The sequence below is a fragment of the Protopterus annectens genome, chromosome 8.part0 (genome assembly GCF_019279795.1).
Source record: "Protopterus annectens isolate FY-2018-M chromosome 8.part0, PAN1.0, whole genome shotgun sequence".
Classification (NCBI taxonomy): Eukaryota; Metazoa; Chordata; order Ceratodontiformes; family Protopteridae; genus Protopterus; species Protopterus annectens.
The window spans coordinates 487,530,099-487,818,456 of NC_056741.1; the positions used below are offsets into that span (position 1 = coordinate 487,530,099).

Below are 288,358 nucleotides of genomic sequence, written 5' to 3' on the forward strand. Positions count from 1 at the left end.
CACATGTCTCTTGACTACTTAAAATTGCAAGTCATAGTTGTTCCCAGCAGAGCAACATGAAAGCACTACTGAGTCTTCAGTCTGAATTTCTTTACCACCATAAGCAACAAGCTTTGCACAGTTTGCCAAATCAAGCCTCTCAACAGCTTTTACTCTATTTATTTCCAGTTTGATTACCGGGGAAGCCCACTAGGTCAACATGGCCTGTTTTCAGTGGTGGCCCGGGGAGAAAAGCTCCGAGAATGCATTAAAAAGAACAATTTACATACAGGATTTAAAGAAATACAAGCTAGGTCTGAGAATGCATTTGCAGTTTACAAATATTATAACAAGAGGTACCTTTAGTACCAGAAACAATTCTGTAGATCTTTATATTTACAATATTTACAAGTTTTGTTGAGCAAAAATAGCTGTAGGAGTAGGAGAGGTAAGGAGAGGAATAAGCAGCAGGAGAGTGCAGGGAGATTTGATAGAGATTAAAGAGTATGTCTGAGGGAGGTATATAGGGATTATGTGCCAATAGTAGGAGACTCTTAAGGCTTGAATTGATCAATACTTAAGTAAGGAGGAGTTATGGGCTGAATGGGGGATACTCTTAAGGCTTAAGGTAATCAGAGCTTAAGTAGAGAGTAGACAGGGGCATTTTTGTTTAGTAGACAGGTGTATGAAAAGCTGGGATTTGAAATGTTCATAGTTTTGGGTGCTTCTTAGTGATTGAGGAAGGGAATTCCATTTTTTGCCTAGAGCATAGGAGAGGAGCAGTTGGCCAGCAGGATGTTTGGGTTTATGGATAGCTATTAAGTTCTGATGTTTAGATCTAAGGGTTCTGTTGGGTATATGGGGGGGATATTATTTAGAGCAGGGCATTTTGTAGGCTGAAATATCAGTGTATGAGCTGTAGAAAGTTGTAGGTAATCTAGGAGGTTTGGAAGTTCTAGCCAGTTCAGGGTTTGTAGGGTGAGGCAGTGGTGAGTGGAATTTTTGGATTTGGAGGCATATTTAGAGATTTCATTATAGCAGCTTTCTAGTTTGGAGCTAATGGAGGAGGACAGGTTGGTTAGGAGTGGAGCACCATGTAGTAGGGAAGGAAGGAGAAAAGTAGTGGCTAGAGCTTGTCTAGTGGATTTGGAGAGAAAGTGATAGTTTCTATACAGCATACCTAGCTTTTGGTGGGTCTTTTTAATGTTCTGTTGTACATGTAAATCGAACTTTAGGTGTTCATCAACTATTATACCTAGCAGTTTAGCAGATGGGATGACTTCTATAGGTGTATTGATTTGGCTAAGGATTTTGAAATCATTTTTATTGAAGGAATAGTTCTTAGTGGGAGGAAATAGTAGAATTTTGGATTTGCTAGCATTAAGAGAGAGGTGGTTTTGGTGCATCCAGTTTTCAGTTTTTGAGAAGGCAGTTTGGGTTTTAGAGAGCAATTCAGAGAGGTTAGAGGCAGAGCAGACTAGGGTTGAGTCATCTGCGTATTGAATGATTTTGGTGTCAGGAATAGCAGTATGAAAGTTATTTATGAAGATGTTGAATAGCATAGGTCCGAGGATGGATCCCTGTGGGACACCAGTGGGAGTGGGTAAGAAGGAAGAGATGGAGTTTTTCCATTTGACAGCTTGAGATCTGTCTGATAGATAATTGGGGAACCAGGACAGAGTTTTAAGGGAGATGTAAAGATTTGAGTGATGACAGAGCAGATGGTTATGGGAGATAGTGTCAAATGCTTTGGAGAGATCTAGAAGAACAGTAGAAACTAGCTGTCCTGAATCACGGGCTTGGTTGACAGTATCTAAGAAAGAAATTAGGGAGGTTATGGTGCTGTGGCCAGGGTGGAATCCCTGCTGAGTAGGTGTGAGGAGATTGATTTGGGTCAGGAATGGCATAAGTTGGAGGTGGATGCACTTTTCAGGGATTTTAGAAACGGGATAATAAGGCAATAGGGCAGAAATTTGAGATGCTGGTATTTTTTCCTCCCTTCTGGAGTGGGAGAATGAAGGCTGAGCACCAGAGTCTAGGGACATAGGATTCTTTTATTGATCTGTTTATAATGATACTGATTGGGAGAGCAATGCCATCTGTGGCATGTTTTAGGTAGGATGAGGGAATGTTGTCCGGAGCGTTAGAGCAGGGCTTAAGTTTGGATAGGAGTGTTTTTATGAGAGTTGTGGAGATGGATTTAAGCTCAAATAGAGGAGGAAGGTTATTTGGAAGGTTAGAAGGGGGAGAGAGAGAGGTAGATGGGTTGTTGTTGGGAAAAGATTTTGTGAGGGAGCCAAATCCTGTGAGTGCAGCAGAAAAAAAGTATCAGCAGAGTCTAGTTTACTAGCGACAGCAGAAAGAGATGTACTACAAGTGTCAGGCGAGGTAGAGTAGGTTAGCTTTTCAAGAGGGATTGTGCAGGTAGAAAGAAAATACTTAGCAAATGTTTCTCTTGACATAACATTGCACTTTTAACCAGTATCTACTTTGAGCTCTGTGTGTCTCCCATTAATCCAAACCATACAAAATTCATTCATTGCCCACAAATCTATTGTATTGACTGTTTCACCAAGCACAGACACACCATCAACATAAAAAGTAGGGTCACATCTTTCTAATAGATCAACTTGCTTCTTTGAATGCCCTTGTTTAATGAAAAAATTAACCTCTTTTGATTTACAGAACCTTTTGAAAAGATTCTACTTTTTACATTTGTGTCACTGCTGACCAAAAGTTAAGCACTTTTCTCTTTTAGATTCATGACTACCACCACACTTATGACAGTTGACTATGAGGCTAGGTGGGGGCACGTTCTTTGATTTAGCTGACTCACTCTTGTGCTTCATTGATCGTGCTCTGGATTTTGCTAACAAGGCTCTGGGTTTTACTGAAGCTGCCCTGGAATTTGCAAGAAAGTCTCATGGTGGGGCCATGCCCTTAGGCCTGTATCTTTTAACATCGTGTTGCATACTATCAATATTAGCACTGGACGGTACTTAAAGCATACATACATTTCTCATGTGTAAGCAGATTTGTGTGCTTTTCTCTAAGCTCGTATATCTGACAAATTTTTATTTATTTATTTATTTTTGACCTTATTCAAAATGACAGCCTCAAAGCAAAATCTTTCTCACTGCATCATCTTTAATACCACATACAAGCTGTCTTTTATCAACTCATCTCTTAAATCACCAAATCTGCACGATTTAGCCTTATTTCTGAAGGTGGTTATGTATACCACAAAAGTTTAACCAGGCTTTTGATCTTATGTGTAAAATAAGTGTCTTTCCACTGTAATATTCATTAGGGGTTACACATTTCTCTAAATTTACTCAGCCAGTACCACTATATGATGGTTTCCCTCTCCCCTGCATACACAGCAGGTGCATACACAAATGAACACTCTCTTTTAATGGCTACTGACCCAGCTAAATTAAGCAGAATAAATGCCTTTGTACATGCATCTTTGTCAGAAAAAAGCAGCCTGTATGAAAATGTCGTACTCTTGCTCAAACACTATCCAATTGTCTGCAATATTGTTATCAAACACAAGCGGACTTAGCCTGCGAAATCCTTATGCCATGCCAACAAATTATGTTTAAACACAATGCAAATATGGCCCTTGTAATTGTGTACAAGCATGCACACACCAGGTACTTGTGATAGCATTCAAATGCACAATAAACTCCTTGAAAGACTGTACTTTGTGAAATATTCTTTGAAATAGCTGTACTTTGTGAAATAACTGTACTGTAATACTCCTCACACTTGCCAACACTTGGGCCACTTTGGATACTTCAAATAGATAAAAGTAATGTGAAAAAGTAGCACATAGCAAAAAAATATGCTGTTTTCCCTTTTTATACATTTTATGCAATCTGGATATTGTTTCAAATATTTTCGTAATTATTTTGAATATTTTTATCAATGTGTTGCAGTTTCAGACATTTCAATTAATTAGAAATTAATTTTGACTGTTCTTTTGAACAGTAGGGATGATCCACTCCTGTATATTCCCCCAAAGTTAACTGTGTTCCTCATGGTTTTGACTCTGGATCCCATTCTGACACCATGTAGCTCATCTTGTATATCTGAATAAGACGATGAGGCTTGGATGCTCGTTTAAGTACTTTATTACATACAAACACATCAGGATTGATAGCAGGAACATTAAACTTAAACAACTAACTAACTGACTGACTACTACACACATGCATGCTCTCACTCTGAGTGCTCACTCAAAATGGCACTCTTGGTTGCACGTGCTCAGTACTTACATGAACAGGCCTGCTAACTGGACAACTCCTTAAAGGTATATCACATACTCTGATCTACATTAACAAGGGACTTGTGTTTGTATATGAGTAGATTAATATATAAACACCACTAATTAAAATTATTGATAACTATGGAAGTAATCCTGTAAACTTAGGGACACATCTACATAATAAAAAGGAAATGTTGACAAAAGGATGTGAGAGGGACACAGCTACAGTGTAACAAAGGGAGGAAAAGTGCATGTAAAATGATGATAAAGTGGAGATGTGAGATAACAGTAAGCAGGGACCTCTAACACATTAGGTGATACTGTACATACTGCAGGTAGTACGAAATCTGTTGTGTATCTAGAAAGTTATATGTTGTAGCAAACATTATGGTTTTGCCCCCACCACCAACCTAGAATTTAAAAAAGATGTACTCAGCTCTCAAGCCATTCCCTATGCATTTCAGAATGGACTTTTTTTTACTAGTTGTTGGCACTTGTAACCCTACAAAGACTATTTGAAAGTTACAATTGTCTTAGAAAAGCATGCGTTAATTATGAATGTAAATTATACAATAGTTTTGGAAAGTTATACAAACTTAAGCATTGTTTCCACTATAAATTTTCTGATTCATGCTCAGAAAAATATTTACTCACTGGTGTACATTTATTATGCCTGGATACCCCCCTCCCCAGCACACTGTAATTGTGATGTATACTGTAAGAGTAATCAAATGAAATAATGTATATACATGGTTAATATTAGAACATAAATATAGATGAAAGAATTATAACCCTTTCATTGCTTTATATGCATGAAGGAAACAATAATTAAGTTGTAACGGCAATGCACACACATGTAACAATGGGAAAATGATGGGAAGAATCAGAGACACCTGTTAAAAGCTTTTGTGGCAGCAACCTGCATGTTGCGAGTAGCAGGAAGTGTAACTGCTCATACATGCTGAGTGTATGTGTACTGCAATCCAGAAAGACATGACACATATACAGAACTGTCACTATAATCAGCATGTTATCAAAATACTGGTCTGCTATCCATATTTAGAATTGTCTAACTATGGCAGATGTGAGATATACAGACTTGCAAAATGAGAGGTATGACCATGTGACTTGTACAACTGTGCACATAAATCAAGGCAAAACTCAGGTGCACTCACTCAGTCCCTTAAACTTGGTTGGGTGTGTAGGAATATCATTTAATCATATGTATAGGTCTAGGATGTATGTATGATACAAATAATTCAAATAAATAGGTAGCCAATGCAAGACTTAGGCCAGAGAAACTTATATGCCAGCTGTATTGTCTGATGACATCAGCTACAGGGGTAGTATACCATCTTTCATCTTATAATTCATTGAGTATGTGTGCATGCTCATGTGGAAGTTTATTATTTATTTATTTGTTTGTTTGTTTGTTTATTTATTTTAGTTTGGAAGTAGAGCAATGACTACAACAACATCAATTGCAAGCCACAAAAAACAGAAGAATGCATCATAACACAGGTCCACTTATACTTTGCGATAATTTTGCAGCATGGCATATACCAAGAAATGATGAATAAGACATTATTGCCTTTAAAGCTCTGTTATGAGAAAAATAATAAAAGGTGTATATATATATATATATATATATATATATATATATATATATATATATATATATATATGTTTACATTAAATCATGTGATACAGTATTTTTTGGGAAATAAGTAATGCCAGTAAGCATTCTCTGACATGCTTACCAGGTGCATCTTTTCAGACTCTTGGCACATGCCTTAGGCCAGACCTCAGACAGAGTGGTGTATCAACCACTGACATCACAGAAAGGGCCATATCTGCCATATCATGAAGACCACACTTTCAAGGATTACATCATTTTTTCTTTTAGAATGGGTATGCCTCTCCTAACATGGAATATGATACCTACAAAAGTGGCCTTGTTACTGTGTCATCTCAATTCTTTGGCTAATCCATTACTGTCTGTTACAGTTGTCTAATAGACAGACCTTACCAGATGCAAACCACTGCTTATCATGCTCCACACTCTACCAAACTGTCTACCAATAGCATCTGCCAGAGGAGGTAGTAATAGACAGGTTTCACAAAGAACACAGTGTGAACTAAGAAAGGCTGTTGATGGCCATGTATCTAAGACACATTATTCTGCGGGATCAAAATAATTTAGTTATATTATTGCTTACACAAGTGTTTTGCAACTATGTCACTGTTTTGTCTGTTAATATTGTGTTGCACATACACATTCCCAAATTTGAGCCAATGCCTATCTGATTACACATTCTATAACAGCCAGTATTAACTGCATACACCACAGGAGAACTCTCATCACAAGCATCATAGAACACCTTTTTGACTGGCATGAAATCCTCAAAAGAGATAGAAACAACTTTGCGATGTTATATGTGTTACTGTTTCATATCACCACACTCACATTATGTTGTTCGTTGCTGGATTTAAACAGCTGAATAAGCAATTCCACCACCTACAGAATAGTGTACTAATAGTACATGCCACAGGAAAAGTCTCACCACAACTGTGAAACATAACATATTTGAAGGCATGACCTCATCAGTGTTTTGCAAAGCAGTTGTTTTGGTTAAAAGGGAATGAAAGAGCCCTATGCCACTGTAATTATTCAAATTAGAACTGTGATGAATGTTGTTCATCCCTAGCACAAGAGGCACATTCATTCATATGACTCAGTCATTGCTGGCTTTGAACAACTAACTAAGTACACAAGCTATAGGGTATTGTATTGACTGCACATGCCACAGGACAAATCTAACAGCAACTGTAAAACAAGGCATAGTTGAAGGCATGACATCATCATAGGGGTTCAATATATATTTGTGCCTTAAAATTGATTGGGAGAGTGGTATGACTGGTGTCTGAGTCAATATCTTGCATAATGCTAAGTATACAAAACCACATGAGTTGCATAATTCATTCATCCATATCACTGTGGAATCACACACATGCACAATACTTAGAGAATGCCAGATTCAAACTCATGCCTAATATATGAGTTAAACATGACATTTCCTGATACCATGGGGAAAAGGCTAACTACAAGTGAGAGATAATGCACTTTTCAACAAATGGCCTCATTAGTGTTTAACAAAACAGTAGTGTGGTCTAAAATTGGACAGAGAATAGTGTAAGAGCCCTCTTCAACTATACATCAGATCTGTGGGTGATGCCATTGTTACGTACATGTACATTCCCACACACTGATACAACTGAGTCTATGAACTATTGCTGAATTTGAACTGACTACCTACCTAAGACTACAGGCTAGAGTACATTGCATGGATTGTAAGCACCATATGAGAAGACTGAGCAGAGTTGTGAGACAGTGAAGGTTTGGAAGGATGTTATCACCATTGTTTGGCAAGGAACAGACTACAAAAGATTAGTCCATATAAAATCACTTCGGCTAGCAGATCTAGGAGAATCTCTTTCTTCTGTTGCCCTCCCTGTAGGAGGAATAAAGACATCTTGCTGAATTTTCAAGTAGTTTATTCAGTTAAGCAGGTAGATGGACCAGTGTTCTTGTTCTAAATGTGTGTGTAAAAGGGACTGAAAGTGGTGGGAGAGCCCTCTCTCACTGTAAAGCTACTCATCAGATCTGTGTGTAAAGACATTCCTACCTAGCAGTAGAGTACTAGACACACACACACACACACACACACACACACACACACACACACACACACACACACACACACACACACTCATAATATTCAGTCAGTCGGGGTTTTGAACCCCCTTCCAGTGTAGTTACACAATCTACAATACACAAGCGCCACAGGCGAAGCATGATTAAAAGAGTGAGATAATGCACTATTGAAAGGGTGACCTCCTCAATGTGTTGCAGGGAAGATGTTTGGGCTAAAAATGGAAGATATTGACGGAAGAGCCCTCTTTCAGTATGAATGTCTCTCCTGTGTGGAAGCGTACACATCAGACCTGTTGTTGAAGCCATTTCTACCTGACACTAAGCATTCCTGACTGTTCAGCTCAGGATGATTGTATGCAAATAATAACCATTTGGTGTGTCATTTTCAATAATTTCTCATGCTTGGGCAATGTGCAATGTAAACTCAAAACATACAGGTCAAACATATGAAAGTGCTGTACTTAATACCACTCGGCAAGTACATCTGCAAATGTTTCACACCATTGTCCATTATTTTCAAGTCTGTTGGAGTGGAAACATAATTGACAGTATGTAGTTTTTAGTAAGTATCACTGCAAACTCATCATATCCTGAATATAGCAGTCCATTACAACATAGTTAAGTAATACAAGCCATTGATATTACCTTTTATGCCCAAACTTCTTCCTGAAGTGCACAGTTAACAAGCTCATTTGGGTGATTGATGGCAAAGTATTAGTGCATGCATAATTATCTTCTGAGGTTTTGAACTTAGAATAGGAATTAACAGTGGTCTATAGTACACCATGCCAATCTTCATGCAAATAAGGAGGACAGGCACATATATATATAAACAGTTCTGATTCTGATCCATTTCAGAACAGATGTGTGGTATGGTAACATTTTTTTGGGTCATGATATGCATATTTACATGCTAAATGTAGTGAAGTACTCATTATATAGAAAATGCAGGTGCATGCTTAGATTCTCCTCATATCTGATGACTGTCCATGGATTTAAGGCATGTTGCTCCTTATGTAATCTATTTTGTTTGTATGACATCACTGACCACTACTGTTACTATGTGATAACATACATATAGATGTCATACTGTGTGTAGAACAGCAATACTTTTAAGATGTGCTTAGTGTAATATGATTGTTTCCCTAAACTCTTTTTTCTCCAAACATCTTACACTCATTGCTGGTAATGTATGAGCAGGTTTGTGATGACTGTGAAATACATAAAGGATGAATGAGGGTACTGATGGTGGATTAACATAAATACCCATAAATTAACAAGGTAAAATGTAATGACAGATGATAATGCCCATAATGTTGGACCTGATGTTGGATTCAAACACCTGCCAATCTGCATTCACAGTCAATATACATGATAATTACCTGATCACTCCACATAGCAAGGCAGATGTATTTATTTTATCTTAAAATTTGATAGCCAGGTAGGTGAGCTTGTCCTGAGACACTGGTTTAAGTCACAACCGGGATACAAAAAGTACAGAATAAAGAAGCATGCAGCAATTACTAGTATAAAAATGAAGTACATAGTTAAGAAGTAAGATAACAAGCTTAAAGCAGTACAGGTGTCCCTTATGTTTCTAAGAGGAAAAATACATTGTTAGGAAACAATTAATATAAACTGTAGTGTGGTGTCTTCTGAGGTTACTTCACATTAGTGTATATTTACAGTGTTTGCAGTATATGCAAGTAGTAGACAGAAAAATTATGTGGCCTTTGTACATTTGATTAAAACTTATATTGGCGACGTTAGTTAGGATTGGTTAAGTTTGGTCATAGTCAAATGTTTGTCTAATATCACGGAAGCACTTGCATACAGCTTTTTGGGAAAATAAGTCTTTTAGTGATTTTTTTAATGCATCCAGTGATTTGCTAACTTTAACCTCAGATGGCAGGTTGTTCCATAGTGGTAGTCCTAGTCTGGAGAAAGCAGACGTTTTACTAATAGAGAATTTATTGAGTGGTCTAGCCAGGGTAACATAAGGGTCTTGGCTGCTTCTCAAGGAGTAATTTTGTTCCCTAGGGGATAGTTTAATTCTCAGAGCTGGGCAATAGCCCATATACAATAATTTTAATACAAGAGTACCCAGAAGAAAAGTAGCTCTACTAGTGATAGGGAGGCAGTCAACCTTCTGTAGGATGGTACAGTGATGTGAATTTTGTTGTGCAAGTAATTAAAATTTACGTATCTTATTCAATGCAATTTGCAGTTTTAGAGTGTTTTTGGAGGAATGTAGCATAGTTAGGGGTAAGGCATATTCCGATTTAGGCCAAGGAACATTTTTTTGCCATAGATTTTCTAGCAGATGGGATGAGGAGGTGAGTTACGGGATAGCATAGTTTTAGATGGTATAAAACTTTGGTGGTTACTTTTTCTGTAAGAGTTTTAAATTGAGGAGTGGGTCCAATGTTAGTCCTAGATATTTTTGCTCTATTACATCAGAAACAATATTCCCTTTAGGGTCACAGAGACTAGGTTATAGTAAAGAGTTGAGCTTTTGTGGGTTAGCAAAGAGCATACATAACATTAGTTGTAGTGGGGTTAGTTAATGGGCTGTTTCATTGCAGTCAGATGCATAAGTCTGAGAATTTGTGTTGAATGTTTGTTTGTAGTGATTGGTGAGTTTTGTCAGTATCTATTTTATTTTATTTATTTTATTTAATGTCTGTTGACTTGGAACATCTGACTGGGCACAGGCCCTTTTTCAGTGGAGGCCTGGGGGAGGCCTAACCAGAACAAAGATTGCTACAAATAACAAATTATACAATACATATGCTCATACAGTAGTGGTACATACAAGGATAACAAAGTATAGAGATATTCAAGAATAGAGAGAACAGTTGACTATATAAGAGAAGGATGGTGGGAAGTATTTAAAGATAGGTATGGTTAACTAAGACATAAGTAAACTTAGAGTAGGATATAGGAGAGAAGGTCAGAAACAAAGATAAGAAGGATAAGACACATAGGAATAGACAGGGGATCTAGAGACAGAGTGTAGGAGGGGAATTAGAATTTAAAGAGAGACTCTTATCATGTTGAGCGAGTAAAGATCAACAGTGAGGTGTAGTGAAGGAAAGCCTATAAAGATGGCAGGAAGGAGAGGAAGGAATCAGTCAGGTATAAGACAGGAGCAGAGTCATCTGCATACATTATAATCTTTAGATTGTCAGATGTTAAAACACACACATTTGAAGACACTACAGAGATACTATGAGTCAAGGGAGTTTGTCTGCTGCATACTTCATAATAGCAGTTTTAGTTGAAACATTCTGTATCATGTACATTCAACTCTCCAGCCTATTCAATGAGTGATAATAACTATCTTCTCACTGTATCAATCTGTCTTTCCATAGCACAGTGAGGCTAAGCACAGTAACATAAGGGCAGAAAACTACTGCAATCAAAGGTAAAAACTGATTTATTTGTACCATAAGATGTGAACCAAAATTTACCTGGCATTACAATTACCGCTTGGTAACAAACATCACTTAAGCACAGAGAATAAACAATGATGAGACAGAAGGGGGAAAGGAGAGGTAGGGAGAGAGACAGAAAAACATTTTTGTTTATGTGCCACTTCTGGCCATCTTTGTGGTGTGTTACTCTTAGGTTTGTCATCATAATGATTGCATCATGCTCTGTACAATACAATTTTTCCAATAGGAAGCAAGCAGGGGTAAGAGAATAAAACCTCAAAACCACAAATAAAACTTTAGCAAGATAATGGTGCATTACTGACACATGGAACCACACTTACTGTAGATACATAATATTAATAGGAAAAAACAATACATAATTTTTGACATACATGACACCCTGCAAAATTATTCTGGACATTGTCTCAGCAGACCATAAACATCACACCTTTGAAGAGACAGTGAGAAAAGATAGGAGTAAGAGAGAATGTATGCATCAGCCTGCATCACAGAAATGACAATTGTAACATCTTATAAGGCCTACATTACATCTGGCAGCCTAACAGATATGTAAGAGTAACTATCTTAATAGTGCTATCACTATGTATTTCAATAGTGCAGCAGGGTTAAGCACGTTTGTGAGGTTAAATTAAAATCCTCAGTTTTTGCCATAATATGTGAAAAGCCATTGACCGTGCCTCAACATTAGTGCACAATGTCAAGCATCACGTAAGTGCTGAGGCAAAAACTGGTGTTTTTTATGGGACATCTCTGGGTATGTGTATTATGTGTCCATCTGTTTTTTACCAGATTAAAAATGTGAAAAAGGGGTTGATATGACAGTAGTTAAAATGGGGGGCAAGTAAAGTGTAGGACACTGGGAAGAATAAAACAATGTGCAGGATAGTGGTGGGAGAGCACCATAACCATCCATTTCTTCACAAGATAAATATATACTTGTAACAAGAATTTGATAAATTTAGAGAGTCACCTCTTCAGGGCTAAGTACAAATGAATAATGTTGTATGGCCAGTTGTACCAAATTAAATGTGTCAGACAGAAACATAACTGAAATGGAGTTATGTATTGGACAGGTGCCCCCTTTTTTGTACAAGAGGAATCCTGGGGAAGGATTTTAGGAATAAGAGGTTTAGGTAGGTAGAGTACATTAAGTAGCATGTTCATACATACAAGACAGACTGGAATGGTGATGGATACAAAAGGTTGGGATGACACTATGACTGAGGACAGATAAGGGACATCGCAGGTACATCTGAGTCCAACATGTGCACAGTGAGAATGTAGACCTCACCCTCAGAATTGTCATTATTTACTCCTGTCACAGATCCTGGGGTCAGTTCTGGATGGGGCATTGACTTTGCTATTTGATGCATGACTTTTTCTGCATTACCAATTTGGGCACCAAGGCCTCTCTCCATGTCTTATATCAGCTGCCATGTCCTGATGGGTAATGAAATCACCACCTCCACTAGTATTACTCCTAGTGGGTACCACTTCACTAGATTCTAGGGCTGAGCTACTTAATGCAGTTAATGCAGGAATTGTGGAGGCAATACTGACAGGTTGAGACCCAGATATGCTGGCTGCCTGTGCTGCCTGTATTGATGCTATTACAGCCACTTGTGGTGGTATGGTAGTCCGATCCCCATTGGTCAGTCTGGCTCCTGTGCTGATGGTCATTTGCATTGCAGGAGCAATGTTTCAACACAGCAAAAATAAATAAGTGAAAAAAAGATATAGGGTTGGCGAGAGAAAACATATATAACAAAATCAATTCCATGTCATTATAATGTTACAAATTATAACCTAATTGACAAACGCATATGGTAACTATTAGCACTTCCACATATGATGTGAAGTCCTAAATGCATCATAATGTACATCAGTCTATTATATACATTAGACAAACATTTAGGTGACAATGGCATATATTAGATATACACTCCAAATAAAGCCACTCATTTACAAAAAATGGAAAGTTTAGTGCTATTCAGTGATTGCAGAAAATAGATTTTATATAATATTCTGTATTAAAAAGTAACTGCTGTTTGGAATTGAACCTGCACATACAGCTAAGTTGATGTATACTTTGCCTAAAGCAATGATCAAGAGCTATTGGAGTAGACATGCATGATATATAGGTAAAATAAGCTTACTCATTTGTGTGTGTGTGTCTCAAACACATATGGACCGATGCCCTAAAAGTTGGTAACATTAACTAAATTACAGATGTATTATGATCTTGTTTATATTCATATCTGAGCCATAGTAATCCCATGCCTCTCTGCCAGTCATTCCTGATGTGTCTCCCAGCTTCTAGTTATGTCTTCAACAGCTATACAGAACAAAAAATAGAAAAATAAGAAGCATAATGAAAAAAGTGTTTTGACTGGCCAATCCATGGTATTGTATTTGCAAGTGATGGGTCACTATACTTACACAGATCATATATATTTGTTCTAAATTCAACCTCCCATTGGCTCAGGAGGTCCTGCATGTGCCTCTTCATGTCACTATAATGGTGATGACTGTTCACCAGTGTGTGGAATGCTAGTTGCACTGGAGACAACTGTGTCCAGGCCATTCCAAGCCTCAGCCTTATACTCAACCCAGGTATAGTCTTCCCGCAGAAGCAAATGACTGTAGCACTTTATGAGGGGTGCCACAGAGATGCTGGACTCCTCTTGATTTTACCTTTGGGCTTTAAATCAAGCACCATCCTAAACGTTGTCTGTCATATCTTTTGAAGTATATCTGCAAATACAGCAGTGAATAGGCACATAATTCAGATCTCATGTGTACTAGCCTTTGAACAACAGAAAACTTTGACAGCTGTGATTGCACAATAGATAACACAAAAATAACCTGGCAGAGAAATTGGGATTAATCACTCTTTTAAAGAGCATATTTTAGAACATATTAGAGATATTAGGAATGGGAAAGAAAGTAGTGCCTTAGCAAAGCATGTTACAGAATATGGTCCACAACATAAGTTTAGATTCTTTGTGTTAGAAGTGGTGACTGAAAACATCAAAGGTTGTGACATAAAGAATAAGATATTTTTTAATGAGTGACATTGCTTTTATATGGCTTGATTGACTGTAAGATTTTATTGGCTGTTACTAATTGGATAGGGCTGATTGGTTGTTCAGTATTATTTCTATTTGGTGTATTTTGTTAATGGAAGTCTGATGAAGCAATTTCATTGTGAAACCGTTTACTACTGTTTTACTACTTACAATTAAATATTTTTAGATCATTGCTGTGTGTCCTAGTGTTTTGCTTTGATTTCTGGATTTTATCTACTACTGTTTTGCTCTACACCAGATTTATCCAGGTACTTTGCTTGTTTTTCTATGTAGACTGCAACCATACTTACAGTCGTGTGACACACTGACATGATATAACATAATATTTATGATGTTGGTAATAGTCATTGTTGGTAGGAGATAAATTACACACATTGGAACATAAGGTGTTGGTTGGAAAAACATTTTATAGAGTTTGACTGACAGCACCTGAAAACTGAACCCATGACTATAAACAAGGCTAAACTGCTGATGTCTGTTTATTAACTGGTAATGCCACATAACTAAAATTTTGAGTTTGTAATTTGAGGTGTAAAAATGTCAACATGACTGGACTTGTAGTTATGACAATCGTCTATGTGTTTGACTTTCATTTGTTATATTACTGGAGTTAAATGTAGAAGCCAGTAGGTATTCCTGTAAATGAATGTCCTGTGCGTTGATTTGAATGACCTTAGTAAAACATGTTGGGTTAGATGCCATACATACTTTACATGGCATACTGTTCTGGACACCTAATAATGATATTTGTGCTGAGTCATACTTTTTCTCAGAAACAATTGTAAAGATTATACATATACAAGAGTGGTTTAAATTAACTATGAAAAATTTTATGCTTAATGTTCTTCACACAGATTATAGTTGGCTTATTTAGCTAACATTATACAAAGATGTGTTGCCAACTGGATTTTTCTAATTGTCAGTTGTACTTCATGTTAAATTTCCAATAAAAACTCTGTGACAACATTTATTCTGACCCCCCTTCAGTAAAATTGTCTTTGATTTGGATTGAAACCCTGCAGTATCCCTGTTGTTATTCCAAACTTACTGTATTAACACCTTGATCCACAGAGAAAGGTACATAATAGGTGTATTTTCGTCACTCAATACTGCCCAGAGTGCTGTCACAAGGGGACCAGTGCCAGTTTCTAATGTGCTGATAGCAGCCCAAATTAAAATTTTGAGTTTTTTCTTCAGGCATGAACTGTCACTCACTGATAGTGACCAATGGCAGTTAAAGCCATGTAATGTAATGCCAAGGGCTGCACAAAAGCACACACTAAAACAAATAAAAAAGCTATACCTACAACTGAGCCCTACACCTATTGCATTATCCTGACACAGTCAATCTTTTAAAAGTGCCTCCATGTAATTACACTTTTGAGGAAGGAGATTATATAAGCTCATTTCATACTTATACAAGTAACATATCCATCTTTCTAAAGGAAAGGTATAATGTCATGATTACTACATTGAACATAATTCAAATATTATGGATTATTTATCCATATTTCCACAGCCATTAGGTTACTGATTTTCTTTTCTCATGCTTTAGTAAATGTCATATTTATTAAATCATGCATATAAAATGTGTTAGGGCTAATAGCAATAGTTGAGGTTCCAAAAAAACCCATTATAATCATCATATAAAAATATGGCTGTAGGTAACCTGGACCGACAAGAAAACATTTCTGTAACTGTGAGTATTACGTTTAAAATATCAAAAGCTAGAATCAAATCCTGCATTATTGTTGCTGTTACTCCTATGTTACGGCATTATCATGTTGAAGTACAGAGACAGTAATGTAACAGGTGTTGTTTTGCTAATCAGCACTAGGTGTTGTTTAAATCATACATATGCAAGTGTACTTTAAGTTAGTTATGATCACAGTTATGCTTAACATTCACACAGAGTATAGTTAATTTATTTAGAATTCATTGTATAGAGTTGTTTTGCAAATTTTATGGCTCAACTCAGTAGTAGTGCTTCATGTTCAATTACTAACAAAAAGTCTGTGATAAATGTTATACTGATTCCCTCAGTAAAACTATCTGTAATCTGGATTTGAATTCTGTATTCTTTCTGTTGTTACTCACAACTTACTGTACTGATACCTTGAGCCACACAAAAATTTACATAACAGGTATATATTTTTTTCACTCAGTACTGTCCAGCGTGCAGACAGAAGTGCACCAGCACAAGTCTCATTCACACTACTGATGGTAGCACAAATTAAATTTTTGTTTTTTTTGCATCAGAAAGTAAACTGTTCTTCACTGCTAATGACTGCTGCCAGTCACAAATGTGCAATGCCAAGCTTTGTGCAAAGGATAAAAATGTGTACATTAAGGATCCCTAGTTTCACACAGTGATCACTCCCTCTAGATTTGAACCTTGAAACCATGGTATTAGCATGAAACATTAATGATTAACAGTCTGTACTACACACAGAGAGGCAATTCTGAGGCAGGGGAAAACGAAAAACATATACTCAGGTTATGATATTGTAAACCTTTACATTTTTAGAGCAATATAACCATATTCTAAAAGTTCTCCTTTATCATTTCACAGTAGATTTCTCGATGAATGTGTTATTTGTACCATGTAACTTAAGAAATCATGTCACAGTAAAAACAAATGTATGCAATACAAGAGTGTGTTCTTCCATTTCTTTTCTGAGTAGTAATTTCTTTTGATATATTTGTGAAATGGTTGTATTATGATTTGCATTTATTTTGACATTTATTATTTGACAGTTTAAGTTTTAAGCACCTCATATAACTTGCACACACTTGGTTTTCAGAGGTACAGTTACCTCCTTAGCATATATAGGTTCATAGGTTCATAGGTAGGTACTACTATTTATTTATTCATAAATAATAATATAAATGCCATGCCCCAAATAAGTTAATGTAATCTTAAACTTCTTTTATAAATCTGTTGTCCCTGATACATCCTCTGTAAGTGGCTGGAGTGTTAAACACATAATGATTCATGCACTACTGCTAATACGTCACACTCACAAACCATTAGCTAGCCTTACTTCCCAGTACTTGCATTTGTACTGCAAGTGCATATTCACTGCATTGGGTGGATCCTCACACCATGTTTACCTGCCCATCAGTTCAAGCAGATTGAGTGATTGATTAATGATAATGAGTTGATACCCAATTTACATATTGACTGTATCTATGGGGTTACTCTGTACTATATAAGCACCACCTGCAGCTTTGGAACTTGTAGTAGGAAGTCTGGTTGGATTCTCCGGGTTCAGATACTGCTGTTGACTGCTACAACTGCATTATTTTTTGTGAACTTTACTAAAAATCCTGTCAAGGTGTATGACAGTTCTTTACAAGTAACAGTTACACAATTATATTATTATTTTTTCAGAGATTAAGTGATATTAGTACTTTGCCCATTTGTATTGTACTAGAAGATAAAGCAGTTGTTATTGGAATTATTCTCCTAATGTTACATGCCTTTTTTTCTGTATTTCTCTGAATATGTGAACACATTTTATGAATTTGAATTAAAAATAGAAATGCAAAATTTACATTTTAGACAAACATCTGTGTTACACCTGTTGTACATGAGTGTCATAAAAAATATTAAATTAGAAGATTGTGTCTTTCACATATGTATTTGCTGATATAAATTTTGGGGAAAGAACTTGTATTACATAAAAAATGTTTGTTCTGCCCACATGTCTTTAGCAAATTGTTAACAGACGTCTAAATATAAAGGAAATGTTTTGTTAAAATTGTCATTTCATACACTTGGTTCATCATTAATTCTGCTATATATTCTAGAGTAATACATTTCGTCATCCTTATTCAGGTCTCTGGTGGTTGGGGGGGATTTACACTTATGTATTAGATGTGCCAGTTCATGTAGATCACATATAAACATTTCTTAACGATACCTGCATAAATGCATACTTGTTTTCTGGCCAGTATCTTTTCATCTTTTCTTTTTCTGATACACCCACACACACACACCCACACACACACACACACACACACATATATATATATATATATATATATATATATATATTTTTTTTTTTTTTTTTTTTTTACTTTTATACAGGGATATGGTTTCAAAATTTCTGGGCCATGTAAACCTTCATTCTAAGATGCTGAGAATGAGGTTACAGTTCAGGCCCTCTGTCAACACAGATCACGTCCCTTATGGAACATTATAGTTGACAAGCCCTTCCTTGACTGAATCTGGCAGCAGGTGGTTGATGATGTCAGTAGTGTCAGTGGCCATGGCCATGACTATGGCACCACCACATATCAATCCACTAACATAATCACAAAGGCCAAAAAAAAAAATCAGTGCTCAAGCATGAGAACAGAGTTGGCCCCAACACCAAACCACCACTCACTGAGATGGAGGAGTTCATGTCCTCCATAAGGGATCTAGGCCACTTGTTGGGGTTTACCAGAGTGTCATACTAGAATTGTGTGCAGAGGTAGAAGATGACCAAGTGCTGTCTACTGCTGATGATCTAGGTATGCCATTCATATCTGTATCTATATCTGTGTCTATATCTATATCAATATCTATATCTATATATATATATCTATATCGTTATCTATATCTATAGATAGGTAGACATATAGATAGAGATATGAGAAAGAGAGGGAGAGACAAAATAGAGAAAAAAATTATTAAATCTTATTTAGAGTTATAAGTTGGGTTGTCTTTCATATGCCATCTTCTATTTGATGCTTATCGCCCATCTGTTCATCTCCATTTTGACTGTCTAGTCACAGCTGGTTCATAAGTTCATAGGAAATTACTAGGCCAACAACTTGAGAGCTCTTACAAGCCTAGCCAGTTTTATCCAAATTTAACGAATTTTGTATCCCTAGGATAAAGATAATAAGGGTCAGTAAGCGGGGTTTTGACTATTTTTACAGAATGCCTTTGTCCATAAGGGACACGTGTACTACTCAAGGAGTGAATTTGTGATTTCCCATATAACGGTCCAGATTGCACTTCAAGGTGGTCAGGGGAGGTCTCTTCTTCACATGAATATGAAGCCTATTCTAGAGGAGGGACAATTTCTGGGACACATATCTGTCTCTCCGGTATGATCTGTTCATGTCAGAGATCAGGTTTAAATCTTTGGAAAAGGTGACCCTCATGTAGACAGTTTTGTGAATATGCAACATTTCTTTCAGGGCTGGGTCAGAGACTGCCTTGCAGGTCAGACACTGATCACCCTTTGGTAATCAGTAGGAAACTCCATACAGTGATAGGATTTTTAATCAGTCCACATACAACATGTTGGTTATACCTTGTATTTTTTGATGGGAAACCTCTGAGGATGCTCCAACTGTTGCAGTTGCCTGGTGAGATACATGCCAAAGGGTGCATTTTACTCAATTATTGGTCCAATGAGGGCTGCATACAGTGGTACTGTGACACCCTTAGATCTGGATGCCATGCCCTTGCTTGTAAGTTGAGCCACATAGAAGGACTTCTTCACTACCATGGACAAAAGGTTGTCAAAATTCAGATTACTACCTACCAGAGTACCCAGATCTCTCACTAGTGGGTCCACTCTTAAGGGGGTGTACTCAATCTTGTAATTTGATGATTTATTTGATTTCCCAAAGTGTATTATTATGCACTTCTTCACATTTAGTTTGAGGCCATGGCTCTGACACCAATCATTAGTGTGCATCAAACCTTTGTGTAGGATATTAACATAATTTGGGGAGTCAATGATTGCCCCCAGCTTGTAGTCATCAGCAAACTTGGTCAACCAAAGACTATCTACATTTGTCTTGACATCTGAGAAGTGTATTCCAAATAAGAGGAGGCCCAACACTGATCCCTGTGGTACTCCACTGGTGACCGGACTCTTGCTGTGTGTAGATTCTTCCTCTCTAACAACTTGTGTCCTATCCAAGAGCCATTGGGCTATCCATCTGGTGGCTTAAAGGTTTGTGCCCAATTTTGTGAGTTTATCTATAACACCCAAGTGGGTATTGTGCCAAATGCCTTGACCAAGTCAAGGTAGGTGGTATGCACTGTCTTACCCTCATCCATGGCCTTGGTGGTCTTCTCAAAGAAGTTCACCAGATTGAGCAAGCAGGACCTGCCTTTGATGAAGCTGAACTTGGTTGAGTCTTGAGTCTGGAGATTTCCTATGTCAGTTTTAAGTAGGTTCAAGATTATCTTTTCCATAGCCTTGCATATAAGGCTACTCAGATGTATGGATTGGTTCTTAGGTCAGTTTATGGTCCTACCTTGTGCAGAGGGATGACTATTGCTGTCTTCCACTCAGCAGGCATAAAGTCAGTCTGGAGACTTTGGTTAAATAGATATCTGATTGAGACTGCTAGGTCATGTTTGAAACTATTTAATAGGCACTCTGGGATTCTGTCAGGGTCCACTGATGCTGTGTTTCTTGCTTTACAGAGTGCAGTGATGACTTGTTCATGTGTGATAGCAAGCAAAGGAAAGGTAATTGACCAGCAGGTTTATTTCTTCTGGCAGAGTAAAAGAATTGCCAACTACAACCAACCCAGCACACTGTTGAGTGTTTCCCTTAAGATTTCAGACATAACTAAACAATGCTTTGTGTTTATCCTTTGCTTGGGAGGGTATTTTACTCTGATATTTAGCTTTAGAAGACTTGACTAGTTTCTTGATTTGCCTGTTGAAACTAATGAGGGATTTTTTTCTCTGTTGCGCTCCTTCCCATTTATTTCTAGACATGAGTTTTTTTCCTTCTGTTGTATAGTGTATTTATGCCAAAGGTTCACCAGGGTAGCTTGTTTTTATGGCTAGGCCTGGGTTTAGTTCAGCCACGTACTACCATTTCTATCAGTTGTTTAAGCTGTTGTATAGGCATTTGTGTATATTTCTGCATAGGCCTCTATGTTTTTGGGGTTAGGGGGAGCTTTAAAATTACCTATGCTCTCACTTAATAGGAAGTAATTTGCCATAGAAAATTTCTTTAGTGTTTTCGGGCTTGATAGAGGTACTACCATTATATGGCTTTCAAATTAGACTGATTTATGATCCAGTCTTGCCAATGAGAACATTACATGGTGGGTGAGGGGTGCAACACTCTTCCATGTTTGTGAGTACTATGTCAAAGATATTTGAGCTTCTAGTGGGAGTGCAGACCAGCTGTAATAGAACATTTGCATTGACAAAGTCCAGGAATCTCTGAGCCTGAATATTAGTGGTCATGTATGTTTCCCAGTTTATGGAAGTGTATTTAAAATTGCCCATGAGTAGTGTGTTGGTCTGAATGGTAAGTGATTCTAGTAACTTCAGATATTCAGAGTGAATTTCATGGTTCATGTTTGATGACCTGTAGCTAGCAATCATATGGTGGAGGAATTTGCTTATGGTCAGCTGGACATGGAGTAGCTGAAGAGAATCATCCTGCTTGACCAATCTAGAGGTGTGATTGTTTTTTATGTAAATGGAAACACCTCCTCTTTTCATTTTTTTTCCTTTTCAGTGGATGGTCTGAATGTGTGACAGACATTGTAGTCTTGCACTGCTGGGATTCTTTCTGCAGCCTTGTACCACATCTTTGTATCTACACAGACATCAGCATTCTCCAGGGCATGGAGAGCTTCCAGGAAGTGTAGTTTCTTGTGAAGATTGCTAGCACTGAGCAGTAGTACCTTCAGCTTGAAATTAGAAGAATTTGTTATGTTGGTAGGTCTGTTGGTTTGGCAATGCCTAAAAAGCCACAATGGGGGTGACTAACGCCTTGGCCAGTATTTGATAGCATAGTGGCAACAGGTGCAGACCATCTCTGTCAAAGCAGTGTGGTCTGTTGATCATGTTGTCCCAGGCTGACAAATACTGGTATCCATTAGAATGACATCAGCAGCTAAGGTAATTATTGAAGCCAAACATTTTCTGTTTGTATTGTGGTATCCTTCTTGGTGAGAGTATAATGCTGCTCAGTGCAAGGCTAATACCAGCCTGTGACACGTATTCAGAGAGGTCCATCATGTCTTTCTTCATATAGTCCAGGGAAGTATGTCTCAGGTTATTCACACCCACGTGGACTATGACTGAGTCATACTGGTACTTGTGGTTGAGTGACCTGAGTGTCTATGTGATCTGGTGAATCCTGGCCCCTGACAGGCAACTTACTGTAATCCTCCTTTTATCTAACATGGTGAGAGGAGCATCAGTGTGTCTCATGATGGAGTCTCCGATAACTAAGATGTTTGAATGTGTGGTGTTTTGCCTTAGCGGCTTGCTTGTGAAGACATTGAGATGTGTATTTTTATGTGTAGTGGTTGGTGTTGACTTGGTTTTGTTTGCATGTGGTTTCTGAGTGCAGCATACAGGAGGCCTCTGAGGTTTTGTTAAGTTACTTGTGAGTACCTCTACATACGTGTGTTGATGTGTCAAGATCTTATTTAGTGAGGAAAATGATGCGCATGTGCTGACAACCTGTTTGTCATTTGATTTGTCAGTTTGTGAGAATCGTGTATCAATTTTCATAATGTAACTACATCTCTCACATATAATGTTTGTTTGTTTCATGATTAAGTGGTTGTCAGTATACATGAGGCACCTGCTACATTGTCTCAGGATGCCTATGTCCACTAAGCTGGCCACAGAGATAGCAGGAAAGTACATATCCGTGGTTTCAGGTTTTTTACTGTGGGTTTAACCAGGGAGAAAAGTGGGTGGATTTAACTGGACTGAGATGATAGCACATGGATGAAGAATGGGTGCTTTACACAGTGTGAGCTTCAGCTATCTAACAAGGTGATACTGCTTTGTGAGCAACTCAGATGCTCCTAGACCAGCAGTGGGGACCTTTGAAGGTTGCAGCAATAGTTATTCTAAGGGAAATTTTAACTTGATAGTGTCTGTGTCTATACAGAGCATCACTAACCACTACTACTTAGAGAGCAGCCTAGACCAAACACTGGGCATATACAGAATCAGAAAAACAAGTTTTACAACAACAAGGCCTACAGACCAATCAGGTAATCACACAATAAGCTTTCAGCCAGCAGCCCCAAACTCAGATAGGTTTGTTACAGCACACTTCTGTAACAAGAGTGCAGTCAGAAAACCCTCTTAATGTAAAAGTTCTGGTTTTTGAGCTCAAGTGCAGGGAAACCACACAATCTAGATACTACAGTTCTGTAAAACTAGCACACATTGTAATTAAGTACTACAGCAGCAGTGGAAAAAATTCAGCTTTGAAACTCTACTAAAGTGCAAGAAATGTAACAATTAATATAGAATTCTTAGAAATACAGTAAATATAATCAGCAGAATGCAAAATGGCACTTATTTTCATTGTTTTACCAGTGAATGGCTTTAGATGCAGCAGATTCAATGTATATCTCAGGCAAAGCAGTCAAGCCAAGAGCAGCTCTTAGGAATTGAGCAAAGACCCACACAAACACTGAGTTTATATAAAATGAGAAAAATAAGTTTTACAATTGCAAGGCCTACAGACCAATCAGAAAAACACACAATAAGCTTTCAGCCAGCCGCCCTCAACTCAGATAGGTTTGCTTTGCAAGTGTTTGTCCTCTAGTTGATTTCTGTTGCTTGGAAATCTCCCCTTCCACTACTCAACTCAGCATCTAAAGTAAACCAAATCAAAGTGCCTGCAATGTATGTTTGTTTTGAACCATTTGATAGCCAATTCTTCATTTTAGGTTCATATGTTCATAGGTGTTTACTAGGCTAACTGTCCTGGAGCCTGTATAAGCTTAGCCCAAGAAGATTCCCTAGCATCATGCTGCCCAAAGTTAGTTCCCAGTGCCACTGTCAAACAAGGCCACTGAAGTGATCCCCGGGGTGAACTTCCTATTTCCCACCCACTCATCAAGATTTCTCTTAAAGAGGGCCAGTGAAGTGCTCTGCTTGACGTGAATGGGAAGTTCGTTCCAGAGTATGGGAAGTTTCTGGGTTATGAACCTGTCCCTCCAGCATGTTCTGTTTATTATGGTAATGAGGTTAAGTTATCTGGAGCGTGTGGCATGGAGGGATTGGGATTTCTTTTGGTGCAGCATATCTAGCAGCTCTGGGTCAGACATGGCTTTATAGGTCAAGCAGAGATTGCCTCTAAGTAGGCAGAAGAAAATTCATTTTTAATCAGTGTTAGGTTAGTAGCATACACACTTCTTGGACAGGTTTAGTGTTTAATTTTGGGTTCCCTTCCTCCTTTCAGCCTTTTAAACTAAACTTCCTTTTTCACTGTGTCTGCATATAATAAAAGTAAATCATTATCATCTTTTCTTGCACCAGTAAAAGTAGAAACAGCATAAGTAGAATAGTAAAAACTAAAATAAGGGGCAGAATTCTAGATAACTTTTATGGTACTGACCTAGGATATGTAATTCTAACTGAATCTTTTTTATGTTAGCAGCCTGGTCTGCCTGGTGGTTCAAACCACTCAATTCTCCCTTGCTTCACTTGGGCTCACTCCACTCCTCTACCCTAACCACAATTCCCACCCACCCCCACATACACTTCATTTTTACTCTGTCCACCTTGACTTTATCCCACCGCCTTCCAGTTAAACAACCAATCAACTTCCACATTGTGCTCTCAAACCACATCTCTACCAATTTAGCATCCTAAACCTCTCCCCAAATCAATCTTGCTCAAATCCTTCCTACTCTCAGCTGGATTATCATATCCACCCTAGCTTGGCTACCCTTAGCACACTAACTCTTTACTCTTGCTTACAAATCAATCCCGAATAGTCCCACTACCAACTCAAACTCTCCACACCATCTACCCTCTCATTATATCTCCCACACTCTTCTTACTCACAGCACCCTATATCATGCTCCACGTTTACCTAACTACCCAACCCCAGTAATTCTCCTTCTCACATTCGTAACTACATATCATAATAGTAAACTCTCTTACTTGAAACCATCACCTACATTTATGCAACCCTTTAATAATAATGACACTACCCAATCTTTCCCTCTCTATATGACTTCTCCCACACACATCTTCTCAAAATCAGAATACTATATTACACCTATTCCCCCTACCTGCTCCTCTCCCTAAATTGTATTAATACTCAACTGTCACTTAAACACCTATAGAAAAATTGCTATTGCCTCCATTTAGTCCCACCAGGTAACAACATCCCCATCCTCAAACACATACTTTCATAGATTTCAAACAATATACCTTATGAAACAGTCATCCTCAGTGATGTAAATACAGACTGGAAAGTACTAATGACCAACTATTCAAAACTCAGCATAAATCTTCATGGCTTCAATCAACTAATTACAACTTCCACTCGCATAAGTAAACATTAATACCAGCTCTATCCTAGACTGGATACTTACAAATTATCCAAGTCTCTACCAAAACCCTTCTACTCTACCTGATACCATAAATGACCATCTACTCACCCATATCCAAAGACACTCTCTCCAACCACACAGATCTCAGTTATATGAAGACTACCATAAACTCTCTGGTTTTAATGCTGAATCATTTAATAATAGATTCAGTGATGCAGTACTAAACTTCAATCATATTTTCCTTGAAATCCTCAACTCTCTAGCACCCCTAAGGAAAATTAGGATAAAATATAACTATGCCCCCTGGCTTTCAAAAGACACTCACTCCCTTATGCATAATAGAGATAGTGCTTGGAAAACCTAGCTAAAAAAACAAATCCCCAACACACCTCCAAAACTACAAAGAGCTCAAAAACCATACCAAAAACAAATCAATAATGACAAAAAATCTACAATAAGGCCCAAATCAACCATTACTCTAATAATAAAAAAAAATTCTGAAGCATCATCAACAAAATTCTTCACCCAGGGAGTCGTACAACCCCTAACCCCTACCCTAACAACGCACTCTGCAAGAAACTGACACCGTTCTCAGTTGTCACTTTACTGGCACTATCCACAAGCTATCACTCACAGACCATAACACCAATCTCCCTACCTCTCCTCTAACTCATACTAATAAAGCCCCTTTCTCACTGGAACTAGTCCCCACTGCCTACATTAAATCACCCCTGCATAAACTAAAACCATGCTCTCCCTCTACTGATAACTTGCTTCCCCTCTTTCTCAAGCTTGCCACAGATTCTATAGCCTATCCTGTGTCTATACTAATAAGTAGATAAATCCAAGAATCCACAGTCCCCGATATGTGGAAATCATTCTATACAATACCTCTACATAAAGCAGGAAATTCAAATGACCATTCCAATTTCAGACTTATAGCCATTCTTTCCCCAGTTTCAAAAATCCTCAAAAAATGCATACACACTCAGCTTCTCAAACTACTAATCCAAGAAAACCTTCTAACTACTACCCAACATGGTTTACGACCAAATCACAGCACTGCTACTACCCTTATATGTTTTACTCATACTGTAACGGAAGCTAGAGACAACAACCAAATAGTGTCCTGTCTCTTCGTAGACATCTCAAAAACCTTTGATACAGTATCTCACTCTAAGCAACTAACAAAACCATCTGAACTCAACCGCTCATCTTTCACTTTTCACTGGTTGCCCAGTTCATAGGTTCACAGGTTCATAGGTAGGTACTAGGCTATCGGCACAAGGGCCTACGTAAGCCTAGCCAACAAGATTCCCTGGCTTACTCCACCCAAGAAAGTTATTTTCCTGTGCCACTGTCGAGCAGAGACACAGAAGTGATCCCCGGGGTGTATTTCCTATTTCCCATCGACTCATCAAGATTTTTCTTGAAGAGTGTTAATGAAGAACTTTGCTTGACATAGATGGGTAGCCTATTCCAGAATATAGGAAGTCTCTGGGACAGGAATCTATCCCTCCACCATGTCCTGTTTATTGTGGTGACAAGGTTTAGGTCCCTAGAGCGTGTAGCTCGGAGGGATTGGGATTTGTTTAGGTGTAGCATGTCCAACAGCTCTGGGTTTGACACAGCTTTATATGTTAGGCAGAGATCACCTCGGAGTAGGCGATATGCTACGGAGTAAAGCTGGAGTTTTTTGAGGCGGTCAGTATAGGGCATTTGTTTGAGGCCAGTAATCCTCTTTGTGAGGTACTTCTGTGGCCTTTCCAGCTGCTGCAGATGTCTTGTGAGGTATATTGCAAAAGGGGCATTGTACTCTATAATGGGTCTAATGAGTGTCAAGTAGAGGAGAACAATGACCTATTTTTTCCTGGATGAGAACCCTTTATGATGAGGTGTGCCACGTAGAAGGACTTCCTGACTACTGTGGCAATGTGACTATCAAAGGAGAGACTACTGTCCACCTGGGTCCCAAGGTCTCTTATCACGCATTCGATGTTAAGTAGATTGCTGCCTATGTGGTAGTTTAGGGGTACAGAGTTTTTACCAAAGGGGATGACACTGCACTTTTTGGCATTGAGCTTGAGGCCATGGCTCTGACACCAGGCATCTGTCTCAGTGAGGCCCTTCTGTAGGATATCCACATCATTTGGGGACTTTACTATGGCTCCTAGTTTGCAGTCATCTGCGAACTTCATTAGCCAGAGGCCTTTTGTGTTAGCCTGTACTTCAGAGAAGTAGATACCAAACAGGAGAGGTCCCAGGATGGAACCCTGTGGTACTCCACTTGTCACTGCTTTGAGGTCAGATTTGGAGTCTGCAACATTTACAATGTGGGTTCTGTCAGTGAGCCAGTTGGCAACCCATCTTGTGACATAGGGATTTATACCTAGTTTAGTGAGTTTAGCTATAATTCCAGAATGGGGGATGGTGTTGAAAGCCCTGGCGAGGTCAAGTTAGGCTGTGTGAGCCACCTTACCCTCATCTACGGCTTTGGTGACTGCCTCAAAGAAGTCGATCAGTTTCAGGAGGCATGATCTGCCTTTCACAAACCCGAACTGGGTGGCATCCAGAGTTTGGAGGTTACCAGTGTCTTTGTTTATGAGTCCATGATGATACGTTCCATGGCCTTGCAGACCAGGCTCGTCAGGCTAATAGGTCGATAGTTCCCGGGATCAATGGTGGCTCCCCCTTTGTGGAGTGAGATAACTGTTGCTGTGCGCCATTTAGTGGGCACAAAGCCTGATGTGAGGCTATTATTGAACATGGTGTTTAAGTGGTTAGCCAGTTCGTTCTGAAGTTCGTGTAAGATGCAGCCTGGGATGTTGTCTGGTCCCATGGATGCTGTGTTTTTGGCTTTAGAGAGTACAGCTTTTACCTGCATAGTTGTGATTACAGGGACTAGTATTCTTCCTGTATAGCTATGGGCCCTTTAGGGGGTGAGAGCGGGGTAAAGTTAGCACTGAACCTATCTGCCAGGATGTTGGCAATATCAGTTGGTTCTGTAATTTTCGTGCCTTTGTGCTGTAACTCAGAGCAGATCTGGGTGTTGCCATTAAGATTCTTGACATAGCTATAGAATGCTTTGTGATTGTCCTTGGAATTAGTGGTGATTTTGTTTTCATAGCTAGCTTTGGAGGATCTTATAAGGGATCTCAGCTTCTTACTTAGGCTTACCAGGGAGCTCTTCCACTCATGAGATTTTACTCTCTTTTGCAACAGTTTCTTCCTTCTGTTGTACAGTTTGTTTATGGCATGGGACCACCAGATTGGCTTCCTTTTTTTTGGAGGATAGCATCTTGGTTATGTTTGGGATAGCACGATCCATGCACTCGTGTAAGTGTTTATAGAGTGCATTTGTGTAGGATTCAGCAGTTGTAACTATATTTTCCATCTGCATGGGTGTCACGAAGTTCGCCACTTCTGTCTTAAGAAGCATGAAGTTGGCTTTGGAGAAATTTTTTACTGTGGTTTCCTTAATGGGGAGTGGGGGCGGGATGTGGATATCAAGGGTGATTAGCTTATGGTTGGTTCAGACCAGCAAGGAGTTGACTTCAGGTGTGGAACACCGGTCACTCTTGTTGGTAATGACTAGGTCTAGGATATTGTTGCCCCTGGTGGGGGTGTGGATAAGTTGATCTAGGGCATTGGAGTTTATGATTTCCAGAAAGCGTTGAGTTAAGGAGTTGGTACATGAGTAGTTTTCCCAGTTAATGGTGGGGTAGTTGAAGTCGCTCATTATTAGGGTGTTTGGTTGAACCTTAATATTTTCCAGTACATCAAGAAAAGATGAGTGGGAATCCTGGGGCATGGTGGGCGATCTGTAGCAAGCTACAATTTGGACTGCAGTTTTGCCCAAAGTTAGTTGCACTTGGATAACCTCAGGTGCATTATGCTGAGCAACTAGCTTGGAGGTGTGGATATCCTTAATGAATATGTACACACCTCCTCATTTGGTGTTTCGGTCCAGGTTACATAGCCGAAAAGTGTGGTATGAGTTATAGCCTGGTAGTGCAGGGGTGCTCTCTGGAGCCTTGAACCAGGTCTCAGTCACTGCACAGATATTGATGTTCTCCATTTTAAGGAGTGCCTCGAGTGAGTGCATTTTGAGATTTAGACTTCTAGCATTGAGTAGCATTACTCTCAGTTTTTGCTTGCCTGTTCCTGTTATGGTGGTGAATTTGTTATTTGAACCCTGCCTAAAAAAGGCACTATAGGGTCAGCAAGAGACTTATCCAGTATCCGGAATCCCAGGGGCAACAGGTGCAGGCCATCTGTGGCAAAGCAGCGTGGTCTCTCGACCATGTCATCCCAAGCAGACAGATACTGGATACCCTTAGAATGACACCAGAAGCTTAGCCAATTGTTGAAGTCAATCATTTTGTCCTTGTACTGTGGTATCATTCTGGGTAATGGCAGAATGCTACTCAGGGCTAGGGTCATATCTGCCTGGGCTACAACATCGGAGAGCTCTTCCATGTCTCTTTTCATGTAGTCCAGGGAGGTACGTCTCAGGTCATTCACACCAACGTGGACAATAACAGAGTCATATTTGTACTTGTTGTGGAGTGACCTGAGTGCGTGTGTTATGTGGCAGATCCTAGCACCCGACAGGCAGCTGACAGTAACCTTCTCCTTGTTTAGCCTGGTGAGTGGGACATCAGTGTGCCTGACTATAGAGTCACCTATGACTAGTGTGTTGGGTACGTTGTTTTGCCTTATTGGCTGTGGTTGAGTAGCACACTGAGTCTGCGGACTATGTGTCATTTGGGTTGTGTTGGGGGATGGAGGTTACTTGCATTTCTGCTTTGGAGGTCTCTGTTAATTAGACAGATTATTATTGAGAGGCTCTGCGAATGTTTTTGTGTTACTATGTATGGATTTTGGTGACAATCCACAGTGGTGCAGCGGTAGCGATGTTGCCTCACAGCAAGAGGTTCTCCCATTCGATTCTCGGCTGGAGTGCTGGGAGTGCCTTCTGTGTGGAGTCTGCATGTCCTCCCTGCAGTTTGGTGGGCATTCGAAAGACATGCGTAAATGGGCCTGCCTTTGCTGAAGGTTGAACATTGAGCTGGCACCTCAGCGTTTGTGAAAATCTACTGCCAATCATTAGCGGACCGGAGTTCCACTGTGGTGACCCGTAACCGGGAAAAGCCGAAAGACAACAACAACATGTGTGGATTTTGATGGTGTAGCTTTAGTGAGACTATGCGATGAGTGTGGTGTGGTGCAAATGTTTACCTTCTCCTCATGACTGTCAAGTTCAGTCTTGGTTGGAGATAGCTTTACCTCCAGTTTGGCTAGATAAATGCATCTCTCACAGGTTGTAGTCTTGGGTGGAAGGAGGAGAGGGTTGGCTGTGTACATGAGGCAATTTTTGTATTGCCTCAAGATGCCCAGATTCATCAGATAAACAGGAGAGAACACTGGCAGCTGACCCTTGGACATGCCTGAATAAAAAAACTATTTTCCTCTAGATAAGTGAGGAAAGTGAGTACAAGAGCTGTTTTTCTCTAAGCCAGTGAGAAAAGTAAGTACAAAAACTGTTTTCCTCTAGGTAATAAGGAAGATTGAGTGCTATAGTAATTAGTAGCTTATTTAGTGCTTACAAGTTCCGAACAAGTGCTGAGCATGAATAAGCAAATTTAAGTGCAAAAACTAAGAATCTGTATCTGCACTAGACGAGTTGCAGGATAGAAACAAGTGCAAATGCAGGCTTTCAAATCAGAAAGTTGAGAGAGATGGAAGATTCCCCAAACAGCTAATAACTACAATTTCTGGGCCAAAACCGCTTCTTATATGGTAGACAGGTTACCTAGTGCTTACCACTCCCACTGATAAGCTAGAAGGCTTCCCTCCAACACAGAAAGGCTTGGGGGGCTCAGAAGCTTACTGTCCTGGATACAGCAAGTCTGTATCTGGAACACTAGTTACAGGAAAGGTAGGAAACAGGCTTACAGTTTTTTTTTTTTTTTTTTTTTACAGAAAAGTAGCAAAAACAGTAGTAAAAACAATTCACATGCAGTGCAAGCTAGCACACTTGAGTATGTAGCAATATTAGACCAAACACAGTTTAAAAAAATGAAATGAAATTAAAAAAGACTAAAAGCAAGTACAGAAAAAGTTTATTAGGTAGAATGTGGTAAAGAGATGGGACTGGAGAGTGTCCCAGATCAAATCTACAGTGGGGCGGGCAACTGAAAAAGCCACCAAATATAAACTACAAACCAAAAATAGGGAGGGGGGTTGGGACAAAACAGTTTTAGCAGAGACCTATACAACAATTAACAGAACAAACTTTAAAACCAAAAAATATACTCAGCTCTGTATATTTGCAGATCAGTCTCTCAGAACAGTGAGACAACAGTTTCAACAGAGATCTAAGCAACAATTAACAAACAATACACTCAAAAAAAATATACTCAGCTCTGTATATTTGCAGATAGTCTGTAAGGCAGTCTCTCAGAACACAGGTTACCAACAGGCTACAGCCCATGAGATGGCACATTTCCTACTCCCCCTTCCTACCTACCCAAACAAGAGTCCCTCAGAGCTCCATTCTGGGGCCCCTTCTATTTAATATCTTTACTAACAACCTCCACATATCCTGTAGCCACTTCTCTCTTATACAGTATGCTGATGACTCCACACATGTCCTTCTCTGACATCTCTCATCTTCACAGACTTACCCAAAACTCATTCCTTTCCATTGAAAGATGGCTTGCAGAAAAACAAACCATTTCAAAAAAGAGAAGAAAATATCCCTATCAGAGTCATGAATCTGCCCCTGTCAGGACCTTACATAGATCCTCCTCCATCCTTCTCTACCTTTTATTCTAATTCTTCATTTAATTACAACTCTAACTCTCATAACTTTATTTCACTCTAATATGAGTTATATCAAACTGTTTTACACCTGATGTTCATTTACTACTACAATCTACGTAAATATGTATGTCTCAATATTTCAATGATTATAACAACATAGGTATTTAAATCTATGTCTCAGTTTTCAATGTTTATTCTTCTGTCTGCTATATAAAAAGGGCATAGCAAAATTCATTTAAAATGGGTGGCGAAAGCCAAACACACTCTGGCTAGGCTTATAAATGCCCTAGGGCAGATAGCCTAGTATGAACCTATGAACCTATACCCACATCTCCAGGTTGGTGGCACAGCACGAAGAATCAGAAACTATCCATGTGCAACTAACAGTGGGTAAAACTGCCTTCCAGTTTATAGCCTGCTACAGACCACCCTCCCAAACCCAGGAACCCCACTCGGCCTTCCTGAGAACACTGGAAAATATGAAGGTCTCTCCAAACACCATTATATTGGGTGACTTCAACTACCCAAACATAGACTGGGAGCATTACTCTAGCTCCAACACCCTAGCCCAAAGGTTCCTAGGATTTATAAACTCAAATGCTATGGAACAACTTGTTACCACTCCCACAAGAGGGGAAAACATACTGGACCTGATCCAGACCAGAAGTGTATCCCTCACTGGTAAGATCAGACCATAAACTAATCTCACTGGATATTCACATCCCGACCCCACCCCCTGCCCAGAAAACCTCAGTGAAAAACTTCTCTAAAGCAAACTTCACACTCCTCAAAACCAAGGTGGAATCCTTCAAAGCCCCCGGGCCTGTGGAAAATACGGCCCAGACCGCAGAATCCTTTATAAACGCATTCTATGAACACCTTCAGGAATGCATGGATCATGCAATCCCAAATAAAACCAAGACCCAATCCTCCAAAGGCAGGTGTCCTGTCTGGTGGACCCCAGCCATAAACAAACTATACAATAGAAGGAGGAAGCTACTACATGATAGAGCAAAATCCCAAAAAGGGAAGCCATCTCTGATCAGTATTAGCAAAAAACTACAGGCACTCATAAAATCGTCTAAGGTCAGCTTCGAGAGAAAAATTGCACAGGATACTAAGGATAATCACAAGGCTTTCTTTAGTTATGTTAGGAACCTGGGTGGGAATTCCCAGATATGCTCAGAATTAGTCCAAAATGACAAAAATACACGAACCCACAGACATTGCCAACATCCAAGCTGACAGGTTCAGCAAACCCCCACCAAAAGGGCAAATATCTATCCCAGCAGAGTGCTGCCCCCCTGACATCTCAGATGCTCAGGTAAGAGCCGCCCTCTCCAAAGCAAAAAACACAGCATCAATGGGACCAGACTGTGTCCCGGGCTGCATCCTACATGAACTCCAAGAAAAGCTAAACCCAAACATAAAACTACTGTTCAGTCTCAGCTTTACTACAGGATATGTACCCAAAGAGTGGCGTACAGCAACAGTGGTCCCTCTCCACAAAGGTGGTGCCTCAACGGATCCTCGAAACTATCGCCCCATAAGCCTGACTAGCTTGGTATGCAAAGCTATGGAAAGGATCATCATGGACCTCATAAATAAAGATATTGGGGACCTACAGACACTGGATCCTACCCAGTTTGGCTTTGTTAAGGGCAGATCCTGCCTCTTAAACCTGGTCGATTCCTTTGAAACAGTCACCAAGGCCATTGACGAGGGGAAGGTGGTCCACACAGCCTACCTGGACCTCGCAAAAGCCTTCGATACAATACCCCACTCGGGCATTATAGATAAGCTCATCAGCTTAAATATAAACCCCTATGTCACTAGATGGGTTGCAAACTGGCTCAAGGACAGAACCCACATGGTTAGAATTGCTGGAGCCATGTCAGACTCCAAACCAGTTACAAGTGGCGTCCCACAAGGCTCAGTCCTGGGACCTCTCTTGTTCGGTATACATTTCTCGGAGGTATAGGCCAACACGGAAGGACTGTGGCTGACCAAGTTTGCAGATGACTGCAAACTAGGTGCCATAATTGACTCTCCCGCCGACACAAGCACCCTACAAAAGGGCCTCATAGAAACAGACAACTGGTGCCAGAGCCATGGCCTCAAGCTAAATGCCAAAAAGTGTATAGTCATCCCCTTTGGCAAAAACAAAGTGCCCACAAATTACCATATAGGTGGTAATCCATTAAGTACGGAAGAAGTAATCAGGGACCTGGGGACCCAAGTTGATAGCAATCTCTCATTTGAAAACCACGTGGCCAAACTGGTTAGAAAAACATTTTATATAGCCCGCCTAATCATGAAGGGATTCACATCTAGATCAGGGGAGGTCATTGTGCCTCTTTACTCATCCCTCATCAGGCCCATAATTGAGTACAATGCCCCTTTTGGGATGTACCTTACCAGACACCTGCAGCAACTGGAAAGACCCCAAATGTACCTCACCAAGAGGATCAAAGGGCTCAAACAGATGCCATATGCTGCCCGATTAAAGAAACTCCAGCTCTACTCAGTGGCATACCACCTGCTCTGTGCCTGACGTATAAAGCCATGTCCAACCCAGAATTAATGGACATGCTGCACCTCAGAAAATCCAAATCCCATCGAGCTACGCGCTCGAGAGACTTGAACCTCAGCAGTGAAATAAATAGGACATGCTGGAGGGACAGATTCATAACCCAGAGGCTCCCTTCACTCTGGAATAAAATCCCAGTCCAGGTTAGGCAGAGTCCCTCATTGACTCTCTTCAAGAGGAATCTTGATGAGTGGATGGGAGATCGTAGGTTTACCCCGGGTATCACTTCTGTGTCACTGTTAGACAGAGGCACAGTATACTAACCTCGAAAAAGGGCATAGCAAAATTCATTTAAAATGGGTGACGAAAGCCAAACACACTCTGGCTAGGCTTATAAATGCCCTAGGGCAGATAGCCTAGTATGAACCTATGAACCTATGTGGCTGTTTAGTTTTGCTTTATGTTAACTGCTGTGATTTTTTTATGTTAACCTCCTCTTTTTCCTCTGTTGTTTTACATTCATAATTGTTTGTATTGTAGTGGAGCTTTTCTCCTCGGGACTGCATTGAAAATGGGTTTTTAGCTTACTTGGACCAACCTGATTAACAAATTTCAAATAAATAAATTAATTAATTAAATACTTGTGCCACAAGAGTACAGTCAGAAACCCATCTTAATGTAAAAATACTGGTTTTAAAGCTCAAGTGCTAGGAAACCTCACAATCTGGATACTACTGTCCTTAAAACTAGCAGGAAACTAGCAGAAAACGGTTTACGTTCATGTGTGCATTTTGCACATGGATGAACAGCAGATATTTAAAAGGACGTTTGCAAAGTTTGCAAACGTCGAACGTAAAATGCTTCAAATGTGCAATGAGCAAATGCACAGTGACATTCGCTCATTGTAGATTTGGCATTTTGGGGCAGATTGCATTATAGTGGGGATCGGAAAATGGACCCTTTCCCCACTGTAGTGTGATCTCGGAGTTAGTATATTAAAATAGGAGGGTGTGGGGGGTGCAGGGGGGCTTTCCCCCCTGCATTACACTTCATTACATTTCTTATTCGACATTTGTGTTTGAAAATCAGTGAATCTGCTTTTCGATTTGCTGATTTTTGAACATTGGAAACTGTCACCATTTTGTTTTTCGTGGTTATGATTCACTCATATGAACAATCGCATGTGTGAGTTTTGCCTATGTAAAAGTAAATCGCAGAAAACTCCCTTTTGCTATCTTGTTACTAAGGTTCCAACTGCAAATAGTATGGGTATACTTTTTTTAGTTGTATTAATTTATATAATGCATCTTGAAATCTACTTTAATGCCATTTTTAAATGCACTTGAATTTATAACTGTTTTACTCAAGTTTATATCTGTTTTTCTTTAGTTTCTCTTTTTGAAGTGTTTTATTACTATAATCACAGGTGAGACTGCCACTGGCAATGTGGAGCTCCTACTACCTGATCTCAGAGTATTGATATTTTCTGATGAGGATAGTAGTGATGAAGACGCATGGCCTAGGGTGGCAGATGGTTAGTCTGACACTATAGTTGTGGCTAGCACAGCCCCTGGCCATAAGTTGGACGCAGTCAGTATGCCTACTCATACCCCTTAGTCATCTAAGATAGGAGAGTTTTAAGGTGACATAGTTGATCAGGATAGTGTGATCACTCCAGTTGCAGTGCTGGTGGAGTCTCCCTCTTGCAATCTTGAATGTGAAGTACTGCTCAGGGTTGTTGGTAGAGGTACTCAGTGGAGGCATGCTTTCCACCCTCTCTCTGATGTTGGTATGTTAGGAGGTGCCACACAACATATGTGTAGGGAGGCATAGACAATTTTCGCCAGTGCCTCAGAAGAGATAGTCTGAGTACTGAATGTTGTGCATTCCATTGTGCAAGACAGCCTGAACTGTGTGAGTGACTCCTAGGACAGGAGAAATGTCACACTGGATCATGCAATGTCTGCAATGAAATGTCTGTTTGGGGAGGGGCAGCATCCAGATGACCAGAGAGCCACTACATCATCAGGTGTTAGCAGATGTAGCCAAGCAAGATCCTGCACCCATAGTGGCACTTTTTTCCACTGTTTTGTCAGTGATTGAGGTGTCCACTTCCAGACATGATAGATCTCGTGGTCACGGGTGTAGTCATGATGACAGCTCATCCAGCAAACATTGTTCATGTACAACATAGTACTCTGACTTCTAGCCAGGGTCTTGAAGCTAGCTGTGCAACTTCTGGCACAGGCAGTTTAAGTAGATGGGGGCAGCAACAATGAGCTGAATCCTCTACCATGCATGGTTCATGCCGGTCCAGGATTTCAGGGAGTAGTGCTAGCACAAGTGCATTGATTTTGTTCTTACAGACCCACACACAATTCAACTCACCTTGGCCATACCACCTCATACACACACACACACACACACACACACACACACACACACACACACACACACACACACGTATATAAATCATTAATATTCAATGATTTACATCTGTTTCTACTGGTCATGACAATGCATATGTGCTGTTAAAGTGATTTCACACACACACTCGCACACACACACACACAAACACACACACACGCACGCACACATACACACACGCACACACACACATGTGCACACACGCGCACACACACACACACACACACACACACACACACACACACACACACACACACACTTCTTTGGTGTCAGGCTTGCCCTCCTGTTACTCCCCCATGCAAGTGATGTCTGTGCCCTGCCTTTGCACATGACTTGGGGTTGCTTATTTTTAATGAACAGAGTGAATAGCTAATGTTTGCTTAGTCAGATGCTTGCTAGACTGTGCTGCACTTTTTTTATTCTGCACAAGTTCAAATGATTGTTATGTAGTTTATGATCCTCAGTATATTTGTAGTAGTATTCTTAGTAATGCAGTCCTACTAGTTAGGAGCTACTGCTTGCTCAGCACCTTGTGCAAATGTTGCTAAGTTTGCCCTAGTTACTGTTGGGTGTCTCAATTGGCAACTTTTAAGCATGATGCAGAGCATTTGACAGGAGAAGCATATGTGTTTGTTAAATACATATTTCTTTAATTACTCATTTGGATGGTATATTCCATAATATTGTCTTATTTATTAATGTTATGTTTTCTGTTTCTTAGTGATGCATAAGTGGGCTTTCTCATGTACCTATGTGGAAGATTGTGAAATTTGATTTAACATTGTGGATGTTGTTTTGACATGGATTTGCTTTGGCTTGACATGCAGGCTGTAAAAATTGCAATGAAAAGCCATTTTTATACACATTTTAACAGGTTCCTCTTTATGTTGTGTGTATCACTCAGGAGTTACTGCTGATATTCTTGTACAATTGAGTCATGTTTTATCTTACAGACATACAATACTTGCACATAAGGGCAGTCATTTTTATCTCTTATTTACAGGTTTATCACTTGCCTTGGTTAATGTTGTTGCTACATTGTCTCTTCGGAGGTTGACTCTGTCTGATGCTTACAGAGCACAGCCGTTGCACTGATAAACAATGGCTGATAATTTTGCATGTATCACTGTTAATGTATGTGCTTTGCTTTTTAAATTTTCACTTAAGTAGTGAGTGTGTACACTGTCCTCTGACTCTTAGCCAGGGTCATTGCATATTGTGCACGCCTCCATCTGCCAGGATCATCCACAGCTGTTTGTTCTTCTTCAGACTCCTTATCTGTGTCTGCTCGCTCTGTCCATGTTGCTGGGAGCTGCAATCCTTGGCCTTGTTGTCTCTAATATACATAATATTTGTCAGAAAATAGTTGCAACATGGCACAAATTATCAGTATTTTGGCCGACGTGGCTGGGTCATACTGCAAGGTACCTCTAGATGTGTCAAAATGCTGGAACTGTGATTTGAGCAAGCCAAATACATGCGCCATAATATTTCTATTTTGAGGGTGTGCATTGTTCTCACATTGCTCAGTGGGGTTGTCTGGGGTTGTCATAGGTGCTATGAGCCAAGGTTCAGGTGCATAACCTGCATCTCCCATTATTTACCCTAGTGGATAGTCACCCCCTAGAAAACCTTATATGCAGGTCACAGGTGTGCCATATGTGTGAGTTGAAAAAACTGCCAGAGTTAACTGCACACACATTGTAGATTATCCCTTGGGTATTACAGACCACCTGACAATTCACAGAATAATATCCCTTTCTGTTGATGTATCTCCTTCCCTCTTCACCAGATGGGGCTTTTATTTCAATGTGTGTGCATTCTATGACCGTCAGAACCTCATGGGAAATGTGCTATGGCATATAAATGTTGCATGGTGGTAGCTCTCTCCTCCGGGATACATGGAAACCAGATATGCTCCCTTGCATGTTGAAACATTGCATTTAGAAATTGGTATTATATTCTTGAGGCTGAAGTCTGTGACACTTCTCATATATCCGCTGTTGGTCTCTGAAAAGAGTCTGTAATTAGTATACATAATGTTACACATACCTTGGTTTCCACTGGGATGGGTTCTCCATGATTTCCTAGTGGCCTCAGGTGAGTGTGTAAGTATCCCTGTCCATCCTGTAGTGCTATACTATTTCAGTGTTATGAAGTACATGATTGATTGACTGACTGATTGATTGATTCATTTATTTGACATCTGTTTATTTGACCAGATGGGTCAAAAAGAACCCATTTTTTGAAAAATTTTGACTATTTTCATGATATGTCAAATGTGGTCTGAACACTTTTGCCCTTTTAGGCCGTGGTCTGGTAGTAGCCACAGCAGCAACTTGTATTAAAGACTGTTGCACATACACATTAATGATAGTAGCAGCAACAGCAATCTCTAACATTTTATTCCTAAGTGTATTCATGGCTGTTTTTCAAAGAGTATTGAAATTGAAGCCAAAAGGTTGAGTAACATGTACTCACAGGTTTTCTAAGTTCCTGAATCTCTCTTCCATGTTGATTTACTTTAATAGCCTGTAATTCACTTGCTTATGCCTTCATTAGCAAATTCTGCCTCCTACCCTTGTTTTGCAGCCAGAAGCAATGTGCAGACCTGTTTAATGACTATAAATTAGAGAGGTCAACTCACATGAAGTCAGCACAAAGTGTAGGTGTTCATGAATCCTGGCCAATGAAAACTGACAATTAAAACTGTAAAACATAAATAAATAAATACAAAAATAACAGATCTTTCTCAGTATAATGCTTTACTACGACCATATTTGACTTGGCTTTGTTTCATATCAGCTGCACAGCAAAGCCTAGCAAACATAGGCCTTAAGTCCTAGCTCCCCAAAAATCAGCTCTGGCTTGCTCATCTCTAACCACATTAAAAATAGCATTATTGCACCATTTAGAATATATTTTTCTTTCCCATCATTAGACAGTAGTTAAATTTGTCGTCAGGACTCAACACCCCCACTGCCCATTTCTTTCTTTCCAGATAAATCTGTATTGTGTATATTCTTTGCTTTCAAAGTAACAGATAAACAATTAATAACCTCACATTTCATGACAAATTTTAATGTGAATGAAACTTACTGAAAGTGGTCTTTTCAGAAGTAGATCACTTACATACATACAAATATTGCTGGCACAGACAATAATGCCTTCCTATTTTACCAATATGTCAACACAGTTATTACCAATAATAAGTGTCCAGGTTGTTTTTAAAAATATCTAAACTTGGGCTTGCTTTAATGTCTATTCCATGCATCAGCTACTGTCTCAGAAAATCAATAAGTACACTTCTCATTCCCACATAATCTTCTACATAGGACGTCTGATGATTCACTGCTACTTTTTTATAACCCCAAGCATTCCTAGAGGTAGTTGTCTCTAAATGAAATATACAACTGCATAAGGTGTCCTTGTTAAATGTTTATAAGACACTGTACAAGTTCAGACATTTTAGTCTTTCATTATAACTTAAATTTTCACATCCGTGGGTGCCCTTGGTATATTTCTGGTGTATTCTTTCCAATTGACTCGTGCCTGTTTTCTTGTAAGTTTTCATTATTGTTATTTCATATTTAAGTTTGTGCCTAATGTAACTAGCAAATAATGATTTTATCATTTCTGATTTCCTAGACTTTCTGAATCTTTTTATACAAGCTGTAGTTCTATAACCATCATTAACCTATTTTTTCATATGATTATAAAAACTCAGAATCGGCTCTATCCATATACCCAGGTCCTTAAATGAATCTAAGGTTTAATTCAGTGTGTGCTGTATTAAATATTCACGTTTCAATATATGTCTCCCAAATTTCATATGCTTATTTTTGATGTATTTATCACTTTAAAAAATGGAGAAAAAAAACGTTTTGCAGTTTGAAACCAGATGGAAAACAATATACTTTTTTTGTGTTATCTGAGTATCATTGTACATGTGTGTGTGCGTATGTGCACGTGTGTGGAAGAGACAGAGCATAACTGGACCTATTTCCATGCGCTTTCTAAATGTCTTTTTTTAATTTTGAATATCTTTTTTTGCAAAATATTTACAAATATGCATGACATAAATAATATAACTACTGAAGCTTATAAGAAGGAATTATAAAATTTAAACCAGCATAATTTTAAAGTAAAGAATTACAACTATCTCTGCACAGACCCATAACTGTTTTTTTTTCTTAACACACAATAGAATGGGACACTAATGATGCATGACAGAGAACTGACTCTAGATGTTTACTGTAGAGAGTGTGAGTGTGTTTACTGTATTTAAGGAACAACAGCAACCAAAAGTCAATGTGATATTAACATTTGTCTCTAATATCATTCTCCATAGGACATCCACTTTTGCTTGACATGTAACAATGAATGTTTTCAGATCTGTGCTTGGCTTGCACTTTGCAAGCATCTTGCTACCACTCCTCCTAGCCAGCAGGTGGCAAACAAAGTATGTTACATCTCAAGCATGAGAAGAAATACTTAGTATGCCTAAGCAGTTCAATCCCTTTTTCACATGAAGCCTAGGCAACAGGGGGAAACAAGAAAGCGATACACTGAGGACAACAGAGGAAAGGAGTTAAGTATGTGATATGCTGACTGGCTGTGAGTTACATTTGAATAGTAGATCTTTGTTACAGGAACTGGACTTCTTCTGCAATGCAAGACAACAGGGATTTTGAGTGAAAAATGTGAAGTTTAGCAGTAATATACTTATTGTATGCACTTAGCTAGTATGCTAACTTTCTCCATGTTTGTGAGGATTTGAAATTCTGAATTTAAATAATAAAATAAGGGATGTGTCTTGTAATGCTGGCAAATGAAATACTGTGCACAGTAAAAGATCAGCCTTTAAATGGAAATAAAGGTTTCTATAGATGTGTGGCTTTCATTTGGAAAAAACACAATGAAAGCTTCATTATGTATCAGCTTTTTTGTTTAATCTATAATACTAGGATCTAAATTATATAACGAGGCCAGCAGTTTGTTATATTTTAACTGTAGCTAGAGATAGGGAAGGAGAGAGAAAGAGAAGGAAGGAAGCTAAGAAAGAAAGACATTTTTGAAACATGCGTCCTGTACACACGAGACAGATGAGTTGAGGGGAGGGGTTAGTCAGGCTGATAAGGCATGCTATTTATGTAGTCATTAGTACTTTGGTATGGTAGTGTCAGGCAGGATTTGTGACCAGGCTTGAACAATGATAAATTCACAAAAGAAGCTGGGAAGGTGCCATTTTATTGTGTAGGATAGAAGCTGTATTTATCTGTGTAGGTCTTCGGTCCTATTAGGCATGAGTGGAATATAGCAGAGAGACAGAACTCTGGTTATGTTTGAGAACAGCTTATTTTCTTTTTTTTTTTTTTTTTTATGAATGCAATATGTGTGTATTGAGAAGCTCAGGGTAACAAATAGTGGAAGGAAGGTATGCAAGATTTTAGGCCAGAAGTGTACTGTGAGGACAAAATGGTTATTGCAACTTAATACATCTGGATTTCTGTGAAATCTGATTTACTAAAACAGTAGTTTCACTTTACACAGTGGAATATTGTAGACATCTGCTAACCTTGCTTTTTGGACTTTACAGAAGATCTGACTTTAATGCAGAGGTAGAATTAAGCAGAAGAAAGACTAGTCATCAGCATTATTATACTGAGGGGCTATAATAGATTTTTGTATTACAGTTACATTATGCCATTGCTTATTTTTGTTTTTACTTCAGCATTGTATGTTGCTCTTCAGCTAACCTGCACTACCTTCTTTTGGTTTATTTTATTGTATTTTATTTTTAATTTGGTAACCAGGATAGAGCACTGATCCCAATGGACCCATTTCAGACTCAGTCTGGGGAAAACACAGCAGATACATGACATTACACACAGAGTGAATTTCAAAATGCAAAAAAAAAAATATATGTGTGTGTGTGCGTGCATGCGCACGTGTGTCTCTCGCTCTCATATATATATGGGTTCCATACACTAGATCGAATTTTCACTAATTCGAAATAGTGCATGGAATGCTCACTGCAGCGAAAGTGCACTTAATCGAAAATGCACTTATGCGAAGTTCAGTACAACAAACGGGTGTCATACTGAACTTCCGTGCAGTACTCACGAACCTTAGGGTTATCCCCTTACTATGACCCATGCCCTAGCCCTAAGGTCCGTGACGACTGCAGCACAGTGAAGGACGTAGCAATGTCCTCCACTATAGTGCGATAGTCACGAACCCTAGGGTTAGGGCATGGGTTAGGGTAAGGGGATAGCTTTACTAACTATCCCCTTAACCTAACCCGTGCCCTAACCCTAAGGTTCGTGACTATCGCACCACAGTGGAGGACATAGCTTGTTTTTTTTATGTCCTCCACTGTGCTGTGGTGTTTTTGGTGAAGTGCACTTACGCAAAAGTTAATTTTCGTTAAAGTGAACTTTCGCAGAAGTGAGGCTTCCTATTATAAGTTCGAAGTAGTGAACTTTCGTTCTTGTAATAGGAATCCATATATATATATATATATATATATATATATATATATATATATGTGTGTGTATATACACACACACACACACACACAAAGTGAATATCATGGCTGTCTTGAGGATATAAGTGAATATGGTTGGCTTGAGGATATAAAGGCAATAGATTAATGGCATTATATAGAAAGTAAATATATACGGAACTGGAGTGAAAGTAAGAATGCAAAAATAAAATAAAAGTAAATGGTCCCAGATATAAAATCTGCAAAATTTATTTCAGGCAAAATGCAAACGGATAAGTGCTTTCACTATGTTAGCTTCATCAGATCCATAATAAAATTCCCTAACAAACGGCATTATATATAAGGAAACATGAAAGCAATCAACCTATCAAATAAATACATTGAAATTGTGTCTCTATTTAAAGACATAGCGTATTACAAAGAACTACAAAGATATAACAAAATATAAGAACAGAACATAAAATGTAAAAACAAATATGTACATTGTATTCATATATGTGAAAAACGCACACATATAAAACTTCTATATATATAAAAAATTATATATAAGAAATTATAATATAAGTAATTTAACATGCCTACACTGCCTCAACTTGGGTTTAATTGATGCCCTTTCATTGAGACCTGATCCTCTATCATCTCTCAATAAAACTATCCAATCACTTTCTTTACCCTCAGTATACGTCCTAATGTCACCTCCCCTCTGAGTTGGGGTGATAACTTCCAATACTCTAAACAAGAATTCATGGTCATTACCATATAAGGCCACATGCTTGGCTAAGGCATTGTGTAACGTACCCTTCCTAATATGATACTTCTGCTCTCTCATCCTATCTCTAAGGGGGCGGTTGGTCTTGCCCACATAAAAACAGGAACAGAGTTGGCACACAGCTAAATACACTACATGAGTGGTCATACAATTCGCATCCACATTCGTGTTAAAAACTTTATGCGAATCTGGATGAAGAAATTGTGTATTACTATTTATGAAAGGGCAAAAATTGCAATGACCACAGGGCTTAATCTTCATAGGATGCTTGTCAGATTTTGGATAACATAGCATCCTCTTTAGGTTGATTTTATTCCTGAAAAGAAAGCGTGGAACTTCTCCCACTATCTGCTTTAGGTCATCATCCACTTGCAAGACACACCAGTACTTACTTATAATCTCCTTAATTTCAAATTGATCAGATGAAAAAAGAGTTGAAAACTTTACATAAGGCTCAATTCTTCTATCCACAGTAGTGCTACTAGAACCAGTTGGTCCAAAATATGGCATAGCTACTGTTGAACGTAGATTATAGACTTCTTCCAGATGCTGATTCACTTCATTCACATTATAGCCCCTGTATACTAACCTGTTTCTCAGGCTATCTAATTCATTAACGAACCCAATATCCATGGGATTTAACCTAGAGGCCCTAATCACCTGTCCTTTCATAATATTCTTAAATATAAAAGGTGGATGCATACTTGATCTCATAAGCAGTGCATTACAGTGACAGGCCTTGCGGTGAACCCCTGTATTGATAATGTCAGCAGATAACCTCTCTACATATAGATCCAGGAACTCAATTCTATGTTCATAAAAGTGCATGGTGAATTTAAGGCAGGTGGTTAAATTGTTCATGGTTGAATACATGGACTGTAATTGTGTTGGTGTCCCTTTCCATAAAACAAAGAGATCGTCAACGAAACGTCAATAAAACACTACATGTTCCTTAAATAATGTTTCACGAAACAACACATGCTCCTCCCAATATGCTAGGAACATGTTGGCGTAGCTATTCGCACAAGGTGTGCCCATAGCTATGCCATCACACTGCCTATAAATAGCATCTTTGAACATAAATAGATTGTTTTTTTCAAGAACCAATTCTAAAAAATGAACGATCAAATCAATCTTAACATCAGTGTAGCCACTATGTTCCCTTAAATATTCTAACACATAAGTGAGTCCTAGTCCATTTGGAATAACTGTAAAGAGGGACTGGACATCAAAGGTGACAAATAAGCAATCAACTATGGTTCCTTGTTGTTTAATACATTCATAGAATTCAACCAGAAACTGTTTGGAATCTTGTAATACGAAAGTATTACTGTTCAATACATGTCTAAGATGTTTCTCTATAAAGACAGACAGATGTTTAGTAATCCACCCACGACCCGAAACAATTGGTCTCATGGGTGGGTTACATGGGTCTTTATGTATCTTAGGTAGTCCATGTATAATAGGAATGACAGGTGTCTGAATGTAAAGATATTCATACAATTCCTTCCCTATTAAGTTACTTTTCAGAATATCCAACAAAGTATGCCCAACATACCTAATTATATCTTTTACAACATCTACTGTAATAACTTCATAGAACTTGTCACTTAACATGGTTTCCATAATGGCATTATAATGTGACATATCCATAACTACAACTCTACCTCCCTTATCAGCTGGTCTAATAATGATGGTAGAGTCCTCTTGTAATTTCTTAAGACTCAATCTCTCCTTATAAGTGAGGTTATCATGCTTCATGGATCTTTTCACCTTCTTATTGCTGTAATAACTATGGAGCTCATCCTCCATTAATTTTAAAAATGCCTCTACCAGGGGGTGATGGACTAGCACATATTCGCTTAAGTTCTTAAATGTAAATTCTCTAGTTTCTGTTGATTCATTATTGGATCCTTTATATAAATATTTTAACATCACATTCCTGCAAAACAATTTGAGGTCAGTGATAGTATCTGTCAACCTGCTCTGACTCTTTGGAATAAAATTTAGCCCTTTACTTAATAACTTAATGTCATCACAAGTTAATATAACACTAGATAGATTATGGACTAATGTTTGTTGATCCACATCTTCTTCAAAGTTTGATGAGATAGAGGTTCCCCTGATGGCTTCCTCTTTTGTCTGCCTTGACTCATGGAGCGTGAACTCCGCGGGCCCTTCTCCATGCGTACGGGTAAGGGAAAAGATAAATCAGAGTTTGTACTAATACAAGGTTCTGTAGGCCCTCTCTTTATCTTCGGTCTGACTACAACTTCAGTCTTATCTTCTGGTAGTATGGATTTGTTCTTAATAATCTGTACCTCTGGATATAAATTAGTATCAGACTGCATACTAGGATGTACAATATGTATAACATCAATGGAATCATTATAATTATCAGTAATAGCTTCACTGACGGATGGTTTATTATTATTCGAAGAACCGCTCATGCCACTCTCTGTAACATTATTCATACATACTTGAGGTTCATGAAGCTCTACAGAGACAACATTTTCATGTACACTCATTGCATCAATAATATTAGATTCCGGTATCCTATCATACATATAACTCTTAGTATTATTGTCCTTAATTGTAGCAGAATCCTATCCAAGTTTATTCAAACCATGTATTCTATTAGTACAGTCAGTTGATGGAACTGTAGTGTTGTTTCCGTGTCTAGGCCACATGAAAACATGGCCCAACTTAAAGTCATTTATGTCCCTGGTAGCCTTATGCCTCTTCTGTTGCAATATTTTACGCTCAAAAGCTAACACACAATCAAGCACATTTTCAAAGAGTGGTTGTACCACCTTGCATGGAAATTCTCCAAACAACGCCTGTTGCTTCACATTAATGTTCTCAGTTAGCCTCGCTTCCTCTAGACGAAAAAAGTCTATGAGAAGCTGTAAATATTTACAGCTTACCTCGATGTTAAGGCGTTGCCATTGTGCTAACAAATCAGGATATTCACGACCTTGACTCGACATGATGAATACTCGGAGCCCTCGGGGAATAATATTCCGGTCCAGACAAAACTTTTGTTATATCTTTGTAGTTCTTTGTAATACGCTATGTCTTTAAACAGAGACACAGTTTCAATGTATTTATTTGATAGGTTGATTGCTTTCATGTTTCTTTATATATAATGCCGTTTGTTAGGGAATTTTATTATGGATCTGATGAAGCTAACATAGTGAAAGCGCTTATCCGTTTGCATTTTGCCTGAAATAAATTTTGCGGATTTTATATCTGGGACTATTTACTTTTATTTTATTTTTGCATTCTTACTTTCACTCCAGTTCCGTATATATTTATTTTTATTTATTCTTGCCTTTTGGAGCAGGAGTGTTAACCGGTGAAGTGGCAGTTATCTGCTTTATTATATTTTCTTTTTATTCTGCTGCTAACAGGAGTAAGTTTTTGTTTCAGCCATGGCTAATATTGAATTAGATTATACTCCTAGAGGTGAAGACCGTAGGAATGAGGCACTCCAGACGAGGTTCCGACAGTATCTTAAAGGAACTATGAATGCTTCCTGGTACTTTGAGAATGTGGCAGTACCTAATGATGCCATGGAGGCGATGGTGGATTCGGAGAGACTTTATCAGTTGCTTGATGCAATAGAGAAGGATTTTATGAAACTGAAGCGTTTTCAAATGCAGCGACTGCATTTTCAGTTTTGTCTGGACCGGAATATTATTCCCCGAGGGCTCCGAGTATTCACCATGCCGAGTCAAGGTCGTGAATATCCTGATTTTTTAGCACAATGGCAACGCCTTAACATCGAGGTAAGCCATAATATTTACAGCTTCTCGTAGACTTTTTTCGTCCAGAGGAAGCGAGGCTAACTGAGAACATTAATGTGAAGCAACAGGCGTTGTTTGGAGAATTTCCATGTAAGGTGGTACAACCACTCTTTGAAAATGTGCTTGATTGTGTGTTAGCTTTTGAGCAGAAACTATTGCAACAGAAGAGGCATAAGGCTACCAGGGACATATAAATGACTTTAAGATGGGCCATGTTTTCATGTGGCCTAGACATGGAAGCAACACTACAGTTCCATCAACTGACTGTACTAATAGAATACATGGTTCAAATAACCTTGGACAGGATTTTGCTACAATTAAGGACAATAATACTAAGAGTTATATGTATGATAGGATACCGGAATCTAATATTATTGATGCAATGAGTGTACATGAAAATGTTGTCTCTGTAGAGCTTCATGAACCTCAAGTATGTATGAATAATGTTACAGAGAGTGACATGAGTGGTTCTTCGAATAATAATAAACCATCCGTCAGTGAAGCTATTACTGATAATTGTAATGATTCCATTGATGTTATACATATTGTACATCCTAGTATGCAGTCTGATACTAATTTATATCCAGAGGTACAGATTATTAAGAACAACTCCATACTACCAGAAGATAAGACTGAAGTTGTAGTCAGACCGAAGATAAAGAGAGGCCCTACAGAACCTTGTATTAGTACAAGCTCTGATTTATCTTTTCCCTTACCCGTACGCATGGAGAAGGGCCCGCGGAGTTCACGCTCCATGAGTCAAGGCAGACAAAAGAGGAAGCCATCAGGGGAACCTCTATCTCATCAAACTTTGAAGACGATGTGGATCAACAAACATTAGTCCATAATCTATCTAGTGTTATATTAACTTGTGATGACATTAAGTTATTAAGTAAAGGGCTAAATTTTATTCCAAAGAGTCAGAGCAGGTTGACAGATACTATCACTGACCTCAAATTGTTTTGCAGGAATGTGATGTTAAAATATTTATATAAAGGATCCAATAATGAATCAACAGAAACTAGAGAATTTACATTTAAGAACTTAAGTGAATATGTGCCAGTCCATCACCCCCTGGTAGAGGCATTTTTAAAATTAACGGAGGATGAGCTCCATAGTTATTACAGCAATAAGAAGGTGAAAAGATCCATGAAGCATGATAACCTCACTTATAAGGAGAGATTGAGTCTTAAGAAATTACAAGAGGACTCTACCATCATTATTAGACCAGCTGATAAGGGAGGTAGAGTTGTAGTTATGGATATGTCACATTATAATGCCATTATGGAACCCATATTAAGTGACAAGTTCTATGAAGTTATTACAGTAGATGTTGTAAAAGATATAATTAGGTATGTTGGGCATACTTAGTTGGATATTCTGAAAAGTAACTTAATAGGGAAGGAATTGTATGAATATCTTTACATTCAGACACCTGTCATTCCTATTATACATGGACTACCTAAGATACATAAAGACCCATGTAACCCACCCATGAGACCAATTGTTTCAGGTCGTGGGTGGATTACTGAACATCTGTCTGTCTTTATAGAGAAACATCTTAGGCATGTATTGAACAGTAATACTTTCGTATTACAAGATTCCAAACAGTTTCTGGTTGAATTCTATGAATGCATTAAACAACAAGGAACCATAGTTGATTGCTTATTTGTCACCTTTGATGTCCAGTCCCTCTTTACAGTTATTCCAAATGGACTAGGACTCACTTATGTGTTAGAATATTTAAGGGAACATAGTGGCTACACTGATGTTAAGATTGATTTGATCGTTCATTTTTTAGAATTGGTTCTTGAAAACAATCTATTTATGTTCAAAGAGGCTATTTATAGGCAGTGTGATGGCGTAGCTATGGGCACACCTCGTACGAATAGCTACGCCAACATGTTCCTAGCATATTGGGAGGAGCATGTGTTGTGTCGTGAAACATTATTTAGGGAACATGTAGTGTTTTATCGACGTTCCATTGACGATCTCTTTGTTTTATGGAAAGGGACACCAACGCAATTACAGTCCATGTATTCAACCATGAACAATTTAACCACCTGCCTTAAATAATCCATGCACTTTTCTGAACATAGAATTGAGTTCCTGGATCTATATGTAGAGAGGTTATCTGATGACATTATCAATACAGGGGTTCACCGCAAGGCCTGTCACTGTAATGCACTGCTTATGAGGTCAAGTATGCATCCACCTTTTATATTTAAGAATATTATGAAAGGACAGGCGATTAGGGCCTCTAGGTTAAATCCCATGGATATTGGGTTCGTTAATGAATTAGATAACCTGAGAAACAGGTTAGTATACAGGGGCTATAATGTGAGTGAAGTGAATCAGCATCTGGAAGAAGTCTATAATCTACGTTCAACAGTAGCTATGCCATATTTTGGACCAACTGGTTCTAGTAGCACTACTGTGGATAGAAGAATTGAGCCTTATGTAAAGTTTTCGACTCTTTTTTCATCTGATCAATTTGAAATTAAGGAGATTATAAGTAAGTACTGGTGTGTCTTGTAAGTGGATGATGACCTAAAGCAGATAGTGGGAGAAGTTCCACGCTTTCTTTTCAGGAATAAAAACAACCTAAAGAGGATGCTATGTTATCCAAAATCTGACAAGCATCCTATGAAGATTGGTTACACCAAGCCCTGTGGTCATTGCAATTTTTGCCCTTTCATAGATAGTAATACACAATTTCTTCATCCAGATTCGCATAAAGTTTTTAACACGAATGTGGATGCAAATTGTATGACCACTCATGTAGTGTATTTAGCTGTGTGCCAACTCTGTTCCTGTTTTTATGTGGGCAAGACCAACCACCCCCTTAGAGATAGGATGAGAGAGCACAAGTATCATATTAGGAAGGGTACGTTGCACAATGCCTTAGCCAAGCATGTGGCCTTATATGGTAATGACCATGAATTCTTGTTTAGAGTATTGGAAGTTATCACCCCAACTCAGAGGGGAGGTGACATTAGGACGTATACTGAGGGTAAAGAAAGTGATTGGATAGTTTTATTGAGAGCTGATAGAGGATCAGGTCTCAATGAAAGGGCATCAATTAAACCCAAGTTGAGGCAGCGTAGGCATGTTAAATGACTTATATTATAATTTCTTATATATAATTTTTTATATATATAGAAGTTTTTTATGTCTGCGTTTTTCACATATATGTATACAATGTACATATTTGTTTTTATATTCTGTTCTTATATTTTGTTATATCTTTGTTGTTCTTTGTAATACACTATGTCTTTAAATAGAGACACAGTTTCAATTTATTTATTTGATAGGTTGATTGCTTTCATGTTTCTTTATATATAATGCTGTTTGTTAGGGAATTTTATTATGGATCTGATGAAGCTAACATAGTGAAAGCGCTTATCCGTTTGCATTTTGCCAGAAATAAAATTTGCGGATTTTATATCTGGGACTGTTTACTTTTATTTTATTTTTGCATTCTTACTTTCACTCCAGTTCCGTATATATTTATTTTTATTTCATAGGTTCATAGGTTCATACTAGGCTATCTGCCCTAGGGCATTTATAAGCCTAGCCAGAATGTGTTTGGCTTTCGCCACCCATTTTAAATTTATTTTGCTATGCCCTTTTTCGAGGTTAGTATACTGTGCCTCTATCTAACAGTGACACAGAAGTGATACCCGGGGTAAACCTACGATCTCCCATCCACTCATCAAGATTCCTCTTGAAGGGAGTCAATGAGGGACTCTGCCTAACCTGGACTGGGATTTTATTCCAGAGAGAAGGGAGCCTCTGGGTTATGAATCTGTCCCTCCAGCATGTCCTATTTATTTCAGTGCTGAGGTTCAAGTCTCTCGAGCGTAGCTCGATGGGATTTGGATTTTCTGAGGTGCAGCATGTCCATTAATTCCGGGTTGGACATGGCTTTATACGTCAGGCACAGATCGCCTCTGAAGAGGCGGTATGCCACTGAGTAGAGCTGGAGTTTCTTTAACCGGGCAGCATATGGCATCTGTTTGAGCCCTTTGATCCTCTTGGTGAGGTACTTTTGGGGTCTTTCCAGTTGCTGCAGGTGTCTGGTAAGGTACATCCCAAAAGGGGCATTGTACTCAATTATGGGCCTGATGAGGGATGAGTAAAGAGGCACGATGACCTCCCCTGATCTAGATGTGAATCCCTTCATGATTAGGTGGGCTATATAAAATGTTTTTCTAACCACTTTGGCCACTAGGTTGTAAAATGAGAGATTGCTATCAACTTGGGTCCCCAGGTCCCTAATTACTTCTTCTGTACTTAATGGATTTCCACCTATGTGGTAATTTGTGGGCACTTTGTTTTTGCCAAATGGGATGACTATACACTTTTTGGCATTTAGCTTGAGGCCATGGCACTGGCACCAGTTGTCTGTTTCTATGAGGCCCTTTTGGAGGATGCTTGTGTCGGCTGGAGAGTCGATTATGGCACCCAGTTTGCAGTCATCTGCGAACTTGGTCAGCCACAGTCCTTCCGTGTTGGCCTGTACCTCCGAGAAATATATACTGAACAAGAGAGGTCCCAGGACTGAGCCTTGTGGGACACCACTTATAACTGGTTTGGAGTCTGACATGGCTCCAGCAATTCTAACCATGTGGGTTCTGTCCTTGAGCCAGTTTGCAATCCATCTAGTGACATAGGGGTTTATATTTAAGCTGGTGAGCTTATCTATAATGCCCGAGTGGGGTATTGTATCGAAGGCTTTTGCGAGGTCCAAGTAGGCTGTGTGGACCACCTTCCCCTCGTCAATGGCCTTGGTGACTGTTTCAAAGAAATCAACCAGGTTTAAGAGGCAGGATCTGCCCTTAACAACGCCAAACTGGGTAGGATCCAGTGTTTGTAGGTCCCCAATATCTTTATTTATTAGGTCCATGATGATCCTTTCCATAGCTTTGCAGACCAAGCTAGTCAGGCTTATGGGGCGATAGTTTCCAGGATCCGTTGAGGCACCACCTTTATGGAGAGGGACCACTGTTGCTGTACGCCACTCTTTGGGCACATATCCTGTAGTAAGGCTGAGATTGAACAGTAGTTTTATGTTTGGGTTTAGCTCTTCTTTGAGTTCATGTAGGACGCAGCCCGGGACACCATCTGGTCCCACTGATGCTGTGTTTTTTGCTTTGGAGAGGGCAGCTCTTACCTGAGCATCTGAGATGTCAGGGGGCCAGCACTCTGCTGGGATAGATATTTGTCCTTTTGTTGGGGAGTTTGCGCTGAACCTGTCAGCTAGGATGTTGGCAATGTCTGTGGGTGCGGTGTATTTTTGTCATTTTGGACTAATTCTGAGCATATCTGGGAATTACCACCCAGGTTCCTAACATAACTAAAGAAAGCCTTGTGATTATCCTTAGTGTCTTGTGCAATTTTTCTCTCGAAGCTGGCCTTAGACAATTTTATGTGTGCCCGTAGGTTTTTGCTAATACTGATCAGTGATGCCTTCCCTTTTGGGATTTTGCTTTATCATTTAGTAGCTTCCTCCTTCTATTGTATAGTTTGTTTATGGCTGGGGTCCACCAGACAGGACGTCTGCCTTTGGAGGATTGGGTCTTGGTTTTATTTGGGATTGCATGATCCATGCATTCCTGAAGGTGTTCATAGAATGTGTTTATAAAGGATTCTGCGGTCTGGGCTGTATTTTCCACAGGCCCGGGGCTTTGAAGGATTCCACCTCAGTTTTGAGGAGTGTAAAATTTGCTTTAGAGAAGTTTTTCACTGTGGTTTTCTGGGCAGGGGTGGGGTCGGGATGTGAATATCCAGTGAGATTAGTTTATGGTCTGATCTTACCAGTGAGGGATACACTTCTGGTCTGGAGCATAGAGTCCCCATGTTGGTGATGATCAGGTCCAGTATGTTTTCCCCTCTTGTGGGAGTGGTAACAAGTTGTTCCATAGCATTTGAGTTTATAAATTCTAGGAACCTTTGGGCTAGGGTGTTGGAGCTAGAGTAATGCTCCCAGTCTATGTTTGGGTAGTTGAAGTCGCCCAATATAATGGTGTTTGGAGAGACCTTCATATTTTCCAGTGTTCTCAGGAAGGCCGAGTGGGGTTCCTGGGTTTGGGAGGGTGGTCTGTAGCAGGCTATAAACTGGAAGGCAGTTTTACCCACTGTTAGTTGCACATGGATAGTCTCTGATGCTTCATGCTTTGCCACCAACCTGGAGGTGTGGGTATCTTTGATGAATATCGATACTCCCTCCTTTGTGGTTCGGTCCAAGTTTTGGGGCTGAAAAGCATGGTATGAGGTATAACCTGGTAGTGCTGGGGTGCTCTCGGGAGCCCTGAACCAGGTTTCTGTTACTGCACAGATATCGATGTTCTCCATGCTAAGGAGAGTTTCGAGTGCGTGCATCTTGAGGTTTAGACTTCTGGCGTTGAGTAGCATTACTCTTAGTTTCTTATCCCTTGTGATACCTATGGAGGTGGGTTTGTCTTTTGAGCCTTGCCTAAAAAGGCACTATGGGGGTAGCAAGAGCCTTTGCCAATATCCGAAAGCCCAGGGTGACAGGTGCAAGCCGTCCCTAGCGAAGCATCGTGGCTTGTCGAGCATATCATCCCAAGCTGACAGGCATTGGATCCCCTTTGAATGACACCAGTACTTAAGCCAATTGTTGAAATTGATCATCTTGTCTTCATATTGTGGCATCATTCTTGGTGAGGGTAAGATGCTACTCAAGGTCAGGGTCATACCGGCCTGGGCTACATGCTCAGAGAGCTCCTTTATGTCTCTTTTCATGTAGTCCAGGGAGGTACGTCTCAGGTCATTCACACCAGCATGGACAATGACTGAGTCATATTTGTACTTGCCTTGGTGTGACCTGAGTGCTTGTGTTATGTGGCGGATCCTAGCACCCGACAGGCTGCTCACCGTGACCCTCTCCTTGTTCAGCCTGGTGAGCGGGACGTCAGTGTGCCTGACGATAGAGTCACCTGTTACAAGTGTATCAGGTGTGTTGTTTACTCTTAAGGGCTGTGACTGTTTGGCACACTGGCTTTGTGAGATATGTGTTGCACGTGTTTTGTTTTGGGGTAGCGGCTGCTTGGGTGTCTGCTTTGGAAGTCTCTGCTGCTTCTGCAGATCTTTATTTAGAGCCTCCGAGTATGTTTTTGTGTGATTATGTGTTTGGTTTGCTGTCGTGGTAGGTCTATGTGAGACTGGAATTGTAGTGAGTATGGTTTCCTTCTCCTCCTGACTGGTTATGCCAGTACTGAGTTGAGAGAGCTTAGCCTCCAGTTTGGCTATATGGTTGCATCTCTCACATGTGTTGGAATTTGTTGGGAGGAGGAGAGGGTTGTCTGTGTACATGAGGCAGTTGTAACATTGCCTCAAGATTCCCAGATTCACCAGCTGGACCGGAGAGGAGATTGACAACTGACCTTTGGACATGCTAGAATAATATTGGGAATTCCTTAATAATTGAAAACCAGGGCCAGTGGGGAGTGAGGGTGTAGTGCTTTTAATTTTTAGTGCTGACTTATATAATTGCTTTAGTGAGCAAGTGCCAGGTAACTTAAGTGCAATGTGTTACAGGTAACTTAAATGCAAAACGACAAACAGTAACTTTCTTTCAAGTGAAACAAGGAAATAAGTACAGTAAGCAATGCAGATATCACTAGTGAGCCACAGAAGCTGAGAAGCCGCGTATTAGGTGGAATTAGTGTTCCAGGGAAATAACAAGCAAACAAACAACAAGCATATAAACAAAGCTGTATTCAGCAGGCCTGGATCTAGTCTATGCTACAGCAAACAAGGTGTACCAATTTCAGTAAGATACAGTTCAAATATTCAGGCACCATAAACCTTTAACCAGAAATTCCCAGCTCAGAAGGGCAGAGTCCAGCCTCTTCTCCCACAAGAGTGCAGACCACAAACCTTCTTAATGTAAAATAACTGGCCTGAAGCCCAAGTGCCTAAACCAGAACTAATACACTTTAAGAATAACAGACACTGGGCTCTCAATCAGCAGTTCCCAACTTAGAAGGATGAAAGCTACCTGTCCTGCCACCACAGTGCATGCCACAAACCTTCCTAATGTAAAACAACTGGTCTGAAGCCCAAGTGCTTAATCCAAAAGACTTAGAATGACAGCTAAACTTTAATCAAGTTACTACCAAGCAGTAATAAATACAATTGAATACTTTAGAGAATGCCTGGATTGGTGCTCAAGTTACACAAACAAAGCTAGATCCAGCAGGCCCGAATCCAGTCTATGCCACAGCAAACAAGGCGCACCAACTTCAGTAAGAAGCAGTTCAGATATGCATGCACTATAAGCCTTCAATCAGAAATTCCCAGCTCAGAAGGGCAGAGTCCAGCCTCTCTTCCCACAAGAGTGCAGACCACGAACCCTCTTAATGTAAAATAACTGGCCTGAAAGCCTAAGTGCTTAAACCAGAATTAATACACTTTTAGAATAACAGACACTGAGCCCTCAATCAGCAGTTCCCAACCTAGAAGGATGTAAGCTACCTGTTCTGCCACTACAGTGCAGACCACAAACCCTCTCAGTGCAAAACAACCGATCCGAAGCCCAAGTGTTTAAACCAGAAGGCTTAGAATGAGTTACACCAAGCAGTAATAAATACAATTGAGTACTTTTGAGATGATGCAAAAGTAAAAAAAAGTAGGTAGAAACACAAGTACAGTGAAAGCAGATAAAATTTTTTTTTTTTTTTTTTTTTTCTGAACAAGTGCTGAGATCAAAGAAACAGATTTGAGTGCTGAAACTAGAAAACTGGCTAGTTATAGGGAAAAAAACTAAGCTAGAAGGCTTCCCTCCAACACAGAAGGGCTTGGGGGCTCAAAAGCCTACAAATAGTCTATACCACTTAACAGGAAAGGCAGGAAACAAGCTTAATTTTTTTTTTTTTTTTTTTTTCTGTTTCCCAGATGCTCTCTTTGTACACAGTAGGAGTGCCTGAAATCAGAATATGATCTCACTGCACTCAGTTGAGTGAGCAAATGAGATGGGCCCAGAAGGAGTATCCAAACACAAATTTACAAGAGGGGCGGGCAGCTGCAAGGCCACTAAGATTAACACCAAAACAAAAACAAGGAGGGTGGGTGGGACAAACTGAAGAGCAGAGTGAAAAGTTCCAGTTCAGCTAAATATTCCTTCCACAGAGTTAAAATCAATTTAAATACTGTATTTTTTTGAAAAAAAAAGCAGATAAAGGTACTTAAATTCTCTTATTCTTGCCTTTTGGAGCAGGAGTGTTAACCGGTGAAGCGGCAGTTATCTGCTTTGTTATATACATAGTGACTGAAACAAAAACACAAAATATACATGCATTTTGTATAGAGTGGCATTAGTTACATTATATATAGAGTGGTTTATTGAGATTTCACCCACATTTGGCTGCTAGGCTTACCCTTCCATACCGCAATATCTACATGGTAACTACTAATGTCATTACGGCCCTATCTTTAACAGTACAAAGATCTTAAATGAAATCAGCATGTCTGGTACAAGCGGATCATACATTTATATGGGAGATATTGTGAATTTTGTGTGTGTGTGTGTGTGTGTGTGTGTGTGTGTGTGTGTGTGTGTGTGTGTGTGTGTGTGTGTGTGTGCGTGTGTGTGTGATATACACACTCGTAAAGCTGATATAAAACTAAAATAGCTTTTGATAAAATCCCTACATAAGTATTCGTCATAACACAGACTGCTACTATTAGAGACATGGGTACCTTCATTGACCATAAGCTCTCTTTTAATCATCTTGTGTCAGCTGTGGGCAGAAAATCATTCTGCCTTGCACAGCTTATCTGTAGTGGCATCTATTGCAGCTCAAAGTATGCCTTTGTCCCCATGTACACCTCCCTTATCAGATCCATCAGAGAGTACATTGCCTTTATGGAATGTGCCTGCTTATCCACCTTGTGCAACTTGAAAGGCTTCATAGATTCCAAATTAGAAAAATCAGGGGTTTAAGCCACCTAAAATAACTATACAGATTAAACTGTGCATCCTCTTTCTCTTTCAAGCTTCTGAGAAGCTCTCTTTGCCTGTTATTTTGTAGAATGAAGTAGTCCTTACTTTTCAACCTACATCACCTTTAGAGATCAAACAGCTCAACTAATACCCACTTCAGGGACATAAATCTTCATACTAAACTCAACAGTACTTGCTGGCAAGATAAGTTACTTAACCAATGCACCCCACACATCTGGAAGACTCCCTGTGTGTACATCAAACCAAGTACCTTGCTAATAACATTTAAAGCAGATTAACAACTGGATGGGTAATTTTAGATTCATGGCAGACATTAATGCTAATGATTGTCTAACCAGAAGGAAGTAGTCTATCCTTACTGCAAGGGTGATGCGTCTAATCTTTTCCATGACTCTCATTAGACCTAGGTTTAGTATACACATATGAACATGTAATGTGAATTTACAGTTATGGTTATATTTTATACAAGAGTGGACATGCTACACCTAAAGAAATCCCAATCCCTCCGAGCTACATGCTCTGGGGCCTAAACCTCATCATCACAATAAACAGGACATGCCGGAGGCATAGATTCCTGTCCCAGAGACTTTCCATACTCCGGAACAGGCTACTCATCTATGTCAAGCAAAGTTCTTCATTAGCACTCTTCAAGAAAAATCTTGATGAGTGGATGGGAAATAGGAAATACACCCCGGGGATCACTTCTGTGTCTCTGCTCGACAGTGGCACAGGAAAATAACTTTCTTGGGTGGCATAAACCAGGGAACCTTGTTGGCTAGGCTTACGCAGGCCCTTGTGCTGATAGCCTAGTACCTACCTATGAACCTATAAGATAGGACAGATAGCAGGATGTAAAAATAACTGAAATGGCCATGATATTGTTATTGTTTTTGCTTTACTGACTGTAGGGTGGGGCAGTAAGTGAGATGTTGGAGACACTGAAGGGTAATAAAATATTTCTGCTCAGAAAAACATGACATCTAAATCAGTCCGTGCCTATAACCTTTACTTATCTTTTCTTGACTGCAGCTCCATTTCTGGATGTACTTGAACAGTGTTGCCTTGAAGAATTGCACACTCACAGTTCCCAAGCTTTCATTAAGCAATGTCCCAGTTTCTCTGTATCTCCAGACTGGATAGTAATACTGAATCTCTTGCTGATGTTTAGATTACATTTTTTTCATATCAATACTGATACCTCTTTGGGGAACTGGAATAATTTAGGTCTTATTTCAGCTAGACATATTGGAGATTCTTAAGAACAGCAAATTGTGGTATGACTTTAAAGTTTTAAAATTGCAGTTTAGTAGCATAATTTCTCATCACCAGCTAGCAGTTTATAATGGAAGTGCAGAGTGACAATGCAACATTTACATTGCATAAAGCCATCCAGTAATATTGATAATTTTAGTCTATGTTCTGCAAAACAACTCATTTTTCGAGGTTGCTTACTTCTGTCCTTCAAGAGAGAGCATTCTTCTATAGCCTTTGAATTCTTCCTGTGCCTAAGAATATACAGCAAACTGATTTTTCATCTTTTAAAACTGGATTCTTTCATGACATAGGGTTCCTTACTTAGCAATGTACTACATCACGGTCCAGCCTGTGTCTGATTATTTATTTATATATATATATATATATATATATATATATATATATATATATATGTTTTTTTTTTTTGTCCATGTGACTTTTGCCCCTGTGTCTGATGGAGATCAACCCCCCGTGCATCTGAACACGGTATATTCTTTCCTTTATCAGGGTATTTTACCCAGTAACAAGCCAAAAGCTATCTGAAGAAAGATGACATTCAGGCAGCCATGAGGGTGCTTTATGCCACTGCTGACATCCTGGCAGAGTTTATTTTTTTGTGTGCAGTGGCCTAACCCCACCCCTGGGTGGGTGGTCATGGAATACATATTAACACAGAAACCCACAATGCTTTCTTCTTGCATGTGCATGTTTCTATACACCAACATTGAAGGCTGCCACTAGGAGGTAGCTTAATGATTTTAACACCATTGCTACTACACAACCAATGAGTTGTGGTAGTAAGCGGCAGGCTACCACCTCCCTCCCAGCATGGGCATGCCCATCCTCCCCTACCAGCTTAGGCATCTGGGCCACTAATCAAGTCACTTGGGTCAGAGTTAGGTCTTCGTCATTCTATGCCATGGGAGCTGACAGCCTTTGTATGACATTTGCCAGCTCTTCCCACTGCCACTGGACCTCATGTTTCTGTGTAACCAGCACAAACCTAGAATTTAATGACCTTGAAAGAACTGTTGATCCATCAGAGCTGCTTATTTCTTTTTGTTCTGGACTGTTACTGTGGACCATGCCTACTGAACATCCTTTTGCAGCAAGATTTTGATCCCAGAGAGAGAGAGAGAGATCAAATCCTGCTTTGACAGTTGTTCAAAGGATAAAGTCCTCCTTTATTTACTATAGAACCACAATAAAAAAAATCATGATACATCATTTTGGATAGAGAGCCTGTGAATATGAGTTGGGAGCAAGTAACCTGATGAGAGGAAGGATAGGCGAGTATTGTATTGTATTGCTTATGTCATTTAATAGTAACAGTACAATTAAATATATTTGTTTAATTTTTATGTTACTACATGAGATCTGTATACCACTTGAAAAAAAAACTTGCTTTCAAGGTCATCTTGGGAGTTGGAGGCATGGTTAAGTGTTTTACTCGAGGTCAGATCATATGTAGGTTGTGGCTCAAACATTTCCTCAAGGCAGATAATTCATAGACCAGTATAACAGTGCCTGCATTTTAAAGAAGGAGGGCTGTCCTATTACTGTTTGATGAATAGATATAAACATTTGGTAGCACTTTGCATTACAGCTAGGAGGCTGAATGGTAAAGGTAGTCCACAGTAAGACTTCCATATGAGCAGAATGGGAATATTACATCTATGGCCTGTACACTTTGCCTTTATGTTAATTTAGTCCTTAGAGTGATTGCTGTATGCATATAACATAGACAGGAATCTGGGATACTTTCAGGCTACCTCCATTTTTAATATGCAGAATCAGGCCTGCCCAGTACTCTTCTAGCTGTGTCACAGAATTCTGACTTAACGTTCTCTTTTTGGTCTGATACCAGTATCATGCGAGCTTGGTGGGTATTGAAAAGATTAATGCAACCTTTGTGCCAGACACTGCTGGGCTGAAGATGGCTTTAATTAATTATGATGGTTGTCTTTATTTTCCTTAGAAGGTGTGGCATACCAATGGCCTTTTCATTGCATTTTATTTCATCCTCTAAACTGAGTATAGCTGTGACCTTCTCCCAGCAGATCTGTTTGTGTCCCTAATAACTAATTTACATTCTGAGATTACTCCAAAGCTAATGATTTACTTGTTGAGCTTATTGATAATCAGTTTGCATAGCTCTTCAACACATATTGTTCCTGAATTCTTCTCTGAATTTTACTCTCTCTTTCATAAATATATTTAGGCATCTGCACCAGTCTGATGTAAGCTTAATGGAAAGTTTAAAAAATCTATATGGTGGAATTACCACATTAACAATAAACTGTTTAATAAAAAAAAAAAAAAAAAGAAAAAAACATCTCCTGTCCATCTCTAAATTGTCCACTTCACCCTTACAAAAAGGATTTAAAACTGGTGAGCGAGTCCCTCAAACTTGCCTTTAGAAAATGCAAAGTTAGTTGTGAACTCTGTTTTGTAACTAATTCAGAAGACAACCATAAAGCTTTCTTCAGCTATATTAGTAGGCTTAGAAGTAAGTGACAATTCTGTATTGAGATTACTTCTAATGGTACCCCCTTCTTCTGACCATGAAAAAATTACTGTTCTTGCAGACAGTTTTTCTTCCAGCTTCATTTCAGTCACTCTCCCTTCAGTCGCCCATTCCCCCTCATATTTCCAGTCATGAAATTACGTTTAGAAATCCCTTTTGGCATTTTCCAAAATTAAAAGTACAAGTTCCTTTAGTTGTCGCAGAATCCCTGGTGGATGTCTGTTGAGAATCTCTCCATCAGCTCAAGTGTCACTTCACTAGTTATATACTCACAGTGTGGAGGTCAGCTCTTGTGCTGCCCTTGCATACAGGTTGCCCGCCTATTGACCTTAGGAATTACAGGCCTATACACAGATCATGCCTCTTCCACTTGGCTAAGTGTTACCAAGGCTAGCACTCCACTGCTCCCTAGACCTTGCCAAGGCATTTGATTAGGATTATGACGGTCTCTCACAATTCAGCATTAACCCATACATAGTTCTCTGGCTAAGGAAATAGCTGTCTGATAGAACCCACACTTTTAAGTATATTGCGTTTGCTGTAGAGAAAAAAAAGTGTCACCAGTGGTGCCTAACAAGGTTGTTTTCTGAGACACTTCCTCTCTTGTATATACTTTTTTGGCATAAAAGCTGATATCAGTAAACCATGGCTAACCATGTTTGATGTTGATTGCAAACTTGGGTCACTTAAAAAAATCATATTCTGATGCTCAAATTCTTCAAATGTTTGGTATATTAATCATGCCGAGAAATGCAATATACTTTCTTTTGGTGCAACCATAATAAGGGACTTGGGCACTTATGTAAATAGTAAACTCTTTAGGTACCGTGTCTTTGTAATGGTTAGAAAATCCTTCTACCTTACACAACTTATCCTTTGTGGTATATTCTCAAAGTCCAGAGTAGCTATACTCACACTTTATTCCTCCCTTATTAGGTCCATCATTGAATATAATGCCACCTTTGGTATGTGCCTTGATAACCACCTACACCAACTAGAGAAACATGAAGATTTCCTCCCCCAAAAGATCTCGGGTCTAAGTACACTTACCTTCTATGATTTACTAAAAGCATTATTCCTCTACTCATTGTTTTGTAGACTCTTGAGTGGTGAGCTGTGCTTAAGCGGTCTGTGCTGTGAAGAACCCAGCAGATTTTAAACTCCTTCACTGTAATAGAACCACTGATAAAACAAACACCTGCTCTAGAGACTAAAACCTGAAGGATAGGAATTAATTCAGTGTAATCCCGGTTTCTAGAATAGGCTGTCCTTATGTGTCAAGCAGAGTACTTCCATAGCAACCCTTAAAACCATTCAGGAGGACTTGATGGTTGGTGAACTATTTTCATCTGGGATATATGTAGAAAATCTGCTTAATAGGGGACATCGATAATCTCCCACCAGTTCTGTAAGATGTGGCTAAGATTCCTAATGGTCTCCTTGGCTGTAAGCTTAGCAAGTGGATATGGACCTGTAAATCTGTTGAGGTGGTAGTCTCAGAGCTTTAGTATTAATGCTCATCCAAGTTTCCTAACATTCATCCATCAAGTCTACAACTGAATTTTTAGCCCCTGCTAGACAGCAGCCTTGTAGCACTGCCACCAAGCTTCCCTCTCAGTGATGAAAATCAATCTCCATATGCTGTACGTGTCGGTCTTTGGACAGATATTCAGTAAGCTAAGTGCTGCAAGAGGAAGTCATGCAGCAGGTTACCACTCCCTGTAATCTGGAAGATGGCATTAAAAGACAGAATAAGCTTTATGGTGCAGCTTGGCTTATAGGGAAGTTAGGTAAGACTGAGGAAAAGAACTGTAAACTAACAGCCATGTGACTGGCATTAGAAAACTAGATTTTGTGAAAGTGTGACATTTAGCAAGTGTGGTTGACCAGTGAAACAGATTATAAACCTTAGCAGGGTTTGGTAAGTTAGTTGGTTAGTTAGCAGGACTTGGTAAGTTTATTTATTGATTGATTGATTGGACATTTGATTACTGGGAAAGTCTGACTGGGTAGGAGGCCATTTTCACCAGAGGCCCAGGAAGAAAAGTTCCAAAGTATTACAAAACATTTTACGAACAATAATTTTTCAGTTTTCAAAAAAATAAAAACATCTACAGTTTAAATAATTATGTCAAATTAGACATAATATGAACATATTGATTTAGAACAGATACAAGTTATATGATGATTTAATATTTAGAGAAATGGTAGCCAGTTTGTAGAGAAATTAATAGTAAGTTGGTATAATACAAACAAGGAATTGGAATATGAAGTGGGAAAAGTAGGCTTATGCTATATTTAGAGAGAAAGCCAGGGGAGAGAAATTGATAGAAGTAAGAAAGTGAGTAAAGAAGGGAGAGCAAGGAGATTTAAGGTATGAACAGGTACTTGTTTATGACATTGGTTATATGTTTTAAGTAGTAGGGGAGTTGTGTCGCAGATTAAATATTAGCAGGATGGGTGTATTATGACACAGCTTATAAAAAAATAACTGCAGGTCTATAGTCAAAAAAGGATTGCTCTTCAACTACAGATCAGTGTATATGCTTTTTACACTAGTAGCTAAATCATTAGAGAACGCTATAAAAAACAGCTGCCAGCATTTGGTTCTGTGATGCCAGCATATTCATTTAGATAAAAGAGGCAAGAACTAGGTGGTGGATCCAAAGAATGTCACAGTGTAAGGTATAGAACTGTTTGTAAACACCTTAACCCATCTTGTATCTTCCATTGCATTTCATGTACATGGTAGCACGTGCTCCCAAATACTCAAATCTGCTGTGCTTCCCCTTTTAAACTGTGGCTGAGACCACTAAGCTGACAGTACTGCATTTATGGAGGACTCACCAGGGTAATGCACTCATACCCCTGTCCTGAAAAAAACATGCCAGCCATCAACTGCTTATCCCCCATCTCAGACCTTCGTATCTGTTTCTCTGATACCTAAGGTGCTAATAAAATCGAGATCACCGATGTCATATACAGGAAAAAATCTTTCTGTATATTAATATCTGTTAATTAACAAATCTTAAGTTTGTACAGCATATTCTTTGGGGTCAACATGGTTTGTGGTGAAAACATACAACTGAAATAGCAGTCTTCACAACTGTGAGATAATATGTCATAACATGGACATGGAAAGCATTCCAATACTATCCCTGTAGGTCTGCCCAAGAATTGGGGTAATCATATTAAGTAACAAGGTATACAGTTGTTTAGGGTGTTTAGGTGAACAGCACAGAGTTCTGTTCTTTGCTATTCCTTTGCTATTTACAGCAGGAATCGGCTACATTGAGTGTGGGAGTGTGTGAGTGTGTATACATATATATTTATACACATGTGATTCATGTTTGTTACTTATCCCTCCCAAGTATGATCAGAGTGGTTGGGAGGTTATATTACAGATTTCAGAGGGGTGTACAAATTATATAGAAGATTATAAAGCTAAGTAGGAATTGGTAGCAGATTCTTATGTTATTTCCTGGCTGTTTACCATATTCCTGCTAGGCAGACACCATTTTAATAGAGACCAGACAGTTCTCTAAGTTGAAGCTATTCAGAGTGAACTTCAAGAGTACTTTAGGAAGGAATCAAAGTGCTTTCAGACAGAATGAGTAGATTCAAATGCACAGTCCTTGCTAATGCAGAGAAACTGAAAAGCTTTTCCTCATGACTGCATACCTTTCATGTAGAAAAGGCAACTCCTGTAGGTTCATTGATCATTAGTAGGTGAAAAGTCTGTATGACCACTAATATGCCTAATCAGTGCAACTCATTAAACTTATGAATAAATTAATGGTAGTGATGAAAGAGTGTCATATTATGTACCTAACAGATGAAATTATGTCCATCTATTCAGTAGTCAAAATCAGGTGAGATGCCTAACAAGGTATGTTTCACATGGTGGGGAAATCTATTCCAAAGGTGCCTATCACATCATCAGATATTATTGCTATTACAGTGATAATTTAGATCTAGTATTGCTAGTTTTCTGAAGGTAAAGGAGTTCTATCTAGTAGGACTGAGTCTTTCACAGTACAGAGGGTTAAGCAAAGGTCACCATGCAGAACTCTAAATGAAGTGATAGGAAGTGATAGGATTTCTAATCTATCCAGATAGCTTAAGGAGGTCACTTCTGTGGTTTCAGTTAGGAATTGGGGTCTTCTGAGTCGCACATGGTGTCGGAAAGACGCCAAAAGGAGCAATGCATTCTCTGATATACTTAATCAGGGAAGATTAGAAATAAATAATATTTACTTGGTTCTAGAGGATATAGGTTAATAGATTCATAGGTTCATACTAATCTAACCACCACCAAGGTCTTTATACGCCTAGCTGTACAACCAAACCCAGTTTTGTCCCAGAGTTTCTTGGATGTCTATATGGTGGGGCATGTTAGTAAAGAGGTAGCTAAGGATTCTGTAGGAGGGGTATGTTAGTTGAGGATTAATTTACTTACTGTAAACTTCTGTTCAACAGAGACAATGGGGCCAGACCAGGGGTGAATATGCGATTTTGCACCCAATGGTCAAGGTTTCTTTGAATAGGGTCAGGGATGAACTCTGTGTCACATAGATGGGGAGCTTATTCCATAGTGCAGGGATCCTGTGACACACATATATCGGCCAATCTAGCAGGTTCTATTCATGTTGCAGACAAAGTTCAAGTCCTTGGATCTAGTGTTTTTGGTGCTGTTTATCTTGTGGATGTGCAAGAATTCCATCAGAGTTCAATCTGAGGATGCCTGATATGACAGGCATAAATCGCCTGTCATTGATCTGTAGAAGAATGAGTACAGAGATAGGACCTTAAGGCAATCTGTATAGGACAGGGTATTCATACCCTTGATTCACCTGCTGAGGAATGTTTGAGGGCATTCCAACTGTTGCAAGTACCTGGTTAGGTACATGCCAAAGGGGGCATTCTACTCAATGATGGGTCTGATAAGGGCTGAGCAGAGTGATTTTATTGCTTCCTTGGTCCTGGATGTCATACCCTTGCTTATGAGTTTGGTGACATAGAATGATTTTCTTACTATCTTGGCTATGTTTTGGTTGAATGCCTGATTATTGTCTACATATGTTTCCAGATCTCCAACTATTGGGTCAACCCTTAGGGGTGTTTTATTGATGAAGTAATTAGTGTGGGTGGGTGCTTTTCCAGAGGGCACTATAATGCATTTCTTTGAACTGAGCTTTAATCTCTGGCTTTTGCACCAGTCATTTGTTTTGTGTTAGTCCCTCTTGTAGGATGCTGGTGTTGCACGATAGCTCCCAGTTTGCAGTCATCTGCAGACTTGAAGAGCTAGAGGCCTTTGACATTAGCCCTGACTTCCAAGAAGTAGATGCAAAACAGGAGTGGGCCCAGCACAGAACCATGGGGTACTGCACTGGTGACTGGTTTGTTGGTGGAGGTGGTCTCACCAATCCTGACTTCTTGGGCACTATATGTGAGCCAGCTGGCAATCCAGCAAGTTATGTAGGGATTTAATCCTGGTTCTGAGAGTCTGTCAACAATACCCGGGTGTGGTATTGTATCAAGCACACTTGCCAGGTCAAGGTAGGTGGTGTGCACCATTTTCTCCTCATCAATAGTTATGGTGATCCTCTCGAGGAACTCTATCAGATTAAGTTGGTAAGACCTTCTCTTAACAAAGTGAGACTGGATGGGTCCAGTGTCTGTAGGTTGCCAGTGACCTTACTGATCATTTCCATGATAACTTTTTCCATGGTTTTGCATATTGAACTTGTCACACTGATGGGATTATAGTTCCTGGGGTCAGTTGATGGCCCACCCTTATGAAGAGGGATGTCCATTGTGGCCCCCCTATTCTTCTGGCATGTAATCTGTTTTGAGGCTTGTTGGGGCCCATTGGAACAGTGTTTTGGCCTTAGCAAGTGCCTCCAGGATTTGCTGTGTGTTGATAGCTGAGGGGGATATGCCAGAAGTGATTTCGCAAGGGATAATGGGTGGAGTGGGGATTGAAGGTAGAGCTAAATTTATCAACCAGTAGATTTGCTGTCACTGTGGTCAGTGAAGGTTGTGCCATTTATCAGCAGTTCTGAACACTGCTAAGTATTACCTTTTAAGGTTCTAAAATAGCTGAAGAAGGCCTTGTGATTGTCCTTGGCCTGGGTGGCTGTCCTGACCTCGTAATTTGCCTTATTGGATTTTATTAGACCTCTTACTTTCTCTACAGTTGAATCAGAGAGCTTTCATCTGTATGAGAGATGCCCTTTCTGATTTTGGCCTTGACTTTTGTCTTTTGTTATATAGCCTGTTAAGGTAGGTAGTCCACCAGTGTAGTTTGTTTTTGGTGTTAGACTTGGACTTACTATTGATAGGTATGGCAGCCACAATGCAGCCCATTTACACGTTTGTACAAAGTTTCTGTAAATAAGTAAGTATAGTTAGATGTGTTTTCTGGGTTTGCAGGAACCATGAATCATGACAAACTGTTGCTTGATAGGATATAGTTTGCTTTAGTATAGTTCCTGTTATGGGTTTAATTAGGTTTTTTGGGTTGATTTTTACTTTGAGGGAGACAGCTTTGTGGTCCAACTTCACAAATGAGAACGGGAGATGGGGGGGGGGTGCATTGCTGTGCCATATGGGTGGGTACTAGCAGAGACATAGCTGGCTTAATCAGCACATGATACCACAAGCTAGTGCCCTAACCCAGGTGGCTCTTCAAGTGAAAAGCAAAAATAAAAAACATTATTACAGTTGCACCCATTCCCCCACCGAGGTAGCTGTTCAACTGTAGAGCAAAAGAAAAAAAAAACACACACGATGAAGGACAGCCAATCACACCCTCCCAACATTTTGTGTCTGGGGTGATTGCCCTTTTTGCCACACCCTAACTATGCTTCTGAGTACTAGGTCCAATATGTTTTTTTTTCCTTAACAAAAAATATCTTAAATTATCTTGTATGACATAGGTAGTCATACATATATATAAATGAACACAAGCCATATTGACATAATTTTAGTTGCAAACATTATACATCACAAACCATATTGACATAATTTTAGCTGCAAACATTATACATCCCTTATAATCTATCCAGTCATTGTCAGTCAAACATTACATAGCTCATTCAAATCCTGTCTTCTTTTAAAACTCAATTATTTCTCTGACTACATTGTTCACACAGTTTCCCTTTTTTACTATGTAATTTGCTCCTTCCCTTTTCTAAAGATCGCACTTCCAGTTATTTTATCTGTTACTATATTCACTACTTTTAGTACAGTTGGTTTAGACTTTGATTTCCATTTTGTAGTAATTGCTATTTTGTCAGTCACCATATTTAGACTCAGCAAAGCCTTACTATGTCTAGGCAATTCCAATTCTTTATCATAGCTCAAAAAAATTCCTTAGTTGTACCAATTTGCTCACTCACTATCTCTGACAGAGTATTCTGTAGGGAATCATTAAAGTCTGCCAACTCATTACATTTCCAGAAAATATGTTCCCAATAACCTCCTACTTCCCCATCACACCTCCAACATCTGCTGTCTACCTGAGGAAAAGGTCTTTGGATACGTCCAATATGTTTGGTCCTTTGGCTGGAGAGTGCGCTATCTGGTCTTGAGTGTTTTCTTTGATAAAGTCCAGGATATGTGTTGCCTGTGAGTTTGAGGCAGTGTACATTTCCCAGTCTATAGAGGAGTTAAGTCACCCATGAATTGGGTATTTAGTTGTATAGTGAGAACCCATAGTAAGGCTAGGTTAGAGTTTTGAACTTTGTGGGTCATAGGTGGAGCTGTAGCTGGCCAGGACGTAGCAGGGAACCTTGTCTATGGAAACTTTGAGATGGATGAACTCCAGGGCAACATCCTGTTTGATCTACCTAGAGTTGCATTTGGTGCTAATGTCCACCTTAATTACACCTTAATTACATTACATTAATGACACCTCCACTTTTAGCCCCTATTTGTGCTGCTGTCTGTCTAAATGTGGGGACAGAACTGTGGCCTTCCACTACCAAAGTACTTTCTGTGGCTTTAAACCAAGTCTCTGTAACAGCACAGATGTCTACATTATCCAGATTGAAGAGAGCTTGTATGATGTGGAGTTTCTTGATTAGCCTCTTAGCATTGAGCATTAACACCTTTAGGCTGCTTTGATTGATTTATTTATTTATTATTTATTTTTTTTTTTTGCTTTGTTGGTAGTTTTGTCATTTTGACATTGCCTATAAAAGACTCTTAAGAGACGGACAAGCCCAGGGGGGACAGGTGCAGACTGTTCTTGGGAATGTGGTCTGTTATCCATGTTCTCACATGCTGATAGATATTGGATTCTCCCTGGAGTAACACCAGAAAATAAGCCAATTATTAAAATCAATCATTGTCTTTGGTAATTAGTTGAATGATGCAGAATACTTTCCTACAAAAGATTTATACTTGATGGATAGCTGGTTGTTAATGAATGTGCTGAGATTTTTAACAATAGTTCAAATTGTAAGGAGGGGGTAATATTTATGTGGAATAAATTTGAATAGTCTTTCTCTCCCAAATGAAATTATACTACACTACATCTTTGGCATTAAGCTTGTGTCCATGGTCTACACGTCAGATTTTGGCATGATTGTACCCAGGAGGTGCCGAGTGTCAACATGGGAGTTAAATGGCACTCACTTTGCAGTCATCAGCAGACTTGGTTAATTATAGACATTTTTCTTCTGCTTTCATATTGGAGAAGTAGATGCAAAAGAGGAGGGGGCCCATGACTAAGCCCTGTAGGACAACATTAGTGATGTTTCTTTTTGTAGAAAAGGCAGCGTTATTCATCGCTGTATAAGTTCTAATGGTATGCCATTTAACTAGCCAGTGTATAACATAGGGGGTATTGTTTAGACAGATGAGCTTGCCAGTAATACCAGCTTTGAGAATTATACGAAAGGCCTCTGCTAGGTCCAGATAAGCAGTGTAGAGAGACTGGCCCTTATTCATGGCTTCAGTAACTCTTTCATAAAGTCAACTAGATTGATAGACAGGATCAGCCTTTCACAAAATCAGACTGAGTAGGGCCAAGGGATTGTAGGTCACCTATTTAATGCGTTCATCCATGGTGAGGTCTGTGACCTTGCAGATGTCACTGGTGAGGCTAAAGGGTTTATGGCTTCCATGCTCTGTGGTGGTGCTGCCCTCATATAGGAGCATTAGTATAGCAGTTCTTAATAGTTGTTTGATATGCTTTCCCCACACTCCTAACCATCAGCTTTTACTTTAGTGGAATGCTTGCCAGTTGCAGTAGACCATCATCTGGGTAGCCATCAGGTCTTTGTGCTATCTGGCCCTAATCTCACCCCTTGTAAGTTGCATGCTGTGCCTTCTGCTGAAGAATGCATGTTCCTGCACACAACCCATAAAGACTTGGCAGGGACCAGCAGCATTTCCTAACTATTACTGCCTGTAGGACTTCTTTCACCTAGTATTTGTCCACAGTACATCTGTTTGTGCTGCCATCCCTTCACCCAGGATGGGTATGTCTGTGGTTAATCTTCAGTGCCATTTTCCCCTGTCTAGCTTCTCTAGCACACAAGGTGCTAATCAAACTTTGGTACATGTAGGTAATAATCGGGGCTTTTTCCCGGTATGTCTTGGAGCCAGGCATAAAGTGAAATTGACAAGAGTATTTTGCAATGACTACCTTGAGCCCTAGTTCACTTCTTTGGTTTCCTTCTAATCATATGGGCAACTAGTTCCTTAAGATAGCCAAGCAGATCGGGTCTGCTTATAAAAAAAATAGGTTTCTTAGCCTTGAAGTAATGTAGCAGTTGGTAAGACTTGTAGTAATGGTTGCAGATGGAGTATAGTCTCCATTTCTTCCCACTGTTTCTTAATAAATCTGCTGAAGAAAATGCACAGGCTCATCATCCTTATTGACATCTAAAAACACTGATGTACCCTTTGTTCCCATAAAAGAAAGGATTTACCAAACATTTGTTTGTTTACAAGTCCTTATTTCTTAATTACAATTTCCATGTATGAGAAGACTGTTAGAGATTCAAGGACATGCTATTTTTGCCAGATTCCCAGAAGCGTAAGTACTTTTAAATAAAAAATCATCATTAAATTTTCATGTATGACATAGGCAGCCTTACATTTATGTAAATGAACAGTAATTGTAATGATGCAATCTCAGTTGAAAACATTATACCTTACAAACCTTGCCAACACAACTATAGCTGCAAATATTATACATCACTTTTAATATATCCAGTCATTGGCGGTCAACCATTACATAGCTCATCCCACTTTTATTTTAGCTTCATTAATTTTGTATCTTGAAAAGATTTAAAACTGTTTCAGTATGTTACACAGCACTGTAGTGTCCCTTTCTGGTTTTGTCAGGTATAAAATAATGTTATCTGCAAACAGAGCCACCCTCTCTTGACTGCCATACCAATTATATTCTTGAATTTCTGAGTCTCTTATTTTCTTTGCCAATATGCAAATAACAAAGGGGAGAGAGGACACCCATGCCTGGTTTCTTTGCTGAAACAGAAATTATCAGAGAGGACCCCACCCACTTTAATATTCGCCTCCTATCCCTCATATATCCTCCTAATCAACCTTATAACTTTATCAGGGAATGCAAATGCTTCCATTGCTCTGCTCATAAAGTCCCAGCTTATTCTGTCAAATGCTTTCTCTGCATCGAGACCTGCTAACAACAGTGACATTTTCTTACATTCTGCTTGCCTCTGAATCATCTCTGTTTGTCTGCCCACCCTCCATAAAACCATATTGATCCATATCTATCAATTTTGGCATCAGTTTTGCCATTCTTTTAGCCATTATAGACATAAACACATATATATTTAATACTGAAATAGGCCTGTATGAAGCTAGATCTGATGGATCTTTACCCTGTTTAGGTCTAACAGCTACTCTCACTTTCTTCCAGCATGTTTATACTTCTTGTTATCTTCCTTGTTATAGGCTCCCTTAGCTTGGTGACAACCCTTTCTACTTTCTGTTGCTTGAGTCTTTGTGCTAAATGTTTTTGCACTCTACAGTTATTATAAAAAAAAAAAAAAAACAGCTGCTTAACAGCAGTCTTTTTAAACTCCTGCATATTATTGAGGTAATCCCTCATTTTCTATTTAGCATTCTGCAATTGCTCCTCTTCTTGTTTTGTGAGATCCCTCCTATTTTTCATTACTTTAACATTTGTCAGTCCCACAAAGTAATTCTTGTTACTTCTTAATCATTCTTTTATTTCTACAATTTTTTAATTCTGCTTTAATTTTATCCCAGTCCCTAGCCCCTTAGTACTACAAATCTGCCATTATTGTCTTTTATATTTTCTTCTATTACTATTGCAGCTCCTCTTAGAATTAGTATAAGTACTCCTGTCATCCTTTGCCCCAGGTATTCTGATGAATACCAATCATGAAAAACTTTATTTATAAAATTCACATGTTCACTTCTTTTCAAGTGTGTCACCTAGAGCATAGCTATTTGCATTCTACATTTTTTAATATAGTTCAATTCTGTTTCTTTTTTGTATTTATCTGTAATTATCTGTGAGACAATTAACGTTTAAAGACATTATAGAAAGAATCATATTCTTGAGGGATTATTCCCACCATTTATATATAACAGCTTTTTTTAAATGTCTGGTTCCAGCTTTTGCATTACATGCATTGTGCATTTGGCAGGTTAATATTGTGTACAATTGTTTCTTGTCAGCTCCATTTAAGCTTATGTCACATCTTGCAGAATTTTTTGTTTTATTGAAAACCTTCAAATAAAAATACCCCCAATACCCCCCTTAAACCTATTAATTATAACACACAAAACTATGTACATATTAAGAAGAACAAGCATTTTAACTGATAGCCACATCCATGGCTAGAAACAACCAAAAAGAAAGGTCAGTCATGCTAAGACCAATGATACAGCCTGTGCTTTTAGTAAGTGCTATCTAGCTTTGTCTCATCTTTATAGCTGTCCCAGCTAAGCAAACACTTGAAGGCTTTCGGTAAACATTTTCTCCAAGCCATTTCTGTTTATCAGATTGTCTTCTAGTAATGTGTAAACCAGACACAAACTGCTAAGGAAACCTTGTTTACCAGAAAAAAGCCTTATAATATTCAATATTCTTTTCCATTTATATGCTTTGTACTAAACTTGTTACTGAATAGATCCTAGGGTTAACCCAGTCATTTCCCTATGCAAGCATGAGAAAAGGTACACTAATTTTTCGTCATGCCCTTTTAACCAGACCTTTCCTTTCCCTCCCCCACATTGCAGTGCCTACATTTCTTAAAAGTGAACAAGGAAAAAAGAGCGAAGAAGGGAGAAAAAGAAAAAAAAAACACCTGTTTATATTACTATCTCCATCACAGAAAAAAAGAACTGAAAAAATGAACTTCTTAGCTTGCTAAGAAGGTCATGCAACATTTAAACAGTACCATTAAGAAAAAGAAATACATTTATTTTACTTACAGTTAAATTTATTCCCCCTGCTCCCCTCTCCAAAGTAGATCTCTGAAGATTATGACATAATATAGAGCATATGCTTTAGAGTCCCCTATGAGTTTAGCAAAGTCCACAAAAATCCAATATTCCCAAATTCTTTTGATCTGCCCTGTTTCACAAGTATAATTATTGCTTTGTAAATCCACATTTGTCTTTTCCAAGTTACTGATTTTATTCTCCAAACATTAATAACATGACACAGGATATATGCTTTAAAGTCCCCCGCAAGTTTAACAAACTCCAATGAAGTCCAGTATCTTCAGATTTTGTTGTTCTGTCATGTTTTATAAATATAATTATTACTTTATCATCCCACAGTTGTTCATTTCCAAGTTACCAGCTTTAATCCTGTTCATCTCCATCTCCTAAATCTTGTCTCTGTTTCTTTTCCAACATATTCCTGATTCTTCTAGTCGGTTCTTATGTTTTCTTCTTTCACTCAGGCAATTTAAACAGTGGACAAGATTTCACAGACTCAGAGTCCCTGTGTAGTCCTTATCACCAGGGGAACATAAAGCAGAACCTCCTCCTGATTATGAACTTACTGTTTCTGTAACTATCTAATCAGGAACACTAGCTGCACACCATCAAACTGGTCTCTGCCCCCCAGCTACTCTGTTGCTCCCCTTATCTTTCCTTACCCCTCTGCTGCCTTCCTACCATATTCAGCTCCTTTTCTGACCTTATTTCATTTCCTTTTTACTCTCAGCTTACCTTGTTTTTGCTTTTTATTCTTGTAATTGTTCTCAAACATTTCACTCTCCTACTGATTGTTTCTGACATCTGCTGCTATCCTGTCTTTCTGCCTGCTCCATTCACCCTCGCTACTCTTGGGCTCACTCTGCTCCTATCCCCAGTTCCCACTCACCCCCACATACACTGAACATATATTCTATCCTGACCAATCTTCTCCATCTACACCTCACCACCATGTCCTAACAGCCACTCATTTCACACCTCCCATTTACTAACCCCTCCTATTTTCATTTATTTATTTATTTTATTTTATTTTATTTTACATTTGATTACCGGGTAATGTCTGATTGGGCCAGAGGCCTGTTTTTAGAGGAGACCCAGGGAGAAAAGCTGCAGTTAATGATATCAAAAGACAATGAAAAATAACAGTAAAGAATTGAAAGTATATACACATGTAAAAAGTAAAAGTTCATATTTCAGAGTAAAAAATACAGAGACAAAAGAGTTTGCAGCAATAAATTCAGGTTAAACCAAGTACAGTACAATGAGTTAACATGGATAATAATTACATAGAAGGAATGTATCTACATGTTCATGTGGACAGTAATAGTTCTTTTTTCTCTCTTTTTGTCACTCTCACTCTCAGGTAAGTTAGTAGTAACATAAATTGTTTTATTCATTGTTGGTTAGAGAATGATTAATATTAGGAAGTTTGGGCAGGTAGATGGTGACAGGACTTAACCTGAGTTACTGCAGGAGCATTACCTATGATTAGTAAAGTATTATTTTAGGTGTTGCTTGAAATTAGGGCTGTTGGTGTTGTTTAAAATGCTTTGGGGTAACTGATTCCATGTTCTGGATATTTTGTTAGAGTAGAGGAAATCACTTTATGTATTGTGGAATTTAGCAGCCTTTTGAAGCAGTTTTTTGGATGATTGAAGAGCCCTTGGGTTTGTGTTTGCTTGAACTAGGTCTTTTATAGCTGGACAATTATCTGGTGTATGGACCATGCTGTGGGCAATTGTTAGTTGATTCAGGAGTAGTAGGTTGGGTAGCTCAATCCAGCTGAGTTGCATAAGTGCTGAGTAATGGTGAGATCTATGTGGTAGGTTTGCAGCAAATTTTGCTGTTTTGTTGTAGCGTGTCTCTAGGTTGTTTAGATCAGTCTTATATAGGTTGGCAAAGATTTGTGATGAGTAGAGTGGTTAGTAGAAAGGATCTGGCTGTGGCTACTCTGGAGTTGTTGGTTAGGTGTGGTTTGGCTCTGTAGAGAGAGCTGAGTTTGATAAGGACTTTTTGATTGTTAAAGCTACATGTTTCTGAAATTTTAGACAGTTGTGTATTGTGACTCCTAGAAGTTTAGTTTGCTCGATTAGTTTAATTTTAATGAAGTTGGAGGAGTAGATAGTGAGTGGGAGATAGTTGTGTTTGGCTTTATTGTTGGAAAAGAACATACATTTTTTTAGGGTTTAGTATGAGTTGATTTTCAGTGAGGTAGTTTTCTATGTCTTGGAGTGATTTTTTTTATTTTATCTTGTAGTTTTGGAAATGAGGGGGCATCGTTAGCATATTGGATGATAGAGACTAGTTGAGTTGCAGTGCTGAGGTTATTAGTGAATATGATCAAAAGGAGAGGCCCGAGGATGGAGAGCCTTGTGGAACTCCGACAGAAATGGGTAGGAGGAGGAAGAGGTTGTTTTCCCATTTGGTGGACTGCTGTCTGTAGGTAGCTACAGAGCCAAGATAAGGAAGGTAGACTAAGGTTACGTGTTGCTAGATTATTTAGAAGTTTGTGATGAGAAACTGTTTTGAAGGCTTTCAATATATCGAGGAAAGTAGAAGAAACAAGTAGGCCTTGATTTCTGAGGAGGTTAACAGTGTTTGTGAAATTTATTACTGTGATATTCATACTATGCTTAGGTCGAAAACCATGCTGAGAGTTGGATAGGAGATTATTGTTAAGGAGGAAGTCTAGGAGTTGTAGATTAATAGATTTCTTTAGAATTTTGGCAAGGGGAGAGAGAATAGTAATGGGTCAGTAGTTACAGAAATATGTAGAGTTATGCAGGGGGTGATATGTGATATTTTCCAGAGGGTAGGTATGTATTGTTGTTAGATGGAGCAATTGATTAGAATTGATACTGAATAACAGATGGAGGAAGCAGCAAGTTTTAGGAAATCATTTGGGAGCTGATTGGCTGCAGGAGATGAGGACTTTAATTTATCTTGAAGCTTTATGTACTTAGTGTGTATGGGCTTAATGGTGAATGAGTTGAGGTGGATTATGTAATGATGGGAGTTGTCAGGGGTGGGTTGGTATTATTGTTTATGAGGGATGTAGTAAATTAGATGAAATGACAATTAAACTGGGAGGCTAAGCTATCAGTGGTGGTAGTGGTTGATGGTTATGGGGTAGTGGACCAGGATTTATGAGGCATTTGATATTTTGACAAACTTTTTGTGGGTTTTTTTCATGATGTTGTTGGTATGTGAGGAAGTAAGATTTTTTGTGAAGGTTAATTTGTTTAGTAGCTTGATTTCTTAGTTTTTGATAGGTAATTTGATCAGCTTTGTTTTTGGTACATTGGTAAATTGAACAGGCTCTGTCTGTTTGCTTGAGTAGTAATTTTGTGTCACAGGTTAGCTAGGGGAGTTGTTTAGTTTTGGTGCAAAGTTTCCTAAGGTGAGCTAGATTGTTTAAAATTTTAAGGAAGGTATTGTTAAAATATTGAAAGAGATCTAACTGGAGGGTTTTAAGGGTTTCCAGTCACATTGCTGAAGGCGTGTGTTGAATAAGGGAGTTGAGAAGTTTTTTTTTTTTTTTTTTGTTACAGATGTACTTGTGTATTATATTGTTGGGGGTATGAATTCTTTTCCTGAGAAAAAAGGTTGGTAAATGATCACTCAATGAACCTTAGGGAGTCTGGAAGGCATCCTGCTAGGTGACCTAGGTTGGGTTTATTTATTAGAATCCATTGTAATATTGATTCTTTTGAAGTTTTTGTTGATACGAGTGGGAGAGTTACTGGTTTGGTTGAACTTGTAGAGGTTGATGAAATTGGAGGGGTTTTCAGGGGAACATGTTAGCCAGTCTATGTTGAAATCACCTACGATTATTGTTTCCTGGGTAAAACTAGAATATGCCCAGCAGAGAAGGTTCTCTGTGCTGGATAAGTTGTTGCCAGGGAGCAGGTAGATGGTGATTATGGTTATAGTTTTGTGGAGATTAATAACTGCACACCTACAAGGAGTTAGGGAGTCTAGTTGAGTTGGTCTCTTTAGACATGATAGCAGTGCCACTACCTCACATTTTAATCTGTTAAGTCTGATGATGAAACCTTTTGGTAAGATTTCTTCATCTTTTATATGGGGTTTTAAACAGGTCTCAGTTATGATGGTAATGGCAGGTGACTAAAGGGCAAGGGCAACATGTAATTCATGTAGTTAATTTACCATGACTGTTAGGTTGACATTGATAATTAATAGGCAGTAGCTGTTATATTCTGTGTATGGGGGGTGCCTTAGAAGTTGTTGAGGTCATGAGTGCTAGGGTTAGTGGGGGAGTAGGGAACCTGAGAGGATTTGGCCCTGGGTTTGGATGAATAACTCCACATAGTTTAATCTGTGATAGAGTGTGTAGAAGGACGTATGTGATTTTTGTATAACAGTTTGTGATACTTGATCGAGGGGAAGGGTTTTGGATTTGTGCAGATGTATTTGTAAGTAAATAAAAGCATATTACTATTCTAATACAGTTGTGGAGAAATGAGGATGTTTACATTTTCTAGGTTGAGATTTGAACTTTGAGGGTGTGTTGAGATAGATAATTAATAATGTGGAGAGTATGGCAGGATGTAGCAATGTGGGCTAGTAAGAGTGTGCAGGTTAGATGAAATAAACCAATTATAGAGTGCTTAGAACGTATTATTGTACAGCTAGAAGGATAAGTGAGGTGGTGATTAAGGGAGGAAGAAAAGAAGACTAAAGTATCAAGTGGTATATTGGGGAGGGGTGGATATGAAGAATCAAATAGTAGGGAGGGGTTGAGGGGTGCGAGGGCAAGTGGGTGTGAATAAAGATAATGAGAGTAAGGGATAGGATAATTGGACAGGAGGGAGTGGTTAGAGTAGGTATAAGTTTACAGGAAGTAGGGGTGGGTGGAAATGGGGGTAGGTTAGGGGAGCAGATTGAGCCTGAGCATAGCACGGGAAAATGGAGTGGGTTGAACCATGATGCAGAGTAAAAGCAGTGAGAACAATCAGTTTTCTGTGAGAAAAAGTAGGTCAGAAAGGATTTTTTTAGTGAATTTCACCCTGCTGTCAGCTTAGTCTTTATAAAACAAAGAATATTGTAGGGGGTTATGCGGCCTAGTAGCTGTGGGTTGGATCAGCTGCTAGGAAGTGTGCTTAATCTAACTAGAGATGCTGGCTGGAAGAAAAAGTAAGGGTAAAGGCTTGTTGTTTAGGAGGGATTTTGTTGGAGCCGAATTAGTGTGTGTGTGTGTGTGTGTGTGGGGGGGGGGGGGGTCCAGTAGTATACACGCTTAGTGGTGGCTTGCAAAAAAAAAGTATAAGTACAATGTTAGACCGACACTTCTGGTTTTATTAAGTTCTTTATTTGGATGTTAGTCCTTGCCTGACGCAAAGTACATCGGCTCTTGGGGCCATATCTGTCATGCTCTTTCTTCTGGAAGGAGGTTAGCTGGGAAGATATGTTTTGGGCTGTGAAAAAAACTGGAGAAAAAAAAAGTACTTAGCATTATATTGTAGTCGGAAATGGGGAAAAAGCTGAGGACAAATTAAAGCTTAAAAAAATAGATTTAGTTGTAAACCAATACAGACAGCGACAAAACGTGCAGTAAAATACTTGTATGTTTAGTTGCTACCTGTTACTGAATGCACACATTAAGCATTACTCCTGACCAAAAAACCATGCAGAGATTACAGCTAATGCTATCTTTACTGTCAGCTGGCTGGGATGCTCTTCAGTCAGCGCAGATTTTGAGACCATGATTACATAAAGTGGTGCAGTCAGGTGCAGTAATTAAAGCAGAAAATACCAGTAAATAATAAGCTCTAACAGCTGGGTGCAGTAATTTAAGCAGAAAATACCAGTAAATACACAAGCTCTAATAGTCAGGTGCAGTAATTTAAGCAGAAAAAACAGTAAATAATAAGCTGTAACAGTCGGGTGAAGTAGTTCAAACAGTAAAAATACACTACATGGAAAAAGGTATGCGCAGCAACTGTTGCATGTGGCCAGCACTGAATGATAAGAACCAGTACGACAGATGATGAGGGTACAACATATGGCAACACTAATACAGCATCACTAGTGTAGACTTCAAAGAGAAGCTAATGATTCACAGTGAAGGTCAGTAACAGCATACTCGAGTATAATACTTCAGATATTTACATACACTGCAAGCACACTACTGGAGGGCTAGGAACACTACTTCTATGATGAGTAATTGGGAATAACTTGGCACCAATGAGAGAGGGGTATTTGTAAGCTCTATTAGGGCTGCTGATTGGTTAAAAGCTATATTATGGTGAGTGACATCAATGAATAGGAAAATGGTGAGTGACATCAATGAATAGGAAAGGACAGATAGAAGGGAATGATTTGTAGATATATTAAACAAATGGCTGCTTGCGAACCACAATGTGGAGTAAAAGCAGCGAGAACAATAAGTTTTCTGTGAGAAAAAGCAGGTCAGAAAGGATTAATTCAGTCAATTTCTCCCTTCTATCAGCTTAGTCTTTGTAAAACAAAGAATATTGTAGGGAGTTGTGCAGACTAGTAGCTGTGGGTTGGACCAGCTGCTAGGAAATAAATCAACTTCTATCTACCTTCCTCACTGACGTGCATAACAAAACTTTAAATCTCCTTAAGCCTCCATACCTCTGCTCCATATTATAACCAAACTAATCCATCTCTTCACAATATTTGATCCCTACCTTCTCCTAGCAGTTAAGCCACTCCTCTCCCCTATTTTCTCTTCATTTATTCCCTGCTCACATACCTGTTTATCCACCCACGGAATGCTTCGCATCTATACTTTTACTATCCTTCTTCTTCTTCTACTCTCACTTCATCTCTAACACTTTCTCCCAGGAATATCACACCAACCGTAACTAACTCACCATATAGCATGCTGATGTCACACTCCTTTGATACTAACCCCTCTTTATTCAATAACACTCATTCTCAAACTCAAGCTTCTCCTTCACTCATCTCACCCCCTAAAAAGCAGACTCAAATACCTAACCCTATGCTTTCACGTTCCTACTCTAACACAAATCTCCAATAGACTAGTCCTATCAGGTGACATCCACCCAAACCCTGACCCCCTCAGAAAGTACATCTCCTGACGCTATCACTCCATCCACCATATCCCCCTCCAAACTCCTAACACCATGATCTGTAAACATATGCAGCATTCTTAATAAAGTTACTGAATTCTTCACTTGGATTGCTCAATACTCTCCTGACATAGTGACACTAACTGAAACATGGCTTAAACCCCACAACACTGATGATGAAATAACTCCTCCTGATTACAACATCTTCTGTGTCAACAGAATTCATAAAAAAGGTGAAGGAGTAGCTATAGTGTATACTAACAAACTTAACTTTTCCCCTCCCAAAATCTTTCTCCCCAACTTTCAGCCAGGAGAACTCTTAACAGTCAACTGCAAACTTAACATCCATTAAACAATTGCAATTGCTGCAATTTATATTCCACCCAGAAATAATATTCTCTTACTTGAATAAATACTCTGCTGGTTTACTCACTCCATAAATAATGAGACAATAATCCTAGGTGATGTTAACACTGACTGGTAAACCCTCACCCCAGACTCCCCAAACTCTTCCATAGATCTTCACGACTTCACCCAATGCATCACAATCCCAACTCATCAAAGTAAGCCTTCTAACTCTGGCAGTACCTTAGACTGGATCCTAGTTTCTAAACCAAACCTTTATCATAACCCCAAATCACTCCCTGATTCTTTGAGTGACCACTCTCCCATCTGCATCCAAAGATATACCCTACAACACTGCAAATTACACAAATACAAATACCATCGTTCTCTCTGTAACTTTATCCCAGAAATTTTAAACAATATACTCTCTTCATTGACTGGTCTTTCCTACACCACCTACTCCTTGATGAAGCAGTGCTCAAATTCAACATTATATTCCTTGAAGCTCTTAACTCCCTAGCTCCCCCTAGAAAAGTTAGAATAAAATCCAACTCTGCACCATGGCTATCCATGACCACTCACTCTCTAATGTTGGAAAGAGACAAGGCCTGGAAATACTGCTTAAAGATCAAAACCCAGACTCACCTCAAAAACTGCAAACATTTCCATAACCACAGTAAAAAGCAAGTAATTACTGACAAGAGAAACTTCTGCCAAAAACCCCTATCATGCCACCACAAAAATCCCAAACAATTTTGGACCACTGTTAATTAAATTATCCACACTGGAAACTTTAGTTTGCCTAACCCCTATCCTGACAATACTCACCCAGAAACTGCCAACATTCTTAACTCCCACTTTATTGACTCTATCTCTAACTTAACACACAGTAACAACACCGCTAACCACCCCCACCTCCCCTCCTTATCAACTCCAACAACTGCCTTCCCACTCAAACCTAGCCCACCACCTACATAAAATCTCTTCTCAGCAAACTAAAACCATCCTCTCCCTCAGTTGACAACCCACCCCTCCTTGTTCTAAAAATTGACACTAGCTCTTTAGCATACCCCTTCTCAGTTCTTATTAACTGATCTATCCAAGAATCTTCTGTCCCCTCTATCTAGAAACTATTTTATACTATTCCCATTCACAAGGGAGGGCACTCCATTGACCTAACTTCTTCCCAGTAGCCATTCTTTCCACCCTCTCAAAGCTGCTTGAAAAGTGTATTCACACGGAGTCTGATCCAACCACAGCACTATCATTGCTCTAACTTCCTTCACCCAAGCAGTCACACAAGCCAGAGAACAACAACAACCTCATCTCCTGTCTTTTCCTGGACCTCTCCAAAGCCTTTGCCACTGTATTCCACCCCCTGCTTCTTTCTAAACTAGCTGATCTCAATATCTCTTAACCTTACCCTGTCTTGGTTTTCTAGCTACCTCTCCAACAGGCAGCAATCTGTCAAATGTCTCTCTTCTTTCTCATCCTTTCTCCCCGTCAACATGGGTGCACCCCAAGGATCTATCCTTGGACCACTACTTTTCAACATTTTCACCAACAGTCTCCATACATCCTGCTTCTTCTCCACTCTCATACACTATGCTGATGTCTCCACTATCATCTCTACCTCTGACAATATCTAGGACCTCCACTCAATTACTCAAAACTCCTTTCACTCTGTAGAAAACTGGCTTACCAACAAGCAACTCAAACTTAATAAAAAAATCTTCTATTTCTGCCTAAATTTTTTTTCCATCATAAAACATCATTTACCATCTCTTTACTTAACAACACTGTCATAAATGTTTAAACTCACACTAAACTATTGGGTGCAATCATAGATGACCAACTTAAATTTGATCTGCATTTATTAAACTGTATAAAGAAGACGCGTAAAAAACTTTGACTGCTTTATAGAACTAAAAATACCTCACTAATGACTCAAGACTTTCTCTTGCCCATGCCTACCTTCTTCCCTCCCTCCTCTATGCCTCCCCAATCTTGACAAACCTACAGTCCTCCCTTAAGGCCAAGCTTGAATTAAATAGCTGCAAGGTTCGCTGCTAACCAACCTTACAACTCTCACCACTGCCTGTCTTTACAAACTCTTCACTGGCTTGCACTCCCCCATCTACTCCCTCAACTGTCACTGATTCACTCCATCCTTAAATCCTCCTCCTACTCAGCCATATCTTCCCTTATATCCCTTTACACCCCCTCCCACTCTCTGTGGAGTTCTGATCAGTTTCTCTTAGCTATCCACAAGCCTAAACAAATAATAGGACAACGCTTACTTATATAGCTATTCAGCTGAACATTAGAAAGCTTCCCCATACTGTTATCTTCAAAAAAGTATTAAACACTACAAAACTCTTGATCTGTTCATGCGAAAACCCATCTTAACATCTTTCAGCTGCTAACTGTTTTTGTCTGCTAACTACATCTTCTGTCTCTAGTTATCTTATCTACTCTACTTACCTCTCTATTTTCCTGGCTTCAGACTCCAACTTCTCTACACCTTGGTTTCTCTCTTCTTTGCCTATTTTGTAATCCTCAACTACTACCCTTGGCTTCTTCTTCCCAATCTACTGAGTCCCACCTCTTATCAAAACTACTTTGCTCTAATACTCACACTTCTAAGCTGTATTCTATGTATTTAAAATCTCCTGTAAATTCTGTTATCCTCTGTTTGCAACCATTTTTTGAACCAGGCCTCCACCAAAAATGGTCTCTCAATCAGTCCGACATACCTGGTTTACAAATGTCAAAATAAAATAAATAAATTAGTTCAGAGCTCACACTTTGTTGGACAAACTTTTGTATTTCTTACGTAGCATATACTTCATGAAAAAATGATTTTGTCCCTCAAGGAAAAAACACTTTGAAGATGGTTGGGTACAACATTTTGAATCTCGCACCTGATTTTCGACATTCCCTAAATAATGGAATATATTTACTCCTCTTTTGCCTGGTCTACACTGAGTAATCATTCTCCACACTCTACTGTCTTCCACTTTTAGCACCTTGTCCTTCTGCCACAGTTTTGTCAGAATCAACTCCTTCTGCCATTAAGACTGCATCTTTACTGTTAAAGGTCTAGGTCATTCCCTAGTAACCAAATTTGGAGCATACAGATGATGTGCTCTTTCAGTTAACAGTTCCTGTTGTGGAATACCAGTCCAGTTGCTTATTTGTGCTTTCATAAAATGAATATAGTCTGTTCCTTCCAACTTCTGTGGTACAGCGTGAAATCTCAGGTTTTCCCTACATGCTCTATCATGCAACTCTATTAGTTTTTGAAACATCTCTTCTTGTGCAGTCTCATATTTAGACAACCTTTTCTTCATTTCAGCCTCTGAGTTTTGCAGCTCTGTCATCTTATCTAAATATCTGTTTAAAGCTACTTCCATTTTTTCCAGCTTTTTATTGTTTGTGTTGATATAATCCATCAGTGTTTTGTTTATTTTAACCAGTTTTGTCTGCAGCTGCTTTATACTCTCCTCTATGTTACTGGGCGTCATGCCTGGAATCTGTACTGCTTCTTTGTGAACAACTGCAATATTCCTCTCAGTCTGTGTTTTTTTTCTCACCTTTTGTAGCTGATTTTCCTCCAGGTCCTTTATATTTCTTTTTTCTGGCATCCAGGCAGTGCACTTACTAGCCAGTTACTGAAATTTACCAAGAAGTGTAGGTCCACTGGCCTTCTTTGCCAAGTTTCAGTTTTCAGACTGGGAGAGCCAGAGTTAAGCTGTTATTCAATGTGCAGCCATCTTGGAAGTCCCAGAAGTATAAGTATTAAAATAAAGTATGAATATGTTATTTGGAAGGGTGGGTAGGTTATGGTTCAGACTGTAAATCACAGATGATTGGTTAGGTTTTTTGTTCAATATTCTGAGAAGTGTGAGATAAAAGCTTTTGATCAAAACGGAAGGAAACATGTTTTTTTAAAGTTCTGCTTAAATATTTTAAGCTGCACTTATAGTGACCTGTGTGGTGATACTTTATTGTGCTTTTCTGCTTTTTGTCAATTGATTTAGACAATAACATATGTTTGCATTTTAGTGGGTTCTTCAGAGACCTTGGTCTTGTAGCTTCATTTGCAGCTATTTAAAAATTGTGTATTGCTACAAGACTTTAGCATTGGTTATGGAAGTTTTTTGTAGTTTGAACCCAGTCTGGGGCTTCAATCTTCTAACTTCTTTCACAGTTGCGGCAGAACTGTGACTTACTGCCAGATTTGAGCCACATTTATTCATCACAGGATTTTTTTTATAAGCAGCATAAATTTCTCCATAGTATGGTGCCTTATTCTGTGGTGGGATTGCAGTAGTGGCAGTGTTGTGAATTCTACTCAAGGATTTGTGCTTTGAAACTTTTTTTATCTATTTATACCTGCTTAACGTTGCTTTCCAGTGCCCTTCTGTTTACTTTGCTACTGTTTTTCCTCTGTTCTTTGAGTGTGCCCTAACCCCCACTGAGTCATGAGCCTAAAGATTTCTGAAATTGTAACAATAGGACTAGTGCTTCAGCTTAAAATTTTCCCAACCCACTCACCCTTCTGCTGTTGTGGCATTAAAAGACTGTATCTCTGTCTTCTGCCCCTTATGGTAATCTCACTCACAATGTCCCTTCCTCCACTATTTCATTGCTATTGTCTCTTGTGTAACCCATTTAAGTACTTTCACACTCACTGTTTTCCATCTATCTATAATATTAAGTGCCCACCCAGCAAACCAGTATTGCTGTTGAGTCCAGTATTAGAATTTGAGTAAACTTATCTTAATACAAATTGTCTCCTGCTCATTTTCCAAGAGCTCCTATCCACCTGGCTCCCTCATCACACACTCCAAGGGAGTCCTGGTATTAATCCTGCTCCATCCTGGGCAGATAAGATTTATTTTATTGTTTTGCACTTCAGTAAACTGTATTAGAGTGCTACCACTTTATTTTTGCTTTATTTGTTGATTTTGCCTTTAAATCATTTTAAAGGTCCTAGTACCTGAAATTGCCTTGTCATGGTAGTTTGTTTAAGTTGTTTTCTTGTAGCATTACACTCGCAGTTGGGTTTTTTTTGGTGTTTTTACATCAAGAGCTGATCAGTACCCTCTACAGATGCAAACACTCAGAAAGTCAATTTTATCTATAAAACTACTCTTAGAACTGAAATGTGTAACTTAGCATACCTAAAACAAAGCCATTGCATGGAGACAAGCTTAATGTAGCTAGTTTGAACATTAAACAGTACTACTGTTAAACCTTAACACAATCTAACCTAGTTCATAGGTTCATAGGTTCATACTAGGCTATCTGCCCTAGGGCATTTATAAGCCTAGCCAGAGTGTGTTTGGCTTTCGCCACCCATTTTAAATGAATTTTGCTATGCCCTTTTTCAGGGTTAGTATACTGTGCCTCTGTCTAACAGTGACACAGAAGTGATACCTGGGGTAAACCTACTATCTCCCATCCACTCATCAAGATTCCTCTTGAAGAGAGTCTAGTACCACACCCCAGAGACTATCCAAGGAGGCCTCTGTATAACTCAGTCCACAACCTTCAGTAATCCACCCAAATACAGGTTCAGGCAACACAGATATGCAGTTTCCAGTTGTCTCATCAGGTTGGTAGATATGGGCATCCTGAGACAAAATAGCAGTTACCTCATGTTCACAGACAAACATTTATTCCTTAAAGAAACAAACACTGTATGCGAGAGATGCATATACACATGGCATATACACAATTTACTGGAGGCAGAAGTCTCACATACAAACAAGGTTGTCACAACACACACACTCCACCCACCACATATAGTGTTCACCACACACATAGATCAGCTTATCTTGATGGAAAGTAGTCTTCCCGAAACCTTAAAGACCTCCTAAGACTATAACAGCAATATCTATAATCAGCAATCTCTAAAGTTCTCACTAAAAGTAATACCAAACATCATACATACGCCTACACCCAGTGGAGCTCTAAGAGCAAAGCCCCTAAAGCAAGCAAATGCATTACCCAGGGCTCTTGTCATAGGGGAGTTCATTGTATGACACACACATGCCCCACTCATCTGACTGAACAAGCAGAAGATGGTTATCTGGAGCCAGGATCCACCAAGTTATGCACACACTCAGGTCACTACACCACAGGTACCTGTCCATGTGGCATTAATGACCTGAGGTGTGTATCCCTGAACTATATGTAGAGAGACATTATTGACCTCTCTGAATATGTATCTCAGGGAGGTAGGTGCCTTGCATTGAGCAGCATTCTGTCTTCACTAAGGATGATGCTTCAGTACAAACAAAAGATGATTGACTTCAATAATTATAAAACAAAAAATCCAGTAACAGCGCAAGCAATCAGTAAGTGCTTTCATCTCCATATACTGAGACTTCATCAGTCTGACTTTTTGTTTTATAGTAATTCAAGTTATTCTGTTTTGGTGTTTTTGCTATTATGACTTCAATAATTAGCTTAGTTTGAAAGACATAGTTACCAAACCACGTTGCTTTACAAAGGATTGCCTCCACTTGTCTCCCCTAGGCTACTGAATATTGGCTAAAACTATATACACCCCCTAGAGCCTTTTTTTAGGCAGTGCTAAATTAATAAACCTACCATCATAGGAAGTAAAGCCCAAAGAAACCTAAAGGTGTTACTTCTCAATGCTAGGAGCCTAAACAGGAAATTCCACGCATTTAGACCACCACACAGATGAGAACAAAAGGTGGAGAAGTCTCAGTCTATATTAGCAACAAGTATAACTCCAGCTTAGCCAATCAGGAAGATGCTCTGGAGTTTATCTGCATGCAAATCATCATAGACAAAGTCCCATACCATATTCTAGCAAGCTAAAGGTCATCCTCTGTGTGACTAGAATCTCATAGCTTGTACCCAGACCTACTGGAGACACTTAACCATTAAACCAAATACCTTATTCATGGGAGACTTTAATTACCCTCTGTAGACTGGGAAACATGCGCTACTTCATACTTGCAGGTGCAACAATTCCTGGACTTTATTAACACAAGTACCCTTGATCAGATAGTGTGCACACCCACCAGAGGTTCAAACATGTTGGATCTGGTATTGATCAGTATGGAAGAAAGCTGCCCCCCCCCCCCCATCACGTCCTCACTGGTGAGTTCGGACCACAATGCTGTTGCCAAATTGATTTTTATTTTGAAGGAAACTTCAATAAACCCTGTAACAGTTAGGAACTATTCCAAAGCAAACTACTATACATCCTAAAAAACAATAGTGTGTCAAAATTCAATGCCCCTCCCAACCCTGAGTTAAAAGCAAAGCAACCTATGTACAATTGTTCGCAGAGACTCTGTACAACCATGTAAATGGCTGTATAAAGGCCTGCTGTACCAACTAGAAATAAGCCCAAAAAAAACTCTAAAAACAAATTGCACTGGTGGAATCCTAACCCTAAACTTAACAAAGGGTATATAACAAAAGGAAAAACATCATGGATAAAGTCGGGAAGAGCAACTCCCATAATGATAGAAGTTCTCTAAACTAAACAAGAAACTAAGAAGATTAATTGTGGACATCAAGGCTAAATAATAGGTCAAGGTAACCTCACAGGCTAAAGACATGAGACTTTCTATAGCTATATCCAAAACCACAAAGCCAGCAAACAGCAGTGTGCCAAACTGGAAGTCAGTGGTGCCACCTTCACTGAGCAGAGCAACATAGCAGTTTTGCTGGCTGGCTAATTCAGCTTAAACTTCACCCCCAAATCCACCTTCCTCTCTCCACCTCCCCCATGAAATACCTACTTGCATAACCTCCCAATTAGTAACAGGGAGCAGGTCCTTGAAGCCCTTGCTATGACCAAAAAACACAGCTTCAGTGGGCCCCGACAGTATCCCGGGATGCCTCCTAAATAGTTTGAAACATGACCTAACAGGACCATTTGAGCCATTTTGTCCATGAAAGCCTTAAAACAGGCTTTGTATTATTAATCCCTACATCACTCGATGGGTTGCCAACTGGCTCACTGACATAACACACACTGTAAAAGTAGCCGACTCCAAATCCAGCTCCAAACAAGTGACAAGTGGAGTACCTCAGGGTTCAGTCCTGTGACCGCTCTTGTTTAGCATCTACTTCTCTGAAGTACAGGCCAACACTAAGGGACTCAGGCTAACAAAGTTTGCAGATGACTGCAAACTGGGAGCCATTATTGAATCCCCAAATGATGTAGATATTCTACAAAAGGGCCTTACAGAAACAGATGCTTGGTGCCAGAATCATGGGCTCAAGCTCAATGCCAAGAAATGTATAGTTATCCCCTTTGGGAAAAAACATGTACCCATGAATTACCACATAGGTGGCAGTACACTAAGCACCGAAAGTGTAATAAGTGACATAGGTAGACAGTGGTCTCACCTTCCATAACCACATTGCCACAACAGTCAGGAAATCCTTCTATGTGACACACCTTATCACTAAGGGCTTTTCATCCAGAAAAAAGGAAGTCATTGTCCCAAGGTACTCATCCCGCATTAGACCCGTTATAGAATACAACGCCCTGTTTGGTATGTACCTCTCAAGACATCTGCTTCAACTGGAAAGGCTGCAGAAATACCTCGCTAAAAGAATCACATGCCTAAAGCAGATGCCATATGCTGACAGTCTAAAAAAACTCCACCTATACTCTGTCGCATATCATCTACTCAGAGGCTATCTCTGCTTAACATATAAGGCCATGTCAAACCCAGAGCTGTTGGACATGTTACACTTAAAGAAATCCCAATCCCCTCGGAGACGCACGCTCCAGGGATCTAAACCTTGTCATCGCAATGAACAAAACATGCTGGAGGGATAGGTTCCTGACCCAGAGACTCACCGGACTCTGGAATAGACTGCCCATACATGTCAAGCAGAGCGCCTCTTTGGCCCTCTTCAAAAGGAACCTTAGTGATTGGATGGAAGATAGGAAATTCACCCCGGGGATCACGTCAGTTGCCCTGCTAGACAGAGGTCCAGGGAAGTAAATACTGTGAGAAGAAATAGCCAGGGAATTGTTATGGCTAGGCTTGTATAGGCCCTAGGGCTGATAGCCTACTAACAACCTATGAACCTACAATTAGAATGGAGGACTGCAATGGTTAGTGGGCCATCAACTGACCCTGGAATCTGCAGACTCATGAGTCTGACTAGTCTAATATGCAAAGCCACGTAATGAATAATCATGGAAACAATCAGGAAAGACATAGGCAACTTTCATACCCTAATCCTGGTGAATATTTTTAAGAAGGTCACCAAGGCAATGAATGAGGGGAAATAAAGTCCATACCACCAACATTGACTTGGCTGAGGCATTTGATACGATACTCCACTGAGGTATAGTTGGCAAACTCACTAAACTGGGGAGAGACCCCTACATAACTTGCTGGATTGTCAGCTGGCTTCTAGACAGGACTCTGGAAGTCAGGATTGGTAAGACCACCTCCACTAAGAGACCGGTCACTGTGAGGTACCACAGGTGTCCATGCTGGGACCGCTCCTATTTGGCACCTAGTTCTCAGGGGAAAAGGCTAATGTCAAGGGCCTTTGGCTGAACAAGTTCACAAAAAGCTACAAATTGGGAGCTATCATAGATTCTCCACACAACATAAACATTTCACAAGAGGGTCTAACAGACAGATGATTAGTGCTGATGCATTGTAGTGCCTTGTGGTAAAACTGCCATCCAGGCTAATGACTCCATCAATAAAATGCCTCTAAGAGTTCACCCAGTAGTCTGGTATCTGGGAACATATGTAGATAATAATCTGGCCTTTGACCAACATGTAGCCAAGGTAGTAAAAAAATCATTCTGTGTCACCCAGCTTATAAATAAGGCCATGGCATTCAGGTCCAAAGAAATCATAGTGCCACTTTATTTCAGCCCTTGTCAGATCCATTGTTAAGTATAATACCCGCTTCGGCATATACCTTACGAGAGATATGCAGCAGTTGGAGTACACACAAAGTTTTCTTACCAAGAGAATTCAAGATATAAACACATTGTCTTGTATGTATCACCTTAAAACCTTCTCTCTATACTCTATCTCCTACAGGTTACTGAGAGACAATCTGTGCCTTGAATACAAGGCATCCTTGGATCCAACACTGAAGGACCTTTTGCACATCCGCAAAAAGAACAGCATCAGAAACACTAGATCCAAATTTAAATTTTGCTTTTGACATAAATAAGACATGCTGGCAAGACAAATGTGTGTCTCAGAGGATTACCATTCTCTGGAACAGGCTCCCAATCCATGTGAAGTAGAGTCCATCCCTACCTTGTTTAAGTGTAACCTTAACCAATAGATGGGAATTTGGAAATTCACCCTGTGTCTGGCCCCCATGTCACTGATAGACAGAAGCAGACAGTAACTGTGCCCAATCTAGCATACACCCTCACATTACCTATAGAAATCTCCTAAATAACATACCCTTGCTAATAAATGCCTGTGGTGCATAGGGACAGAAACTGGGTGGTTGCACGGCTAACCTTATAAAGGCCCTGGTGGTCAATAGCCAAGTATATACCTATGAACTTATAAGGTGTGTTAGAAGTTATAAATCCTATTTAATGAGGTAGGTAAGTTAATGTTTCAGATTATAAACCATACTTGGTGCTGAGTTATGTAGACTATAAATTTTGATTATTCATTTTTATTTTGCTAAGTTTATGCATCCAGATGGGCAAAACATATTCTTACTAATGTACTTTAGAGGAGTTGGAGAGTTAAGTTGTACCTATAACTTTACTTGCATGCATATAAAGTGAGCTGTGTCTCAGGTTATAAATGTTCATCAGCAGAAGGGAACATTTAAGTTACAAGTATACATATGCATTGGAAAGAATATGGGGTATTGGAAGATGTAATCAGTGGTGGAAGAGAGCAAGTTGCCCGATTTAGCAGTATGAAGCAACATTTTCCTTGTTACATGGCACAAATAACAAATATATTTAGTTATTTTGCACATCTAGAATATAGTGAGATGACAAAAGGAGGCAAAACGGAAGAGTCATGTCCTAATTTAGGCATTGTGTCACTTCATATAAGGGTTCCCCTACAAATAGTTGAATGTCAACCACCAGAAGCCCTAACTGAGTTTATTTTATTTTTATACATTTGTTAAAAAGATAAGCCCACCAAACTGAAGTATCTCTTTTCAAGGGTGACCCAGGAGCACACTCTGGTTAACTGACTTGCTCCAAGTCATACAATAGGCCAGCGGAGGTGGAAGAAATCAAAATCCTATACCCTGGGCTACAGGAAGTAGCTTGTAAACAGCTGAGAGCATTAATCTTGTAAGCTTCCAGTTGCACTAAAGAGTACTTTCAGAACTATTAAACAAAACACTCTGCACCCTCACCTTACTTCTATATAAATAGTTACATAGATAGACATAGATAGATAGACTGACTTAGTTGCTCAACACAGTGGTAGGTATAAACACTATGCAAGGGTGAAAATGGTTCCTGTGTGGTGATTTTACCATTCTACTAAAGGTGAGAAATAGTTTTGTGGGACTGTAACATCCAGAGAAACAGGGAGATGAAGAGAATACCACATAAATTAGGAGTTGTGAAATGTATTTTTTCTACAGTTATATCTTCCCGTGTGCGTGTTGCAATACGCAAAGAATTTTTGTGAGATAAAATAAACTTTGAGCTTTATTTTGTGAAGAAACAGTGGGTGTGGTTTACATTATCTGATTCGCCTGTCAAAGACCAAAGTGTAACTTGAGACATATATAATCTAAATCAGGACAGTTAAGAAATAAAAATCAGTTAGACCAGTGGGGGATGTGTCCTTTTCTGTCTGGCACTTGAAGTACTCTGATTGTGTTATTAATCACCATCTAAACTTTAATAGGCAGGATCTATGAATCCCATTATACAATGTGGGAGATTACCACTTTATGTGGAGCAAAAATTGATTTATATAGGCACTCTCTAATGTGTAATCAGTTTCAGAAGTAAATTAAATTCCAGACATCTAGTATATGGTTCCTTCTGTGAGCAGTTGACATCTGTCTACCACGTTTGTGATGCTGTTCTATGGTATTTTCTTTCCTGCATTATTTAGGAACAGTAAAATTAACTGCAAAGAACTAAAACATTTTTAGAAACCAATAATTTTACTGATAGATATTTCGGAGTATTACATACATACAGTGCAGTCCTCTTGCATGGTGCACTTACAATTTAAGCCAATGACTGGGCCATTTCCCCTATTATAATTCCTCATGTCTAGAGCTGTGTATTTTAGTAGGTATAGTTCCGGTGTTTGCAGTGTAATCAATTACAATTCACTACAATCTTCAACTCACTGCATGTTATGCTTAGTCACATTTCTTATATTTATTCCTGTTTTGTTTTACAGACCACTTAAATTAGATCACTTCGCTCATTCCTTGCCTTTAAAGCAATACATGGATGAAGACCTCTCTGTCAACATTATCTCAACATTATCATCATCATAATATTTCAATGTTTTATATACAATATTCAACTATTCACGAGTCTTTCGTTCTGCACATTATTTATTACATATATGCTCCTATATTATATATATCTAGGCATGTATATACACCTATGCATATATATTGTGGTGTATCATAAAGAAGGTGTCTACAAACTGCTTCCAACTGAATATCCTCAATGTAATTTTGTTCAGACATTGTTCTTTTTATTAACATTCTTTGGAACCAGCAGTTAGCATTTTTTCTCTTGTATGTTCTCACACTCCCACTTTTCTGCCTTCCTTAACTCTTAGCTTTTTCAATGCAACCATGATTACCCAAATTAGGTCACCTGTACTTGAATTATTACCATTATCATCATATTTGACCCCTAAGAAATATATCTTCATTGTCATTATTGTTTTATCACTGTTTCCAATCATTTGCAACAGTTTCTCAAAGTCCCATTTAAACCTCTGCAGCTTTACACATTTCCAACAGATATGCTTCCACTTGCCTCTTAAACCAGCTGTACTCCTCCAACAACCTTCAGGCTTTTACCAGCAATGTTTTTGCACTCCCAGATGGGGTATAAAAACATTTATAGAGGCATTTCCTTGCAAATATTCAGAACTTACTTGACCTTGTAGCTTTCATGGGTATTATGTAAATCATCTTCTTTCTGAACTTACCTCTTCTGTCACTGTCACAGTCCACCCAGATCATAATCATTGTGCTATTTCGTGTTCCTCCTCCACTAGAACTCTCCCTGTTCTTGCAACTGTGCCCCGCTCTATCAACTGGTACTCTTGTGTGTGTCAACAACTGTATTAGGACTAGCCTCATCTCATATTCCAGCTTAAAGATATGCATGTCTCTTACTTAGATTTGCAATGCTTGATATGTAAGTTGAGCACCCAGGACAAGATTATATTCCTCCCTACTTACTCCCAATTTAGGAAATTATCTGCTCCCAAAACCTCAAACCTGTTCTGAAACTCCTCCTTTTCCCAGCTGGTGTCCTAAATCATATTACTTAGATCCTTTTTCTTGTTATCCAATCATCCATATTTTTCTTTTAACATATCTTTTCACTTTCAGTCACAAGTCTCCCCTGACTTCATTTAGGTACCTGCATAGCCATATAATACAGCAAAATGTCAGTAACTCCTAATCCTCTCTGCTGTTTCTGGAGTCACATCACCTCCTAGCTTACTCTTTGCCTTCTTCCCCCCAATACTAGATTTTTCACCAAATCTTTTATCCTCTCCAGATACATAGGATCTGGTTCAATCCAAAAAGACTGTCCTTAATACTTAATATGTGCCAGTGCACCTCTTGTATTCTTTGATCTAGATCTAAATCCAGGTAGGACCACTGCTTAACATTATGTTGCATCGTATTCAAAGTTTTCTTATAGGAACATTTCAGTGACTCGTCTTATGTAGGGATCAGTCAGATCCTTAAATATTTTAATGTATAACCCCAGCAACACACACGTATGAATAAGAATCTTGTAGCCCTTCTGAACTGGTTACATTTATTCATATTGCTCTGGTTTTGTCCAGATTTATTTTGTATCCAGCGAGACTTCCAAACTGACCTTGCATGGCAAATACTTTTCACAGATCCTTTCTAGTCCCTCCTGAATCCTCTGTGTTAATATTTTATCATCAGTATATAATGCTATTTTCAGTTTTAAGTCTCAACAGTGACACCCCTTCAATAACAATTGCCTAATCTCTGCTGTCAAGGGTTCAAGATGCAGTGCAAATGATAGTGGAGATGGGAGCACCCGTGTTTTCAAACGATTCAAAGATTCAAAAAGAATGGAAACTTTGTCATTTAGGAAACACAAGTGCTACCTAAACACAATTTTGAGTGTCAGCTCTTTTACCAGAGAAAAACAAACACAAAAAGACAAGACATGATAGGTATTAAAGAATAAACAATAGCTATAGTACAAAAGTAAATATCTATGTAGCTGACGTACATGCTTGTACACTATTTATATACACTGGACAACACTGACTACTAGATGATTAACACAGGAAAAGAAAAGTACACTGTATACACGGAGGTGAGATTGGGTGATATTGCACAAAAGGAAGCGATTGGAATTGCACTTGAGTGAGAAAATATAAATTTTAGTATGAAATAAATAAATAGAATTACTGTATGAAAAAAAAGGAAAGGAATGAGAGCATGATAATCTATTATAGTTTTGATACATCCAGATTTATGGCTGCATTAATGAGTCTTATTGCAACTGGATAAAAACTGTTCATGAATCTGGAGGCCCTTCAGCGGATACTGCATGATCTTCTACCAGATGTAAGTTTTGTGAACCAACCACACGCTGGATGAGAAGTGTCACTCAGTATTTTGCAGGACCTCTTTTTACATTTCATTTCAAAGAGCTCCTGTAAGGTAGGAGGACTAGTGCCCACAATCTTTTCTGCTCTTCTTATTATTCTTTGCAGCTTCTTCCTATTGGCCATTGTGCTGTTACTGAACCATACAGTGCAGTTGTTGATGGTAATGCTCTTGATGGCTCCTCTGTAAAAGGTATTTAGAGCATTCATAGAGAGCTTTGCTTTTATAATGTAGCTACTGGTGGGCATTTTTAATCATCTGGCCTGTGTTTGTACTACAAGAAAGATCCTCTGATATATGTACCCCAAGAACTTTGTAGTTTGGACTCTATCCACTTCTTCACCATTGATCTTAAGGGGCAGGTGCATGGCAGAGCTTTTTTCTGATGTCCGTAATGATTTCTTTTGTTTTATTGATGTTCAGGTCCAAATTGTTATTATTGCACCATTCAGTCATGGAGTTGACCTATACCCACTCTTGCCATCATCACTTATGAGTCCCATCACTGTGGTGTCATCTGTGAATTTGATGATATGGTTGTTGCTAGCTTTTGCAGAGTAGTCGTGTAAGGATTGTGAACAGCAGAGGGCTTAGCATACAACCCTGGGGTACTCTGGTGTTGATTGTAATACCCCCTGAAGTGCTGTTACCAGCACAGGTCCTTTGTAGTCTTCCAGTCAGGAAATCAAGGATCCAGTTGTGCAACCCTTTATTTATACCAAGGTTGATTAGCTTTTCTATAAGTTGCATTGGAATCATGGTATTGAATGCCAAGCTGAAAGCTATGAACAACAGCCTGGCATAGTTGTTCTTCTCTTCAAGGTACTCCAGTGTAAAGTGAAGTGCCACCAAAATGGCATTGGCAGTTGATCTGTTTGCCTGGTTGGCAAACTGCAGCGGGTCAAAGGATTGATGTAGTGCTGTCGTCAAATGCCTTTTAACCAGTCTTTTGAAGCATTTCATTACATTAGATGTAAGGGCCACCTGCCTGTAATCATTTAGGCAGGTGGGGTTGACTTTTTTGGTCAGAGGGATTATGTTGGTAACTTTGAAGCATGCTGGTATTTTTTCCTGGATAAGCGAGGTACTGAAGATGTCCATCAGGACTATGCTGAGTTGGTCTGCATAACCCTTCAATACTTTCCCCTGAATGTTATCAGGGCCAGGCGCCTTCCTGGGGCCCACTAAGTTGAATACTGCCTCCTTTTGGTCATTGAGAAACTTTACAGTCTCCAGGTTGTTTTTCTCTTCAAACCTGCCATAAAATGTGTTTAGACTGTCCAGAAATTCAGTGCTATCATCGCACTGAGCTGACTTGGTCTTGTAGTCAGTTAGCTGTTGAATACCATGTCACAGGCATCTTCAATCTTTTCGCATCCTTATATCCCTCTTGGCCTCCTTGATACCGTTTTTTAGATTAGTCCTTGCCATATTTTGACCCTTCTTATCCTTTACCCTGAAAGCAGTATTTCTTGCCCTCAGCAACTCGTACACCTTGCTGTTTAGCCATGGTTTGTGGTTGACTCTTACTTTAATATTTTTGATGTGCATTACATCCTTCACGCATTTGGATACATAAGCCGTAGTTGACTCAGTATATTCATCTATGCTCACCAGATTGTTCACTGTGGCTGCCTAACTGAAGATATCCTAGTTTGTGGTATCAAAGCAGTCCCTGAGACTTTCCTTTATGCCAGACCCAGATTTGTTTCACAGTGGGCTTATCTCTGATCAAGAGAGGTTTGTAAGCTTGTAATAGTTTTATGGAGATGTGATCAAGCCACCCAGGTTTGGTTGTTGTATGGCTCTGTATTCCCCTTTTATATTAGTGTAAGCCTTATCCAGAGTATTTGCTCCCCATTTGGGAAAATCCACAATTTGGTAGTAATTCGGTAGCACCTCCCCGAGATCTGCTCTGTTAAAGTCACCAGCTATCATAAATGCACAGTCAGATTTCTTGCATTGCAGCTTAGATATAGTATTATGCAGTATAGTCAGTGCTTCAGTGATGTTAGCAGCCTGTGGTATATATACAGCTGCTACATATACACCATTTAGTTTTCTGGGCACACAAAAAAGGTCTGCATTTCAGTATTAGCAATTTCACATTTACAGAGCAATAAAGAGCAATGTTCATTCACAGTGTCACAGTTTTTACACCGGCTATCATTCACAAAAATGTACACTCCACCTCCCTTAGCTTTTCCCAAGGTGACCATTTTGTTACAGGACCTAAACTGGGACACTTGAGGGCTGCCCCGGGAAGCCAGGTCTGCAGTCCCTTTATCCCAGCCCCCATGGGAGTGGAGATAGAGCTGCCATGTCAACTCACACCAGGGCCAGCAGGTTGGCCTCCTGGGGATGTCATTCTGTGAATGGCACCATCCAGGAGGCAAGAGGCCACATACCAGGAGGCTTAAAGTGATGCACATTCGTCGGCACCAGGCAGAGTGAGGGAAAGAGACTGAGGTGTGCTATAAAAGGAGCAGAGATGAGGGGAACCAGGGCCATCTCTCCTGCGAGTTTGAAAGCCCTAGGTGCAAGGCAAAGGGGAGAACCAGTGTCACAGAAGTCTGGATGAGGGACTGTCTGAGGCTTTGTGGCCCAGCAAACTTCCATGAGGCTGGGAAGATCCCCTGAGAGGCTCCAAGAGCATGCATGACACTGCATGATTTGGCAGCAGTCAGGAGATATGTAACCCTGGAAAAGAGCTCTCTCTCTCCTGGGTAGAAGTGAAATCCCGGAGGGGATCCGTTCCGATGGAGGTCTGGAAGGGAGAGAGAGTTGGAAAGTGACTGGGGACAGAACAGCCCCTGCCTAGGTGAGGGGGGTACAGACCATGCCCTCTCTGGGACAGAAGTCTGGAAGAGGGAGAGAGGCAGATATTGGCAGAGCTGGGCGAGCTCCTGCCTGGGTGAGGGGTGGGGTCAGGCAGAGTTCCCCACAATGGAAGTCCTTAAAGAAGCACTGGGGTTGGACAGCAGTTGGGCCTGGAGAGTTCCTGCCTGTGTGAGCAGGGACAGGCATAGCCCCCCAATGATGGAAATTCTTAAGAGAGTGATTGGCAGACAGTGTCAGGACCTGGAGAGCTCCTGCCTTGGTGAGTGGGATCAGGTAGAGCTCCCCATGGTGACAGTCCTTCAGGAAGTTCTAGGGTGGATGGCAGAGGGTCCTGGAGAGCTCCTGCCAGGGCAAAGGCATCTAACTTCAGCCCATAACCGATAGTATCCTTGAAAAATCTTTAAAGTCCCCAGAGCTGCTCTAGATGAGAAAGCAAAGGGACTCTGAAGCCTTCATGAGAGCGGATTTGCTGCTCAGTGGCCGAGGGAGTTCTGGAGGGGCAGATGGGATTGGAGGGAAGCTCCCCTGAGAGAGTCCAAGGGCATGAGCGATCTGGCACAATTTGGCAGCCTGCAGGAGACATGGAGGCGGCGGAGTCCACTGACATGTGGGGCCGCAGCCAGGGAAGGTCTCTTGGCCAGGTTGAAGAGGAGGCCTGTAGGGGTCGGCCCTGACAGAAGTCAGTAAGGGAGTGCCGGACAGATGGGTGTGGGGTCTAGAGAACTCCTGACTGGGTGAGTGGGGTCAGGCAGAGCCCCCCACAATGGAAATCCTTGAGGGAGCAATTGATGGATGATGGCAGGGCCTGGAAGGCTCCTGGCAGGATGAAGGCGTCTGACCTTACCCCATACCCAATGGCATCCCGGAAAAATTGCAAAGTCCCCAGAGCTGCTCAGGATGGGAAAGCAGGGGGACTGGACGTCCCGGGAAGATAGGTCAACATTCAGACTGAGCGGTCTAAACTGGAACATTTCTGTGTCCCAAAATGTTCAGGATTCCAAGACAGAGACTTCCGAACTGGGACTGTCCTGGAAAAACTGGGACAGTTGGTCACCTTGACTTTTCCACACACAACTAGGTTACCATCTGCTCTGAACAAAGGGAAACCATCAAGACTTACAGCACTGTCCCTAGTCTTGTTATTTAACCAAGTCTCTATGAAGATTAAAAGACAGAAATTTCTCACCTTGTTTGTGGTGTTGAGCTCAAGCCTGAGAGAGCCCATCTTGCTGTCTAATGAGCATACATTTGCTAATAGAATTGAGGAAAGTGCAGGCCTGTGAGGGTTTGCTTTAAATCTGGCAGCAGTTCCAGCTCTGCAGCCTCTTTTCCTAGTTCTGTTACATCTGTTCCTTTTGGGTCTCATCCTGATTGTTCCAGAACCTTTCATTTCCTGATTTAGCTACTTTAAAGATTGTTTGGTTAGGATGCTGAGTTCCAGCAGTTCTGTGACTGTTGTAGGCCCCAGATGCTCCGTAGTACTCAGGGAATCCAGTGTCATTTATTCCTTAATAATGTTAAGACATCTGAAAGTCCTCACGTTATTTATTCTCTGCCTGTGCTCCCTTGCATGTTGCTTGTAACATTACTATAAATTATTGATTCTGGGAACCCCATATATGTTAACACTTGAAACTGTTATGGGCACTCCATCCTATCAAATGCCTTCTCTGCATCTAAGGAGATTATTGTTGCTCTTTTTTTAACTATTGGTATTTTGTATAATCTTGGGTTTCATAAGAATGTTATCAAATGTCCTTCTACCTCCCACGAGTTAACTCTTTAACACCTATGTGGTATGGAATGCTACACCTCTAGCAGCCTACACACATCATGCATACCAGAGCATTTTCTGAAAAATAATCTTAAAAAGCATAAAACAAATAACTGTAATTGTTTTGTAAACAATAAAAGCTAAATAGAAATGCTATAAGTAAGAATTACTTTATAGTGATAATAGCACATTCATAGTCTTTTCATAAATACTGTAATGTATTATAGAGCGCACAGTCCCCAAATTATATTTGTTCTGAATTTCCACAGGTGAATTTACATAGCTTCGATTTTGTACATCCTAGACATGGATTGTTAGAACATTTTGTTAGCCAGACAAAACCTTTCACATGGCAACAAGAAATTCCTCTGTACATGCATGTTTATCGAGATATTTACAGAAATGTGAAAACATATCCTTGTGTAATTAGTAAAATAAATAATTCTGGATATCTCACAAGATGTGTATCTTACAGTGCAAATACTGAAGGAAGTTTTCTTCAGCAACATCTAAGGTTTTACCTAATGCAGCGCAACAGTTTGTAAGTCACTTGTTTTTTGGAGAACTAAGTACATATGGAAATATTGCTTATTTTCATAATTACTAACAAATAACTAGCAGTATTGCTAGTATAGTATGATAGAAACCAGAATTGGCAGTTAATTGTCCTGTCTCCCACATTGGTATTTCATATCATACATCTCAATAACTTGTTGGTCTCTCAGTTATGAAAATATGAACATTAATATGAAAATATGAGTAAGTGTGAAACTATGATTATTTTCTCCACTGCAGGACATCCTAAACCAACAATCTTGGTGTCATTTTGTTACTAACTCCTTGCCTTTTCTAATACTGCCTGTTATTAGCTGGTAAGTCACTGAGGCCAGACCCAAAAAATGTTCTAAATGCCATAACAAGGTAGGGGTGTAAACTGTAAGTGTATAAAAAAGGCGTTATAGGCTTGAATGTGTTAAATTCTCAACTATTGCCAGTAAATATAGTTCGTCTGCGAATGTACAATGTGAGGCTGATTTTAAGTTAATAAAATTGAGTAAAACCTCATTCAAATGTGCATATGAAATTAGTGCAAAAAATAGAGCAAAATCAGTAGTTTAGAAAATTTAGATAAAGTTGCCTTCTTTTAACTTAGTCCATACAGAAATCAATGTGGGCAAGTAACTCTCTGTGCTGACTTGTAGGATACTGAGCTTTACATTTTGGACATTCCATGAAGCTTTCATCAAGAAGGCAGGTATTCCTTTCTTCAAACTCATTATGAAGGTAGCGTGATGATGAATCTGAGCAGCGATAGTCATTCAAGTTTTTACAAGTCTCCAGATGTGTTCTCTGTTCTCTTTCCTTGTGTAATTCATTCAAGACTTTATTTAGCTGACGTTGAAAACTTTGATGGTCAAGCTTTTCATTTTCGAAGTCAGATGTGCAACTTTGCAGCTTGGAAGAGAGCTCTGAAGACTGTTTCTTTTCTTCATCAAGTCTGGTTTTGACAAATTCTAATTCAGTTTTAAGCTTCTGAACTTGCATACCAGCCTTGGGTGGGACGAATATTGAAACCACCATCAGCGTCTAACCCAGGATCTCCCCCTTCCAATCTGCTAGACAGCTATTATTGCCCTAATGAACACTTCCTCCCTCTTCTATAGGGATGTCTCTGCCCCCTAATACTGCTGTTCCCCTTCTTCTTGCACTAACATAGCTTGAGAAGACCGGCACCTTATAACCCTTCAGTTTCCCACGCTGTGCCTGGTTAAATGCATTTCCTGGAGGAGAACTATATTTGCTTCTTCCTCTTTCACTTATTTAATGCTCTTTCCCTCTTGATAGGATTTGTCAATCCATTTATATTACAGGTGATTACCTGCAGCTTTCTTGCATCCATTGCTGTACTCATCTTGTATGTCAAATAGCTGGAACCACTGAAACTTGAAATGGACACAGCAAAAAGACACTGGTATTTTCCAAGATTTTAATGATGCTTCCTGGTACTTCGGCTAGGTGCCTTCAAGGGAATGATTTTTCACACCATCCCAAGTCATCTATGATTCCTTCTGTAATCCATTCCTTCAGATTGTATGATGTAAGATTACAGTTCCTCACAATGTCCTTCATGATTCCTGCACAATCTTAACTTTTGGATGTTTGCATTCTTACACCTTCTCCTTGTACCAATGGTCGAAGGGATTTGCTGGATTTATCATAGTACAACTTCTGTGACTGATGTTTTCTCAAAAGTTGAGCCTTAACCACCATATTGTTCTTCACATTTGTTACTAACAATTGTTTACTTATTGGAAGAGTTGTTCATGTCTGTCTGAACATCAGTCTTTGAGCAGGAGAACCAAGCAAGTTGTCTCATGGAATGTTTCTGAGACTGAGTAAATTAAGGAAAACATAGGTACCATCTCTTTTGGATTTGCACTCTGAACTACATGTTCAGCTAAGCCACTGGCTTGTGGATACTCAGGACTACTGGTAATATGAACAAAGTCCCAAGACTCAGCAAATTTCTTGAACTGCTGACTAGTAAACTGGGCACCATTGTCAGACATGACTTTGTGTGGACTACCATGGACAGAAAAATGTCTCTCTAATTGTGTAGTGACTGTGCTGGGCATCAGGTTAGAAAGTAGGTCAATTTTGAACCAGTTTGAGTAAGGTCTACTAACCCCAAGTAATATTAACTGTTCCATTTGAAAATATCTACAGCAACCGTTGGCCATGGAAATTCAGGAATTTGGTGTAGCTGAAGCAGGTCTTTTTGTTGATGTGGTTTGGTGTTGTTGCAAATTGAACATGCTGGAGTTTACTTCTCTATATCTTTGAACATAGAAGGCCAAAATACAATGCCTCTTGCCCTTCTGTTGGTTGAATCAGTACCTGAGTAACCATGATGCAAAATTTTGATATATTCCTGTTGTAATGCATCAGGAATTATGACTTTTGGACCTTTCATGGTGATTCCATATTCCATCTTGAGTTCATCTCTGTAAGAAAAATACTGCTGAATGTCAAGTGGTAAACTGGCTTGTCATGTTGGCCGTCCTTGACTGATGATGTTTTTCAGCTTCTGGAGAATTGAATTGGGTCTGAAGTTGTCTGATTTCTTAATTCATCAAGCCATGATGAAGAAAAATGTTTGACTTCCATGACTTTGAAGTCTGCTGTTTTCTTTTCATGCTGCTCTTTCATTTGTCTGGGTGAGCATGACAAAGCATCAGCAAGGTACAAGTATTTACCTTTTTTGTAAACAATGTTGAAATTGTAAAAAAACTTGAAAAGACACAAAATCACTGGAAAACTAAGAAACTGCTCCAAACCAAGACCAAAAAAACACGGACACCAAAGGTTAGCGCTTTCATTCACTTTAATATGCTGTGAACTTCATCAGAAAAACATTCTAACCACCCTAAAACAGCATTTAAATACTTAATTAGCAGTCACATGACTGAATAATCATAATTAAAAAGAAAGCTCGCTTTTGTAAATGTAAAAAAATGCATACAAAAATCCATATAGTGGAAATAGTAGAAGTAGAAAACATAATTCAAAAGTTTTTTGTACATTCTAATAAATGTCATAAAATGAAGTTTTAAAAAAACTTTATAGATTAGTTTGCAAAAATCACTTTATGTTAATGGTGTCATTTAGACTTGGTGCAATATCTGCACCCAAGTAAATTTGCCATAGGGATTCTTTGCATTATAACCAGGTTTTAGAATCACCTGAAAAACGTTTTTTGACTGACAGTATCTATCACTGAAAAAACAAATTTTTTGAAGTCAGTACAAATACCAGCATGTTTTGCCAAAGCATTGGTTTGTTCTTTTTTCTTAATTGCTAAAAGATGTTCATAAATACGTCTTTTTAAACACCTAGTAGTCTTTCTTATGTAATAACTTGGGCAGGATAAACATTGTGCAACATATACTACCATTTCACTTTGACAAGTATAGTATCCTTTGGCCCAAAACATTCTTTTTATGTGACTAAATTCCACTGAAGACGTGTTACTGATGTACCTACACTGTCTACAAGAATTACAAGAATAACTACCTTTTTTCTGAATGAGTGCATTTTTTGTGTCAGTTTTGTTCTTGCAACCCTGTTCTAATAAACTCTTAATGTTTGTAACTTTTTTATAAGTAAACAGAGGTCGCAGTCCTATAATCTTGGCTAAATCTATATTACCTAGTCCAATTTTCCAATTGTCAGCTATAATTTTTCTAATTGTCCACATCTCATTAACTATATAGGAAGTGGAAATTAACATGTAAAGCTGTTGTTCAAATTCTTGGAGTGGTCAGTGATACCCTGTCCTTCATTCAATGCTTCAAATTGAAATTGTACTTTTGCAATTTTAACATCATGCATTGCAATCAAACTGGGGTTGTATGTATTGTTTTTTTTAAAATTGAAATTGTGATCATTCTCTATTTGGATAGGTCTGCCATAAATTGAACTTAAAATATGTGAACACTACTGTCAAAAGTTCTTTCTGTGTTTGTGCATAATGCATCTATGTCTGAGTTGAAGTTCTTTATGCATAAGCAGCATGCATGCCTTCTTGAAGGCATGCTGCACCAAGGCCGTACCTTGAAGCATCACAAGAAAGAGTTACAGGTTTGTGAACATCATAATATTTCAATGCAGGTGGCAATTTTCTTCTTCAGAATATCAAATGCTCTTTGGTGTTGTTTCAACCAGGACCAGTTTACATTTTTGTGTATCAACTCACGTAATGGTGCAGAAAGTTCACTCAAGTCTGGGATGAACTTTCCTAAATAGCTGACCATACCTAGAAAACGTAAAGATGTGACATTCTCTGGAAGTGGCATTTCAACAATTGCTGTTTGCTTAGACAGATCTGGTTTTAAGCCAGAACTGGTAAACAAATGTCCCACATAAGTAACTTCTTTCAGTTTGAATTTACATTTCTGAGGATTCAGTTTAAGATTTACTTCATGTGTACAGTCTAGAACTTTTCTGGGATTTCTATTGTGTTCATCTTCACCATTGCCTCCAACAGTAATGTCATCTGCTATAATATTACATGGATAACCAGAAAAAAAATTTGTTCCATGGCACGGTGAAATACTTTATCGGCAGAAATAATTCCAAATAGCATTCTTAAAAATCTGTATCTACCAAATGGTGTATTGAATGTGGTTAGCAGTGAAGATTATGATCCAGCAACATTTGCCAAAAGGAGCTTTTTGCATCTAAGATTGAAAAAAAAACAGTGGAATTTGGCACGAGAGTGGCTACCTCTTCTACTGTACTCAATGGATGATGATGACACCTAAGTGCTTTGTTTAAGTCTTGTGGATCAATACATATTCAAATATCATCTGAGCTTTTCTTTTGAGCTACGACCATGGAAGATACCCATTCAGTCGATTCTTTTACTGGAGTAGGAACACCTAAATGTACCATTTTGTTTAGTTCTGCTTTTATTTTACTCTGCATTGCTACAGGAATCTTCCATGCTAGTCTGACAGCTGGGCATACTTCATCGTTTAACTTCATGGAATATGTGATTGGAAGTTTACCAAGCTCGGCTTTGAAAATATCAGCATATTCACTACAAATATTCTGTGTAAAACTACTGCTGTTATTCAAACTTGTATGGTGGACTTCTTTATTATGTAAAATCAGTCCCATTCTCAGACTGTCTTTTGAGGCCTAACAGTGACTGTACATGTCTTTTGACTACATAAAAATGCAAGTCATAGCTGTTTCCAGCAGAATGAAATGAAAGAACTACTGCGCCATCCGTATGAATCTCTTCACCACCATAAGCAACTGGTTTTGCAAACTTTGCAGAATCAAGTTTCTCACCAGTTTTTATTTTAGCAAATATTTGTGCTGATATAACATTGCACTTAGATCTAGTATCTACTTTAAGCTCTACATATTTCCCATTAATTTTTACAGAACAAAATATTTATCTCTTTGCTGACAGCTGATAATCTACTGTATTAATTGTTTCATCAATCACAGAGATACCATCAACAAAGAAAGTTTGCTAACAGCTCTCTGAGTTTGCTACAGTCTCTATCTGATCTACTTGCTTCTTTGGATAATCTCCTTTAATATTAGCTTGTGACACTTTGGACTTGCAAAGCTTTTTGAAATGATTCCACATTTTACAGTTTGACATTTGTGACATTGCTGACCAAAAGCTGAACACCTTTTCCCATTTAGGTTCATGACTGCCTCCACAACTGCGACAGTTAACAATGAGGTTGGGTGGAGCACTGCCTCTCGATTTATATTTCTTATTCATCTTAACTTTCTGCTGCACACTATCAACATTCACCCTAGCAGATACTACAAACATGCTTTTCTCTTTTGTAAGCATATTTGTATGCTTTTCTGTAATTTCATGTATTTGACAAATATCAGTGGCTTTGCTCAATGTTAATTCACTATCTCAATGTAGGAATAATACTGTAGGAAAAAGTAATATGTCTCACTGCATCATTATTAACTCCACATACAAGACGGTCTTTTATCAGCTCATCTCGTAGTTCACCAAATCTACATGTTTTTGCTTTATTTTTTAAGTCGGTAATATATGCTGCAATAGTTTCACAAGGCTTTTGATTTCTTGTGTAATATTTGTGCCTTTCCATTGCAATATTCATTTGAGGGTTACATATTTCTCTGAATTTATGTTTTAAGCACTCCGGTTCTTCCCGCATTTCAAAAAATACACCAAATTCCAAGCAGATAGGAATATCAAACACGGAGATGATAGAAAAAGTTTTCCTTTAATGACATGTCCTAGTACCTCGGCAATTCGCCTTCAGTGGAACACCTCACCAAACAAAAACCATCTCTTTATATACAAATGACTCATTAATCAATCAATTCATTAATCAATTTGAAACAAATTTAAAAGTGTAGCGGTTCTATGTTAATTTCCATTGTCTTTAAAGTTTATGACAATGTTACTATAACAGACTAAATAAAACACAAATTGATAATTTAAATGAAATTCATACTAACATATCCCTGCAACTTCTGCCTAAATACATAAACAAAAATGTTGGTGATGCAAAATTTCATACTGGAATCCCAGTGTCTAAATTCATGCCCCTCGGATGTAAGGTATGATAATTAAAAATCATTTTATATTCTAATCTATTGAGTTCAGTTTTGAAATTGCCAACCTCAAAATGTGGTCTGGCCAATACACTAAAAATAAATCCATCACTATTACCATTGTGCACATTAACAAAGTGTGAGGCCACGGGGTTGTCCATATTACTCCTTCTCACATCCCCCAAATGCTCAAGGATGCAAATTTTTACTTTCCTCGTAGTTTGACCAACATACCAAAGTGGCTTAACACAATCACACCACAAAATATAAACAGCCCCTTGTGATGAGCAATCAAACTTCTCAAACGCATGATACTTTTTCCCATTAATTTTCTTTCCATGTAAATTTCTAACCTTATTGCATACGGAACATCGTCCACAACATTGCATGCCAACATCCGTGGCATCCATTGGATATTCCAACTTCCTAGTTAGTAATTCTTTCAAATTATTGTACCTACTGTAGGAAAAAGTAATATGTCTAGGAAACAGATGACCAAACAAAGAGGAGGAGTGCCTGGCCCATGGTAAGTCTAGATTCAGGGGTTAGGAATTTTTTGTTCCGACGCAGCAGACCTAGTTTCTGTTTTTTTTTTTTTTTTATACATTGGAGTATGTGTAGGTTGAACTTTAGTTCATCATCGATAATGACCCCTAGGAGTTTTGTGTGGGTGTCAGGTTGGATAGTTGTATTGTTAGAAGTTTTAATAAAAAGGGAGGTTTTGTGATGAGAAAGAGAAGGAAAAGTAGAAGTTTGGTCTTTTGGGGATTTAGGATCAATAGGTTGTAAGAGAGCCATTGTTCAGTGTATAGTAGGGCCTGTTGGGTCAGGGAGTGTAGTTCAGGAATGTTATTTGAGATGGATATATGTGTGGAGTCGTCGGCATACTGAATAAGGGAGGATTCTTTGCATGAGGTGTAAAGATCATTGGTGAAGATGTTAAACAAAAGGGGTCCCAAGATGGAGCCTTGGGGAACACCAGTGGAGATGGGAAGGAAAGGTGAGGAGGATGAGAGCCATTTGACGGATTGTTCCCTGCCAGATAGGTAACTATTAAACCAGATGAGTGCGGAGGGGGATAGGTGGAGATTTGTGAGTTTGGATAGTGGTAGAGGATGAGAGACAGTATCAAAGGCTTTGGAGAGATCTAAGTAGAGACAGGAAATTAGGTTATTATTGTCTAGGGCCTCTGCAATGATGCGAGTGAAGGAGAGGAGGGCAGTGGTGGTGCTGTGGTGAGGACGAAATCTATGTTGGGTAGGGGTAAGTAAGTGGTGTGTGAGGAGGTGATTGAGAAGCTATGAGTGAATACATTTTTCTAATATCTTGGAGAGGGGGGACAGAATTGCAATGGGTCGGTAGTTTGAGGGGTCACTGGAGTTTCCACCATTATGAAGAGGGATAGTGAAGAAAGATCTCCAAAGGGTGGGGACAGTTGATTCCAGAATAGATCGATTAGGATAGGCAATTGAGTCAGCAGCAAGTTTGAGAAATGTAGGAAATAGATTGTCAGTGGAAGGAGAGCAAGGTTTTAGTTTGAGTAGTAGAGATTTGATGTAAGTAATGGGAACTGGCTCAAAAGTAAATAAAGTTGTGTTAGTGGGACTTGGAGGGGTGGGTGTCAAAGTAAAGTTTGGCTTAGAGGTTACCAGATTTTGGATGGAAGAGATAAAGTGTTTATTCAGAGGGGTAGCTGTTTCCTGAGAGGAAGAGTTAGGGTATGGGGAGGGATTAGAGAGCTTTCCAGGATAGAGGATGTTGTTGAGACTTGACCAAAATTTTGAGGATTGGCTTTGTTGTTAAGCTGAGTAGAGCTATAGTATAACTTTTTGTCATTAGTTATGTTTTTTTGCAAGGTTCCTCAGTTGCCTGTATTTTTGAAGAAAAGGTGGTTGTTTAGTTTTAGTCTAGGTTTTCCAAGTACAATATCTTTGTTTCATAAGGGACATAGTCTCTTTGGAGAGCCAGGGAGCATGGTTTGATTTTACTCTGATCTTCCTAGAGTGAGCTAAGGAGTTTATGTATTCATGAAGATGCTACTGAAAGTGCATACAGCATTATGTAGGGGGAGGTGCTTTAGGATGGACCAATCTATGTTGTGGAGAATGGAGTTAAATTGGGATGAATTGAAAGTCGATAGTTTTTGACAGTCTTTGATAAGGTGGGGTTTAGGAATATGGGAGTAGTGTCTTAAGATGGTGGTAGGGAGATGATCACTGAGGGAGTCAGGTAAGGTGGTGGGATTGTGGTATTGATGGGGAGAATTGGTAAGGATCCAGTCTATGATGGAGCTGGAAGTGGAATTTTTATGGAATCGAGTGGGAGATGTTATAAGTTGGTGGAAGCCGTGTAGGTGGATACTGAGTTGGGGGGAGTCAGTTGTGAGTTTGGACCAATCAATGTTGACATCACCAAGGATAAGTGTCTCATATGGTATGTTGTGGGAGAACTAGGATAGGATGTTTTCAAAATGGGCAGATTGTTACCAGGAGGAAGGTAGATAGAGGCAATTGCAAGTTTTTTGTGGGGATTCATATGGCATTTGGGAGAAAGTTAGGAATTGGAGAAGGGTATGGTGAGAGGTTAAGGTTGTTTGAGTGGAGGATGGCCACCCCACCACCTTATTTTACAGGTCTATACGATCAGAAGATATTATAACCTGGTGGGAGTATTTCACTATTTGAGATTTGTGGCTTGAGACAGGTTTCAGATAGAGAGAGGATGTGAGGGGTATTGAGAGCTATCCATGAGTGCAGCTCAGTGACTTTATTTACTAGGCGCTGAATATTCAATGAGTAAATAGTTAAGTATTTGGATGGAGATGATTGTTGTGACTGAGATTGGTGACTGTTAGAGGAGTAAGATGGGGGCAGTTTAGAGGTAGTTTTGAGGAGAGAAGAGGGGCCAGGGTTGGGATGGATATCTTCAGAACAAAGTAGGTTTTTAGTGAGGAGAGAGTGTGTAATAGATGCTAGATGGAGTTTGTATAGTTTTGACATAGCTTTGTGGGAAGGTTTAAAAACCTGCAATATGGATAGTTTATATAGACTTGAGGTAGTAAAAAGATTAGGGGAGATAGTAAAATATGAAGTAGTTGGATATATGTTGTAAGAGTGAGAAGTTGGTGAACATAGGAGTGGGTCAGAGAGACTGGAGTGGAAAGAGGTGGAGATGGGGAGAATAAGGAGTAGTGTAGAAGATATTAGAAAATAATACATGTTGGAATAAAATATAGTCGGATAGCATAGGTAGGGACAGTGGTATAGAGGAAGTGGTGTTTACAAGATTGACAGATTCGTAAGGTGGTTGTGGCAATAGGCAGGAAGTGGAATTGTAGTGGCTAGTGGGACAGAAAGGGGCGGGATAGTTAGGTATAAAGGTAATTGTAATGGGGTGTGTGGGAATGGGGGTAGGGTAGAGGAGTGAAGTGAGCCTGAGTGTAGCAAGGGCAAACAGAGCGGGGCTAGCACCCTGGTCAAGATGAAGTCATAGAAACAATCAGAAAAAGATAGTGAATAAACTAGCTTGAGAGACAAGGCTATAAAGTTTCTAAAGGTATAGTCACCAGAAATAAAATAAAAAGAAATAAAATATGAGCAGAAGTAAGCTTACAAAAGGTCACTGGCCTCAAGCTACACAAGTAGATTTACTTGAAGCAAACCCAGTGCTGTATGGTTAAAATAAGCTACAATAGAGAGGGGCGTTGGAGGGGGAGAGAGAGGTATTACTAGCAGCTAAAAGCAGGGCAAAAAAACAATATGTAAGAGTCTGAAGACAGTAAAATAGGGCAGGTGCACTAGGAAAGGCAGTTATGAGTGAGGCTAGAAATTAATTCAGGGAAGGGTAAAGTACAGAACAGGAGAATATACACAGAAACAGTATGAGGATAGTGAGTAACCAAAGAGAAAGGATAGGAGCTGCTGGCGTCTGCTTTTGTGGTGACTAGCAAAAAAAACACTGTTATATCCTTAGCCCTAGTGTTGGTGAAATTGGCATTGTTTGATTTTTGAAGTGCAAGAGTTCTTGGACAACTGCATCCCTTATTGGTGTGTAAGTGAGGCACAGATTACTCCTAAGGAGTCTATATGATACTGAATATGGAAGTATAGCCTCCAGTCTCTGTTGGTAGCACAGGTCTTTTAAACCCTTAACATTTTTAGTTAAGAACATTTGGGGTCTTTCCAATTACCTGATATGCTTAGTAAGGTGCATTTCAATGGGGGCATTGTATGCAATCATGGGCCAAATTAGTGCAGAATACAAGGAGGTGAGAACTTCTTTGACCTGGGGAGATACCTTTTGCTATAAGCTGTGTAAGAAAAAAGTATTTCCTACATTACGGTTGAACATAAGTAAGCAATTCTCCCAAGTGCCCAGGTCTGTCTCTGCTTTCTGATTTTGTGCTAACGTATTATTGATACTGAAAGCTGAAGCTAGGGGTTGCTTACTGACTGCATTATTGTTGCACTTTTTAGCAGTAAGTTTGAGTCCATTTTTTGCACACCAGTTATTGAATAGTGTAAGCCCCTGTTGGAGTACCTGTATGTCAGAGGGAAACTTGATAACTCCCACCTTAAAATTATTTGCAGACTGTGTTGACCAATGATCATCATTTGATAGATGGAGATCTGAAATGTAGATGCCAAATAGCAAAGGTCCCAGCACAAATCCCTGGGGGACCTCACTTGTCCCCTTCATGTTCTTGGCAGATGTGTACCTTACTTTCACTGTACAAATTCTGTCTGTAAGACAGAATTTTTATGTGACATTATGTCAAATGCCTTGAAGAGGTCAAGATATGGGACAGTTTGCCTACAGCTACAGCTTGGCTCACCCTTTTGAAGAAATTTACAGATTCATTAGCCTGACTCTACCCTTACATTTTAAAATGCATTCTGTTTTCTTAATCTGAAAGCATCTTATTATACAAGTCTGAAACAATCACATTTTCCCAAAATTCGATCCACTTACTCTAATGCAGTTGTTTCAACTGACATTTAAACAAAAGTTACAGCCCTTCATCTATATACATTTTCACTGCTTTTAACTCCTTTGCATTTACCATTTGTTGTTTTCCCAGTTATTGTTTAGAGTTTTATTTATAGTCTTTGCATAGTAATAAGTGTCCACTGCGGTGGTGGTGCTGCGGTAGCGTTGTCGCCTCACAGTAAGACATTGTCCTGTTCGATTCTCAGCTAGAGCGTCTTCTGTGTGTAGACATGTGTGAATGGGTGTACCTTCATTGAAGGTTGTGTGTCAGGGCTGGCAACTCGGCACGTAAAAATGTACTGCCAATCATTAGCGGACTGGAGTTCCGCTGTGGCGACCCCTAACCGGGAAAAGCCAAAAGACACAACAACATAGTAATAAGTAGATTAACTTACAATTATTGTTTTACCTGAGCCAAGCATTTCCACTGCTTTTTGACTTATTTGCTGGTGACATCTCTTACTTTACCATTTATAGTCACAGAACTTTTTATAGTCTCTTCAGAATAAGTAAAACACATACAGTGTTTTCCTACCTAACTCAGCACGAAGCATAATTGCACCATTACTCCTTGCCCCTTATAGTGTCCAGTTGTCCTCTGAGCACTTTATATTTCTTGAATAAGGTGAAATGTTTCTTTGTTGGATCTTCATCTCCTCCTCTTGGAACCTGTAGCTCATCCATCATAGAGTCGTATTGCTTCTGTCTTCTGACCTCATTTGCAGCTGATACTGGCACATTTTCAAGCACAGTCATTGCTTCTTCCAGTGAAGAAAAATGTTTATTCCCTCCATTTAGGAACAATCTTTATCACAGCAGGAAAAAGCAGACTATATCAATATTCTTTTGAATGTCTCTGCACACATATTAAAGCCACTTTTTTCTGCCTGGTCACTGCTGAGTATTCTTGGTCTATGTATAGCCTCCTTTCACCACATCTGAGTTTATAGCCTGTATTCTTTTATCTAAATAAGACTTTCTCTTTTATTGCATAGATTTTTAAAATGCACCACTATTGGTTTAGGGCTACTATTTTGCACTTGTGCTGGTCTCCGCACTGTCCCATGTTCCCTTTCTAAATCTCTTATGATGACTGTGCCCATTCTCTCAAACATTTCCTTATATATGCTTTACAGTTTTTCCATTATTCCACTAACTCCCATATTCTTGCTCCTTGCTTGTCCTCATGATTCACCACCATTGTTTCCAACTATTCATGTTTTACCTCTGGGGCTGCTACTTCCATTTTCAAGACCTTGTTTTCTTGCACAAGATTTTGTAACATGTCTGACTGTTCATTTACCAATTCAGTCTTCTCATTTAAAGTCTTATCATTTTCTTTTACATAATCATTCGATTTTATATTCATTCGCCTATTTTCCAAGTACACATCTCACAGTATAACTTCACATTCTTCAGCTTTATCTTCCTCACTTGTTTCTGGGAGGGATGCCATGTTTCTTTCCTTTTGTGGGGATTATGGAAGGTTTTTATTGTCCTGCTTCTTTTTCTTCTCTTGCGTTGTCATCCAAAAAATGCTTTCTTTTGCAAATCCTTTACTGCAAGTCTTGCTGGCAGTGTTACTATATAAACCACAAAAATATAGGTTTTGGAGCCCTGGGAAGAAGAGCAACAGGGAGATTCAACTTGTATGATCCATGCCATATTGGAAGCTGGAACTAAAACAAATGTTATTCCACATCTTTTTGGGATAGTGAGAGAAATTAAATTGGTTAAAAGCACCTAGGGGATATGAGACCAATTACAAGTTTCTGCAAATCTTGATATCACATGCTTGACCTATAATACAGCAGAATATGTCAACAATTTGTCAGTTTAATAATGATTTCTACCTTGATTAATTGGTGGGCCCCTCACAAATGATGGATGCTTTGACCCTAGTCCTCATGTGTGAATGTTAAAAAAGTTTAAAGGCCTAAATGTATGCTGCCTAATATTTGTCCAAAATACTGTCCTAAACTAACTATAACCTTCCTTCTGTCTTTCTTTTGTACTACGTACAGGCTATATCTGAGTGTATAAGTATGTACTGACTTTTAACATGCACCTCTGTATATAACCATCACATACTCATTGAATTATATAATAATGGATTACATTTTTTGTCAAGTTTTAAAAGTCCATACGAGGCAAGACTTAAAAAACTGCAATTAACTGCTGTTTTGGTCGCTGTTTCTTGCTATTGTAATAGGTAATCTAGGACTTTCTTTGCAAGATTTTTTTTCAAGTTTCTTTGTTACAGTTTTGTATAATTTATTTAACATGCATATGTGTGTATATGCCTGCATACAGTTAACATTTTGTAATATGTATTGAAAACTACAATGTAATATCTATGCACAGTTTGTTGCCTGCAACAGTTATGCTTCGGGTCTTGGCTAAAAGTGATCCCAGAACCATCACAACTATCTAGGTAACAGATCGAAAATAAATAAATATAGACACTTATGTTGTAAGCTAATTAACAAACTACTTGACAGATAGAACTGAGGTAGTTAAAGTAGCAGGCGCCACTTCATAAAGCATAAAGTTGAGTAGTGGCATGCCTCAGGGCTCATGAGTTGGAACTCCATCTTTGTTATATCCATTTCTTAAATCTCCAAACTACTAACCCAGATATATGGCTAAACCATATAAATTAGTAGTGCATTAGAAATGGGCTTAAAGGAGTACCACACCCAAAATATGAAAAAAGTATCATATCTTGAAATATCCTGCATTACTAATCTCTCTGTTATCAATGTAAGTGGTTAATATTTTGTACCATAACACAACCATTGTGTGTGATTTTTTTTTTTGTTTTATAGCCAAAGCTTTCACCTACCTGATGTCTTTTTATAGGAACATACAGACAAACCTGTGAGGAGAGAATCTTTATTGTGTTTCTCTTACTCAACCAACTTACAACAGTGCTTTGATTGCCTACTTTTGAGTTGGTTGTTCTTTAGAAACTAATAACCCTACTTCAATGTCCAACAGTGAGAAATTTGACCTATATGATTAACAGGTGCTACTCAGGCTGATCTGACTTGTGTTTCACCCTCATATTTTTAGCAGTGTAGATATAATTGGTGTCTCTGATGTTACTCATCTGTCCCCCAATGTATTCACTTGCCTCAGCCAAGCAATGTGTATAATGCAAAAATAGTGTACCAAACTCCACAAGAAGATAACATGTGCATTTACAGAAAATGAAGTAACTGCAAAATTCAATACTGCCAGAGAATCTAAGACAGTAAGATGGAAACATTTTCATTCTTTGTTGTACTGTTAGGGTTTGATTAAAGGGAAGGACAACTAATTTGTAATAAGAAAAAAATAGACTAATGTGGGTGGAGTTTCCTTGTTCAGTTATATTTGAAAACTAAGCTGAAACTCTTGCTTTTGCAAGACTCAGAAATGTAGCTGTAGGAAACACAGTCTGAGGTGTGATGCTGATAATCTGTGACTGATAAGCCCCATTTAAATACACATGTTTTAGAGCCATTTTTAATGTCTCTGGATAGAGTCAATGACCTAAGCTAATTACTCTGCTCCTCCTAGCCTCCTAGCCTACCTGATGTAACAGATGAGGAGACAAATCTTTGAAAGAAAATGTGAGATTTCAAAAAAAAAAAAAAAACGGAAACACGTTCAGGCATAAGGTGAATGGTACAATTATTAAATGATTTTTTCTATGTTGAATTACAGGGAAGGAAAATAATTTTTGGAAAGAAAGAAAGAAAGACATGATTTTTGGGTATTATCCTTTAAATAAAATGGATTAAATGTAAATAAGTGTAATGCTGTAATTTTTAGTAAACAAGTTCCAGCAGCAACTTACAATATGGACAGCACCCCACCCCAGACTGATAACTGTGGTCAAAGGTCCTGGCATCTTCTTAAATAATTCCCTATAATTTGACCACCATGTGGCAACAATGGTCAGGAAATCCTTCTGTCTTTCTTCTATGTAACTCAAACTATAACTTTTTAGTTATTAAATCTTTATACTATTTGTTGATCACATCTTTTATGGAAAATAATGTCCTTTTTATTGGGTATCAAGCCAAATATGTAATTCAGCTACAATGTCCTTAGAAGTTCCTAACAAAAAGGTTCACTAGACTAAATACTTGTACACTTACACAGACACACACATGAGAGGGAGGAGAAATCCTGCTTCATTACCAGGTGCAGTCCAGCATATCAACTTCAGCCTTTACCAAGGGAGATGGAAATGGCCGATATGTTCTGTATGTTTCCAGGGGCAGCACTGGATCAGACTGCCACATTACCAGTAAGCAAGAGTATGCTTTGACACCTGCCTTGACAAACTCTTGGATACAAAACTTTCTTTAAAACTGTACATACTTTTAGTGGCTGCCCAACATTATGTAACCAACTTTTGAGATTACAGTTATAGTAGGAAAAATGTCACTTAGTACACTGCCCCACACAAAATAACCACCCTGCTTATCTAACACTGTGGATCAGTACTGCAGCAAAAGGCACACTTTTTATGTGAACCAAGAAGGCAGTGCTTTTTCAAAGATGCACATTACTTTATTCAGGAAAAATGAACACCAGAATGGGGGTCACTTTATTCATCTAATGAGTGCAGCCTCAAGCAGATTTATTTACATGTCCTGAGTGGGATAACTAAGACAAATTGCTAAGGGACAGCATTCTCCATGAAAAAAGTTCTTTTTGTGAGAAATGACTATCTGCTGAAGATATCACCCCCTTAATGTTCATGCCCTCCTCTCAACAAGCATGTGTTCAGCTTTATGCATAGCACTGACACTGACAACTGCATTCAGTTCACTCAAGCACATTTAGCAACTATATGCAATCAGCTTTTTTTTCTTTCGATTCATATGGCGAGCAATAATTCTGCCTGCAGTTTAAAGGTGAACAGTGGGATGAGTAGGTTAACAGAAATTCATACCTGAATTTTGGCACCCTTCAAGAAATTATAAACACCTGAGAAGCATCAAAATATTTTTCAAAGGCAACAATAGAAGAAGAGATTATGTACTAAATCTCAATAACGGTAATCATCATTAGGGAAAGAAGGCTTCCCGGTCTGGTAAGTGTTTGTCTACAGTGTCTTTCCTCAGTGGTAAATTTTGGACAGTAATGTGAAGTCTAGTAAAGCACCTTATCCTTCCTTATGGTATATCAAAAACATCACTTCAGTCTGCTTCATGTTTACAGGTGCATAGAAAGTTAATAAGACTAACAGCCCTTACAAGCCTAGCCATATTTATTCGGAGTATCTCCAATTGTCAGTGGTAGGGTGAGTGAAGTTTGCAGAGGTAAGGATCTATGGTAGTTAATAGCAATTTCCTCTGTCAAGGAGGGATATAGGCACCACCCCAGGAGTGAATTTGCAGTCACCCATCCATTGATCTAGGTTGAGTTTGAAGAGGGTCAGGGAGGGGCTGTTTCATGTGAATTGGAAGCTTGTTCTAGCTTCCAGAGAACATTTCCTAAGGATAGGTGTGAACAGTTCTACAGTGACAACCTAGGAGAAAGGCAGGTGCAATACATTATGGTTAGTAAAAAAATTTGTCGTCTTCTCTTATAGCTGAGAATAACAATCTCAGTGAAAACTCTCCAAGCTGATTTTTAATTAAACTAATCATTCACCACCATTTCATAATGCTTATAGCTATCTTATATATTCTCCCCCTAATCCCTATCTCTTCCAAAAAAACACGACATCATTCTCTCCAAGTCTTCAAAAAGCAGTATTCCAGTAACATGGGGGCTAAATTTTAATCTCCCTACCACTTTTGAAACCTAAGTCAGTAAATTTTTCACAATGACTATCCTTTTACAGCTTTCTTTCCTCCCCATCCATAAAATAATACCAATAAGAAGGCACTTAGAAAGCTTTCATTACAAACATCCTTTGTATTTTTTCCTTAAATATTTTCATTGGTAGCATTTTATATTTCAAGAAAACACAACAAACAAAAATGTACATGAAGAATGTTATCTTCTCTCTAACCAGAAAAAAATGCTAACAAGAAGACACTTCTAAAGCTCTTCATGGCAAACGCCACATACATGTTTTGCTCAAATTCATTTTATTAGTGTCATTCTAAATTGTAAGGAAGCGCAAAAAACAAGTAAAATATACTTGAAGAAAAATAACTGAGATACACACACAAGCACCAAAACTCTATACAATGTTTACATAAATAGCCATGTAAAGTTTATTAACTTTAAAAATTAAACCTCTATCAGAAGAATCCATTTATTTGACCAGTTTCCTAACAGGCCATAATTTCTTATAAAAGCACTTGCACAACACCTTTTGTTATTAAACTATTAAGACTATTTCCTGAATCTAAAGAAAGTTTACTACAGTCAGAACTTAACTTGTACTGGCTGCCCATATATGAACCTACCGCCCCAGTACAACACTTCATATCCTCAGTTCAATACTGCACCCTGCAATTGAAAATGTCTTTCTCATTATTAAACTTGGAGATAAAGGGAAAGCATGTCCTTGGCTTATCAAAGGTATAAACATCAAGCTATGAAGTATGGATTATGCATAGCACAAGTGGAAAGCCTGTGTTATGGAAACTGGGATGCAGAATCCTGAATATTCCTTTCTTAAAAAAATAGCTATATGCAGAAACCAATGATTTTTTTTTTCTGGAAACTTATCAAAGACCTAGCAAATTTGATAGCCTTCACAAACAGCAAAATCCCCTTCTAGGAATACTGGCACTAAACTTCTAGAAGAAACCACCAAAATATTTCCCCAGTTAATACTCCTCCTTCTAGTTCCCACAGATCATCATCCTCCCCTCTCAGCGTATCATCAACCCCTCATCCATCCCCCCAAACTCTAACTCCATAAAAACTGTATGACATGCCCCCCTTTCACGCTATCAGATACAGGTGTGTACCATAACTAATGAAAAAAGCTTGATAACCAATCCAAACCTATCCCAAAACTGTCCATCCTTCATTCCACTCTTTAGTTGTGTCTAATATCACATAACCTCTTAGACTTCAGCCTCTCACTCTCCACAGGCATTGCCTCTCTTCAATTCAAATAAGGTCTGATAACTCTCTTTCCAGAGGTCCCCATCCCTACTTCCCTGGAGGATATCAGGTCTATTTCCATTTTTTGTCATTTAATCAATTTATTGTGGAAAATGCTTTAATTAGAGAGCTCCTATCTCTATGGGAGTTGCTCTTCCGGATTTTAGCCATTATCTTTTTCCTTTTGTTATATACCCTATTATGGTTAGGATTCTACCAGTGTGTTTTTTTTCTACTTCTAGTAGGTACAGCAGGTTTAATCCTCTGGTGGATGTGCACACTGTATGGTCAAGGGTATTTGTGTTAATAAAGTCCAGCTGTCATTGTGTCTGATACTATGACGCATTGTATATTTCCCAGTCCATAGAGGGGCCGTTAAAGTCTCCCATGAATAGGGTATTTGGTTTAAGGATGAGTGTTTCAAGTAGGTCTAGGTATGAGCTGTGGGATTCTAGAAATGCAGACAGTAACCTTTTGCTAGCTAGAATATGGTATGGGACATTGTCTGTGCTGCTTTGCACATGGATAAATTCCAAGACATCATGCTGTTTAACCAACCTAGACTTATGCTTGTTGCTAATACAGACTGAGACTTCTCCAGCTTTTGTCCCAGTCTGTGCAGCTGATGGTCTAAACGTGTTGAAAACACTGAATCCTTGCATTGTGGAGTACTTTCTGTGGATTTAAGCCACGTCTCTATAAACATCTGTGATGTTACATTCTCCAGAGTGTTTAGGCTCCTTGCGCTGAGCAGTTAACACCTTTAGCTTTCTTTGGGTTTTATTTGCTATGTTGGTAGGTTTATGAATTTGGCATTGCTTAAATAAACTCAAAGGGGGTGAATAAAGTTTTAACCAATATTTGAAAGCCTAGGGGAGGCAGGTGCAGACCATCCTTATTGAAGTCGGTCATCTTTTGTTCATAATGTGGCATTGTCCTTGTTGATGGTAGAATGCTGCTCAATACAAGGCATATACCTGCCTGAGACACACATTCAGAGAGATCAACAATGTCTGTCTTCGTAGAGTCCAGAGGAGTATGCCTCAGGTCATTAATGCTCACGTGGTCTGTGATAGAATCATACTGGTACCTGTGGTATAGTGACTTGAGTGGATGTGTAACTTGGCAGGTCCTGGCTCCAGATAAGCAACTAACCATTCACTTCTCCTTGTTCAGTCAGGTGAGTGGGGCACCTGTGTGTAGTACAATGGAGTCTCCTATGACAAGGGTTACAGGCAGTGTACTTGGTTGTCTTATGGGCTTTGATTTTGATGCTCCACTTGGTGTAGACATGTATGTGGTGCTTGGTGTTGATTTTGGTGAATGCTTCAGAGGTTTCTGAGGATAGGTGTTGCTATTTATAGGCTTAGGAGGTTTTTGAGATTTGGAAAGGTTGTTTTTAGTGTCTCGTCATAAGTCAGTCTGTGTGTGTGTGCTGGATGTAGTGTGTGTATTCTTGACAACCTTGTTTGCATGCAAGATTTTTGCTTTGAGTGAAATCATGTATGTGAATCTCTCGCATACTGTGTTTGTTTCTTTAAGGATTAAATGGTTATCTGTGAACATGAGACAATTGCTATATTGTCTCAGAATGCCCATATCTATCAAGCTGGCTACAGAGATATTTGGAAATTGCATAGCCATATCGTCTGGACCTGTATTTGGGTGGGCTACTATAGGTTGTGGACTGGGTTATACAGATGTCTCCTTGGGTGGTCTCTGGGGTTTAGCACTAGACTAGGTTAGATTGTGTTAAGACTTGATAGTGTGCTGTTTCATGTATAAACCTGCTGCTGTATTTCTAAGCTTTTCTCTCTGCAGTGGCAACACTAAGTCATAGGCTTCAGTTCTAAGGGTATGTTTATTGATAAAATTTGCTTTCTGGGTGTTTATATCTGTACAGGTCACTGCTAACCTGTGGACCTGGAATACCTTAACAATTATGGCATCTTGATAGAGAATCAGTATGGACTCAAACCTCACCACAACATACTTGCATTCATAAACTACCTCACAGATAAATCTACATATCCTCAGAGATGAACCATCATACAGATGCCTTCATTACAGACTTGAAATGTGCCTTTGAAAGTCAGTCACAACATTGTTACAGGAAAACTACAAAACATGGGCCTTAGCTCTCCTAAATTTCACTGGTATCATAACCTAAGGATCTTCTGCATAACCCCTCATTTACAGACATCTTTAATTCTGGCATTCCAAATGGTTCCATTTAGAGTCCTGTCTGCTTCTTATTTATTTTTTTTTAATTAATGAAATTATCACTTCCATTCATTTCTCAATCTTTGCCACCTGTGATCACCGAGCTTTCCAGGCTGATGCAAGGGAATACAAGATGGGCACTCTCTCACTGTCACTGACGCTGCATAGTCTTCACCGGTCCTGGACTAGGGTTGTGTTGAGCCCAGGGCTGGGTAAGGTGGGTCAGGCAGACTCTTCGAACAAAGAGAGGAGCTGGGACGTCTACTGGTTAGCTGCAGAGAAGGGTTAAAAATGCGCTGGTCTTTGCTTTATAGACAAAGGCTAACAAATTATACCCCCAACTTACTTTCTGTGTGAAATGCAACACTTTACATAGCCATTTTATAATTAAGCCACTCCCTGTTTGTCCTTAGCATATTATTTACCAGTTTATAGTAATTTTTTTCATTTGTACACATTGTTCTTTTGCATCTTATTATTTATTTACACTTTTACTGCCATAGTGCTTCAGTCATAGCTGAAAAGGGTCCAAGCACCAGTGGACTTACAGTGGTTATTACATCAATAAGTAAAAAGATAAAAATAAAATAAAAGTGAGTGAGTCCTACAAGTTCAGCTAACCTTGCCATCAGGCCTGAAAGCCATCTGAGAACATAGTCTCCTTATGATTGTATATGTTATGCATGTGCTTTCGTTTCAGCTTGAAATGTATTCCTTAAGAGTGTTGTCTTTCAAGATTTGTTGTAAGTAACTTCTAAGTCTATGTTCTCATGCCTATGAGTTTTCTTAATCATTCGCAGTTCCAGCCTGTGCATGCTATCTACTTCATCTCTAAAAGTCTTATATGCCAGGCTTAATTTATCTCTTGTAAATCAGGGGTCTAATCATCACCATGTACCCAGCAAAAGCAGTTATTAAATCTCCTCTGGCAAAGGACAATGATGAAATAGCTTTGTAGCCCAAGAAATATGAATGACATTGCAAAACATATTATAGATGTGTGTGTGTGTGTGTGTGTGTGTGTGTGTGTGTGTGTGTGTGTGTGTGTGTGTGTGTGTGTGTGTACATACCTGTGGCTATGTCTTCTGCCATTTCATCAGCATATAAGGGTTAGAAGATGGTAGATGTGATCACTTTGTTCAAGAAACAGCAATTGCAGAACTGTGGGTGTAAAATTAACAGAGTATGTGGAAGAAGGCAAACATGCCTTCTGTAGATTATCTAGCAGGCAGTTGACATATGGGGCTTGATTCATTAACGCCTACACTAACTGTACACTTAGTGTACACAATTCTGAGTGAATGGAGAACACAAGAATAATTCCCACCTTTTTCCTCTTCATTTTATTTTCCTACTGATTTTTTTTGCAGCCTTAAATATCAAGGGTGATTCATAAAAGTTACTACAATATACTAATCATTCTGAGTGAATAGACAGCACAAAAAATGTGGTAGGGATGTTCTTCTATACAGATTGTGTACACTTTGGGCATTCATGAATCCATCCAGTGGTCTTTCTTAGATGACATTTCCAGAAAAAATCAAATTGTATTCTTTAGCTGGTGATTAGGGCAGTTTGTAAGGCAATGGAGATTTGTATAGCATACTCCATATTTAGTAAGATCTGTTTAATTTTGTTCTGAGCAGTTGACTAGTGAGATAACCTACAGACTCATGGATTTTGGACAGAATGACCAGTTGATACTGAATGAAGACTTATCGGAAGAAAGGAAGACTGTAGTTGCAGTAGCGGAGTTGTTTTGTTGTGCTCATTTGTGACTCAGATGCAGTTATTAAAATTAGGGAATTGCTCATAATTAATAATTCAAGGACTCAGAAAAAGTTGATGTGCAGCTAAACAGTGAAGCCTAAGTGTCAGTGAACAGAGTTCTTAAGGTAGTTTTTTTATCATTTAGCTTATAAAGATATGTTGTTTGTTAGGACCTCTCCCCACCTTGAAGAATGTGCTGATTTTAAAGTTCTATGAACAAAACCTTGTCAAATCTTTAATCAAAAATGGATGAGGAAGATATCTGCTCTCTCAACGTTGGTCATCATAATTTTTGTAAGCTTCAGAACTTTTTGGACTGCACTATCATCTTCAGGGGAGAAAGTGCATGGACAATGTTGTCTTGTAAAGCTCATACATGTAGTCTAGATATATCTTAGTAGACCTTCATAGATTATGATGAGTCCAATATGATGTTCTAACTACCTCGACCACAGATCTCTCCACGTTGAGGAGGCACAATTTGCTCCTATAAGACTAATTAAATGCTTCGTATTAATAATCTGTAATTTCTTAAGGTATTGCTGCTTACCTCTTTGATACTGATAATTTTATAATTCTGATTTGAATTAGGTTCACAGTGTTCCAGAATCTCTGCCTAAATGTAATATGTGCAAAAGTGTGGCCAGGCCGCTGGGAGTGAGTATGGGTGTATGGAGGTAAATAAAGGATTTCCATCAGCATCTGCTAAATGCATGATACAGCTGAGCTGTTAGCAAATTTTAGTGTTTGGGATGACATTTTTTACCAGCTTATGACCTGGAGAAGCCTAGCCTGTCATTTCTACCTCTTCTGTTTTAATATACACTCACATCCCTAGTTATTCGCCAACAGTACAGATTACACCAACCTTTGTTTTAACCAGCTCGCTGTAATTCAGTGTTAAAATCTCAGCAACATATTCTCTGAGCATAGTGCGTTTTGTGCAGTTTGTGAGCTGTGAAAAAGACATTTAGATGGAATATCATCTATGCTTGACTAAAACATGCAGAAAATCTTGTAGATTTCATACAAAAGTCAGTCAAGTCTATTAGTCTTGTTTGCCCCCTGTGATGTCTATTATCCCATTCCTATCCTCTAGCCATTCTAGGCTCCTTTATAGCTTTCATAGGAGTTTCAAGGCTATTTTAGTCTAAAGACCATGGATGCCTTGCCAGTACCCACCATTAGGCTTTACCTCCTTTCGCAAGGTTAGTTATTCCCAAGGTAAATTTGAGTGCGCCCATCGAGTTTGCTTAGCCTACAGAGGAAGTTTATAAACTGTAAAGCAGTTAAGGCAAGAAATATCACTAAACACTATAGCAAAGGGAAGAGATCAAAATTACTTAGAAGGGTAGACATGATAAAAGCTACTAATAACATCAAAACAGACTGGGAATTATCACATATTATTGCCAAAAAATAACTAAGAATGTCAGCACAAGCCAAAGAGCTTAGAAGGTATACAGATAAATGAAGTACAGAATAAATAATTCATTGATGACCCCAAAAAAGTTTTATAGAGAATTGGAACCAAAACAGTTAAGTATTAATCAAATAAAACAAAGCAAAACAGAACAGGCTCTCTTGAAGCAACTAAAAACAAAAAATCCAATATGCCTGAGATGTACCACATAGGAAAGTTAGCAGTCAACAAACAAAACAAAAGGATTAAAAACACCACCAAAAAAGAGATATCTGCACAGTTAGGAGAAGTATTTAGAAAGACCCTGTTGAGCATAACAAAAAAATGCTGAATGGATCGAAAAATTAAAAGAAACACTATGACGCTGTAATGTAGTCGATAAAAAAAGAGGATGAAGTAACGGCCACAGAAACTAGAAAATTAAGAACAGCTTCTAAATGGAAAACCCCGGTCCCAGATATAGTACCTAATTTCTGGCTAAAGGCATTATAACCTTTTAAACAAAGATTTAGTCCTGTGTAAGAATTAGTTATACAAGTATCCCAAACAGACACCAACCTGGTTAACAACAGGAAAAATGATGCCCCCGCAAGACTAAACCTGCAAGCCATCTTTAGAACTGTAGACCAACAACTTGCCTTTCCACAATATACAAATTATATACTGGAATTGATGCAGACAGAATTTATAATCATTAAGAAATAAATTCAATTATTGCAATAAAACAAAAAGGGTAGTAAAATAGTCATATGGAAAGAAGGATCATCCGTTGCTAAACAAAGCCTTAATAAAGAGTTAAGGGAAATAATCTAAGCATGGTATGGATAGATTGCAAAAAAAAAAATTGCATTTGACCGTATCCCACATTCATGGATAAAGGAATGCTTAGATATACACGATACACCCTACATTGATAGATTACATTACAGTGACCATGAAACAGTAGCAAATCACTTTGCACTTGAGCCATGACAAAGAGCAAATTATTATCCCAGGGATAAAAGAAAGGTTAATGGGGGATATTGCCAGGTAATTCTTTGTCACTACTGCTGTTTTGTCTTTCGCTTAATGTGCTAAGATTACTGCATCGGAGATTGTGCAAATAGTACCATATAGCCTTGGCTGAGAAGCATCGGAAACATGAACAGTTCAAAAAATAGATGCAGGAACACCAAATGTGGTAGTTCATGAAAAAAAAAAAGACAAAAATAGCATTGATCATTGAAGCTGTTAAACCTAGTGATTGCACTGTTTTAGTACAGAGAGAGACAAAGTTGTAAAATGCCAGGATTTGCTATTTGAAACAAGAGTAATATGGAAGAAAGTTACCCCAATGTTTCCAATAGTAGTAGTAAGAGCCAAAATTATAATGAAAAATAATTCACAACCCTACTTAAATATGCTACCATTACATGTAACCCTGTATGAATTGCAGAAGGTGGCAATACTGGACATATTGGGGTTGCTGAGAAGAGCATTCTTAGCTAACATCAAAGAATAAAACAATACTAATTTCATGAAATGTAATTGTACCCTGACTTTGGAATGGGGTCCATTTGTGTCATGGTGTTAGAAGCCCATAACAAGGCTGCCTTCGGTTTAGGCCTGATGTCAGGACATCGGGTACAAAAGAAGGCAGCTGACACCATTTCCTCAGTCTTTCTTGCCACAGAGCTCAAAACAGAAGCATTTTCCATGAGTGCCGGTCGGCCGAGTACCTTCTTTTTGTATTCCAACTACTTAGTTGAAGACATCCTCAGATAAGTACCCCATTGGGGACCCTCTTTTCTTGCTTTAACGAATGTCAGAGAAAGTTAATAACTGTCTTGCCTGTGGAAAACAGATTCCGCACCACGATTTTCACTCCTATTGTATTACTTGTTTGGGTCTTGAGCACGTCATCCCTAATTGTGTTCTCTGTGCTTCTTTCAACCCGCGTACCATATGCTGTAGAGCTAGGATCTTGTTCAAGTATTTCGGAGTTTGGCCTAAGTTCATCTGTATGGCGTCTTCTGGTCTTTCGACTTCAGATGTTCCTAAGAAGTGCAAGGATAAGGACTGCGACAGGCTTAGGGCCAACGTAGCCGACAACGTTCCTGTTAAGTTGGTTGTCGGCCTGGCGGTAATCAATGAGGTGCTTTCTTTGCCCCTGCAGTCAGCGGATGTTCAGCAACAGGCATCTGTGGAGACCTTTTCTGAGTCCTCCATACTGCAGGCTTCAACTTTGTCTTCTGACCCTCTGCCAGGCGCCGCCTCTGAAGGATCCGGAGCCTCTACACAGGCGCCGGCTTCTGAGGCCTCTTTTCTCCGCATGGAGACCAGATCCAGACCGACGACCTTGACTCAGACTTCTGCGGTGGCTAGGCCTCCCGAGTACCTCTGGCTTTCTAGCAGGCCTTCCAGCCAAAAATCTACTCCTAAGCAGGCGTCGGCCTCCCCTCAAATGCCTCAGGCTCAGATGGTTAAAATGGCTAGTGATCTCTTGACCCTTATCAGGGGCTCTCAGCCACCTCCTTCTAAAAGGATTAGGGAATTGTCCCCAGAAGCTTTCTGTGCCTCAGACTCTGAGGTTTCCAGCAACTCTGCTGATGAAGATGGAAACTCTCCACTTTTTTCTGGTTTTGAGGATTCTGATGCAGAAGACTCCATTCCTTCTGCCTCCCCTCCAGAATATTTTTCTTTTGGGATACTCTGAATACTTTTAGGGAGCATTTCAAATGGGAAAATCAGGACTATCCCCAGTCTAAGAAATGGATTAGGGAATTCTTGGATATGCCACAGCATAAGCCTTTGGTTATCCCTCCGGTTTTGAAAGTTGATGATGTTTTCATGGAGAATTCTTTGACTCCTAATTCTGTTCCTCCTGCTCCCAGAAAGCCTAACAGGTATTGCAAAGTTCCTGATTCTCATCAGTTCCTTTTCAAGAATCCTACTGCTGTTCCAGAGATTATTTCTCAGGGCCCTAAGGGTGTTAAAGCCATGGTTGCTAAAAATCCTGTTCCTTCTGACAGGGAATCTAGAACCTTGGATAGATGGGGTAAAAAGGTTTATACTTCTTCCACCCTGGCTATTAGGTCTGTTAATTGTCTTTTTTGTATGCTTAAGTATCAGCAGCGTACTTTGGAGGCTATTAAGGCTAAAATTGCTGGTGTTCCTTCCCTGATGGAGAGTAAGGATATGCAAGATTTATTGAATTCTGCCACTCTTGTCACTAAACATTCTCTACATTGTGGTTTCAACACTTTGGAGTCTTCTTGCAGGGCAGCGGCCACTGGTTCTGTCATTAGAAGACATGCTTGGCTCAGGGAACAGCCCCTTTCTGAACCTGTCAAGTCTAAATTACTGGATGTGCTTTTGCACAAGGACAATCTTTTTGGTAGCAAAGCAGAAGAGATGTTGAAAAAGTTGGAGGATAAGGCCAAATCTATGCAAACTGTTAAGGACATTCTGCAAGTTCAGCCTCCTCATTTTAGTAGACATTACCCTTCTAAGAACTGGACTTTTCCTGACCCTAGTAAACAGAGTCGTACTAGGTCTAGGAGTTACAGGTCTTCTAGGGGACAGACTTCCATCCCTCAAAAGGCTAAGCACTGGCAGTCTTCCTCTCCAAAATTAGGGAGTTCTAAACAAACTTCCCAAGGCAAGCATTCCCAATGATTCCGGCATATCCCTGCCTGCCTCTGTGGGCCCAGGGTTTCCTTTGGGGGGGAAGGTAAGCCATGTTTTCAAATGTCTGGTTCACCATCACAGATGACAAATGGGTGCTCAAAATAGTATCCCAAGGCTACAAGTTCTCCTTTCACATCTTCCCTGTCTACCAAGGATACCCAGATACCCCCCCCAAATCAAAGGGCAGACATAGAAAAACAAGTTTCTTCTTTACTAAACCTGGGAGCAATAGAGCCAGTTCCTGCACTACAGATAGGCCAGGGTTTCTACTCAAGGTTTTTCCTGGTTCCCAAAAAATGGGGCACCTGGCACCCTATTCTAGATTTGTCCATTCTAAACACTTTTCTGGTTATTCCCAAATTCAAAATGCTCACTCTTCAGCAGTTGCCAATGCTGGCCAAGGATTCCTGGCTGGTGACTTTGGATCTCAAAGAAGCTTATCTGCACATCTCAAAAGGGAAAGCTGCAGGCAGTTCCTTTGCTTCAGGGCAGGGAACAGGCACTTCCATTTCACTGCACTGCCCTTTGGCTTATGTACTGCTCCCAGAGGTTTTACCAAATGCCTGGCTCCAGTCATTGCTTTTTGCAGGCAAAGAAACATTCAAATTTACCCTTACTTGGACAACTGCCTTATTCAGGCAAACTCTCCAGAGCAACTTCTAAAGGATTTGGACTTTGTAAAGAACCTTCTCACCTCTTTGGGCTACTCCGTCAATGAAAAGAAGTCAAAATTGGTACTCACCAGGGAGATTGTATTCCTGGGAGTGATCCTGAACACAGCCACCCAGATGGTATTCCTACCTCAAGAGAAACAAATGGATCTTTTGAATTACTTCAAAAATTTGGCAAGCATGACCCAGCTCTTTGCAAGGCAATTCCTGCAAGCCCTGGGATTCATGGCTTCATGCATTGTGATAATTCCATATGCCAGACTGCATATGAGGAAAATACAATGGTACCTCAAAAACCTTTGGTGTCAGCACACTCAGGATTTAGACTTGATACTTCCTCTGATTCCCTGCCTGCAGACGGAGTTCCTTTGGTGGGTGACGGCCTGTGCACAGAACAAAGGCCTGCCTTTCTGTCCACCTCCTGTCAGCCAGACTCTCACCACAGATGCCTCGGACTATGCTTTGGGAGCACATCTAGAGGGTAGTTGCATTCAGGGGACTTGGAACTCTCAACAGTTTCATTTGCCATAAATCTGATGGACTTGATGGCAGTCCAGCAGGCCTTGCTGGCTTTCAAACATCTTCTCTCGTCTGGTACTCTTCTGGTCAGGACAGACAACACCACAATCATGTGGTACATCAACAAGCAGGGAGGGACGCACTCTTTCCCCTGTGCAGACAAAACATGATACTATGGTCCGGGTCTATATTAGATCACAGAGCGCTTAAAAAAGTGAACGGTGATTAATCGACCCTATCTAAGTGAAAGCTTACAATTTCACACTGTCAGAACAGTGATTTTTTTTCCTAGGGGAAAAAAACGCTGTTTCAGCAATAACAACAAAAAAAAACATACTTTAAACATTACATTAAGTAGGGGGCTGTGCCCCCCACACCCCCCTACTTAAATATACCAACTCCGAGACCGCACTACAGTGCCCAGAACTGCAAAGTAACGAAGCGGCCAAGCAAATTCTTTCCCAGGGCAAGAATTTGCTTAAAAGCCGCTTTGATATTTTGCAGTTTCAGGCTTTTAAGTTTGACCAAGATGCATTCAAAAGAATGCGTCATCGATCTTCTAATAGGGAACCTATCGTCCATAGCAGCTTCTATGGTTATTCATCTGATAGCTCAGTTTCTTCCAGGAAGGCTCAACACCCTGGGAGACTGGTTGAGCAGGCAGGTCCTGGACCCTCACGAGTGGCAACTAAACAAGACCATCTTCTATCGCATCATTCAGCATTGGGACACTCCCCAGGTGGATCTCTTTTCTTCTCCAACCAACCACCTTCTTCCAACCTTTTGCACCAGGGATCATCACAACAAAGTTTGGAAAGTGGATGTTCTGTTCTTCCCCTGGACACGGCTCTCAATCTATGCAGTCCCTCCTCTGCCTCTTCTTCCCAGAGTGCTGTTAAAGATAAGGGATGAAAAACCAAGGGCCATCATCATAGCTCCGGTCTGGCCCAGACAACATTGGTATCCACTACTTTGCAGTCTCTCCCAGTCTCGGCCTTGGCATCTTCCCCTGATACCAGATCTCTTGGTTCAGGAGGGGGGAAAAATTCTGCATCCACATCTTCAGACTCTGCATTTCGCAGCTTGGCTCATAATTTAAACCTTTCCCAACAAGTGATTGAGGTCCTTTGTCAGGCCAGGAGGCCTAGCATTAGGAAATCTTACGCAGATAAGTAGAAAAGATTCTCCATTTGGATGCAGACTAGAGGGGAAGACCCTTCTCAACCTACTCTTCCTCTTATTCTTGACTATCTGGCAGGCTTGCTTAATGGTGGACATTCCTTTTCTTCCATCAAACTCCATGCTTTAGCTATTTCTGTTCATTGTTCCTTTGAGCAACCCATTTTCTCTCATCCCTTGATGAAGCAGCTCCTCAGGGGAGCTAGCAATTTAAAGTCTCCCAGAAGGGCACCTACTCTTGCTTGGGATCTCAGTTTTGTACTTGAGAAACTTACTCTGCCTCCTTTTGAACCAGCTGTCTCAGCAAACCTGAAGTTTCTCTCTTGGAAAACTGCCTTTCTTTTGGCTATTACTTCAGCTAGAAGAGTTTCTGAGCTGCAGGCCTTAATGGCAGTAGAGCCTTTTATCATCTTCCATGTGGATCGGGTTTCTTTTCGAGCTAATCCCTCTTTTATGCCTAAGGTGGTTTCTAGCCTGACTCTCAACCAGTCTATCCACCTGCCTACCTTCTTTCCTAATCCTCAGAATAAAGGGGAAAGTTTACTGCATTCCCTGGATGTGCATAGACAGCTTAGATTGTACCTGGGCAGGACTAAATCTTTTCGAACGTCTGATCAGTTGTTGGTCAGTTTTGCTCCAGGAGCTCAGGGCAAAGCTATTTCAGAACGACCATTTCTAAGTGGATTGTTCATTGTATTCACTTTTGTTACTTACAGCATGACAAGGTTCCTCCTCAGAGTATTAGGACCCATCCTACTAGGGCAGCCTCTACATCAATAGCTTTTTTTAAGAGGTTTACCTACTAGGGACATACTGGAAGCAGCTACATGGACTTCTGTCTACACTTTCACTAAACATTATAATTTACCCTTGTTTTCTAAGTCCAGGGCTGGTTTTGCCACTGCAGTGTTGCAGGGCATCCTTATCAACCCTTAAACAGTGGGTGCTCCTCTTCCCTTTTGTTTTTTTCCTGGGCTTTGGGAATCAACACATTTGTAAGGACTGCAACAGTGAAACACGATGAACATACTACAGTTGTGTACACTTACCATAAATTTAGACATCAGGCCTAAACCGAAGGCAGCCGACGTCCTATGCCAAAGACTTTGGTATTCTGGCCAACTCTGGGCTACCGGGAGCTGGATAATCCATTTGTAAGGACTGCAACAGTGAATACACTCAAACATCTACATTTATGGTAAGTGTACACAACTGTACTTTCTGTTTACTTACTGATGAAGGTTCAGGTCTCTGATTGTGTTGTTAGCTGTGCTGTTTGTCTTCTTAACACCTGTCAATTCAGCAAAATCACATCAAATCACATACGCTGTGGAGGAAAGAAGAATGTAGGTAATCAGTTTGTAAGATTTCACAAGGGATGATTTTCAGCTTTCATACCATCTCCTCCCTCCACCTTATGAAAATTGGATGCCTATAGCATGTTTAATTCTGTCTTGTATGGCCAGCCTATGCTACTGCGGATTTATTCATAAACCCATTAGCTGTTAAGATATGAGGATTTCATGTTATTTTAGCTGTATTTAAAATGATGACCCCGTCAGATTCTGTTTGCATTATTGAAGAGTGTTGCAGCTTAGTATACCTTAAATTAATAAATCTATGAGATGCTAGCAGGCTTCATCTTGTCTAGTGTTTGATTCCCTTCATCTGTATTTGTCTACTATATGATTCTGAGCAAGTAATGAAAATACAGTGCTTTGAGGTTGCCTCTGAAGAGAGGCACTTAATGCCTCTTTGATTTACCCATTTAACATGCCTCTTTGATTTACCCATTTAAAGTAATGTCAGAGTTTTTCTCTTTGTAGTCTTCATAATTTCTTCCCATTATGGCATGTATTATTTAATGAACCTGCTTCACTTTTTATGTAATTTAAATTCAGAAGGGAACAGAGCTCTGGAAGTAAGGAAGAATCGTCAAGTGTTGAAGTGTACCTATATTAGGGGCTGGGGAATAAGAAGTACTTCACAAGAACAGAAAAAAAAAATATATTATATTAAAGCTAGCAAGTCTGGTAGATGCTGGACAGGTTAAACATTTGGAAAAGGCCCAGCAAAGGGATTTGTTATACATAAGAGACAATGGAGGTAGATGGGGGTCAAATGATAAACTTGTAAAAATGTTTTATAAGAATTGAGTTCTTTGAAGATTAAGTGAACAGTTAAAAAAGAAAAAAAAATGGACAGTGCATTATGGGTTGAGTCATGCATATCTGTGGCTTACTGGAATCCAGGCAAGTCTAGAGAGCAAACTGAATATCCAAAGGAATGGACTGACATATGGAAAGACTGCAGAGACTGGGGTGAGGAGGAAGAGATCCAAGGAGGTCATGCTACATGTTAGTATGCTTTCACTACTGTGAAGCAGAGTGGATATTAAAAGATAGCAGAAACAAGAAGAAAAATAAATGTGGATGAACATAAACTATTGTTATAACTAGGCTGTTCAAGAGGGCTGTTTGGTAGAAAGACTAAATCGGTGCTCTTTGGTATCGGAGCTGTGGATAGAGGGAGGTTAATATGGCTGTAATACTCTGCCCTGGTAGCTGTTGTGTGGGGGAAAAAAGGCATGTGCTAATAGGAGTAAGCAGTTAAACATTTGTTCAGTTGCATAACTAAGCCAATGAGAACAGTAATGAAGTAAAGACTAGATTAAATGGAGACAGTAATGGAATGGCAATGGTAAAGGCCCAAACTAAATGGAGACAGTAATGGAATGGCAATGGTAAAGGCCCAGACTATCACATCAAATAGTATCCCCTAGGAAACACCCCATTGAATTAGAAAAGGAAGTGGCTACAACTGTAATTGCAGAGGAGGTGGTATGGAATAGTGATGCTTGGGGAATTAAGCCAAAGTATCTGAAGCTTGGAGAGGAAGAGTTAAGAAAGTTCAGTTACAGATTTGCTGTTCTGAACTGTTTGGAAGTTTCTAAAAGGCCAGTGCTTGCTTGGGCTAAAGGGAAGTCTCTGTGTTCACCAGTGGGAGTGGTTAACACTGAATAGCCTGCCTGTCCCTGGAGGAGTGGTTACTACCTAGAAGCTGTAGTTTTATTGGCCATTTTGGGTCAATTCTAAACTCCTTGATCTGTCTCTCTTAAAACCCGGCTGCCTCTTGGTTTTGGCATTTTTTCAGGCTTGCTAGTTGTTGCTGAAGCACCTACCAAGGGGAGAAAACGCTGAGAGAAGAAAAGGAGCCACTTTTGTGATTTTAAGTATTTTCTTCTGATTTTTTGTGCTTTGCCGCCTACTTTTTGGCATTTTCCGGCTTACTAAAGTTTGTATCTGTAACAGTAATAGTACTTGGAACACATCTAGAGCCTGTTTACTGCATTTCCTGTGTTGCACTTAATTTAAAATCGTTTTTTTCTCTAAAAACTGCATTTTACCTGATTTTGGCCTAGCACTCAAGTGTGGGGTCATTTATTGCACTGTTGTGATAATTTTGTTGCTTGTGTATCTCTGCTACCTTTAAACTACAACAAAAAGAAAACAAAAAACAAAAAAATCTTGTTTTTTTCCCACTTTCTGAAAGTTAAGAAAGTTCAGTTACAGATTTGCTGTTCTGAACTGTTTGGAAGTTTCTAGAAGGCCAGTGCTTGCTTGGGCTAAAGGGAAGTCTCTTTGTTCACCATTGGGAGTGGTTAACACTGAACAGCCTGCTTGTCCCTGGAGGAGTGGTTACTACCTAGAAGCTGTAGTTTTATTGGCCATTTTGGGTCAGTTCTAAACTCCTTGTCTGTCTCTCTTAAAACCCAGCTGCCTCGTGGTTTTGGCGTCTTTTCAGGCTTGCTAGTTGTTGCTGAAGCACCTACCAAGGGGAAAAACGCTGAGAGAAGAAAAGGAGCCACTTTTGTGATTTTAAGTATTTTCTTCTGATTTTTTGTTAAGTTTTACTGCTTTGCCGCCTACTTTTTGGCATTTTCCAGCTTGCTAAAGTTTATATCTGTAACAGTAACAGTACTTGGAACACATCTAGAGCCTGTTTACTGCATTTCCTGTGTTGCACTTAATTTAAAATCGTTTTTTTCTCTAAAAACTGCATTTTACCTGATTTTGGCTTAGCACTCGTGTGGGGTCATTTATTGCACTGTTGTGATTATTTTGCTGCTTGTGTATCTCTGCTACCTTTAAACTACAACAAAAAGAAAAAAAAACAAAGAAATCTTGCTTTTTTCCCACTTTCTGAAAGTTAAGAAAGTTCAGTTACATATTTGTTGTTCTGAACTGTTTGGAAGTTTCTAGAAGGCCAGTGCTTGCTTGGGCTAAAGGGAAGTCTCTGTGTTCACCAGTGGGAGTGGTTAACACTGAACAGCCTGCCTGTCCCTGGAGGAGGGGTTTCTACCTAGAAGCTGTAGTTTTATTGGCCATTTTGGGTCAATTCTAAACTCCTTGATCTATCTCTCTTAAAACCTGGCTGTTTCGTGGTTTTGGAGTCTTTTCAGGCTTGCTAGTTGTTGCTGAAGCACCTACCAAGGGGAGAAAATGCTGAGAGAAGAAAAGGAGCCACTTTTGTGATTTTAAGTATTTTCTGTTAAGTTTTATTGCTTTGCCGCCTACTTTTTTGCATTTTCCAGCTTGCTAAAGTTTATATCTGTAACAGTACTTGGAACACATCTAGAGCCTGTTTACTGCATTTCCTGTGTTGCACTTAATTTAAAATCGTTTTTTTTCACTAAAAACTGCATTTTACCTGATTTTGGCCTAGCACTCAAGTGTGGGGTCATTTATTGCACTGTTGTGATTATTTTGCTGCTTGTGTATCTCTGCTACCTTTAAACTAAACAAAAAGGAAAAAAAAAATCTTGCTTTTTTCCCACTTTCTGAAAGTTAAGAAAGTTCAGTTACAGATTTGCTGTTCTGAACTGTTTGGAAGTTTCTAGAAGGCCAGTGCTTGCTTGGGCTAAAGGGAAGTCTCTGTGTTCACCAGTGGGAGTGGTTAACACTGAACAGCCTGCCTGTCCCTGGAGGAGTGGTTACTACCTAGAAGCTGTAGTTTTATTGGCTATTTTGGGTCAATTCTAAACTCCTTGATCTCTCTCTCTTAAAACCCTACAACTCTCTTTTTGCGCGGTTTTGCGCACTGAGCAGCGTCGGCAGCGCTGCCTAAACAGGTTTAAACTATTCCAGGCTCCACAAAGTCTGCTCTTCACTTTTATCCTTAGAACTGTTCAAACTCTCAAAGTAATCACTCTATTCTCTTTCTAAAGCCCTGCACGTGCTCAGCTCTTATAAGGAAACACTAACTAACTAAAGCACTACACCCTCCTTGACTTCTCATAAGTATTAGGCTCCCGATTGGTCCTTCCTGATCAAGTGAAAAATCAGTTCCCTTCCCTAATCTCATCAGTAAAAAAACAGTTCCCTATACTAATCTGGTATGTCCAAGGGTCATTTTCAAGGTTACTCTCTAGTCCAGCTGGTGAATCTGGGAATTTTGAGGCAATGTTACAATTACCTTATGTACACAGACAACCCTGTCCTCCTTCCAACAAACTCTAGTACATGTGAGAGATGCAGTTACACAGCCAAACTGGAGGCAGAGCTCTCTCAACCCAAGACTGGCACAGTCAGTCAGGAGGAAAAGGTAACCACCCACACCACAAATCCAGTCTCATACAGACCTATTGCATCTGCATACCCAACACATAAACACACAAAAACATACTCAGAGGCTCTAAATAAAAATCTGCCTAAACAGCAAAGACCTCCTAAGCAGATATCCAAGCAACAGCCACCCCTCAACAATACCCACGAATCACATATCTCACAAAATCAGTGTGCCTCACAGTCACAGCCCTTAAGGCCAAACAACACACCAAATACACTTGTTATAGGGGACTCTATTGTCCGGCACACTGACGTCCCACTCACCAGACTGAACAAGGAGAAGGTCACTGTAAGCTGCCTGTCGGGTGCCAGGATCCTCCACATAACGCAAGCACTCAGGTCACTCCAAAGCAAGTACAAGTATGACTCCGTCATTGTCCATGCTGGTGTGAATGACCTGAGACATACCTCCCTGGACTACATAAAAAGAGACATAGAGGAGCTCTCTGACCATGTAGCCCAGGCTGGTATGACCCTGACCTTGAGTAGCATCTTGCCCTCACCAAGAATGATGCCACAGTATAAAGACAAAATGATCAGTTTCAACAATTGGCTAAAGTATTGGTGTCATTCAAAGGGGATCCAGTGTCTGTCAGCCTGGGATGACACGCTTGACAAGCCACGTTGCTTCGCTAGAGACGGCTTGCACCTGTCAGCCTTAGGCTTTCGTATACTGGCCAGGGCTCTTGCCACCCCCATAGTGCCTTTTTTAGGCAAGGCTCAAAGGACAAACCCACCTCCATAGACAATCCAAGGATAAAAAAACTAAAGGTAATGCTACTCAATGCCAGAAGTCTAAACCTCAAGATGCATGCACTCGAGGCTCTCCTCAGTATGGAGAAAATCGATGTCTGTGCAGTAACAGAAACCTGATTCAAGGTTCCTGAGAGCACCCCAGCACTACCAGGTTAGAACTCATACAATGCGTTTCAGCCCCAAAACTCAGACCGAAGCACAAAAGGAGGGGGAGTATCGATATTCATCAAAGATACCTACACCTCCAGGTTAGTGGCACTGCACGAAGCATCGGAAACCATTCATGTGCAACTAACAGCGGGCAAAACTGCCTTTCAGTTTGTAGCCTGCAACAGAACACCCTCCCTGTTACAGGAACCCCACTTGGCATTCCTGAGAACACTGGAGAATATGAAGGTCTCTCCAAACACTATGTTATTGGGTGACTTCAACTACCCAAACATTGAACGGGAAAACTACTCAAGCCCAAACACCCTCGCCCAATGGTTCCTTGAATTTATAAACTCTAACGCAATGGAACAACTGGTCACCACTCCCACAAGAGGGAACAACATATTGGACCTGGTCATCACCAACATGGGGACTCTATGTTCCACACTAGAGGTAAACCCCTGATTGGTAAGATCAGACCATAAACAAATTTCCCTGGACATCCATATCCCGTCCCCACCCCCAGCTAAGGAAATCACTGTAAAGAATTTCTCAAAAGCCAACTTTGCACTTCTCAAGACTGAGGTGGAGTCCTTCAAAGCCCCTGGGCCAGAGGATAATACAGCCCAATCCGTAGAATCCTTTACAAATGCATTCTATGAGCACCTGCAGGAATGCATGGATCATGCTATCCCAAATAAAACCAAGACTCACTCCTCCAAAAACAGGAGACTGGACTGGTGGACCCCGGCCATAAATAAACTATACAACAGAAGGAGGAAGCTACTACACGACAGAGCAAAATCCCAAAAAGGGAAGGCATCTCTGATCAGTATTAGCAAGAAATTTCGATCCCTCATAAAATCATCAAAGGCCAGTTTCGAAAGAAAAATTGCCCGAGACACTAAAGATAATCACAAGGCCTTCTTTAGCTATGTCAGGAACATGGGCGGAAACTCCCAGATATGCTCTGAATTGTTGCATAACTGTACAAAATATACCGAACCTACAGACAAAATATACTGAACCTACACAATACCCCAGTGGGGTTCCTGTAATAGGAAGGGTGTTCTGCCAGCATCCTGGCAGACAGATTCAGCGCAAATTTCTCCCCCCCTTCCCCATCCAAAGGAGCAAATGCCTATCCCAACTGAATGTAACCTCCCTGACATCACAGATGCACAGGTGAAAGCTGCCCTCTCCAAAGCAAAAAACACAGCATCTGTGGGACTAGATGGTGTCCCAGGCTGTGTCTTACATGAGCTCCAAGAAGAACTGAACCCTCACATTAAGTCACTGTTCAAACTTAGCCTTACTACAGGATATATACCCAAAGAATGGCGTACAGCTACAGTGGTCCCACTCCACAAAGGTGGTGCCACAACGGACCCCAGAAACTATCGCCCCATAAGCCTGACTAGTCTGGTCTGTAAAGCTATGGAGGGTATTATCATGGAACTCATAAACAAAGACATTGGGAGCCTCCAGACACTGGACCCTACCCAATTCGGATTTAAGGGCAGATATTGCCTCTTAAACCTAGTTGATTTCTTTGAAACAGTTACCAAAGCCATAGATGAGGGCAAGGTAGTCCACACAGCCTACCTGGACCTCGCAAAAGCCTTCGACACAATACCCCACTCGGGCATCATAAATAAGCTTACCAGCTTAAATATCAACCCCTATATCACAAGATGGGTTGCAAACTGGCTCAGAGATAGAACCCACATGGTCAGAATCGCAGGTGCCATGTCCGAATCCAAACCAGTTACAAGTGGCGTCCCACAGGGCTCAGTTCTGGGACCTCTCTTGTTCGGTATATAATTCTCTGAGGTTCAGGCTAACATGGGGGGATTATGGCTGACAAAGTTCACAGATGACTGCAAACTGGGGGCCATAATTGAATCTCCAGCTGACACAAGCATCCTCCAAAAGGGTCTCACAGAGACGGATGCTTGGTGCCAGAGCCACGGCCTCAAGCTAAATGCTAAAAAGTGCATAGTCATCCCCTTTGGGAAAAACAAGGTGCCCACAAATTACCACATAGGTGGTAATCCATTAATCTGGAAGAAGTAATTAGAGATTTGGGGACCAACGTAAATAGTAATCTCTCCTTTGATAATCACATTGCCAAAGTGGTTAGAAAGACCTTCTATATAGCCCACCATGTCACGAAAGGGTTCGCATCTAGATCAAGAGAAGTGATTGTGCCCCTCTACTCGTCACTCATCAGGCGCATAATTGAATACAATGCCCCTTTTGGGATGTACCTTACCCGACACCTGCAGCAACTGGAGAGACCCCAAAAGTACCTCACCAAGAGGATCATGAGCTACAAACGACCTATGCAGCTCGACTAAAGAAACTCCAGCTCTACTCAGTTGCTTACCGCCTACTCAGAGGCGATCTATGCCTGACCTACAAAGCCATGTCAAACCCAGAATTAATGGACATGCTCCACCTCAAAAAATCCAAGTCCCTTAGAGCTACATGCTCCAGGGACCTAAACCTCAGCACAAAAATAAATAGGACATGCTGGAGGGACAGATTCATTTCCCAGAGGCTCCCCTCACTCTGGAATAGAATCCCAATTCATGTTAGACATAGCCCCTCGCTGACCCTCTTCAAGCGAAATCTGGACGCGTGGATGGGAAATCGCAAATTCACCCCTGGGATCTCTTCTGTGTCCCTGCTAGACAGAGGCACAGTAAACTAATCTTAAAGGGTACCTTCTGTGACCTACTTTGCAGAGGCACAGTAGGCTAATCTAATAGGGAGGCGGAAGCCAAATACACTCTTGCTAGGCTTATAAATGCCCTAGGGCAGATAGCCTAGTATCTACCTATGAACCTAAGATTAGGGAAGTAGTGCATGGGAAGCTAGAGGGGTAGCCAGGCAGGGACTGAACTTTAATGGGTCAGGAGAAAGGAGCATCCAGAGATGCCAGGTGAAAGGAGGCAAAAGCAGAAATCATAAGCAAAATGGCATACATGCAAAGAGTTGAGCAGCTGATGATTCTGTGGAAACTGAGGAGTAAGCAAAGATCTCTTGAATGAGGAATGCATGAAAAGTCTGGATAGACTGAGTAGAACATCAAGGAGTGCTGGACAGCACAAAAGAAAGGCTGGGATGCAAAGCGAAGAGAGCAGCAACTTTTGATCAAGGTTAAAGTACAGGGGGGGGGTGAGTACTATGAAATAAAGGTTAGAAACAAATAGGGCAAGGGTCACTAATGAGAGAAGAATGACAAGATCTGGTACACAAGGTACGGTAAAGAAGAGTGGTGAGAATAAGCAGGTATAACAGAATGTTTAGAGATATCTGCGTTTAATGTACAAATGAGGTCGCAGACGGCTGAAGTGCTAGTGAGGGAAGAGGACTGTGGAACATTTGTAGACTGCAAAGAAATATATTTATAAACTTAAGTTAGAGAAAGACATAAGTAAAGGAATGCTTTACTGGGAGAATAATAAAATGATCATGGTAGGTGAGGTGAAGGAGTGAAATCAAAAGGAAAAAGCAGAAAAGAACCAGACAGAATTAGTGAAGGCATCTGGAAGAGAATGAAAACACTGGACGAACTGAGAAGAAAGTGGGATAAAGTGAGTCTTAAATAGGTAGAAAGTATAAACTGGGGATTGTTGGCATGGATGATATTTGAGTTTGACAGTGTTGATGGTTTTAGAATTTGGGGATTAGTTAGCACACTGAATCATCTGCACTCAAAAGGGGAAGGGAAGAGCAGGGGATAATGAACAAAGAAATGAGAATGATTGTATTGGAAGACTGAAAAAAGGGTGATAACCACAGACAATGAAGGCCGTGGTAAACAACCAAATGACTGGAAAGGCAAAAGCTAACAGAAAATTGTCACTTTTCTTCTATCACAAGAAGGGAAAGCTATGTATGGATAATGAAAGACAGACGTGGGGTTGCCTGAAGTTATTAAACTCTGATGAAGAAGGAAGAAAATAATGTAAAAGTGTTGCAAAATATGAAGTTAGCGAACTTTTCACAAATCTGAGTTTCTTGTATATATGTGTATGTGAATGGTGATGGGTAAGATTTGAAAAAAAACGAACATCTGCAGTATCATTTAAATATTTTCCCTCTCTAAATAGGGCAGTAAAGGTGAAAAATCATGCATGATAACAGTTGAGTACAAATGGGGAAGAAATTAAACTTATTAAAAGGCAGCTTGAAGGGAAAATGGCATTAAGGCCAAAGTACACTAGTGCACTGAAATTGATGTAAAACATATTGAGTAATTTAACAGCAGTGAAATTTAAAATGGTGAAAATAGAGAATTGACTATGAGACTTGGATAAGAGAACATGAAATTATATGGAAGAGGAGAGCAGTGTCTGAGATTAAGGATTTGTTGCAGTAAGAGAATGACCTCACAATTAAAAAAAACTGGAGCATGCACTTGTGAAAAGGCTATAGCAAATGTGAAAGCATGATATGCTTTCTAACTATGAAGAGGTAAGGAAGAAGCTTATGGAGTAGAAATGTGAAAAAGTGAAGAAATGTGAACTGAATGTCTGTCTGAGTGCAGTTGGTGGGGCAGCTAAAATGAATACTGATGGAGGAACAGCGAGCAAGACAGTATAGATATTAAAAGTAAAATATGAATGAGAATGTTATGGCACGGAGTTCAAGAGAAAGGTATAGAAGAGACAGAAAAAAAATGAGAGTCTGGACTTATTCTGCCATGGTGTTAATAAGTAGGAGAAAGGTGATTAGACTCAGAGGGCAGGGAAAATATGAGAGAAGGAGAGAAAGATAGGTAGTGGTGTGAAAGAAAGAGCAACTATATTAGAATGGAAAGGGTGGGCAAAGAAAGGGAGTAAAAGAAGAAAGAAAGAAATGATGGTTGAAGTATAGAGCGGTATGGAAGATGGAACATTTTAGAGTGCAGGGAAAAATGGGGAAAGTGTAGGATAGACAGTTCAAAATGGACAAGAAGAAAGGATGCAATAGGCGAGGATCTACTTAATGAGGATAAAGAAGATAGGTGGAGGAGCATGAGAAAGCTTGAACTTAATGTAGGTTGTGGTTGTGCGCCCAAATTACCCTCACTGAGAGATGCTGAGCATATACACTTGTGTCCAAACATGAGAGGCTCCTTAGAAAATGATCAAACTAGTTCAGATATGGGGTAACAAAGGAAGAGGGGAGATTATAGATGGGAGGGAATCACTTTGGTTGTGCAAATTTGGGGGGTGTTGAACCTATTTAAAAGAACGATGCTCATTTGAAGTTGAGAAAAAATATAAGCATAATTTGTTGAGCAAGTAAGCAAAAATAAAAGATAAGTGAGGAAAATAACATAAAAAGGAAGGTGTATTTATTAGACTAGTGTACCATATTAGTTACAAGGTGAATTGCAATTTTGTTCAGAAATTAGGTGAGAGTAGCAGACAGGGAATTGCTAAGGAATGTAGGAAGCAAGTTACTTGGGATGAGAACGCAAAAAGAAAGATGTCCTAAAAGGCATCAGAAAGTTTTTTATTAATTCTCTGGTGCATGAAAGAGCATGCCAGAGCAGCCAGAGGTGGAGTAATAGGCGGTGGCTTTTAATGTTATGTTGGTCTTGGAGAAGGATAAACTATTTGGGAATGGAGAGTTTTAACAAAATAAAGGAAGAACAGGAGCATGCAATGTCAGAGAGCTGGTAGGTGGAAGATAGTGCTACCTATCAGAAGTGTGAGACCCAATAATGAAAATTCCAACACTTTAAAAAATAAATTGCATTTTTGACAGAGTAACAGTTAAATTTTGAAACTGATTGTCACATTATTCAACCATTTTTGTGGAGAACTAGGCTACACAACTCAAAGATTGCTGAACCTCAGAGTAGGGGAGAAATACTCTGAGATACCATAGTCTCAGACTTAGTACAGTTCCCCCATTTGCATTTCAAGTTTTACAGTTTTCGATCACAGCTAAAGTCCAACTTTTAAGGCCTAACTCTGTGCAGATGCCTGGTGGATAGAGGTGTGGCTCTCAGTACAGGAAATTTGCAAGTACAAGGGGCATTGTAAGGCAGACCAGCAGTGATAGTGAGCATGGTATGGGATGGTTAGAAGAGTAAAGTAAAGAATGTGCAAAGATGTTTGGAATGGTAGAGCCTTGCTACTGAGTGATAACCACTGATAAATGGAAGATTTAGAGGCTGCATGGTTGAATGGAGTGAGGCTAGCTGGAAGAAGACATATGGAAGAAGTTGTAGAGAAAAGGTACAGGCAAGAAGAATGTGATGGTATTGCTATTCAATGCTAGAAGTCTAAACCTCAAAATGCACTCTCTCGAGGCACTCCTTAAAATGGAGAACATCGACATCTCTGCAGTGACAGAGACCTGGTTCAAGGCTCCAGAGAGTACCCCTGCATTAGCAGGCTATAATTCATACCACACCTTTCGGCCACCTAACCTGGACCGAAACACTAAAGGCAGAGGCGTGTCCATATTCATTAAGGATATCCACACCTACAGGCTAGTTGCTCAGCATAATGCATCCGAAATTATCCAAGTGCAACTAACTCTGGGCAAGACCGCAATCCAAATTGTAACTTGCTACAGATCCCCCACCATGCCCCAGGATTCCCACTCTTCATTTCTTAATACACTGGAAAATATTAGCGTACAACCTAACACCCTAATAATGGGCAATTTCAACTACCCTACCATTAACTGGGAAAACTACTCATGTACCAACTCTTGTGCTCAACGTTTTCTGGAATTCATAAATTCCAATGCCATGGATCAACTTATCCACACCCCCACCAGGGGCATCAATATCCTAGACCTAGTTATTACCAACATGAGCAACCGGTGCTCCACACCAGAGGTCATTTCCTCGTTGGTCAGGTCCGACCACAAGCTAATCACCCTAGACATCCACATCCCTCCCCCACACCCCATTAGGGAAACCACAGTAAAAAAATTCTCCAAAGCCAACTTCACGCTTCTTAAGACAAAAGTGGCAAACTTCACAACACCCATGCTGACGGACAATAGAGGTATGACTGCTGAATCCTACACAAATGCACTTTATAAGCACTTACATGAGTGCATGGATCGTGCAATCCCTAACAGAACCAAGATGCTATCCTCCAAAAAAAGGAAGCCAATCTGGTGGTCCCCTGCCATAAACAAACTCTACAACAGAAGAAAGAAACTGTTGCAAAAAAGAGTAAAATCCCATGATTGGAGAAACTCCCTGGTCAGCCTCAGTAAGAAGCTGAGATCCCTCATAAAATCCTCCAAAGCTAGTTATGAAAACAAAATCGCCACTGACTCTAAAGACAGCCAGAAAGCATTCTATAGCTATGTCAAGAATCACAATGGCAACACTCAGATCTGATCTGAGTTACCTCACAATGGCACTAAATATACAGAACCAACTGATATTGCCAACATCCTGGCAGATAGGTTCAGTGCTAACTTTACCCCTCTGTCATCCTCTAAAGGTCCCATCTCTATACCAGAAGAATGCAAAGTTCCTGTAATCATGGCTGCACAGGTAAAAAACACACTATCCAAAGCCAAGAACACAGCATCCATGGGACCTGACGACATCCCAGGCTGTGTTCTACATGAACTACAGAACGAACTGGCACCCCACCTAAGTACCATGTTCAGTCATAGCCTCACCTCAGGCTATGTGCTCACTGAATGGTGCACAGCAACAGTTATCCCACTCCACAAAGGGGGAGCCACCACAGACCCTGGAAACTACCGCCCCATTAGCCTAACGAGCCTGGTCTGCAAGGCTATGGAGCATATCATCATGGAACTTGTAAACAATGACATTGGTAATCTCCAAACTCAGGACCCCACCCAGTTCGGGTTTGTAAAAGGCAGATCATGTCTCCTAAACCTGATAGACTTCTTTGAAGCAGTCACCAAAGCCGTAGATGAGGGTAAGGTGGTTCACACAGCCTATCTAGATCTCGCCAAGGCTTTCGACACCATCCCCCACTCTGGAATTATAGATAAACTCACTAAACTAGGTATAAATCCCTATGTCACAAGATGGGTTGCCAACTGGCTCACTGACAGAACCCACACTGTGAAAGTAGCAGACTCCATATCCAACTTCAGACCAGTGACAAGTGGAGTACCACAGGGTTCAGTCCTGGGTCCTCTCCTGTTTGGTATCTACTTCTCTGAAGTACAGGCCAACACAGAAGGTCTTTGGCTAATGAAGTTCACAGATGACTGCAAAATAGGAGCCATAATCAAAACTCCAAAAGATGTGGACATCCTACAAAAGGGCCTCACTGAGACAGATGCCTGGTGTCAAAGCCATGGCCTCAAGCTCAATGCCAAAAAGTGCATTGTCATCCCTTTTGGTAAAAACTCTGTACCCATGAACTACCACATAGGTGGTAGTCTACTTAACACCGAAAGTGAGATGAGAGCTTGGGATACAGGTGGACAGTAGTCTCTCCTTTGATAATCACATCGCCACAGTAGTCAGGAAATCCTTCTATGTGGCACACCTCATCACAAAAGGTTTCTCATCCAGGAAAAAAGAGGTCATTGTTCCCCTCTACTCGTCACTCATTAGACCCATTATAGAGTACAATGCCCCTTTTGGTATGTACCTCACAAGACCTCTACAACAACTGGAAAGGCCACAGAAATACCTCACAAAGAGGATTACCGGCCTCAAAGAGATGCCCTATGCAGACCATCTCAAAAAACTGCAGCTTTACTCCGTTTCATATCCCCTACTCAGAGGCGATCTCTGCCTAACACACAAAGCTATGTCAAACCCAGAGCTTTTAGACATGCTCCACTTAAATAAATCCCAATCCCTACGAGCTACATGGTCTAGGGACCTAAACCTCATCACCACAATAAACAGAACATGCTGGAGGGATAGATTCCTGTCCCAGAGACTTCCCATACTCTGGGACAAACTACCTATCTATATCAAACAAAGCTCCTCATTAGCACTCGTCAAGAAAAATCTTGATGATTGGATGGGAGATAGGAAATTCACTCCGGGGATCACTTCTGTGGCTCTGCTCGACAGTGGCACAGGAAAATATTTTTCTTGGGTGGCGAAAGCCAGGGTACATTTGGCAAGGCTTATATAGGCCCTAGGGCCAATAGCCTAGTACCTACCTATGAAAGGAGGAGAGGAAAGGAAGAGGAACTGAAACAAAGTTAAGGAAAGCCCAGTGAACGGCCAAAGAAAGAGGATTATAAAAGGCATTAATGGTAGAAGGAAGAGAAGAGGAACACAATGCACATTAGAAAGGATCAAAGTGATTCAGAGAGAAATAGGAATGAGGAACAGAATTTTGTGGAGACAGAAAAGTAAGGTGGGAAAGGACTCCATCATGTAAACTTTAGAAGAAAAACAATAAATAATGTTATAATAGAATTAATGGAAGATAGGATAGTAGATGAGGAGGCAATATGGGTGAATTGGCTGCATAACGTAAGGCTAGATGAACCCAGTGATGACCATGGAAAGGAGAGAAGAAGTATGTGGATTTGAAATGAGAGGGAGGAAAGCGAGAGAGATGTTAAATATTGAGAAAGATGTGGATAAGGTTTAGTGGGGCAATTAAAATTTGAAGGGAGGGAAGGCAGTAGGTCCAAATGGGTTTCCCCATGGAATTCCATAGTGGAAGAACTGAAGAGAAGCACAGAAGATATAACACTTGAGTGAGGAGGAGGGAGTGATGCCAAGATCAAGGTAGGCTACTGTGAGGGGAGAATAGATGGAGCTTGTGGGTGTATGCATCCTCAACTCATGAAGAACAGATTAAAAATAATGACTGGAGGAGTGACTACTTTTGCTTGCTTGGGTAGGATAGGAACGGATTTTTGTGCTATTGGTGGCTGTTGGCAGAGGTCATGAATACGGTGGTGAGGAATTACTATGAGGGTGGGAGAGAGTGTGTGGTATTATTTAGTATAAATAAAGTTTTTTTGTTTATGTAGAAATGTTAAAGAGTGTGGTAAGTGGAGTTGGGAGGCTGCTAACATGATGTCTGCAGATACTTCATTATGAGTCAAGAATGAGAATTCTAGTCAGTGTAACGTTAACTGGGGATGTTGGAAGTAGAGAGCAGTAAAAGACAAGGGTGCCAGTAGTCTCATTGCCAGGTTTTGATGGTGATAATGAAATTAGTGGAGATGGTAAGAAAAAGGAAAGAAAGAAATGGATGGCTGGACAGTTACTAGCAATCAGCGGCCAGCTAAGTGTTCTGGATTGGAGTTATAGGGGTACAATGAAGAAAGTCAAAAGGAATTGAAACATCCTGAGGAAGATGGTAGAAATTGTTTGAGATAATGAAAGGCATGGATCTTAACTGGTAGAGTAACTGTATGTATTAATTACAGAACCAGAGTTATTGTGCCTTGTCAGTCATATATTGCAAAGTATAATGTTACAGTGACACAGGAGATTCAGTTACTAAGTAAACAGGAAAGAAATGGGTAATCTTGAGGAAAAAGGTGTATTGGTGAGATAATGGAAAGGTTAGGTCATTAAAAGGGAAAGTAATATGGTCAAACCCTGGCACGGTATGATGCTCCAGTGACAGATAAGATTTGATCTTTAAGGGAGCAGTTTGGTTGGGGGGGATAGAATTTGTGAGAGGAGGATAGGACATAGACTGCAGGTGACAGCATGGGAAATAGCAGTGGTGTTAGTCTACAGTAGACCAGTAATTAGAAGGTAAGGTGGAAATAATGGAGGGAGTGTGATAATAGGAAGAGGTTAGGTTCAAGGGGGAGGGGATGATTGGAAAAGGTGAAAGCAGATACTAGGAAAAGTGTGCTGAAATTAGGGAGTTTGAAGTGAGAGGATAAGAGAAAAATGGAAGGAATGCTGCAACTGGTGGGAGAATGATTATAGAGTTTACAGTGCAGATTCAGTCCATGGACCATAGCCACCAGGATAATACCATTTTCATAGGACGTTTGCTGCCTCCAGGAGGACAATCCAAGTCAAGATTAGGATGAATTTATATGCACCTATCAAATTATCAAGGTTTGCATTAATGGAAGTGAGGGTATTACTCAGTTCTATATATGACAGAATGGTATTCCAGAGACTGGGATGCATTGAGTAAACAATCTCACTTATAAGTTCACAGGTGTTTACTAAGCTAACGACCACAAGGACTTTTTTAAGTCTAGCCATTCATCCCAAATCTCTGACAAGTTCTTATGCCCTTGATAAGTGTAAGCAGCAGCCTGGAAAGTTAACCATTTACAGGCTGCCTGTGTCCATTAGAGACATAGGTGCCAAATCGGGGATGAATTTCCTGTTCCCCATCCAGTTGTCCAAATCACACTTGAATTGGGATAGGGAGAACATCTGTTTCACAAGGATGAAGAACCTGTTTAGAGAAGGGATAGTTTCTTTTCTAGGATACATACCTCTCTCTCCAGCAGGTCCTCTTTGTATTACAAGCAAGGTGTAAGTCTTTATAATGGGTAATTCTGGTTCTTTTCATTTTGTGGATATGCAAGTGGTCCATCAGGGTGGAGTCTGACAATGCCTTGTATGCCAGACATAGATCTCCACTCAACAGCCTGTAGGAGATAGAATACAGGGATATGGCTCTGAGGCAGACTGCATGACACGTTACATATGCCCTGTGAGGAACCTCTGTGAATGTTCCAGTTCTTGCATGTGCCTGCTTAGGTACCTGCCAAAGGGGCATTGTACTCAATGATAGGTCTGATGAATGCTGAATACAATGGAACAATGACCTCCTTGGACCTTGATGCCACACCTTTGTTTTTGTATTGCACTATGTAGAATGATTTGTTCACTACTGTAGACATGTAGAATTAGTGCAAGCTATGTAGAAGGACCCAATGACTAGAGTACAAACGGTGTTCAGTCTTACAGTCCAGTGGGAATGGGTGTGCATAAAGGTTCAGCTGTGCGCCTACTGCTGTTCACATGGGTGATGGACTACATTAGCTAAAAGGTTGGAGGGAACAGGTCAAAAAGTTGCTGTATGCAGACAATGTGGCATTACAGGCAAACTCTGAGCAAGAACTCCAGGAAAGGATATGGGAATGGAATGCAAAACTGAAGGCACACGGGATGAAACTGAGTACAGTTAAGACAGCTGTAATGGCAGCAAATGGAGATAATCAGAAAAAGATGAAAACTGAGATAGAAGGGAAAACAGTGGAAGAGGTTAATAGCTTCAAGTATCTGGGAGAAGGGAAGTCTAAATGAGGAGGTTAAAGCTAGAATCACAGGGGCTGCAGCCAAATGGCACAGAGAGTCAGGGCTAGTGTATGACAGAAGAATGCCAAAGAAGCTGAAACGTAATTTGTAGAAAACAGTGGTGTGACCAGTACTACTATATGGTACAGAAACATGGGCAGTAAAAGCAGATCAGTTGAGGAAGCTAGAGATGATGGAGATGAAGTGCTTGAGAGGGGTGATATGATGCAGACTGTGGGACAGCCAAAGAAATAAGGATATAAGAACAGAAGCCAAAGTAGCTTCAGTTGCAGAAAAGGTAAAAAAGAACACATTACGGTGGTTTGAGCACATGTGCAGGAAAGCAGAAGACAATCTGATGAAGAAGATTTGGGACAGACAGGAAAAAGCAAGAGGAAATTAGGGTGTCCAGCAAAGTGGTGGATGGCTTGTGTGAGAGAAGACCTATGAGAGATGATTGTTGAAGAATATAGGAGAGTGGCATTGAAAAGGGAAAATGGCAACAAGTGGCACAACACCCCGACCCCATGTTGAAAATGGGAAAAAGGGGGTTGATGATGATGATGATGATGATCAAAAACTAGATTGCTGTCTGTTTGTGTCCCCAAGTCCCTGACTGCTGGGTCAGGTCTTAGGGGTGTATTGTCAATAGGATAGTTACCAGGGTTTATGACTTCCTGAAAGATGCTATTATACATTTCTTGGCATCCACTTTTAGTCCATGGCTCTGACTCAAATTATTTGTCTGTGTCAGCACTTACTGGAGAACATAAGTGTCAGGAGGGGTTCTATGATTGCTCCTAATTTGCAGTCCTCTGCAGATTTATTCAGCCAGAAGCCCTTGACATTGGCCTTGACTTCAGAGAAATAAATGCCAAAAAGTAGTGGTCCCAGGATCGATCCCTGAGGGACTCCACTTGTGACAAAGTTCGACTGGGCAGAAGCCCATTTTCAGTGGAGGCCTGGGGAGAAAAGCTCCACAAAAATATAAGCAAAATACAATAATTAGATAGTACAGTACTATACATGTACAGTAAGATGGAGAATACACCTACCTTACCTAACCTCATGAGGTTGTCAACAATGCCTGAGTGGGGTATTGAGTCAGATGCCTTGCCCAGGTCAATGTAGGTTGTGTGAACCATTTTGCCTTCATCCATTGCTTTGTTGACCTTCTCAAAGAAGTTCACCCCACTGACTAGGCATGACCTGTCCTTGACAAAACCAAATTGGGTTAGGTCCAGTGTCTGGAGGTTTCCTGTGTCATTATTGATCATGTCTATAATGATTCTTTCCATGGCTTTGCTTGTGTAGTTTTGAGGGTTTGTTGATGGCCCACCTTCAGAGGGATGATTGTTGCGGTTCTCCATTCATTAGCCACTAAGCCTGTTTGGAGGCTACTGTTAAACAGAGATTCTAGAGGGCCTGCTAGGTCATATTTTATGCTATTTAAAAAGGATCCTGGCCTATTGTCTGGGCCCATCAATGTCGTGCTCTTGGCCTTAGAGCATTCAGGACCTCCGCCCTAGTGATAGTAGGGGGAGTTATAGTTGATGGTATTTCCTGAGGGGAGGTTGAGAGGGAGGGAGGGGTAAAGTTAGAGCTGAATTTAACTATCAGTAGGTTTGCTATATCTTCTGGCTCAGTGTAGGTGGCTCCATTTACAGTGAGCTCGGTACACAATTGTGTATTGCCTTTGAGGTTTAGGACACAGCTAAAGAATGTCTTGTAGTTGTCCTTGGCCTGGGATGCCACATTTACCTCCAGTTTGGCTGTGGTTAACTTTATTATCCCTCTGAGTTAGTTTAGTTTGATGAGAATGCTTTTATCCTGCTGGGTACTGCACCTCTTTTTGCCATGATTTTCTTCCTTCTGTTATACAGCTTATTGATGTGATTCCACCACAGTGCCTTTTTTTGAGTTATTCCTGGTGGGTACAGCTGCCTCTTTGCAGTTATTGACATGCTTGTACATGGTTTCAATGAACAGTTCCATGTTGGCATCAGTATTTTCAAAGATTTATGGGGGACTGAAATTTTACCAGCTTATCACTTAATAGTAATAAGTTAGCCTTAGAGTATTTTATGAACATTCCAGGGTTAGGCGGGGTTCTGTTTTGCGGTCTAACCTTACCAGTCAGGACATTAGACTATGGATTGTGCAGTACTGTCCCATATTAGTGAGGACCGAATCTACTCTTTGCTTCCCTGGCCAGTGTGTTGGCAGTCTGGTTCAGGGAGTTTGTGTTTACAAAATCGAGGAATCTCTATCTGCCTACATGATCGGTGTCATATGATTCCTAATTAATAGTTGTGTAATTAAAGTCGCTCATGAATATGGTATTAGATTGAATGGTGAGTGTTTCCAATAAGTTTAAATACATGTTATGAGTATCCTGGGTCGTACAGCGAGACCTATAGCTTGCGAGGAATTGGTATGGGGTTTTGCTTATGGTGATTTGAACATGGAGATGCTCAAGTGCATTGTCCTGTCTGACCAGATTTAAGGTATATTTACTTTTTATGCAAATGATGATACCGCCACTTGTAGTCTTTGTCTGTGTAGCATTTGGTCTGAATTTATTTATTGATGGAGATTAAAATCTTTAGTTTGAGTGTTGGTGTAGACATTTGTTTTGTGAAGGCGTAGGAGGTTATTGAATCCAAACCTGTAGATGTAAATAACCATTTCAGAGTCCATTGTAAACAAAGTATATAGACGTATTTTAAACTTTGCCACGGTACTGCAGGTCTTTCTAACTGTGTGATGTGTTTATATACATACATACTTACATGCAGACATACATATGTATATACATATTTATATGCATACTGAAAGAGACATTATATTCCATAATTGATCTAATCAAGGCAGAACATAGAGGAACAATCACTTCTTTTGGTTTAGGCAATGTATCGTTACTTATTAAGTGAGCTTGATAGAGAGATTTCCTTGCTACTACTGTTAAGTTTTTTAACCTTTTCACACCTAGCCTGAGTAGAATTTCATACATCCTGACAGCGTTCGCCTGAGCTAAAATTCAAAGAAATCACTTTTCAACCTAGCTGTAAACAAATGTTTATATTTCAAAAATGATAAAAAATACCAAAAAGTTTAAAATATGAAAGTTATTCAGCACTCACTGTTCTTCACAACAGTGATATTAGTATGTCGGCCAGACATCACAATGATTTTATATTTAACAAGTGTTTAGATAATATATACATTTACGAATAAGAAGTTATGTTCCTACCATAACGTTCCATGTTAGTTGTCTTCTCTCGCCTTCTTTCTTGCTTGATGGGTTCGGAGCCGATCCCTCGGCTCCGACTCGGCACTTGCTTTAGCTCGAGAACTCCTTTTACCAGCTCGAGGCAGCCCCATATCCCATGATGCAAGGCAGGAAGTACCCAGATCTCGTTTGTTGACAAAAGGGCAATAACACCAAGCATAAAAATACTTCCCAAAGGATGAAGAAACTTACAGATGGAAAAAGGACCAGGTTTGAATGGTCTTTAGCATAATAGTTTCTTATACAAGGTCTGTCCAGGCCAGGGGGAAGGAGGGAGGGTCGAAGAAAGAAGGCGAGAAGACAACTAACATGGAACGTTATGGTAGGAACATAACTTCTTAATGTTAAGTTGTCAATCTCGCCTTCATTCTTGCTTGATGGGACCGCGTCCCTAGCACCTCTATCCTGGGTGGCTCAATGGAACAAACTCTTGAGGACTGTAGAGCCAAAACTGGCTCTGTCCCTGGAGGCCAAGTCCAATTTGTAATGGGAAACAAAAGTGTGAGGAGTGGCCCAAGTGGCGGCTGCACAAATAGTGTCCAAAGGCAGTCTAGCTTGAAAAGCTGTAGAAGTAGCTAAACTCCTAGTTGAATGTGCTTTAGGTTTTGAGCACAGCTGTTTTCCCGATCGTATAAATTTCAGTGATGACCGAAGAAAGCCATCTGGACAAAGTCACTTTAGAAACAGGAAGGCCTTTTTTATTATCCGCATAGGAAACAAAAAGTTGATCAGATTTCCTAAATTTTTTGTTCTGTCCAAATAATATCTAAGCTGACGGTGGACGTCAAGATAATGTAGCTTTTGTTCAGCTCTATCTGAATAGTTGGGAAAAATACAGGAGATCAGTGGATTGATTCAGATTGTTTTTGAAGCGACCTTAGGTAAAAATGATGGATTAGTTCTCAAAGATACTCTGTCTTTGTGAAAAATCAAATAGGGGTCGAACCGAAAGAGCATGAAGTTCAGACACCCTCCTGGCAGATGTAATAGCCACTAGGAATAAAGTTTTCCAAGAAAGATATTTCAGGGAACAAGAAACAGCTGGCTCGAAGGGGAAGAATCAAGGATGTCAGCACTAAATTTAGATCCCACTGAGGAGGAGGATTCCTGATTGGAGGCTTTAGTAGGAAAATTCCTTTCAAGAAGGCCCTGCAGAGCCTATGGGACATAATATTATGATCTGCTATCCCAACATGAAAATTAGAAATAGCAGCCAACTGAACTCTGACTGTGGAAGAAGAGGAGCCTGCATGAAAAATCTCTGCTAAGAAGTCCAGAACTGCCTGAACAGGGGCAGTAAAAGGATCAATATTTTGGGCCTTAGCCCAATAAGAGAAACGTTTCCATTTGCTCGTGTAAATCCTCCTGGTAGAGGATTTTAGTGAAGCTACTATGATATCTCTAACTGGGTTAGAGATCAAAGGAAGCCTGGCTAGGGAAGGAAGTGGAGCAACCATGCTGTGAGGTTGAGAGAAGGGATTGACCGGTGCAGCTGACCGGATTGGTGAATCAGTAGATCTGGCACTGGGTCCAGATGCCACGGCTGCACCAAAAGGTGATGATGGAGGAACGGGAACCAAACTTGTCGAGGCCAGTAAGGGGCAATGAGAATCAATTTGGCTCTCAAAACGGTAGCTTTCTGGATCACCTGAGGGATCAGAGGAAAAGGGGGGAAGGCATAAAGAAGTCCCTGGGGCCAATCCTGGGTCAGAGCGTCTCTGGGGGGATGGCCTGATAGAGGGAAGAGGCTGAAGAAGTCTGGACATTTGCTGTTTTGGGGAGTAGCAAAAAGATCGCAACATGGACGACCCCATTCCAGAAAAATCTCTTCCGCTATGGATTGCTTGAGAGACCACTCGTGAGGCATGAGAATAGCTCTGCTCAATCTGTCCGCTATAATGTTGGTTTTCCCAGGGATATGCGTTGCTACCAGAAACCGATGAGAGGAGATCGCCCATTGCCATAGTCTGAGCGCTTCTCGACACAAGGGGTAGGACTTGGTTCCGCCCTGTTTGTTGATATACCAAACTACAGACATGTTGTCTGTGTGGACTGCAATTGTCCCTACGGGAAGAAAGTCGTTGAGGGCTTGCAACGTTAAAAGCACTGCTCTCATCTCCAGGACATTTATGTGCAGATGGTACTCGAACAGTTGCCACGTCCCATGAACCATCCTGCCCTGATAATGACCCCCCCACCCGATCAGGGAGGCATCCGTGGTGACAGTGGCTATCGGGGACGGAGGTACAAAGCATCTGCCTTGGTGAACCTGAGACGATGTGATCCACCAAGCAAGATGTTCTTTGCATGTTTGTGTCACCAGAATCTGGTGACGCATTGGGAGCTGCTGGTATGACCACTGTGTGAACAGCATCCACTGAAGGAGGCGCATGTAGAATCGAGCCAGGGTAAGAAGAGTGATGGCCGCAGCCATGAGACCTAATACCTTTAGAACCATTCTGGCCTGTACTTTCTTGCTGGCCAGAATGATCCTGACATGAGTCTGAATGTCTGAAACTCTTTGTTCTGTAAGGGTAGCTGACATCCGAACAGTGTTTAAGTTTGCGCCTATGAAGGTAATAGACTGGCAGGGCGATAAGGATGACTTTTCGAAGTTGACTGAGATGCCCAAATGAGAACAAAGGTCTATTGTGTAATCCCTGGCTTGTATAAGCTGATGCCTGGTGGTGGCTGACAGGAGCCAGTCGTCGAGATACGGAAACACCTGGAATCCTTGACGTCTCAGGTGAGCTGTGACCACTGCCATGCATTTGGTGAACACTCTGGGGGCTGTAGTGAGACCAAAGGGCAGGGCTCTGAACTGGAAATGACTGGACCCCAGCCGAAGCGGAGAAATCTCCTGGGCGTCTGTGAATTTTGATGTGATAGTACGCATCCTGAAGATCTATTGAGCACATCCAGTTGTCCTTCTGTAAGAAGGGCAGAATTGACTGAAGAGTGACCATTCGGAATCTTGTCTTCCTGACAGACTTGTTGAGTCTGCTGAGATCCAATATTGGTCTCCAGTCTCCCGTCTTTTTGGGGACCAAAAAGAACCTTGAGTAGATTCCAGGCTCTGAATGGTCTACTGTAACTGGCTGAATGGCTCTTTTTTGCAGTAGTTTTGCGATTTCTAACTCTGCAATGTCCCTTAGACCGGGTGGTACATCTGGAAGGGAACTTGAGGGAAAGGGACTTTCCTCGAAAGGAATTATGTAACCCTTGGATATGATCGACTGTACCCATCTGTCTTGAGTGAGGGAATGCCAGGCTTCTGGGTACAGTGATAATCTTCCCCCGACTGCCTCCAAGGAGGGACAGCCGGGCAACACCTCAGGGATGCTGAAAAGGCTTCTCAGGAAGAGACTCCCTGTTGCCCTGGTTCTTGGACCCCTCTGCCTCTAGAGCGGCGTCTGTTGTTGTTACCCCTCTGCCTCTAGGGGTAAACTGACCACGTGAATCCGGCGTGACTCCTTGGGATTTACGGAACCACATCTTCCCACCCTTCTGTCCTTTGGGATAAGGCCTAGAAGGGGTGGAAAACGGACTCCAACAGCAGAAAGAGTCTTGCCGTCCTGCTCACACCTGGTCAAGGTCTCCTTCACCTGAGGGCCAAACAAAGCTGACCCATCAAAGGGAGAATTTGTGAAGGACGCCTTAAAGGGATCCGCAAAATCACATAGCCGCATCCAGGCTTGGCGTCTAAGAGCCACACCTGTGCCTGCGGCTCTACTCGCTCCATCCGCAGCATAAGATATTAGCCGCATGGAGGAGTTAGCAATGGAATTGAGGGTTCCTAGCTGCGAAGCAATCTTTTCTTGGGCCCCTGCAGCTGTAGGATCCTGAACTACTTCTCCCAGCTCCTTGAGGATATCTCTCTGGAGTCTGGTGAAGTGACAAAGATAATTCAGCGAACGCATAGCAAAGGTCGCTGAGGAAAACATCCGCTTGCCGTACCTATCCATGGTCCTAGAGTCCTTATTAGGAGGATGGACGGGCACGGAAGGATCTGCAAGTTCCTTTTTGGTGGCCGCAGCCACCACCATGGCATCAGCAGGGACACCTTTGGTAAGGAATTGTTTGTCACTAGGGGCAGTGATAAATTTAGAAGGCCTCCTAGGGACTGGCTCTACAGAGTCAGGAGCTGTCCACGCCTTTCGTGCAATAACCTGCATAAGGGGTCGAAAGGCGGAGACACCCAGGAGGTGGAGGGCCGAGATCCAAACGCCTCTAGGTATACTGACTCATCCTCAGAGGGATTGTTGGTGGGCCAGTTTCCCCTCTGTTTCAGAAGTTCTAGGATGTCTGAGAAGGAGACATCCTCAGAGGGGGATCTAGGGGATCCCTCTGACTCATCAAAGTCAGTATCCGAAATGACAGACTCAGGGGAGTCTACATGCTTCCTCTTACAAGTCCTCTTCCTAGGAGGATCTCCCGAAACATCAGGAGAGTCCTCGGAAGAGGGGGAAATTCCCAATGGGGAAACCTGAGGCGGAGGATCTCTGGGTCCTGTAGCAAGAGAAGTGGCAGAGATGTCAACAGGTACAATAGAGGGAGGAGCTACGGGAAGAGACTGCTGACTGATACCAGTGGCCAGTACACTCTTCATCACCTCGAATGCTCCCCTCCCAGGCAGGTCCGAGAGAACCCGCTCCAAAGAGCTAGGAACTCCAGGGGCCACCGAAAAGGAAGTCTCCGAGGCAGATGTCAGAGCCGAGCTGACCAAGGCCGAGGCTCCAAGGGGAAGAGCGGGCTCGGACAAGGGTCCGATGCCACTCACCCCCTCGGAGGAGACCATGGAAGCCCGACCACCGAATCCCTCTAAGGAAGAGGAGATAAGAGTAGGGGCTGAAGGGACAGAAGGAGGTATCGGTCCTCCAGCCGTAGCAGTAACCCTGCCCGAAGACTCCAACTCCAAACTCTGGGGTAGAGTCGAAGGAGGAACAGTAACGGGGTGTGGACCAACAGTCGTCTGCTGAGACGGACTGTGTAGCATTTGGGCTAGTACCTGTGACTTGAGCAATCTACTGACCACTCTCTCTAGGTCATGATCTGACAACCTGGATGACCTTGAAGATCGGCTCCGATGGCTCCGCTCCGATAGAAGAGGCGAAGCCGGAGCCGAAAGTATCGGCTCCAAGGAAGGAGACCTCGACCTCTTCCTGGAATGGGCCATCGGAGCCGATACTACTGATCCTGTCGGCACCGATTTCTCGGAGCCGGCAGAACGTCTCGGTGTATCGGCTCCAGCCGGAGCCGATACAGCTACCAAGGTAACGGTGTCGGAGCCGATCGGAGCCGACACCGATGCCTGAGCCACATGGGTGTCGGAGCCGATCGGAGCCGACACCGATGCCCGTGCCATGTGGGTGTCGGAGCCGATCGGAGCCGACACCACAGTGGTCAAAGCAGATTCGGCACCGATAGCCATCGGCGCCGAAAGCTTTGTGGATCCAGAATCGGCTCCAGCCGGAGCCGATCTCGACTCTATACGAGTCGGAGCCGAGGCCGCAGGCTTAGAAACAGAAGCCTGGGCCTTGGCAGTTTTTGTTGATTTTTGTGGGGCCGACTTAGCCGGAGAGCCCTCCGGCTTAAGAAGACCCCTGAGAATCAACTTATTGCGTCTCTCCTGCAGGACTCTCTGGCTGAAGGAGTGACAAATAACACAGGAGTCCTGCAGGTGAAGAGGGCCCAAACAGTACAGGCAAGAAGTGTGACCGTCTGTCAGAGACATCTTCTGACAGCACGAGTCACACTTCTTAAAACCTGAAACCCTCTCCTTAGACATGGTGCCTAAACACAACAGACACACACACCAGTCAAATTAAATTAAATTAATACCAAGAGGTATTTAGTAAAAAACACCAACACACACACCCTAACAGGGGGGGGATGGGATAGGGAAATTTGACTGACTAAAAATTAAAAGAGACGGGTTTCTGTCAGAAAAGGTTAAATTAAAGATTAAACTATCAAAAAATTAGTTTAAACTCAAAAAAGGGGCTTAATATCACAAAAATGAACAACTTACCAGGAGCTGGTAAAGAGAAGACCTCCCAAGCGAAGCGGCAAACGAGATCTGGGTACTTCCTGCCTTGCATCATGGGATATGGGGCTGCCTCGAGCTGGTAAAAGGAGTTCTCGAGCTAAAGCAAGTGCCGAGTCGGAGCCGAGGGATCGGCTCCGAACCCATCAAGCAAGAATGAAGGCGAGATTGACAACTTAACATTTATAATTATGCAAACAAGTATTAATACCTCTGTAACCATAGTAGATAGACCTCTAGTATCAGTATGACTTTTTTCAGGTAGATGTGATCTTCATTTGCTGTAAACTAGATTTCTAGATGGCATTCTATTTTAATGGACATGTAAATGTAAATTTCTACCAGTGCTGGTTAGATGCTAACTGTCAGTGAAAAGTGTTTTAGGCATTGTGTATACTTTCAGTTGATACCAGAGAGTCCCATATAAGCACTCTTTGGCTGAAGTTATTAATGTAATTATGAACACATGCCATATAGTCCTAATATTTCCAGGAAACAACTCCTAGTGCTTGTGTTACTAAGATCCCCACTCATCTGATGAGACATTCATGACCTTTCTAGTGAAATATTGAATCACAATCCAAGTCCAATATGCCAGACATATGGACAGAGATATGGTAATTATGCTAATGTACATATCTTATTGCTGAACAAGTCTGAATATCTGCTCAGTGGTAGTACGCAGACAGCTGCTATCCATGTCAAGTTTATGGTTGACATTGTTAATATAATTATTAACATATGCCATATGGTCATTATATTTCGAGGGAAGAGTTCATAATTTTTGTGTTGCCAAGTGCTCCACTCATCTGATGAACCACTTATGTCCTTTCTGGTGACTGGGCATGTGAAGTAATGAATCACAGTCAGTCCAAGTGACTGGACATGTGAAGTAATGAATCACAATCAGTCCAAGTGCAATATTCCAGAGATATGTACAGAAATATGATAATTATGCTAACATGCAGAGTTTATTACTGAAGAAGTTTCAAAATCTGTCAAATGTAATTACGCAGGCAGCTAGTATCAGTGCCAACATTTGCAGGCTTGCAGCATTATCTCAGCTTTCATTTGATATCATGAAGTACCATGTAATCACCTTCAGGTTCAGGTTATCAATGTAATTTTTGACATACTCCATACATTCATAATAGTTCCAACCAAAAAACTCATATTTGTTTGTGTTATCAAATACCCCATTCATCTGAGGAGTCTTAACACAGACACTGTTCCCCAAAAAGCAAGACCTGATCCTGGACACAGAGGCCTCCCCTCAGAAGGCAAGACCTGAGCATGGACAGAGGTGCCTTTCCCCAGACAGCAAGACCTGAACCTGGACAAAGATGCCATGCCCTAGACAGTAGGACCTGAACCTGAACAGAGACCCCCCCCCCAGACAGTAGGACCTGAACCTGAACACAGACAGCTCCCCTGACAGCAGCACCTGAAGCTGGACATAGATGCCTCCCCCCAGACAACAGGATCCGAGCCTGGACACAAACGCCTCCTCCCTGGAAGTAGCACCTGAAGCTGAACATACAGTAAATGCCTCCCCCCAACAGCAGCACCTGAGGCATAATATAGATGCCTCCCCCAGACAGCATAACCTAAGCCTGGACAAAGGCGTTTCTCCCTGTTCAATAATACCAAGTTCAATGTTACTGACTGACTATAAGCCTTTATTTGTAGACTCTGACATGCAGCAGGAGTAGGCTAGAAGCATAGATGAACAGCCTTTGGTCAACACAGCTGCACAAAGCAACATTACAATTGCTGGGCAGTAGTCACAATATATGGATATGTGTCCATAAAACTCAGTTACTGAAAAAGATAATGCAACAAAACATTCAGCATACACGTGCACTCTAGTAAAACTATAGCTAATCTAGCTGTAATGTGCAAATATACTGAAAGTAAGCCTAATGGAGTGACTTGTTCGTTGCCTTTGCAAACTCTGACATACAGTAAATGTATGGTAGAAGCATAGATAAAAGGCCTGTGCTCAACACATCTACACACGCAAACACAGACACACACACACACGCACACACACACGCACACACACACACACCTTATAATTAGTAGCCACCATACCACTGGCCAGAGTAGCGATGCCTTATCACTTGCTGTCAGGATGAGGACTACTGAAAATGGATAAGATTAGTGATGTCTGCTGACAACTGTAGCATTGGTACAGATGACCTTACAACTTTAATATTTACATCATGTACATCCCCCCTCTCTCTTCCTTAATATGCCTTTCTCAAATCATAAAAATATATTTTGATGTATAGTCGTACTTCTTTTGCTGCTGTCTTTAATATTCTGATTTTTGTCTTTTCTTCAAAATAATATTCTAATTTTTATCTTTATTTCTCTATGTTCTACTGTCAAATTCAAATAAACACTGGTTACACTCTTTAGTCTAAAGAGTTACACTTACAGTCCAGTTAGCAACAAATAGTACATTTCAAAAATCATTACCTAATAAAATCTTCTTGGAAAGGTGACATGGTTCTTTTATTTGAAGAATCAGAAGACTCTGTGCTATCTTATGGCCCATTCATGTAATGCATTTTTTATGGTAGTGAAACCTGAAACACTTGATTCTTTAAAAGGTAACTATAGTAAAACCTGAAACACTCTCCTAGATTTAAAAAAAAAAATCTATGTAGGCGTAGTGTAGAGCCTACACAGAAGTTACAGTGTCCGTGTACATGGTTCCCCCTTGGTAGCACGCCATGCATATTAATGATGATGCGTTGCTGAGGGAGAGCCATGGAACACTGTTATTGAATTAGTGTAGGGAGTATGTGACTGTGTCCGCAGATACTGTCGAAGTACATTATATCAATGTATTTAATTTAATTTTAATTTTTTTCAAGTTTGGGCGGCGTAGTGTGCAGCAATTGACATGTGCCAGACATCTAAATATAGAAACTGGCTGCATTTAATTTGTAATGCAAAGGTCACGTTTAAGCATAGCTTAATGGGTCTGCATGCTGCATCGTGGTATGTATCAGTGCTAAAAGTTAGCTCATAGGTATATGTAAAAGTATAGCACCATTCCACATATCCCCGTAGCCAAGTGGTTAGAGTTACGGCCTTATGTGCCGTAAGTGCAGGGTTTGAATACATGGAAGGTAATTTAAGCATTTATTTTCCAAAGTGAAATTATTGTGATTATTTTTCAACCCTGATCTGCTGCGCTCAGCTAAGCTATGCTAAGACCTGCTAAGCACTGCTTAAACAATCTCTATGCACTGCTTGGCAGTTCTTAGCATTGTTTGACTGTGCTTAGCTGGTTTGTGCACTGCTAAGCATTGCCACTTTAAGCACTGCTCAGCTCAGGTGCGCTGGTTAGTAAGGTGCCAAGTGATGTATCACATTTTTAAAAATTGCCCAATAGCATGTAAGGGCAGGAAAACAGGCTATATCAAGTGCAACAGGTGGGAATACAGCATAATCCATTGGAGTGCTATCACTGAGAGAGACACTATGGCAGGTGTTGGAGAGGGTTCACGCTTTCGGGCACAGTGTTGGGGCATTCAGGAGACCAGGGTATTGGTTGGACTCCCTGTAAAAAAACATGAGGGCCGGCTGATGCAGGGAGTTTACCAGGGCTTAGTGTGCAAGGCGAAGGCCTGGGATGACAGGCTGACAGAGGACCTCACCAGTGCAGCTTGTATCCCCCGCACAAGTGAGCAGTGTTGTCACCACCATGGTGACCTCAAAAGAAAGAAGGGGGCTCTCTTGGACACATGGGTCCAAGAATTCTGAGCTGGAAATGTCCCACGTGTATGTAAGTGCCACTACCTGTGTTTCACCAATATCTAATCTTGAATGTCTGCTAAGCTGGTATGCATAATGACGTCCTCCTCTCCCAACAGCTGCAGAGGAGAGAGCTCACAATGTTGAGGCGCATGCCGGATGCTTGGCCAGGTTGCGCTGTGACTGTGTTGAGTACAGTTGTATTTAGCAATCTATAGTCAGATAAGCAAACAAGAGTAAAGCATTACCTGCCATTAGATATATGCAGTAAAGATTGTATTGCAATGAATGTGGACGTAGACCTGTACTTCAGTAAGTGACTACTGGCAACTGTAGTGCAATAAGTAGGGAAGAGTAAAGTATTAACTTTACTAAAGTAAATGAAAAAAAATTTTCTATTAGAATTAACTGTGAAATTACAGCTGTATTGCAACACCTGCATTACAGCAACTGCTGTACAATATAAACATGAAACTATACCAGTAAATGCATGAAGGTACCTCCTAATAAAGCTGTGTTGTGCAGTATATGTGGAATTGGGGCAGTTCTGCATGAAATCGATTATGACAACTGTTCTGCAATAAAAACACAAAACAATACCGGTGTCTGTCTCAAGGTATATTTTATTTATTTGTTTTTATTTAACATTTGTTGACCGGGAAAGTCTGACTAGGTTCCACAGAGACTGTTTTCAGTGGAGGTCCGGGGAGAGATGCTCCAGACACATGTCTTTAGAATGTGGGAGGAAACCGGAGTACCCGGAGGAAACCAACGTAAATGCAGGGAGAACATGCAAATTCTGCACAGGAGGCACCCTAGCCAAGAATCAAACCAGAGAACCTCTTGCTGTGAAGAGACCACGTTAACCGCTGCACCACTGCGCTGCCCAGTGGATATATATATATATATATATGTATATATATATATATATGTATACATATATACATACATATATATATATATATATATATATATATATATATATATATATAGTATATCTAATAAAGAGTGTTGTGCAATAATTGTGGATTCAGAGCTGTTTTACAAGAAATGAATTGTGACACATGTTCCACAGTAACACATGAAACAATAACATTAACACCCAAGGTATACTGTGTATATCAGGATTATTTTGTTTTAACCATTGCATTTCAGCTGTATGCATTTGGGCTGTGGGGTATGGTGCTGCAGGCAAATATAACAGTGCAATAGCTGTAGACTCCAAATCTATTGTCTGCAAATGTATATGGGTGAGCTAGCCAACCCAATAATCTGATATGGTTTGTAGACTTCAGATATTTCAACCCACTAACAATATATTATGTACACCTGCATTCTGTGTAGTAATGTATAGGTTACCTAGTATCCTCTGTCATGCTTGAATTTCATGCTTGTGTGTTCAACTGTCACTGCAGTCTACTATAAAACTGTACTACTAATACCAGGTCATATATTAGTTCCAGGTGAGCTCTAGGGAAATATTAGTCAGTAAGCAAGCAGCAGTGGCTTAGTAGCTCAGTTTGTGAAATGCTCTGTCTGAAGTACATTTTGCCGCACACAGACCAGGGTTCGAGTCCAGTGCATTGCAGCAGTATATATTATAGTAGTAGTCACAAAATTATTACAGATTTTCTCTCCACAGGAACTACAGGAAAATGGGTGAGTTAGGCCATAGTCTGGATAAATAATTGTGTATGTGTTTTTACATATCACAGACTGTTAAAATCATTAACCGGTATGTGAATATACAGCATAAAATAAAAAAAATAAATATAATATTAATAAAGTAAAAGAAAACCTGTAATCACTGGTATGGCTGTATGCCTGGAGTGTCTGTTACGGGTTGCCGCAGTCAATTAATACATTTGATGCAGATGTCCTCTGCAGTCACTGCTATTGGGTTCTATCCCCATTCCTGTCAAGCAAGGCATGATAGTGATATAGTTTTTGTATTCTACACATACATATCTCGCAGGTGTCGTGCTGTCATTGAATGTAATTAGTAGTGCGCAATCCCTCTATCACACATTTACCATCAACATGAGTATCTAACCAGGAATGTATCACTACATCAGCCAATAGTACACCTTGTTAGTTGTATAGGTCCACCTAATGTGCAAGTGTTCTGTGTAGTTTACTACCTGCAGTTGTTAGGGCTTGGCCCATACTGCCCCATGCGGATAGCTTGAAAGGTATGTACGTGCTACAGCAGCTATCGTCCACTTGTAAACATAAAGAAAGGACAGACCTGTAGAGCACATAGCAGTACTGTTCTCCACGAACTAGACTACAATGGTATTAATGGACTGTGTATTTCTCTGTCTCCCCACCCCGTATATTCATTTATTTATTATTGTTATACATTGGTTATGGTTTGTTATTAACAGCTGTTGGTACATTAAACTTTATTTTGGGGCATGTGTTTTACTATTGTTATGTATTGTTAAATACCTAGGTTGTTGGCCTTATGCTATAACTGTTACTGGCATGCTGTTAATATACTGACTGTTATGTTAGTTTGTTGTGTTTCACATAATATGCATTAAAATATGATTGGCTTATTTCCAATGTTCTGGCATGCTGTTATTACTAGCAATGTTTTTTTTCATAACTAAGCTAAATGTATTGCTTCACCTCCATAACCATAGCACGTCAGGGTAGGTCATTTCCTGCTAGTCCACTGCCCTACCTCAGCCGGCTGTGAAACTGGGTACCAGCTCGACTGGGACCCAGGCCGGTAGTGCCCCCTCCACTGGCTCTGCACCACCTTCGGGTGGAACTGCCTCAGGGGACGGGGCCCAACCCCCCCAAGGGAGAAGTGGGGGAGGGGTGCCAGTCACCCAAGATCAACTACCAACCATGGTGTGCAGGATAGTTCATAGGAGCTATGAACAATGCCTGCGCCGGATTGAGGGCAGACTTGACAACCTGGTGAGGCCTGCTGGCCCTGTCCCGCAAAAAAAAAAAAGTATCACCCCATGTGTATCTCTCCATTTTGCACACATATCCACTGGACACATCTAATTTGGTCCAATTGGCTTGACAACACATTTATGTTGTCCTCACCCCTTTCTCTGGTGTTGGGAGTCCAAATTCATCCACAAAATCTGTCAACACTGCACGGCTTTTGCTGTACTAAAATGGAAATCTATGGTTCTTCCCTACACCTGTTCTGCATATCCCTACCTGCCTTTCAATATGTTTTTCCCCATACATGCCCCCGTTTCACCACTGTCCTGTCATCCCCTTTTTCTTTTATTTTTAAATTTTTAGTGGGGGTTTGTGCAGAGCTAAGCGGTGCAGCATGCAAAACCACTCAAACCTGCTTAAAAGTGCTTTAATGATCTTATGTGTTTATCACAGTGTGAGGCACATGTACAAAATAATCACCACTGAAAAGTCTCGAACCTGGGCCACTGTCAACTACAGCATAGTGCATTAGCCCACTAGGCCACTCAGCTCTTAATTAAAACAGGTTTTTCCAGCAAAATATACTGATTGCCACTGACAGACTGCAAGTGCATCTACTGGGATAAATGGGAGTGCCTCTGGGACTCTGATGCAAAAAGTACACCAGTACACAGCCAAATAAATAATAGTGGATGTATGTGAGCCCTTTGATAGCAGGTAAATGTAAAATTTTATCAGCAACATCTGTAAACACACCTGCTAAGGCAGGAATGACAAAGTACATGTGTACAACTGGGACCGTGCTGCAGAACAACTACTGCTAAAAGCCATGCACATAATGATGGATGCACACGTGTGTCACAGACTGTATGTATGCACATATATCTTGCAAATACACCTGCTGCAGCACTGACTCAGTAGCTCAGTCTGTTAACTGCTTTGCATGCAGTACATTTTGCCACCCACAGTCCTGAGTTCAAATCCAGTGTGTTGCACTTCATTAACATTGTTGTGAACACAGCATGTAATGACTGACTTATGCAATTTTAACCCACACAGGTTGCTGCTACTGAATAAACTGCTACCCATGTTTGCAAGTCAAAAGCCTGTAGGTAGGAATACACTGCACATATTCGTATAGCCTAACTATATGTTGCCTGCAACTCTGTGATTGACACTGTTACATAACAGATGTACCTTAAGCACATGCCTCGAGTGGACTGTAAAGTGTACCTTTACCGTGTCTCTGCTGTAACAACAGCACTGCCACTGCTGCCTCAGTTTCATGTATAGCTTGCTGTCCTACAAAGTGTTCACACTCCCCCCCTGTGTGTCCTAGACTGCACCAGCAGTTGTAGCCTGGAACATGCACCTCTGTATGTTAAGCTAACTCTTATAGACCTACCATACCTCAAAACCCCCTAGAACAAGGGATCCAGACAAAACCATACATAAAGGGTGGGGGTTCAAAGGTCCAGTGACAGGGACATGTTTCACAGTTTGCCCCTACAAAGATAGTGAGCTGACAGAATAACAGCTACCACATCAGCAAGCATATTCTGATGGGTATGATGTCTGGTGTGCATGTGTGTGTGTCTCTCTCTCCCTCTCCTTACTGACCACAGCCCACAATGTTTACCACTGAACTGCCAGATAATCACAATGTCATGAGACAATGGTCAAACATATCATGCAAAGCTGTGGACATACCTCATAAATCTCAACAGTGGACAGTATTTGTACCTACCCTCTGTGATGCTGTAGTCTCCACACCTTACTAATGTCCATCTCAAATATTAAGAAAGGGGCTAAGGCCTACATGAAGCCCTTAAATATTGCACTGTGGTGCCTTGTTATTGGCTGATGAAAGTGCAACCCAGCTGTTTTGGATGCAATTAACAAGTCTGAACCACAGATTGGTGCACAGGCAAACACCTGTTAATGAGCATTACATAAAAAAGGCAATCAACTGCTTATGGGGGAAAAGGTCTGTTTATTGCTTTACTCAGACGTACAATGGTTTTGCAAGCTGTTTGCAGAGGTTCTTGTCAAAATAGGATTACTTCACTCTACCAGGTATGTAATACATGTCCCCATTTAATGTGGTGCAGATGGGGAGATGGAGGTATGGGGAATAGGGATTACAGCAGTAGGCCTGTAGTACATCTACTGTATTGACATGCCAGTGATACTCTGCTGTCCAACAGCTACAGGCAGGCCTCTCAACTGTCCCTGCTTTGAATTAAATCTCAGTTCTGCCCCCGTTACTCCCTCCTTCAATGTTTGGCTGTTGTAGGAAAGCTAGTGGATTATGAGTTAGACATATTGACAGTAAGTAAGGGTGTACACAGTTATAGTATTAAATTACGTACTGTAATTTATCTCCCCTCAGTCTGTCAGTGTCACACAAAAATAGTTCTGACATTGTAAAGGTATCCCTGACTGTCCCTGATGTACTCTGGCTAGATCAGTGTTTTGTTGACATTCGTACCGCATTGCATGAGAGCTATGGCTAACATACCTGTCAACCCCTTACAGCATGAATTCAGATCATCGTCCTAATTAGGCCCAAACTCGGCGACAGACTATACATATTGGCCATACAAAATAAGAGTGTGAATAGACTAACAGATATTACTGTAGAATGCGTTTTCTGAGGGTCTGGCATGTGACAGCCAGATTCTTTATATATTCTGACAACCATCAATGATTGGCCAACCATTTGTCAGGCATCCACATATGTGTGCCAAAAGGACCACATGTATGAGGCACACGTTCAGATCAGACAACATCTGCCTAGTGGAGAGGTATGATGCCTACAGGGAAGATGTACTACAGCAGGGTTGCATTTCTGTCTGTCATTGTGGCACTCTGGTGTTGCTGGACTGGCCCATATAGTTGTAATAGCACACAGCTGTTTGTCTGACAGATGCTGTATGACATAGTAGTGGGACTTTGCCCATAGGGGACACACCACAGTAGACTGCAGTGATGGTTGTAGAGACATACAACAGACTATGTCACAGCACACAGGGACATAACCAGTATTGCTGCTATCTTGGTGATAGCCACACATGTAGTGTGTTGATAGATTGTGGGGTATGATGTGTGAGGGATCGGTGGATAGTGCAGCCCATTTTGGTTGTGCAGGGTCTGTACATTGTGGACATCCATGTATCTGGTCCTGTAATGTGTTCCCCTGTCGTCTTGCAGGTACGATGTATTGACAGAGACATCCTCCATTTTCATCTGCAGAAAATGACACTATAGTGGATGCCCTCAGACTCAAACATCACATCCTGCTGTCAAGGGGTTGCCACAATCAAGAACAGGCAGCATTGTGGGCCAACCTTGTGAGGGCTGTTAATAATATTGGCCAGCAGGACAGGACCTATGAGTAGGTTTGACACCGGGCAACAGACATGGTCAGTGCTGCACATCAAAGGGCAGCTGCTATTGCCAGGGATCGTGCTGCCACCGGTGCAGGGCCTGCAACACAAGAACCACTCTCAGCCACAAAGGAATTCCTGTCAAACCTAGGATCAACCCACAGCTTCCAGCCAACCATCACACCATGCATCCTGGAGGTGGCTGCCACATCATACACATCAGAGGAGTGTCCAGGTAAGCCGACTCTGTTCACCAGTATAATACATTTGCAGTCATTGTGGCAGGCTCTACAGACCAGTACATGGGTGTCAGGTCTATCTGCATTGGAGGTTGGGGGGTTGGCTTTTCACTACAGTTGTGCACACATACTCAAAATGGCAGCAATATAGCCAGTATCATATTAGCTATTGTACATATGGACATACACACATATTACCTTGTAACTCTGCAACATTTGGTGTTGCTGACAATACCTCTCCCTCACCTTTTCATAGGTACATCAGGTGTGGCCAGAGTTCATGGTCCTGTACCTGGTAAGTGTCATACTGTTATTTTGCCTAATCATGTATACCCTATGAATGTTAAGGGCTGCCATTTTACCTTTTGCACAAGTGTTCTGCATAGCTAGAGTAAAATAATTGTATGTTCCATTTCGGATCAGTTAGCTACAGTGCATAACCTAGGGAAAGACAGGTGTGTATTTGTACAAATATTAACATGTTTGCTCGTATAGTTATAAGCAGCTACACACCTGCTGTATGTGAGGCAATTAATCCAAGATGCCCATTCATACACAGTAGGAAGAAGGTACATACCTGAGGCAGTGGTACTACAACTGACATATCATTGTCAAGATAGGTGTACTGGGTTTAATATGTATTTCAGTCACATACTCTGTCATATTGCATACCTCACAGGTGTATTGAACTGGCAACATTACCTGGATGAAGCTAACTTGCATGTTATACAGGTCCTGGGTTTTCTGTGTGTTGTGGGCATGTGTGTTGTGCATAGGATCAGAGATCAGAAGATGTGGGACATGTAATGTAGTTGTGGATCCTCATCTGTATGAGTCTGTGTGGATTACCATACATAATAGTGCAGGTAGCAATGTACTGCTTTTGTCATGCTTCTCAAAGGTGAACAGGGGGGGTTGGAGTCTTTCCCCCTCACAACCTGATGTCAGTGTCTCATCAGACTGTGATGGTGATGGTGGCCATAGTGAGGCACAGGTGGGGTTGTCGGTGGCTGAATGTGTCCCAGAGGTTGATATCTCTCTTCTGCCCCCATTGTTCCCACACTCAGTCAGTATGCCCACACATACCCAGTCATCAGAGGCCACAGATATTAGACAGTCAGAGGGTGGTGACACAGTACAGGACAGTGTGAGAACTATGATGTCAGTGAGTGTAGACACTGGCCAAAGCCAGAGGGCAGATGAGGTCCCACACAAGCAGATTGACAGGGGTGCTCGAAGGAAGACTGCTGCCCATCCACTTCCTGTTGCAGGTGTCACATCGTGGGTCACTCACCACATGTTTTGGGCTGTCATGGGAGCACAGGCATGAGGTTAATGCAACCCCAGATGGATGCTTAGGTCTATGGCTACAGCACAGTCTGACATCCATGACTGCCTCCACCACATTGCTGCTGTCATGAAACATTTCACTGATGTAGTGGACAGAAAGTGGGCTCAGACGGTGTCTGTATTTGAGTGCACGTTTTCTGTGCTGGAACGTGTGGTTGGGCTTGGGTGCTGGACACATGGATGTAGGCCAGCAACATCATCTGCTGGTAGTCCACATGGCCATGCACACGCATGTCCCCATAGTGGCAGCACCTCTAGCCCTACAGAGGGAGGTGTGCTTTCCACATCATGATGTGGAAGGCCATGGGCATGTGGCCATGGATGGTCCCCTGGGGGACACAAGCCTGGCAGATAGCAGTCACCATCAGGTACTAGCACCACATCTGACCTTGGGCATGGTGTTGCCTGTGTAGGGCATGAAGAAGCCAGTTCCTATTATCGTGACCTGAAATGGTGAACTGTCCACTCTACCATGTATGGTCCACAGCTGTCCACCATACACATTTGTAGGGCTAGCACAGAGCTTGATTGTGTACATGCACACACTCCAACACCACTGTCACATTCAGGTCACCTACAGACAAACACAGCACCACTCCATGACCCATGTCACCAGCACCCCTTCCTGACTCACACACATGCTATCAAATGTTTGGCACAGCCTAGGCCTCCAGCACCACCACACCCCACCCTGTGCATGTGATGATACCTGTGCCACATCCCTGCCATCCATGCCATCGATGCAGGGACCTGCATATGTGTGTGATGCACAGGGTGACCATATAACTGTACATGTGCTTGTATAGTGCAGTAGTGTTATGCCATGGCAGTTGTTGACAATGCCAGATACTGTGTGCTGGAATGTGTCAGGAGTACACATCAAATGTTGTGTATCTTTGTTGCCTGGTAATACACTGGTGTTAGTATTACAGAATGAAATGTGTGTCATGGAGCTCTGTATGTTTTTGTCCAAGGAGTCTGAGTGGTGGAACCATGGACACATGGCGGAAATACAGCAGCATAGGATGGCAAGGCAGCATAGCAGAGATATGACATCAACAAGGTATACCAGTATCTATATATGGTTTCCTAGGTGCATATGTGTAGAACATTGTGTCAGAGACAATGGGGACAGTCAGCATCAACATGCTTTCATACCCTGTGGCACACACTACTACCATTGATACATGTTACCTGGGTAGTCTGCACGTACAACTGTAGATGGTGCCGGACATCAGTTATGCTTATGTAGAGGAGGGCAATTTAGGGCCAGCATCTAGTCACAGGGCCATAAAATGCATAACCAGTGCACAGGGGTAGGCCACATGGGCATGTCTTTAGTGCTATCAGGGGACATATTTACACACACACACACACACACACACACACACACACACACACACACACAGACACACACATGCTGAGGGTAGAACCCCTACATATCTAGTCTTGCACACTATAGCTCGCAATACTTATTATATGTGCCATGCTATTTATTTGTTGCAACACTCTCAACCAGTGCACTTAAGGTGGATGACATCAGCAGCCCCTGTAACAGTGGGTGTAAAATGCATAACCATTGCACAGAGATAGCCCATAGGGACTTGTCTGAAGTGCTGCAAGGGGATATATTCACACACACACACACACACACACACACACACACACACACACACACACACACACACACACACACACACACATATATATATCGGATGCTGTGAGAGTAGAACCCCTACCTATCTAGTATTACACATTATAGCTGCAGTACTTATCACATGCACCACACAGTTTATCTTATCCACTAACCATTGCAGTCCTCCATTCTCATTGTAGGTTCATAGGTTGGTACTAGGCTGTCGGCCCTAGGGCCTATACAAGCCTAGCCATAACAATTCCCTGGATATTTCTTGCCACAATATTTACTTCCCTGGACCCCTGTCTAGCAGGGTGACTGACATGATCTCTGGGGTGAATCTACTATCTCCCATCCAATCATCAAGGTTCCCTTTGAAGAGGGTCAAGGAGGCGCTCTGCTTGACATGTATGGGCAGTCTTTTCCAGAGTATAGGGAGTCTCTGGGTCAGGAACCTATCCCTCCAGCATGTTTTGTTCATTGTGATAACAAGGTTTAGATCCCTGGAGCGTGTGGCTCTGAGGGATTGGGATTTCTTTAAGTAGAGCATGTCCAACAGCTCAGGGTTTGACATGGCCTTGTATTTTAAGCAGAGATCACCTCTGAGTAAATGATATGCCACAGAGTATAGCTGGAGTTTTTTTAGATGGTCAACATATGGCATCTGCTTTAGGCCTGTGATTCTTTTAGTGAGGTATTTCTGCGGCCTTTCCAGTTGTTGGAGATGTCTTGTGAGGTACATACCAAACGGAGCATTATACTATATAATGGGTCTAATGAGGGATGAGTACAGTGGGACAATGACCTCCTTTTTTCTGGATGAAAAGCCCTTAGTGATGAAGTGTGCCACACAGAAGGATTTCCTGACTGTTGTGGTGATATGGTTATCGAAAGTGAGACCACTGTCCACCTGTGTCCCTAAGTCTCTCATCACACTTTCAATGTTTAGTGTACTGCCACCTATGTGGTAATTCATGGGTACATGTTTTTTTTCCAGTGGGGATAACTATACAATTTTTGGCATTAAGCTTGAGCCCATGACTCTGGCACCAGGCATCTGTTTCTGTAAGGCCCTTTTGTAGAATATCCACATCATTTGGGGATTCAGCAATGGTTCCCAGTTTGCAGTCATCTGCAAACTTTGTTAGCCAAAGTCCCTTAGTGTTGGCCTGTACTTCAGAGAAGTAGATGCCAAACAAGAGTGGTCCCAGGACTGAACTCTGAGGTACTCCACTTGCCACTTCTCTGGAGCTGGATTTGGAGTATGCTACATTTACAGTCTGGGTTCTGTCAGTAAGCCAGTTGACAACCCATCGAGTGACATAGGGATTTATGCCTAACTTAGTAAGTTTATCTATGATTCCAGAGTGGGGGATTGTGTTGAAGGCCTTGGTGAGGTCCAGATAGGCTGTGTGGACCACCTTACCCACGTCCACAGCTCTGGAGACTGATTCAAAGAAGTCAGTTAGGTTCAGGAGACAAGATTTGACCCTTCACGGACCCAAACTGGGTGGGGTCCAGTGTTTGAAGGTTGCCAATGTCTTTGTTTATAAGTTCCATGATAATGCGTTCCATGCCCTTGCAGATCAGGCTCATCAGACTGATGGGACTGTAGTTCCCGGGATCCAAGTTGGATCCCCCCTTGTGGAGTGAGGTAACTGTAGCTGTGCGCCTCTCAGTGGGCACGAAGCCTGAGTTGAGGCTATGATGACACTTAGGTGAGGTGCCAGTTTATTTTGTAGTTCATGTAGTACACAGCCCGGGATGTCATCTGGTTCCATGGATGCTGTATTTTTAGTTTTGGAGAGTGCAGTTTCTACTTGTGTGGCCGTGATTACCAGAATTTGGCAATCTTTTGGTATTGAGATGGGCCCTTTAGGGGGTGAGAGGGGGGTGAATTTGGCACTAAATCGATCTGCCAGGATATTGGCAATATCCTTGGGATCAGTATATTTAATGCCATTCTGTTGTAGCTCAAAGCAGATCTGAGCATTGCCATTTAGATTCTTGACATAACTATAGAATGCCTTGTGGTTGTCTTTGGCAATTTTATTTTCGTAACTAGCTTTTGAGGATTTTATGAGGTGACTCAGCTTCTTACTGAGGCTGGTGAGGGAGTTTTTTTTGCATCCTGGGATTTTCCACTTTTCTGCAACAGTTTCTTCCTTCTGATTTCCACAGCCCAGCACCTCCCTGATATTTTGTTTAAGGCATTCCCCATCTGTTTGCTGAACGTAATATGTCACCCATACCTATTAACTGTACAGATTGTAATGAAATATGTAGAGTTTTGCATCATATGTTCGGTACGTTTTACATAGCATTGTGATTTTCTGGCACGTTAGGGGCAAAACATTATAGATTGATGTTAGAATATTATGAGAGACATTTGAGTTACTGACTGCATGCACATCAGGGGATTCATGCTAATGCAAGACTTGTTATTCTGTCAACTTTCCACATTTGTCTGGCCAACAGTTAATCCTTCTCCCTATATTTGGACCTTTGTCCCACTATTGTTGATGGCATTGTCCAGATTCCCTGCTCTAAGAGGTTGAGAGGTATGATGTGATTGGGGTACATGATGTAACACCACAGACAGGGTGACCGTCTTCATAACTCTCACTGTACATGATTTTGCAGAATGTCCAGCATTCTGCCCTATATGTCTGCTCTGTTGCTCATACAGTTGTCTTTATCCGGTAATATACTATGAAATGCAGTCCACTGATTTGTTGCAAGTACTGACACAGTTATGTGATTGCCTTTACATTCTGTGGCTAATCTGATCTGTTTCAAGCTGCTGTTATACTAGCCACCTTCTAGGTTACTCAGAGCATGGATAATGTCTGTAGGTTTGGACCTTTGTCCCCCCATTTTTTCTGGCTGTGTACAGCTTCCTTGCAGTAACAGATTACAGTGTTCTAACAGTCTGTGGGAATCCTACATATAAAACTCACATATAAAAGTTCTAGGTGCAGATGGTTTTGAACCATCAACACTGTTAACCCTGCTAATGTCCTTAGCTCACTGAGCCACACCAGCCTCCAGAAGGTGAGGTTTAATTCCACACACTATCAACAGCATACAGACATACACTATGACCCCTGCTTTGGCCGATGGATTTTGCAGACAATACATGTGGCCAGGTTCTTTGTGACAGCCCTGGAATTGTGTGGTCTGCTAATATATCCTTGCAAACATACTGTAGTGGACTCTGGCATTGACAGTTGTGCATCTGTCCTATGACACCAGTGTTTGGCAATTGCCTTGCATAATGCAGTGGAGTTTCCAGCCATGTAGCCTATTGCATATTATGGAGCACCCAGTATTGGACAGGGTAACTGTTGTCCCAAGTAGGTGTTAGTTCTCTGCAAGTAGCCTACTCTATTCCCTTGCATACATGCAGTAGATCCATATGTATTCTACCATTGTCTGGTATCTCGTACATTTGTTGTATAGGATAGTGACTTACCTTGCGAATACAGTGGTTGAGAGACCTGTGTTTCAGGGCTGACTCTGTCTGATGCACGCAGTACACAGCCAATACATGGTTAGGTACAGGTTGTGTGGTCTGGTGGCTGATTGACTATAAAAGATGTAAGAGTATGAATGTCCTGTAATACTTTGAGCTGCAGGATAAGAAATAGCACAAATAAGCTTGCAGTGTTCTTGTATAAGAAATGCAGAAAATAAGCTTTTTTGTAATGCAGAGCTGATGGGGGGCAGTGGTAAGATCAACCAGATAATGTTTTCAATTGGTGGGGCTATCCATTGAATGAGCATTTTTTAAAATCCATATAACATTTTTTCTATGAGAACATACCCTTTTTTAGCATCACTCTGCATATAACAAAGCAGGATATCTACCAACCCTGCTTTTGTGTGTGTATAGGGAGCTTATGGATGTGCTTTGAAAGTTGTAGGCTTGTAATGATACATAAATCATATCTGGAAATTGTGCCTGCCTGCCTACCCCACCTTCAAAAAGGTAGTTATTTTCTGTGTATCCCTGTTTGATGCTAAATTGGGTTGAAAATTAAGGAACAGCTAGCCACAGTCATAATATTTCAAGTTGATGTAGTCATGTATAAACAGTACGCCTTCTCAATGCTTATCTCAAGACAGACACTTTCTGTGTACCCGTCTGCAGTCAGACTTGGACCAGAGTGAATAAAAAAATAAAACAGATAGGACTTATTTGTTTTCAGACATATATAAACAGAATTATTCTTTACCCCCTCCCCCCAAAAGATAGCCATCTCTATAGACATCTATTTTTTGAATGTGATAAAATGAAGAAAAAAAAACTACAGTAATGTTTCCAACTTGCTGCTTTAAAAAGTGCACTGCTGTTGACAAACTTAGTGGTCCTGTGTTCATCCCTGTGAGGTTTGAGAGGAAAGTTAAAGAAATAATGTGCACACTGTCCACAGCCAAGTACAAGATAGTGACCTTTGAGGTGTGTGAGGAAGGTTAAAGAAATAATGGCATCATCCCCAGCTCCTCACACAAGCTACTGTGACCTTCTGTATACACCTCTGAGCAGGGCTAGTTTAAGACTAGGTGGAGTTCAGGACAGAGGCCACCATTAAGCCTGTATCAAAATACACTTATACAGTGTTGGTGTGTGGGGGACACCAGTTATCACCCCCCCCGAAGCTCTGGGTTTTCTGTGATGCATTTTATCCTTTTTTTTTTTTTTTTTTAGAGATGCCTGTTTAGGTTCGTAGATTTGTAGTACTAGGCTAACTGTACTTGTGGACCACTTTAAGCCTAGCCAGTTACCCCATGTGAGAATCAAACCCTGCACTTTGTGTCTGTAAGCTAAACACCTTAACAATTATGCCAACCTCCAGCTTTTTCTTTTCATTTCAAGACATTGGATTTGGCTGTTTTTAAGCAAATCATCTCCTCCTAGATTTCTAGAGTCATTTCTTTTTGTTATTCTTTTCATGGCAAATGCCTGTCTACTTTATTTATTTATTTAACATTTCTTGACCGTGTTAGTCTGACTGAGCAAAAGCACTTTTTCAGTGGAGGCCCAGGGAGAAAAGCTCCACAATTAGTACAAATAGTATAACAAATCCAAAGTGTACACACAAATAGTATAAACAAATGCTAAGCGGAAACATTTGTATATCATAAGTTATATACAGGCATATACCGTGCCACTTTGAGTGGTACATTAGCAAATACAAGAGTCTGACTGTAAAACAAATCCAGGGTGGAATCCTTTGTACTTCAGTAGTTATATATAAGCACATACACTTCTGTTACAGCTCACTCCATTAGGGCTGTTGCCTCTTCTGATGCTTTCTTCAAGGGGCTGGACACCAATTCATCACTGCTACTTAGTCTTCAGTGCATACCTTTACTAAGCATTATAAATTGGATATGGTTTCTAGGAGTAGAGCAAGTTTGCTTGAGTCATTCTACTTGGATTTGTTGAGTACTCTTCCCAGCCTTCTCCCTCCCTGTTCTTTTCCTACGGTGAAAAATACTGCAACAGTGATATAGAAGGGCATAGTACAGTTGTGTAAAATATTGACAACAAATGTCCTTCTCTTCACTGTTGCAGTATTCACTCCGTCCCTCCACCCCCTTTTTTCCTTTTACTTTTGTTCCCCTCCTGGCTGAGCATCGCCTTTTTCCATTTGCATTTTCTCCTTCTGGATGTGTGTGGTCTTCCCCCCATGAAGACTTTAAATTGAGCAAGTGACAAAAGGGTCAGTTACTTTCATCCAGACAACCCCCACCAAGCAATTATAGACATGTCTGTGTACAATTCAGATGTCTGTTTGTGATAAAAGAAGATACCCATGTAATCCATTTCACCTTTGTTCCAAACAAGCAGTTGTCGCACATTAAAATATCCCAAGTTGCTTCACAGAAATCACACTAATCCTGTAAAGTCAGAATAATAACCAAACAACAAAAAGCAGCTAGTTGTTTTCCTCCGCATTCAGTCCCAGCAGTTATACCTATTGTTGTGCATGCATGGTCCATTTACTTAGTGCATCTTATTTTTCACAAATGTACACTAGTCCTTTAAAGCCAGATAGTGACCATTACTTTCATACAGCCAATGCTTGCCAATCCACAGCAGTTCTAGCCATAACTTCTGATGGCTGTGTAATATATTTCACCCTTGCTTCACATTGGCAAGCTGCTACACATTTTAAGTATTCCAGGTTGCTCCACACAACCCTCAAAGGCAGAAATATTGCAGAAAATATCTGGTTAATCACTGCCAGCATCACTGTAAATAATAATCATAATAGTACATACCTCACTGCTTCTGCTTCACACCATTCCTCTCAACTGTCCAGAATTCTGAAGAATTTTGCAGTAAAGCCAAAGATTAGAGATTCATATTTCTTATATTTCAAAAAATGCATCATGTTGATGCAAGACCTCAGTCTTCCTCAGCACCATGGCTTTGCACCAACATTTAAGTGCTGCAGGGTCTCTGTTCAATGAACAAACAAACCTCAAGTCTAATGTGACGTTGCTTGCCTTGAATAGTCAAGTCAAGTGGAGGACCCCCCCCCCCAGAGCACCCGTCATGCCTCAGATATGTATAGGTCTGACAGGATGCAGGATTTATTTATACTTTAGAGCAAAGAACAATGTGTTTTGCTGCTCTAAAATATAAATAAATGTGAAAAAAGCGCCCCTATAAGCATGGTACCAAAGGCAGCCACGTAGATGGCCTTATGTATGAGGTTGGCGCGTTATCATTTACATCCTCCTGAACTACCACTAACTCAGTTAAATGTGCCTCAGTTTAACATTTCATTCTAAGGACAGCACACTCAGGAGTGCAGTACCCCCCTAATGCTGCTGCACAGTATTAGCACCTGGAGTGGGAATAGAACTGGTGAACATCCTACTTGTTGAACTAATGAAACTGTCAAAAGATAAGTAGTTGTTATTAAATGTGCCAAGATCTCTGATGACCCTATTAGTCTGGAGTTGAGTGATAGCTATATTGCAAGCTTTTGCTATTAGTCAACAAAGACAATGCTACACTTTTTGCCTTTAATTTAAGCCTGTTTCCAGTACACCATTGTGTTTGTATGGCTTAGCCCTTGCTGTCAGAGGTATCAGATGGTGAGCAAACAACAGCATCCACTTGCAATTGTCAGAAAATATAGTTAGCTGGGTCTACTTCAAAACAACGAAATACCATAACAGCGAATTCCACATGATCAAGACGAGTTTATCGAAACTGCATAATTATGAGAATTTAAAATATTGAATTCCATTTAACTAAAAAGTTTCTCCTAATGTGTATGATTATCAAGTTTATTGTTTTCCTTCATTTCTGCACGGGGGCAAGCCCCCCCCCACACCCCCCGCAAATTAAATGTACCAACTCTGAGATTGCACTACCTTGAGGAAAACGGCAAACTACGAATGTAGGTTGTATAGATGTGGCCAGTACTTCCTGGTATGCACGCCAGTACATCAGTCATGTCTGTAAAGTAGTACGCTGTACTTTGGGTAAGACATTTCCTTCTTTTTTACACTGTTGCTAATTACCAACAGTAAGTTACTTGTTTTCAATTAAATGGAATTTGATGTTTTAAACTTTCATTGTTATGCAGTTTTGATAAACTCGTCTCGATCATGTGGAATTCGCTGTCATGGTATTTCATTGTTTTGAAGTAGACCCAGTTAGCCATATGGATTAGTGGTTTTAGAGATTCTAGTAGATGCTAAACAGAAGGAATCCCAGTACTGATCTCTGAGGAATGTCACTAGTCACCTTTTTTGCTTTTTGTGGTGACACCTGGTACTTCGACTACACTGGTTCTATGTATGAGCTAGTTTGCTACCCATCTTAGAACATAAGCATCTAAATTAGGCATTCAAGCTTATTTATTATTCTAACATGGGATATAGCATTAAAAAGGATTTGGCCAGTTACACTACATGAAATGACTGGATGAGCTGTACAGTTTCAGTGACTTTTTTGAAGTTTACTAACTTAAGTTGACATGATTTCTTTGGCAAAACTATACTGTAGCGGGTCGAGAGAAAGAAGATAAATATCAGAACTTATAAAACTATGTACAATATGTTCCATGGCTTTGCAAGTTAGGCTTTTTATGTTTTTTGAGTCCATATTTATTTTTATTTTAACATTTGTTTCCCGGGAAAGTCTGACTGGGACAGAGTCCATTTTCAGCGTAGGCCAGGGGAGAAATGCTTCAGACACATGTCTTTGGAATGTGGAAGGATACCAGAGCACCCGGAGGAAACCCACACAAACACAGGGAGGACATGCAGACTCCACACAGAAGGCACCCCAGCCAAGAATTGAACCAGAGAACCTCTTGCTGTGAGGCAACAATGCTAACCTTTGCACCATTGCACCACCCTGGGATCTGAGGTGGGACCTCTTTTATAGAGTAGCATAAATGTAGCTGTTTTCCATATCTCAGGAACACATTCTGTGGTTATGCTTAAGATGGGGAGCATTAGGAGGAGATCAGTGAAAGCATGTTTGGCACTGTTGATTAAGCAACTAGGTATATTGTCGGGGACCATAGACTTTGTATCTTTAGCTTTAGAGAGTGCTCTTAGGACATATTCTATAATAATCTTAGGGGAGGAAGGGTCTCCAGAATATGTAAATCTTTGGTGACTGTTTCTGTTATGATTTGATTCAGAACAATATGATATATTATTTCTTAATCATCTGATGTAGTTGAAGGGTTTATGATTACCATTGGCTTTGGATGATACTCTTAATTTGTGTTCCTGTTTGATCTTTATGGTAACTGTAAGATTCTTACTAGTCTTTTTGAATAGTATTTTAATGTGGGTAAATTTTGATTTAGGTTAAAGCCTGGTGTTTGGAAATCTTGCAGTTGTATTTTTTTAGCTCATAATATGGTTTTAATAGATTTATCTTTTTAAAGTCCTTGAGTTCAGAGGTGTCCATTGTGGTGAGGTTAAATGCTGTAAGGGAGAAGATTGCTAATTTATGACTGGATTTGATCATAGATGAAGATACTGTAGAAGTGGTGCAAGTAGGTTCTATGTTTCTGAAAATTAGCTTACGAAGATTTTGACTCCCAGTGGGCAGGTTAGCTATTTGTACAAGGGAGTTAGCATTTACGAAGTATAACAGTCTTTGGACATACTAAACCTTTATGGTATAGATGCTGCAGTTAATTGAAGGAAAGTTGAACTGCCTGCAGAAAAGTCTTTTTATATATGGGTAGCTTAGTAACCACATTTAGAAAACTCTTAAGGTCCTTCAGGGGCATTAAAGGTGATCAGTAGCAGGCCATGAACAGATAATTCATCTTGCTTAGGGTAATTTACAGTGTGTTAAGTTCTCCTTGTGGGTTGTGGAGAATCTAACTAGAGAAAATAGGATCTCTGACAAATATTGATACCCCCTCAGTGTCCAGCAGGTCTAAATGCGTGATAGATGATGAAACCCAGTCAAGCAGACATGGATCTGTTCAAGCTGCAGGTGAGCCTCAAGATACAGCAGTTTATTAAAACTTCTGCACTGAGCAGAGCAGCTTTGATGTGGTCCATACTGGAATTTACTCTAAGCCTTTTTGTTACGCTGGAATATGCAGAAGGTGGACTTTGCCTAAAAGAAGTCACTATGGGGGTGGCAAGTACTTTGATAAGTATGTGGAATTGATGAGAGAAAAGGTGCAGGCCATCTTTACCAAATCAAGTTGGGTTGTTAATAAGCTGGTGAATGTGGATAAAGTCTTTGAAGTATTACACAGAGAAAGGAACATACTCTCAAGAAAAGAGGAAAGATGTCTCCAGCTGAAGATTCTACTGGGGCAGTTGAATGAGGGAATACCAGATGTAAATTGGACTGGACTAGTGAAAGGGAGAGGAGAATATGAGAAGATCTTGTATGAAAAGAGAATGGTGGTAGAAAACCTGAAGCAGGAGTGGTAGTGGAAGAAAATACCTTGAAAACAGTTGGCAAGTTCTGGAAACATGGGAATGAGGAGGCAGTGATACTGCATCTATATTTGAATATGAGTGGGCAGAATGCTTATGGGCTCTGGTGCTAGAGGAAAGGAGGAGGATGTGGAAAATGGAAATATAAAGAACACCTGGGGTTACACATCTCAGCATGAAGAGAGATGACACACATGCTGGCAGGAAAGCTTTAAGGGGATAATAGCAACAAACTGGACAAGGTAAAAGGAAATGACAACAACAGCGGTAGAGGTAAAAACTGAAAATTTAGATATGATTAGGAGGATGAATACAAAAGGTAAGGTAGGAAGAATGGGAAAGGGAAGTTGAAGAGGTCCTATGACAAACTGATGCAATATTATGTAATGGGAGTGCAGTTAAAGGGGAAAAGAGATCAAAGGACAGAGCTCAAAAGGTAAAGGAGCAATTAGGGTTCATTAAGCCAAGGAAGAGAAGCGTTATGAGATAGTAGGATGCAGACCAAATAGGACGTAAAATAACCATTTCAGGCACCAGCAAACCCTGCAGTCACTGGAGCGTCCCTGGTTCTGGAAGGCTCCCTAACCACAGTGGATTCTTGTTTTGATATTTTGTTACATGTTTGTCAAACCAACAAAAAGGTTAAACACCAATCTCATACACCTTATCAGTTAGGTGGGTAATAATATCTCTGATGGGTTGAAGCATTATCACTTCTGCCTCTTTAAGGTTCAAAGATATTTCTGATTGCAGTGACAGCCTGAATGCTGTGAGCATTTTGTTTAAGTACCAGGTTTTATGATTTTGTTAAATGTTTTACTGCTAAAATGGCCCCTTTGACTTAAATAAATCCTGTTTGTGGGCATTATTGTACTAAAACAAATGTACTAATCTTAACTTGTCAGTAGTGTGGCCCCATTTGGAAGAGGCAAAAGAAAAAACTGACAAAATCAAGATTATTTGCTCCACCTTTTTGTCCTGTCTACTGCATCTACTTGCCATGTCCTTTTTATGACATAAATGGGCACCTCTGTTTGTCTCTGCATAAAGAACAAAGCCTCTTTCCTACATTTTCTTCCTTAAATGCAATCGCATCACACGGAAGTTATGCTTAAACAATATATATTGAGGTGGTGACTTTAGAAACTCTGGTATTTAAGTTTGTAAATTAATTTTCTCATTAACTTTCAGTCTTCCATTCAAAACTGGAAAAAATGGTCATATGGCAACCATTTCTGTTAATTATGACTTGGGACACAAGTTATTTAATGGTGTTGGTGATCCCTTAACTCCATTAATTCTGAGCCCTCTTGATTATGTTAATCTTCCTTAGGCTATCTTATTTTGCTTCTGCGGATCATAGCTTTCAACTTTCTATCTCCAAAATGAGGAACACTAGCTCTCATAATGTGGAGCAAATGGCCAAAATGTGGAACATATACTAATGGCTTACTAACAGCTTCAACTAGGAAGGCCATAAGATGGTTAAAATATGCTGGCTTTACTTATGAAGATGATCTTTTAATGAATTAATACGGTTCATTTCTATTTACCATGCATTTCACTTAAAAAAATCCTAACACTGAAAGTGTGACTGTCTTTCAATATGGAACTTCGAGGAACATGAATGTTTTAAGACCCAAAATGAGGTACATTCCTCGTAATGAGGTACACTTGAGGGGTATGCTGTGGATCCTCCAACAATTTTCCCCAGGTCCCCCTCGGGCTATGTTATTCTGGTTGGATTTCCCAGTTTCAGTTCATTGTATTAAGGGTCTGACTTTCTTAATCCTGTTAGATTCTCCAGTTTTATTAATCCTGTTGAAATCCCCTCCACATTAATACTGTTGGGGTGCACGCTGATTTTGTTAATTCTTTCATTTCTCAGAGGTGTGGCCTGTTTTCTTTACGTCTACTATACATATGTTGATTCTGTTAATTCTACTGTGGCCTCACAGCCTTAATTATGCAGGGGTTTCCAAAACTTTAAAGCTGACTCTAGTATCCATTCACATATTAGACTTAATCAGTGTGAAACAGTGCTTGAATAGTTTGCTTTCTCAGAAACAACCACAGAATATTTGGTCAGATATTATTTGTAGCTAACATATTATTGTCTTATTTTATCTGTGTGAATAAGAAAAAAGTGTTTTTGGCAGAACAATAGCTAGGGTGAGGCAAAAGGGGGCAGATACCCCAGGCACAATGTGTCAGGGGAATGCAATCAATAGATGCCAGGCAGGTGGCAGTACAGTACTGGCATTCAGTTTCTGAATGTTGGTACTGCATTTGCTATTAGGGCTGTATCAATGTAAAACTTGGACCAAACAGCACGTATACAGTATTCACAAAGGTGATTGTAAAAGTGCACTTGCAAGACACTCCTTGACCTGTGAGGGATTTACAAAATTGCTGCGGTAGCATTGTCGCCTCACAGTAAGACGCTGTCCGGTTTGATTCTCAGCTAGAGCGTCTTCTGCGTGGAGACATGCGTGAATGGGCGTACCAGGTTGTGCGTCAGGCCTGGCAAAGCCGGTACATAAAAATCAACTGCCAATCATTAGCGGATCGGAGTTCCGCTGTGGCGACCCCTAACCGGGAAAAGCCGAAAGACACAAACAAACCTTTTTTGTATTAGAATAAGTGCAGAGATCTATTTATCGTGGAAACTGGGAAAACAGGCTTCCACACAGAGAAATGTGTTGGCAACTGAAACTTGATGCTTCAGACTTTCCAGGACTTATTGACAGTGTTTCTGTTGTTAGTGAATTAAAAAGGGGAGCTTCTGTTGTTTAAGCTTTAGGTACACTTCTTTAAGGTATTAATTGAAGTTTGTCTTTTATTGGTCGATGCTGGGGGTGGGGTGGATAAGGTTCACTCTGAATTTAACTTGCTTCTTAGTTTGGTTCTCCACAGTTCTGAAGAAGTCTGAATAAGACAAAAGCGCTTAATTGTGGAGTTAATGGTTTACATTAGAGAGTACTTTGGTTCTGGATGTCTAACCGGTGATTTTTTGTTTTTTATTAGGGCTGCATCACTTCAGCTCTCTGTGTGAGAATGTTGGTACTACTCTGCACTGAAGGCTGAAGCACAAGTGTGATACAGAATGTAACAATATACTTGTTTCATTTGTGGTAAGCAGTTTACTTAACTTTTTTTTCCTCTTCAACTTGGAGAAGAGACTTTTCTTTTTTTCATTTTGCTCCTAAACTTTGAGTTGAGGGAGACACCAGATTAGGGAGCTGGGATGGATGCTAGTTTGATTAGTCTTCTAATATGTATATGCTAATATTTCTATCACTGTACTATAAATAAAACATATGTATCATGTTCAGTATGGCATGTATGGTAGTTTTGCTTGCCTACATTTAGTGGGGGGTTCATATGGGGAAGAATGTTATGTGGCAGCTAATGGGAACTTATGGGGAAGAATATTATGTGCCAGCTAATTAAACCATCCTTACCATGTAAATGAATTACATCAAGAATCGCTGTTGGCTGTGCTGAGTTGATCAGGCAGAATTAGAAGATCAAAGGTATAACATGTAACAGCATGAATAACATTTAAAGACCAGGGAGTGGTCATCTGGACTTGTTACCAGGTATGGGTATGAATGATGATGGACTATCTCTGCTTTTTGTGGAGTTTGCTACCTTGGTTTGGCACAAAAGTTACTAACAAGAAGATAACCACATATTAGTCCACATGTGTGTTTCTGACAATGAAATATAACTGAGTATGAGTCACCTAAAGCAAAGGAACTTGTATGTGTTGAGAAAGTAGAAGAAAAGGGTTAAATTAGTTAGGAGGGAATGCAAAACCATTGAAGGAGAAGGTAGTGGTGATGGGATAGTTGCATAAACTGGAGAGGGTAGTTGTGGATGTGGTGCTGGGGTGAGGATCCCTACTGAGGAGGCCTCTTGAACTGAAACTTGCTGGAGCCCACAAAATGTTAACATCCCTGGGAGGTAGAGAGAGAAGGAGGAAGGGGGATGGATAGAAAGGGAAAGAAATAAAGGATGAAAGAGGTGAGAGATAAAAAGGCAAACGGAGAAGAGTGAAATGATAGGATGCAGGAGCAGGTGGAAGAGGTCAGCAAATAGATGGGGAATATGGAAAAGGAAATGAATAAGTAGCAGGAGGTTAAAGATTAGGAATAAAGATGAAAGGAAAAGGAAAAGTGGAGATGTACAGGACTGTGCTCCTAAGAGGAGAGAAGGCAGTGTGCTACAGGATGATAATGTAATGGACAAGTGCTAGACTTTGTACCCTGGACAGGAAAATGTAATGTGTGTTTGTCATTTCATATGACAACGCTATTATGGAAATACTGCAGTAAAAGGAATTCAAACAAATGAAAGTTCTATAAACATAATTTCCCTCCAATAATCTGTTCTTAATGAAGATCAGATTTGTACAATTTTCTCTCTACAAATAACCATTTAATGATTGAATCCACTTTATGAACTGCCTTTGAACAATATCCAGCCTAGTCACATTAACAAGTTAAAAAATGGGCACATGTCAATAAAAAACGCGCATTAAAGACTGTTAATGTCTTTGGTCTGATGCTTTCTAAAGGTTTTGTTTCTAAAAGCTTGAAGTATTCAGTCAGTTTAATTATTACATCATTTAGGATGCGCTTTTTAAAAATTTGTTGTGATTTATAGCTATCAGTCAGATTAGTAATTATATGGCCAGTCTTGCAGTCATTAGTGAACTTTCTCAGCTAGACAGTTAAAAAAAAAAAGAAAAGTTAAACCAAGTATAGCAATGAGCACTTTGTTCATTATCATCTATACAAACATTTACATGTGCTTCAAGCATATGGGTTTTGTAGCTAACTGTATACAGATGCAAGTCATATTCAGTTATGCTTTTGAATATTTCAGAAAATAAATTGGAATCAAATACTTAGAAAGGTCCAGATATATTGGTATTACACTTGGCCTACCTACTGTCTAACGTAACCATTTAAAATATTTGGAGTTAGATTGCCGAGTCCCAAAATGTGAAGACCAAATAATTGAAAATCTAGACTTGCATATGCTAAGTCTGAGAATGCCATCTCTCAGAATGTTCCCTTTTCTCTGACATATGGTGATCTTGGAGTTGGCATATATATATATATATATATATATATATATATATATATATATATATATATATATGTATGTATGTATGCATATACATACATATATATTGAGGGGCTTGCCCTTCACACATTGTGGAGTATAATTGACTTTCCCCTTTGCAAAGAACAAGTTAAGTGGAGAACAACAAGGTTCAATATTCACTCTTTTACTGTATTTATGGTCTTTTTAGACTTTCCAGACTCACCATTCTAAGTCTTGACATTTCAGTAGAGAGACGCTGTCTTAAGCTGTTCTAATAGGGCTGCAAGATTTGGCTCTCTCTGATGACAAAAAGAAACAGACTCTGTACAAGTGGAAGCTGTGGTGGAAAGCTATTGTGTTGACTACTGAGATTAAAAGTGAATTAATCAAGCCATTTAGAAATATTCCATTTCAGACTTAACAGATAATGGGCAGGATTCAGTAAACCCTACATGGATTAATGAAACTGTGTTCATGTCATGGTGTGACATGCACCAGTTTGTATTCAGAAAGCGGCTCTACATGACAGTAAATATGGCATGTTAAATTACTGCATAAGCATCTGAACTGTATGCTAATCAACCAGTCTAAGATGGCAGAGCTATTCAATAAGCTATAACGCAAACATGTACACTTAGTGTAGCCTTTTGCCTTGTACTCCAAAACATATTGGAATACAACCACAGAAACTACACTGAAAAGAAAGAATGTTAGGGTTTGGTCCTGCTGCTGTTCCTTTTCTACATGTGTATGCACAGCAGGCTGAATTCTATCCTGCTATTGCTGTTGATAGACCTTGGGCAAGGAGGAGAAGTGTATTTAGACCCTGTTTAAATTTTCATGCTCTGCATGAGATGAAAATAGAATACTACCAGTTGGATAGAGACACACTGCAGAAACTAGACAACATCTGTAGTCCTCACCTGAGAGCAAGGGCAAACCGAGGGAAACCAATACCCGTAGAGACCAAGATATGTGTAAAACCTAGAATATTAGCTATAGGAACATTTCAGTGACCCACAGAGGATATTCTGGGGGTGTCACATGCATCATCTTTGAGGATCCTACATAATTTCCCGAATTCTGTGTTACAGCATGCCATTGACTATAGATATTTCCTCCCCCACCCCTGTAGGCAGATTTAGAACATTGCAGGAGTTCTACCCCATAGTGTACTTCCCTGATATCTTGGATGCCATAGACTTCATGCATACTGAGATCAAATCATCACCTGGGGAAAAGGGAAAGGTCTTTATAAACAGAAAGGGCTTCTAATCTATTAACTGCCAGGTCATGTGCACCCTGAATGTGTGTGTTGGCAACCCTGGCAATTACCATGACTCCCATGTCTGGTACACCTCACAGCTCTACCAGAGGATTTCCAGGGGGTGATGTCCCACAAGGCCATTTACTGAGTGATATAGGGTATGCACTCAAACCGTGGCTGATGACACCCATCAGAAGTGCACACATCCACAGAGGAATGCTACAATGTGTGTTTGGGTTACTGAGATCTCAGTTTCAGTGCTTAGATACATGGCGGGGGGGGGGGTCTGCAGTATGATTCCAGTACTTGTACCAAAATTATCACAGTTTTGTGCTATCCTACACTGTATCATGCTATGAAAACAGCTGCAGGAGGAACACTGGGAGCTAGGAGCAAATGTTCATCACCACTGGCAGGGTCACCACATCTTCATACAGGTGAGAAGTCAGAGGGGGATCCCTCAGTTGCTGTGGGTATAACTAGACTTAGGTGTGTACAATATCCTCTTGCACTGGACAAGAGGCAGCAGATAGCACTCATGCTCACCATCTAAGGGGTACATGTTTCATCCTATGCCCATACATAGAGTAATACTGACACCAAGCAATGCTCACAACCTTTACTTACTCATGTAATGACTGTGTACTTCTAGCATCAGACAGAATCAGCCCTGAATGGCATTTGTAACTTCAGAACTATCAAGGTACGTGTTGAAGCTGTAATAGAAAAAATAAATGTGGAAGAACATAAATGAATGGCAGATACAAATAGAATGTATGTGAGTTGTCCAGCAGTTACATCAATATGTGACATGACTGAGTTCTCGAATATATATGTATGCAGTTTATCAATTAACATGCCTCATGCATCTAAAATACGCAGTATAGAAAAAGTGGTCTAAAGTCTGCTTATCCCTACATTTTGACAAGTAGAGCAATAAGCATGACTGCCATATCAATAATTTCAAGGTGGAATCACACCCCTAAAATGCTGCAATAATTCAGAAAAAAATCCATTATTACGTCACCAGTGCATATCCTTAGCACTCAGCTATCCACCCTGTACATTAGACATATACATATGTAACTCTGAATCCAAAAGACAGAAACAAGGTAATGGCACTGTTATCATTTGTACAGGGTGGGGGGACAGACGTCTAAGGCTGACACCAAAGTATTGAGGGTGTGTAAGTAAGAAACACAAGCAGACAGGAATGTAGATAATATTAAAGGGCCACTGTGACAGGGTGACCTGCAAACCTCATTAAATGCCTTATGTAGCTGGTTTGTGTCTGGGTCTGTTTGGGCACTTTATGCGAAGTGTGTGTGTGTGTGTGTGTGTGTGTGTCTGCATGAAGACAGCCGAGCTGTGTGCTAGCAGTACATCCTGCCATGTCAAACAGGTGTGAGCCATGCTTGGTAGAGGTATCAGTTCAGCACTGACACCCCCAACCTTAAAAACTGTCTCTGCCAGGAGTTGCATTGGCACATCCACTGCCATGGTCAGATGTGGTGATGCAACCTGAATGTGAGCAATTTCTGCTGGATGAGCTCTCCTCATGACTATGCCTAGGTCCACAAACGTATGACTTACCATGTCTGGATGTGGACAAATCAACCACTGATGGAGTAGTTGAAGTATTGCCACTAAGGGAGCAGGATTGGGCATGGCCACATCTGCTGACACCTGATGATATTGTGGCCCTATGGCCACATGGATGCTGTCCCCCTCCCAGCATATATTCCATCACAGACACTGCCTATTCAAGTATGGAATTCATCCAATACATTGAATCAGCCACATAGTGGAGGCTGCCATGCTTATCAGATTGTGCGACATCTAGAACCCTTGCCATGTCATCGGAGGCCCTAGTAGAATGTGCCTGTGCCTCCATGATGGCCATATACATATGTCTACTGGTATGAAATGACACACCAGCATCAGGTGGAGGGAGGATAACAGACCTCCTCCAAGCACCCTTGTGATGCCCCTGCACTAGCTCAGTAATCAAGGAGCCTCAATCCTCACCACCAGTATTGGGGGGATGACGAGTACAAACACACACACACACACACACACACACACACACACACACACACACACACACACACACACACTAAATTGCAATTTTCCTTAAATGCATACAGAAATCACAGTCAGTCTGGGGCTGGTTTTCCCTATTTTTCCAGCTCCCCAATAAGACTCCCCACTGGCACAGCTATGGGATTAAGATGTCAGCCAAGTGGTCAAGCCAAAACCTCCAGCACCCTCTCTATCCAATCAGTGCTTCATGTCCCTGCCCAAGTAGCTCACACACACACACACACACACACACACACACACACACACACACACACACACACACACACACACACACTTACTTTGGATTTGATTTATTTACAAACACACAGACACTCCTGGGGAAGGTTGGTACAGGTTTACTACCTATGCTCCCTTTTGCCCAGAATATAGGGTAGTTATCACTCCCACCAACCACTACTTATCAGCTACTCTAAGGCCCTTACAAAAGGTGACCAATCCTACTGTGTAATGTTACTATTATCCAAATGGTAAGTGTGACCAAGGTTAATGCTATTTAGGAGTGGTCTGTACAATGTCAACAAATACATATACAGGTACTCTAAGAGCTTAAATATGCCTCACAAATATCATCCACAAAGATAGGTTTAAATATATTTAATAATAAAACAAGACAATACTCAAACAATATAGTAACTGCAGAGTTCAGAATCACAGAAAGTATTTTAAAACAACATTGCAGAACATTCTCAAATTAATACAGAAAACATATAAACTGATCTTTTATGTTCCTATCTATATCTAAGAGATATCACTGCACCCTAGATACTTAATATTAGCAAGGCAAATGTAGATGATGATGGATGGATGTTTCTAGGCCCAAGACAAGATACAAAATGCACAGTATTTTTCTGAGACAGTTCTTAAATTACTATCAAACACTATGGTTGGGTCAACCTGGATGATATTACTCTTTGTCACCTGCCTTCAGTTCCCAGGCCAACAGAAACAACATCTCTGTGTCAAAAATACATATCGATTCTCCAAATTTCCTAGACAGCACTATTATAATATAGCATAAGACCCTCGATCGTCTGCAGGACTTAAGTTCAATTTACTCTTCAAAGCATGTCCAGAGGTCAGCTTCAGGTGTACTCTCCAGTTCATCTGGTGGAATTGGGCATCCTGAGGCAGTGTCACAACTGCCTCATGTATACAGACAACTCTCTCCTCTTACCTCTAGACACAAACACTTGTGAAAGATGCAAATACACAGCCAGACTGGAGGCTAAGCGCTCTCAACCCATGACTGTAACAGACAGTCAAGAGGATAAGGGGCACACTTGCATCACACCACCTGTCACACATGAATCTACAAAACAAGCACTGGCAAACCATACGCATAAATACACAAAAACATATTCGGAGGTACTAGGTACCAATCTGAAAAAGAAACAGTGCCCTCCAAAGCAGACAAGCAAGCAACCTGCACCCCCAAACACAAGCCAGAAAACACATAATTCACCTCAGCAGTGTGCCTCACAACAGCCCTTAAGGCAAAACACCATACCTAACATGCTAGTAATAGGAGACTCTATAGTAAGGCACACGGATGTTCCACTCACCAGGCTGAACAAGGAGAAGGTTACTGTCAGCTGACTGTCGGGTGCTCGGATCCGCCACATAACACAGGCACTTAGGTCACTCCAGAACAAGTACAAGTATGACGCTGTCATTGTACATGTTGGTGTGAATTATCTAAGATGTACGTCCCTGGACTACATGAAAAGAGACATTGAGGAGCTCTCTGATCATGTAGCCCAAGCTGGTATGACCCTGACCTTGAGTAGCATACTATCTTCACCTAGAATGATACCACAATACAAAGACAAAATGATCAATTTCAACAATTGGCTAAGCTTCTGGTGTCATTCTAAGGGGATCCAGTGTCTGTCTGCCTGGGATGACATGATAGACAAGCCTCGCTGTTTTGCCAGAAATGGGTTGCACCTGTCACCCCTATGTTTTCGAATACTGGCCAAGGCTCTTGCCATCCCCATAGTGCCTTTTTTAGGCAAGGCTCAAAGGACAAACCAACCACCATAACCAGCACAGGTAACCACAAACTAAGGGTAATGCTACTCAACGCCAGTAGTCTCAACCTCAAAATGCACACACTCGAGGCTCTCCTCAGCATGGAGAAAATCGATGTTTGTGCAGTGACAGAAACCTGGTTCAAGGCTCAAGAGAGCACCCCAGCACTGCCAGGTTACAATTCATATCATACCTTACGGCCTCAGTTACCGGATCGCAATACAAAGGGCAGAGGTGTATCCATATTCATCAAGGATACCCATATCTCCAGGTTAGTTGCGCAGCATGATGCCCCAGAGATCATCCATGCGCAACTATCAGCAGGCAAAACCACATTTCAAGTCATAGCCGGTTATAGATCGCTTACCATGTCCCAAGATGCTCACTCTCCATTCCTTGAGACATTGGAAAATATAAAGGTCCTACCCAACACCATAATCTTGGGTGATTTCAACTACCCTGGTATAGACTGGGCGAAATACCAATGTTCCAACTCCTATGCTCAGCGATTCATAGAATTTATAAATTCAAATGCCCTTGAACAACTAGTATGTTCCCCCACTAGAGGGGACAACATATTGGATTTAATCATCACAAATATGGGCGCCCATTGTACCACACTGTTTATCACCCCCTCCTTGGTCAGATCCGACCACAAGCTGATAACCCTGGACATCCTCACTCCTCCACCTCCCCCAATCAAAGAAACCATAGTCAAAAACCTTTCCAAAGCAAACTTCAAACTACTTGCATCCGAAGTGGAAAGCTTCACTATTCCCTTGCAGAAGGATAATGATATCCAGGATGTGGAATCACACACCAAGGCACTCTATATGCATCTTCAGGATTGCATGGACCATGCTATCCCAAATAAAACCAAGACTCCGTCGTCAAGCAAGAAGAAACCAGTCTGGTGGACCCCGGCCATAAGCAAACTTTACAATAAAAGGAGGAGACTTATACAAAAAAAAGGCCAAATCTCAAGTAGAAAAATCATCCCTGATCAGCATTAGTAAGAAATTGAGGGCCGTCAACTAAAGCTAATTTTGAAAAGAAAGTTGCCAAGGATGCCAAAGATAACCATAAGGCCTTCTATGGCTACATCAGAAACCTAAATGGCAACGCTCGGGTCTGTTCTGAGCTAGTACAAAATGAAACAAAATACACTGACCCTTCTGACATTACCAACATCTTGGCTGACAGGTTCAGTGCAAATTTCTCCCCCACCCCTCACCACCTATAGGCCCTATTACCATTCTAGGGGATTGTGTAAGTCCAATTATTACTGATACGTTGGTGAACAAGGCTCTATCTAAAGCTAAAAACACTGCCTCCATGGGACCAGATGGTGTCCCAGGCTGTGTCATACGCGAGCTCCAAAAGGAATTAACCCGCATCTTAATACCCTGTTCAGTCTCTCCGCAGCATATGTGCCCATAGAATGAAGCACGACAATGGTGGTCCCGCTACACAAGGGTGGAGCCATCTGACCCTGGGAACTACCGACCGATAAGCCTAACCAGTCTGATCTGTAAGACTATGGAGCAAATCATTATGGAACTCATAAATGGTGAGATTGGGAACCTCCAGTCGCTGGACCCCACACAGTTTGGCTTCGTCAAGGGCAGATCATGCCTCCTGAACCTGGTGGATTTCTTTGAGACAGTTACTCAGGCTATAGATAAGGGAAAGGAGGTACACACGGCTTACCTTGACCTTGCTAAAGTATTTGACATCATTCCCGATTCAGGTATTATTGATAAGCTCACCAACCTGGGCATAAACCCTTATGTCACAAGATGGATCGCAAACTGGCTCTTAGACAGATCCCATAAAGTAAGAGTAGCAGGATCTATGTCTGAATCCAGACCAGTAACGAGTAGTGTGCCTCAGGGCTCTGTCCTGGGCCTCCTCCTGTTTGGCATATACTTCTCAGAAGTACAGGCAAGCACGGAAGGGCTGTGGCTGACTAAGTTTGCGGACGACTGCAAACTGGGTGCTATAATAGAGTCTCCGGCCGACATGGAGATCCTCCAGAAGGGCCTAAATGAGACTGATGCATGGTGTCAAAGCCATGGTCTCAAGCTAAATGCAAAAAAATGCATAGTAATCCCCTTTGGAAAAAACAGAGTACCCACAAACTACAACATAGGATGTAATCCCCTGAAATCTGAAGAAGAAGTAAGGGATCTAGGGACCCAAGTAGATAGTCAGCTTTCCTTTGATAACCATGTTGCCAAAATGGTTAGAAAATCCTTCTATGTGACCAATCTGATCAGGAAAGGGTTCGCATCAAGATCTAACGATGTAATGGTGCCCCTCTACTCTTCCCTCATCAGACCCATTATTGAGTACAATGCACCAATTGGAATGTACCTGGCTAGACATCTCCAGCAGCTGGAGAGACCACAAAGGTACCTAACCAAGAGGATTACTGGCCTCAAACAGTTGCCCTTTGAAGCACGATTGAAAAAGCTAAGACTGTTCTCTGTTGCATACTGCTTTCTCAGAGGCGATCTCTGTCTAACGTACAGAGCCATGTCCAACCTAGAATTGTTGAACATGCTCCATCTTAGCAAAACCAAATCTACTTGAGCTACACGCTCTAGGGATATAAACCTCAACACAACAATGAATAGAACATGCAGGAGGGATTGATTCCCTTCACAGAGACTTCCCTTACTATGGAACAGGGTCTCGATCTACATAAGACAGAGCCCCTCACTATCACTCTTCAAGAGGAACCTTGATGAGTGGATGGGTAACAGAAAGTTCACACCGGGGATCACACCAACAGCACTACTAGATAGGGGCCAAGGGTACTAGCTGCTAGTACAAGGGTCTAGGGAACTACTGAAGGGGTGGTGAATACTGCACAACGTGGCTGGGCTAATATATGCCTTCAGGCAGATAGCCCAGTACCAACCTATCTCTCAGATGTTTGCCCAGAACTGGAACTCATAAAACAATTAAACATTTTTACATTTTAAACCTAGTAATTATTTTTGTTTCAAGACAATAGAAAAACCTCTAGCTCTAGATATTTTGTCTTTTTCACTGAAACTGAGAGATAACACAATCATAAAACAATTTCCATGTATTTTCTTGAAATTTTGCAAGTTAACTCTGTATTTTCCAGCTTCTACTATTAAAACATACATTTGCACAGGTATATAGTTTGTATACATTTTTGTTCTTTTCCAGTAGGGTACACTGAGGTTACTTTCTTGAAGGTCAGTACATAACATCCAGTTCTGTATAAATCATAGCAATATTCAAAAGGACATAGAATTATGTACACAATTCAAGCTAGCCGGGATGGCAGCATCACAACCCCCCCCCCCCCACCAAAAAAAAAAAAAACTCAAGCTAGTTTTTCAAGTGTTCCTTGAGAAACATTGGTTGAGAGGGTTGAACCTTTTTGGGAATACCTTACACCATTTCCTGTTTTGAGAGCCCATCTGCATTGGCATTGTTATCCCCACTGTGGTGCTGCACTGTCATATCATCTGCTTGCAACCCTAGGCTCCACCTTAGTAACTTGGCATTTTCTTGGCTGTGTCGATGTAGCCATGTTAAGGGATTGTGGTCTGTAACTACAGTGACTTTCCTTCCAGACAGATAAGGCTGAAGTTTTTGCAGTGTCCACACTATGGCTACGTCAAAAACCTAAATGGCAACGCTCAGGTCTGTTCTGAGCTAGTACAAAATGGAACAAAATACACTGACCCTTCTGACATTGCCAACATCTTGGCTGACAGGTTCAGTGCAACCCCCCCCCCTCCACCACCTACAGGGCCTATTGACATTCTAGGGGACTGTGTAAGTCCAATTATTACTGATACGTTGGTTAACAAGGCTCTATCTAAAGCTAAAAACACTGCCTCTGTGGGGCCAGGTGGTGTCCCAGGCTGTGTCATACGCGAGCTCCAAAAGGAATTAACCCCGCATCTTAATACCCTGTTCAGTCTCAGCCTCTCCGCAGGATATGTGCCCATAGAATGGTGCACGGCAATGGTGGTCCCACTACACAAGGGTGGGGCCACAACTGACCTTGGGAACTACCGACCAATAAGCCTGACCAGTCTGATCTGTAAAGCTATGGAGTGAATCATTATGGAACTCATAAATGGAGAGATTGGGAACCTCCAGTCGCTGGACCCCACACAGTTCGGCTTCGTCAAGGGCAGATCATGCCTCCTGAACCTGGTGGATTTCTTTGAGACAGTTACTCAGGCTATAGATAAGGGAAAGGAGGTACACACGGCTTACCTTGACCTTGCTAAAGTATTTGACACCATTCCCCATTCAGGTATTATTGATAAGCTCACCAGCCTGGAGATAAACCCTTATGTCACAAGACGGATCACAAGCTGGCTCTCAGACAGATCCCATAAAGTAAGAGTAGCAGGATCTATGTCCGAATCCAGACCGGTAACAAGTGGTGTGCCTCAGGGCTCTGTCCTGGGGCCCCTCCTATTTGGCATATACTTCTCAGAAGTACAGGCAAGCACGGAAGGGCTGTGGCTGACTAAGTTTGCGGATGACTGCAAACTGGGTGCTATAATAGAGTCTGCGGCTGACATGGAGATCCTCCAGAAGGGCCTAAATGAGACTGATGCATGGTGTCAAAGCCATGGTCTCAAACTAAATGCAAAAAAATGTGTAGTAATCCCCTTTGGAAAAAACAGAGTACCCACAAGCTACAACATAGGAGGTAATCCCCTGAAATCTGAAGAAGAAATAAGGGATCTAGGGGACCCAAGTAGATATTCAGCTTTCCTTTGATAACCATGTTGCCAAAGTGGTTAGAAAATCCTTCTATGTGACCCATCTGATCACAAAAGGGTTTGCATCAAGATCTAAGGATGTAGTGGTGCCCCACTACTCTTCCCTCATCAGACCCATTATTGAGTACAATGCACCAATTGGAATGTACCTGGCTAGACATCTCCAGCAGCTGGAGAGACCTCAAACGTACCTAACCAAGAGGATTACTTATCCTCAAACAGTTGCCCTATGCAGCACGATTGAAAAAGCTAAGACTGTTCTCTGTTGCATACCGCTTTCTCAGAGGCGATCTTTGTCTAACGTACAGAGCCATGTCCAACCCAGAATTGTTGAACATGCTCCATCTTAGCAAAACCAAATCTACTCGAGCTACATGCTCTAGGGATATAAACTTCAACACAACAATGAATAGAACATGCTGGAGGGATAGATTCCCTTCGCAGAGACTTCCCTTACTATGGAACAGGGTCCCGACCTACATAAGACAGAGCCCCTCACTATCACTCTTCAAGAGGAACCTTGATGAGTGGATGGGTAACAGAAAGTTCACACCGGGGATCACACCAACAGCACTACAAGATAGGGGCCAAGGGTACTAGCTGCTAGTACAAGAGTCTAGGGAACTACTAAAGGGGTGGTGAATAGTGCACAACATGGCTGGGCTAATATATGCCTTCGGGCAGATAGCCCAGTACCAACCTATGAACCTATCTCTCAGATGTTTGCCCAGAACTGGAACTCATAAAACAAACATTTTTACATTTTAAACCTAGTAATTATTTTTGTTTCAAGACAATAGAAAAACCTCTAGCTCTAGACATTGTGTCTTTTTCACTGAAACTGAGAGATAACACAATCATAAAACAATTTCCACGTATTTTCTTGAAATTTTGCAAGTTAACTCTGTATGTTCCAACTTCTACTATTAAAACATACATTTGCACAGGTATATAGTTTGTATACATTTTTGTTCTTTTCCATTAGGGTACACTGAGGTTACTTTCTTGAAGGTCAGTACATAACATGCAGTTCTGTATAAATCATAGCAATATTCAAAAGGACATATAATTATGTACACAATTCAAGCTAACTGGGATGGCAGCATCACAATCCCCCCCCCCCCAAAAAAAGTTAGTTTTTCATGCGTTCCTTGAAAAACATTGGTTGAGAGGGTTGAACCTTTTTGGGAATACCTTACACCATTTCCTGTCTTGAGAGCCCATCTGCATTGGCATTGCTATCCCCACTGTGGTGCTGCACTGTCATATCATCTGCTTGCAACCCTAGGCTCCACCTTAGTAACTTGGCATTTTGCTGGCTGTTTCGATGTAGCCATGTTAAGGGATTGTGGTCTGTAACTACAGTGAATTTCCTTCCAGACAGATAAGGCTGAAGTTTTTGCAGTGTCCACACTATGGCTAGGCATTACATTTTTACAGCTGCATAGCATTCCTCCCGGGTTGAAGCCTATGACTGAGATATACCACTGGTGCTTTTCCCCCCTCTGAGGAAACCTGCCTAAGTACGGCCCCAACCCCATGATTTGAAGCATTCACCTGCACAACAAAGTCTTTGCTGTAATCTGGACTGGCTAACACAGGGGGTCTTCCCAAAGCTTTTTTTAAGCTTTTCGAATGCCAGCTCACATGCTGGAGTCCACACTACCTTATCTGGCTTATTTTACCTTGTCAGGTCTGTAAGGGGAGCAGCTATGGTACTATAACTGGGGACAAACTTTCTGTAGTACCTTGCTGTCCCTAAGAATTCCCTCACCTGCTTTTTGGTAACAGGGGCAGGCCATACTTGAATGGCTTTCACTTTGGTGGGTTCTGGCCTGATCTTACCACTCCACACTCTATGTCCCAGGTAGGAGACCTCTGCCATACCCACCTGATATTTGCTTGGCTTAATGGTCAGCCTTGCCCTCTGTAGTCTGGTCAGCACCTCCCTGACATGCTGAAGGTGCTCTTGTCAGGAATGTCTGTAGATGGCAATATCATCTAGGTAAGCAAGGGCAAAATCTCCTGCTCCTGCTAGGATATGATCTACCAACCTCTTGAAAGTCACTGGGGCATTTGTTATCCCAAAAGCCATCTTTGTCAACTCATACAAGCCAAAAGGAGTCACAAAGGTTGACCTCTCTTCAGCATTGGGAGCCAAGGGCACCTGCCAGTAACCCTTAGTAAGATCAATAGTGGTAAGATACTTGGGTCCACCCAGCTGCTCTACGGCTTTATCTGCCCTAGACATGGGGTAAGCATCTGACTCTGTGCGACTATTTAATTTTCTGTAGTCCACACAGAACCTGGTGCTGCCATCCTTTTTTGGTACCAGTGCCACTGGGGAGGCCAAGGGGCTGCTGGACTCCTGAATTACCCCTAGTTCTAGCATTTCCTGCATCTCTTCTTTCAGAGTCAGTTTGACTCTCTCATGCACCCTATAAAGGGCCTGCTTAATAGGCTTTTTGGGTCCTGTATACACATGGTGCTGCAGCAGGAGGGTGCACCCTGGTTTCCCAGTGAACATGTCCCCAAACTCCTGTAATACTGCTTGGATATCTTGAACCTGTGTAGGGGATAGCTGCTGGGACACTGCTACCCCTTCCACTGAGGTGTCAGTTTGAGCCTCACTCAGGAGATCAGTCACCAGATCCCCCTCAGGCTCCTCCTGCCATCCACTGCAAATACTCAGCACAAGGGCCTCCCTATCATGGTAAGGTTTCATCATGTTAACATGGTACAACTTGTGCCCCTGCCTCCTGCCTAGCAGTTCTACCATGTAGTTAGCATCACTGACCTTCCTTACTACCTTGTAGAGTCCCTCCCAGGCTGCCTGCAGCTTATTGTGTCTGACAGGAATGAGAACCGTCACCTGCTGCCCTACAGCATACCCTCTAGTTCGATCATTCCTGTCATACCAGACCTTTTTTGCTGTTGGACTTTTGCGAGGTTCTCCTGAGCCAAGCCCATGAGTTCCATAAGCTTTGTCCTGAGGTTTAGGACATATGCCGCAACAGACTCCTTGTAGGATTCATACTCATCATCCCACTCATCTTAAATCAAATCTAGAGGTCCCCTCACCCTATTCCCATACAACAGCTCAAAGGGTGAAAAACCTGTGGATTCCTGGGGAACCTCTCTGTAAGCAAACAGCAGATGGGGCAAATATTTGTTCCAGTCCCTCTCAAACTGGTCTGCAAATGCCCGTAGCATAGATTTGAGTGTAGAGTTTAACCTCTCAGCAAGACAATTAATCTGGGTATGGCAGAGGGTGGTCTTTAGGTGCTTCACCCCGCAGTGCTTCCACAGACAAGCCAGCAGGTCTGACATGAAACTGACAACTTTGTCAGTCAGTATTTTTTTTGGGAAAACTACCCTGCTGAAAATGTCTAAAAAAGCATTTGCCACCTTTTCTGCCTCAATGGAGGACAGCACCATGCCTCAGGGTATTTAGTAGCATAATAAACTACCACTAGGATATACTTTTCCCTGTGTAACTTGGGGTACTCAGAGGCCCCACAATATCCATAGCTACCCTCTGCAATGGCTCCTTAATCACAGGCAAAGGCATCAAAGGAGCTTTTACCTTGTCCCTCTGCCTTCCCTACCTTTTGGTACTGCTCTCAGGTCCTGCAGTACCCTGTTACATCTCTGGAAATTCCAGGCAAATAGAAGCTCCACATAATATGCTCTTTGTACGTTTTATGCCCATATGACCTGCAAAGGTAATATCATTGCCTGTGTCTAAAAATGCCAGATGGTAGTCTCTGGTCACTAACAATTGCTGTAAATTCTCACCCTCTAGCCCTCCTTCAGGGGTCCACTGTCTATACAGTAACCCTTTGTTCTTGTATACAGATTCCTCCTTCCCTTGAGAACCAGGTGCCTCACTAGCTACCTTACCTTCCTCAGGCCTTGTAATGTAGGGTCTGAGAACTGAGCCTGTCTCAACTTTCTGTTTATGACCTTTCCCAGCTCCCCTTCCATAGGAATTCTGGTATCCTCTGACAGCAGTGACACATTGTCAGTCTGGATACTACTAATCACCTCTGCCCCTGCAGTCACAATGTTCAAGGGAACATCAGTACCCACAAGCAGCTGTGGCTCACCTACAGTCTCACTGCTACAGGGTAGCTCCTTCCCTGAAGTAAACACCTCAGCAGTCCTGGCTCTAAGTGTGCAGTCTGTCTGGGTCTCCCCCAGGCAACCAGACCCATATGCTTGTCTCCAAGCCTGACTGCGTGTAGCTGCATGCACACATGGTAATGCATTATCAAAATCATTCTCTATCAGGACATCTGCAAGGATATCCTCAAACACACCTACATGCTTGCTTCCTTTTCCACCCTCCCAGTCAAGGTGAACCCTAGCCAAAGGTATTTGGAATGGAGTCCCTCCTAAAGCTCTGACTGGAGTAGACTGCCCAAGCAAGTAATGCTCCTCTGTAACCGTTGCAGGCTTCACAATGGTTAGGTTAAAGGCTGCGTTTCTCTTAGCTGTGGCCTCTTTCCCATTTACTAATATATGATATAACCTCTTGTGGTTGTTTGTTACCCTTGTTGTTTTGAGACAACTTACTGTTGGCATTTTGTCATTCCTACTTACTCCCTCTCCCACCGTTTGTTCCCCTCCTTGCCTCCATGGACATCTGTATGCTACATGGCCCCACTGGTTTCATTTAAAAATTGAACCCTTGGTCCTGTATGTGTACCTGGACAAATGGCTTTCCCTGCTACTGGCAGACTTTGTTGGGGCAGTCTGTGCTGCCCACCATGGGTTCCCTTTGACCCATGAGTAGCACTGGGTGTCCCTTTCCTGTGCAGTGATGCCCTGCTTGCTAGGTATAGGTCGCCCTTCTTCCCCAACTCGTCTGCAGTATTGTATTGTCTATCAGCTAACCAGATTCTCATGTCCTCAGGCAGAGTCCTAAGGACCTGTTTCCTCACCAAAAGGTCTGCCAGCCCTTCAAAAGTGAAGACCTGACATCCACTCACCCACCTATGAAAATAAGTGCGTAGTTCAGCAGTATATTCACACATACTTTCATCTGCCTTGGGTCTATGCTCACAAAACCTTTTTCATTAAGCTTCAGGTGTTAACTTAAAGCATTTTAACAAACACATTTTGAATGTGTTATAATTTAAACAGTCTGTATCAGACAGTTTAGAAATTGCAGTTACAGCTTTACCATGGAGCAAGGGGGTCAGGAACTATACCCAGAGCCCTTGGTCAACATTATACTGTTTACATACCCTCTCAAATATGTGAATGAAACTATCAAAGGTATCTCCCTCTGTAAATTGTTGAAAAAAATGTACTGATCTTTGTTGCTTCTAAGGTTCAGTTACTCCCTTCTCCTTTACCTCCATGACTCTGGTAAAGAGTCAGCATCTCCTTTTCATGTTGCCTCTGCTTCTCATTTTCCTCAGCCTGCAGAAGTTGCAGTTTCTCATTTTCCTCAGTCTCTGTGATGCTTCTCTTTCCAAACAGTTGGCCTCCAACTCAAGTCTCTTTAACTCCAGATGGATTTTTAAATCCTCTGTGGAAAGGTTTAGCTGTCTATTTTCTGAGAGTTGTACATCTCCATGGTCAGTCTGATTGTCCTCCTGAGTGCTATTTTGTTATGCAGCTGTGACTAAAGTTGCAATCATGTCTACTTTAGTCAGGTTGGCATGCACCAGTTATTTAGCCTGGCACATCTCAGCCAACTGGCTAGTTGTCCACTTGCCATACTCCTCTGCTGACATGCTTGCCTGCTATCCCTGACTAACTAAGCTAACCAAAAAAATAAAACAATTGTGATATGAACTCTGAATGTTGACTGTGTGGCTGATTGAGAGTACAAACACATTCAATGACCACTGTACACTGGCTACAGGAATTCAGTATCCACACCACTACAAGCCAATTAATATGTGACGTGGCTATCTCACCACTATCACCCAATTAATATGTGATGTGGGTATACCATTACTGTCACCAATTAATATGTGACACCCCTGCACTAGCCCAGTCATCAAAGAGCTGCAATCCTCACCACTAGTACCAGTGAGGGACTTTGGAGGATGACAGGTACACACACAGTAAATTGCAATTTTCCTTAAGAGCACACACAGATCACAGTCAGTCTGGCACTGTTTTTTGCCTCTTTCTCCAGATTCCCAATAAGACTCCCCACTGGCACAGCTATAGGATTAAGATCTCAGCTGAGTGGTCAAACCAAAACCTCCAACACCCTATCTGTCCAACCAATGCTTCATGTCCCTGCCCACGTAGCTGACACACACACACACACACACACACACACACACACACACACACACACACACACACACACACACACACACACACACACACACACTTTGAGATTTGATTTATTTACCAACACACAGGCACTCCTGGGAAGGGCTGGCACAGGTTTACTAGCTATCCCCCCTTTTACCCAGACTGTAAGATGGTAGTCACTGCCACCAACCACTATTTATCAGCTACACTAAGGCCATTACAAAGGGTGACCGATCCTCCTGTGTAATGTTACTATTATCCAAATGGTTAGTGTGACCAAGACTAAGGCTATTTAGGAGTGGCCTGTACAGTGTCACCAAATACATATGTAGGTACGTTAAGAGCTTAAATATGTCCCACAAATATCATCCACAAAGATAGTTTTAAATATATTTAATAATAAAAACAAGACAATACTCAATATAGAAACTGCAGAGTTTAGAATCACAGAAAATATTTTAAAACGACATTGCAGTACAGTCTCAAATAAATACAGAAAACATCTAAACTAATCTTTAGTATGTTCCTCTCTATATCTAAGAGCTATCACTGTACCCTAGTTACTTACTACTAGCAAGGTAAATGCAAACGATGATGAATGGATGTTTCTAGGTCCAAAACAAGATACAAAATGCACAGTCCTTTTCTGAGACAGTTCTTAAATTAGTATTAAACATTACTGCTGGGTCAACTTGGATGACATTACTCTTTGTCACCTGCCTTCAGTTCCTATGCCATCAAAAATTAACATCTCTGTGTCAAAAATACATATCTCTCAGATGTTTGCCCATAACTGGAAGTTGTAAGATAAACACTTTAAAACCTAGTATTTATTTTTGTTTCAAGATAATAGAAAAACCTCTAGCTGTAGGCATTGTGTCTGTTTCACTGAAACTGAGTGATAATCGTAAAACAATTTTCTTAAAGTTTTGCAAGTTAACTGTATGAGATAACAATCATAAAACAATTTCCACTTATTTTCTTAAAGTTTTGCAAGTTAACTCCATATGGTCCAGCTTTTTCTATTAAAACATACATTTGCACAGGTATATAGTTTATATACATTTTTGTTCTTTGCCAGTAGGGTACACTGTGGTTACATTCTTGAAGCTCAGTACATAACATACTGTTCTGTATAAATCATAGCAATATTCACAAATGACATAGAATTATCTACAAAATTCCAGCTAGCTGGGCTGGCAGCATCGCAACCCTTACCAGTCCTCCTGTGTGGTACCTCACCTTCACTTTGTACAGAGTCAGCTGGCACTGAAACCATAGTAACCACACTACCCTGATCAACTGTGTCACCCTCAACCTGTCCACTGTTTGAGGGCTCAGTGGAATGTGTAAGCGTAGGCATATTGAATGCGTCTGAAGGAAATCTAGGGGATGTGAGTCACAACCTCAGAGTCAGACTGAACCTCTGCAACTGCAACTGTGCCTCTGTTTGACCATCATCAGAGCCTAGCACTATGCAAACATTAGGTGGTAGGTGTCCTCCACTTCCACTGTCAGGATTGCCTGTGATAAATAACCAACAGAGGAATGAAATTACTGTTCCCTGAAATATCAACCCAAAATATCTGAACAAAAAGTAACATTGGTCACACAATTGCAGATGGTTCAGCGATACAGACACTCATTACACCTTCCTTACACATACATATATATATCTGAATAATATTTAGTAATAAAAGAAACATTTGCTTACCATGTGGAGATGTCTGAACACGTTGCAGGGAGGATGACCCTTGAAGAAATGAAGCAATGAAAGGATGACTATTAAGCATCACAATGGGAATAACACAGAAGACAGTGAATAAGCAGTTGGCTATATGCCCTGTAAGAAGTAGTGCTAACTGAAACTTGTCTGCACCATCCACAAAACAACACAGACAGAAAGATATAAAATAACCAAGGCCAGTGAAAGGGACCCAAACTTTAATATAAAATGTACAAAACCCAATACAAGTTCCACCGCCTCAGCTAACAAGGCCTTTCAAGAGTCAAAAAGCATAACACCAGCAAATAAATACATCACTACATTAAAAAATCCACAAATAAAAATAATTCAATTAAACAATTAAATAAGAAAAACAAGTAAAGTAAAGGAATTCAGTTCAAGAACCCTATACTTCATAAAAACACTCTCCAGTTGCATTCTAAACTTTGGCCATTAGGGGTCAGAGGACCATATTTCAAAATAAATAATCTCTCTTTAAAAAGTAGCTTCTGTTTTAAATCACTGTCCATAAAAAAAATATTTTTCTAATATGGTACCTTGAAGGAGTTTTTCTTTCCCATTATGGCACAAAGAAAATTGCATGGCAACTGAATTTTCCACCCTTTGATTTCTTATATCCCTCAAATGTTCTAAAAATCTGCTTCTAAATACTCTTTTTGTTTCTCCCATGTAAAAAAGATGACATAAGCACTTCAGAGCATATGCTAACCCTTCTGTACCATAACTATACAACTCCTTAGGCGTATGAATCACATCATTAATTCTGTCAAAAAACTGAACCACATGTGTACAACCAGAACAATGCTTACAGGGAATGGTACCAACTTCTCTCACACCCATGTTCCTATATAGAACCAGTGTGGTATCAGCATATTCTTCACATTTTGGCCCCTCTTATAAGAAAAACATAATTTATCAGGAAGCAACCCAACTAAACTCTTGCCTTTAAATAAAAAATCCCAATAATATTTCACAATATTAGAAAAAAATATCAGCAAATATAGTATACTCTAACAAAATACATAGTTTTATTTTCATTATTTCCAGGTCCACCTCTTATGTTACTATACCATTTATTATTTCTAGACACATGTCTGTCATCCTTGGTTAGCTGATCAGTGGATGCTTTATAATATGCCTCTTGAATACAAGAGCTATCATAGCCCTGTTATTTAAATTGATCACAAGTCTTTTTAATTACCTTTTTTTCATTACAAAGTCTCCCTGGAGGTGGCAACAGGTTCTTGTGCACCTTAGGTAAACAGTAAAAGTTCATCAGGGTACATCCATTAAAAGAAATTTTTTTTTTAACATCCACTTTAGATGGATAACTCAGTCAATAACCCCTGTGTATTAGCTCAGTAAAACTAGCCTTTGCTTGATTATATTCAGACACATTTACAACCTTATATATGTCAGTATCATTCAGATGTTCATAACACATTTTTTCATACTGTAAGTAATGCATCACCACACTCGTATTCCCCGTGTTTGATGGCTTAATTACAGACTCATGCTGTTGGCTTAAGCTTTGTCTGAGCCATCCCCACATTGTCTTACCCTCTTCTTTAACTATGAGTTATCAATAGGTACAGATATAAAACATGTATCACAAGGAGTAGCAGCCAAATTATATTTTAGTCTACAAGACAGTATAATGTTGCCATATGTAAGCCTACCTGGAATTTGGGCTTGAGACATATTTGCCTCCCAGCCACATCAGCACCAACATCAGTCACATTGTGTAAAGGCTACCCTGAGCTGTTGGGATCTCTGACAGTGGACAATGATTCCTTGTTTGTTATCAGTGGTGACTTGGTAATAGGACCAGCCCCCATAACCAGCTGTACTCAGGCAACTGCATCATCCCTCCTCCATGCCGATGAAATCAAGTCAGTGGTCTGATGGTACACCTGATCAAAACTGCAGCCACAACCACCAATGGCGTTAACATCAGTGACTACCTGGTTCCAAATGTCCTTTCTGGCAGTCATATCTCCCAGGCCTCTCTGAAGTAGGAAGCCTCAGAGCCTGGATGATGACTTCATTCTCAGCCTCACTAAAAGTTTTTTTTTTTGTGGATTTCCTAGCTTGGATGCCATAATTTTATGTGATATAAAACAGAGAAGGACAAAACCCATTAATAGCACATAAGAAGTGTATGTTTTCCAAAAATAATCAGGTTGTAAAAATATAAAAAAATAGCCTCTTGAGCATTTCAAGCTAATCTAAAACACCAAGCAGCAGCAGTAGGAGTAAGAAATACTTATAAATTAAATAGCAAACAATAGTAACAAAAAATCTTGTTGCAATCAAAATGTCTTCACATTTTCAAGTTCTTCATACCAATTTATTATTTAGCAACAAGAAGATTTGTTATTTTGGTATGAAGAACTTGAAAAAGTGAAGAAATTTTGGTTGCAACAAGATTTTTTTGTTTTTTTTACTACGTCTGACATCCCCACTCTGGTCCAGTAATCAAGGAACCTGAATCCTCACCACTGACACTGGAGAGGAATGTTCACTTGAATACAAATTGATACACTCAATATATCCAGATGCAGACCTCTCTGCATCAAGCACAATTTCCCTTAAGAGCATACAATGAACACAGTCAGCCTGGGGTCTTGATTTCTTTATATCTGTCTCCCTCCAGGACCCAATAAGGCTTCCCAGTAGCACAGCTGTAGGGTTAAGTCCTCAACTGAGTGTCCAAGCCAAGTCTTCTAGCACCGTCTGTGTGAAACCAGCACTTCATTTCCCTGCTGCAAGTAGCTGGCACACACACACACACACACACACACACACACACACACACACACACACACACACACACACACACACACACACACACCTACCTGAGAAAGGCTGGCACAGATTTACCTACTGTGCCCCCTTCTGCCCAAGCTATAAGGTAGTTATCACTGCCACCAGACACTACAAAGCCAGCTACCTAAGGCTGTTGCAAGGGTACCCAATTATACTGAGTGAAATTAATACCAATGGTAATGTTGACCAAATAGCTGGGCTTTAGGAGTGGCCATAGTGTCACCAATATATACAAGTACTCTCAAAGGTTAAAATATACTCTAAAAGACAAGCCACAATGAAACGTTTAAGTATGCTTAATAATAAATAATAAAAGAACATGAAACACTAGAGTTTCAGTCACAGAAAATATTAAAAATACAGCTGGAAAGATTTGCAAAGTTACAGAAAAACAATACTTAACTATTCTCACTATATTTTCTTGACTGATCTAGAGAATTACTGTTCCTACCTAACAGAGCAAGGCAAGATGAAGTAGGTGATGGATCCTCCAGGTTCCAAGAAACGGACTGCTCTGAGACTTCTTTCTTGTCAAAGTGTGCTGCAGCTGAATTGTGGTTAACCTCTTCTCTTCCAGTATTCTCTGTTAAAACATATACATTTAATTCAGTTGCAGTAATACATGTATATTTCTTTTCTGTGCAGCAGGGCACACTGTTGATACATTTTTAACACAAGCAACTTTACAAATCCATTTTTAAAACAAGCATCTGTACAAATCAAGTAACAAAAAAAACGTAGTAGGCTATCCACTTAAATAAAAGAAGTATTTATTAGCGCTTTCGTTTGACAAAATGTTCAAACTTGAAGTTTGAACATTTTGTCAAACGAAAGCGCTAATAAATACTTCTTTTATTTAAGTGGATAGCCTACTACATTTTTTGTTACTTAGTTTGTTTTTTCTTCGTTTTTACATCACATCTGTACAAATCACTTTGATATTCAAGTAAGATATAATTCTTTACTAAATTCCTGCTAGCTGTGCTGGCATATGTTACACATCCACTGACCTACTTCTCCTGGCATAGCTGTCAGTACCTCACATCGTCCCACTGCTGTTTGGCATTTAATGTACAAATATTTTTTACTACTACTGTTTGATGTTGTAGCTTAGCTCAAATATCTCAAATGGCTATTATTTCATTTTTTATAGTTGTTTTTACTTGAATAGTTGGACCCTGTCCACTTTCTGATGGTTTAAGCTAACTTAACTTCAGGGTGATCACAATGCTTCATTTCTAAAAAAAAATACTCCGGTTGTGTATCCATTGTTAACATAAATCACTTGAAACACACTTCTCATTTAGGACAATAGAATGGTAGGTCCACCCCCCACTCCCAACACAAACAGAAAGGTTTTTACAAACCCAGGAATAGCACATAAGTAAGGTTTTATGTTTTCCAAAGAATAATCAGAGGCTGTGTACCCATTGTCAACATAAAGTACTTGAAACACACTTCTCATTTAGGACAACTGAATGGTAGGTTGCACCCCCCACCCTCCAACACAAATGTAAAGGTCTGGACAAACCCCCATTGTGCCAACATTCCTATACTCAAGACTGCAGTTATATCATTGATGAGGACAGTTATCATTGCTAAATAGTCAGGAATGCCAGTCACTTTTCACTGTGCCCATCACTGCTGTGGAAGTTGCCCTGGGGCATCTAAGAAACCTAACACCACTGTCAACCACAAGTATAACCCTTTGCATTGGATGAAAAACATAATTACAGTTCTGTCCAATCCCAGGGGAAATTGCAAAATTAAATGGTAAGAACATACTTGTGCTATAAACATAACCTATCTCACAAATGTAAAGCCCTTCAAAATCTGCCTTTGCCAACCAACAATAAAGTATAAAAACTGTATACAGATCAACCTTCATTTTTTACTGACTATATAAATACATTTCTAAAAGGTTACAATCTAAATGTCCTTGAATAATAGAAACATACCTTAGAAAAATAAGTGCTTCTCTGCAGAGAAATTTCCTTCAAAGAAATATAAATCTTCTGTTTTGTCTGAAAACAAGTCTCCACACCTTTGAGTTCGATGGCTACATAGTTTTCATAGCATAGATTCAGCCCTCTGAGAGCTCTGAAGATACAGATGAGGTATGAACCTGTTAGAATTGATAAATACCAAACTTTTGACTTCCTGTAGCAGATGTAAACATAGTGTAGCCCCTACACCATTGTTGGGTGGTAATTGCGTGCAACTGTGAATAATTACTATGATTGAAGGAAAACACAACAGCAGTGCACACACACCTACAAAGCACAAACAGGCTTAGCAGCATTGCGAGAAGGTCAGCAACATGAATGGTAATGACTGCAGAAATTCCACCTGTTAATTTGACTGCCTCTGTGGCAAAAGGTGTGAATGCATTTAGAGGACATAGGTAAAGAGGGTTGGAGTCTCACAGTAGTTATTTTTACTGTGCAAGAGTTATAATGAGTATTTACACAAGTAATGTATGATCACTGTTGCCTTTTATATTTGTGTGTTGACTACATATGCACAAACAGGGTTCACTATTTAAGGAAAAAGTTTAAAAATTTAGTTTTCTTCACCTTCCTTTGCGCAAACAGGCTCAGTGGCAATGTGTGGCTTTCAGCACTCTGCACAGTACTTAGTGTGCAAAATACACCTGCTGCCTAGCTTTCTCTGTAGCACCAGGTATAAGCGCAGTGAGTTCATAGTCAGAAGACAGGTGAGCCAGGGTTCAAGTCCAGCACACTCCACTTTTTAGTAAGGGTGTTCCACTGTAATTATTTCATAAACCTTTGATTAAAAAAGTAATACAGCATACCAATTGCTATGTGTAGCAGGCTAATTGACAGAAAAGTATCATTACTGCTTGCATGCACATACTTTTGCAGGTATCGTGTTTTATTTGTGTAACTGGTTTAGTATGACAGTGATGATTATGTAATAAAAATGCAGTTGATTATCTCTGATGGACAAAATAGCTTACTGAAAATCTACAACCCTTCCATAACCGAAGGGTAGTTGTAAAACAGAATGCATTGTGAGGTATGTATCATAACTCCAAACTCTATTACTAAAGTCATGCAAGTCTGTCCATTTCCAGTATATTGTCAGACATTAGTCCTGAATCACACCTGAGAATGCATAAGCCAGGAACTTTTAATACCGTGTACATGCAGGCTTAATTGAAGCATAACACCAGTCACTCTTTAAGCTGTATGTCTGTAATGACCGTGGTTGAAAAAAAATTCTGTGGCAATGAGGAATAATCACCTATGTGGAAATGTATGCATTCTTTTGTACATAGGTTTGACTCCCGCATTATACAAATTACTTTTACAGTGTGTAAGTTCCCTAGAATACCTGCCAAGTTATCCCATTGATCTGTTGAAAGTCATGACTTAAAAGCCAAGTCATTTAGTATTTTGTTGTTGACCATTGGACAAAGTGTGACAAGGCACAGCTTCACACATGCCAAAAATCAATGCCAAGTTTCACATCATCTTTGTTTGTCAGTATTTCTCTTTGCTTACTATCGTGCAAATGTGGTTGGCATGGTTGTGCATGTTTACGCACTGGTCGTAAAACACAGTATCACAATTTGGTGAGAAACCATTGCCACTGATGTTGGAGGAGCTTTGCAGTCATGGCAGGCAATGGAAAGGATGGTGCTGAATTCAGGGCACAGAGGTGGGGTGTGGGGGAGTTAAAAATCTTTGTTGTACTCTTTGTGAACTGCTAAAGCCAGAGGCTGCTGCAGGGAGACTATACCGGGTCTCAGTACAAGGCTGAGACTTGGGACTGCCTAGCCAAGGCAGTCTCTAGTGTAACTAGCATACCACACAATGGGGAGCAGTGTAGGCACCACTACAGTGACCTTAAGAGATGCATGCAGGTACAACTTGACCAGTGCTGAATGAGTATCAGACTGCTAACACCCCTAAGTTATGTAAATGTACAGGTCAAGCAACTTTAAATGATTTGCAGTAGTGTAGATAGCCAAGACTGGTATGCATAATGCTTTCATGTCTCTTTTTCTCTCATTCTTTATTTTATAGCTGCAGAGGAAATCACAGCGAACAAGGAGGTACACGCTGAGAGACTGGCATGCTGAGAGAGTCAAGTGGTATGTCTGCTCACAACTGACCCTGATTGTAGTAAGTACTGTATTTCCATATATCAGTATTAACTTCAACATGCATATCTTAACTGTAACACCAAGCATGCCTGCTTTCTTTTGTAGCTCTTGGTAATTGTATCAGGCAAGTATAATAATGTATTCAGATTGCATGGGTTCAGTTCCCACAAGTAACCTATAGGTTCACATTTGACAAATATGAATTTTAAAATTGAAATGCAGCAATATTGGCTTTAATGCCATGTTGTTAAGTTAATCTGTGGTATCTTTAAAAGCATATATGGAATATATGCATATTTCAAGGATTACTTGTAACAATTCAGTCATTTTTTATTGTGAAAGCTCTATAGCTAGTGTAATAATAAAAAGATACTTATTGTAATAAAGCATCAATGTGGCATATCATGGTACTAGTCATCTCTTTTCTTTTTTGTCTCACCTCACTCCTTATTTCTCTTTTTTGGGGGGTGGGGTTACCTGGAATCACACTTTTCTGATGTCTTAACCTCCTGCTAACAAACCAAATGCATTTTAACACAGGGAAGTGGGCTAACTGCTGCAACTCAGCCTGCCAACCCTACACTGGCTGCTTCACCAATACCCAGCACCTCTGGGATGCAACCTGGCAGTACTGCCTTTACAACCCCTGCCCTACCTGGTCCGTCCTCATTAGGTGGCATTGCCCCAGCTGGTGCATTGGTACCTTCAGGGAGTACAGGTGGAGGCAGCGATTATGTCACCCACCAGGAGCTGCCAGGGATGGTGCACAATCTAGTACAGTCTAGCCTCGGTGCCCACATCAGCTGACTAGAGAAGTTGCTCATTAAAATAGAAACGAGACTCCTGTGTCAAGCAGTTTCACAGACAACTGAGGAAGGGGACAATAATGATGGTTCTAAAAGTGAGGACTAGATTGTCACTTTTCCCAAGCTTGATGGGCATGCACCTCCAATGTCCCCTACCTATCCCCAATCATACTGCCCCCCCCCAATCTTTTTTTCCATCATCATCCCTGTGTCTGTCTTGTATATCCTTTTTGTCTGCACCTTCTTTCTCACCTACCCTACCTACCTGACCCTCACATTTCTAGGTCTCTTCCCCAACATTACTCTCTTTTTGAAGTCCAAAAAATATGAGTACCTATCCAAAAAAATAAAATGTCCAATGCATTACTCTCCACTTTGCATATGTGTCTTAGCGACACATTGATTTGGTCCAATTGGCTATACAACATAATTGCAGTGCTGTCACCCGTCCATGTTGTGGTGACAGTCCAAATTCATCGCATTTTGTCTACATGTGCACATTACTGTGTTGAAGAAGTGAATATCTGTGGTTCTTTCCTAATTTCCTCCTGTAAATTCCTATATTGCTTCCCATTTGATCTTCCCTCTGCTTGCCACCCCATTTCATCACTTTTCTATCGACCCCATTTTATAGGTTCATGGATGTTTACTAGGCTAATGACCACAAGGGCCTTTTTAAGCTGCCTAGCCATGCATCCCAAATCTCTGACAAGTTCTGGTACCCTTGATAACTTTAAGCAGGGGCTTGGGAGATGAAATAAGTATAAGCAAGAACCTGGGAGATGTATCATTTACAGGTTGCCTGTGTCCATTAGAGACATACAGTGGATATAAAAAGTTTACATACCCCTGTTAAAATGCCAGGTTTTGTGATATAAAAAAATGAGACCAAAACAAATCATTTCAAAATGTTTCCCACCTTTAATGTGACCTATAACCTGTACAATTTAATTGAAAAACAAACAAATCTGTTAGGGGAAAAAATATAAAAAATAAAAAAACGTACAATAAGCTGGTTGCATAAGTGTGCACACCTTTAAACTAATGCTTTCTTGAAGCACCTTTTCATTTAATTACAACATTCAGTCTTCTTGGGTAGGAGTCTATCAGCATGGCACATCTTGACTTGGCAATATTTGCCTACTGTTCCTTGCAAAAACACTCCAAATCTGTCAGATTGCGAGAGCATCTCTTGTACACAGCCCTCTTCAGGTCACCTCACAGATTTTCTATTGGATTTAGGTCTGGGCTGTGGCTGAGCTATTCCTCTTCATCTTCAGCTTTTTAGCAGACGCCTGAAGGTTTTGGGCCAAAAGTGACTGGTATTTGGAACTGTTCATACTTCCCTCCACCTTGACTAAAGCCCCAGTTCCAGATGAAGAAACACAACCCCAAAACATCATACTGCTACCACCATGCTTCACCGTGAGAATAGTGTTCTTTTAATGTGAAGTGTTGCTTTTGCGCCAAACGTACCTTTTGGAATTGTGGGCAAAAAGTTCAACCTTGATTTAATCAGACCATAACAGATTTTTCCCACATGCTTTTGGAAGACTTGATGTATTGTTTTGCAAATTTTAGCTCTGCCTGGATGTTTTAATGTGTAAGAAAAGGCTTACGTCTTGCAACCCTACCCCATAGTCCAGACATATGGAGAATACGGGAGATTGTTGTTACATGTAGTACACAACCAATACTTGCTGGAAATTCCTGCAGCTCCTTCAGTGTTGCTGTAGGTCTCTTGGCAGCCTCCCTGATCAGTTTTTGTCTTGTCTTCTCATCAATTTTGGAGGGACGTCCAGTTCTTTGTAACGTCACTGTTGTCCCATATTTTCTCCACTTTTTGATTACCGTCTTCACTGTGTTCCATGGTATATCCAATGCTGTGGAAATTTTTTTGTACCCTTCTCCTGACTGATACCTTTCAACAATGAGATCCCTTTGATTTTTTGTAAGCTGTCTGCAAACCATGGCTTTTGCTGTAGCAGGCAACTGAGTAAATGTTAGGAAAATCCTACTTGAACAGCTGAACTTTATTTGAGGTTAATCAGAGTCACTTTAATTGATGGCAGGTGTGTACCAAAGAAGAACGAATGCTGTAATTAAATCAAAAGGTGCTTCAAAAAGTATTAGTTTAAGGGTATGCACACTTATATAACCAGCTTATTGTATGTTTTTTTTTATTTTTTATATTTTCCTCCTAACAGATTTATTTGTTTTTTCAATTGAATTGTACAGATTATAGGTCACATTAAAGGTGGGAAAAGTTTTGAAATGATTTATTGTGGTCTCATTTTTTATATATCACAAAAACCTGACATTTTAACAGGGGTGTGTAAACTTTTATATCCACTGTTTATGCCAAGCCAGGGATGAATTTCCTGTTCCCCATCCAGTTGTCCAAGTTACACTTGACTTGGGTTAGGGAGGAACTCTGCTTCACGTGGATGGGGAGCCTGTCCCAAAGACAGAGTAGTCTCTGAGATACATATCTATCTCTCCAGCAGGTCCTGTTTATATCAAAGGCAAGATTTAAGTTTATGGAATGGGTAATTCTGGTGCTGTTTGTTTTGTTGATATGCAGGAGTCCATCAGAGTGTGGTCTGACAATGCCCTGTACTTCAGGCATAGATCTCCCCTCAACAGCCTGTATGAGACAGAATACAGGGATAGGGCCTTCACATATTTAATCTGGTCAAAAAATAAAGTCACACACAACACAAATGGCCCATAAAAAAGCCTTCACTTTTTGTCCTCTGCATCTGCATGGAGTTTTGTAATGTGCATCACTGCTGAGTGGTGGTGAATTGCTGTTGCTGTCCTGTGGCAGAACCTGGTAAGGTTTTGCCATTGGCCACAGTAGTCCAGTTATTGTGAAACATGCTGCAGGATACAGAGTTAAAAGAGTGTAAAGGTACTGCTTTGAAACAGTTACTCTGATGGTTCTTTAGACAGCTGGATGCAACAAAGTGCAAGTTCCTGTGTGGAGTGTTGGCATAAATCATTTGACTGAAGAGTTTTTTTTTTTTTTTTTGGCACATATCATCAAGGATTCAATTCCAGATGCATCTCACATCATTTCTTAGATGTTATTTGTCTGTGATATTTATAATCACCCCCATCTTAACATTTGCTACAGTTATGAGTTCTCCTGGAGATATATTGAATACTGACCAAAAAAGAATGTTTGAAGAGACATCGAACCCCACAGTATAAGCTATATCTAACCTTGATCTGCTTGTCATAAGCCTGTTGTCCCTCTCCTTACCCTTCTTCACCCCTTTATCAGTCACTTCATGATACAGGTTAATATTGAAAACACACCAAAAACATGTCCATGAATATTCCATTACACCAAACATTATTATGTGCATGTCCATCTCTCCTTGTATTCACCCCTTCAGTCCCACACCTCTTTACATGTATTTATTAGGCTGATGTATGTAAAGGTCATCTCATGGTTTCTGCATTTTGTTACAACTCTGCTGATGGATAATACCAATGTACACAGATGGGAGTTTTTGGTCACTAGATCGCAATAACTGACTGGGAACATAGGTGTGTAGAATGTTTTTTAATGCTGGACAGACAGATGGATGCTGGATAATTTTATAGGTGGTAAGAAGTTGTGTATGTGTTAGTTAATGAGGCAGTTCTAAGCAATTTAGGCTTTTTAGTGCAATACAGTGGTGGGTTCTGAAAGGGTATTTGATGAAAATTTAGCAACTTTGTTACATCATTGTTCAAATTTTAATTGTTGTGAAGTCGGGGGGTTAGCAAGGATGGAAGCACTGTAAAGAAGTGTGAGGAGGAGATAAATAGTGGCAAGTGTAGTTTTAGTTGAATCAGTGTGGAAATTTTTGGCTGTGTAAAGCATCCCTAGTTTTTGATGAGTTTTTCTTATGTAGTTTTGTATATGCAGGACGAATGTAAACTTATCATACACTATCACACCTAATAATGTGTTATGAGAGGTGACTTTAATGCTTGTATTATCAACAGGGAGGACTTCAAATTTTGTTTTTTCATGAATGAGGGATTCGGGGAAATAAAGTAGTAATTTGGTCTTTTTTGGGTTGAGCATAAGTTGTGAGTTACAAAGCCATGTTTCAGTGGCTGTTAAAGCTTCCTGTGCAATTTTTTGTACTGTGTTGTTAGATGTAGAAATGAGAGTGGAATCATCTGCTTATTGTAGTAGGGTGACCTGTTGTATTGATCTATAAAAGGTGCTGGTGAAAATGTTAAAGAGGAGGAGACCAAGGATAGAGCCTTGTGGTACCCTGGTGGTAAGAGTGGAGTGCCATTTTACTGACTGATATCTATTGGACAGATAGCTTTTGAACCACGGAAGGGTGAGCTGTGAGAAGTAGAATTTTCTGTGAGAAACAGTGTCAAAGGCTTTATATGAATCTAGAAATAAGGAAGAAACTGGGCTGCCATTATCTCTAGCTTTATTGACCATATCTGTATAAGTTATAAGGGGAGTGCCAGTACTACGGGAAGGGTGGAAAAATGTTGTGTAGGGGATAGGAGTTCTTCCTGCAGGAGATAGTCTAACAATTGTTTTTGAATAAATTTTTCAAGTATTTTGGTATTGCAAGATAAGCTTGCTATAGGTCTAAAGTTATTAATGTCTGTTGAATTTCCTCCTTTGTGGAGAGGGATAATGTCTGACTTTACAGAGAGAGGGAATGTGGGATTCCTGGACTGACATATTTATAAGGATTAAGACAGGATAGACAATGCTATTGGCTAATATTTTTAATTACTCACTTGGAAGATCATCAGCAGAAGAAGAGCATGGTTTAAGTTTGTTTAAGAGTAGTTTTATATGGGATGTGGGAACAGGTTTGAAGGTGAAAGTGGATGTGGTGATATGTGACTGTTGGACAGGGGTGGGATTAGTTGTTCAGGAATATGTGGTTAGAAAGCAAAGCCGAGCTTTCCAAAGCTGAGAGTAGTGGCCTTCCCACCCTCAGGTCAAATTATAACTGAGACCAATCAGTTTATAGCCAGTAAAGCAATTAACAAAGATATTTGAATTAAAACAGTTTTTCTGCCATTTCCTGAGGCCAAATAACTGGCATATGCAGTGTAGTCTACCAGTTAAGACAAGGGGTACAGTAATCAACTTAGTAAAAGGTCCTTAGAGTGCACATATTATTTTACAGAGCTTTGCAGTCACAAGACAGGCATGGACTTGACTGATTAAAGTAAATATACAGCAAGGTTCTTCATGATAAATATGCTTACATTATGCAATCACAAAATTCTCAGTAAACTTGTAGGAGTAGGGCCTTGTGTTAGAGCTCCTGCAGTATCGAGGTCAGATGTAGTGACTGCAGGCTCTGAAATGAAAGAAAGAGAAAAACTATACTAAACTGTAATATTACATTGAGGCAACAAAGGTAGTACTTATTATATAAAAAAAGATGGACAAAGGACCACAGTAAGTCAGAGCAAGAGAATAAAGGGGAAGTATAAGAGTAGAGTGATGGTAAGAAGGTTTATGAATGTAAGCTCAAAGTAGTTTTAGCAGGAGGTATACTGAGGGAGAAGCTCAGTAATACAGTGTATATATACAGCAGTTTTGAACAAATTATCAAAATATGGCACTGCACTGATGAGTACAATATAAAACCATCACTTAGTAAACATTCATGGGTTTAACCAGTATGAGAAAACACTGTTTTTTATATATATATACCAGAACATCAGCAGCTCACATTACATACATATACGTTAAAGGGAAACATGTTCAGCATACATAAAGCTTAATCAATCTGAATGAAATTGATACAAATATAACAGACTACCAAAGTCTTTTCAGTGTTCTACACAGTCCTAGAACAAATAGAAATGTAATAACATATGACACATACCTGCTCTATGAATGAGATAGTGTTGTCTCCTCTTACACTCAGTCACTGATGGGATATTTAGCAGTACATTCTACTACAGTGACCATTCCAGTCTCAGGTCAGATTATAACTGAGATTAGTCAGTTTATAGCCAGTTCAGAGCAATTAACAAGAGATTTGAAGTAGGCTAAATAACTGGCTTATGCAGTATTGTATACTGATCAAGAAAAGGGGGACAGTAGCCAACTTAGTAAGTGGTCCTAAGAGTGCACGTTATTTCACAGAGACTTGCACTCACTGATCAGACAAGTTTACTCAATGACAAAATTCTCAGTAAACTTTTAGGAGTAGGGCCTTGTGTCAGAGCTCCTGCTCTGTCGAGGTCAGATGTAGTCACCACAGGCTGTTATGCAATGACAACATTATTTGTCAACTTGTAGGAGTAGGGCTTTTTTGCAGAGCTCCTACAGTATTGAGGTTAGATGTAGTGACCACAGGCTATTATGTGATGACAAAATTCTCAGTAAACTTGTAGGAGTAGAGCCTTTTGTCAGAGCTCCTACAATATCAAGGTCAGATTTAGTGACCGATGGCTATTATGTGATGACAAAATTCTCAGTAAACTTGTACATGTAGGGCCTTGATCAGAGCTTCTGCACTATGTAAGTCAGATGTAGTCACCACAGGCTATTATGCAATGACAAATTTCTCAGTAAACTTGTAGGAGTAGGGCCTTGTGGCAGAGCTCCAACAGTATCCAGGTCATATGTAGTGACCGCTGGCTATTATGCAATGACAATTTTCTCAGTAAACTTGTAGGAGTATGATCTTGGTGGTAGAGCTCCTGCAGTATTGAGGTCAGATGTAGTGACTGCAGACTATTATGCAATGACAAAATTCTCATTAAACTTGTTGAAGTAGGGCCTTGTGTCAGAGCTCCTGCTGTATCGAGGTCAGATGTAGTGAATGCAGCGTATTATGCAATGGCAAAATTCTCAGTAAACTTGTCAGAGTAGGGCCTTGTGACAGAGCTTCTATAGTATCAAGGTCAGACATAGTAACTGCATTCTCTTCCCTATGAAGGGAGATATTGACCAAGTGTAAGAGGAGACAACACAATAGAAAGGGGAATATCCGAAAGAGCTCTTGTCATTCCAAAAAGAATGCAGGGCTACCTAAGTTCTCCTTCCCATTTCTCCCCTCCCCACCCCTACCATCTGTTCAAACTAACGGTCTGTCTCTTTCCCTACAATTCAGATAACAAGTTCAAAAAAGCTACATATGGCAGTGAGAATCCATCCCTCCAAAGACAGAAATTTCTCCCTCAAAAAAAAAAAAAAAAATTTCCTCAGATTCATTCACAAGAGCTAGCTCAGTGGGTTATAGAACCCATTCCTGTTTCCAACAAGGAATACAATTTTACTCCAGCATTTTTCTTCTACACAAGAAATAAGACAAATGGAAACCAGTGCTAGATAGTTCAAAATTCATTACTAATAATCCCAAAGCGTAAAATGTTAATCCTTCAGTCTCTGGTTCTGCTTCTTCCATCCCAGTTCTCTTTTAGTAAATGTAGACCTCAAGGATGCATATCACCATATTCCAATTCAGAAAGACTTCAGGTACTACATGAGTTTTTGTGTCTAAGTTAAATTTTTAATTTACGTACTTGCTATGTAGACTTTCCACAGTTTCAAGAATATTTACAAAATGCCAATCTGCAGTGGTTTTCACAGTAATCCTGTTCAGAAAACTGGGTTTTACCCTTACTTGGATGATTGCCTCATCTTAACATATTCTGCTGAAGACACTCAGGCATCCCACCTTTTCACCATAATCCTGTTATGAAAACTGGGTTTCAAACTAAACTGGAGAAATCCTCTCTAATTTCATCTCAGAAGCTAACATTTCTGGGTATGCCTTTTGGACACCTCTCTCATTATGACTTATCTCCCTCTAGAGAAGTTTTTTTTTCTCAAGAACAAATTTTAGATCTGTCTCACCAGTCAGTTTTCATAGCAAGGGAGTGTGATGTCTGTGCCCTGGCACAGCAATCAAGGAGCCTCAATCCTCACCACTAACACCAGTGAGGGGCGTCCATATAGGAGGAAAGGATGACAAATTTACACAGTAAAGTGCAATTTCCCTAAAGAGCACACAGAGATCACAGTCAGTCTGGGGCTGGTCGCTCCCTTGCTCTCTAGGTTCCCAATAAGATTCCCCACTGGCACAGCTATAGGGTCTGGATCTCAGCCTAGTGGGTAAGCTAAAACCTCCAGCACCCTCTCTGCCCAACCAGTGCTTCGTGTCCCTTCCCAAGTAGCTGACACACACCCACAAACACACACTTTGAGAAGAGTTTATACAACCACACAGACACTACTGGATAAGGCTGGCACAGGCTCTCCAGCTGTGCCCCTTTTTTCCCATACTATACGGTATTATCAGCTGCCACCACCCACTAATATTTATCAGCTACTCAAAGGCCCTTAAAAGGGTGTCCAATTATTACTGTGCATTATTATTATCCAATTGGTAGTATAACTAAACAGTCAAGGCTTATTAGAGTGGCTTGGTACAGGATCACTGTATACATGCAATGCACTCTTAGAGCTTAACTTATCTCTACACAAAACAGCCACAGTTGAAAGGTTTTAAAATATTTAATAATCAATAATAAAAACACAAGACAGTACTTTTTTACTGCGCAGTGCTAGTCGAGAGTTCAGAGATCACAGAAAATACTTAAAATAATTCAGTAGTACAGTTCTGACATCACAGAAAAACACTTAGTCTAATCTTAATAGTTTCTAGCTATTTCTAAGAGAAGACACAAGTCTAAGATAAACTTACATATAGAGCAAGACAGTGCTAGTGCTGGATGGTCAAGACAAAAATGCTTAATGCTCTCTGATTCTCTCTGTTTCTAAAATCTTATTCCTGGTTCACATTACATCATTTTTCACACTTCCCAGGGTACGGGCTACATTCTTTAGTAAGCTCACACCTGGTCAGGAAGCAAAGCCATAAAGGACATTTATGCATACAAATTCTGGCCATTAACTCTGGCCTCAAAACAATAGCAGGAATTCCTTCACCTAGACAGGCTGGAGCCAACTTTAAAGATCAGAGACAGACATAAAATGCTTGACTTAGCTTCCTTACAGCAGAGTGCACTGTTACATTTTTGCAGTTCCACATGTAACACTATTTTTACCATTTAAGACAACAAGCCTGTGGTTTACATTAATATTTAAAGATGACAGGATTGTCTCCAAAATTCTATCTGGCTAGGCTGGCAACCTTCACCTATCTTCACTCAATCTTCACAGGGAGTTTCTCAGAATTTTAGGCTACATGGTATTATCTATTCCCATGGTCCCTTTAGCCAACCTTCATATAAAGAATATTCATTGTTTCCTCAAATCTGTTTGGACTCAGCACCAGCACCCTCTGCCTTTCATGTGCCCTTTCTGGGATTCATTAAGAAAGAACTGCTATGGTGTGCAAATCAGATTCAATTAAATCCTAGTCTCCTCCCATTTTCCCTCCCATTCCAAGTCAGTCTCTCAACAGATGCCCAAGACTTTGTCTGGTAAGCATTTTCCAAAAGGATTAAAGTTCAGGAAGTTTAGGATCTCCACATCAGAAGAAACCACACATCAACCTCAAAGAAATGAAGGCCGTGATAAAAGCATTAAAAGCATTGAGTCAGCTATAGACTACAGAACCACTTCTGGTGAATACAGTCAATATCACAGTCATAGTAGATAGATGGGGGGACTTAGTTTACCCCCTCCCAGACTAGCCATTATTGCCTTGGAGATGGCATCTCAGCACAGTCTCTCTTTCTCTCTCTCTCTCTCTTTACAGATGGCCTACTTCCTGTAAGGATGGAACGCTGTTACAAACTCCGTGAACACATCTGGGATATACCCTCCCATATGGATGTTAGATCCAGAAATCTTCCAAGAAATCGCCCACATGTTGGGAACTTCCCAAGTAGATCTGTTTGCCTTCATTCACAACAGACTGCTACTGAAGTTGTGTACCAGGACTCATTGCAAAAAGGCTTTGAAAACAGGTACTTTTTCATTCCTGTGAATGAACATTTTTTTATGCCTTACCCCCTTGTCTCTAATTATCAGTCATGATAAGGATCAAGAAGAACTTCAAGATTCTACGGGTAACCTCTTTGGCCCAGACAACATTGTATCTCCCTTTTAATGCACTTGGCCAGGAACAGTTACCAAAAACCTCTCATAGAATGGACCTTTTCACACAGGGCAAGAGATCTCTTATCCACCCAGATTTCTGTACCTGCATCTTACTGTTTGGATGATAGGTTTTTGATCCCATTTAGGCACCTTTTTACAGAGGGCATACAGCAGGTATTAAAGGAGGCTAGAAAACCTGTTACTAGAAAATCATATTTGGCTAAGTAGAAGATATTTTCTAGTTGATGACATAGCAGAGGCTAGGCCTTACCCCAGGCAGAGGTACTGATGGTTCTCCATTACCTGTGTGAATTGTCTAAATCTGGTCTGTCTTGCACTTCTGTCAAAGTACATCATTTGGCCATTTCAGTTTTTCTGCTATTAGATATTTCCCTTTCATTCTCTTTCCAGCTTATGCAATTTTTGACAGATGTTTTACATATTAATCCACCTAGGAAACAGGTGGCTCCATCATATGATCTTAATTTTGTACTAGAGAAACTAACATTGCCTCCATTTGAACCTGCAAAAATTTCCCTAAATTCCTTACCTGGAAGACTGTCTTCGTGATTGTTCTGCCTTGTGCTAGAAGAATATTCCAGTTGCAAGCTGTCATGTCTGTTCAGCCCTTTATAGTCTTTCACAATGATAGGGTGACATTTGGAACAAATCTCTTATCTATGCCAAAAGTAGTTTGAGTTTACTTTAACTGTCTATTAATTTTCCTGTTTTTCTTTCCCCAGCCTAAAAACAGAGGAGAATACAATCTGCATTTCTCGGATGTCTACAAATACTACCTGGATGGGCAAAATATTTCAGATTTTCAGATCAACATTTTATTTCTTTTGAAGGTAAGAAAAAAGGACAATCAGTTTTCAAGCAGACTATATCCAGATGGTTATCCTGGGCTATTCACTTCTGCTATTCCCACCATGAGAAAAGCCCCCCCCCCCCATCACACACACACACACACACACACACATACACACACACACACACACACACACACACACACACACACATTCAGAATGATAGGAAGCACTCTTCTAGAGCAATGTCTACTTCTGGGTTTTTTTGCTAAAGGGTGGACTGTAGAGCTATCTTTCTTAGATCTATTCTTTAGGGTCTTCTGGAATCTCCCCTTCTATTTAAGCTTTGGCTATCATCCACTATAGCTTTATACTACTGCAACATTGATCTTATGACAAACATTGTACAGTACTGCCTCCTAACCCTAAATGTATATTTGTATGTATGTATGTGTGTGTGTATATCTATATTTATATATTTATATATATATATTTGTCTGTCTATATATATATATATATATCTAGCTATATACATAGATGTAGAGATATGTATATGTATATATTTATATGTTGAACCTTCACCTTATTGAAAGGCAACCGAAAGCAACGCATCGATCAGCAGCCAAAACCATTATATTTTGCATGGGGAAAGCTCTCCAGCATCCCCCCTTACCCACTGACAATCATATATACCAACTCTGAGTTTGTACTACAGTAAAGAAAGAGTAAATTCCCAGTTCATCACTGTAATGAGATCTCAAACCATAAAAAAGGTGGTACATTCAATCAGCTGATTTGCAGTCAGCTCTACCAGATTTTTTTTCTCATTCGACAACTTGTATGTACTTGTATGTAATTCATCTATTCATCTATCTATAAGGTCTAAAAGACCATTTTAAAAAGGAATGACTGTGCTTCTGCTCTACACCAGGATAAACATCTACTGTCCTACTTTAAGCTCAAACCTACTTTTGACCCCTTCTCCATGAAAACATTCTTATCAAATTTCTTAGTATCTCTATAATTACTTTATTTTCTTCATATTTCCCCTAACTGTCCTTAAAACTCTAATATATCCACATACAAAACTCAACCCTGTGCTTCATACATTGATGAAAACCTCCATATCTCTCTAATATGTATATATATATATATATATATATATATATATATATATATATATATATATAAACAAATTTTATCTAGCATGGTGTTACTGTTTAACTGCATTCAGTATAACTCTCTCTACTTAGGCATTATGTCTGCCTTCAGTAATATATTTGAAACTAAATAACCCCATATCAATCTTAGACAGTCATGTCAACAACCTGTTTCATTCTATCACAGCTGTCATGTTACCTGTCAATTATGCAAGTGTTTGACTCTATATATTCAGTTTATCTGTACTTTTGTAAATATTTGACTCTATGTATTAGTGTTTCAAATGTAATTTTTTTTACTTACTTTTACAAATATGAAGTCTCTGTATATTGCAATGTGAAATGTGATCTATACAGAGAAATTTTCTCCATGGGCCTCTGCTGAAAATGGCTACATGCCCAGACAGACTATCCCAGCAAACAAATGTCGAATAAATAAATATATATATATACATAAGTTGTGTGTGTGTCATAGTATTTTTTGGCTACTTTCTCTTGCCTAAGGTAGAGTGACAAGTAGTTTTGTTTCCTGTTTCTGCATGATATGATATAAGATTACATATTTTTAACTTGTCAGGGCATCTCATAGGATCTGGATGCAGCCTCTCATTTTTAGAGACAAGAAAGCTCTGAAATTTGGTCTCCATGTGTCTCACTTATAACAGCACACTCCTGTGAATCAGTGGGCATACAATGCACAAGGAAGGTGCACAAAAGCATTTGTATACTGACAGGACTTCTGATACCCTTGGCAGGGTACATCTCCTCAAGCTTCATGCTACTTCGACAGTGATCTATTTGAATATCTACTGTTATGTTAAGTTAACTTACACAACTAGGGTTGCCCCCTTCCATTTTTTTTCCGGACTATCCAGAAATCAAACTGATTCTCCAGTAGTCCGGAAAACATTGTACAAACTCCAGTATTCTGTTTCAAAAAAGGAAATAGACTATCAGAGTTTGTACATCGGCTGATTTAATATGCTTTTTTACAGGAAAGCATAGTAAATCTGCTGAAAACAGGGAGCAGGAATTCAAAAAGAGTGCATTCCCTGACAGGTAATAAAATCGTGACGTCACAAAATACGTTAAATATGGGCGGGAGAGGGGTGGGGTGGGCGGGGTTACTGGTGATGTGAGGGGTGTGGCTTTCCTCCAATGAAAGGTGGCAACCCTATACACAACTGTACTTTTTTCTTGTGTATAAGTAACATAGGGAATCCCTCAGCTGTCTCTCTGATGTGTAGAGGCATTAGGGAGGGCAAAGCCTTATCTAGTGTTTAGAAGTTGAGAACCTCCAGTTGCCCTGCAGTGTTTGCTTGTACAGTCACTCCAATGGAGTTCATGAAGTTTGCACTGTAACTTCCAATGGGCGGAGCCTAAGCCTTTTGACAGAATGAAATTATCTCCTCACATTTCAAGCAGATGTTCATATTTCTGGAACCATAGGGGTTATGAAAGAAGTATAAATAGCAAACTCTTTGGCACAGACTATTTTTAATAGTGGTAATATTCTTTCAGGTCTAGGTCTTAAACCAAATTTTATAAGTCACATTAAACACAGTTACTATTACATTTGTAATATTTTGTAAACAACTTATAATAGCTCAGCAACCACGCAAGTGCAGCATTTTATTCATCTAGCTGAGAGCTTTCATATGAGGCTAAGGAGTTCTGTCTGTGTTACTTGGTTGTCGAGATATTTAAAAAATGTGAAAATTATATCTGTATGAATTAATATCATAAAAACAATAGTTAATATCTATTTACCTGCACTAGACATAGGTCAAATATTAATGCATTTGAGTTTGCCATTATGTAAGCTTTAAGATGAAATCTTTTAAATCCTTGTACATTGCATGATTTTGTAATTATTATGCAAATATGAACAAGTGATATTTTACACTTAGAGACGACAGTAGGAGTTAACTGCAGACTCACTTGGAGGCATCACATATATCTAATGAGTTTATGTTAATCTCTAGGGTACTTAAGAAATTGCCATGTTGACTGTATCCAATGTGAACTTGAATATAACTACGTGTCTTTTGTACAAATAACGTTTGTAAAGTGAGTATTTCTTTCTCTCCTTTTTTCTAGCCATGGAGAACCCAACTGATATAAAGGGCATAAAGGAACATCACTGGGTTGAGAAGCTGTTTCCTCCACGGTTTACTGTGGAAGATCTGTTCAGTGATCTTCACCAGAAAGAGACAGTGCTAGTTTCAGAAAAAGTGGCACAGCAGAGGGCTAGGAGAATAGCAGGCATCTATCTTGATGCAGTCAACAAGCTACAAGAAGAGAAGAAGCAGCGCAAGGAGTGTTATGCTTCCCAGAAGTCTGTGCAGCAAAGCCCTCCCAAAGTGTTGGATGGTGGGAGCAGAATTGAGAACTCTATAAAAATGGAGAATAGTACTCCCCATTGCGCAAATGCTGGTGAGAGTCTAGAACAAAGCATGGAAGAAAGCATCCAGGAAATTGAAGAAAGTTGTATTTGGAATGCACAAGAACTTGCTGCTTTAAGAAGCGTGATGTGCAAGAAGGACCCTGGTGGTGGACATCTCAAACTGCAGCTAGCAACTTGTGAGACAGAGATGCTAGAATTGCGCATAAAGTGGAAGAAGGCAGTACATGATCTCGAAGCTCAAGAGCGCGAAATACTTAATTTCCGTAAAGCACTAAATTGTGCAAACCTTCACCTAAAACAAGTCCAGACTGAGAATGCCAAAAAGGATCAGGAAATCAAGAGCCTTCTGGAAGGGCTCAGTGAAACAGAAGCACATGTGAGAAGTCTAAAGAAGGATCTGCATCAATCCCGGCTGGAGATCCAAGAGCTAAACATAGAGAAGAAGAGATTACTTGAGCAAATTCAAATGCTAAAGCGGCAGCAAGAAAAGGAGAGCAGAAAGGCATCAGAGAAGGTGAAAATAAAGTTTGAAAGCCAACTCAGAAAACTGCAGCGGGAGATGGAGACCGTTAAGATTGAACTGAGCAAGGAGAAAGAGCAACACAGTAGAGACATCAATGCCTTGGAAGTGCTGAAGAAGCATTTTGTCAATCTGGCTGCCCCAAAGCCAGATGAACCTTTGAGATTTCAGTTTTTGTAGATTTAATTGAGTGTGTCAGTTAAATTTCCACACTAGGCTTTTTGAATAGTTCCTGCTATTGCACATGTTGAAAAATGGATGCAGCAGAACAAGTGAATTAATGCTATGTGTCAAATGAACTAATCATCGAAATGTTTAATCTAAAGTAAGTACAGTCATTTTCTCCTATTGCTAGTCTTTTTGTTTAACATCTATAGACATTTCACCCAGATCTCTCCACCAGTCTCTGCCTCCACCATCACCTAATATTTCCTCATTTTCGTCCTTACTTTTTGGAGGACAGTCCCTATTGGCTGCAAATGTTGGGAGAGATAGAGAGCCATCATTTATGATTGGCAGAGCTGGGGAAAGTATTTCTTATGCTTAGTCGTTATACTGTCAAATAAACTATTGTATTTAATGCCACTCAGTAGTTATATGCATGCATGCTTCCATGTGTGAGTGACTCACTTGTCTGCCAGTTCCAATAGATCTTGTCTAACAATTCCCGTTTTCTAAGCAGTTACCATGGGTGAGCGCTGCAGCATTTGAGACTCTCTCACATTCCTTGCTTGCTCTGTCACATGTGGTCCACTTGCTAATAATCTCCATGTCACTGATGCTGCAGGCATGCTTATTGATTGCTTCTACCGTCTCATTTTAAGCATTCTGGAACTCTATTATTACATGAAGTGAAATAACTTGTATTTCTTACTGCATGAAGAAGATTGCATACAAGTTATGTAACACATGAGCACAGCTAAAATCCTCACATAAATATATACATATTTCTAATTTTATTATTTTTTCTTTTTATGGTTAGTAATGTGCTAGTTGCACATTACTAGCATAAGAGGTATTAAGATTACCATGCTGCATCTTTGGTGTAGACAGCATATAATACCAGGAAATTTTTTTCTTCAAAGTATGTGGTATCTGCATGTTGCGGTGTGCACAAAAACTGCCATTCCTTGATGGCTGTTTCCATTCTGATATAATAGTTTGTGGTACCATGTGAACCTCCTTAAGACAGTGTCCCTACAAAATGCAGCATTTCTACATCCTTACCGTAGAAAAGAAATGTATCCCAAAATATTTGATTCTCACTCACTAGCTGCCCTTGTTACTTATGCTTACTCCTGAACTTAGGATATCAGCATTACAAGTAGTAACTATTATGTTTCCTGATGATCCTGTAAGTGTCAATATCTAGATGTATTTTGCATATATATATTACTAATTGCTGGGATGTTATGTTGATACCATTGCGATTGTAGAGTTGTTTTCCTAAGTATAGCTTAAACAAAACTAATTTTGCACACGTGATAGTTGCTCATCTACAGGTTGTGCACCCACCCCCCACCCCCAAGTCAGAGACACCCTTTAGGATTCTAGTAGGTATTCTGTCTGTGTATTAAACACAGACAAATTTAAAATAATCTGTGAAATTCTTCCAGTACACTTTTGTCCTTCTGTAGAATTGTGTCAATAATAGTATCTTGCTAACTGCTTTGTAATTTGTTTTGGAAGATAGCATCTTTGAAAAATACTGCAAAAGAATATGCAAACTTTCCAATTCTTTTAGAAAGGAATAGTTCAGAATTTTAGAAAATTCCAAGGGTTTCCATAGGACTTCATGAGTATTTAAACTTTTCATCATTAGAACTGCAAACTTTTCTCGTGCATTTCATGCTGGATGTGTAGAACATATTGGTGCAGTGTAAATTACACAATTGTTAACTTTAACACCTTATTTGAAAGACTACACGTGAAACGTCAGAAGTATGACTGAATGAATTATGGAGAAGTTATTAAAACCCAAGTATTACTATTGCATTTTATTTAAACTTTTTTAACATTTCATCAGTGGAATTACAAACTCTGTGATCTGTCAAACAATGCAGTACAGATCTCTACAAAACTTGCAGTTTCTGTGTCAGAGAGTCTTTGTTTTCGAAGCATGCTGAAACACAAAAGCTGTTTACTGCTCTATCAATCCCACCAGCAAACAGATTCTCATTGTACTGTTACGACAGCTCTGATTTGCTGCAGTGCTGCTGCTGCTGCACTGGATGTCTCTAAATCCTTGATTAATAACCTTTGCATACAGAATGTGTACTAGAATTTTCATAAATGCACATTTTGCTCTTTTATGAAGTTTATAGTCTGTAAGATGCAAAAGTATTATTTATCTAGCACTCTAAGATACAAAATTCAGATGCCAGAAAGTTTGTAATTTTAAGCTGTTGCACAACCAGTTTTCTTTGTATTTTCATATATATATATATATATATATATATATATATATATATATATATATATATACATACATATATATGTATGTATGTATATATAATACATACATACACACACACACATATATATATATATATATATATATATATATATGTATGTATGTATATATAATACACACACACACACACACACACACACACACATATATATATATATATATATTTTTTTTTTTTTTTTTTTTTTAATAAGATAATTTGAAAATGCCTAGTATAAATGAATGTGCCAGTTTAAACTTGGAAGCCCATAATCTGCCTGTAATTCCTTGTTTCATAAAACATTTTAAGAAGTACCTGGTACAAACAGCATGTTTCATGTGCATTAAACTGAGCAAAGTTGTAATACACTGTAGCTTATTCTTTGTGTGTAATTTTGCAGTGCCATGCACAATGGTGCAAGACTAGTGTGTTTTAGTCATCTACCTTGTAAGACCATGCTGAAAAAGTAGCAGAAAACAATTCTGGAGGAAGGATTTACCAGTCTGTCTAATAACAGAGGGGCTAGAAGCCCAGCCTGGAGGGCGTGGGGGTCATGTGTTTGAAGGCCTGAATATAACCTTTGATTGGAGCTGTAGTTGTAATTCCTAACACCCATGAGCCCTGGTTGCTTCCATTCTTGTGCCTCTGGTTATAGATTCACATAGAACCAGGTGACTTTTCTGTCTCCTGCTTTGTCCTGTTGTATTTGCTTCCTGATCCTTATTTGTTTTCTGCATGTCAAAGGGTACCGTTTACTTTCCCAACCCCCAAAAGTCTATTTTTGATTTCTAGTTAAGCATTTTCCAGACCGTGAAAAATTGAACTTTTAATATTACTTTGTTGTATGCTCTTTTGTCTCTCAGAGAATACTGCTTTGTCTTAAGCACTTTTGTTTCTTATATTTGCAACTAGGCTACTTTTGGAAAGTATGACATTGTTTTTTTATTTTATTTTTCAGAGCACTCATATCTATTGTTTGCCTGCAGAATCAGTCTGAATAAGTATTTTGTTAGGATGTTTAGGTTTTCATTTTGTAACTTCAGTATACCACCCCACACCAGCTGGGTACATGTCCTTGAAAAAAAAAGTCTATATGTCAAAAATAGTGCGATTTATTTGTGGTGGTATTGCATTTCTGTTATTTTTGTCTTTCTCATCATCCCTACTGCAACTATCAAGCCTTATTGGCCCAAAAGCCCCATCCATTCCCTTTCCAGCCCAAGAATGGAGAATGCTGAGAACCACATACAAAAGTCATGGAACTTGGCTGTCAACCCTTAGGAAACTATGAGACTTTCAGGTGCTCCTGTATCTGTCCCACTGTTGGCTGGAAAACACTATGTAGTGTTCCCTATTCTAACCCTAGTGCAACTGCACAATTACGCAAATCTGCCATGCTTGGCTAGACTGCATGCATTTTGTGGCTGCACTGAGACTGCCAAATTTCTATGCATATAAAGCACACTGGGCTTTCTCTCAGAGGGCACTTCTGTAGTTGTACAACACAAATACCTCCCACTGGGATGGGAAAGTCAGTATTGACTCCTTCCAACACTGTTCCAGCTGAGTGCAAGTCAGCTGACACTCAGTCATGGGTGCCACAGAACTAACATGTTTGCACCGTATTTGAGCAACTTTATCTACTGGAAACAGATGCTATAACATGGGGTTACTTGTGATCAACCCTCTGAGTGGTAGACAGACAAATAAGCCCTGCTGTAATACAGAAGATTAATGCTGTTTCTCGTCCATGAATATTTATTTGCTCTAGTACTGCATTCTGCCTCAGGAAATTATTCTGTTTTCTTGATCTGTGCACACTGCATTCTTACCAAGAATATTCTAGTTACATGAAAGCCATTTGTGCATGAAAGCGTGTGAGAAACACATCATGTATTGGTGCAAATCATCAAATAGTAAATGGAGAGGAAATTATCTGCTTTGCTGGAGTGCAGCAATACCAGCATCATGTTTGGAAATGGTGTCAGGCTGTCTGCAAATTTCCTATACTCGTCAATGTATTTTTGCTTCTTACTGGACTATTGTCCTTTGTTTAGATTTTGCTATTTTGAATAAGTACCTTTTTCATCTATAGTATCACTTGTTTGGATATCGTTTGTTTGCACTTAAGAACATAGGTGGAATAAGAGCATTGTTGCCAAAGCAGTATCACAGAACAATATACAAGCAGTCAGTGTATCCTCTTCCCCTAAAAATGGTTCTGTTTCAAAGGAAGAGTAGGTACTGCACTGTGTCTGAGCATATGGTATTGTTAAGGAGGCTGTTACACGTATCCATGTGCACATGCAAATCTTAGTGCCACAATGGGGTCAAATAATGATAGTCTTCACACATACACACACACACTCAAGTTTGGACATCTGGATTCAAACTTTCCCATATGACAACAGATGATAACAGGATAAGAGTCTTTGCTGATAGATGTATTGTGAGGACAAGGTGATAGCAAGTTACAATTACAGCAGGTAAGAGGCATGATGTTTAATAGGGCCAGATTGTGATGTTTAACATGACTGCAGGCAGAAGTTTGGTTACTGAACAAAGATGCTGAAATGCAATCATAGCAAGCAAGAAGCACTGGCAGTAAAGTCAAGCACTGGTACTGAGCAAAGGCAGGTAAAAGGTAGATCTTTTGCTTACAACCTTAAAGATCAATCAGATAATTATGAAAAACAGGACAGTCTTGGAAATGGTCAAGAGCCCCATAAAAGTGAGCAAGATAGAAAAACTTGGTGAGCTACTGTACTCTGGTAGGGTAAAACATGCCTACTGTTTATGCAGGGTGAATGTTTGGATTTTAGCTACTAGTCTGTGGTAAAATAGCACCCCTCTATTGATTATTAAGGTTGTAAGTTCATTTTTTAAGCAAGATACTATATGACCCCTTTTAGGCTTTTACTTGTAAAGGATTGACAACATAAACAGGGCAGATCTGATGAAGCCTTTTAAGCAAAAGCATCTCTGACAGTATTTGTTATAATTAAAAGCAACATATTTATGATCCTGTGGCTTCCAGTACTGGTAAGTTCTTTTGCTCATGTGTTCCTATGGCGATGTAAAAAAGGAAGTCCCTGGGAAGGTCAGACACGATGCCACTGTACATCGCCCCCAGTTCTAAGTGGGAGGTCCCCCCCCCCTTTTAACAGACCAGCCAGAATAGGAATCCCAGGCCCTTGCTCTTTTACCACTTTTAACCAACTGTATAAAAATAACTAACATCACTTTATTGTAACACACTTCAGTGGTCATCTGCCCTTCAATAAAGAACTGAGATTTTACTCTACTTGTTGTAGCTGTGATCTTTTAACTTATACCAGACTAGAGTTATAGCTGCAGCCTTAGGAACCAGAGGAACACATTTGAATGGGTCTATGATTCACAGGATATCCATGGCTAAGAAACATAATCGTAAGGGCTTGACCGCTTCCTCTTTTCAGCTCCAGCTACTAGATATGTGGATATCCTACCAGTTTTGCTTGAAGGTGGGGAACATAGACCAATATGTGGCCTGAAGGGCTGACTAAAAATCAGAAATGATGATGTGGCATAAAACATCTCAGTCCATGTGTACAGCATATCAAAGTCCACACTGTAGATCAAATCTACATAATGAGGTATATAAATACAGATGCAGCACAAGTTTGATACTATCTAGCATGTTGTCATATACCATGATCCCATCTGTCATCTGGAATGTGCTTGCCAAGAAGCCTTGCAAGTTCTTTCCTGTCATCAGTAATAAGAACTGGTACTTGGGCACCCCCAATTATGAATAAAATGGAATCTCCTGGGCACTATGGTCATTATATCATTAAAGATCACCAAACTCTTTCCCACTGGTGCTGCATGGTCTACTTTCTGTCACACAGAAAAGGACACCATGTGCATAGCAGTGTAACAGCCTTTTTTTACCACAACATGTTACTGGTGGATGACAGTGTTAACATTTTTTGGAGGGAGTAGCAGCACCTTTTAGCTCCTGTTTAGTGCACAGTGGTGGGTTTGCAGTGTTTTTAGACTGCTGTTTGATGCTAACTGGTGTGCAACGAACAATGGTGCAACAAAGATCCAGGCTATATTTGTGTGCAGATATCTTCATTTAGTTATGTCCAGCCTCAAGCCTTTGTACAACTCTTGTGTTTTTTATAGTGTAGCACTAGTACAGATAACTGTTCTGATGGCATTCCCAGTATCTATATTTCTGTCTACTATCATACTGGGAGAACCTTCTCTGAGTGCACTATAGAATAATTATTTGTAGCATTTCAGGTACAGCTGTAGTTATCTGTGACCCACCATCATTATGCTTCTGTCTAGGCAATAACTGCTAGTTTTGTCAGGCTGTTATGTGTGCCAGAGTACAATGATATAATCCTGAGAAGGTATTTAAGCAAGTATGTCTACATATTAAGGCGGTCTTCCCCAAAAGTTGTCCAGGCATTATCTGTTCTTAAAATTGAAGATCTAGTGCACAGGTGGAAATGATAGTCATACACTGGACTATATATAGCAAGTTAATGTCTACATTCTGGTGCCTGGCATGTTTGATAACTGCAGGTGAATGGTCACAGATTCACACAGCAGGTATTACTAAACAAATGGAAGTGTGTATGGCTAACCACAACTTGTCTTAATGAGGACAATTAATAGCATAGGTTGCATGCATCATGAAGTATTTTAAGATGAGAGAAATTTCTGAATAGCACTGCTTTTAAAATATTAAGTATGACACAGAATGCTGTAATTCACACATACTGACTGATGCAATGAGACAAGCCAGCAACTTCTTAATAGTTTTAGCATGTGATCATGACTCGTATGGTTTTACAAGGGTGACACAGCCACATACTTTGAAGTGATTTTAACGTGTGATCATGAGTCATGTGGTAACCAAATTCACATGGATGGCACAGCCACACATGTGCGTGCATGTCTGGGCAGTGAGCATGTTTTATGAGGCAAGAAAGAGGCTCTTGCTTACTTAGCTGTTCAAGTGTAAAGCTTTGAGACTACCCTTAGCTAATCCCATAATTCACACAATTGGTGTCATTTGCATAGAATACTGGGAGATTGTAGTACATTGCTGTAAAGATGAGGCACAGATAAAGCGTATGAAGGGATCCAAGAAAGCTGTTTTGAGCAGTCCTGCAATTGTTTGAAGTCCAATAAACATTGGTAGAATTACTGTACGCTGTGTATAAGAAGCCAATAACACAAGTAGAAACAGTTTTTGGACTCAGAGGGGTTCTCAGTGGGAATGGGTTTGAATTAAAGCTCAGCTGTCATCCCACTCCTGTTCATACTAGAGATGGGTTACATTAACAAACAGGTTGGTGGGGGCAGATCAACCAAGTTACTGTATGCAGATCACATGACATTGCAACCAGACTCTGAAAAGAGTTATGGTTGTATGTAGATGGAGTCATGTCCAGCCTCTGTAGCTTATGTTTCTGTCAAACCTTTGTAGTACAACAAGTACAGTTAAAGAAATAATCCTTGTGTAATGATTGCACTGTAACAAAAAGAGTTAAGACAAGCATAGAATGACATTGGTTAGAATAACAGAAAATGGGATAGAAATTAAAATTAAATTATCTATGAAGTCAAGTAGAAAAAAAAGGTAAGATCTAGTAAAAATTTGTAGCAGAAACAGTTAATTGGAAAAACTTTAGTGATTATGGAGATAAATATTGAGAGTGATTAATTTTAATAAAGTGAATATAGATAGAAGAGATTCAGGGGAGAAACTAAGAGGGAGTTAGAAGAGTGGGAACAATTGTTGAGGTGACTGGTCTTTAGCCTCAGGAGAATGGGTGTCTACATAGGTGGTGGTTGGAGAAGAGTTAGAATGGGTGGTAAAGGCTAGCTTAGAGATAGAAGAGCAATTTGAGATGAACAGAAACAGGTCCAGTTGGCAAAGAGATGTGATTTTAATTGAGGTTTGAATAATCAGGAATTTGTTGATTTGCAAATTGTTAATGGAAGAGAACTTCAGAATTTGATCATGGTAAAAGAGTAGAGAGTTTTGCTGTGAGATTTGCTGCCTGAGGAGACAGTGAGTAAGGATTTTTTCTAAGAATCTAAGTGGTCTAACTGGAGAATACCAAGTCATGAGAGACTTCAGGGCAGAGCATATATGGAGCAATGAAGAATTCTGAGCTTGTTTCCAGTGCAGAGTTATAGCTGGTCTTAGTAATGCCTTGGGCTACTCTCCATAGTGGCACCCCACCTCCTGAGATCGTCATTTGAGTAACAAAGGAAAAAAGTTCACAATCTGGTACCTGGGGCTCTTGGAATGCTGAAGCCAGTCAGGTCCCTTTTCTGCACCCTGCCTCTGACCATCCATCTTCAGATTTTTGTACAAAAAAAAGTTTTTTTTTCTTTTACACTGTAGCAATCAAATGCTACAAATGTAGCAAGCACTTGCTATATTTTATACTCAACACAGCGTGCCCTAGCACCCAGGTTTTACATAGGACAAAGAAAAAAAGAAACAAACAAATATTTTTTTACTTTTAAAGTGCAGCAAACGGCTTGCTACATCTGTAGCAAACAGATTCTACAGGTTATACATTGCATGGAGCTCCACAACAGTCAGGTTTTAATTAGAAAAAAAAGAAACACATTTTTTTTTTAACTGTAGCAAACAGCTTGTTGCTACAGTTTAGGCCACACACAGAGTGCTGCTGTGCTCAGGTTTGACAGCAAATGCTATACCAGCTTTTAAAAGTTGATATGCACTAAAGAGCAAGCAGGATTATGGATTGGATGGCTGATCATGCCTCCTAACACTTGACAACCATGGCAGTTGCCCCCTTTGCTCCACCCTAATTTTGCTACTGTTCAAGTATATTAGTTTGAGAAAATTGTTCAACTCAAGCCAGTTGAGCTATTTAATTGAGTCTCAGTAATGCATAGTAGTAGAAGAGTTGGTAGCAAATTTGGCAGTTTTACTATACACTTGCTCTAGTTTGGGGAGCTGGGTTGACTGTAGGTTGGTTAAAATGGATGTAGCATAAAAGGAAGTAGAAAGGGTGAGGGTGAGGCAATATGTTTCTGGTGTCATCGATAACATTGTTTCTAGCCCTATCTAGCATATCCAGTTTTTGGTGTGTTTTTGACTCCTTGGTTGGGAAACAGCATCAATTTGTGTGCTATTTATTGAGATTAGTTTTGATTTTCTGGAGTGCTTTGTAGTAAGGAACATTTAAAGTTTTTTTTTTGGCATTGAACGCCAGATTAGATTATTTAAGCCAAGGTTTTACAGATCTGAAAGCTTTTTGAGTGAAAGTTTGCAGTTCAGGAATTGATGGATCATTGCAGATTATAGTGGGAATCATCAGCATATTGAATCATGGGGGTATTGTTGGATTGCAGAGGAAGATCTTTTATGAAAATGTTGAATAATCAGATACCATGGATGGAGCCTTGCAGTACTCCAGTTGGTGTAAGATAAAAAGGGTGATATAGCCTGTTGCAGTCTTACACTTTGATTACTTTTGGTGAGGTATAAGAGAAACCAAAAGAGAGAGAGAGCTAGGCTAGAGTGTTTCTGTAGGAGTAAGTGATGAGATACAGTGTCAAAAGCTTTTGATAGATCAAGGGAAATGGGTGAGACTGTGTTGCAGTTATTTCTGTAGTAGTGGACTGAGATAATGAAGGATAGTAGGGCAGTATCAGTAGAATAGGTACTATGTAATGGAGGAAACTGTGCTGAGTGGGGGAGAAGACATTATTTGTTAAGGGATGCTTAACCAGCTGGGCATGAATACATTTTCTAAGGCTACTGGACAGTGAGGATAGAATAGCTATGGGTCTGAAATTAATTTCATTAGAGAAGCCACCTTTATGTAATGGAATTATATGGGATTATTTGAATATGTTAGGGCTATATGATTCTTGTGTGGCACAGTTGGTGAGGATGGACATTTTATAAGCTATGATGTTGGCTGCAATGTTGATGTATTGCGAGGGAAGGTCATCTGGAGTGAGTGTTGTAGACACAATTTATATAGGAGGGTTTAATTTTAGAAGTATGGATGGGTAGTGAAGAGGAGTTTCTGTTTGTGGAATATGTCTGGGTAAATGGAGAATATTGTGTGTTGCTGAGATTAGTGTGGGAGGTAGAGTTTATGAAATGAGAATTGAAGGCTGTCACAGTAGAATAGTCAGATTCATTGGGAAATGGCATTGGTTGGTTTGTATTGGGATATATTTGACTAGAATTTTTGTGAGAATTTGCTATATAGGTGCTGGTGGTTTGAAAAATGTTTTGCTTATCACAAATAACTTGGATTACAGTGGTATTCCTTATGGTTCTATATGACTGGAAAGAGGCAGGTGTTTTGATAGCTTTCCAGAGGTGACACACTTTGTCTCTTTGCTTTTAAGTAGTTTCGTGGGTTGGGATAGCCATGGGGCAGGGTTGAATTTTACACTTTTTTTCTAATAGGAGCTAAGAATACTTGGTTAAAGTCCATAACTGCTTCGTCCAGCGGGACTAATCTTAGTATATTCCAGTTGTATTGTGTAACTTAAATGTTAAAAGTATCACAACTGAAGTTAGGTTTCTTGTATAGCTGTGTAAGATTATTTTTGTAGTGGATGAATGGGAGTGAATGGAAAATTTGGGGTGATAATCACCTAATATGTCTGCAAGTACTCCTGAAAGTATGAGATATTTTTAGTGTTCTTTGTTAGGATCTGGTCTATGATTGTTTGTGTTGGAGAAATTGTGGGATTTGTGGGACTAGTCATTAGTTAAATGAAAGAGTAGAGATAGCAGAGATTATATGAGCCTTTGGAATGTATGGAGTTTTTTGCAGGGATTATATATAGTCGAGTCAGTCTTAGTGTCACTTAGTATTAGAGTTTCGTAAGTTGTATTTGAAGAGACCCAAGATAAGATATCTTCAATCATAGGAATGTTGCCTTTATTGCTTGGTGGGATGTAGAATGCACTTATGCATATGTTTTTGTATGAGTTGATATGATTCAAGTTCATTTGTGTCATTTTTATATGCACTAACCAAGTATAAACTTATTAAGAGAAAACATTGTGGTGAAACAGGTGTTCTACATGTATTACTTTTTAATTATAGTAACAAAAAATTCTCAGAAAATGCACACCTAACTACCTCACTGTCTGTTATTGCACTTACATCATCAGTTGCTGATGGTGAGAACAGTTTCTGCAGTTGCACTGGAGTAGGAAAATAGTGATGTAGGTATCGTCACACAATTGTCTGCATTTTCCAGAACTTTGTAGTATATTCTGGCATTTGACAGGCACTTTCCAAAATGTTCTTGGTACACTGCAACTCCAGTAACCTACCCAGAAGTGCACTGTATGTGTAGAATATACTTACCTTAATTTAATGCCGTATGTGCCTCACTGAGCATGCATTTCTTGCTTTCACAATCCATAATAAATTCCATTTTTGTTCCTTCCCCAATTGTGCTAATTCATCTTTCCCATTTCTTAGCTGAGTGTATAGCATTTAACTTCATCTTGCTGTATTAGGCCAAATTTAACCTTGGTTTATTCTTAAGGCATCATGTAACCTCCTCCTTGTAACTGGTTCAGATATTTTTAGGGAAGTATTTATTGCTTTCTAGTGCCAGAATATACTCTGATGTTGATTATTCTTGGGTATTGATCTAGTGGAATCAAATTATGAGACTATGACCTGTATAGTGTCTTACTAAATTTATATTGTACTTACATATTTCTGCTTTTGGAAGCCTATTTGATTTATAATGCCATATCCTAAACATATCCAGGCTTTCCTGGTAGTACAATACCAGGGTACCAAACACAAAGAACAGATTTTCAGTTTAGTTATATGAAAGTGTTGAGAGATATCAGGCACCCCAAACTTTTCTTTTTCCCTACGCAAGATTAATTTTTCCCATGACACCCTAGGTAACCTTTTAGCAACAATACCAGCTTTTGCATTTTTTAACCAGCCACCAGCAACTGTACAAAAGCCTCTGCCTGATGTAAAGTATATTTTGTAATAGAGACACTTGTAGAGTCTGAACCTTCTGGTTCATGTCAATAATCAGTGATCTCCACAACTGAAAAACAATTTTAACTTTTAAACATTTTTAATTTTTGGTCTATTTCTTTTATGTACATACGTATGTTATCCCTAATCCATACCCCTAGTTATTTTATTTTCATATGTTCACACAAATGTGGATATTCCTACAACATTTCTTCTAATTATAGTTAATTCAGTCAGTTTGAGTCTTTGATGCATTTATATTATATCCAGAAATAATCCCAAATGTGTCAAGCACTGCACAGAGCTTTCGTTAAAATCTCTCAGGATCAGCAACACTAATTAAAATATCATCAGCAAAAAAAATATATTTTTTGTGCTTACCCTCCCAGTCAAATATTTATATTTATGACTGATGTAGTCACAGCTGTAGGGGCTCAAGATGAATTGCAAACAGACGTAGAGCTAAACAACATCCTTGCCAGGTGCTCTTCATTAAACAAAATTAATCTGAAAGTCTAGCTGAAACATATACCCTTTCTGCAGAGCCATTATGAATGTTCAGAAGGAATTTCATAAATTCTATTAGAAAATGAAAATGTCAAGAAACAAAAGTCCCCTTTCAGCTTACCACCAAAAACATAAACTGGTCTATTTAAATTACTTCTGGCAATATCTTGCCTATCTTTTTTGCTAATAACTACAACAATGTTTTATAGTCATGATCTAATACAGATATACTCCTATAAGAAGTCTGCAAAATAAACATCTTTCCCTTCCTTTCATGCTGTTGCTATTGTAGCTTCTACCAGGTTTCTGGTATATTCCTGTCTTTCAGAATCCTGCTCATGAGACCCTGGCATGCTTGCATCAGCCCATCTCTTCCAAGGCTTAAGACTACTAATGGCAGGTCGTCTGAAACTGGAGACTTACTGGGTGTCTGCAGTTTTCTTTCTTAAATGCTGTTCTTATTTTCAGCAAGAAAAAGAAGCTTGCTATATGCTTATCCAGGGCATTTGGAATTGTTGGTGTAAAAATTATATTCTGTAATACTGAATTTTATTTTATTTGCATTTGTTAACTTAGAAACTGATAATTTAGAAATTTGGTCAAATAGTAATTTTCTAGATATCCTTTAAGGTTATCAGTTTCTTCTCAGTTATCTTACAAACTGTTTATGTCACTTTTTTGCTGCTTTATCCTAACTGATAAAGACTTTAATGCTTTGACTGAGTTATCAAAATGTAAACTCATAATCACTGTGTGAAAGATTTCCCGCTACACCAATTTATGATGACTGGTCTGGCACTGATTGGGTTTGAATCCAAATCCAACCATTTCCAACAAGTATATCCACCTGGGTATGTGAGGGATAGTGAGTGTGGTCCTTGGATCAGCTCCACTGTCCAAATAGGTCTGCTGGCCACAAGGGTGAGTTCTCTTTAATCCCACCACTGTTACTGAACAGGTTAAAGTAATTTGTTAATTAAGTGTAGACAAATTTGATTTAATAACTAATTCACTAAATGCAACGTAGCTCCAAGAGCATCTACGGCATATGCACTTTCTACCATGGGTATGGGCTTCTAGCATCTACATCCAGACTAGGACTTGCCACTGACAACTTAAAGAGCAGAGTATTTGGCCTAATACCCAGGCCTCTTTCTTGACACACTGTGACCTACAGTGTATTGCAATGTCTACTACCCACAGTAACTGCATCTCAAACAAATTAGTTATGCTTTACACACACACACACACACACACACACACACACACACACACACACACACACACACACACACACACACACTTACCAGAGTAGGCCTGTAAAATTCTTCAATTTCTCGCAGTCTTCTTCCTGGCATGGTATTAGAGTTACTACCATAGACCTATCTATTGGTAAAACACAACCATTACCATACAACTCCTTATTTGTAGCCAGATAAACCAAAATAGTAATTTGCTGAGTTATCTAATCAAGCAGAGATGGATACCATGGCTTGACAACCTTCAGTGATAAATAATACCATCTCCACAAATAATAAATAATGCATAAATAAATACTAACAGAAGATCTTTAAAGTTAATAAACATGCTTAGACAATAAATTAAGACAATGCTGGCACAGACTAAATATTCTGAGGGTAAGATAGAGACAAAGGAGAAAAAATAAGTCAGTTGCAAATGACAAAATGTGTATGGAAACATTTGACCTAAGCTAAATGAACATAGTGGACTCTAACTTAAAGAAATACTAGACCTAAATGTTTGAATTCAGTAAAATGCAGGGAGATGCAGATTATCACAACAAACTCATTATATAAATGTATATATTTTAGCTTAGTAGCCATATGGCTACTAATACCCTTACTATTCTCCAGATGATTAGTGGCACAGGAATTTCATTTTCAGTTTTTTAAAATAATTGTATCGATTTTAACTAAAACAAATTTATGAACAATCACATAGATTTTACAAAAAAATATAAATTGAGAAGTTATAACATATATAACTCAAATGACTATATATACAGAACTAATAAAATAAAATAACTAAAGTATTTACAGACATCCATTAATCTTTACATAGAAGATGTTATTTTAACCATTTTAGATTGTACATCACATATAAGAGATAAAAGGAAACTGAAGTTATTCAATGTAATAGATAATCCCTTTTCCAACAGATTCTGTAAATTAACCCACAAATGATAAGCATAGGTCTTTCTGGTTGTTCTAGAAATTATAGTTTTAAGTTGTAAATGACAAACTGCACTTAAATTCTTGAATTCAGTGAATTTAAGGAGGGGATTCCAATATACAGTTTTTTGTTATGATCTTTCTGGCCATGGCTAGTACTGCCCAGAGTAAAGGATATTTTACTTATTTAACACTGTGTGGTATGGGTTTATTCAAAATCACCAGAGACTTATTCAGTATGAAATTATATGTGAATAGTGCCTGTAATAGTTCATTGATACCTCCCCAAAATATTTTTATAGCAGGGCAGTCATAGAACATATGAGCCCCAACTATATCTATATGTGACTTACATTTGTTACAAATGTTTTGTTTTTTGTTGATTATATTCATTAAGTTGTATAAATTCTATTTAAGAGATAGAGCTGTTTCCCTGCTGATTCTAATATGTTTATTTTGTCCTGATTACTGGGAAGATCATTATTAATTATGTAGTAGTAATTCCAATAGCTTTCTGGGCAACTATGTTTAGTCTCTTATGATAATAAAGGAAAGTTTGCCTGAATAAATATGTTTATGCTGAAGGATTGACTGAAAATAGTTTAATAAAGTGCTAGTATGTTTGGTTGTTGGTGAGATCAAGTCCAATGTATTGCCTATAAATAACCTGAGAGTTTGTATATCTAGCCATAGGGATTTGCCCAACTGAAATTCCTGCATTATCAGATCTACACTTTTAGCTTTATTGTCTGAGGTCAGTTGAAACCAAAACTAAGTTCATTTTGTTTAAATAATGTGATTCTGTTTAAGTCTGAGGTTAACAAAGATTCTTGAGTAAATGCTATAGGGAATAATAGAAAAAACATTCTTTATATCTGAGGTGTTTATATATGAAATTCCTAAAATTTGTTACAACCACATATACATTAGTAACATTATATGTTTGCATGTTATATGCTTAGTAAAGTAATCTTTTAGCATCCATAACATTGGATTGTTTATTATTTCTAGTTTATAAGTTAGAGGTCTCATTATTAGTTGCATAGCTGTTGCTTCCCAATATATCTTCCATTTAACTAAATACGAAGTATCTAAAAGTTGTACAACTGTTATAATTATAGAAGAGTTTAAATATAGGTTCAGACCTGGAAAAGCTATTCCCCCCATTGCTCCAACTATTTAGATGTTGTTTAAGGGCTATTTTTGGCTTTTTGGGAGACCAAAAGAATTTTAATATCAAAGAATTTAGCCTATTAGTAAATATTTTAAAAAGAAGTATTAAAATAGATTGAATAATGTATAGGATCTTAGGTAGGATCATCATTTTATGATAGTTAATCTTTCTTCTGTTGTGAATAAAATCGTATTCCATTTCAGAAATAGAGTTTGAATGTTTTCATAACATTTATTGTAATTTCAATGTTTTATTGATTTTATGTCTTTAGCAGGAATGATTCCTAAGTATATAATTTGATCATTATTAGGTGTATGTTTAATATTATCTATGGTTTTGTTATTTTTGTTTGAGTATATAGTTCGAATTTTGGTTTTATTATCATTAAATGATAATCCAGACATCTTTTGAAAAGTTTTGATGGAATTAAATAATGATGTTATTGAGGAATAATTTCCCTTCGTACTAATAAGTACATCATCCACAAATAATTGGATTTTAGATGTTCCTTCATTAATCTTTAGTCCTTTTATATTTTTATTATTCTGTATGTCATTAGCCCATGGCTCCATTATTAGAGTGAATAACAGCAGAGAGAGGGGACATCTTTACTTGGTTCCTTTTGTGATAGGTATTTTGGTTGAAATGTATGGTCCTATTTTAATATATGCAAGGGCAACTTTATATAGTGGATTTAGTAAGTCAATAATTTTTTTGAGAAATTTAGACTTTCTAGTAATATGAACAGATAGTCGCAATCTATTGAGTCAAATGCTGAATTTATGTCAAGGCGTATTAATGTTATTTTTTTTTTCTTTCTTTGGGAGAAATCAGTTAGGGCTAAAGTTTGTTTAATATTATCAAAAGTACTTCTGTTAATTACAAAGCTTGTTTGGTCATCATCTATTACTTGTGGTAAGAATTTCTTAAGTCTTTTTGTATAGATATTCATGACCATTTTATAATCCACATTCAATAAGGATATAGGTCTATATGAGGAACAATATTTAGGGTCTTTGTTAGGTTTTAGGATAGGTGATATAAATGTGTATTTCCAAGAAGGAGGCATTGTAGTATTATTCTGGGCTGTATTATAGACTTTAAAGAGTAAGGAGATAGCAATTTTAGACATAATTGTATATAGCTCAGGGATAATACCATCGTTTCCTGGTGCTTTATTTTGTTTGTTAATGTGAGTTTGTATATCTGCTAAGGTGATTTCATAGGTTCATACTAGGCTATCTGCCCTAGGGCATTTATAAGCCTAGCCAGAGTGTGTTTGGCTTTCGCCACCCATTTTAAATTAATTTTGCTATGCCCTTTTTCGAGGTTAGTATACTGTGCCTCTGTCTAACAGTGACACAGAAGTGATACCCGGAGTAAACCTACGATCACCCATCCACTCATCAAGATTCCTCTTGAAGAGAGTCAATGAGGGACTCTGCCTAACCTGGACTGGGATTTTATTCCAGAGTGAAGGGAGCCTCTGGGTTATGAATCTGTCCCTCCAGCATGTCCTATTTATTTCAGTGCTGAGGTTCAAGTCTCTCAAGCTCGTAGCTCAATGGGATTTGGATTTTCTGAGGTGCAGCATGTCCATTAATTCTGGGTTGGACATGGCTTTATACGTCAGGCACAGATCGCCTCTGAGCAGGCGGTATGCCACTGAGTAGAGCTGGAGTTTCTTTAACCGGGCAGCATATGGCATCTGTTTGAGCCCTTTGATCCTCTTGGTGAGGTACTTTTGGGGTCTTTCCAGTTGCTGCAGGTGTCTGTCAAGGTACATCCCAAAAGGGGCATTGTACTCAATTATGGGCCTGATGAGGGATGAGTAAAGAGGCACGATGACCTCCCTTGATCTAGATGTGAATCCCTTCATGATTAGGTGGGCTATATAAAATGTTTTTCTAACCACTTTGGCCACGTGGTTGTCAAATGAGAGATTGCTATCAACTTGGGTCCCCAGGTCCCTAATTACTTCTTCTGTACTTAATGGATTACCACCTATGCGGTAATTTGTGGGCACTTTGTTTTTGCCAAAGGGGATGACTATACACTTTTTGGCGTTTAGCTTGAGGCCATGGCTCTGGCACCATTTGTCTGTTTCTATGAGGCCCTTTTGGAGGATGCTTGTGTCGGCTGGAGAGTTGATTATGGCGCCCAGTTTGCAGTCATCTGCGAACTTGGACAGCCACAGTCCTTCCGTGTTGGCCTGTACCTCCGAGAAATATATACTGAACAAGAGAGGTCCCAGGACTGAGCCTTGTGGGACACCACTTGTAACTGGTTTGGAGTCTGACATGGCTCTAGCAATTCTAACCATGTGGGTTCTGTCCTTGAGCCAGTTTGCAACCCATCTAGTGACATAGGGGTTTATATTTAAGCTGGTGAGCTTATCTATAATGCCCGAGTGGGGTATTGTATAGAAGGCTTTTGCGAGGTCCAGGTAGGCTATGTGGACCACCTTCCCCTCGTCATTGGCCTTGGTGACTGTTTCAAAGAAATCAACCAGGTTTAAGAGGCAGGATCTGCCCTTAACAAAGCCGAACTGGGTAGGATACAGTGTCTGTAGGTCCCCAATATCTTTATTTATGAGGTCCATGATGATCCTTTCCGTAGCTTTGCAGACCAAGCTAGTCAGGCTTATGGGGCGATAGTTTCCAGGATCCGTTGAGGCACCACCTTTGTGGAGAGGGACCACTGTTGCTGTACGCCACTCTTTGGGTACATATCCTGTAGTAAGGCTGAGATTGAACAGTAGTTTTATGTTTGGGTTTAGGTCTTCTTGGAGTTCATGTAGGACACAGCCCAGGACACTGTCTGGTCCCATTGATGCTGTGTTTTTTGCTTTGGAGAGGGCAGCTCTTACATGAGCATCTGAGATGTCAGGGGGGGGCAGCACTCTGCTGGGATAGATATTTGCCCTTTTGGTGGGGAGGGGGGGAGAAGTTTGCGCTGAACCTGTCAGCTAGAATGTTGGCAATGTCTGTGGGTTCGGTGTATTTTTTGTCATTTTGGACTAATTCTGAGCATATCTGGGAATTCCCACCCAGGTTCCTAAAATAACTAAAGAAAGCCTTGTGATTATCCTTAGTGCCCTGTGCAATTTTTCTCTCGAAGCTGGCCTTAGACGATTTTATGAGTGCCCATAGAGTTTTGCTAATACTGATCAGAGATGCCTTCCCTTTTTGGGATTTTGCTCTATCATGTAGTAGCTTCCTCCTTCTATTGTATAGTTTGTTTATGGCTGGGGTCCACCAGACAGGACATCTGCCTTTGGAGGATTGGGTCTTGGTTTTATTTGGGATTGCATGATCCATGCATTCCTGAAGGTGTTCATAGAATGCGTTTATAAAGGATTCTGCGGTCTGGGCCGTATTTTCCACAGGCCCGGGGGCATTGAAGGATTCCACATCGGTTTTGAGGAGTGTGAAATTTGCTTTAGAGAAGTTTTTCACTGTGGTTTTTAGGGCAGGGGGTGGAGTCGGGATGTGAATATCCAGTGAGATTAGTTTATGGTCTGATCTTTTATCTTTTATTACACTGCTCAATTACCTCTCTAACCCAATCCTTCATCTGATTACCAGTTTTTTATCAGGTGATATCCATCCCAACCCAGGCCCCTCCACCTCAACCACTATACACAAGCCTATATTATTTACTTCTTTAAACTCCCAAAGTATAGTCAACAAAGTCGCAACCCTCCATGCCTGGATCATGCATAATAAACCTGACATCCTATCTATCTCAGAAACATGGTTAAAACCCTATATAAAAGACTCTGAAATAATTCCACCTAACTATTCTATCATTAGAAAAGACCGGTCCCACAAAAAAGGCGGAGGTGTAGCTCTCCTATATTCATCCTCCTTGTTAGTTACTCCCTACAACAAACCTATTCCACACTTTAATAACGCTGAATTACTCCTCACTCTCCTTCAAGTAAACAAGCACAAACACATATGTCTAGCATCCTCTACATCCCCAGGGATAATATTTCGACACTTGAAGATATCCTCTCCTGGCTCTCCAATAACATCAGCAATGAAACCATAATCTTAGGAGATGTAAATATTAACTGGGCCTCCATTCAGTCTCCAACTAACTCCCTTAACATCAACCTCTATAATTTTTCCCAGCTAATCAACTCTGTAACACGTCCTTCAAAACACCTCTCTTGTGGCAGTATTCTAGATTGGATTCTAGTCTCACATCCCCACTATTTTTCTGACAGTGGCACTCTTCCCGATCCGCTAAGTGATCATATGCCCATCTTCACTCACCGACTCCCCTGTATCCCATATTGCACCCATAATTATATTACTACCCGCAACCACAAAAACTTTAACCCAACAACCTTCTCAAACTCTCTAAAAGCAATTAACTGGAATTATCTAAGGACATTATCCTTAGATAATGCAGTTGCCCACTTCAGCTCAACATTCTTAAAACTACTAGACTCCCAAGCCCCTTTGAGGACAAAGAGAATAAAAACTAATTCCGCCCCCTGGCTAAACAAAAGCACGCTAGCAACCATGCGCCATAGAGATAAAGCCTGGGCACTCTATCAGAAAAACAAGACCCCTCGACACCACATTGAATACAAAACACTTCGAAATAAAGTAAAAAAGCTTATTATCTCTGATAGACAAAATTACTTCTTTACACTCCAAAACAATAATAAAACAAACCCTCAGAAATTCTGGAAAGGTATCTCTACCCTCCTTAACCCCAGCAAACCACACACCCCTACCCCAGACCCAAATGCCCCAGATTTAGACTTAGCTACTCAATTTAACTCCTTTTTCATTGAATCTATTGGCAAACTAACCTCCTCATTCCCTAGTTCCACCTCATTATCTAATACACCCCCACCCTCCCCTGCCAACAATCCTCCCTGCACTGCTGCTCCTTCGTCATTCCCATCTACTAACTCTCTATCCTCCACCTCTTCTCCTACTCTAACTTCCACATCATCCTTACCATCCTCTAATACTCCCTCTCCCCACTCACCTCTATTCTCATTAAAACCTATACCCACTTCTGCTATAAAGAAACTCCTTCAGAAATTGAAGCCATGCACTAACGCACCTGATAACATCCCTTCTTACTTTCTAAGCATATCTGCTGAAGCAATTGCCTATCCCATAAGCATTCTAATCAACCGCTCCATCCAAGAGTGTACAGTACCCCAAATCTGGAAACAAGCCTTTATCATACCTCTGCATAAAGGTGGCAACAATTGTAATGTCAACAACTTCCCACCCATTGCTATCCTGTCCCCCATTTCTAAACTTCTAGAAAAATGTGTCCAACTTCAACTCTTACCACATCTCTTAGATAATAACCTTCTAACTACTACACAACATGGATTTAGGCCAAATCATAGCACCATGACAGCCCTCCTCTCCTATCTTGAAACTGTAAACAAAGCTCGTGACTCTGGCCAAATTGTTTCTACCCTACTACTGGACCTCTCTAAGGCCTTTGACACTATCTCACACAGCCTGCTCTTAACTAAACTCTCAAAACTTAACCTATCTCCCTCCTCTTTGAACTGGTTCTCCAGCTACTTATCTAATAGATACCAAGCTGTAAAATGGAAAAAGGCAACCTCCTCTTTTCTTAGTACCCCCACCGGAGTTCCTCAAGGCTCCATACTAGGTCCCCTTCTTTTCAATATATTTATAAATGACTTCCGCAAATCTATTCCATTCTCAGATATCATCCAATATGCAGATGATTCTACCATTATCTGCTCTGCCACATCTATCCCTATGCTCCTAAAGCTTACACAAGAAGCTTTTTCAATCACTGAGCAATGGATGAGAATAAACCACCTAGCACTCAATGTTTCCAAAACTAAACTAATGGTATTTACCCCCTCTAAAGTTACTCCTTTCGATATAAACACATTCTTGATTACTAGTCAAAATAACTCACTTCTGGAACTGGTGTCAGAAACCAAGTTACTTGGTGTCCAAATTGACAACCAGCTTAATTTCAACTCCCATCTACAATTAAATATCAAAAAAACCCATCAAAAACTAGGTATGCTCTACCGACAAAATCAGTACCTTACAAGCACCTCTAAAATCACTCTCTTCTTCCTTTCTTATCCCTCCCTTCTCTATGGAGCTCCACTCCTAACTAATCTTCAGTCCTCTCTAAAAAACAACTTTCCTCTTGCTACAACAAAATCGCCAAGTTCGCTAACAGCCATAGGTCCTCCACCCACCACTGTTCCTCTCTCCAAAACTTAATTGGCTAGAACTACCCAATCATCTCAGCTATACTCAGCTAACTCTTGCCCATAAGCTCATTTTCAACCCCTCTCTCTGTCCCTCCCTGTCTTCTGCCTTTAAGATGCACCTACCTGATAGAGTTTTAAGGTCAAACAATCAAAACCTATTAGAAGTGCACAAACCAACTCGTCCCCAGGCAAAAACTTACTATCCTATAACCTAGCACATCTTTGGAACTCACTACCACCATCCATTCGCACCACCTCTAACCATTATATGTTCAAAAAATCTCTTCACATACATCTAATGTCCCACTGGGAATGCTCTTGCTCCCACCCCTCTTAACTAATAATGGCAATTTTCTTCCTTTCACTCTCATGTTACTCCAGTAATTTTTCCTTATAAATTCCCCATAACTCATATTATTTTTTTTTTCCCATGGTATCTGCAAAGACTGTATTTGACTGCACCTTGTAAAGCTTATGCTCCTTACACAATAACTACTCTGTATCATTATGCAATATTACTTTTCACAGCCTAAAACACCTCAAATTTTCATCACTAGACTGTATTGTTCTGAAATGTTTCCTGAATTTTTGAAATGAAATGCTTGTATCTTTTTATATTTGTATAATTATCATTAGTAATCTATTGTATGCACCTAGTTTGTTTGTTTTTGGAGCTTTTCTCCCCAGGACTCCATTGAAAACGGGTTCATTTTGGCCCAATGGACTATCCTGGTAAACCAACTGCAAATAAATAAATAAATAATAAATAAATAAATCTTACCAGAGAGGGATACACTTCTGGTCTGGAGCATAGAGTCCCCATGTTGGTGATGATCAGGTCCAGTATGTTTTCCCCTCTTCTGGGAGTGGTAACAAGTTGTTCCATAGCATTTGAGTTTATAAATTCTAGGAACCTTTGGGCTAGGGTGTTGGAGCTAGAGTAATGCTCCCAGACTATGTTTGGGTAGTTAAAGTCGCCCAATATAATGGTGTTTGGAGAGACCTTCATATTTTCCAGTGTTCTCAGGAAGGCCGAGTGGGGTTCCTGGGTTTGGGAGGGTGGTCTGTAGCAGGATATAAACTGGAAGGCAGTTTTACCCACTGTTAGTTGCACATGGATAGTCTCTGATGCTTCGTGCTGTGCCACCAACCTGGAAGTGTGGGTATCTTTGACAAATATTGATACTCCCCCACCTTTTGTGGTTCAGTCCAAGTTTTGGGGCCGAAAAGCATGGTATGAGGTATAACCTGGTAGTGCTGGGGTGCTCTTGGGAGTCTTGAACCAGGTTTCTGTTACTGCACAGATATCAATGTTCTCCATGCTAAGGAGAGTTTAGAGTGCGTGCATCTTGAGGTTTAGACTTCTGGCGTTGAGTAGCATTACTCTTAGTTTCTTATCCCTTGTGATACCTATGGAGGTGGGTTTGTCTTTTGAGCCTTGCCTAAAAAAGGCACTATGGGGGTAGCAAGAGCATTTGCCAATATCCAAAAGCCCAGGGGTGACAGGTGCAAGCCGTCCCTAGTGAAGCATCGTGGCTTGTCGAGCATGTCATCCCAGGCTGACAGGCATTGGATCCCCTTTGAATGACATCAATACTTAAGCCAATTGTTGAAACATCTTGTCTTCATATTATGGCATCATTCTTGGTGAGGGTAAGATGCTACTCAAGGTCAGGGTCATACCGGCCTGGGCTACATGCTCAGAGAGCTCCTCTATGTCTCTTTTCATGTAGTCCAGGGAGGTACATCTCAGGTCATTCACACCAGCATGGACAATGGCTGAGTCATATTTGTACTTGCCCTGGAGTGATCCTAGCACCCGACAGGCAGCTCACCGTGACCTTCTCCTTGTTCAGCCTGGTGAGCGGGACATCAATGTGCCTGATGATAGAGTCACCTATTACAAGTGTATCAGGTGTGTTGTTTAGCCTTAAGGGCTGTGACTTTTGGCACACTGGCTTTGTGAGCTATGTGTTGCACGTGTTTAGTTTTGGGGTAGCGGTTGCTTGGGTGTCTGCTTTGGAGGTCTCTGCTGCTTAGGCAGATTTTTATTTAGAGCCTCCGAGTATGTTTTTGTGTGTTTATGTGTTTGGTTTGCTGTCATGGTAGGGCTATGTGAGACTGGAATTGTAGTGAGTGTGGTTTCGTTCTCCTCCTGACTGGTTTCGCCACTACTGAGTTGAGAGAGCTTAGCCTCCAGTATGGCTATATGGCTGCATCTCTCACATGTGTTGGAATTTGTTGGAAGGAGGAGAGGGTTGTCTGTGTACATGAAGCAGTTGTAACATTGCCTCAAGATTCCCAGATTCACCAGCTGGACCGGAGAGGAGATTGACAACTGACCTTTGGACATGCTAGAATAGTATTGGGAATTCCTTTATAATTGAAAAAAAGGGCCAATGGGGAACAAGGTACTCAAGGGGAGTTTGTGAGGGTGCAGTGCTTTTAATTTTTTAGTGCTGACTTATATAATTGCTTTAGTGAGCAAGTGCCAGGTAACTTAAATGCAATGTGTTACAGGTAACTTAAATGCAAAAACGACAAACAGTAACTTTCTTTCAAGTGAAACAAGGAAATAAGTACAGTAAGTAATGCAGATATCACTAGGGATCCACAGAAGCGCTGAAAAGCCGCGTTTTAGGTGGAATTAGCGTTTCAGGGAAATAAACAAACAAAGCTAGATTCAGCAGGCCTGGATCTAGTCTATGCTACATCAAACAAGGTGTACCAATTTCAGTAAGAAACAGTTCAAATATGCAGGCACTATAAGCCTTTAACCAGAAATTCCCAGCTCAGAAGGGCACAGTCCATCCTCTCCTCCCACAATTTCAGACCACGAACCCTTTTAATGTAAAATAACTGGCCTGAAGCCCAAGTGCTTAAACCAGAATTAGTACACTTTTAGAATAACAGACACTGAGCCCTCAATCAGCAGTTCCCAACTTAGACGGATGTAAGCTACCTGCCCTGCCACCACAGTGCAGGCCACAAACCTTCCTAATGTAAAACAACTGGTCTGAAGCCTAAGTGCTTAATCCAAAAGACTTAGAATGATAGCTACACTTTAATCAAGTTACTACCAAGCAGTAATAAATACAATTTAATACTTTAAAGAATGCCTGGATTAGTGCTCAAGTTATACAAACAAAGCTAGATTCAGCAGGCCTGGATCTAGTCTATGCTACAGCAAACAAGGTGTACCAATTTCAGTAAGAAGCAGTTCAAATATGCAGGCACTATAAGCCTTTAACCAGAAATTCCCAGCTCAGAAGGGCACAGTCCAGCCTCTCCTCCCACAAGAGTGCAGACCACGAACCCTTTTAATGTAAAATAACTGGCCTGAAGCCCAAGTGCTTAAACCAGAATTAATACACTTTTAGAATAACAGACACTGAGCCCTCATTCAGCATTTCCCAACTTAGAAGGATGTAAGCTACCTGTTCTGCCACTACAGTGCAGACTACATACCTTCTTAATGTAAAACAACCTGTCTGACGCAAAAGCAAAATAAAGTAGGAAGAAACACAAATACAGTAAAAGCAGATAATTTTTTTTTTGAGTGAGCAAATGAGATGGGCCCAGGAGTTACAGGACAGAAACGAGTGCAAATGCAGGCCTTCAAATCAGAAAGTTGAGAGAGATGTAAGACCGCCCAAATGGCCAATAACTACAAATTCTGGGCCAGAACCACTCCTTATGTGGTAGACAGGTTACCTAGTGCTTACCACTATTGTTTATCAATTACTTCTGCCTGTTGCTTGTTGAGTTTATTATAGAGATTTTTATTAATAAATTCCTTTGTCTTATCTTTTGATTCTATGTTGTGTGGTTTGATTGTGTGGAAGTGATTTTTAAATTCATCTAATATATATTGTATACTATATACCTCCTTCTTCTTCCTCACAGAGTATATCTCTTTAATATGACTGTGTTTGTTTATTCTTTTAGTTTTGTTTTTAAGGGTAGTTAAGTATTTGGGGTTCAATGAATAGGTTAGAAATGTATATTTTTCTAAGGAGATCATAATCTTGTATTGTAGTATATTTCTATATTCCTCATTCAGTTTGTTTATTTCATCTCTGATGTTTTTAGATACAATATTATCTTTGTTTTTAAGGTGTAATGTATCTAGTTTGTCTTGTATTATTTTTAAATCTTTATCCCAGGACTTCCTCTTGCTAGTAATAAATACATTTGTTTATTTGCCCATATAAATAAGCTTTTAAAGCATCCCATGTGTATATACCATTAGTATTGGATACTAAATTTATACTAATAAAACTTTGTATTTCTTCTTTTAGGAATGATTGAAAATCTTTTAGTTGTATAAGATATGCAGGAATACTTTCTATTTGTAGATTGGCTATGGTATTAATGTTAAGCTCAAATATAATGGAGCTATGATCAGAAATTGGGCATGAAATGATTTTACTGTTTGTTAGATCATTTATTATTTGTGTCGAGAGTATTATTCTATCTATTCTGGAATATGTTTTGTATCTGTTGGAATAGAATGTATATTGTAATGAGCTCTGATCTACATAATCATTAATATCTTTAAGCTGATGAGTCCATTAATTTTATTAGTTGCTTAGCCTATGGTGTAATCTTTCTTTTCCCTAAAGTACTAGAATCTTTTCCATGTAAAATACAATTGAAATCCCCTGCCATGATTATATTTCCCTCAGATTGAGAAGTGATTTCATTTATATGTTGTTTAACAGTGTTTGTACCTATGCTGGGTAGTCAGTAGTTGTTTATTAGTGTATAAAATTTCTATTATAGCTAAACAGAGCATCCCTTTGTCATCCTGATGTGTCTTAATTATTCTAGGTAGTGGAAGTGAATTGTTCCAGAGAATTGCTACACCCCTTTCTTTTTAGTACGTTCTAAACTTACAATGATTGTATATTTATTTGTGTTCAGAAGTTTAATACTGTCTTTCAATAAATGGGTTTCTTGTAAAAAAAAAACATGTTGGGCTTGTGTAAGGCTAGATATTTGAATAAACTGCCTCTTTTGATTGGGTTATTTAGACCATTTATATTGATAGATATGCATTTTAATGTGGCCATATATTAATAACAATATTAGTATAAGTTGTAACATATCAATATCATATATGTATATTATGTATCCCTCTCCAGAATAAATACTGTTCGATCTGTAAACATTGATCCTTATGCCATAATAGGTAATATGAATTTTACAAATATTACAGCTTATTTTATTATGTAAATCAATTATAATGGATGTCAGGTGAAACAATTTTATGAAATTGGTTATATGTTGTAACTTACAAAAAATAACTATAGCTCCCTGCCTGGAGTTATAAACTCCTTGTCCCAGTAACATCAGTCACTTGGATCAAACCCTTAAACAGTAGCAACACAACATACCACTTGTATATATTCAGTAATTAAAGGTAGGAATTGAACTATAAATTATTCCTTCTTGAACATAGTAAGTTTGATTTAGTATAACACATCTGATATAACCATAAATATTTGAAAAAGAAGTATATTGTGTACATTATATTTAACTAAAAATTAATGAAAGCATTCAGTATAACCTAAATTAACAGGTAGTTCCCATAGGAATATTATAAAACTAACTAAATTAATCAACCACTCTATAACCACATTAAAGAATGTTTAGCCTGGTATTAATAACTGAAATCTGTTATCATTACAAACAATGTTAGTTGCCCTCTACAAGCAAGGCTTGATAAGTTCAAAGATAGATTATTTCTTTACACTGTGTTACATAAAACATTCACTACAACCATTTTATACATCTCAATGAAATATTTCCTTTAAAATATGAGAGAAAAAAAAAACTTCTGACAGTAAAGCATATGTATTGTCTTTCATTTGAAAATGAAAAGTAAAGATAAATGAATTAACAGAGAGAAAATAAGACAGTCTTATAATATCTGTCATGTAACATCATCTAGCCTGTAAACATATCTTAAAATGAAACCTGTTTAGAATTGGTAACAAATATATAACAGACTGCAAGCATTTAGAATGTTTTCCAAGAATATATTAACAAAACATTTAGAATGTGAACAGATCTGATACAGACAAGAGGAGATATAGATGCAACTGAAATGACTTAGGTTAAATGAATTGCCTCAGGCTGAGAGACATTAGCTTTGCATAACTATATGAGTGATCAGTCGTCATTATAAGTAATTAAAACTCAAAGCTGGCAAATAGTTATCTATAGCCTAAATTGGCTTTAGAGTTGCATTTTATTCATAATCTACAAAAGATTATATCATGCACTACAGTGTAAAAAAATCACTCTTGTCTAGACATGCAAACAGTTTGTTAATGGGAGTTTTGAACCCAAGTATTTCACTATAATGCTTATCTATCTGTTGTCAGATCTTCTAGTTATGATAATTGCTTCTCTGACTTGGTTCAAAATTGCATAAACAATTAACTTGTCATAACTTTTCCTCACTGAAATTAAACTATGTATATTTACTGACTATGCTTCAGAGCTATGTATTTATATTGACCATTAAAAGTAATACATACATTTGTAGAAGAACTCAAGATCAAGTCAGGTTTAGTTACTTTTATTTTTGAAAAAAATATGTTAGAGAATCAGAAACCACATCTCTTTTATTTATTTTTTGTAGCTGTTGTCGAACGACCTCTATAATGATTGATTTTGGACTAATTTGTGTGTTAAAATTGCTGGTTTGACATTAAGAACAGTTCTTCGGTAAAATTCAAGTTGTAAACTTCCTGTTTCAGCTTGTCCATTTGCGCTGACATCATTAATGCGTGTCACTATGCTGAAATCAGGAACGAAGCATCCAAAGGGAATCTCAGGCTGTTTCAGAGTTGTTCAAGCTTATTAAAGCTCGCGGATCACAAGCACGAGGAGATTACACCCTCAAAGTTGTCTCTCAAAGAAAAAAAAAAGGTTTCAAGTATTTGTTTTTTCTTTTAAACAACAGCTTATGCAGAGATGGCTTTGAAGGCTTCACATGGCCTGCAGGAGTCAGATACAGGCTGCAGGCATTTACATAAAAGATACATAATTCTTTAACATGACAAAATCTTAGGAAAACGTTACATTTGAACACCTTCTTTTACCACACCATTCCCTCTTCTCACCCATTCTCCTATTACAAATAAAGCATTCTAAAGGGAAAATAGTATAGAGAGAAAAAAAAAAACTCAAAGAAAGTATACCCTTTCCCTTTGAAAGATATGCAACATAAAGCCCTTAAAGACATGTAAGATCAAGTCATAAGGCTATTAAAGGCATGTAATAACTAAAGCATTATTTGAAGGCATCTGACACTGTATGTTATTTAAATGACAATTTATAAACCTCAGTAAGGACATATAATACCCAGCAAGAAAATAAAGAAGATGTATTTATATAAGTTGAGTGTATAACTGCTAGGGAAGTCTCATTTAACTTGTATGTGTGTGTATATATATATATATATATATATATATATATATATATATATATATATATATATATATATATATAGTGGGTTATTATGTTTATATCTGTATTAGTATAAAATCAAAATACTATTTATAAATTAAGCCTAGAATGTTTATTTTTAGAGAATAAGGTATGATATTTCAGCATTATTGTTTTGTTTATAAGATAAAATATTTATTAAGAATGACTATTTCAAAGTTTTGCAATTATATAAGAGAGGGATGTACATGGCTACATTTAAAATAATTAAACAAAACTTAAGGGATATATATATATATATATATATATATATATATATATATATATATATATATATAAATAACTATGTGGATAATACTTTTGAGATGATGAGAAAATCTTACCTTGCAAAGAGAGCACAACAAAAAAGGCTTACTAATAGCATAGTGCCCACAAGTAAAAAAAGATGTAGAAGTGTATTATGCTTTAGTTCATTTGTTTTTTAGTCTTTTTTGTTTCTCAGCAGTTTTCCATGTTGAGTTAGATGCCATTCTTTAAGAGAGGGGTTTTCCCATTCCATTTCTTCTATTTTTTTGTAGTATCTTATGATTTTTGACAAAAATAAGTGCAGAGTCCAGATCCTCAAACACCTTGGGTCCTTCTGGGATGAAAATCTTCAGCTTTGCAGGAAGTAAAACGTGAGTTTTAATTTGTACTTTCTTCAGTTCTTTTATCAGAGGTCAAAATATTTTTCTAGTGGCAATTACCATAGATGAATAGTCCTTGTCAAAGCGTATTATTGTGTCATTGAATTTTATTGGAGACTTGGACCAAGCAGTTTTCAGTATTAACTCTTTGTCAGATGAGGAGAGAAATTTTACTATAACAGATTTTGGTTGTTTTTTTATTGATGTTATTAATTGCAGTTCGTGACCGGTGAGGTCTTTCTTTGCCAAATGACATAGCTTCTGGAAGGTCAAGAATTTCTGGTAGCCAAGTGGTAAGAAAACTTGTCAAATTATTTCCCCGTATATTTTCTGGTAGTCCAAAACTCCTTAAGTTGTTTTGATGAATCTGTTTTCAAGATTATCCAGTTTGTTTTGTAGCATAGTGGTTTGCTTGAGTAAAAATTCTACATTCTTTTCATTTTCTATTATTCTTCCATCCATATCATTAAGTGCTTCTTCTATGCCTGTTATCCGGATTTTTTGTTATTTTAAATCTTCATGAAGTAGATCCATTTGTTTGTGGGGGGGGGGGTCTTTGAAGTTGTCAATTTTATCAGTCTTTGTAGTTAGATCCTGGATGTTAGTTATCAGAGTTTGAAGTTCTCTTTTGAGACAAGATTCTTGACTTCTTGTCTTAGTGAAGCTCATGTTGAATTTCTTCTTCAGATGAGAAGTACTATTCCAAGTATATTTTTGACTAGAAAATATATCTTCTTTTTATTTTTTTGTCGATATTGCTGTAGATAATGTTGAGTATTATAGTTTAGATAGAAAAGATTTCCAAATTTGTAGTTAGAAGACAAAATTCCAGTGTAGATAAGATTTCTTTAGTGGTGCTGTTGAATTCTGCTGCTACTATGTGCCCCTGCTGGCCATGCCCCCTCAGTGGCACAGGAATTTCAGTGGCTACGGGGAGGGAGGCAGCATAAGCTTGCTCCACTAAAGTTGTGCAACAAGACTGGTGAATCTTCTGCTGCATAAGCAATATTCTGCTTTGTCAGGAAGTTGTTCATGTGAGAAAGTGCACATGCACCTCCAGAAGGCAGCATTTGCAGTGCTTACAAGACTACCAAGTGGTGGTAGGAATTAAGTCATACTCCTCAACAGCAGTATGATACTGCAGCTGGCCCTGGAAATGGGGCACACTGAGTCTGTGTGAGGCTAAGGCAGGTCCAGTATACTGGGTGAATGAGGAGAAGAACAAAGGAGTTCATGCAAACTGATGGTCAGCTTTTAGAAGAGGGGAAAAAACAAATGTATATATTTTTGCTTATCTCATCTTTCCCACAAAAACCAGGGAAGTTAAATCAGATCCCATCATTTCTTTTTCACTCTAAGAAAAACAGATTCTTCACAAAGTAATGAATTTGCCATGATATATTCTGCTTTCCCAACACTCTTGGATTTTTATGGCCCTCTGGCTTCCTCACTCAAACTCTTTTATGATAATTACATGCAAGCAAGTTGATCCTTTCTGTAGCTGCAGTCATTTTCACCTTGCTGTATCTTTTCCTTTCATCTCCTTTTTACATTCACAGTGAAAGGTCACAAAGTCAATCATTTTCCTGGAACAAGAAAAACACATATTACAGGTTTTACATAGCTTAAATTTTTCACCCGCGGTGGTGGTGCTGTGGTACCGTTGTCGCCTCACAGTAAGATGCTGTCCGGTTCGATTCTCAGCTAGAGCGTCTTCTGCGTGGAGACATGTGTGAATGGGCGTACCTTCATTGAAGGTTGTGCATTATGCCTGGCAAGCCAGTACGTAAAAATCAACTGCCAGTCATTAGCAGACCGGAGTTCCGCTGTGGCGACCCCTAACTGGGAAAAGCCGAAAGACACAAACAAACATAGCTTAAATTTAACTTTACAAATATGCTAACATTCTGAAAATAAGAAATAAAAATGCATCACATTTTAAATAAGTTTATCTACTCTTGACATCACACACTGTTTTCTTAAACTGCAGCTTCTTTTCAAAAAAAAAAATCAAGTAATTCTTGCATTGCTTGCCCAAGAACCAGAGGTGTAGATATCTATTCTGACATCTGGTGCCATCCAGAAGAAAAAAAAATCATTTGCCATTCTTCCCTTTTATTCTAAGCAGTTGCTACAGTTTATGCCACACACTGAGCACAAAGCACTTATTTCTAAATCCTCTGTTCTTTTTTCTTTTTTAAACTTTTGCAACTACTTGCTAAGCAGTTTACTAAAGTTTTTGCCACATGCAGAGCACTAAAGAGCTTAAGTTTTTTAAAAAAATCTCTCCTTATAAACTGTAGCAAACTACTTGTTACAATTTATGCCACACATTAAGTGAGAAACTCTTCAGTTTTGCCCACAAAAAGAGTACTAGCAATATGAATGCCAGTAATGTACTGCACTGAAGAAAAATTGGCATCTGCCAAATGCGCTTTATGTCCAGGGCAACTGCTCCCTTAAAACTATCATACCTGCACTACTGCCAGGTACCTTTTGATGTCCTTCCATGTCACAGTTGCAGTATTCCTCCTAACTAAAGGGATCGGCCCAGTATAGCCCAATATCCGGCCAGTATACCAGAGCCTTTAGTACTTGCAGGGGCCGTATGTCACATGTACACTCCTGTGAAAGACATAGGGCATAAAATAACATATGGAGGCACACACTCAGAACTCCTTGCCACCAGTCTGAATACCAACATTGAGCGTCAGTCTGAACACCTTTCTTCTGTGCTGGTTACTGAGACATTTTTTCAGTTAAGTTACCCATTGGTGTTTCTTCTTATCTTCTTTTTCTTTAGTATTGATTGGTTTCATGTCATCCAAAAAGAGAAAATGTCAGTGTGGGAGGCTGATTCCCCATAACGACCTGCAAAACTAGTGCCTCTTATGTTTGGGTGCTTCCCACTGTTATATTCAGTGTTCTATCTGCCAAGCATTTTTCCCTAAGAACCTATGTAGTTGGCTTTCCTCTATTTACTTTGAAAATCAGCATCTTAAGTTGTTGGCTTAAGGTGTTATGACAGAGTCTTCCTGTCCTGAGGTTCAGCAGTCTTCCAAGAAAAAGGCCAAAAAACTTAAGCCTAATATGGATGCTGTCGAGCCTCCCCTGGATGTCTATCTTGAGGCTAGTGAAAGCCCAGAGAATTGTCCATTGGTTGCTTCAGATTCCTCTGCCTCAACCCTGTCAGAGGCCAGCATGGATCCCACTTTTTGCAGATCCTTCAGAGGCTTTACAAATGTCTGCTGCAGGGAGAGCCTTGGCTGATTATATCCAAGGGGCCGAGGGGGATTCCGTATATTTTAGTGATGGAGGAGACCCTACTATGCTTATTCAGTGTCACCAAAGGTCTGACCCTCCTAAGATCTTTTGTGCTGATGTCCCACAGAAAAAGAAACTGAAAACCAAGCATCTTTCCCCCTGCAGTTAAGGATCCCCAATGTGAATGGCAGAATTTTACTCAGTGGTTGTTTAATGCTTTAATGGCTTTAAAGCCTCCTCAGGGGGTGTTTGTTCCTACCCCTCCCTCTTCTTTCAATCCTTTTAAAATACCTAGGGAACTGGATTCCTCTGATGAGAATCATGACTCTGGGGAAGAGTTCTCAGACTACTCTTCCCAAATCCCTTCACCCTTGGATTATGGCTCAGAAGAAGAGGATTCTTTTAGTCCAGATTCTCCTTTGAAGGAACTCTCTTTACCCGTATGATTGAATTCTGTAAGTGGAATTGTTCTGAAGTTTCTGATATCCAGAAGAGGTATTATAAGCTCTTTCAGATGGAGTTTCTCAAACATTCTGCTGTTTCCCCTGTTCTGGCTGCCCTCCTGCATACCTTTTCAGCAGCTTCTATGGCCAGTGATCTCAGCCCCCAGGTCCCAAGAAACATGACAGATTTTACAAGGTGCCTGATGAATGTAAATGTTTGTATAAGTGCAGTTCTCCTGATCCTCCTGTAGAGCCTGTCTCTTCAGACAAACTTGCCAAGAGTTTGCCCTCTACCAATCTGCTTCATTCAGACAAGGATAGTAGGGCCATGGAGAAGCTGGGCAAGAAGATTTATACTGCTGCCACCTTATCCTTTAGGGCCATTATTTACCAGACTCATATGACTAGGAATATTTTGGCCCTCCTTCCTCAGGTTTCTCATAATCTCTGATCATGCTGACTCTGAGGAGAAGGCTTCTGCCCTTGCCATATCGGGTTCCACCTCAAAAGTTGCCTGTCATTGTAATAAGTGAAGTTTTAATTCTGCTGATGCTTCCTCCAGGGCTGCTGTACTTGGTTCTGTTATGAGGCATTACTCATGCCTTTGTCTTCAGGCTTTGCCTGATGACATTAAAGCCAATTTGTTGGACGCTCCTTTGGATAATAAAAATCAGTTTTGGTTCTGCTGCTGCTGCTGAACTTTTTAAGTCTCCTCAGGATAAGGGCAAGGCCTTGCAGGAGTTGAAACATATTTTTGTTTCTCCTATTCCAAAGTTTCAAAGGAATTAACCTTCCAAATCTGCTTTTGTTTGCACGCCATCTCACCCTCTGCCCAAGGGTAAAAAGGGATCTAGATGTGTGCCTCCTGCTACATCTACTTAGACACCTACTTCCCAGAAACTACCTTTCAGGACAAGCCAGATTCTATTTGACAGTTTACTTTCCCTTCCCCTCTACTTTGGCTGGGTCCCTTCATCTCTTTCTCCTTTCGTGTCCCTTCCAAACTGGTTCAGAATCACAGCCAGACTTTTGGGTCCTGTTTACCATCTGCCAGGGGTATTACATGTGTGACAATGGGAGATACTGCCAGCACAGCTATCTGGAATTTTGTAAATAATTATATGTCAATTGTGAATATCAGCATGATTTATATAAATGCTTGTGCTACAAATGTATTAGGACTGTATATCTCAAACTGCTGGTACAGATGTGTGTGTTGAAAAGATTTTTGCAAAGTGCTGTTTGAAGTGTTATTAAGTGTGCCCTACTAGAATAAAACAAAAATATGCATGCACTATTGTAACTGTTTAAATGTATATATTTTAACACTGAAAACTGGAGTACAGGAGGTTAACTTCAGAAACATAGTTGAAATTAAATTACTTTTTGCCACACAATAAAAGATGGTATCTTTCAGTTTTCAATCTAGCAAGGAGACACAATGCCTAAAACTAGGCAGCTTTCTAAGAAATAATTACTAATCTTGAAATGTGAAGGAATGTAATTGTTTTATGACTTCCAGCATCTGCCAAAGATCTGAGGTCTATGTATTTTCATAGGTAGATGCCAAATGCTGTCAGTTTCCAGCAGTGGGGATTTCACGTGGGACAGAGTCAAATGACAAGAAACTATGTCATTCTGCAAGCTATTCCAGCAATAATATTTGAGATATTAATTTGAGAACTCTCTGAGAGAGAGAGTGCATTCTGTATTCTGTCTTGGACCTGACAACAACAGGGACCATTCACCACACATCTGCCATGCTCTGATGAAGTAAGTTACTAGGGAATAGTATAATTCTCTTAGATATAGTCAGGAATATAGTGAACCTTAGTTTAGATATTTTTCTTTATTAATTTGAGACTGCCCTGCAATGTTGTTTTAAATATTCCCTGTGATTTTGAACTCTGATACCTTTGTGAATAGATACTGAGTATTTTTGGTCATTATTTATTATTAAATATATTTAAACCTTTCGTTGTGGCTGAGTTTTGAGAGTACTTGCATATTTATTTGGTGACACTATGTGGACCACTCTTAATAGCCTTGCTCTTCGTCAAGCTACCATTTGTATTAATGTTAATATTACACAGTAAGATTGGATACCCTTTGTTAAGGGCCTTAAAGTAGCTGATAATGAGTTGGCTGGTGGCAGTGATAATGGCAATGATAACTACCTTATAGTCTGGGCAAAAGGGGGCATAGCTAGTAAACCTGTGCCAGGCTTTACCCAGGTGTGTGTTTGTGTGTCTGTGTTGTGTGTAAATCAAACCTCAAAGAGGGTTTATGTCAGCTACTTGGGCAGGAACACAAAGCACTGGTTGGACATAAAGGGTGCTGGAAGTCTTGGCTAGGCCACTTAGCTGAGATCTCAACTCTTTAGCTCTGCCAGTGGGGAGTCTTACTGGGGATCTGGAAAAACGTGGAAAAACCAGCCCAGGACTGACTGTAGTCTCTGTGTGGTCTCAAGAAAAATTGCACTTGAAGCAGAAAGCTGCATCTGGAAATACTGTGTGTGTGTGTGTGTGCTTGTTATCAGTCAGTGTATGTCCACCATTGCTGACAATGGTGAGAACTGAGGCTTCTTGATTACTGGTCCAGTGGTGGGTTGTCACATTATTGGTGGGGTATCATAACATGGCTTGGAAATCCCTTCCTCCCTTTTTGGGCATCCCTCAACCTCCTCTGAAGCAGCTTCCTTTTTTCTCAGAGGTGCTTCATTCTGTTTTGGTCCAGGGCAGCGTTCAAGCTGTACCCCCGGCCCAAGTAGGGAGGGGTTTTTGCTCGAAAATGTTTCTGGTTCCCAGAAAGGAGGGCAGTTGGAGACCAATTCTGGACCTTTCTCAGCTTAACACCTTTCTCAAGATTCCTTCCTTTCAGATGTTGCCTCTTCTTCTTCCCCAGGCCTTTCTGTTCTCTCTGGATCTCAAGGATGCCTACCTTCATATCCTTACCATCCCGTTTTTACATTTCTCTGTTTCTTTCTTGAATTTTCTGTTCTCTGTCGTACCCTTTGGCTTTTCCACTGATCCAAGGATATTCACCAAATGCCTCACTCTTGTCATTGCTTTTTGCAGGCTGAGAGGAGTTCAGAGCTTTCCTTATCTGGATGATCTGCTCATTCAAGCTTCCTCCCTTGAAACTCTGCTTCAGGATCTCCAGTTAACTATTTCCCTGTTGCAAAGTCTGGGGTTCACCATAACCTTTCAAAATTCAGCTCCAATCTCTTGATCCCTTCTCAGGATCATGTTTTCCTTGGTTGCAGGATCCAGACAATCCCCGTTCTGGCATATCTGCCTGCCCTTAAGGCCCTGTCTCTTACTGCCTTTTTCCAGTCTCTTCTACCTCTGGAGTCACTCATGGTCAGGGAATTTTACAGTGCCCTTGGGTTCATGGCTTCCACCATTCTCATGCTTCCTCTGGCCAGGCTCCATATGAGAAAGCTACAGTCATACACCAGGTCTGTGTGGCTTCGATACTGCCACCCCTGGACTTCCTAGTCCCCTTCCTTCAATATCTCAAGCTCAAGCTTCAGTAGTGGGTTAATCAACTCTCCCTCAACCTGGGGCTTCCTTGCCAAGCTCCGGTCCCAACTCAAGAGCTTTTTATAGATGCCTCAAACAGGGGATGGGGGGCTCCCTTGTCTCTTTCAAGGCTCAGGGTCTCTGACCTCTGCATCACAGGTCAGACCACATCAGTATAAAGAAGAGGAAGGAATTGCTTCTAGCTCTTCAGGCTTTTTATTCCCTATTTCATCCTGGCCCCCTCGAAATTTTCATAGAAAACACCACAGTGATGTGGTATGTCAACAAAAAAGGGGTACAAGATCTTTATCTTCTTTGTAAACTAGCTGTTTAGGTCTGGGATGTAGCTGTCCAGTATCATGTGACTATTCAGGCAGTTTACATTTCATTGGAGCAATCTAGTGGCAGACGCTTTGAGCAGGTCCAGCACACAAGCTCACAAATGGATGTCCCTGCACATTGTCCATCAGTAGGGTATTCTTCTGGTAAATCTTTTAGCCTATCCTCTGAACAGACAAATTCCTCTATTCTGTTCCAGAATCCCAAGTCCTCTAGCTTGGAAAGTGGACACCCTGTCTATTCCATGAAAGGGGAAGTTTCTGTATGCCTTCCCTCTCCTTCCTCTGCTTCCAAGCGTCTTACAATCAGGCAAGATTCCCCCATGATTTTGCTAGTGACTTCCTTTTTGGCTGAAACAGCATTAGTTTCCCCTTTTTTTGACCTGGCCAGGAACAATCCTCACAAGTTACCTCACCAAGTCCAACTTTTCACACAAGGCAAGGGGTCTCTAATCCATCCTTACTTGTCCACTCTTCAACTGACAAAGTGGATGATAGAGTTTTGATCTCTTTTTGGCTCCTCTTTTTTAAGGACATGGTTTGGGGGCCTGCAGGAGGCCAGGAATCCCACTACCAGGAAATCATATTGTTCTAAATGGAAAAAAAATCCTGCCTTGTGCCTCTCTTGAAATCAGAAACCACTACCTGTGCAGGTTCCTATGGTTCTGTCTTATTTGTGTGATCAGCTGAATGCTGAGCTAACATATTTCTCAGTTAAAAGCTCACCTGTTAGCAATTTCTATTTGTCTGCCCTTGGCTCCTCCTGTGGCCTCTCAATTTGAGGTCAAGCAATTTCTTAAAGGCATCTTTTATGTCAGGCCTCCCAAGAAACAAATTCAGTTTTCCTGGATTCTCAAGTTTATTCTTGAAAAATTAACTTGTGCTCCTTTAGAGCCTGCTTCATCAACTTCCTTACAACATTGTACTTGAAAGCTTGTTTTTCTTTTAACCCTCACTTCATTTAAGAGGGTGTCTGAACTTCAGGACGTCATGGTTGTTCCTCCTTTTTTTAGTTTTTCACAGCAACAGGGTATCTCTTTTTACTAATCTTTTTATACCCAAGGTGGTCAATGATTTCTCCCATAGTCAATCTATTAATCTTCCTTGTTTTTTTTTTCCTTCTCCATAGTCTGCCAGTGAGAAGGTTCTTCACATCTTAGATTTGCATAGACAGTTTAAATTTAATTTGGATAAAAATAAAGTTATTCACAAATCTGCGCAGCTTTTTGTTTCCTTTCATCTCAGGTGTTTGGGTTTGACTGTTCTCTTTTTATTATTCTTTTCATGGTAAATGTCTTTCCTTATCTGTAAAGGTTCATTCTGCTAGGGCTGTTGCCTCCTCTGGTGCTCTTCTCTTAAATTAGTGTGGGCTCCCTATTGAAATGTCATTAGTCTTAATGCTGAGTTCTGAAATGCTGAAATAAAAGATGAAAAATACAGGAGATAAGTGAATGTCAAATATAACTTTTCTCATTTAAACTTGTATTTTACAGGGGCAGTCCACCCTGCACCCCTGATGAGGGTAGCAAGCCTCCAAATTTATATATACAACTCCAAGATCACTATACCTTGAAGGAAAGGAAATATTCCATGAAATACCAATCTCAGACATAATATATTTATGTCCACACTTTTGGTCATTCTGTTTCCATATTCCAGGATTCAGCACTATGAGTTGCAGCAATTTAAATGGTTATCATTAAGGTAGTTTCCCTATCTTGCAAAGTTCTGTCTAATGCAAAATCATTACATATTTTGCTTTTTCTTTCTTCAAAGGTTCCATACCATTTCCTTAACACCCTTTATTAAAGCATCCCCTTATATAAGAATGTCTTTATTAAAATCTGTATATTTTCCTTAGACTCATCTTTACAGCCAATTAAAAGAAACTCTGAATGTTCCCATTTTAAGTCAAGTAGTACTGGTGCGTGGTCACATAGCACCAAAGGGATCACCAAATACCTCAATTCCATAAATACAGTTCCCTCCTTTACAAATATTTAATCTGTCCTGAACTACATCTTATATCTTTATGTGTAAAATATTCCCTGATGATTTGTTTTCATGCAATGTGATATATGTATATACTAATAATTATTTTTATACCATGGTGCATAAAGCTTTTCAACAACTAAGAATTTAATCTTCTTCAATCCCAAGTCTACCTTTAATACTATAGTAACTACATTCTAGCCCATTACTAATAATAATATACCCTCCGTAAATCCCATTATTTTCATAAGAAGATGGGAAAGATCCTCTAAGTCAATTTATAGGAGGAATATACCCTGGTCCATTGGCACAGAGGGATAATGCCCTGACTGTGACCCAAGCAGGAAGAAGGGCTGGGAAACATTTTTTTTCTTTTTCTCAGGGGTTGGGTGATAGGATGACTTGTCATTTCAAGAGCTGCATTAGTGATTTCATGACTGCCCTGGGTCTGAAAGAAGTAATGTTTAATGAATAATGCTATTGTTTATTAAATATTTCTGGTATATCAATGTGTTTATTTTGTGAGTTTGCTTTCCTTTCACATTGTACTGCACTCTGGAAACAGGTATGTGTTTTGGAAACCATACCTTAAAGTTGAAAACACTTGGTAAGACTGACATATTAGGTGGAGACTAAGGCAAGAAAGCTTTCACACCCATGAGGCACGTTATCAAATCACCCTCTTGACTGCTGCACTAGTGAAAGGACATGAGCATCAGATGAGATGTGGGCCAGTTTTAAAACAAGTTCTTTTCACATACAATAATTATTCTGTGTGAAACTTAATATCCACAAACTTCTTTATAAGGCAGAAATGGAATGTGGACATTACTTGCTGTTAACATGATTTTAAGATGTGTTGTCTATAAAATAAAGTATGGCGTAGTTGGCAACTAAAAATTAATGCACTAATATTTCAGTGCTTTCAAAATGCTATGTTATATAAAGTTTATGGGTGGTCACAATATATTTTGTCCTGTGTTGATCCATTATTTTACATATGCCTATCTGTAATATTAAATGCTGTTCATATTGGTCAGTGCTTAAATATGCTAAGCTATATGAGTTAAATCCTGCTGACTACAAGACTGGGTTGGGTGCCAAACCTTTTGTAGCATTCCTGCTGCTGAGTAAAGTGCTTCTGTGCAGGCTTAAAAGGATCAACTGTCAGCTTATGCTGTTCCATTGCTGGGCAGATAATTTAGCATATGTACTTTTAAGTAGAAGCTAACTTTTTTACCACAAAAGTTATTGAAAACTACTATTTCTCTATGGAGAAACTCTGTTTATTTTTGTTTGTTTTGCCGTTTGGGGTTGAAGAAAGTGTTTAAAGTGCTTTTCACTGTATTTTGTTTCAGAAAAGTGTCTTTATTACAACTTTCCTGTTTTACTGACTAATACTGCTAAAATTTCATGGAAAACAAACACAATTTTTGGCTTTTCCATGGAACAAACTACGAGTCCCACAGTCAGACCTTCTTCCAGCCACAAAAGGAAAATGTTAACTAAACAGCCTTTTCCATCACAGCAGCCTAGAATTTTGGCACAGCCGCAGGTATGGCCAAAAGCTTGTTCCTCAGATGACTCACCTTTTTCCTTGGATCCCTCTACTGTTGTCCATACTGCCACTGTGGACCATATGTACCCATATCCCCTTTAGCTGTTGGGGTCTCCTCAGTGATCAAGGGAGAGACACTTTTGACAATTATGGGAGAAGGGGAGGTGTGTGCCCTTGCTTAGCCAGAATGTTGTGCCCATCCCTGGCAAAGCTGATGCAGGCAGTACTAGACTAACTATCCTGTCAAAAAGAGACAGAAAACTTAACATTTAATTTCTCATGTGTCAGTTTCTCTGTACATGAATATTTTATTGGGTTTGGCTCGGGGTCTTGAACAGGCTATCTATCCCCCCACCCCCGTAGAAGTAAGGGTGAAGTCAAGTTTCATTATGTTCTACAGCACCACACTGCACATGGCAGTCATTTCAAAAGTGATCACATTTATTGATTCAAAAGTAGCATCACTTAATATGTTTAAAAACTTCGTACTTACAGCTCCGATGGTTGCTGATGATGATGTACTCACAGTTCCAGATAGGAATAGTCAAAATAAAATGATGATGCAAATTGCATCCAAAAATCCATAAGAAAGTTTTCCCCCCTCATGGAAGGCCAATTGTAGCAGCTGAGAATTATTTTGTACACAATATGGATCTATTTCTTCATACTTATTTGCTTAGGTATGTTGATTCCTTTCATTTTCTAAAAAAACATCGAGTCCATCACTTGTCAAGAAGGTTTTTTCTGGCTGGTTCTTGATGTCAACAGCCTTTATATGAATATTACACGTCAGGTGAGACTTGAAACTCTTAGCTTTTTCCTAGGCACTAGCCCGGTTAGTACTTTTGTTATAGAATTGTTATATTTTTGTTTAACCCATAACTTTTTTGAATATAACAACTGCATCTATCAAAGGATGCAAGGTACAGCAATGGGTGCATCCTTTGCACCCATGTATGCTAATTTGGTAATGGGTTTATTTAAGTTCGAGTTTCTTTATTAGTTAGAGTTTTTTAGTAAGTATGTTGTTCTTTCTAGTAGATTTATTGATGATGTAATTTTTTTTTTATGTAAGGGTGGTGCAAGACTATTGGATCCTTTTGTAGCTTCTGTCCAGGAAAACCATTTTGGCTTACAATTTGATGGTGTACAAAAAGGTATTTCTGTTGTTTTTTTAGATATGGAAATAAATATTGTTGATAATATGATTATTACAAAAATTCACAAAAAATTTGATGATGGTGCTCATTTTTTAGATAGTAACAGCTGCCACCCCCCTCTATTTTAAACGCTTTGCCTTATAACGAGTTACTCAGAATAAGTAGGCTTTGTAATAACATTCAGTCTCTCAAGGAAGAGATTTTGCATTCATGTATAGCCTTTAAACAAAGGGGATTTAGAAATGAATTAATTATTAATTCTTTGAATAAATTGTTGTGCTTGAGAAGGGATACTACTAGTGTGGTTAATGTTCCAGATGATATGAAGTCTGTGAATAGATGTAGGAGTCATGCAGGGAATATCAGTGATAAAAAGATATATTTTGTCACTACTTATAATATTTATAGTGCTGAGTCAGTAAAAATCTTAAGATACTACTGGCCATTCTTACATAAGAGGAAGTCTTGGATTAAGAATTTACCTGATTCCTTTACTGTCTCCTATAAGAGAGCCAGAAATATAAAAGACATGGTTGTTCATAATTTGTTCTCTGTGCCTACTGAAATTTTAACTATTCCTTTACAAAATTCTGGTACCTTTCCCTGTGGTAAATGCTCTATTTGTGTTCATGTGGTTAGAACTCATGACAAAACAAATGGCATTTTATTTCAGCCTTGGGATATTTTTTTCTGTGTGTCTAAGGGAGTGGTTTACACACAAAAAGGCTTGGAGGGCTCAGAAGCTTATAAACAGTCCTTGATATAGCAAATCTGTATCTTGACTAGACTAGTTACAAGAAAGGCAGGAAACACGCTTAATTTTTTTGTTACAGTTAAGCAGAACACAGGGAGATTCTAGTAAAGTTTTTTTTATATAAAGGAAAGAGATAGAGGAGAAGCGGAAGATAATTCAAGGTTAGGAAACTAAGTGGGTAGGCCTTCTCAAATGTTCTCTCTGTATTAGGTGGAATGAGCTAATGACACTAGACTGGGAGGAGTGTCCCAGATCACATTTACACTAGGGGTGGGCAACTGCAAAACCACCAAGTACAACAGCAAGACACCAACAGAGAGGGTGGGTGGGGAACAATACTACAGCTACTAGCCTACACTCTTTTAAACAGTAAACACTACAGAAATGTTTATCACAGCAGTGAGCCACAAAATGAACATTTTTAAACAGATAAGAGCAAGCAGACTCTACAGAATGCTTTTAACTGCAAACAAATCAGTTATATGATACACTCCTTGGCAGGAAATCAGAACAAACAAACAGGTGCTTAACAAGTAGAGAATATTTCCTGTTAATACCTTTCACACAGTGAAACTAGCTAAAAAGCTTTCTAAACAGTGTGACAGTAAAAACCTTATTTATCAGGCCCTGTAAGGCAGACAATTTTAGTTTAACCATGCAGATTAGTTAATACCAATAAAATACAGAAAAAAGTATGCAGCAGGCAATGAAAAGAGCTATATATAAATTGCTAGAAGCAATAACTAGTAAAAATAAGCAAAAAAAAAAAAAACAAACTTAAAAACAAACTGTTATATAAAGAAGCAGTCTGTATTTTAAAGTTTGGCACGTTGGTGCCTTATGGTTTAAAATAAGTTGAGTGGAAGGCTTTTCTGCATTAAGTGTTAATTATTAGTTTGTGTTTAAATGTTTTAGTTACTTGATTAATGAAGTAATATTTGTTATTTAAGTATAGCTTGTGCTACTGTGATGTTAACTCTGTGAAAGGCTTGCTAGCCAAGGTGCTGGAGTATTAAACAATTTTGGATTTTATGCTTCTGCAGTTGGTGTTTTTTGCTTTCTCTGTGTTTTTTTATCAAGCTATCTATCCCCCACCCCCATAGAAGCAAGGGTGAAGTCAAGTTTCATTATGTTCTGCAGCACCACACTGCATGTGGCAGTCGTTTCAAAAGTGATCAGATTTATTGATTCAAAAGTAGCATTACTTAATATGTTTAAAACCTTCAGTACTTACAGCTTCGATGGTTGCTGATGATGATGTACTCACAGTTCCAGATAGGAATAGTTGAAATAAAATGATGATGCAAATTACATTAACTGTTCCTGTAATATGTCCATATGAAAACTGAGGAGCTTGGTACAGCACAGGTTTTGAAGAAACTGCAAACACAGATGTTGGATTGTTTGTTTAAAGCTCATATAAAGTCAATTTCCAAATACACTCTAAATGTAAGTGTTTATTGTGTGCGATCCCAAAAATGGTTTATGGTCACCTGATGCATTATCTGGTCCATTGTCCAAGATGCATAATGAATCCTTGATATTTGTCTCAAAATCAAAAAAAAAATATTTGAAATTGATGAAGAAGAAGAGCAAAGCTTACCTGTAGAGACTGCAAACTCTGCTGAAGATGAGAGAAATAAAAGTATGTTCTGGCACAACAGAAACTATCCTGACAGCAAATTGTTAAGGTTAAAAATAACTTTTATATAATGCTGTTCAGCTCAGGAAAGAATAATCTCATTTATTGCTTTGAATGCATATACGTGGAAGAGGTCCTGTCTCCTTGAACAATGAAAAGCTTGAATCTTTTATACCATTTTTGCTTAAATTAATATTATTGTAACAATTAAAGTGTAGCCACTAACTGATTAAAAATAAACGGTACAGCATTTATTTTGCTAAGATTTCCTGAATCTCTATGTGTACCTTTCATGTTAAGTACAAGTTTTGAATTAAAAAAAAAATATTTCTCACCTGTCATGTTGGCAGGAAATAAACCATCAGAAATAGACTACAATGATCAGGAATCCATTTTTAAATGAAAATGTATTTAAAATACAAATACTAACATTTTTTCTTCATTTTACACTTATCCCTTCACAGTCAGAATGACTATATGGGGAACCTTGTCCCTTCACACCCACCCTGCCAGTCCCTTAATATTTTCAGAAAAAGTCTGAATTTCCATTTCTGTCTTAAGAAACTGATTGTTTCAGACAAATGGGTTCTGAATGAATCATATAGCTACAGATAGCAATGGGATGAAATCAGACCAGACTCTTCTGTTTCCTTCTGTTTTACATAAAATGCTGTTTTAGGGGGTAATAAAAGTTGTTCTTCCTCCCCAGTTAGGAGAAGGATTTTATTTGAATGTTGTTAGTGCCAAAGAAGAAAATTCTTGGGCACCAGTTCTGGAACTTTATTTTCTGAACTAGTTTGTGATGGTGCCCGAAGTTCAGAATGATTTCATATCACAGTCTGTTACCCCTTCTTATAGGTTCATAGGTAGATACTAAGCTATCTGCCCTAGGGCATTTATAAGCCTAGCCAGAGTGTATTTGGCTTCCACCTCCCTATTAGATTAGCCTACTGTGCCTCTGTAAAGTAGGTCACAGAAGGTACCCTTTAAGATTGGTTTACTGTGCCTCTGCCTAGCAGGGACACAGAAGAGATCCCAGGGGTGAATTTGCGATTTCCCATCCACGCGTCCATATTTCGCTTGAAGAGGGTCAGCAAGGGGCTATGTCTAACATGAATTGGGAATCTATTCCAGAGTGAGGGGAGCCTCTGGGAAATGAATCTGTCCCTCCAGCATGTCCTATTTATTTTTGTGCTGAGGTTTAAGTCCCTGGAGCGTGTAGCTCTAAGGGACTTGGATTTTTTGAGGTGGAGCATTTCCATTAATTCTGGGTTTGACATGGCTTTGTACGTCAGGCATAGATAACTTCTGAGTAGGTGGTAAGTAACTGAGTAGAGTTGGAGTTTCTTTAGTCGAGCTGCATAGGACATCTGTTTGTAGCCCATGATCCTCTTGGTGAGGTACTTTTGGGGTCTCTCCAGTTGCTGCAGGTGTCGGGTAAGGTACATCCCAAAAGGGGCATTGTATTCAATTATGGGCCTGATGAGTGACAAGTAGAGGGGCACAATGACCTCTCTTGATCTAGATGCGAACCCTTTCTTGATAAGGTGGGCTATATAGAAGGTCTTTCTAACCACTTTGGCAACATGATTATCAAAGGAGAGATTACTATCTATGTTGGTCCGCAAATCTCTAATTACTTCTTCCGTACTTAATGGATTACAACCTATGTGGTAATTTGTGGGCACCTTGTTTTTCCCAAAGGGGATGACTATGCACTTTTTAGCATTTAGCTTGAGGCCGTGGCTCTGGCACCAAGCATCCGTCTCTGTGAGACCCTTTTGGAGGATGCTTGTGTCGGCTGGAGATTTGATTATGGCCCCCAGTTTGCAGTCATCTGCGAACTTTGTCAGCCATAATCCCCCCGTGTTAGCCTGAACCTCAGAGAAGTATATACCAAACAAGAGAGGTCCCAGAACTGAGCCCTGTGGGATGCCACTTGTAACTGGTTTGGATTCGGACATGGCACCTGTGATTCTGACCATGTGTGTTCTATCCCTGAGCCAGTTTGCAACCCATCCTGTGATATAGGGGTTGATATTTAAGCTGGTAAGCTTATTTATGATGCCCAAGTGGGGTATTGTGTCGAAGGCTTTTGTGAGGTCCAGGTAGGCTCTGTGGACTACCTTGCCCTCATCTATGGCTTTGGTAACTGTTCCTCATTTAAGTTGTCTAGTAACCCCATATTTAAAAGATGCATATTATCATATTCTTATTCATCCAGACTTCAGGCATTTCTTATGGTTCTGAGTGCCTGAATGACATTATCTGCTCTCCGCCTTACTCTTTGGGCTATCCACTGCTCAAAGAGTGTTCACACAAAGTGTCTAGGTCATATGATAGCTCACTGCAGGCTGCAGGATATTGACATTTTTCCATATTTAGCAGACACCTTAATAAAAAGAACTTTTCTTCCAGAAAAAAAGTTCTACATTTAGATATTTTCCAGGGGTTTTCCACACAGACATTTGCCTCAGTGAGGGACTACCTCAGAATTCTGGTTCTCATGGCATCCAAGAGATTCCACATGAAAAAGATAAAATGGTATCTGACGTCTCTTTAGTCCCAGCACCGACACTCAATGTTTTTCCAAATTCCAGTTCTGTGATATGTAAAAAGTGAAATCAGATGGTGAAGACATCAAATTGCACATCATCCAGGTCTCTACCATTCTCTCCCCGTGCTCCAAAGTAATCATCATAATAGATGCCTCAGACTTTGGGAAACAGTCTTAGTGGGCATATAAGTGCAGAGTCTTTGGGGCAAAAAAAGACAAACCAAAACACATAAATGACATGCTAGCTGTTATTAATGTCCTCAACTCTCTGAATCATCTGTTATCACAGGGACCTCTTTATGTGTTTACAGACAATAGCACAGTCATGTGGCACATGAACAAGAAAGGGGGAACCATATCTTACCTCTATGCAGACTAGCCATGTTAGCATGGGATATAGCTTCACAACATAATCTCACTCTACAGGCATCCTACATTCTATCAGAGCAAAACTGTGTGGCAGACAAGCTGAGCAGTGGCAGGGCAGACCCTTGTGAATTGAAACTGAATCAGGAGGTCTTCTAAGATGTGATTCATCCATGGGGAATTCCTCAGGCAGACCTTTTTGTATCCTCTCAAAACAGTCAACTGGCAAAGTTCTGTTCCAGGCCACCATGCAAAAAGGCTAGAAGACAAAGACAAATTACTTTTCCTTTCTATGTCCAGGAATGTTCCTGTATGCTTTTCCACACTTTCCACTGATATCCAGGTTACTAATGAAGATTCCAAAGGACTCCTCAAAGATCAGTGCAATGACTCTATTCTGGCCAGTCAACAATAGTTCTCTCTCTCCTTTTGAATGGCCAGGGGCAAATACCACTAGCTTCCTCCCTAACTGGATTTACTCGCATAAGAACAGGGTTGTTTGATACATCCAGACCACAAACAATTGACAGAATGGATGATAGGGTCTTTATACCTTTTAGACATTTGTTTTCTGAAAATGTGCAAGCAGGCATTAATGCAGGAAAGAAAGACTGCTGCTAGAAGATCATATAGTAAATGGAAAAGGTTTTTGAGTTGATGCCAACAAAAGAACCAACACTCATTCAGAGCTAATTTTTGTCTTGTGTTATAGCATTTGTGTGAGTTACTATCCAAGGGCCTGTTTTACTAGCAAGGGTCATTTGCCAGCCATTTCAGCATATCTTCCCATACATCCCTTATTTTTATTGCAGTCTCATGTGAAAATGTTTTTGAAATGGTTTTACATAAGAAGCCTTCCAGAAAATCAGTGTCTCCTCCTTAAAATCTTATTTTTCTATTAGAATAGCTAACATTTACCCCAATTTGAAGTAGCTTATCTGTATTACCTGATGTTTTTAACATGGAGAACAGTTTTGCTGACTGCTCTGACCTCTGCAAGATGAGTATGTGAGTTGGAAACTCTTATGGCAAGTAATCTGTATCTCATCCTCCACAGAGATAGGATTTCTTTGAGAACAAATCCTTCTTTTGTGAATAAAGTTGTATCTTACTTTACCTTAAGTCACTTTTTCTATCTCCCTCTTTTCTTTCCAGAGACATGCACATGACAGAGATGTTAACTTCATACCTTGGATATCCACTGAAAATGCAGATATTATATTGACAGAACAAAATCTTTTAGAACTTCTGAACAATTGTTCATTTCTTGTGAAAGTAAGAAGGGACAACCTGTGTCAAAGCAGACTATTTACAAATGGTGTCTCAGGCTATCACTTTTTGTTATTCCCACCACAACAAAAATATTTCAGGCAGGGTCAAGGCTCACTCTACCAGGACCTTGGCTTCATCTATGTTTTTTTGAAAGGTTTGAACTCTAGAAAGCAGCAAGTTGGCCCTCTGTGCCTACTCATAACTTCTCCAGGTGTAGGACAGGCTTTGCTAGAATCATTCTTCAATGGCTCCTGAACCCTTCCCTTATACCTCCCAGTTATTGCTATGGTAATCCACCCAAATAGTTAAAGTTACTGCAGCAGTGATCCTTTGAACACCTGCTGTTATGTTTGCTTACACAACTACACTGTCTGTGTAATGTGAGAAGACACCACAAATAACACACTTAGCTTGACTGGCAATCCCGCCTAAAGGTTTGACATTTGCAAAGACAAAAATAGGGTTGTCATCTTTTGGTTAATGGTTATAAGATATTTTGAATAATTCTGAGAGCCAACAGATTTCTGAATTATATTTTTCCAAATTATTTACTGTTTCACTTGGATATCCTATTTTCATTTAAAGCATGTTGCCAGAATATTTTTGTTTGTTTTATTTGGCATGCTGACAGACATTAATTTGTCCATTAACGATCAGACTGATAGAATCCTTTTCATGTTGTTTGTATAAACATAAATTATTGGACCTGTCTTCCAGCTGTACTTTTTGTTCTCAGTGGTAAAATTACATATGCTTTTTGTCTTCAGGATAAATAATACTGGACATACAAACAAACATTTGATTCAGGAAAACTGCATTAAAACAATGAATCTGGTTTGAACTCCCAAACCATTTAACATACTCATTGCCCACAACCTATTGTACTCTTCAGACAAATGCCCAGCATCCAAAAATACTCTACTGCACTATTCACCCACAAGAGACCTTTGTTTCAGCAGTAAACTTTTACTATGTATCAGTAAGGCACAACACTGCTGGAGACTCTCTACTCTCATTATGTGTCAAAACTCTGGAACAAAATCCCCACACAATTAAAACAGACAGAAAACTTTAGTTGTTTAAAACTTTGCTTAAACAGCACCTATGCTAAAGATGACTGTTCTTCCTGTTCACCTGGCTAGCTATACTTAAATTACTTTTCTCCAACTCCTATTGCCACTTCGCTTTCCATTCTTTTTGTACCTTATCGCTCTTCCTCATACTACACGTGTTTCCTAAACTCTTACTTTTTTCCCTTCTCTCACACCCAGCCACTAACCACGATTCTTCCTCTGTTTATCTTCCTGCTCATTTCCAGAACTTCTCCTTTTATATCTCTCATTTTCAAGGTACATTCTACTTATCTGTCTATAAATTATTACTAAGTTAAAAAGACCCCAGTTTGATCTTTTCCCTGCAGCCATCATACTATAAATACATTAATTATTATTAAAAGCTATTTCTCTAGTCAATAATTAGCCAATCTATGTTCATTTTTCTCATGTTTTTGTGCTAAAATGCTATGTTCGTGTAAGAAATATTTAAAAATATTTAAAAGTCATGTAAATAAACACATGTATAGAGGTTTTTACCCTGCAATTATAAATGTACAGCACATGTAATGTAAATGTGGAGCTTTTCTCCCCAGGCCTCCAGTGAAAATGGGTTTTACACAGTCAGACTTTTCCCAGTCAACAAAGACAAATAAATAAATGTTGAGTAGATTTCTCAGGCAACACTTGACAAATGCTACTCATTATTCTTGTCTTTATCCCCTCAGTAAGATTTTTTAGAAATTCCATACTTATATAAAATAATAGTTTCAACACACCAATTGCCAAAGCAGTAAAATATCATTTAACATGCACAAAATCGTATAGCTATTCCATGCACAGATTTATATATTTATTTATATGTTACATTTAGCACATCATTTCCAGTGTCATCAGGAATGTTGCTGGCATGATTAACTTGGAGAAACAATGCACATTTACTTCTTTAAATGGGTGGTGCAATAACTGGAGTAAAGAGTGTTTTTTTTTCAGGTTTTTGACTTTTCCAAATGTAGTAATCCTCGACAAAATTATTTCATGACTACTCTGCTCAGCTGGGCTAAAATAGATCTGTGTGGTTTGTCAGTTTCTACAGCTTTCTACAACAGGTAGAAAATATTTGTTAGTGGTACTGTAGATCGTCCATAAAAGACAATAAGGGTGATGCATCAATTAGTGTAGAGGCTGAGCATTGAATGTGCACTTGGCATTGAGACAGTACAGCTACTCTGAATATTCAGTCAATATAAATATTCCTACTGTTGCTTTTTTTTTTTTTTACTTACTGCCCCTGTTATTAAACTTGCATGTCTAGGGACAATATTCATTTACTAGTTATTTCATATTTGACACCTTTTTATAGTTAATAATTTTATGTTAAATGGCTTTATAATGAAACTGAGGCATGTAGACCAAATCAGGCCTTGTTACTATTTTGTAGTGATTTGGAAGCTAATTAAAACTTTTTGGAACAAGAACTAAATAAGGAATGTGAAAATAATGAATGTCAGCAAATAATTCTTTGCAGAGGTAGAGATTGCAAACATTTTTGGTGGGGGTGGAGGAAATCTACCCCCAACTCTTACATGTCTCTTCTCAAGTGAAATTATTCTTTAGACATCATGATTGGTGCCTTGGGGCAGAGGTGCAGCACTGAAAACTGAGTGGAAGATTTTACCTTGGGAAGACATATTCAGTCAATATACAGTATTTATGTCAGATTAAAATTATTCATTACTGTTTTGAAGTTTTTATTGATTTATTTTCAGAGTGAGTGTAAGTGTTCCATGAGAGAGCAAGTTGTATTGCTTATACAAATAGAGAGGTAGTGTTACAAAATTAATTTAGGAAGAATGTCTTTGCTAGGAATGAAAGAAAGTTTCAAGAGGAGATGACAGCTGTGGAGGGGTGAAAGGGGAGAAGTCCCATAATAAGTGGGTAAAAGAGTAGGTAGGAAGGACTGGTGATGAGTTTGCAAACACTAGGAAGGACTGGTGATGTGCCTGCAAATGCTTTTGCCATTTGTTCACTTAACATGAAAAAAAATATGCTGAAATTCACTTTCAGTGAACCTGAAATAAAGCTTTTTTTCAGAAGGGGTTAAGCCAACTTTATTTTATTTATTTATTGAACATTTGTTAACTGGGAAAGTCTGACTTGGAACAAAGCTCATTTTCAGTGGAGGCCCTGGGAGTAATGCTCCAGATGCATGTCTTTGTAATGTGGGAAGAAATTGGAGCACCTGGAGGAAACCCACATGAACACAGGGAAGACATGCAGTCTCCGCACAGGAGGCACTCCAGCCAAGAATTGAACTGGGGAAACTCTTGCTATAGGCAACAACACTGCCGCTGCACCACTGGTCCGTCTTCTCTGTTTGTGGAAATCCCAACCCAGCAACTCACATATTTGGCACTGTCACACCCCTTCATGTTCATAGTATGAAAAGGTGAAGTAGAAACAAATTAGAATTAGAAAGTTTCGTTGAATATATTGGGATGGACCATGAATGGACTAACTAACCTAGTGAAGAGAGACATAATGATGACATGTCATGAATAACATAAACCATATGTGGTTACATTCAAGAGACATATTGGAATATGCAGGAACATGACACTTTAGTGAAATTTGGCCACTGACAGGGCTTGAGGGCCAGTTAGTTTGTGTCTATCATCATAGGCATCATAGGTTTAAAGTGCTACTGCTGAAAGTAATGGATGAGTTGATAGATGTGTTGGGGAGACATTTTGATGTAAGAGGTTTGTGTAAGCATGAGTTTGTCATGCAGGTAGCCCTGTATATACTACTCAAAATGGAACTGATGAAACTGAATTCTTATGTTATGGGTAATGGCTTTTAACCATGGTATGATATTAATGATGGGACTGGAACATTATATCAGGGATAAAGCAGAGCCTAGAAGGGTGAGGTTTACCCATTTTGAGAGAATGTTTTGGATACCACTTCAAAACTTTTATGTTTTAGACAAAGACTTGTTTCTTTAGATTTTGTCAGATCATGACCTGCTTCTTGCGCATATTCAAGGAGAGAAGTTGGCCAAAGCAGAGCAGCACTGGTGATCCCCAGGATTTCCTGTACAGAACATGGAGCACAAGAAGTGGCTGGAAGAAGCACTGAGAGATAAACCAGAAGAATAAATGAGAAGGTAGGAGCTAAAGTAAAATAAAATAAGATGAAAAGACAGAGAAAGACTTCAAAGGATAAAATTAAACTGCTATTGAAAAGGAAAAGTAGTTGCACACAGCAGTAGTAAGAGCAGCATGGGAGGGGAAGGAAAAAGATGGCCAACTACATGGAAAAAAATCACTTTTTAAGAAGGTGACCAACAATTTGCATTTCAGTAATTTGCAAAAGTTACTTGGAATGTGACTATAAAAACAGGCAGTGAAGAGGAAGGTCATCATAAATTCATGTAATTTTATGCAGGGTTGTATACACCAGAGAGGAAAGGTTTACCATCTGACCAACAAATAGAAAACTGCTTGCAGCAGATCCCTGTTCTGAAATTAACAGATGAATAAGCAAGGAAGTTAATGGTTACGAAAGAACTACCTGAGCTGTCAGAAGCAATAAAATTGGAAGCTATGGATAAAAATGCTAGAGTCTGATCTAATTTCTTCTGACTGCGAGAAACTAAGAGATCAACAATTAATGTGTAAGAGGGTGAAATTAATATAGTGTTTACCAACTGGAATAAACTGAAAATCATGGCATAAAACAGTTGGAACCACTGCTGCCATCCTCCTGTGACTCATGCCAGTGTTAAATCATAATTATACGGTCTTTATGAAAATTCCATTGATAAAATTGGCATAGTTCTTTCTGGAACTGATAAATATGGATAAATGTGGGTCACATAGGGGATAGCAAACATATGACAATACAATATATACAGTCCCAATGATCCAGGATCAAAAGCCACAGAACAAAATGCTAATTATTCTAAACATGGTGTAGAAAGCACCTTTGACAGAGTCAGGTAGAGTTCCTTAACAAAGCTATTGGAATGGATGAGGCTCCTGTGAGAGTTGTGGGGTTTATCATGGCTATATACAAGGTGTATTCACCTGCATGTCAGTTGGAGGATTAGCAGGGGTATTAGCACTCTTACTGTCTCCACTGCAACTCAATTTGTACCTGCAATCACTGCAGTATGAATAAGGTCCTCTCATATATGGTGAGGTATCACTGGAGTGACCTGGAAGTTGACTGGAAAGAACCCACAACAGCTTAAGGAATTAATCAGGGCTGTAGTACCCCAAGAAGCCGAGGAAATATGTGGAGTTGAAGAAGAATGGCAGCACCTCAAACCAGCATGTGCGAGGACTGCAGAACAGATATGTAGCTGAGCCAGGTATGGAAATAAGGCACATAAGGAAAGTTGGTGGTGGAATGCAAGTCCAGGAAGTCATCAAAAGAAAGGAGTGCAGGAAAAAGTGGGAGATAGAAAAGATAAACCAAGCTAGGAAGAAATACTGGTTTGTTAACAAAGGCTAGGAAGAAACACTGTTTGGTTAACAAAAGAACGGGGCATCAGAGGCACTGTACCAGCTTCTGGAAAGCAACGCAGTAAGTGGTACAAAGAAACTATATCAAGTTGCAAGGCAAAGACAGAAAGATAAAGAAGACAGTCTGACACCCTTTATAAGGGATGCCAGCAACAACCTGCTCACCAGTCCACAACATCAAAGGCAGATGGAAGGAGTAATTCCAGCAGCTTCTTAATGAAGAAAGACACACTGAAGCCGGAGGAGGGAATCCCACCATAGAAGAAGTAAGCGCAGCATTAAGGAAAATGAAGTCAGGGAAAGCAGCAGGCTCAGATGAGGTCACAGCAGATATGATAAAGATGTTGGGTGAGATAAGGAAGAAATGGCTCCAGATGGTACTCATATCAGTGTGAAGAGAAAGGTGTATCCCAGATGACTTTGCCAATGTACAAGAACAAAGGGGATATTCACAGCTGTGGGCATTACAGATCACACTCCTGTCACATTACATGAAAGTTCTGGAGATGATTGACAAATGGATATGCAGAGTAGAATAAAGTAAGATGGAAGATGAGTAGTTTGAATTCAGATTAGGATACAGCACAACTGACCCAATGTTTGCAGTGAGACAGCTGAGAAGAAGCTACAGATGAAAATAGAGTCCAATTGGGCATTCCTAGACTTGGAAAAAGCATAGGACAAGGTCCCAAGAAAGCTAATTTGGGCAGTTCTTCAGTGGTTCAAAGTCCCAGAAACACTGGTAGAATTAGAGCAGGCTATGTACATGGACCCAATGACTCAAGTATGAACACTGTTCAGTCTCACAGAGGGGTTCCCAGTTGGAGTGGATGCACATCAGGCTTCAGTTCTGAGCCCACTGCTGTTCATACTGGTGATGGACTACATTAGCAAACAAGTTGGAGGGGACAGATCAATAAAGTTGCTGTATGCAGACAATATGGCATTACAGGTACAGTCTTAGCAAGAACTTCAGCAAAGGATAGAGGAATGGAATACAAAACCAAAGACACACGGTATGAAACCGAGTACAGATAAGACAGTGATAATGACAACAAAGGGGGAAATTGGATGAAACTGAGAATGGAGATAGAATGGAAGATAGTGGAACAGGTTAACATCTTCAAGTATCTGGGAGGGGTGGTTCAGGAGAAGGGAAGTCTGAATAAAGAGATCAAAACTAGAATATGAGGGGCTGCAGTCAACTGGCAGAGAGTGTTAGGTATAGTGTATGACAGAAGAATGCCAAAGAAACTGAAAAGTAAAGTGTACAAAACAGTGGTACAACCAGTACTGCTTTGTGATATAGAAACCTGGATAGCAAAGCCAAAACAGGTGAGGAAGCTAGAGGTGATGAAGATGGTGTGTGAGATAGGTGGTAGAATTCACACTGTGGGGCAAATGAAGAAATGAGGATGCAAGTGCAGAAGCCAAAGTAGTTCCAATTGCAGAAAAGATCAAAGAGAACAGATTATGTTGACTTGGGCACATGTGCTAGAAAGCAGAAGACAATCTAGTAAAGAAAATATGGGACAGACAGGAAGATGGTAAGAGGAAATGAGGGCATCCAGCAAAGAGGTGGATGAATCATGTGAGATAGGATCTGTGACAGTCAAGTATGAGTGTCGAAGAAGGCAGGAGTGTGGCATTGAATCGAGAGAGATGGCGACATTTAACATGACACCCTAACCCATTTAGAAAATGTGAAAAAGGGGGTTGTTGATGATGAAAAGTAAATGGAAGGAGGAGAGCTATTTCATCAGTCCATCCAATCTGACAGTTGAGTACCAAGCCGCTTGTTAGATGTGATCCAGGCCTTAGTGCTGCAGTTCATTCAGATCCTTAAGATTTTACCCCGCAATTCCTTACAAGCCTGCCCTACAGATCTCGTTTGCCACAATCATGAATGGATCAATTTGTAGCTTGCAGTTAAGTGCTCCATCTTTCTTACTTTTTTTTGAGTATTATGGTTATAATTTTTCAATATTTTGTACAGCTTATTGCTTATCATTGTTGTTTTTGTTATCTGTAGATATTGCTACTTCTATATTTAGTGCCTCAGCTTCTTCCTGACATTCCAGCAGTTGCTTAGTGTCCTTTCTTATTAAACAAAAAAGAGAGAGAGAGCAAGTACTATAGCTTAGATTTTTTTTCTCTACATTTAGAATTTTTGTTCTTGTTTCTTGTACTTTAGACATGCTTAAAACATTTAAAATATACTGGTTGTGGGCATAAAATCCTACTGCAAGATGTGCATGACTTATGTATGGTCTGTTTAGGCCTCAAGTATCTTAAAGTAGCTTGCTCTGTGTTAAGGGTTTTGGTTCCAGTTCTTTAGGTGACAGGAAGAATAAACTTATTATTAATGGTCTTGTTCATCTGGACACTCCGAAAATGGAAAAGAGGAGAGAAAAGGTTAAGGAGGAAAAAAAAAAGAGAAAAGTGGGGTGCACCAGGTCTTTCCTCTTCCACCAAAATTTCCTAGAAGGAAATCTCTTTCCCCTTCATTTCTAATGGAAAAGTCCCCTCTGACTGAAACTGTTGTAATCAGGATCAACTCAATTCCTATGTCAAGCAGCAGGCACTCATCCAAGTGGGAGCTTTCCTGCTTTATGGTTTCTAGGCCTGCTTCCAGTATGTTGTTAAGTTCCAGCTATTTATTCAGAAGTACATCAGAAATAAATTGGGGGCCAATGATAAAGGTCTTCTGGACGATGTAGATAAAGATCTGTATCATCCCATTCTCCTGTGTTTCTAGGGAAGATTGGGTTGGCCCCACCTCACCTCTCCCAACTCCTTCTCCAGCACCAGTATCTGTATAAGTGATGTTGGAGCCTTTCATCTGCCTGAATACTGTTCCATTGGTGATGTCAGGTGCTTCTACCTTGGCTCTGACTTTAAGACATCTGACCCACTCGACTCTGTCCCCCTCGGTGTTGAGTGGATCTTGGACCCAGGTGCTCAAAATCAAGACTTTGTAACCATCTTCGGCAACAACATGCTTGGAGCCATTTTCAGTGTCAAAGTCTTATGTGTAAAAGCCGTCAGGTCTGTTTTTCATATCTTTGCATTCAGGATCCTCAGTGTTGGGGGTCCCTTCTTCAGTGCAGCTCATGTCTGTCTTATCTAAAGAGGAGTTCTTTCTGGGATAGATTTTTGATGTAGACATATTCTAGATCCACCTTTGAGACTAAGAAGAGGATGACAGCCTCTTCCATGCCAGAGAAAGGACTTCCATCAGTAC

General features: G+C 39.8%; 1 protein-coding gene across 3 annotated transcripts; it reads left to right on the top strand.

Annotated features, from left to right (window-relative positions):
* The first annotated feature begins 42,130 nt into the window (after nucleotides 1–42,130).
* CCDC160 (coiled-coil domain containing 160) lies at nucleotides 42,131–232,336 on the top strand. 3 transcript variants are annotated; one of them, XM_044080012.1, is made up of 3 exons: nucleotides 42,131–42,195; nucleotides 225,754–225,861; nucleotides 229,080–232,336. In XM_044080012.1, exon 3 carries the CDS (start codon nucleotides 229,082–229,084, stop codon nucleotides 230,084–230,086), a length of 1,005 nt encoding a protein of 334 aa, XP_043935947.1. In that variant the 5' UTR covers nucleotides 42,131–42,195; nucleotides 225,754–225,861; nucleotides 229,080–229,081; the 3' UTR covers nucleotides 230,087–232,336. The 3 variants fall into 3 exon arrangements, with proteins under 3 accessions (XP_043935947.1, XP_043935949.1, XP_043935948.1); XM_044080013.1 differs by lacking the exon at nucleotides 42,131–42,195 and adding an exon at nucleotides 214,050–214,145; XM_044080014.1 differs by lacking the exon at nucleotides 225,754–225,861 and having other exon boundaries at nucleotides 42,147–42,195.
* Nucleotides 232,337–288,358: the final 56,022 nt, after the last annotated feature.

Coding starts and splice junctions, on each gene's coding strand:
- CCDC160 (XM_044080012.1), top strand. CDS start 229,082: ATGGAGAACCCAACTGATATAAAGGGCATAAAGGAACATCACTGGGTT.